Here is a 288,358-nt window from a genome sequence, read left to right as displayed (position 1 = left end):
AAGCAAAAACCAATTGCAGGAAACAGTCGATATATATAATGTGTCTGTTATTTTCCACTTCTGACTTTTCACTTTAATCTCTTCTTTGTTATGTTTACTGGAACTATTCCAATGCAATATTATGAGAATAGGAACAATGTATGTAATGCTACACTCTGTCAAAGATTAAACAAATATTAACCAAAGTTGCTTAAAGGGAACCTGTCTCCAGGTTTGGCCGATATAAGATATGGCCACCACCTTTCAGGGTTATATATAGCATTCTATAATGTTGTAGATAAGTCCCTGATCCTACCTGAAAGATAAGAAAATAAGTTTTAATATACTCACCTGTGGGGAGGTCCAGTCCAATGGTTGTCGCAGGTCCAGTGCCTCCCATCTTCTTATGATCTCCACCCTCTTGCTTGCATCATGGCTCCCCCGCATCGCGCTCCTGCGCAGGCATACTTATCTGCCCTGTTGAGAATAGAGCAAAGTACTACAGTGCGCAGGCCTCTCTGACCTTTCCCGATGCCTGCGCACTGCAGTACTTTCCGTTGCCCTCAACAGGGCAGATAAGTACGCCTGCATAGGAGCGCGATGCTGGGGAGCCATGATGCAAGCAGTAGGATGACGATCATAAGAACATGGGAGGAAAATAAGTATTTGATGCACTGCCGATTTTGCAAGTTTTCCCACCTACAAAGAAGGCAGAGGTCTGTAATTTTTATCGTAGGTACACTTCAACTGTGAGAGACAGAATCTTTAAAAAAAATCTGGAATATCACATTGTATTATTTTTACATAATTAATTTTCATTTTATTGCATGAGATAAGTATTTGATACAATAAAAAATAGAACTTAATATTTGGTGCAGAAACCTTTGTTAGTAATTAAATAGGTCAGATGTTTCCTGTAGTTCTTGGCCAAGTTTTCACACACTGCAGCAGGGATTTCGACCCACTCCTCCAGATGTTCACCAGATCTTTCAGGTTTCGGGGCTGTCGCTGGGCAACATTGAGTTTCAGCTCACTTCAAATATCTTCTATTGGGTTCAGGTCTGGAGACTGGCTAGGCCACCCCAGGACCTTGAAATGCTTCTTACGGAGTCACTCTTTACTTGCACTGACTGTGTGTTTTGCGTCATTGTCATGCTGGAAGATCCAGCCACAACTTATCTTGTATGCTTTCACTGAGGGAAGCAGATTGTTGGCAAAAATCTCACCATACATGACCTCATCCATCTATCCCTTCAAAACGATGCAGTCATCCTCTCCCCTTTGCAGAAAAGCACCCCCAAAGTATGATGATTCCCCCACCATGCTTCATGGTTGGAATGGTGTTCTTGGGCTTGTACTCATCCTTCTTTTTCCTCCAAACACAGCGAGTGAAGTTGATACCAAAAAGTTCTCTTTTGGTCTCATCTGACCACATGACCTTCTTCTATGCCTCCTCTGGATCATCCAGATGGTCACTGGTGAACTTCAAGCTGGCCTGGACATGTGCTGGCATGAGCAGGGGGACCTTGCATGCCCTGCAGGACTTTAATCCATGTGTTACTCATGGTAATGTTTGAGACTGTGATCCCACCTCTCTTCAGGTCATTGCCCAGGTCCTCCCATGTAGTTCTGGACTGATTCCTGACCTTTCTCAGAAATTTTCCTTACCCCATGAGGTGAGACCTTGACCCCAGATCGAGGAAGACTAAGAGTCATCTTGTGTGTTTCTTCCATTTCCTAATAATTGCGCCAGCAGTTGTTGCCTTATCACGAAGCTGCTTGCTTGTTGACCTGTAGCCCATCCCAGCCTCCTGCAGGTCTACAATTTTGTCCCTGGGGTCCTTAGACAGCTGTTTAGTCATGACCATGGTAGAGAGGTTGAAGTGTGATTGATTGAGTGTGTGGACATGTCTTTTATTCGGGTAATGAGTTCAAATATGTGTAATTAATATAGGCAATGGGTGCAGAGTAGGAAGGCTTTTTAAAGAAAAACTCTGAGAGACAGAATTCTTACTGGTTGGTAGTAATGAAATACTTTTTTAATGCAAAAAAAAGCAATTTAATCCCTTCACACCACAGCCCTTTTTCGTTTTTGCGTTTCTTTTTCGCTCCCCTTCTTTCCAGAGCCATAACTTTTTTTATTTTTCTGCCAATATGGAGATGTAAGGGCTTGTTTTTTGCGAGACGAGTTGTACTTTTGAATGACACCATTGGTTTTACCATGTCATGTACTTGAGAATGGGGAAAAAATTCCAAGTGCGGTGAAATTGAAAAAAAGTGCAATTCTACAACTGTTTTTGGATTTTTTTTATTGCCATGTTCACCAAAGGGTAAAACTGACCTGCCATTATGAATCTCCAGGTAATTATGAGTTTGTAGATACCAAACATATATAGATCATTTAAATGGTGAAAAAAAATCCAAAGTTAATAAAGAAAAAACAATTGCGTCATTTTCCAAGACCCGTAGCGTTTCCATTTTTGTCATCTGGGGTTGGATGAGGGCTCATTTTTTGCATGCCGAGCTGATGTTTTTAATTATACCATTTTGGTGTGGATACAATCTTTTGATCAACTGTTATTGCATTTTAATATAAATAGATCGTGATTCCACCTATGGCGGTTGCGGGCACGTTACCTGTTCAAAACAGATGACATAGGCCAGGAAATATGTGAGCTCAGCGCCAGAACCCACATCAAAAGGAGGACACGACATGTGTCGTACATGTAAGGCACATGTTGTGAAGGGGTTAATTATTGAAAAATCATGCAATGTAAATTTTCTCATTTTTATTTTTAGATTCTGTCTCTCACAGTTGAAGTGTACCTGCGATAAAAATTACAGACCTCTCCATTCTTTGTATGTGGGAAAACTTGCATTTATACTTATTTTACACACTGTAGATAGATAGATAGATAGATAGATAGATAGATAGATAGATAGATAGAAATATATGAGTGAGATACAGTATATATAATCAGTGCTTTGGAACTGTACTTTTCTGTACTTGTATTTATGTAATAAATAAATAAAATGACATGAGGTCCCCTTTATTTTTAATAAACAGCAAAGGCTAAACAGACAGATGCGGTCTGATCTTAATAGGCTGAGAAATGGCCATGGATATTGGCCCCCTCCCAGACTAATAACACCAGCCCTCAGTCGCCCCAGAAATGGCTCATCCATTAGATGTGCCAATTCTTGCACTTAGCCTCGGCTCTTCCTGTTTGCCTTTGTGCATTGGCAAGCAACGTAATGATTTTTGAGTTGATATCAGCTGGCTTATGTCCGCTGACATCAAACCCAGAGGTTAGTAATGGAGTGGCATAAGTCAGACACCCCAGCTACTAACCCTGTAGTCAAAAGTAATAAACACACACACAGAGAAAAAAAAATCACTCCCCAACCCTCATTTACCCATTTATTACCATACAAAAAAAAAAAATCCAAAGTGGCCTGCCGTAAATCCATCTCGCGTCGATCCCTAAGGCTAGGTTCACATTTGCATTGAGCAGTCCGTCTAGCGCATACGCTAACGGACTGCATTAACGCAATGTCTAAAAAGGATCGCGTTTAGGGAGAGAACGGACCCAAAAACGCTGCAGACAGCGTTCGAGGTCCGTCAGAAAATAACGGAACATCACTAACGCATGCCAAAAATGGCATGCGTTAGGGATGCGTTACATACATTGCGGTCAATGGGTGCGCTAACGGATCTGTTACATTGCGTTAGTGGCGCTATGTAACGGATTCCGTCAGCGGACACCCACTAACGCAATGTGAACCTAGCCGCATACATTGGTATGTTGTGCTAAGCGGTGATATCAGTAATATGACTGATCAGCATGGTCGCCACAACACAGTGAGAGTAGCGTGAGAACACGCATGTAGTGACGAGCGGGAACATCATTAAGATTACAGCAGGTCACAGTTGACGGTCCTCACGATAACCTTTGTTTCAGCAGATCAGCTATAAAGAATCACAGTGGAAAAAACTGAACAGAGCCTAAGGTAAATTTCACATGTGTTCATATTTCTGTTCTTCACTCTGCATAGGAAACATAAAATGGAAATAACAGAGCTGCCGAAGGCATCATATCCTGGTCATCAAGGGTGCCTGATGGACCCCCCTGAACATATTGGAGTCTTACCATCCTATCGGACAAAAATGCAGCATTCAGAACCAGTTTTTTGTATCTGCAAATTGCGCAATATGCATTGCTATTCTTGGTGTCTAAATGACAGAAATCTCAACAGACCCCTAATGGGCCCCATCACAATTCCAAAAGTCCTAGAATTTATAGTGTGCCACTTAGATCTGTCATGCAAAAGGTCCAACACAGAATTGTGGTTTCTGTTATAGAAAAACACCACTGTGCGCTGATACATTCAGTTGTGAGTGTGCTAACACTTCCCATAAAATTATGTACACTTCCTACCGTACATGTACATCATTGCTGCGTGCTTGCTGCTTTTTTGGGGAGGTTTTTGTTGCGTTTTTTTGTGTGAACTTTATACGTGTCATTTATCTACAGTACATCTAATATATAATTGCCTAGAATACTACTTCCTGTTAATGTCCGGAGCTAATGTCCGGAGCTAATGTCCGGAGCTAATGTCCGGAGCTAATGTCCAGAGCTAATGTCCGGAGCTAATGTCCAGAGCTAATGTCCGGAGATAAGTGACGTCAACAGTGTCCAGTGTCTGATTGGTTGCCGCCTGCTGCGAGCGACCAATCAGAAACGTGCCGTACTGTGACACACTCCGCCCGCCATTTTGGTGTGATTTTTGAATTTTTACCTCACAGCAAGTTTCTACTGCGTGGAGGCGGGCCCAGTGACGTTGCTCTTCAAGCTCCTGCCGAATTTCAAGTATATATGGATTCTAGACTCCCGATTCTTTAGAATCGGGCTGCCATCTAGTATTTAATAAAGATAGCCTTATTCACCAAAAACACAGCAAAAATGCAAGGTTGGGTTTTTTTGTAGGTTTTTACATTTCCTTGTTGCTTTCTATGGTGAAAAATGCTGCAAAAATGTTGAAAGTAGTAACATGCTGCAGTTTAAAAAAAATGCAAATTGTAAAGTGCTGCGGAATATGTTGGCGCTATATAAATAAAAAATTATTATTATTTTTATTATGCAGAAGTTTTCCAATTCAGCCATGAAAAAAAAACAAGTGTGTGCATGAGATTTCCGAAATCTCATAGATTTTCCTAATGCTGTAAAAGCATTAGTACTTAATTTGCATGAAATAACGCAGCAAAAAAAAAAACGCTGCAAAAATGCAAAGTGTAAACATAGCATTATGTTCCTTGGGGTGCAGGCAGACAGTGATGATACATTTATCAGCTGCCAGAGATAGATGAGGGTTTTTGTCGTCTTTCCTCTTCCACCTTCTGCTTCTAATCTTTTTCATTTTCAAAATATCTCGCTGTTCTTTATAAGAACCAAAAACTTGTATGTGTTGATTGGAAAATGTTGACTTACTTGAACATTTCCCTCCATTTACATCCATAGTTGGCCTTGAAAACAAGCAATAGTTTCTCTTCACTTAGTCAGACATATGACTTTACAGCGTGCCTTTAGTTGCTTGCAAAGCGGATGCAAAATGACCTCACTCTGGTAACAGGAACCATTAATATATCCATTGCACCATAAAACTAAATACGTTTAAACTGTGAAAATCAATAAATATTGGTTTCAATTTACTACACACTAAAAGCCTTTTTGGTAATGGTCTGGTTTAAAGAATGAGGTGCCAAAGAAAAACAGGAAGAATGTTCAAACAATCGTCCACCCACTCATTGGCCCGATGATGAGGTAAGACTTTGAAGTAAACTACAAAAAAAATGAGCAACCTTACAAAAGCATATGTAGTCGAAAGCATTTTATTGATTATCATCTTTAAAACTTTGTAAAACCTTTGATTGATATAGAGTAATAATAAAGCATCAGCAGAGATTTGTCAGGGGGGTAATAAGCCACCCAAACGTCTGTGGGGTTCTGCTGTAGTTTCATAAACCTCTGATTTCATACAGTGACTTGATGGACTTACAGCAGATCTTTTTTCAACCTACATAACTATGTATCTTTGAATGAATTAATCAGAAACTTTATTTTTACATGATTCATCTGATGTCATTACAAAAATACTGTAAAGTAGATTTTAACTTCTTGTGCCTGCCGCTCTCACTCATCTTGTTTGCATTCAGTCTATAATTGCTAATATTGTCTATATGTAAACAGGTTATTAGTAGTGTTGAGCATTCCGATACCGCAAGTATCGGGTATCGGCCGATACTTGCGGTATCGGAATTCCGATACCGAGATCCGATATTTTTGTGATATCGGGTATCGGTATCGGAAGTGTAAAATAAAGAATTAAAATAAAAAATATTGTTATATTCACCTCTCCGGCGGCCCCTGGACATCAGCGGGAGGATCCGGCGTCCGGCACGGCTTCTTTCTTCAAAATGCGCGCCTTTAGGACCTGTGGTATGACGTCCCGGCTTCTGATTGGTCGCGTGCCGCCCATGTGACCGCCACGCGACCAATCAGAAGCCGCGACGTCATTCCTCAGCTAAAGTCCTAGAATGAGCGCCTTCTAGGACCTGAGGAATGACGTCGCGGCTTCTGATTGGTCGCGTGGCGGTCACATGGGCGGCACGCGACCAATCAGAAGCCGGGACGTCATTCCACAGGTCCTAAAGGCGCGCATTTTGAAGAAAGAAGCCGTGCCGGACGCCGGATCCTCCCGCTGATGTCCAGGGGCCGCCGGAGAGGTGAATATAACAATATTTTTTATTTTAATTCTTTATTTTACACTTTAATATGGATCCCAGGGCCTGAAGGAGAGTTTCCTCTCCTTCAGACCCTGGGATCCATGAGGATACATTCCGATACTTGATGTCCCATTGACTTGTATTGGTATCGGATATCGGTATCGGCGATATCCGATATTTTTCGGGTATCGGCCGATACTATCCGATACCGATACTTTCAAGTATCGGACGGTATCGCTCAACACTAGTTATTAGTAGTGATGGGCGAGCACTAAAATACTCGGGTGCTCGCTGCTCGGGTCGTGCAAATTGGAATGCTCGGGTGCTCGACCCGAGAAACGAGCCCAATGTATGTCTATGGAAACTCGAGAATTTTTCCGGCTCCCCCTCCCACCCCCGGCAGTCTGCAGAGGGACTAGAAATTGCAGAAATCGATGGGAACAGTGCTCAAATGACATGGGAACAGCATGGGGAACACCCCTGGAAGCATTTCTGATTCCCAGGTCACTGCTGTGAACAATGCTGTCAGAGTCTTACGCCACTTTTACAGACTCACGATAAAACATACAAAAATGAAACCAAAATTGATTTTCATGGGAAATATGTTAAGAAACATCCTTTCCAGGGTAATGACTTGTATACAGTTAAGTCCATATATATTTGGACAGAAACAACATTTTTCTCATTTTGGTTACAGACATTACCACAATGAATTTTAAACAAAACAATTCAGATGCAGTTGAAGTTCAAACTTTCAGCTTTCATTTGAGGGTATCCACATTAAAATTGGATGAAGGGTTTAGGAGTTTCAGCTCCTTAACATGTGCCACCCTGTTTTTAAAGGGACCAAAAGTAATTGGACAATTGACTCCAAGGCTATTCCATGGACAGGTGTGGGTAAACCCTTCGTTATGTCATTCTCAATTAAGCAGATAAAAGAACTGGAGTTGATTTGAGGTGTGGTGCTTGCATTTAGAAGGTTTTGCTGTGAAGTAAACCTGCAGTCAAAGGAGCTCTCCATGTAGGTGAAACAAGCCATCCGCAAAAACAGAAAAAAACCATCCTAGAAATTGCTACAATATTAGTAGTGGCAAAATCTACAGTTTGGTACATCCTGAGAAAGAAAGAAAGCACTGGTGAACTCATCAATGCAAAAAGACCTGGGCGCCCACGGAAGACAACAGTGGTGGATGATCGCAGAATAATCTCCATGGTGAAGAGAAACCCCTTCACAACAGCCAACCAAGTGAACAACACTCTCCAGGAGGTCGGCGTATCAATATTCAAATCTACCATAAAGAGAAGACTGCATGAAAGCAAATACAGAGGGTTCACTGCACGGCGCAAGCCACTCATAAGCATCAAGAATAAAAAGGCTAGACTGGACTTTGCTAAAAAACATCTAAAAAAGCCAGCACAGTTCTGGAAGAACATTCTTTGGACAGATGAAACCAAGATCAACCTCTACCAGAATGATGGAAAGAGAAAAGTATGGTGAAGGCGTGGTACAGCTCATGATCCAAAGCATACCACATCATCTGTAAAACACGGCAGAGGCAGTGTGATGGCTTGGGCATGCATGGCTGCCAGTGGCACTGGGTCACTAGTGTTTATTGATGATGTGACACAGGACAGAAGCAGCCGAATGAATTCTGAGGTATTCAGATCCATACTGTGTGCTCAGATCCAGCCAAATGCAGAAAAACTGTTTGGTCGTCGCTTCATACTACGGATGGACAATGACCCAAAACATAAAACTAAAGCAACCCAGTTATTTATTAAAGCAAAGAAGTGGAATATTCTTGAATGGCCAAGTCAGTCACCTGATCTCAACCCATTTGAGCATGCATTTCACTTGTTAAAGACTAAACTTCAGACAGAAAGGCCCACAAACAAACAGCAACTGAAAACCACTGCAGTGAAGGCCTGACAGAGCATCAAAAAAGGAAGAAACACAGCGTCTGGTGATGTCCATGAGTTCAAGACTTCAGGCAGTCATTGCCAGCAAGGGGTTTTCAACCAAGTACAAAAAATGAACATTTTATTTAAAATTATTGAATCTGTCTAATTACTTTTGGTCCCTTTAAAAAAGGGTGGCACATGTTAAGGAGCTGAAACTCCTAAACCCTTCATCCAATTTTAATGTGGATACCCTCAAATGAAAGCTGAAAGTCTGAACTTCAACTGCATCTGAATTGTTTTGTTTAAAATTCATTGTGGTAATGTCTATAACCAAAATTAGAAAAATGTCTTTGTCTAAATATATATGGACTTAACTGTATAAGGCAAAATAAGTAACCAAAAACAAAAATGAACCTCCTCACCTTGGGCTATGTTCACACATAGTGTTGTTGATGCGTTTTTGAACTTTAGCATTGCTTTCAACCAAGACAAATGCATTCACTAAGAAATGTCATTTTAACATTTTACAACCTTACCTGGCCATGTGGTGTGTGACACATCAGACACATCCTGTTTCATTTATGAAGGAGGGACTCTGAAAGTCACAAAGCCTATTTTTATGGGGCCATCAGGCGGCCTTTACTATTCTTTAACCCCTTCATGACCCAGCCTATTTTGACCTTAAAGACCTTGCCGTTTTTTGCAATTCTGACCAGTGTCCCTTCATGAGGTAATAACTCAGGAACGCTTCAATGGATCCTAGCGGTTCTGAGATTGTTTTTTCGTGACATATTGGGCTTCATGTTAGTGGTAAATTTAGGTCAATAAATTCTGTGTTTATTTGTGATAAAAACGGAAATTTGGCGAAAATTTTGAAAATTTCGCAATTTTCACATTTTTAATTTTTATTCTGTTAAACCAGAGAGTTATGTGACACAAAATAGTTAATAAATAACATTTCCCACACGTCTACTTTACATCAGCACAATTTTGGAATCAAAATTTTTTTTTGCTAGGAAGTTATAAGGGTTAAAATTTGACCAGCGATTTCTCATTTTTACAACGAAATTTACAAAACCATTTTTTTTAGGGACCACCTCACATTTGAAGTCAGTTTGAGGGGTCTATATGGCTGAAAATACCCAAAAGTGACACCATTCTAAAAACTGCACCCCTCAAGGTGCACAAAACCACATTCAAGAAGTTTATTAACCCTTCAGGTGCTTCACAGCAGCAGAAGCAACATGGAAGGAAAAAATGAACATTTAACTTTTTAGTCACAAAAATGATTTTTCAGCAACAATTTTTTTATTTTCCCAATGGTAAAAGGAGAAACTGAACCACGTACGTTGTTGTCCAATTTGTCCTGAGTACGCTGATACCTCATATGTGGGGGTAAACCACTGTTTGGGCGCACGGCAGGGCTTGGAAGGGAAGGAGCGCCATTTGACTTTTTGAATGAAAAATTGGCTGCACTCTTTAGCGGACACCATGTCACATTTGGAGAGCCCCCGTGTGCCTAAAAATTGGAGCTCCCCCACAAGTGACCCCATTTTGGAAACTAGACGCCCCAAGGAACTTATCTAGATGCATAGTGAGCCCTTTAAACCCCCAGGTGCTTCACAAATTGATCCGTAAAAATGAAAAAGTACTTTTTTTTCACAAAAAAATTCTTTTAGCCTCAATTTTTTCATTTTCACATGGACAACAGGATAAAATGGATCCTAAAATTTGTTTGGCAATTTCTCCTGAGTACACCGATACTTCACATGTGGGGGTAAACCACTGTTTGGGCACATGGTAAGGCTCGGAAGGGAAGGAGCGCCATTTGACTTTTTGAATGAAAAATTATCTCCATCGTTAGCGGACACCATGTCGCGTTTGGAGAGACCCTGTGTGCTTAAACATTGGAGCTCCCCCACAAGTGACCCCATTTTGGAAACTGGACCCCCCAAGGAACTTATCTAGATGCCTAGTGAGCACTTTAAACCCTCAGGTGCTTCACAAATTGATCCGTAAAAATGAAAAAGTACTTTTTTTTCACAAAAAATTTATTTTCGCCTCAATTTTTTCATTTTCACATGGGCAATAGGATAAAATGGATCCTAAAATTTGTTGAGCAATTTCTCCCGAGTACGCCGATACCTCATATGTGGGGGTAAACCACTGTTTGGGCACACGGCAGGGCTCGGAAGGGAAGGCGCGCCTTTTAACTTTTTGAATGGAAAATTAGCTCCAATTGTTAGCGGACACCATGTCGCATTTGGAGAGCCCCTGTGTGCCTATGCAATGGAGCTCCCCCACAAGTGACCCCATTTTGGAAACTAGACCCCCCAAGGAACTTATCTAGATGCATACTGAGCACTTTAAACCCCCAGGTGCTTCACAGAAGTTTATAATGCAGAGCCATGAAAATAAAAAATAATTTTTCTTTTCTCAAAAATGATTTTTTAGCCTGGAATTTCCTATTTTGCCAATGGTAATAGGAGAAATTGGACCACAAATGTTGTTGTCCAGTTTGTCCTGAGTATGCAGATACCCCATATGTGGGGGTAAACCACTGTTTGGGCGCACGGCAGGGCTCAGAAGGGAAGGCACGCCATTTGGCTTTTTAAATGGAAAATTATCTCCAATCATTAGCGGACACCATGTCGCGTTTGGAGAGCCCCTGTGTGCCTAAACATTGGAGATCCCCCACAAATTACCCCATTTTGGAAACTAGACCCCCAAAGGAACTAATCTAGATGTGTAGTGAGCACTTTGAACCCTCAAGTGCTTCACAGAAGTTTATAACGCAGAGCCATGAAAATAAAAAAAAAAAATTATTTTCTCAAAAATGAATTTTAGCCCGCAATTTTTTATTTTCCCAAGGGTAACAGGAGAAATTTGACCCCAAAAGTTGTTGTCCAGTTTCTCCTGAGTACGCTGATACCCCATATGTGGGGGTAAACCACTGTTTAGGCACATGCTGGGGCTCGGAAGTGAAGTAGTGACGTTTTGAAATGCAGACTTTGATGGAATGCTCTGTGGGCGTCACGTTGCGTTTGCAGAGCCCCTGATGTGGCTAAACAGTAGAAACCCCACACAAGTGACCCCATTTTGGAAACTAGACCCCGAAAGGAACTTATCTAGATGTGTGGTGAGCACTTTCAACCCCCAAGTGCTTTACAGAAGTTTATAACGCAGAGCCGTGAAAATAATAAATACGTTTTCTTTCCTCAAAAATAATTTTTTAGCCCAGAATTTTTTATTTTCCCAAGGGTTACAGGAGAAATTGGACCAGAAAAGTTGTTGTCCAGTTTCTCCTGAGTACGCTGATACCCCATGTGTGGAGGTAACCCACTGTTTGGGCACACGTAGGGGCTCAGAAGGGAAGTAGTGACTTTTGAAATGCAGACTTTGATGGAATGGTCTGCGGGCGTCACGTTGCGTTTGCAGAGCCCCTGGTGTGCCTAAACAGTAGAAACCCCCCACAAGTGACCCCATTTTGGAAACTAGACCCCCCCAAGGAACTTATCTAGATATGTGGTGAGCACTTTGAACCCCCAAGTGCTTCACAGACGTTTACAACGCAGAGCCGTGAAAATAAAAAATCATTTTTCTTTCCTCAAAAATGATGTTTTAGCAAGCAATTTTTTATTTTCTCAAGGGTAACAGGAGAAATTGGACCCCAGTAATTGTTGCGCAGTTTGTCCTGAGTATGCTGGTACCCCATATGTGGGGGTAAACCACTGTTTGGGCACACGTCGGGGTTCGGAAGTGAGGGAGCACCATTTGAATTTTTGAATACAAGATTGGCTGGAATCAATGGTGGCGCCATGTTGCGTTTGGAGACCCCCTGAAGTGCCTAAACAGTGGAAACCCCTCAATTCTACCTCCAACACACCCCTAACCCTTATCCCAACTGTAGCCGTAACCCTAATCACAACCCTAACCCCAACACACCCCTAACCACAACCCTAACCCCAACACACCCCTAACCCTAACCACAACCCTAATTCCAACCCAACTCTAAGGCTATGTGCCAACGTTGCGGATTCGTATGAGATTTTTCAGCATCATTTTTGAAAAATCCGCGGGTAAAAGGCACTGCGTTTTACCTGTGGATTTACCGTGGATTTCCAGTGTTTTTTGTGCGGATTTCACCTGTGGATTCCTATTGAGGAACAGGTGTAAAACGCTGCGGAATCCGCACAAAGAATTGGCATGCTGCGGAAAATACAACGCAGCGTTCCCGCGCGGTATTTTCTGCACCATGGGCACAGCGGATTTGGTTTTCCATATGTTTACATGGTACTGTAAACCTGATGGAACACTGCTGCGGATCCGCAGCGGCCAATCCGCACCGTGTGCACATAGCCTAATTCTAAAGGTATGTGCACACGCTGCGGAAAACGCTGCGGATCCGCAGCAGTTTCCCATGAGTTTACAGTTCAATGTGAACCTATGGGAACCAAAAATCGCTGTACACATGCTGCGGAAAAACTGCACGGAAACGCAGCGGTTTACATTCCGCAGCATGTCACTTCTTTCTGCGGATTCCGCAGCGGTTTTACAACTGCTCCAATAGAAAATCGCAGTTGTAAAACCGCAGTGAAATGCGCAGAAAAACCGCGGTAAATCCACGATAAATCGGCAGCGGTTTAGCACTGTGGATTTTTCAAATCCGCTGCGGAAAAATCCGCATAGGACCAGAATACGTGTGCACATACCGAAACCCTAACCCTAGCCCTAACCCTAGCCCTAACCCTACCCCTACCCCTACCCCTAACCCTAACCCTACCCCTAACCCTAACCCTACCCCTAACCCTACCCCTAACCCTACCCCTAACCCTAACCCTACCCCTAACCCTACCCCTAACCCTACCCCTAACCCTAACCCTAGTTCTTACCCCAACCTTAGTGAAAAAAAAAAAATTCTTTATTTTTTTTATTGTCCCTATCTATGGGGGTGACAAAGGGGGGGGGTCATTTACTATTTTTTTATTTTGATCACTGAGATAGGTTATATCTCAGTGATCAAAATTCACTCTGGAACGAATCTGCCGGCCGGCAGATTCGGCGGGCGCACTGCACATGCGCCCGCCATTTTGGAAGATGGCGGCGCCCAGGAAAGAAGACGGACGGACCTCGGGCGGCCAGGTAAGTATAAGGGGGGGGGAGATCAGGGCACGGGGGGGGGCGTCGGAGCACGGGGGGGTGGATCGGATCATGGGGGGGGGTGGATCGGAACACGGGAGGGAGGATTGGAGCACGGGGGAGGATTGGAGCACGGGGTGAGGGATCGCTGTGCGGGGGGGGGTGGATCGGAGCACGGGGGGGTCGCTGTGTGCGGGGGGGGGATCGGAGTGCGGGGGGGTTTGATTGGAGCGCGGGGGGTGTGATTGGTGCACGGGGAAGCGGACAGGAGGACGGGGGAGCGGAGCACAGGACGGAGGGAAGCGGACCACAGATCAGGGGGCTGGGGGGGCGATCGGAGGGGTGGGGTGGGTGCACATAAGTGTTTCCAGCCATGGCCGATGATATTGCAGCATCGGCCATGGCTGGATTGTAATATTTCACCAGTTTTTTAGGTGAAATATTACAAATCGCTCTGATTGGCAGTTTCACTTTCAACAGCCAATCAGAGCGATCGTAGCCACGAGGGGGTGAAGCCACCCCCCCTGGGCTAAACTACCACTCCCCCTGTCCCTGCAGATCGGGTGAAATGGGAGTTAACCCTTTCACCCGGCCTGCAGGGACGCGATCTTTCCATGACGCATATGCTGCGTCATGGGTCGGAATGGCACCGACTTTCATGACGCAGCGTATGCGTCAAAGGTCGGGAAGGGGTTAAGGGCCATCAGTTGGCCCTCACTATTCTTAGAGAGCCATCAGCCGGCTACGTTTATTGTTCCCATTATTAAACAGTGGGTCTTCTATACTGTTATTGCGTATGCTGTGGCATGGCTGCCCAAAATTTGACCGCACCCCAATACCCCTATGAAGAGACGTACAGGAGGGCCTCCTGAAAACAATGTTCCCATTATTAGGAAGTGGGTCTCCCATAGTGTTTGCCTATGCAGTGAATGCAAGGGCTGCCAAAAATTTAGAGGCACTCCAATGCCCCTTGGAAGAGACGTGGAGGAGCGCCTCATAAAAAAAGTTCCCATTAGAAAGGAGAGGGTATCCTATACTTGTAATGCCCATGCACTAAGTGTATGGGCTGACAAACATTTACCCCTGGGGGTATACATGAACATACTATATTACAATTTTTTTATGGACATCATAAACACCATTTAAAAAAATATGTGGGTGTTGCATCACAGACCATGGTCACCCTGGTGATATGGTGGTGGAGGATGAGGAAGAGGAGGACAACAGCAAATAGCCAAAATCAGGAAGTGTATACCCATGTGTGGGTGTGAAGAGGTGCATGGGAATAGACCTTGCAAAAAAAGACACTGGATTTGAGCTTGAGTTTATGTTACGCTGCTATCATTCGGTGGTGTTGAGAAGTCTGGCCCAATCCAGCCCTTTTTTATTGGAAGAGTCAGCCTGTCAGCATTTTCAGTTGTCAGGTGGATGCGATTATCAGTTATAATTCCACCAGCGGCACTAAAAACCAGCTCTGACAAAACGCTAGCGGCAGGGCAGGCCCGGACCTCCAAGGCTTAGAGAGCCAGTTCATGCCACGTGTCCAGCTTGGAAACCCAATAACTGTAAGGCACAGTGTAACGTTGGTATGGTCAGCAAGGTATTCCCTCAGCATCTTCCAACTTTGCACTCCTTGTGAGAGTACCCGCGCCTCAGGGCCTGTGTGATGGGAGGGTGTGAGAAAACTCTTCCAGAACTTTGCTGGTGTTCCCCTGTATCTGCTGGTTTGGAGTTGTGCCTCTCTCACCTGTACTCCTTAGTTGTCCAACAAACTGTGACCTCTGCCGCCAGCGATTTCAGATGAGATTTTTTTAATAATTCTGCAACAAGGACCTTCTGGTACTGCCCCATTTTAGTAGACCTGTCCGCCTCCGGAATAAGAGATAAAAAGTTCTCCTTGTAGCGTGGGTCTAGAAGTATCACCAACCAGTAATGACTGTCACCTAAAGTTTTGACAATGCGAGGGTCATGGGAAAGGTAGCGTAACATAAACTCAGCCATTCGTGCCAGACTGCTAACAGGCAAGTCTTCCATGTCCTCACCAAGAGAATGCCTGACCATGCTTTCCTCCTCCTCCTCCTCCCGGTCTTCAGGCCATCCACGCTGAACAGACGGTATGACAGTTGTGCAGGTAGTAACATCTACAGCGCATGAAACTAGCTCCTGTTTTTCCTCCTCTTCCTCATTGTCACCCATCCACGTTGGGATGAGATGAGGCTGGGCTGTGTGTAATCACCCTGTATGGTTCTTTGCTCCATCTCATCATGCTCCGCCTGCAATGCATACTCTTTGATTGTGAGCAGATGGCCTTTCAGAACACAGAGAAGCGGGATTGTGATGCTAATTATGGTGTCATCGCCGGTCACCATCTTGGTGGAGTCCTCAAAGTTTTCGGGAAGAGCTAACAGTTGTACTGACAACTTCTGTCGTGTTGGTTTAACTGGGAATGGTTGCCCGCCTTCTGTCTGTGGCCACCACACTGCTTCTTCCTGCCTGTTGGAGTGCTACGCCTCTCTCCCCGTGTGCTGCTGTCCTCGCTCTGCATTTCCTCCTGCCAGGTTGGATCAGTTACTATATCATCCACCACCTCGTCTTCCACTTCTGCACCCTGGTCCTCCTCCTTACTTTCTGGCAATTGTGTCTCATCATCATCCACCTCTCGTGACACTTTCCCACCGTCGCCTTCTTTTGACCGTGGCTGCTTAAATATTTGGGCATCGCTACATGCAATCTCCTCTTGCACCTCTTCAAGTAGACAGCGCAAGAGGCCAAAAATCTATAAATGGATAAGTGAACAGCTCTTTGGAGTGTCCAAGTGTGGGATCAGTTGTCTCTGGGCACTCAGCATTGTGGGAGGAATGAGGATCAGGGTGAGGAATATGCGGTCCAGACTCACGGCTACTGAGACTTGACTGTGTGGAAAACAGGGCGGTGTTGGCAAAGTGACTGGAAGCATTATCCGCTATCCAACCAACAACCTTTTGACACTGCTTTGGGTTCAACAGTGGTGTGCTGCAGTCCCCTAGTAATTGGGATAGGAAGATCAGGCAAGAAGATGTGGGTGTTTGTTGTGGCACAATTTCAGCTTGCCCACAGCCTCGACCTCGGCATCTGCATGCACCATCACGTCCACTTCCCGTACCTTGCCACGTATCTTACCCATTATAAATGGAGGACAATATTTTCCACGTTCACTACAAATGGCTGAATTTGGAGCGAACTTATATGTGATCTGCGTGACGGAAAACCAGTTTTATATAGCTGGCCTGTAGGTTACCAGCAAACTGGTGTTAATAACTTTGGTAACACACTGCAATAAAATTTAAATGGAGGCCAGAAATGGCAGAATTTTGAGCGCAATTATATGGGGTCTGTGTGATGGACAAACAACAGTTTTAAATAAATGGATTTTTAGCTCTGTAATATGGAAAGATCTGGCTGTATTTTGCAGTGCCAACAAGCAAATGGAGCAGAAAAATGGTGTTCTCTGGATTGCTTTTTAATCAAATAATCAGGATTAAGATCCAAATGAAAATTATTCCTGGCCCTGATACCTGGGGCTATGTCTAGAAATATCTGTCAAAGCAGCAGCAGACAGAACTGGAATGGACCCTCTTGCCAGAAAGGGCAAGCACAGATAAAGGTTGACCAGGTCTGGACATAGACATTTCAGATACAACCTCCACACTGCCTAACCACCACTGTGGCCGTGCGCGCTGGGTTATGTATGCCATTCTTTCTGTGTTCACTGTGATTGATAGGCTGCTGTACACACATACAGCAGCCCTGCCCTGCCCTAGGCGCTGTTTAATTGTTCACCTGTGTCTCAGCCTGTCTCACCCTTTATCTGTGGTACTGGTTAGGCAGTGTGGAGGTTAGACCTGAAATGTCTATGTCTGGGCCTGGTCGGCCTTTATCTGCGCTTGCCCTCTGGCGCCATGGGAGTGATTCAGAAAAGCTTAAGGTACAGTTTGCATTTAATGTGGTCTTGCTTTTAATACATTTAGGAGGCCTTTATGGTACAGCGAATATAAAAAACGTAGAGTAGGACTGCCCCATTATGAGAATGCCGTGGCATGTCGGGGTGGCTCAAAGAAATGATCAATTGTTTGCTAAATGTCTCGTTTTGAAATACAGTTAGAAATCAATATGTGCATGTGCACTTTATAGAACAAAAATAGAAAAATGCTGAGCAGCACAGCGCAAGTAACCAGAGAGAACTGGATGTGTACTTCAACAGCTGATTGCCCGACAGCTGATCAGAGGTGCTCGCATGAAACATAGAGTTGAATGGCATGCAGATCACAGAACAAATGCGGCAGCACTCACCGATCCTGGAGTTAGATAGTCCTTTATTCAAGCTTGTGAGAAGACATCTTCACAGCTCGGGGGTGTGCAATAATGTCGGGAGTGTGCAGGGATCGACGACGGCTGTTTCGCGCTGTGAGTAGCGCTTCTACGGGTCCCTGTCTGTGGGAAGTGACGCTAGGAGAAATAGGTAAGTGCATACAGACTCCTCCTGCGCCACGCTCCAATCAGGGAAGGGCAAAGTGCATAATAATAAAAACATTTAAAAACAAAACCGGCAACACTGGCCAGATACAGCACAGAATCCCTATTTTACTCATATAGCTCTAACATCAAAATTCATTTACACTGACAAATATATGTAGAAAATGGAGTGAACAGATCTGTGGCAGATCTGATTTCCCTCAGATTTAAACCTTTTTTTTCCTTTTTTGGTCATTGGGGGTTAATGCAGTTTTCTCCACCGGGTGGCCGCTGGTGTTATTGCATTGCATTGCTGCTGGGTCAGCTGATGTTTGTGACCTCTCCCACCATCCTTTATAAGGTCACCTGGTGCTTCAGCTGACTGTTGGTTATACAGGTGTTAGGGGTCGAGTTCCTGCCTCTGCACAGGGGGAATCTGGGGCCATCTCCGCTGCGGTCTCCCATTCTTCTCCTGCCACAGTGGAGCCTGCTCAGCAGAGACGTCGTTCCCAGCGTCTCGCTCAGTCTGACTCTGTGTTAAGAGTTACTGCTGCATTTCCTGCTTCTGCCATTGAAGTCAGTGCTGGGCAGCAGCGAGCAGAAGCTTCTGGGACTAAGTCCTGCTTTTCACATTCTGAGCATGCCCAGATTAAGATCTCTCAGTGGAGATCGAGGGTCACATGATCAGATACTGCAGCTAAGGTCATTGGTCCTTCTTCGAAGGTCCTTGTAGGTGCTAGGACTAAGTCCTGCTTTGCACTCTGAGCATGCCCAGGGCAAGATCTCTCAGTGGAGATCTGGGGTCACATGCTCAGGTACTGCAGCAACTCCATTGGTCCTTCTTTGAAGGTCCTAAACGTGCTGCAACTATTTAAGGCTCGCATGGCCATGCGCTAGTATTGTCTTTTGTTATGTGCTTTGCGCCAGTGTGGTCACGTGAGAGTGTGTTCAGGGACCCGGCTGAAATAAGCCCCTAGAATGCTGGCACCTCCGGCGAGGAGTTTGTGTTTGAATGTATTCAGGGACCCGGCTGGAATAAGCCCCTAGAATGCTGGCTCCTCTGGCGAGGAGTTTTGTGAACATGCGTGACCACTGACTGCTCTCTGTTTGGGCAGTTAGCCTGTGCCACTGTGGAGTCTAACAGGGCACAGTGATTCTCTTTCACGGCTACTCGGAGAATTAACTGAGTTAGTCTATACCGCCATATAGTACCGCCGTTTTCTAGCAGCAGGTACTCCCGCACGGTGGACCCCGGGCTGTGAACGCAACAATATCAATAAAAACATCTCTGTTTACTCGGTGCGTTCCACTAGCCTTAACAGAATACTAGCGCCAGGGTCTGGCTAGTAAATGGCGGACATTCAGCAATCTTTGCGGTATATCCAGCAGCTGGAGGGTAGGTTGGCGGCTCTCGAGAGCTCAACCTCAGCTGTGGATGTTACCGCAGTTGCTGTACAGGCTGCTAGCATGGCTGCAGCAACCTTGTCCACTGCCACCCCTGTTCCAACATTATCTCACCTCCCGCTGCCAGAAAAATTTTCTGGAGATAGCAAATCTTGTAGGGTATTCGTGAGTCAGTGCTTCATTCACCTCGAGCTCCTGGCTGCACGTTTTCCTACAGAGCGGGCTAAGGTGGGATTTATTGTGTCTCTCTTGTCGGACAGGGCGTTGGAATGGGCTACGCCGCTGTGGGAGCGTGGTGATCATGTGGTGCAGAGTGCTCCGCTGTTCCTGAGCACTCTGAAAAAGGTCTTTTTAGGACCTCAAGTCACCCATGACACAGTGCTCCAACTACTGGCATTAACTCGCCCTTATCCCCATATTTTGGAGGGGCCTGGCTGATCACGTTAAGGACGCTCTGGCCACTAGGGAGATTCCTGCCACACTGGAGGAGTTAACTGTCTCTACTCGAATTGACCTCCGTTTTAATAAGCGGAGGTAAGAGCGAGCCCAGTGTAGGCAGAGATTTCGGCTGGCTCCCACCTTCGCCAAACCTCTGGAATCTCCGGTCCAGGTTCCTGAGTCACATGAGGCCATGGAAGTGTCACGAGCGGGATCTAAGTCCCGGACCGCTAGTGCACTCAAGGTCTGTCATGTTTGCCAGCAGTCAGATGTTCCCAGCGGTCGAGGAAACGTCAGCGTCTAGTGGTAGTAGGTGGAGGTACACTAGACACGGCGACGTTTGCCTCCAAATTGTCCTTTAAAGGGACAATTACTATAGGCTCATCCTCCCACTCGGCAGAGCTCTGCGTGGATTCTGGGGCGGAGGGCAATTTTATGTCTTCTGCCTTCGCCCAACGGCACGCAATACCCCTGGTTATGCTAGCTCAACCAGTAACAGTACGAGTGGTGAATGGGTCGACACTGCCCTCACAGATAACACACCAGACCATCCCTTTTACTCTGTCCATGTCGCCATCCCATCAGGAGATTATATCTCTGCTCATCATTCCTGAGGGAATTGATGAGGTCCTGTTGGGGATACCTTGGCTACAGTGCCACTCTCCTCATATCGAGTGGTCCTCAGGCAGAATTCTGGAATGGGGTGAATCTTGTGGGGGTAGGTGTCAGAGGGAGTGCGTTCAGGTTGCTACTACAGAGGTACCCGCAGATCTATCCTCTCTTCCCAAGCAATATTGGTCTTATGCAGACGTGTTCACCAAAAAGGCGGCGGAGACCCTTCTGCCCCATCGCCCTTATGACTGTCCTATTGATCTCTTGCCTGGTGCTGAGCCTCCCCGGGGTCGAGTTTATCCGTTATCTCTCCCGGAGACGGAGGCAATGTCTCAGTACATTCAAGAGAATCTGGCAAGAAGGTTCATCAGGAAGTCAGTGTCACCTGCTGGGGCTGGGTTCTTCTTCGTGCAGAAGAAGAATGGAGAACTGTGTCCATGCATAGACTACAGGGGTCTTAACGCCATCACCGTTAAGAATAAGTATCCTTTGCCCCTGATATCTGAGCTCTTCGATAGGCTTCGGGGAGCAAGGGTGTTTACTAAACTAGATCTGCGGGGTGCTTACAACCTGATTCGCATCCGTGATGGGGACGAATGGAAGACGGCTTTTAACACCAAGGATGGGCACTATGAATATCTGGTGATGCCCTTCCAGCTCTGTAATGCCCCAGCCATTTTCCAAGACTTTGTAAACGACATCTTCCGTGATATGCTTTCCACCTCGGTCGTAGTCTATCTGGATGATATTCTCATCTACTCTCCAGATATTGACTACTACCGGAGAGATGTTTGCAAAGTCTTCGACTTCCTATGGGCAAACTCCCTCTATGCCAAGTTGGAGAAGTGTATGTTTGAGCAGGAGTCCTTACCTTTCTTTGGCTATATCATCTCCGCCCAGGGATTGGCTATGGATCCTGCCAAACTACAGGCTGTGATGGACTGGCAGGAACTCCATTCTCTTAAAGCGGTGCAGCGCTTTATGGGGTTCATAAATTATTATCGCCAGTTCATTCTGCACTTCTCAACTTTGGTAGCTCCCTTGGTTGCTCTCACCAAGAAGGGGGCAAATCGTTTTCCCTTCCAAGTCTTCACAGATCATAAAAATTTGGTGTACCTGCAGACAGCCCAGTGGTTAAATTCTCGCCAGGCCAGATGGTCCTTGTTCTTCTCCCGGTTTCATTTCACCCTTCATTTTCTTTCTAGGGAGAAGAACATTTGTGCCGATGCTCTCTCTCGCTCCGTTGTGTCATCTGTAGAGGAGGAAGAGGAGCCTCGGCTTATTGTCCCCACTGAGAGCCTGAGAACTGTGGCCCCGGTTTCGCTAGAGTCTGTGCCTCCGGGCAAGACTTTTGTACCACCCAGTTTGCGACCGGAGGTTCTCTTGGGCACACTCGTCCCGGGTGGGTGGACATTTTGGTTCCAAAAGGACATCTGAGTTACTGGCGAGGACATACTGGTGGCCGCATAAGGTTCGTGATGTCGCAGACTATGTTCGGGCGTGTGTCTCTTGCGCCCTCGGCAACGGCCAGCTGGTTAGCTTTATCCTCTGCCGGTGGCGGACAGGCCCTGGGAGATGGTCGGGATGGACTTTGTGGTGGGCTTACCCAAGTCTCGTAGTTGCACCATTATCTGGGTGATCACCGACCATTTTTCCAAAATGGTTCATTTGGTGCCTCTTCCACGGCTACCATCTGCACGGGCTCTGGCAGCCTTGTTCATCAACCATATCTTTCGCTTACACGGTATGCCGGACAAGATTGTCAGTGACCGCGGTCCCCAGTTTGCGTCTTGATTCTGGAGGGAGCTTTGTCGTCTACTCAGTATTGAGTTAAATCTCTCTTCGGCTTATCATCCCGAGACGAATGGGTTGGTTCAGAAAGCCAATCAGACTCTGGTCACTTATTTGCGACATTTTGTTTCTGCTAGGCACGATGACTGGGCATCCTTGCTACCATGGGCAGAGTTTGCCCTTAACAACGCTGTAGCCGACTCCACCAGTCAGACTCCTTTCCTCCTTAACTACGGCCAGCATCCGCGGGTTCCTGTGCCTATGCCCGTGTCCTCTGCTGACTCCAGGGTAGCAGACTGGGCAGTGGAGGCACGAGACATTTGGGACCACACTCACGAGGCCATCCGGGCCTCCAAGGAGAGAATGAGGTCCTCCGCCGATGCACATCGGCGCCCTATCCCAACCTTTGCTCCTGGCGACTTAGTGTGGCTCTCCGCTCGTAACATCAGGCTGCGTGTTGCATCCACTAAGTTTGCTCCTCGCTAATTGGGTCCCTTCAAGGTCCTCGAACAGGTTAATCCTGTGGTCTGGCCTCTCCTCCACACCTAGGTATCACCGACACCTTTCATGTGTCCCTCCTTAAGCCCGTATACATGTCCCGGTTTTCTGAGTCATCTGCCGGGACATCGGGTTCGTCTATGGACGATTATGAGGTGAACGCTATTTTGGGGTGCAAGGTGGTTCGTGGCAAAAAATTTTATTTGGTGGACTGGAGGGGTTACGGTCCTGAGGATAGATCCTGGGAGCCTGCTGAGCACATTCAGGCTCTGCAGCTCATTGCTGCCTTCGAACGTAGCGAGGCCCAGGGAGGGGGGTCATGTTGGGGGTCGAGTTCCTGCCTCTGCACAGGGGGAATCTCGGGCCATCTCCACTGCGGTCTCCCATTCTTCTCCTGCCACAGTGGAGCCTGCTCAGCAGAGACGTCGATCCCAGTGTCTCGCTCAGTCTGACTCTGTGCTAAGAGTTACTGCTGCATTTCCTGCTTCTGCCATTGAAGTCAGTGCTGGGCAGCGGCAAGCAGACGCTTCTGGGACTAAGTCCTGCTTTTCACATTCTGAGCATGCCCAGAGTAAGATCTCTCAGTGGAGATCGAGGGTCACATGATCAGATACTGCAGCTAAGGTCATTGGTCCTTCTTCGAAGGTCCTTGTAGGTGCTAGGACTAAGTCCCGCTTTGCACTCTGAGCATGCCCAGGGCAAGATCTCTCAGTGGAGATCTGGGGTCACATGCTCAGGTACTGCAGCAACTCCATTGGTCCTTCTTTGAAGGTCCTAAACGTGCTGCAACTATTTAAGGCTCGCATGGCCGCACGGCCATGCGCTAGTATTGTCTTTTGTTATGTGCTTTGCGCCAGTGTGGTCACGTGAGAGTGTGTTCAGGTACCTGGCTGAAATAAGCCCCTAGAATGCTGGCACCTCTGGCGAGGAATTTATGTTTGAATGTATTCAGGGACCCAGCTGAAATAAGCCCCTAGAATGCTGGCTCCTCCAGCGAGGTGTTTTGTGTACATGCGTGACCACTGACTGCTCTCTGTTTGGGCAGTTAGCCTGTGCCTCTGTGGAGTCTAACAGGGCACAGTGCTTCTCTTTCACGGCTACTCGGAGAATTAACTGAGTTAGTCTATACCGCCATATAGTACTGCCGTTTGCTAGCAGCAGGTACTCCCGCACGGTGGACCCTGGGCTGCGAACGCACCAATATCAATAAAAACATCTCTGTTTACTCGGTGCATTCCACTAGCCTTAACAGGTCCTTTCAGGAGACCAACCTCGCAGTAGCCAGCCAAGTCTGGTGTTTGGAGCTCAGCTGCTCCACTATCTTTGTTGTGGAGTCTGCAGCGGCGTGCACAAGCTAAGTTCTGAGTTTTGTTATTTTGTAGTTTGTGCATACACCTCTTGGTATCATGTTCCCCTCACTCATATTGTTTGTTCCTGTTCATTTGCTTTGTGGTGCTGTTTACACTGTTCAACCCCTGGGGTGGGGGTTTAGTACAGGGTTTAACAGGAGACAGGGACAGGTCGGTGACCTGGGCCTCCCTACCTTCAAGGGTACCCCCAAGTTAAGGAAAGACAGGGCTTCCCCTAGCCTGAGGGGCAGTTCAGGGGCCCAGATTCCTCATCTCCTGTTTTCCTATTTCCAGCGTAATCTGCTGCCTCAACACAGTGAATGAATTCCTCAAGGGTTTCATCTGAATCATGTCACTCAGAGATTTAGATGGAAACCCGACATAAGTGCTCAGCGTAGAGAGCAGAATAAATGTGATCCAAAATGTTATGTCAAATGTTCCCACTAAAAGCTTCAACTCAATCCACAAATAATGTCCCAACTCAGGTCTGCCATCTGTTAACAGAAATATAGGGGGCTTCTGTGTTACTGGTAGCACAAAAGCTCTGGAAAAGGAAAAGGTTCCTCGCCCCAAAGAAATTCAGTGAATTATGTGCTCCTAAATCCAAATGCCACCTCCCTTCTGAGACTCAAGTGTGCAAAAACCACCTTTAGCGTCCACATGGTTGACAGGGGTATAATTTCCAAAATGTGGTCACTTGAGAGGGGATTCTGCTCTTCTAGCACTTAGGGGAGCTGTGTATGGAGTTGTGAGCGAGGGCCAGGGCCATAGTCGTGGCTGAGAATATTTGTTTATGCGTGCCCTGGTCTCCTGCCACATGAAAACAATGTCACTTTGTCAGTGTACTTGCCTCTCTTTCTTCCGCACCTTCAGGGTCCCCTCTAGGTTGCTGGAGACCCTCTCTGAACGGTGGCGCATAGACAGACACAGTCCAATTCCAACTTTAAATTAAGAACTTTACTTGTTTCCATACCCAGCACATCCATATCAGTTACAGCATCGACACAAAGTTCCACACAGTTCACATCCTTCACTTGCCCTGTGCCTCTCCTCACGTCTCCGGGTATGCTCCTGGGTCATACCATCCTGTACAGTACTGCAGCATCCTCCCTGTCCGGCTTAGCTACTTTCAGGATTTCCTTGTCTGTTGCTCACCAGACACAAGGGCATCTGACCATGTAGTAAGCTGCCACATCTTGGAGCGACCTGTGTTTCTGTACTGCTGTGACTTCTGCTGGTGGTGCTAGTAGATACTAACCATGCAGGGTGCCCAAACTTTTGCATCGGCCCATTTTCCTTTTTGTAATTTTTTTTTGCCTAAAATACAAAGGAAATGTGTCTTCTTTAACGTTAGGCATTTCAGAGATTATTTCATCTTCCACTTGCTTAACTGTTAACTGTCCAAACTTTTACATGCCACTGCATAATTGTATTGCATAAACCTAAAATTCCCAGTATGTGCTTTACATGGTGAGGAGGTTCTGGGAGCTGTTATTACCAGCCTTCAGCAGACTGTGGAGCATATGGGAACCACCATACTGAAGAGACGTAGTCAGTATTATAAAGAAACATTTACATCCAGGTACCTTACAAGTGATATCTTCTCTAATTTGAGTCATTCCTGTCCTTTTGTCTCTATGTAGCACAAACATTATGATGAAATTTTATGCCCAGACCTGCAGACTTCCTTACATGGTGCCCTTAAAAATAAAAATTTAATTATACTGCCCCATAAATAAAAAATATCTTCCATGCTGTGCCCCTGAAAAATATAATTGCACCTCATTGTCATTCCTGCACTAAATATCCACTCACACTGCCCTCTCTAATATTCCCCATACTGCCCCTCTCTATAATGTCCACCCACCCTGCCCCTCTCTATAATATCCCCCACCCTGTCCCTCTCTAATATCCCCCACACTGCCCCCCTCCATAATGTCTCCTCACACTGCCCCTCTCCATAATATATACCCCACACACAACCCCTCTGCATAATATACAGCACCACCCTGCCCCTCTCCATAATGTGCTCCACATGTGTGTCTCCAAAATATGCCTTCAATTTGCCCATTTCCAAATCTTGTCCATGCTTCGTCTCTGCATAAAGTCCCCCCACACCACTATACTATGCCCCCTTTCAGAAACCCTTCTGTAATTGCTCTATAATGTCCGTGATTATGTCTCAAACTAGATGGTGGCCAGATTCTAACGTATCGGGTATTCTTGAATATGCATGTCCACGTAGTATTTTGCACAGCCCACGTAGTATATTGCCCAGCTATGTAGTATATTGCCCAGCCACGTAGTATATTGCCCAGCCACGTAGTATATAGCCCAGCCACATAGTATATTGCCCAGCTATGTAGTATATTGCACAGCGACGTAGTATACAGCACAGAGCCACATAGTATACAGCACAGACACATAGTATACAGCACAGACACATAGTATACAGCACAGACACATAGTATATTGCCCAGCCACGTAGTATATTGCCCAGCGATATAGTATACAGCACAGAGCCACGTAGTATATTGCCCAGCCACGTAGTATATAACACTGTCCACGCAGTATATAACAGTGGCCACGTAATACTGTATATCACACAGCCCACATAGTATATAACACTGCCTATGTAGTATATAGCAGTGTGTTTCCTGGCGTTAGGCATTTCAGAGATTATTTCATCTTCAACTTGCTTAACTGTTAACTGTCCAAACTTTTACATGCCACTGCATAATTGTATTGCATAAACCTAAAATTCCCAGTATGTGCTTTACATGGTGAGGAGGTTCTGGGAGCTGTTATTACCAGCCTTCAGCAGACTGTGGAGCATATGGGAACCACCATACTGAAGAGACGTAGTCAGTATTATAAAGAAACATTTACATCCAGGTACCTTATAAGTGATATCTTCTCTAATTTGAGTCATTCCTGTCCTTTTGTCTCTATGTAGCACAAACATTATGATGAGATTTTATGCCCAGACCTGCAGACTTCCTTACATGGTGCCCTTAAAAATAAAAATTTAATTATACTGCCCCATAAATAAAAAATATCTTCCATGCTGTGCCCCTGAAAAATATAATTGCACCTCATTGTCATTCCTGCACTAAATATCCACTCACACTGCCCTCTCTAATATTCCCCATACTGCCCCTCTCTATAATGTCCACCCACCCTGCCCCTCTCTATAATATCCCCCCACCCTGTCCCTCTCTAATATCCCCCACACTGCCCCCCTCCATAATGTCTCCTCACACTGCCCCTCTCCATAATATATACCCCACACACAACCCCTCTGCATAATATACAGCACCACCCTGCCCCTCTCCATAATGTGCTCCACATGTGTGTCTCCAAAATATGCCTTCAATTTGCCCATTTCCAAATCTTGTCCATGCTTCGTCTCTGCATAAAGTCCCCCCACACCACTATACTATGCCCCCTTTCAGAAACCCTTCTGTAATTGCTCTATAATGTCCGTGATTATGTCTCAAACTAGATGGTGGCCAGATTCTAACGCATCGGGTATTCTTGAATATGCATGTCCACGTAGTATTTTGCACAGCCCACGTAGTATATTGCCCAGCTATGTAGTATATTGCCCAGCCACGTAGTATATTGCCCAGCCACGTAGTATATAGCCCAGCCACATAGTATACTGCCCAGCTATGTAGTATATTGCACAGCGACGTAGTATACAGCACAGAGCCACATAGTATACAGCACAGACACATAGTATACAGCACAGACACATAGTATACAGCACAGACACATAGTATATTGCCCAGCCACGTAGTATATTGCCCAGCGATATAGTATACAGCACAGAGCCACGTAGCATATTGCCCAGCCACGTAGTATATAACACTGTCCACGCAGTATATAACAGTGGCCACGTAATACTGTATATCACACAGCCCACATAGTATATAACACTGCCTATGTAGTATATAGCAGTGTGTTTCCTGGCGGTTGCGCAGCACCTTGTTAACTATGCTACTTCCACCTTTGGTTCCAGACCCGGTATTCCGGTTGTTTGTGGCATTAAACATTCTTATTTGGTCTGTGAGGATCTCTTTCTTTTATTTTGGCCACTATGCCCATTGTGTATGTGCCTTTATTTTGTAAGACATCGCTATATGTTCACGCGGTAATCGGTTATTTTCTTGTAAATATGATAGTAAACAATAATACTGTTGGGCTCTGTAGGATATGCTGAAGATGAGGGTGGGTTTCATGCCCTCACTTTCTTGGGCATAACGGTATCGTGTTACCATGGTTTCCTTTTATTTTGGGAACCTCCGGCCATACGATCCGCCTTAATAGTGACGTCAGTATCTTTCTGGCGCCTGCGCAGTTTATTTGTAACAATGCCGTCATCCTCTCTGTGTTCAGACCCGATGCATCGGGTGAACAAGGTCTCCTCTCATTACGGCAATCACTGGCTGCACGGTCCGCCCTTAGCAGTGACGTCAGTTGTTCTTCTGACGCCTGCGCAGTATACCGGTAACAACGCCATCATCATTTCCGGTCCCGGACCCGGGGCTCTATTCTCAGCTGAGATTGATCCTGGTATTATGTGAGTTATATATTAAGCTTAGTTTGGTGTAAGCGGACATACTTGCCCCTGATGAAGCTGCTTTCATGCAGCGACACGCGTAGGGCTACATAGCCCCACAGACTCTCTGTGACATCTTGACTGGTATCCTGACCGACGAGACGGACTGGACCTGTGACTTGGACTTATGACCTATTAGCTACCACCCTGAACGAGCCGTTAGCATCTTTCATCCTTTGGTATATATATATATATATATATATATATATATGAGATTTTTTCCATGAGATTTTCCCTACATTGGTTGGGTCATTCTATCGAACCTGTAGCGGCTCTCACTTTAGGATATGGTATCTGGATAGCTTTACCCTCACCACTCATAGGCTGGTAGCTTTCTGTTTGGGTTTATATATTTCTATATGGGGTCCTAGTCTGCCTTGTGTTAGCTGGGACAGGTCCTACAGTGTTATGTTATGTTATTGTTATGCACATGCATGTATTTTGGATATTGCATTTGTCATTATCGCCCCTCTTTTTGGGTGCGCCCTGTTACTATTCTCAGCTCTCTCAGGTGCCAATATTTATAAATTAGATATTTGTCTGTGGGCTATGCTCTGTATCCCTCGTCATTATGGGCATTTTTTGTGCTTTTAATTGGTTTTAAATGTGTTGTTTGCTTATTAGACTGCTATTATAATAAAATATTTTTGATATTTTGCTACCATTTAGTCCTGTTGATCTCCTTTACAACATGTCTTTTCTCTATTAGTTCTGTAGTATATAGCAGCCACGCGGTATCTAACACAGCCCACGTAGTATACAGCAGTGGGGGCACCATATCCCTGTTAAAAAAATAATTAAAATAAAAAATAGTTATATACTCACCCCCTGGGATCCACCGAAGCTCCGGCGATATGCGCGCGGCTGCCGCCATCTTCCATTCCCAGGATGCATTGCAAAATTACCCAGATGACTTGGCGGTCTCGCGAGACCGCTAAGTCTTCTGGGTAATTTTGCAATGCATCGCCGGGAACAGAAGATGGCGGCAGACGCGAGCGGATCGTCGGACAACGGAGTGTGAGTATAGCAGGTTTTTTTTTTTTTATTTTTAACATTACATTTTTTTACTATTGATGCCGCAGCATCAATAGTAAAAAGTTGGAGACACACAAGGTTAATAGCAGCGGTAACAGAGTGCATTACCCGCAGCATAACGTGGTCCGTTACCGCCGGCATTAACCCTGTGTGAGCGGTGACTGGAGGGGAGTATGTGGGCGCCGGGCACTGACTGCGGGGAGTAAGGAGCGGCCATTTTCTTCCGGACTGTGCCCATCGCTGATTGGTCGCGGCAAAATCAGCGACTTGGATTTCCATGACAGACAGAGGCCGCAACCAATGAATTTCCATGACAGAAAGAAGGACAGACAGAAATACGGAAGTGACCCTTGGACAATTATATAGTAGATAGATATATCGATAGATAGATAAATATATTGATAGATAGATAATAGATACATAGATAATAGATACGACAGATAGATAATAAACAGATGATTGATAGATGGATCACACAAGCGAGAAACTCAGATGAGTCTCGCATCTTAATACCCGACACTGCCGCCGGCATGTATTTCTATGCAGCTGCACGGTCCACTCGGGACAGTGTCGGGTATTAAGATGTGAGACTCGTCCGAGTTTCTCGTGTGTGATCCCAGCCTTAAATAAAGACACACACACGAAATCTGCGTTAGGCCAGGGTCACACTCGCGAGAAACTCACACAAGTCTCTTGCTTCAATACCCGGCACTGCCACCGGCATTCGGAAGCGGAGCGTGTGGCTGCATGTATTTCTATGCAGCTGAACGCTCCGGTCCCGAGTGCCAGCGGCAGTGCCGGGTATTGACTCCAGCCTTAAACGCAATGTTTAATTTAATAAAAAAAATTTGAAAAAAATGGCGTGTGCTCCCACGCAATTTTCTGTGCCAGAGGGGGAAAGCCGACGGCTGGGGGCCAATATTTGTAGCCTGGAGAAGGAGGTAATACCCATGGCCCCTCTCTAGGCTATGAATATCAGCCCGCAGCTGTCTGAGTAGCCTTTACTGGCTATTAAATTAAGGGGACCCAGAAAAAAATGACGTGGGGGTCCCCCTATATTTTATAGCCAGAAAGGCTACGCAGACAGCTGCGGGCTGATATTCATAGCCTAGAGAGGGGTTATGGCTATTGCTCACCCCCTACCCCCCCCGGCTACAAATACCAGCCCCCAGCTGCCCCAGAAATGTCGCATCTGTAAGATACGCCAATTCCGGCACTTAGCCCCTTTCTTCCCACTCCACTGTAGTGGTGGGATATGGGGTAATGAGGGGTTAATGTCACCTTGCTATTGTAAGGTGACATTAAGCCTGGTAAATAATGGGCAGGCATCAATAAGATGCCTATCCATTATTAATCCTAGAGTAGTGAAAGGGTTAATAAAAAATAAAGACACAGCCAGAAAAGTATTTTAATATTCTTAATTTTACCATACTAACCATACTCGATCACCTGCATAAAAAATTAAAATAATCAACCAACCGTATACTTACTTTCCGCCATAGTCCAATTAATAACAACGACGATCTCCCCTATAGAACAGGACACAAAAACCTCAAGAACATTATGTCAACGTTACATCTGTGGCTGTAAAAAATACAAGCCACCTCAGCACACAAAACAAACCCGCTCAAAAAATATTAATTATAAATGCGGAGGACACGAGAGCAAATAGGGGGCACTCACGCCCGGTTTTGGACTCCCCATCGTGTGCCTATAGGTGAGCACCCTTATAACCTCAGGATTACTAAACGCTAGATTATGGGTTACTGTGAGGCATATGGGTGCGGGTAGGCTGCCCTAATGGGACCTGCTTATAGCAGGTGTACTTTTTACTTTGGATATGGCATCTACCCAGCTTAGCATTCAGTGTGGAGTCCTTGGTGCTCTTATATGTTGTTCCTGCATATAGTATGTGTTTTTTGTCTATTATAATATTTACAGTGTGTTAATAAATTTTCTACTTTTAATACACCTATTTGCTCTCGTGTCCTCCGCATTTATAATCCCCTATAGAACAGTGACATTGGGTGATGTCACCGCTCTATAGACCTCCAGTGACACACTGACAGGAGACAATGGCTCCTGCAGTGCATCACTGAGGTTACCTTAGTTCAGAGTCTCACTTTATGGCATTGCTGGGAACTTTCTCACACAGCAGAGCCACAAGTGAGACTAGGGACTATTTTTTACAGTGGCGGAGGAATACAGTGTGGAAGGATGCCTTCCATCATTGTATTCCTGGACCCCCAGGGGAGCGGTCGCATCAGCTGATGCTGCTGCTCTCCAAGGGAGATCGTCGTGGGACACTCATTTTAATTGGATATCTGCGGATCAGGGAGTATATTGTTTATTTATTATTTTATAATTTGTTACAGGTGACACTGGCTTCGGAGATCAAGGTGACAAGGTGATGGTGAGTATGTACTCTGTTTAATGTACTGTATGTCTATATGTATGTATTGTATGTATGTTATGAATGTTGCATGTTCTGTATGTATGTACAGTATGTTGCATGTCCATGTTGTCGCTTGTTGCATGGTGTATGTTGCACTGTGTATGTTGTGTGTTGAATGTGCACAGTCTAGACGAGTCCAGCTCTGCTACATCTGGATGCCTGACATCTAGATGTAGCAGAGCCTGTAGATGATCGCCGGAGATAGCTCTCCAGCGATCACCTACACTACTGCATTCTCACAATCAGCTGATCAGCTGTTTGTGAGAACCAGACTAGTGACCCGAGAACTCCCGATCACATGCAAGGCAGTTCTCGCAATAACTTATGTTAGAACTGCAGTGGACAAGGGACTTCCGGCGGCGGGACAGGTGAGCCAGCGGACATGCGTAGTAAGCTGCTTGTACGCAGTTTCTACGTATGTGACTAATCATTAGATGCGATTTTATTGCATCTAATGATAGTCTATGGTAAATTTACCGGGCGATGACGGAGTGTCGCCACTTTGAAAACAGACATGCTGAGTTCAGAGTGTCATTGTGTGATTTTGGTGTTTAGTTTTAATTTTCAGAAAGGGATCTGTGCAAAAATTGGTTATGAGTAAACGGAATGTGTTAATTAACGTAAGTGGTCCTTCTTCTGATCAACAGTAGATTTAATGGTCTATTAGATTTCTATTCACATCTAAAAATGTTAATAAAATGTGCAAAAAAACAGCATGTTATCAGCAACACGTCCTTTTTACACAGTACAATATGTTGCCAGGTACGCTGATTAATAAGCTTGTGTAAAAATCATCTCACCTGACACATAAAAATTTGCGTACTCGTTTGGCCATTGTCAGCCTGTTTAGACAGGTCTATAATCGAGAAAGGAGCATTTGTGTGAATGTGATGATTACCAATCTGTCTAAATAGGCCTTAAAAGGCCACTGTCACCCCCTCCAGCCGTTATAAACTAAAAGAGCCACCTTGTGCAGCAGTAATGCCGCATTCTAACAAGGTGGCTCTTTTAGTTTTGTGTTCATGTATTACTAAAATAAAGCGCTTTGAAACTTTTCAAAAATACCTATCTTTGTCCAAGGAGGCGGGTCTGAAGCCCCCTCTGTGAAGCGCCCAACTGCCGTCACTCATCTCTTCTGGGGCGATGGTCGCCGCCCCCTGCGTGCTGTTCTTCTTAAATCCGGCGCCTGCGCTGTGCGTGCCTGCCTGGGGCAGGTGCAGTGAGAATTGGCCATCATAGATCTCAAATGCCGGGTTCCTGCCTGCGCCTGTGCGGGCAGTGCGGCCACCGTTACTGAATCCCCGCCCCGCACTGTGTTATGCATTATGCACAGTGCAGGGCTGGGATTCCTGGGCATGCGCACTGCGCTTGTCAGATGCTCCCCCAGGTTCCCCACCTTCCAGCGTCGGTCTGTGCAGGAATCTGCCCAGGAATCCCAGCTTCGCACTGTGCATAATGCATAACAGTGCGGGGTGGGGATTCAGTAACAGGGTGGCCGCACTGCCCGCACAGGCGCAGTCAGGAACCCAGCATCTGAGCTATGACGGCCAATGAACACTGCGCCTGCCCCAGGCAGGCACGCACAGCGCAGGCGCCTCCGTGGACAAAGATAGGTATTTTTGAAAAGTTTCAAAGTGCTTTATTTTAGTAATACATGAACACAAAACTAAAAGAGCCACGTTGTTAGAATGCAGCATTACTGCTGCACAAGGTGGCTCTTTTAGTTTATAACGGCTGGAGGGGGTGACAGTGGCCCTTTAATTGGTCCAACTTCCAACTAGGTGACAATTGGGTAGATCTTTTAAATAAGTTATCTACTAAAAATAACAAGGTTAAAATTACTTTCATCTAAGTTGGGTCCTACATTTATTTGTTTATATAAGGTCTCGGAGTTTATTTTATACATATTCACATTATCACACCAATCTTGACGATGAGGCCTTGTCTCCCAAGATCAATATGTGGTCATCGTTCTCTTTTATAACATTTTGTGCTTTTCAGCATGTTTCTTAAAAAAAAAAAAACTAGAAAAAAAGTGCATATGCCTTCATCTAGACTCATTTTGACATTGTTTAGCTTTTGCCAACAGCTTTAGATAATTCATATACGTTATACCATCTTTCTTTATTCCATTTTTATGTATGATGGCTTAGTTCCGATACTTAGCCATCACTAAATTATACTTGCCATTTGTAGAAAACATAAGGATCAGGCAGGCAGAATTTAAAGGGAACCTGTCACCAGTATGTTCCTGTACGAACAAACACCACCACCATCAGCACTTGTGTTGCATTCCACAAAGTTGTATATTATCCTCTGCCCCCCTGAATACCACCCAAAAATCTTGGTCCTTTGCTCTATGCAAATCCTAACGGTCCAGTCCGTGCATCATTGCTGCAGTGTCTATCTCTCCTCTCTGCTGGTAATCGCCGTACAACGGCTTTGATTGATGTGGATGACCAGATTTTTATTTTTTTTCCTATTTCTTCACTTCTGCAGTTATTCAATTTATTACTGTCTGGAGTATTTGCTGAATCTTATTTTTATACAACCCAATCAAGTTAGCAAACCATACCAATTCACAACGGTGAAAGAGGGTAAGCAAAGTAAACACTTTAAGTATTAAAAACATTTTATTAATGAATAAACATATTAACAATAAAATTAAAATCAATAGCAACGGTACCTCACAAATAGGGGAAAGACTGATAAAAAACCCATAGAGGCCAGCCAAAATGTAGAATATGTAGCAAGTTAAATAAAATTATTATTATTATTATTAAATAGGCCCAATGCTATCCCTCGGCATATTAACCCCTTAACGACCGCCGATACGCCTTTTAACGGCGGCAATTAAGGGTACTTAAGCCACAGCGCCGTTATTAATTAACGGCGCTGTGGAAAAAGTAGATAGCGCCCCCCAGAGTCCGATTTTCTCTGGGGTCTCGGCTGCCGGGGGTAGCCGAGACCCCAGAGAACATGATTCGGGGTTTTTTTTACCGACCCCGCTTTTGCGATCGCCGGTAATTAACCGTTTACCGGCGATCGCAAAAAAAACGCGATTTCCCTTTTAATTTCTCTGTCCTCCGATGTGATCGCACATAAGATAACAGAGAAAAGGGGTCCCCGATAGCCCCTCGATACTCACCTGTCTCCCCCGGTGCTCCTCGTGGCTCCCGATGGGCACCGCCATCTTTTTCCGGCAAAAAAATGGCGGGCGCATGCGCAGTGCGCCCGCCACCGGGAGGATCTTTGGGGTCTCGGCTGCCGGGGGTAGCCGAGACCCCAAAGAACATGATCGGGGTCGGTTTTACCGACCCCTGTTTTGCGATCGCCGGTAATTAACTGTTTACCAGCGACCGCAAAAAAAAAAGTGGTGTGTAATTCTCTGTCCTCTGATGTGATCGCACATCAGAGGACAGAGAAATAGGGGGATTCGGGGACCCTATTATACTCACCGATGTCCCTGGGTCCTCCTGCTTCTTCTCCTGGCCACTGGCGTCTTCTTTGGGAAACAAAATGGCGGGCGCATGCGCAGTGCGCCTGCCATCTATCGCCATCTGCAGTTGGGGCTAAAATTAGGGTTAGGGCTAGGGTTAGGGTTGGGGCTAAATTTAGGATTAGGGTTGGGGCTAAATATAGGGTTAGGGTTGGGGCTAAATTTAGGGTTAGACTTCTTTCACACTTGCGTCGGTACGGGGCCGTCGCAATGCGTCAACCCGACATACCGATGCTCGTTGTGAAAATTGTGCACAACGTGGACAGCGGATGCAGTTTTTCAACGCATCCGCTGCCCAATCTATGTCCTGGGGAGGATGGGGCGGAGTTACGGCCACGCATGCGCGGTTGGAAATGGCGGACGCGATGTACAAAAAAGTTACATTGAAAGATTTTTTGTGCCGACGGTCCGCAAAAATACAACTGATCCGGTGCACGTCGCGAGCCGTCGGCAATACTAGTCTATGGGCAAAAAACGCATCCTGCAGGCACATTTGCAGGATCCATTTTTTGTCCAAAACGACGGATTGCGATGGATGCCAAATGACGCAAGTGTGAAAGTAGCCTTAGGGCTAGGGTTGGGGCTAAAGTTAGGGCTAGGGTTAGGGTTGGAGATAAAGTTAGGGTTAGGGTTGGGGATAAATTTAGGGTTAGGGCTAGGGTTGCGGCTAAAGTTAGGGCTAGGGTTGCGGCTAGTTATGGTTAGGGTTGGGATTAGGGTTTGGATTAGGGTTGGCATTAGCGTTACGCTTGGGATTAGGGATAGGTTTGGGATTAGTGTTAAGGTTAGGGTTGGGATTAGGGGTGTGTTGGGATTAGGGTTAGTTTTGAGGTTAGGGTTGAGATTAGGATTAGGGGTGTGTTGGATTTAGGGTTTTGATTAGGGTTATGGTTAGGGTTGACATTAGGGTTGTTTTGGGGTAAGGGTTGTGATTATCGTTAGGGTTGTGATTAGGATTATGGATCGGGTTGTGATTAGTGGTGTGTTGGGGTTAGGGTTGGAGTTAGAATTGGGGGGTTTCCACTGTTTAGGTACATCAGGGGGTCTCCAAACACGACAGCCAATTTTGCGCTCAAAAAGTCAAATGGTGCTCCCTCCCTTCTGAGCTCTGCCGTGCGCCCAAACAGTAGGTTACCCCCACATATGGGGCATCAGCGTACTCGGGATAAATTGGACAACAACTTTTGGGGTCCAATTTCTCCTGTTACCCTTGTGAAAATAAAAATTTGGGGGCTACAAAATCTTTTTTTGTGGAAAAAAAAATATTTTTTATTTTCACGACTCTGCATTCTAAACTTCTGTGAAGCACTTGGGCATTCAAAGTTCTCACCACACATCTATATACGTTCCTTGGGGGGTCTAGTTTCCAAAATGGGGTCACTTGTGGGGGGTTACTACTGTTTAGGTACATCAGGGGCTCTGCAAACGCAACATAACGCCCACAGAGCATTCTATCTAAGTCTGCATTCCAAAACGGCGCTCCTTCCTTTCCGAGCTCTGCCGTGCGCCCAAACAGTGGTTTACCCCCACATATCGGGCATCAGCGTACTCGGGATAAATTGGACAACAACTTTAGTGGTCCAATTTCTCCTGTTACCCTTGTGAAAATAAAAACTTGGGGGCTACAAAATCTTTTTGTGGAAAAAATTTTTTTTTTTATTTTCACGACTCTGCATTCTAAACTTCTGTGAAGCACTTGGGCATTCAAAGTTCTCACCACACATCTAGATAAGTTCCATGGGGGGTCTAGTTTCCAAAATGGGGTCACTTGTGGAGGGTTTCTACTGTTTAGGCACATCAGGGGCTTTGCGACATGGCGTCCGATCTCAATTCCAGCCAATTCTACATTGAAAAAGTAAAACGGCACTCCTTCTCTTTCAAGCTTTGCGGTGCGCCCAAACAGTGGTTTACCCCCACATATGGGGTATTGACGTACTCAGAAGAAATTGCACAACAACTTTTGTGGTCTAATTTCTCCTGTTACCCTTGTGAAAATAAAAAATTTGGGGCAAAAAGATAATTTTTGTAGAAAAAATGCAATTTTTTATTTTCACGGCTCCACGTTACAAACTTCTGTGAAGCACCTGGGGGTTTAAAGTTCTCACCACACATCTAAATAAGTTCCTTAAGGGGTCTAGTTTCCAAAATGGTGTCACTTGTGGGGAGTTTCCACTGTTTAGGCACATCAGGAGCTCTCTAAACGTGACATGGTGTCCGATCTCAATTCCAGCCAATTCTGCGTTGAAAAAGTCAAAAGGTGCTCCTTCACTTCCAAGCTCTGCGGTGCATCCAAACAGTGGTTTACCCCCACATATGGGGTATTGGCGTGTTCAGGAGAAAGTGCGTAACAAAATTTATGGTTACATTTCTGTTTTTACACATGTGTAAATAAAAAAAAATGGTTCTGAATTAAAATGTTTGCAAAAAAAAGTTAAATGTTCATTTTTTCCTTCCACATTGTTTCAGTTCCTGTGAAGCACATAAAGGGTTAATAAACTTCTTGAATGTGGTTTTGAGAACCTTGAGGGGTGTAGTTTTTAGAATGGTGTCACACTTCGTTATTTTCTATCACATAGACCCCTCAAAATGACTTCAAATGTGATGTGGTCCTTAAAAAAAAATGGTGTTGTAAAAATGAGAAATTGCTGGTCAACTTTTAACCCTTATAACTCCCTAACAAAAAAAAAATTTGTTTCCAAAATTGTGGTGATGTAAAGTAGACATGTGGGAAATGTTATTTATTAACTATTTTTTGTGACATATCTCTCTGATTTAAGGGCATAAAAATTTAAATTTTGAAAATTGCAAAATTTTCGCCATATTTCCATTTTTTTCATAAATAATCACAAGTAATATCGAAGAAATGTTACAACTAACATGCAGTACAATATGTCATGAAAAAATAATCTCAGTATCAGCGGGATCCGTTAAAGCATTCCAGAGTTATAACCTCATAAAGTGACAGTGGTCAGAATTGTAAAAATTGGCCCGGTCATTAAGTACCAAATTGGCTCTGTCACTAAGGGGTTAATACACCGGATAACAGTAAATAAGGCAGAACCCTAAAAATAAATATATACTGCTGCTGGAGATATATAGCCCGGAAATACGTACAGGCAATGGCAAAAATATAAGGTGCAAGTGCATAAGAATAGTGAAATATATTTCTCCTGGTAAAGTGAGAGTGGATACAGGGGAAGAAAAGCACGGTAGAAGGGAATAGGAAACTATATTACATTGCCTTTGACAAACAGTGCAGGGCAGTGGCCAGGGATTGTCAGAAATTCCCCAACCTGACGCGCGTTTCAAACACACTTCCTCGAGGGCTTTTATACAGGCTATGATAGCCCCTCCTGATTAGTTGCACTACATCATGTGATGTGATAGCTGCAAAGCATTATGGAGGGGTCCATGTGGTAGGGCCTGATATCATCCGAGTCACTCCTAATGCAATATTCTGCAATGTGTAAAACAGAGTTGGTCTTTTTTTTTCATCTAATCGATACTTGCATGTCTAGAAGTCATGGTTTGATTCATGTTATTCCCGCTGCTCGCCTGATTATTACATTTTTTAGTTTTTTCTTTAATCCTCCATATGGCTCCAGAGATATGAGCCTCTTATTAAGTTCTTTTTTTTTTTATAGTCTTTACCTAGGGAACGTTGCCCATATGGTAATGATGTTGATCAGCCTAAAAACAAATCATCTTTAAGTCCTACAAGTAAAAGCCCTTAGGTAAATAAAGACTATAAAAATTGGCTCTAAACAAAAAGGCCCATATGAAAGAACCATATGGCGGATTTAAAGTAAATAAATAAAAAAATGAATATTCAATGTAGAAGGATGGATAAAACTAAAGCAAAAACATGCGATTTTTGACCGGGCGACAAGTCTTCTTTAAGTGAAGATAGCAAATCTATAACATAGCATTTGTGTCAGTTTCAATAGGCGTCTATCAGCTATGCGCACATTTCCATTTTTCTGCCCTTGAGTCATCACTGACCTTTTCTCTGTGCAATGTTTTTATGACTTTATTGATGCATTTATTTTCCCTATTTGCTATCTATATTTCCATTTACAAAGGGAAACCTTACATCATAGAGCAATATGGTGGTCTGCTGCATTTCACCAAATACAAGAAGATAAAAGTACAGGAAAAAATAGTGATATTGTCTATTAAGTGGATTTTCTATGCTTTTATGAGCAGTCATATAGTAATGACGAATTACATACATTGGAAAAAGTATCCACATAGCTTCTTAGAGTGAGACTGTGACAAAGCGCAATGTATGAGGCAGGATATGGTTAGCTGTGTTCACAAACAGAAGCAGAGCTTGCAGTTTTCAACCCATTTCTCTTCTCAGAAACCAGTTACATGTAGTTTTATTTGCATAAAGCTAATACTTTGTAGGTCGCTGGCTAATAAGAGTTCCTACTACACAGTGGTTTTGTGGTTTTACATTTTTGGCTGCCATTAACACCACTGTATGCAGCGTCATACATGACAAATTACCGATGCAGACTATCTCCACCACAGTACCATGCATGGCAAGTATATATAAGGTTTTACAAAAAAAATTCACATGCGATAAAATAAAAATGCAGATATACCTGTCACAGAGAAAAATTCTAAAATCCATAAAAACATCAACGGGAAGGGTAGATATCACCCTCTCAACGAACATATGGGATTATTCATAACTGGGGAAGTGAGAAACTAATTATAACTGGGGAAGAGAAAAAAAAGGTAATTACAACAAGGAATCTGCTGTGAACCATCCAAAAAGGCACAGGATTAATATACTCCGCAACGGAGAGGTACACTTCCGAGGCAAGAGCTTCCTCTGTTCAAAGGAGTAATTTCAGACTTTCTGGAGCCAGTGGTTAGTGATGAATACTGGTGTTTGCATCGATCCGATATATATGGGAGATATATTTTGAGCGTTGTAGTGAAGGGACGAACATAGCACATTCACTCACATCAGCGTAAGGCCATTCTAACACCTCCATATCGGAAAGGATGATGCTACCATGCTGTGTTTCATCTCTATAGAAAGGTAAAATCGCAATAGGAAACGTGAAGACAATATTTCTTGACTGGGACCTCCAGGGATGAATATATCCTGAAGATTGGAGATCTCATAATCTTCGAAAAGGCCTAACACATCCCTTCATCAACCCCCACATATGAGCTCACCAAGGGGTGGTATGTGGGTGTAACCTTGATCTAATAAAAATCAAAGTTTGTGTTTCTGTCATTTGTCAGTCCAGGAAGGGTGCAGCTTGCTGTAGTTCTGTTTGTTTTCCTAAGGAGTATCTCCCTCTAAGCTCTGAGCCATTTTCTTGACATCAGGTTTAATACTTTTTATTTTGCTATTACAGTACTTTTATTTCATGTAATTGTATATACCGAATTATTTTGTTGCCATTTTGTATCATGTTTGTATATTTTTCTTATAAACACTGCCTACCTATCCAGATTAAATATATAAACTTTAACAGCTCTGTTCCTCTTGTTCTTTAAACCACACCGTTGAAGCCATACGCTGCCTTTAACGGGTGTCCAATTGGCCTGTATAAACAATTGGTGGTGGCAGCTAGTAGTTTCTTTTGTTGTTGTGGATTTGATCGTATCTGGGTTTATATATCTTCCATGCGATGGAATCGGAGGTGTATAAACCACATGCTCAATGTGAGTTCCCCAATTACCGGCCTAGTAGTGGAAACAGCAGCGGCCTCATCTATCACTCGTCAGTCAATTGCATAATTGTTTTGATGCTTGGAGGCAGCAGAGTTGCATCACCTTACAAAATTGTTGCCAGTGGTGGGATCTCTCTGGTGTTAGACGTGACAATACCATATGAGGTTTTACAGGGTGATTGGATCTGATCTCAGCGTGGAGTTACTTATGTGGATATTGCAGATTTGCTAGGATATTCATTAGCAGAAAGTTCTACCATGTGAACAGAGGCTGTAATGCAGCACAAAGGGTCCCAACAAGTCTACTTGTCAGTGCCATATGACAAAATGATGGTATTTTTAATCATAGCGTCTGCTTATGTGGCTCTCTAGCCTTTGAGCCTCCTTAAGCACCAGAGCCTCGGTATGACATCCACCTCTGTACCCCGAATACATACACACCTGAATATAATACAGATCTTTAGTGTGAGTAATTTCACTCTACCTGAATGGGAAAAATATCACATTATAGCGAATGAGGTCCATCTGGTGCTGTTGACATCCATCATAGGACAGATGTGCGTTTTTCTATTCTCATACAACAGAATAGAAAACTAAAACGCCAATCGCTAATGTGAACTTAGCCTAAGTCATACATCTAGTGATTGACATTGGAAAATAACACTTCATCAAATGTTTTTTGAAACATCCATGAAAAATGGAAAATATTATATTTATAGATATGGCTCAAGTGCATTTAGTTGAATGTTAACCTTTAGCTTATGGTTTTCCTCTTACTAACCTCACTATACAAAAATAATGCTTCAAAACTGAAAAGAAAAAGAACAGAATGGAGAAAAGAAAAAGAGATTGACAGAAGAATTTGTTAACGCATGCATGTTCTTCTCTGCACATATAAACAAAGCTACAACAAAAAGCACCTACAAATAATAATATGTAAATAAATATTTTGCACTCCCTGACAGAAGTTATGTCGCTTATCCATGTTATGTAAATAAAAGCTTATAACCTGACGTTAAATTCATCCATTGGTTGTATAAATTATTCGTTTAAAAGCTGAAACCCTTCGAAATGTGGTTTAGGTTAAGAAAACAAATTGGCATCAATGCAGAAATATTGATCAGTTAATGGACACAGAATGGTCAGATTTTGGCAAGTGAAAAGTTTTGTCGCCCAAAGAAAGTAATGTGATATTCAAACAAATAATTAACTTAAAATACAAATATATGTTGCATAACATTGGTGAATGAAGTTGTGGTGCTATTAGAGTCATATTTAATATTTTGTGTGACTTCCATGAGCTTGAAGAACTGCATCCATGCGGTTCAACAATGATTCATACAATTTATTAATGAAGTCATCAGGAATAGCAAAGAATGCAGTCTTACATGCCTCCCAGAGTTCATCTAGATTCTTTGGTTTTGTCTTCCAAGCTTCCTCTTTCATCCTACCCCAAACATGCTCAATGATGTTCATGTCTGGTGACTGCTCTGGCCAGTCCTTGAGCACCTTGATCTTTTTTGCCTGAACTTTGTTGTAGAGATGGATGTATGAGATGGAGCACCATCCTGCTGCAGAATTTGACCCCTTTTATGATTTGGAATATAAGAGGTAGCTAATACTTCTTGATATTTTACGCTATTGATATTGCCTTCCACCTTGCAAATGTTTTGCACACCCCCATACTGAATGTAACCCCAGACCATGATCTTTCCACCACCAAATTTAACTGTTTTCTGTGTGTATTTTGGATCCATATGGACTCCAGTAGGTCTCCTGCAGTATTTGCGGCGGCTGTGGTGTAATTCTACTCAAGATTCATCAGAGAAATCCACCTTCTGCCACTTTTCCAGCGTCCATCTGTTTAGCAGGCTGTGGGACTTTGCAAATGCCACACGGTTTTTATTTGCCTTTTGTTTAGTGCTGGCTTCTGGGCACTGATTTGACCATGGAGGCCATTTCGAGACAGAATCCTACAAACTGTTCTAGTTGACACAGGGACTTGAGGTGACCAGGCCTGTTGGAGCTCTGCTGCAGTGGAAGAGGGGTTTGCTTTGGATTTTCTAACTGACAAACGTTCCTCCTGAGCAGTTGACTTGCGGGGTCTGCTGGACCTGGACTTATCAAACACATCTCCAGTCTCTTCAAATCTTTTTTTAATTCTTTGTACTTGATGCTGAGACACATTAAAGGTGCCCACCACCTCTGCAGTGGATCTGGTCTTCAGCTTGATAATCCAGGCTTTGGTAGCAGGGTGGATTTTGGCATGTTGTCAGAGCCTAAGTTGCAGTTCAATTGAAGGTCTGGGGTGTTTTTTTTTTATATACACACACGAATTAACCGATCATTTACTGAGCACAGGTGAGGATGTAAACTAGGATTGGGTGCATTATTGTTATGACCTGGTGGTCAGGACAATAATGGACCTGGTGGTTAAGAGCACACGGAATGACCTGATAGTTACTGATAATAAGGACGAGCTCTGGGACGTGGGAACTCTGCTCACCGCAATCCCTAAACCTATCAAACACACTAGAAATAGCCGTGGATTGCGCCTAACGCTCCCTATGCAACTCGGCACAGCCTAAGAAACTAGCTAGCCCTGAAGATAGAAAAATAAAGCCTACCTTGCCTCAGAGAAATTCCCCAAAGGAAAAGGCAGCCCCTCACATATAATGACTGTGAGTATAGATGAAAATACAAACACAGAGATGAAATAGATTTAGCAAAGTGAGGCCCGACTTACTGAACAGACCGAGGATAGGAAAGGTTACTTTGCGGTCAGCACAAAAACCTACAAAAAGACCACGCAGAGGGCGCAAAAAGACCCTCCGCACCGACTCACAGTGCGGAGGCGCTCCCTCTGTGTCCCAGAGCTTCCAGCAAGCAAGACAACAAATTAAATAGCAAGCTGGACAGAAAAATAGCAAACCAAAGAAATACAAGCAGCAACTTAGCTTCTGATGGGAAGACAGGTCACAAGAACGATCCAGGAGTGAACAGACCAATACTGGAACATTGACAGGTGGCATGGAGCAAAGATCTAAGTGGAGTTAAATAGAGCAGCAGCGAACGAATTAACCTCGTCACCTGTGAAATTCAGAAACACCCACCAGAGGAAGTCCATGGACAGAACCAGCCGAAGTACCATTCATGACCACAGGAGGGAGCCCGACAACAGAATTCACAACAGTACCCCCCTTGAGGAGGGGTCACCGAACCCTCACCAGAGCCCCCAGGCCGACCAGGATGAGCCAAATAAAAGGCACGAACCAGATCGGCAGCATGAACATCAGAGGCAAAAACCCAGGAATTATCTTCCTGACCATAACCCTTCCACTTGACCAGGTACTGGAGTTTCCGTCTCGAAACACGAGAATCCAAAATCTTCTCCACCACATACTCCAAATCCCCCTCAACTAACACCGGGGCAGGAGGATCAACGGATGGAACCACAGGCGCCATGTATCTCCGCAATAACGACCTATGGAACACATTATGGATGGCAAAAGAAGCAGGAAGGGCCAAACGAAATGACACAGGATTGATAACCTCAGAAATCTTATACGGACCAATGAAACGAGGCTTAAACTTAGGAGAGGAAACCTTCATAGGAACATAACGAGACGACAACCAAACCAAATCCCCAACACGAAGTCGGGGACCCACACAGCGCCGGCGGTTAGCGAAACGTTGAGCCTTCTCCTGGGACAATGTCAAATTGTCCACCACATGAGTCCAAATCTGCTGCAACCTATCCACCACAGTATCTACACCAGGACAGTCTGAAGACTCAACCTGCCCTGAAGAGAAACGAGGATGGAAACCAGAATTGCAGAAAAATGGCGAAACCAAAGTAGCCGAGCTGGCCCGATTATTAAGGGCGAACTCAGCCAACGGCAAAAAGGACACCCAATCATTCTGATCAGCAGAAACAAAGCATCTCAGATATGTTTCCAAAGTTTGATTAGTTCGTTCGGTTTGGCCATTTGTCTGAGGATGGAAAGCCGAGGAAAAAGACAAATGAATGCCCATCCTAGCACAAAAGGATCGCCAAAACCTTGAAACAAACTGGGAACCTCTGTCAGAAACAATGTTCTCCGGGATACCATGTAAACGAACCACATGCTGGAAAAATAATGGCACCAAATCAGAGGAGGAAGGCAATTTAGACAAAGGTACCAAATGGACCATCTTAGAAAAGCGATCACAAACCACCCAAATGACCGACATCTTTTGAGAGACGGGGAGATCCGAAATAAAATCCATAGAAATATGCGTCCAGGGCCTCTTCGGGACCGGCAAGGGCAAAAGCAACCCACTGGCACGAGAACAGCAGGGCTTAGCCCGAGCACAAGTCCCACAGGACTGCACAAAAGAACGCACATCCCGCGACAAAGACGGCCACCAGAAGGATCTAGCCACCAAATCTCTGGTACCAAAGATTCCAGGATGCCCAGCCAACACTGAACAATGAATCTCAGAGATAACTCTACTAGTCCATCCAAGAGGACAGACCTTGAACGTCCATGTTTACACCAGTGTCCTGAACCACCCAGAGGTAAAGGGGAAAATAGAGACAAAACACACTGCAAAGAAAAAAAAATGGTCTCAGAACTTCTCTTATCCCTCTATTGAGATGCATTAGTACTTTGGGCCACCTGTACTGTTATGACCTGGTGGTCAGGACAATAATGGACCTGGTGGTTAAGAGCACACGGAATGACCTGATAGTTACTGATAATAAGGACGAGCTCTGGGACGTGGGAACTCTGCTGACTGCAATCCCTAAACCTATCAAACACACTAGAAATAGCCGTGGATTGCGCCTAACGCTCCCTTGCCTGTGAGTATAGATGAAAATACAAACACAGAGATGAAATAGATTTAGCAAAGTGAGGCCCGACTTACTGAACAGACCAAGGATAGGAAAGGTCACTTTGCGGTCAGCACAAAAACCTACAAAAAGACCACGCAGAGGGCGCAAAAAGACCCTCCGCACCGACTCACGGTGCGGAGGCGCTCCCTCTGCGTCCCAGAGCTTCCAGCAAGCAAGACAACAAATTAAATAGCAAGCTGGACAGAAAAATAGCAAACCAAAGAAATACAAGCAGCAACTTAGCTTCTGCTGGGAAGACAGGTCACAAGAACGATCCAGGAGTGAACTAGACCAATACTGGAACATTGACAGGTGGCATGGAGCAAAGATCTAAGTGGAGTTAAATAGAGCAGCAGCTAACGAATTAACCTCGTCACCTGTGAAACTCAGAAACACCCACCAGAGGAAGTCCATGGACAGAACCAGCCGAAGTACCATTCATGACCACAGGAGGGAGCCCGACAACAGAATTCACAACACATTATATGACCAGGTGACAAAACTTTTGTCTTGCCAAAATCTGATTATTTTGTGTCCATTAACTGATCAATATTTCTGCATTTATGCCAATTTTTTTTCTTAACCTAAACCACATTTCGCAGGGTTTCAGCTTTTAAATGAATCATTTATACAACCAATGGATGAATTTAGCATCAGGTTAAAAGCTTTTATTTACATAACATGGATAAGCGACATAACTTCTGTCAGGGAGTGTAGGTACAGATTAGTTAGATGAATGACTATTACATACAAGGTATTTTGTGACATCTGTAATCGGGGCAAATTTGTAGCAGTTTTTACCAAAATGTTCTACATAAAGGACTCATTTCAGGGCACGTTCCCACAAAACTAGGATTTTCAACTATCCACAACACAATGTGCACACGTTATACTGTAATAGTTGACATCTATTGGAAAGTCAGTGGGTTATAAAAACTGCAGAAATATTTTTGCCAGAGGCGTAGCTAGGGTTTTGGCTCAGGGGGGGCAAAACTTCTGAGTGGGCCCCTAACCAGGTAATCTTGATTACAGCTGGGTGATGCGCCCTAATACTGGAGAACCTCAGCAGATGACCGCGATGTTACTGAAGATAATCTCTATACAAAGACCAACATGGATATTACCGCCATATGGTCAGTGGTAGATACCGGTCCTAGAGAACATATAAAAGATCACTGCACAGTTACAGATAATGTCTTCCCGCTGACAACCTTTCTGATGGAGTCGTTCATTTTTCCCGTCTTTTCCATCTGGCCCAGACCGACATGACGACTTCTTCCAGCTACAACTCGTCTGCAGAGAATACAACAAAGACACATTTAACTTCTCATATTCCAGCCCCATCACCATCTATTCCCAACCTGCACAAACTCCTCATCCTGCTGATATCCCAATACTGAGCTGCTGCCGTATGTGTCCCTATTACTGCCCCTGATACCCCAATACTGAGCCGCTGCTGCCATATGTGACCCTATTACTGCCCGATACCCCAATACTGAGCCGCTGCCGCCGTATGTGTCCCTATTACTGCACCTGATACCACAATACTGAGCCGCTGCTGCCGTATGTGTCCCTATTACTGCACCTGATACCACAATACTGAGCCGCTGCTGCCGTATGTGTCCATATTACTGCACCTAATACCACAATACTGAGCTGCTGCTGCCGTATGTGTCCCTATTACTCCACCTGATACCCCAATACTGAGCCGCTGCTGCTGTATGTCCCTTACTGCCCCTGATACCCCAATACTGAGAAGCTGCTGCAGTATGTGTCCTTATTACTGCACCCGATACCCCAATACTGAGCCGCTGCTGCCGTATGTGTCACTATTACTGCACCTGATACCCCAATACTGAGCTGCTGCTGCCGTATGTGTCCCTATTACTGCACCTGATACCCCAATACTGAGCCGCTACTGCGGTATGTGACCCTATTACTGCACCTGATACCCCAATACTGAGCCGCTGCTGCTGTATGCGACCTTATTACTCCACCCGATACCCCAATACTGAGCCGCTGCTGCCGTATGTGTCCCTGTTACTGCTCCTGATACCCCAATACTGAGCCTCTGCTGCTATATGTGACCCTATTACTCCACCTGATACCCCAATACTGAGCCACTGCTGCTGTATGTGTCCCTATTACTGCACCTGATACCCCAATACTGAGCCGCTGCTACCGTATGTGTCCCTATTACTGCACCTGATACCCCAATACTGAGCCGCTGCTGCCGTATGTCTCTATTACTGCAACTCTCTACAATATAGTAATGCCAGGTGCAAGTGCCCTAGAAAACACTACCCATATTTTGCCCCTACAACTGTTTGATGGCTCCAGCAATGTATAATGACCCACGCACTGTAATCTCCATACTGTATGATGTCCCCCTAGATAGCCTCCATATACAGTAGCATAATGCACCAAATAGTCCACAATATAGTATAAGGCACTCCCCATAGGCAGACTCTATAGCATATGGCAGCCCCCATAGGCAGACCCTGTAATAAGGCAGCAGCCCCATAGTCAGACCCTGTAATGAGGCAGCACCCCTATAGTCAGACCCTGTAATAAGGCAGCCCCCATAGTCAGACCCTGTAATTATGCAGCCCACATAGTCAGACCCTGTAATAAAGCAGCCCCCATAGTCAGACCCTGTAATAAGGCAGCACCCTCATAGTCAGACCCTGTAATAAGGCAGCCCCCATAGTCAGACCTTGTAGTGAGGCAGCAATCCCATAGTCAGACCCTGCAATAAGGCAGCACCCCCATAGTCAGACCCTGTAATGAGGCAGCCCCCATAGTCAGACCCTGTAATAAAGTAGCCACCTTAGTCAGACCCTGTAATAAGTAATAGGGCAGCCCCCATAGTCAGACCCTGTAATGTGGCAGCGCCCCCATAGTCAGACCCTGTAATGAGGCAGCAGCCCTATAGTCAGACCCTGTAATGAGGCAGCCCCCATAGTCAGACCCTGTAATAAGGCAGCACCCCCCATTGTCAGACCCTGTAATGAGGCAGCACCCCCATAGTCAGACCCTGCAATGAGGCAGCCCCCTTAGCCAGACCCTGTAATAAGGCAGCCCCCCCCCCATAGTCAGACCCTGTAATAAGGCAGCAGCACCCATTAAAAAAAAATACTCACCTCTCTTCTTCCTGGTTCCTGCGCTGCTCCCGCTGATCTCCTGACAGCGGGAGCCGGGCAGTGACATCATCGCGTCCGCTGTCAGTGTAGGCGACGTCAGACGGAGGGGGTCCCACTGCACCGGGCCCGATGACGGAGGGGGTCCTGTTGTGAATTCTGTGGCTGAGTTCACTTCTGTGGTCACAAGTGGTATTGCAGTCTCTGGGCTTCCTCCCTCAGGTGTTTTGGTGAGCTCGTTGGCTGCCTTGCTATTTAGCTCCACCTGAGTCTGTCTTCCTTGCTCCTTGTCAATGTTCCAGTGTTGGATCTGAGCTACTGCATCTTTCCTTGGGCCTGCTGCTCTGCTAGATAAGTGCTTCTAGTTTGTTTTCTGTTTTTTTTCTGTCCAGCTTGCTATTGTCTTTTGCTGGAAGCTCTGAGAAGCAGAGGGGTGCACCGCCGTGCTGTTAGTTCGGCACGGTGGGTCTTTTTGCCCCTTTGTGTGGTTTTCGTTTTAGGGTTTTTTGTAGACTGCATAGTTCTCTTTGCTATCCTCGCTCTGTCTAGAATATCGGGCCTCACTTTGCTGAATCTATTTCATTCCTACGTTTGTCTTTTCATCTTGCTAACAGTCATTATATGTGGGGGGCTGCCTATTCCTTTGGGGTATTTCTCTGAGGTAAGTCAGGCTTGTATTTCTATCTTCAGGCTAGTCAGCTCCTCAGGCAGTGCCGAGTTGCATAGGTAGTTGTTAGGCGCAATCCACTGCTGCTTATAGTTGTGTGAGGATAGATCAGGTACTGCAGTCTACAGAGATTCCACGTCTCAGAGCTCGTCCTATTGTTTTTGGTTATTGCCAGATCTCTGTATGTGCGCTGATTACTGCACGCTGTGTTGCCTGATTGCCAGCCATAACAGTACAAGGAGCCACACCAATGATTCCCAATAGAGGGAAAAAAGAAATCCTGACATCATTTTTTTTTCTTAGCTCTGTCTTCAGTCTTTTTTTTCCCCTAGACATTAGAGTGCTTCAGGACACAGCTGTGGACATGGATATTCAGGCTCTGTGCTCCTCAATGGATAATCTCGTTGTAAATGTACAAAAGATTCAAGATACTATTGATCAGAAATCGATGCTAGAACCAAGAATTCCGATTCCTGATTTGTTTTTTGGTGACAGAACTAAGTTCCTGAGCTTCAGAAATAATTGTAAGCTATTTTTGGCCTTGAAACCTCATTCTTCTGGTAATCCTATTCAACAGGTTTTGATTATTATTTCTTTTTTGCGCGGCGACCCACAGGACTGGGCGTTTTCTCTTGCACCAGGAGATTCTGCATTGAGTAATGTTGATGCATTTTTCCTGGCGCTCGGATTGCTTTACGATGAGCCTAATTCAGTGGATCAGGCTGAGAAAAATCTGCTGGCTTTATGCCAGGGTCAGGATGATGTAGAAGTATATTGTCAGAAATTTAGGAAATGGTCAGTACTCACTCTGTGGAATGAATCTGCACTAGCGGCTTTGTTCAGAAAGGGTCTCTCTGAAGCTCTTAAGGATGTAATGGTGGGATTTCCTATGCCTGCTGGTTTGAATGAGTCTATGTCCTTGGCCATTCAGATCGGTCGTCGCTTGCGCGAGCGTAAATCTGTGCACCATCTGGCGGTACTGCCTGAGAGTAAACCTGAGCCTATGCAGTGCGACAGGACTATGACTAAAGTAGAACGGCAAGAACACAGACGTCTGAACAGACTGTGTTTCTATTGTGGTGATTCTACTCATGCTATTTCTAATTGTCCTAAACGCACTAGGCGGTTCGATAGCTCTGCCGTTATTGGTACTGTACAGTCCAAATTCCTTTTGTCCATTACCTTAATGTGCTCTTTGTCATCGTATTCTGTCATGGCGTTTGTGGATTCAGGCGCTGCCCTGAATCTGATGGATTTGGATTATGCTAAACGTTGTGGATTTTTCTTGGAGCCTTTGCGGTGTCCTATTCCGTTGAGAGGAATTGATGCTACACCTTTGGCCAAGAATAAGCCTCAGTACTGGGCCCAGCTGACCATGTGCATGGCTCCTGCACATCAGGAAGTTATTCGCTTTCTGGTACTGCATAATTTGCATGATGTGGTCGTGTTGGGGTTGCCATGGCTACAAACCCATAATCCAGTATTGGATTGGAACTCTATGTCGGTAACCAGCTGGGGTTGTCAGGGAGTACATGGTGATGTTCCATTTTTGTCTATTTCGTCATCCATTCCTTCTGACATCCCAGAGTTCTTGTCGGACTTTCAGGATGTATTTGAAGAGTCCAAGTCTGATGCCCTACCTCCGCATAGGAATTGTGATTGTGCTATCGATTTGATTCCTGGTAGTAAATTCCCTAAGGGTCGTTTATTTAATTTGTCCGTACCTGAACACACCGCTATGCGCAGTTATGTGAAGGAGTCCCTGGAGAAGGGACATATTCGCCCATCGTCGTCACCATTGGGAGCAGGGTTCTTTTTTGTAGCCAAGAAGGATGGTTCGCTAAGACCGTGTATTGATTACCGCCTTCTTAATAAGATCACTGTTAAGTTTCAGTATCCCTTGCCATTGATTTCTGACTTGTTTGCTCGGATTAAGGGGGCTAGTTGGTTTACTAAGATTGATCTTCGTGGTGCGTATAATCTGGTGAGAATCAGGCAGGGAGATGAATGGAAAACGGCATTTAATACGCCCGAGGGTCATTTTGAGTATCTGGTGATGCCGTTCGGACTTGCCAATGCTCCATCTGTTTTTCAGTCTTTTATGCATGACATTTTCCGTGAGTATCTGGATAAATTCTTGATTGTTTACTTGGATGACATTTTGATCTTCTCAGATGATTTGGAGTCTCATGTGAAGCAAGTCAGAATGGTTTTCCAGGTACTGCGTGCTAATTCCTTGTTCGTGAAGGGATCAAAGTGTCTCTTCGGTGTGCAGAAAGTTTCATTTTTGGGGTTCATCTTTTCCCCTTCTACTATCGAGATGGATCCGGTTAAGGTTCAGGCCATCCAGGATTGGACTCAGCCGACATCTCTAAAAAGTCTGCAGAAATTCCTGGGCTTTGCTAATTTTTATCGTCGCTTCATCTGTAATTTTTCTAGCATTGCCAGACCATTGACCGATTTGACCAAGAAGGGTGCTGATTTGGTTAATTGGTCTTCTGCTGCCGTGGAAGCTTTTCAGGAGTTGAAGCGTCGTTTTTGCTGTGCCCCTGTGTTGTGTCAACCTGATGTTTCTCTTCCGTTCCAGGTCGAGGTTGATGCTTCTGAGATTGGTGCAGGGGCGGTTTTGTCACAGAGAGGTTCTGGTTGCTCAGTGTTCAAACCATGTGCTTTCTTTTCCAGGAAATTTTCTGCTGCTGAGCGTAATTATGATGTGGGCAACCGAGAGTTGCTGGCCATGAAGTGGGCATTCGAGGAGTGGCGTCATTGGCTTGAGGGTGCTAAGCATCGCGTGGTGGTATTGACTGATCATAAGAACTTGACTTATCTCGAGTCTGCCAAGCGCTTGAATCCTAGACAGGGCCGTTGGTCGTTATTTTTTGCTCGTTTTGATTTTGTGATTTCATACCTTCCGGGCTCTAAAAATGTGAAGGCGGATGCTCTGTCTAGGAGTTTTGTGCCCGACTCTCCGGGGTTATCTGAGCCGGCGAGTATCCTCAAGGAAGGAGTCATTGTGTCTGCCATCTCCCCTGATTTGCGGAGAGTGTTGCAGAAATTTCAGGCTAATAAACCTGATCGTTGTCCGGCCGAGAAACTGTTCGTCCCTGATAGGTGGACTAGTAAAGTTATCTCTGAACTTCATTGTTCGGTGCTGGCCGGTCATCCAGGAATCTTTGGTACCAGGGAGTTGGTTGCTAGATCCTTCTGGTGGCCATCTCTGTCACGGGATGTGCGTGCTTTTGTGCAGTCCTGTGGAATTTGTGCTAGGGCTAAGCCCTGCTGTTCACGTGCCAGTGGGTTGCTTTTGCCCTTGCCGGTCCCGAAGAGGCCTTGGACACATATTTCGATGGATTTCATTTCTGACCTTCCCGTTTCTCAAAAAATGTCGGTCATTTGGGTGGTCTGTGATCGCTTTTCTAAAATGGTCCATCTGGTGCCCTTGGTTAAATTGCCTTCCTCCTCTGATTTGGTGCCTTTGTTCTTCCAGCATGTGGTTCGTTTACATGGCATTCCTGAGAATATTGTTTCTGACAGAGGTTCCCAGTTTGTCTCGAGGTTCTGGCGAGCCTTTTGTGGTAGGATGGGCATTGACCTATCTTTCTCCTCGGCCTTCCATCCTCAGACTAATGGCCAGACTGAACGAACCAATCAGACCTTGGAAACATATTTGAGATGTTTTGTTTCCGCTGACCAGGATGATTGGGTGTCATTTTTGCCGTTGGCTGAGTTCGCCCTTAATAATCAGGCCAGCTCGGCTACCTTGGTCTCTCCATTTTTCTGCAATTCTGGGTTCCATCCTCGTTTCTCTTCAGGACAGGTTGAGTCTTCGGACTGTCCTGGTGTGGATTCTGTGGTGGACAGGTTGCAGCAGATCTGGACTCAGGTAGTGGACAATTTGACCTTGTCCCAGGAGAAGGCTCAGCTTTTCGCTAATCGCAGACGCCGTGTGGGACCCCGACTTCGTGTTGGGGATTTGGTTTGGTTATCTTCTCGTCATATTCCTATGAAGGTTTCCTCTCCTAAATTTAAACCTCGTTTTATTGGTCCGTATAGGATTTCTGAGATTCTCAATCCGGTGTCTTTTCGTCTGACCCTCCCAGACTCCTTTTCCATACATAATGTATTCCATAGGTCGTTGTTGAGGAGATACGTGGCACCTATGGTTCCATCTGTGGAGCCTCCTGCCCCTGTTTTGGTGGAGGGGGAATTGGAGTATATTGTGGAGAAGATTTTGGATTCTCGTGTCTCTAGACGGAAACTCCAGTATCTGGTCAAATGGAAGGGTTATGCTCAGGAAGATAATTCCTGGGTTTTTGCCTCTGATTTCCATGCCCCAGATCTTGTTCGTGCCTTTCATGTGGCTCATCCTGGTCGGCCTGGGGGTTCTGGTGAGGGTTCGGTGACCCCTCCTCAAGGGGGGGGTACTGTTGTGAATTCTGTGGCTGAGTTCACTTCTGTGGTCACAAGTGGTATTGCAGTCTCTGGGCTTCCTCCCTCAGGTGTTTTGGTGAGCTCGTTGGCTGCCTTGCTATTTAGCTCCACCTGAGTCTGTCTTCCTTGCTCCTTGTCAATGTTCCAGTGTTGGATCTGAGCTACTGCATCTTTCCTTGGGCCTGCTGCTCTGCTAGATAAGTGCTTCTAGTTTGTTTTCTGTTTTTTTTCTGTCCAGCTTGCTATTGTCTTTTGCTGGAAGCTCTGAGAAGCAGAGGGGTGCACCGCCGTGCTGTTAGTTCGGCACGGTGGGTCTTTTTGCCCCTTTGCGTGGTTTTCGTTTTAGGGTTTTTTGTAGACTGCATAGTTCTCTTTGCTATCCTCGCTCTGTCTAGAATATCGGGCCTCACTTTGCTGAATCTATTTCATTCCTACGTTTGTCTTTTCATCTTGCTAACAGTCATTATATGTGGGGGGCTGCCTATTCCTTTGGGGTATTTCTCTGAGGTAAGTCAGGCTTGTATTTCTATCTTCAGGCTAGTCAGCTCCTCAGGCAGTGCCGAGTTGCATAGGTAGTTGTTAGGCGCAATCCACTGCTGCTTATAGTTGTGTGAGGATAGATCAGGTACTGCAGTCTACAGAGATTCCACGTCTCAGAGCTCGTCCTATTGTTTTTGGTTATTGCCAGATCTCTGTATGTGCGCTGATTACTGCACGCTGTGTTGCCTGATTGCCAGCCATAACAGGGTCCCACTGCACCGGGCCCCCCTGCCTGCTCAGGGGCCCCATAGCGGCTGGGCGGCTGAGCAGGGAGATCGATCCTCCCTGCTCTGCCGCAGAATGTAACTGTATCGGCGCGCTGCGCGCACCGATACAATTGCAGTACCGTAGCTCCCGGTGGGCCCCCTCAGAGCACCAGGCCCAGGGCGCCCGCACCCTCTGCCCCCCCCCCCGGTAGCTACACTACTGATTTGGGCTGCATGTGAATTGTCAGTTACAAACATTGTATTGTATTTACCAGGGCTGTGGAGTCGGTAAGCCACAGTTGCGACTCCGACTCCTGGATTTTATCAGGTTCCGACTCCGGCTCCGACTCCTTCATAAATGGCCAATTCGTAACAATAAACTTACTGTTGTCAAATATTAACATCGTGCTTATTCAGTTTCTCACCATCATATAAGTAATCAGACCACTTAGAGCAAAAACTATATTTGTTAGAATACAATTAGAATATAGCAAATAACTTTTATAAACGTTTCTAAACTCTTGTAAGTAAATATGCAATAAACACTGTTATGCAGTTAATAATAAGAAATCTATAAATTTATCCTCAGAAAAAGTATTGCCTCTGTCAGATCCTCCTTCATGGATGCCCTCAAATCTGATCTAATTATTTTGAGAGCAGAGAACAAACTCTCTACACTAACTTGGGTTGGTGGCAAAGCAGTAACCACTCGGGCAACATCTCTGACAATGTCAGGATACAGAGGAATCGCTTGTTGCACTGTTATTTTTGATGAACGGTCAAATGTCTCAATTTCTTTTAGTGCACATGAAAAATTCTGCTGAAATGTACTGGCTGTGTTCTTTAATGGGGATGACTCTTCTATGCGGGAACGCTTTGCACGGTCCTTGTGATCCAAATATTTTTCGAAATTAAATTCTTCATCAGTTAATGAGGGTGAAGATGTGGCAGGACGACCAAATTCTTCTTGTTCCTCCTGACTGTTCTGCAACCCTTTCATCCTTACTGCTATTTCAAACAGAGCTTATTTTCCTTTAGTTAGCTGTTGATCATCTAGAACAGTGGTCCCCAACCTTTCTGACCTTGAGAGCCACATTCAGGTTTGTAAGAGGGTTGTGAGCCACATCCAGCTACTGCCCCCCCTCACAGTAGTGGCAACCAAAGCCCCCATTATGGGTATAATGATAACCAAAGCTTTTCCACACAAATCACACAAAAGCAGTATACTAGGATCCAGGGGTTCCCACCACATCCCCATTCAGCATTCTTCCATCACGCACTCCCAACAGTCAGATCCAGCTTCAAGCTCCTCCTCTGATCTGTAGTATCCTGTCTCCAGCATACCATACTTCAATTATCTCTAAACCCCCAAGACCACTAGATGTGTACCCAGATCTGCTCTTCTCTGCAGGGCTACTCACAAAGTTCACCATTTTGAGATGTGCTCTTCATACCAGTTTACTAAATCTGGAGCTAATGCACCAAGCTGGCAGACAGCCGCAAGCCACAATTCATGGGACCGCAAGCCACATGTGGCTCCCGAGCTACAGGTTAGGGACCCCTGATCTAGAAGAATCCGATGCATTGGGTCTACATAAACAGCTGTCAAAAGAATGTTATTTTGTGATAGTAGCTCCGCTCTCCGTTTCATTGATGTAGCAATGCCACTTGCAATTAACCCTCCTCTTTGGGACAGGCGAAACATCAGGTTCTTCCACTCCTTTAAGAAAATACCTGGAGTTAAGTCCTCTGCTTGTAATTTTTTAGTCACTGTAAATGGGTGCTCTAGCAATTTTTCCAGCTCAGTCACCTGATTCCACTGACTTTCATTTAGTGTCAGTTGAGGGTTAGCCATGTCTACAAGAAAGGTTTTCAGTTCAACCAAGTGCTGAATCATTAAGTACTGCCCCATGGTGTGACTTGATCAATAATTGCAACTTTTCCAGCATGTCTCTTCAAAATTGAGTCAACTCTAGGGGTTCTGGCAACAGTAGCCAATTTTCTCACCTTGCCAATCAGTGCAGCAGCATGTCCTTATAGCCAGCTGTAGCGCATGCACAACACAGTGCATGTGATGAATGAAAGAACGTATTGACACAGTTTCAACAAGATCATCTAAACTATCATGTTGCTGTCCATCTGAAGCAACTTCAGTTTGCTTCTCAGTTACAATACTGTGTTCCTCTATTTCAAACATTTCTGTCTGTGGACCCAGAATGTTCTTCTAGCTGCTGGTCACCATCATTACTCTCATTCATTAGCTTAATAGTACTTATCATATTTGAAGCATTGTCAGTTACGACAGAAAGAACTTGCTCTTTTTTTAAGTTCATAGTCTTGCAGAACCTTTTCCACCAAGACCTAGAGAAACTCACTGGTGTGATGAGCTTTGGTGTGTTTTACTGCCAATGTCTTGGTAACCATTTCACTTTTGTCACAAACAAATCGGACATTGATGGCAAAATAGTTCACTCTGTGACGTGTGCAGGCATCCATTTTAAAAAACAAAAAGCGTCCCTTGAGAGTTTTTTTTAAGTTCTTCCTTTTGTTTAAAAGCTTCTTTGATTACTAATTTTCTAATACTCTCTCTCTCCAGAGAAACACCAAGCTTGCGGGCCATTTCCCCATTCAGACACATAAAAGCTGGTCGTGAAAATAATGAAATAGGCACACTATCCTTTACAACCAGCTCTATGATCTGTTTTTTAAATGTACCTACTGTCATTGTCACAGTAACTTTGTCACTGACAAAATATCTTGCAACTGATGGCTGCAAAGTTCTCTGCTCCTGTTTGGCTGGAAGAGCTGGGCACTGGTTCATTGGTTTGGATGCAGTCTTTCTCATCCACTGCTTTCAGTACTTCTGGATGAAAGCGCTGTAAATGTCTCTTTAGATTAGAAGCTCTGGTAGGAGCATTTTTATCTTTGCCTGAATATGCACTGATCTTGGCTTCACAGCATTTGTTTTCGTCTGGATCATTTGTCATACACTGACAGACATAATGTTTTCTATCTTGAGTGATGGTGAAATGTTCAAATACAGCTGATTTAATGTGACGCTCCTTTGACATTCTCAGGTTTTTAATGCTGCATTCACAATCCAAATGACAATTGTTTTTCCTAAAAACAATTGTACAAAATTATTACCAGGTCGTACAACTGATATAGTGGTCAGTAATACTGTTATTCCTCATGTACTCACAGTTAACTGATGCAAAGTTTGTTGAAAGGATACTTCTTACAGTCTTCCTCTTCTGAGTAGCAGCTGTGAGATGCTTTGAAGACGCACACCAAACATCTAGCCTAGAGGAGGAGCTTTACTACTAAGAATTTGCAAGTGCAACACATTTTCACTTTCAGTTTCATACATTGTAAGTAGGGGGTTGATCCAATGGACCCGTAGAAGCGCTCGTCTGCAGCACGAAACGGCCGCGGTCTCGTTTGTCGCACGCCTGTCTCCATTCACTCCCCCGAGCCATGAAGATGTATTGCCGTGGGTTTCAATAAAGGACACTTGAACTGCAGAATTGGTGAGTGCTGTTGCGGTTTTTCTACCCACTCTTCATCATTCATACTTTATATCACACAAGCACCTCCATTTACCTTTCGGACGGCTGTGTGCCCCGTGCATTCCACGCTATCAATAATCTCTGGACTTCTAAGCTGTGCTGCTTTCTTTTTTGCTCTCTTTTTTACTAATTAACCAAGTATAAGATTAGATAAGGGCAGTGGAGAACAGTGACACACAAGAAGCAAAGGTACCTTCACACTGAGCAACTTTTGAACGATAACGATCCGTGACGTTGCAGCGTCCTGGATAGCGATCTCGTTGTGTTTGACACGCAGCAGCGATCAGGATCCTGCTGTGACATCGCTGGTCAGAGCTAGAAGGCCAGAACTTTATTTTGTCGCTGGATCACCTGCTGTCATCGCTGGATCGGCGTGTGTGACGCTGATCCAGCGATGTGTTCACTTGTAACCAGGGTAAACATCGGGTTATTAAGCGCAGGGCCGCGCTTAGCAACCCGATGTTTACCCTGGTTACCATTGTAAATGTAAAAAAAAAAAACATAACATACTCACATTCCGGTGTCTGTCACGTCCCCCGCCGTCAGCTTCCCGTACTGACTGTGTCAGCGCCGGCCAGCCGTAAAGCAGAGCACAGCGGTGACGTCATGACGTCACCGCTGTGCTCTGCTTTACGGCCAGCCGGCGCTGACAGTCAGTGCGGGAAAGTGACGGCGTTGGACGTGACAGACACCGGAATGTATGTAGTGTTTTTTTTTTTTTTTACATTTACAATGGTAGCCAGGGTAAACATCGGGTTACTAAGCGCGGCCCTGCGCTTAGTAACCAGATGTTTACCCTGGTTACCCGGGGACTTCGGCATCGTTGGTCGCTGAAGAGCTCTCTGTGTGACAGCTCTCCAGCGACCACACAACAACTTACCAACGATCACGGCCAGGTCTTATCGCTGGTCGTGATCGTTGGTAAATCCTTTAGTGTAATGGTACCTTAAGAAATGTCTCTATCTCCAGCAGAACTGCTTATCACTGTTGTTCATAGTTTGATAGAACATATATATTTGAGTAACATTTATAAAATTCATATGAAAGTTCAATTATGAAATATTAATACATTTTTTTTAAAGCTGGAGTCGGTACATTTCTACCGACTCCGACCAAAACTAACTCCGACTCCACAGCCCTGGTATTTACCGGAGTTGTATTTTTCTTATTGGGATAATCGGCATCAAATACATCAAGTGAATGGGTACTATGAGACTTCGGCCAGTTTGAGATTTTTTTTACCGCTCCAGGCTCTGATGTAAAGTGACAGTAAAAGTTGGCAGAGTTTTCAGTGCATTGTGTTCAGCTAATGGGTATTTGTTTCTGGACAAGGTTAAAAAAAAACATGTAATTTTGTAAACACTGCGCTGACTTTGGTCTTGATAAAACACAGTGGACCTACACCAGCAGATGACATGGCTCTCCAAACCATCACTGATGGTGGAAAATTTACACTACACCTTGGAAATCAAGGTCCCAGAGTAAGGAGGAATAGTGGAGAGACACATAATCCAAGCTGCTTGAGGTCTAGTGTGAAGTTTCCGTAATTAGTGATGGTTTAGGGAGCCATGTCACCTGCTGGTGTAGGTCTACTGTGTTTTATCAAGACCAAAGTCAGCGCAGCCGTCTACCAGGAAATTTTAGAGCACTTCATGATTCCCTCTATTGACAAGCTTTTAGGAGATGGAAATTTAATTCTCCAGCAGGACTTGGCACCTGTCCACACTTCCAAAAGTATCAATACCTGGTTTAAAAACAACAGTATCACTGTGCTTGATTGGCAGGCAAACTCGCCTGACATTAAACATTCCTCTGTAAAGATGAAGTTGAGAGACACCAGACCCAACAATGCAGATGAGCTGAAGGCTGCTATCAAAGTAACCTGGGCTTCCATAACACCTCAGCAGTGCCACAGGCTGATCCCCTCCACAACATGCCACATTGATGCGGCAACTGATGCAAAAGGAGCTCCGACCAAGTATTGAGTGCATATCTATATATATAATTGTCTAAGATCCACTGCCATCCGTCGCGGAAATAGCGCGTCGCTGATTGGTCGCGGCCGACTGGGCGCGACCAATCAGCGACAGGCACAGTCCGCCCACGAATTGTCCCTCCCTACTCCCCTCCAGTCAGTGCCCCCTCCAGTCAGCGCCCACATAGCGTTAGTAGTCCGTTAACGCTGCCATTACCCCGTAAGTGTGACCAACATTTTACTATTAATGCTGCCTATGCAGCATCAATAGTAAATACATATAATGTAAAAAAAAAATTAAAAAATCATTATATTCTTACCTTCCGGCGTCCGCGGCAGCCTTTCCCGCTCCTCGCGACGCTCCGATCCCAAGAATGCATTGCGGCAATGACTCTAGATGACGTAGCGGTCTCGCGAGACCACTACATCATCACGTGTTATTGCCGCAAGGCATTACTGGGAACGGAGCATTGCGACGAGCATCGCTAAAGGACTGGGCTGGATCCGGGGGCCACCGGAAGGTGAGTATATAAGTATTTTTTATTTTAATTCTTTTTTTAACAGGGATATGGTACCCACATTGCTATATACTACGTGGGCTGTGATATATACTATGTGGCCTGTGTTATATACTGCGTGGGCTGTGTTATATACTGCGTGGGCAGTGCTATATACTGCGTGTGCTGTGCTATATACTACGTGGACTGTGTTATATACCGCATGGGCTGTGTTATATATCGTGTGGGCTGTGCAATATACTATGTGGCTGTGCAATATACTACGTGGCTGTGCAATATACTACGTGGGCTGTGCTATATACTACGTGGGCTGTGCTATATACTATGTGGGTGTGCAATATACTACGTGGCTATGCTATATACTACATGGCTGTGTTATACTATGTAGCTGTGCTATACTATGTAGCTGTGCTATATACTACGTGGCTGTGCCATATACTACATGGCTGTGCTATATACTACATGGGCTGTGAGACTCTTTCGCCCGGGGCCCTCAAAAACCTGGAGCCGGCCCTGGCTTCACTGATTGTTCGCGGCCGGGCGCAAACAATCAGCGACCGATGCAGTCCGGCCGCGAATTGACAGGGGATTTCAACCACGCTTCGCTAATTGGTCGCGCCTGGCCGAATCCTGTGTATTCATTGCATTATTCTAAAAGCTTCATAAATAAACTACATACATATTCTAGAATACCCGATGCATTAGAATCGGACCACCATCTAGTACTTAAAATACATTTCAGTAGGCCAACATTTCGGCTGTTAAAATCATGTTTTCAAGCTGGTGTTATAAAGTATTCTAATTTACTGAGATAACGACTTTTGGGTTTTCATTGGCTGTAAGCCATAATCAACAATATTAACAGAAATAAACACTTGCAATAGATCACTGTTTGTAATGACTCTATATGAGTTTCACTTTTTGTATTGAAGAACTGAAATAAATTAACTTTTCGATGATATTCTAATTTTGTGAGATGCACATTATATATACAGTACAGACAAAAAGTTTGGCCACACCTTCTCATTTAAAGATTTTTCTGTATTTTCAGGACTATGAAAATTGTACATTCACACTGAAGGCATCAAAACTATGAGTTAACACATGTGGAATATATACTTAACAAAAAAGTGTGAAACAACTGAAGATATGTCTTATATTCTAGGTTCTTCAAAGTAGCCACCTTTTGCTTTGATGACTGCTTTGCACACTCCTGGCATTCTCTTGATGAGCTTCAAGAAGTAGTCACCGGAAATGGTCTTCCAACAATCTTGAAGGAGTTCCCAGAGATGCTTAGCACTTGTTGGCCCTTTTGTCTTCACTCTGCGGTCCAGCCCCCTCCCTGCGCGATGCTTCCCTATGCCGCCGGAACGCTGCGATCATGTTTGATCACAGTGTTCCAGGGGTTAATGTGCCGGGAGCGGTGCCGGGAGCACTCCTGGCACATAGTGCCGGATGTCAGCTGTAATAATCAGCTGACACCCGGCGGCGATCAGCCGCGCTCCCCCCGTGAGCACGGCTGATCGAGTTGGACGTACTATCCCGTCACTGGGAATTAAGTCCCAGGTCACCTCGACAGGATAGTACGTCCAATGGGATTAAGGGGTTAATGTTCTAAATTAAACCATACTTACAGCCACACCTAATTCCCAGACGCCCTCGATCTCCTGTAATAAAAGTAAAATAATAAACCAACAATATACCATACCTGTCCGTCGTTGTGTCCCACGCTGTAATCCATGTCTGGGGGATTAATAGTTTTCAACCTGGATGCTGCCAAGATGCGACCGTCCCAGCTGAGAATCACTGGTGAATGAGATGCTGTGAGCGCAGCCTCATTCACCAGCGGTGACATCATCGAGGCTGGGCTGAACTGAGGTGACCTCAGGACCGTGGGAAAACTCCGGTGATGATGTCACCGTTGGTGAATGCTGCTGTGCTCTCAGCAGCTCATTCTCCAGTGGTTTTCAGCCAGGACGGTCGCATCTGCCTGCGATTCTACTGCTTCATGTGACTTCACGTCAACAGAGCAGCAGCTCTTCCTCTTCTGGGCTCCTCTGTTGGCGGGATGTGACTGCTGACATAATGATGATCGACTGCTGGCTCCCCGCTGCCTAACTGCAGGGAGCCAGCTGTCAATCTCAATAATCAGAATTATGTTTGCAGTCACACCGCATTGACAGAGCAGAGCGGAAGAAAAGTCGCTGCTCTGTAGACATGACATCACTGGAACATACAGAATTCACGACAGGAGCGATCTGTGACCCCCATGAGCCGCCAGAGATCGGAGCTGGACCTAACAGACAGGTAGTTAGTAACTACCTCCTAGCAAGTTCTTGGGCCCATAAGCAAAATATTAACTAGTCACGGATAACCCTTCTAAAAATGAAAAAATTACCCAAAACCTCCAGCAAAGCCGTGCATGGGACATCTAGTGCGTGACTATACACATATGAGAGCAGATCGATTGTTCAGCCACCTTTAAGCTGATATGCATGGGGGTCTTTAGTGCTAGTGTCAATCACCCATTTATGGGGAGGGTGTGGGGGCTTGTGGCCTGTAATACCTATAAAGGCGCTGTAGAGCTGCAACTAATCCATATAAACTAAATCTGCTGATCCATATTGGCTATAACTCAGTCTATGGCAGGAATCAGTAACATCTGCCCCTCCAGCTGCTGTGCAACTACATCTCCCAGCATTCCCTGACCAACATAGGCTGCCGGGGCATGCTGGGAGTTGTAGTTCCACAGAAGCTGGAGGGCTGCTGATCCCTGATCAAAGTACAGAGGTCCTGGCTGACTGCAGAGGACAGATCGGACATGTGGGCTTTCGTTACGCCCAATCTTTGGTTTCTGTGGCATATAAGGCGACCAGCCACACTCCAAATGGTAAGAAAATCCTGTGTAATGTTACATGATGTGCGACCTGATAGAAGCGAACAGCAGCAGCCATCAGGTGACACCAGAGGCAGGATGGCAGCGGAGGAAAAATAAGAAATCATCATCATCCCTGCAGGACGCCGGCATCTCCGACCGTGGCACCGAGCGTCCGCACTCCGGAAGTGCTCCTTCCCCGCGAACCGGAAGCCACGAGCTGGGGGTGGTCACCATGGTGATGGACGCGCTGCCGGGAGTTTGATCGTGTGTCAGGACCGGGGCTGCCATGGGGGAAAGCGGCGACAATTCCTACTGCATCAGGCCCAGCTTCCAGCATAAGTAAGTGCCCGTGTGTACAGGGCGTCATGCTGCAGACAGACCCGCCTGATCGATCGGCATGTATCCTGTGGACCATCCGTCTATAGGTCGGCAGTACAGCCTCGCACTACACCTGACCTCACCCCACATAACAAACGGTCCAGGTGTCAGCAGTATGTGGTGAGTGAGTGTGGAAACTCCACCACACGGGCAATCACTGAGTGCACCGAACACTGCTGCCCGGGACGGTCATGGCCCCATAGACTTGTGCTCAGCATGGAGATCCCTGGCTGCGACCCAAGCCGTCCTGTGAACAGCCCCTCAGATTACAGTGCTGTCTGTCCTGACAGATCATGTGAGTGACAATCGGATGTCGGAGCCAATGGCGAGGTCTCGTCACCTGACAGAACGCTCATCGGGTGACTGGATCGTCCATGCATTAAAAATCCTCATTTGCGGCAGATCTTGGCGCTGTGTAATCAGGAGATGTGCTGCCGAGAGCAATGATACTCTACACACAGCACAATCGTTTTAGCAATTGTTCTGTGGACAGCGATTGGCTTGTACATAGCAGATCAGTTGTTTAATGGCGGCTGTCAGCAAATAGGAATGGGGCTACACGGAAGCGTCTTCTACTTCAAAAACGATGCAGTACCCTGGTGTCTAAGAGCATGTGCACGTACCTCAGTGTGTACGGGGCCATCCATGGGAAGCATGGACGGCTGAATGAGGCATGTGCACGTACCTCAGTGTGTACGGGGCCATCCATGGGAAGCATGGACGGCTGAATGAGGCCTGTGCATGTACCTCAGTGTGTACGGGGCCATCCATGGGAAGCATGGACGGCTGAATGAGGCATGTGCACGTACCTCAGTGTGTACGGGGCCTATGGGAAGCATGGACGGCTGAATGAGGCTTGTGCACGTACCTCAGTGTGTTCAGGGCCATCCATGGGAAGCATGGACGGCTGAATGAGGCATGTGCACATACCTCAGTGTGTTCGGGGCCATCCATGGGAAGCATGGACGGCTGAATGAGGCATGTGCACGTACCTCAGTGTGTTCAGGGCCATCCATGGGAAGCATGGACGGCTGAATGAGGCATGTGCACATACCTCAGTGTGTACGGGGCCATCCATGGGAAGCATGGACGGCTGAATGAGGCCTGTGCATATACCTCAGTGTGTACGGGGCCATCCATGGGAAGCATGGACGGCTGAATGAGGCATGTGCACGTACCTCAGTGTGTACGGGGCCTATGGGAAGCATGGACGGCTGAATGAGGCTTGTGCACGTACCTCAGTGTGTTCAGGGCCATCCATGGGAAGCATGGACGGCTGAATGAGGCATGTGCACATACCTCAGTGTGTTCGGGGCCATCCATGGGAAGCATGGACGGCTGAATGAGGCATGTGCACATACCTCAGTGTGTACGGGGCCATCCATGGGAAGCATGGACGGCTGAATGAGGCCTGTGCACGTACCTCAGTGTGTACGGGGCCATCCATGGGAAGCATGGACGGCTGAATGAGGCTTGTGCACGTACCTCAGTGTGTTCAGGGCCATCCATGGGAAGCATGGACGGCTGAATGAGGCATGTGCACGTACCTCAGTGTGTTCGGGGCCATCCATGGGAAGCATGGACGGCTGAATGAGGCCTGTGCATGTACCTCAGTGTGTTCGGGGCCATCCATGGGAAGCATGGACGGCTGAATGAGGCATGTGCACATACCTCAGTGTGTTCGGGGCCATCCATGGGAAGCATGGACGGCTGAATGAGGCCTGTGCATGTACCTCAGTGTGTACGGGGCCATCCATGGGAAGCATGGACGGCTGAATGAGGCATGTGCATGTACCTCAGTGTGTTCAGGGCCATCCATGGGAAGCATGGACGGCTGAATGAGGCATGTGCACATACCTCAGTGTGTTCGGGGCCATCCATGGGAAGCATGGACGGCTGAATGAGGCCTGTGCATGTACCTCAGTGTGTTCAGGGCCATCCATGGGAAGCATGGACGGCTGAATGAGGCATGTGCATGTACCTCAGTGTGTTCGGGGCCATCCATGGGAAGCATGGACGGCTGAATGAGGCATGTGCATGTACCTCAGTGTGTTCGGGGCCATCCATGGGAAGCATGGACGGCTGAATGAGGCTTGTGCACGTACCTCAGTGTGTTCAGGGCCATCCATGGGAAGCATGGACGGCTGAATGAGGCCTGTGCACATACCTCAGTGTGTTCGGGGCCATCCATGGGAAGCATGGACGGCTGAATGAGGCCTGTGCATGTACCTCAGTGTGTTCGGGGCCATCCATGGGAAGCATGGACGGCTGAATGAGGCATGTGCACATACCTCAGTGTGTTCGGGGCCATCCATGGGAAGCATGGACGGCTGAATGAGGCCTGTGCATGTACCTCAGTGTGTACGGGGCCATCCATGGGAAGCATGGACGGCTGAATGAGGCATGTGCACATACCTCAGTGTGTTCGGGGCCATCCATGGGAAGCATGGACGGCTGAATGAGGCATGTGCACATACCTCAGTGTGTACGGGGCCATCCATGGGAAGCATGGACGGCTGAATGAGGCATGTGCACATACCTCAGTGTGTTCGGGGCCATCCATGGGAAGCATGGACGGCTGAATGAGGCATGTGCACATACCTCAGTGTGTACGGGGCCATCCATGGGAAGCATGGATGGCTGAATGAGGCCTGTGCATGTACCTCAGTGTGTACGGGGCCATCCATGGGAAGCATGGATGGCTGAATGAGGCCTGTGCATGTACCTCAGTGTGTACGGGGCCATCCATGGGAAGCATGGACGGCTGAATGAGGCATGTGCATGTACCTCAGTGTGTTCAGGGCCATCCATGGGAAGCATGGACGGCTGAATGAGGCATGTGCATGTACCTCAGTGTGTTCAGGGCCATCCATGGGAAGCATGGACGGCTGAATGAGGCATGTGCATATACCTCAGTGTGTTCAGGGCCATCCATGGGAAGCATGGACGGCTGAATGAGGCATGTGCATGTACCTCAGTGTGTTCAGGGCCATCCATGGGAAGCATGGACAGCTGAATGAGGCATGTGCATGTACCTCAGTGTGTTCAGGGCCATCCATGGGAAGCATGGACGGCTGAATGAGGCCTGTGCATGTACCTCAGTGTGTACGGGGCCATCCATGGGAAGCATGGACGGCTGAATGAGGCCTGTGCATGTACCTCAGTGTGTACGGGGCCATCCATGGGAAGCATGGACGGCTGAATGAGGCCTGTGCATGTACCTCAGTGTGTACGGGGCCATCCATGGGAAGCATGGACGGCTGAATGAGGCATGTGCATGTACCTCAGTGTGTACGGGGCCATCCATGGGAAGCATGGACGGCTGAATGAGGCATGTGCATGTACCTCAGTGTGTTCGGGGCCATCCATGGGAAGCATGGACGGCTGAATGAGGCATGTGCATGTACCTCAGTGTGTTCAGGGCCATCCATGGGAAGCATGGACGGCTGAATGAGGCATGTGCATGTACCTCAGTGTGTTCAGGGCCATCCATGGGAAGCATGGACGGCTGAATGAGGCATGTGCATGTACCTCAGTGTGTTCAGGGCCATCCATGGGAAGCATGGACGGCTGAATGAGGCATGTGCATGTACCTCAGTGTGTTCAGGGCCATCCATGGGAAGCATGGACGGCTGAATGAGGCATGTGCATATACCTCAGTGTGTTCAGGGCCATCCATGGGAAGCATGGACGGCTGAATGAGGCATGTGCATGTACCTCAGTGTGTTCAGGGCCATCCATGGGAAGCATGGACGGCTGAATGAGGCATGTGCATATACCTCAGTGTGTTCAGGGCCATCCATGGGAAGCATGGACGGCTGAATGAGGCATGTGCATGTACCTCAGTGTGTTCAGGGCCATCCATGGGAAGCATGGACGGCTGAATGAGGCATGTGCATATACCTCAGTGTGTTCAGGGCCATCCATGGGAAGCATGGACGGCTGAATGAGGCATGTGCATGTACCTCAGTGTGTTCAGGGCCATCCATGGGAAGCATGGACAGCTGAATGAGGCCTGTGCATGTACCTCAGTGTGTTCAGGGCCATCCATGGGAAGCATGGACGGCTGAATGAGGCCTGTGCATGTACCTCAGTGTGTTCAGGGCCATCCATGGGAAGCATGGACAGCTGAATGAGGCCTGTGCATGTACCTCAGTGTGTACGGGGCCATCCATGGGAAGCATGGACGGCTGAATGAGGCCTGTGCATGTACCTCAGTGTGTACGGGCCATCCATGGGAAGCATGGACGGCTGAATGAGGCCTGTGCATGTACCTCAGTGTGTACGGGGCCATCCATGGGAAGCATGGACGGCTGAATGAGGCATGTGCATGTACCTCAGTGTGTTCAGGGCCATCCATGGGAAGCATGGACGGCTGAATGAGGCCTTAGATTAATTAGAGATTTTGTCAGAATTCTTACAGGTGTGCATCACATCTGTGCCAGGATTCATTCACTAGTGCCAGTTTGCAGCTTTATGTGCACCATGTGCAATAATAAGATCACAGGCAGATTGAGAGCGAAGGACAGGCCATCACTATGGGAATAGCTCTTCAAGCGTATGTGCACATGGCCTCTGTTATGTGTACCTGCAAGTCTTTCAAGCAGAAGACGTTTCAGAAAAATCCACGTTTTTGCTTGAGCAGTTCCTTCTTTTTTTGCTAATATCTATAGATAGATAGATATAGATCAGTGAGGTCACTTCTCAGCTTTGGAAGCCTGCAGTGGCTGCCAAAAGTGAGTGAGGACTGTACATATGCACAGAAAGTCATGCTTACATTGCTGTGCATTATGTTCTTTCTGGTTTGATGTTTTTAACACTTTTTCAGGTGGGTTTTAGAGGAAATCTGCTAGAACAGGAGTCATTTTTTACATACCCCATGTTCACGTGTTATAATTCCAACATTTTGATGCTTATTTTTTGCACAGTGCATTTGATGTGTAAAAATATACAGTGTTTCTAGTACCAGTAAGGTGAGTGACATTTCTGAAATGTCATTCACATGCTGCTTTTCTTCCTTGTGTATTTTAAAGGGGTTGTCCAGTCTTAGGCTATGTGCACACATTGCGGATTTGGCCCAGCAGATCGCAGCTGTTTTCCATCCGGTTTACAGTACCATGTAAACCTATGGAAAACAAAATCCGCAGTTCACATGCTGCCGAAAATACCTCGCGGAAACGCTGCCTTGTATTTTCCGCAGCATGTCAATTCTTTGTGCGGATTCCGCAGCGTTTTACACCTGCTCCTCAATAGGAATCCGCAGGTAGTAAAACGCAGGTGAAATCCGCACAAAAAACACTGTAAATCCGCGGATTTTTCAAAAACGGTGCGGAAAAATCCGTACACGAATCCGCAACGTGGGCACATAGCCTGAAACTACAAGTCTGCAGTCTGTCTATGTGACTGCAGACTTCTGAATCCTCACATTACGAGCACTGCATGCTGGGAGAATTCTCCAGTGTCATGCAACTGCAACTATGAGGTGAATACTCCGGGCCACATTCCAACTAGACTTGTCTTGTCTCAAGCAATACACTTTCATTGAGGAGACTGCACTCGTCTAGTCGGAATGTGGCTGGGAGTATGCATATCACAGCGCCGGCACTGGAGTATCCCCACAGGGTGCACTGTGCGAGATGTGAGGACTGACAAGTCTGCAGTCATATAGAGTGACTTGTAATGTAATGCCGGATATCCCTTTAGGCCGGCTTCACACTCAGCGTATGAAAATACGGTCCGTATATTACGGCCGTAATACGCTGAAATGTCCCGAAAATAGTGGTCCGTAGCTCCTCCGTAGGCAGGGTGTGTCAGCGTTTTTTGCGCATGGCATCCTCCGTATGTAATCCGCATGGCATCCGTACTGCGTGGTTTTCTCGCAGGCTTGCAAAACCAACATACCGCTATAGAAATGATCCATGTGTCCCAAAAAGAAAAAAATTTATATATATACTGTATATATATATATATATATATATATATATATATATATATATATATATATATATATATGTCAGTAGACACATATATGTATATATATTACTATTTTTTCCAGCGCTATACAGCTTGAAAGCCGGTAATTCAATTACCGGCTTTTTCTTTCTCCTTCCTAAAACCCGACATGATTTGAGACATGGTTTACATACAGTAAACCATGTCTTCTCTCCATTTTTTTTGCAGATTCCACACTACTAATGTCAGTAGAGTGTATCTGCAAAACTTGGCCGTTCTAGCTCTTAAAATAAAGGGTTAAATGGCGGAAAAAATTGGCGTGGGCTCCCGCGCAATTTTCTCCGCCAGAGTAGTAAAGCCAGTGACTGAGGGCAGATATTAATAGCCTGGAGAGGGTCCACGGTTATTGGCCCCCCCCTGGCTAAAAACATCTGCCCCCAGCCACCCCAGAAAAGGCACATCTGGAAGATGCGCCTGTTCTGGCACTTGGCCACTCTCTTCCCATTCCCGTGTAGCGGTGGGATATGGGGTAATGAAGGGTTAATGCCACCTTGCTATTGTAAGGTGACATTAAGCCTAATTAATAATGGAGAGGCGTCAATTATGACACCTATCCATTATTAATCCAATTGAATGAAAGGGTTAAATAAAACACAAACACATTATTTAAAATTATTTTAATGAAATAAAAACAATGGTTGTTGGAGTATTTTATTCTACGCACAATCCAGTCACTGAAGACCCTCGTTCTGTGAAAGAAAAAACATAATAAACCAACAATATACTTACCCTCCGCAGATCTGTAACGTCCAACGATGTAAATCCTTCTGAAGGGGTTAAAACATTTTGCAGCAAGGAGCTTTGCTAATGCAATGCTACTCCTCGCTGCAAAACCCCGGGGAATGAGTCTAAATATAGATCAATGAGCTATATTTAGCTTCATTTGCGGTGAGGCGCCCTCTGCTGGATGTTCATAGATCGTGGGAAATTTCCTAGAAAGATCCCAGGCTTTCTAGGCAAGTTCCCACGATCTATAAACAGCCAGCAGAGGGCGCCTCACCGCAAATGAAGCTAAATATAGCTCATTGATCTATATTTAGACTCATTCCCCGGGGTTTTGCAGCGAGGAGCAGCCTGCATTAGCAAAGCTCCTTGCTGCAAAATGTTTTAACCCCTTCAGAAGGATTTACATCGTTGGACGTTACAGATCTGCGGAGGGTAAGTATATTGTTGGTTTATTATGTTATTTCTTTCACAGAACGAGGGTCTTCAGTGACTGGATTGGGCGTAGAATAAAATACTCCAACAACCATTGTTTTTATTTCATTAAAATAATTTTAAATAATGTGTGTGTGTTTTATTTAACCCTTTACTACAATTGGATTAATAATGGATAGGTGTCATAATTGACGCCTCTCCATTATTAATTAGGCTTAATGTCACCTTACAATAGCAAGGTGGCATTAACCCTTCATTACCCCATATCCCACCGCTACACGGGAATGGGAATGTGCCAGAATAGGCGCATCTTCCAGATGTGCCTTTTCTGGGGTGGCTGGGGGCAGATGTTTTTAGCCAGGGGGGGCCAATAACCGTGGACCCTCTCCAGGCTATTAATATCTGCCCTCAGTCACTGGCTTTACTACTCTGGCGGAGAAAATTGCGCGGGAGCCCACGCCAATTTTTTCCGCCATTTAACCCTTTATTTTAAGAGCTAGAACGGCCAAATTTTGCAGATACACACTACTGACATTAGTAGTGTGAAATCTGCAAAAAAATGGAGAGAAGACATGGTTTACTGTATGTAAACCATGTCTCAAATCATGTCGGGTTTTAGGAAGGAGAAAGAAAAAGCCGGTAATTGAATTACCGGCTTTCAAGCTGTATAGCGCTGGAATAAATATTAATATATATACATATATGTGTCTCACTGACATATATATATATATATATATATACCTATTCTATGTGTACACATTTATTCTACCTATTGGACTGTAAGCTGTCAGTGTGATTTTACTGTACACCGCAATGAATTACCGGCTTTTCTCTCTAACAGCGCTGCGTATTTCTCGCAAGTCACACTGCTTGTCCGTGTGAAATCCGTATTTTTCACGCTTCCATAGACTTTCATTGGCGTATTTCTTGCGCAGTACGGTGACAAACGCAGCATGCTGCGATTTTGTACGCCCGTAGAAAGCCGTATAATACTGATCAGTAAAATACGGCAGATAGGAGCAGGGGCATAGAGAATAATTGTGCCGTATTTTTTGCGAGTTTTACGGACGTAGTTTCTGCGCTCTTACGTCCGTAAAACTCGCAAGTGTGAAGCCGGCCTAAACCAATAAAATATTTTTATCAAATCTGCAGCATGTCAATTTTTCTACCATTCAAATTAGTTTAAAAACAAAATAAGTAAAAACACGTCAAAAACGCTTCTTGTACCCAGTGTTTTTCCTGCCAACACTGGTTTTTGATACAGAAGAATCCTCTGCAATTATGCCACATGTGAACGTACCCCAAGACTCATCATGAGTAGTTGGTCAGTTTTTGATGTAGCAGATTTTTTGTATCTATTAGCTAAATTAGGCTACTTTTTTAATTGCATTTTTGACCCTGAGTTTTTTGTTTCTTCTTGGTGTGTCATGTTTTAAATAAAGCTGCTTTGTTTGTTATAATTCGTGGTATTTGGCTTTGACAAAACTTTATTAATACAGTTATCTGTAGATTATATGTTTTTCCCCACCGCAGAAATGCACTAAAACCATGTGTTTGTTTATTTTATTTTTCTGTTTTTTTGTTTTGTTTTTTTTTAACCTGCTAATGCAAGTCTATGGGGAAAATGTGCTCACAAAACTCAGCGTACTCACAAGAGAAATTGATATTGTAGGGTTAAAAAAAACCTCAATTCAGTTTACAGAGCGCACAAAATAGCACAGTGGGCATGAGATTTCTATAACTCCCATTCACTTTGCTAGAACTTTAACAACAAAAATACGCAGCGTAAAAAAACTCATTGTGTGAACATGACCCAAGATTCTAATCAGTGCCGGGATTAGTTTAGTGAGGAGCGATTGGAGAAGACTCTCTTGACATGATGTTGAGGGCTAGTAAAGATAATGTTCACATGTTTAGTATTTGGTGCGTTTTTTTACCTCAGTATTTGTAAGCCAAAACCAGGAGTGGAACAATCAGAGGAAAAGTATAATAGAAACATATGCACCACTTCTGTATTGATCACCCACTCCTGGTTTTGTCTTACAAATTCTGAGGTAAAATACTGACCAAATACTGATAGTGTGAGCGTGGCCTAAAGAACATGCCACAGGTAACAAAGCTCTTCCGTTGGTATTAGCTGGTAATATGTCAGGGAACGTGCTAACGATCAGGGATAGCAGCGTTTTGGATACAGCTCACCTGTGCTGCGTTCTAGGTTACAAGCACAGTTGTTGGGATTTAAAGATGGCCCATGCCCACTGTGCTTCTACTTAACGCTACGCAACCTCACCCGCGGTGCGGGTTTATGAGCGGCAGCATGTCAATTTCTGTTGCGGAGACGCTAGTGCCACAATAGAATGTATTGGATGCGGTAAATCCTCACGGTTCACTGAACTCATACAGATTTACCTGTATGATTAGAGCGCAATGTTTTGGACGCAGCGAGCATATGTTGCGTCTGAAGCGCTCCTACTTCCTGGTCGTGGTCACACAGCCTCATATGTGTTATTACAGGTAAAGCACAATACAGAAGAGAGCAGGAAATCGTTACTTTGTGTTTGTCGTACACCAAACGCATTTACATCTCAGGAAGACAAGGTGCAATAACGCATTACATTTACTCTATGCTTCTTGTAACCCACAATATAAACATGTTAGAGCCCACACAGATGGAAACAAGCCGGAGAATTTCGTTTTCTGACCGCTGTTTGTGAAAATGCTAAGCCTTCATGACGTGTAAAAATTAGTTCTATAAAGCAATTGCAAAAAACAGAAACCAAATATTCTAGACCCAGCAAGCAATTCAATAAATAGTTATCAAAATGCAGTTTGCAAAAACTTTTCTAGTCCAAGGGCGACATTTTAAAGGGGTTGTCCAGCCTTGGGTTACAACTCTCCAGTCACTCTGACTGCAAACTTGGGAATCCTCACATTGCGCACACTGCATGCTGTGAGGATTCTCCAGTGGCGGGAGCAGGTAGTCATGTGACCACAAGTAATTGATTTGCATATTTCTGGGCACATTCCAACTAGGCTTGCCCGGCCTCAATCAATACCACATGTATGCAAATCACATTTTTGCAGTCACGCTCCTAGCACCAACAGCGCAAAATCCTCAAAGCACATGTCGTGCAATGTGAGGATTCACAAAGCCGGACAACCCCTTTAAAGGGGTTGTCCAGTCTGAAATGATAAGTCTGCAGTTATTTTGTGTGACTACAGACTTATGAATCCCCCCAGCGCACGCACTGTGCACTGCGAGGATTCTTCGGTTTCTGAGCTGGGACCAGCGGGTACACATGCGTTCAGTGTCAGACTGAGGTGCCAAGGGCCTACCAGTAACCAACGCAGGGCCCAACTTTTCAGCCTCATGCAAATGTGACATTTTCATCAATCATAGATTTATATAACAATGGACTGTGTAGATTGTTAAATGAATAAGATGCCGCCTCTGTCTGTACATAGTGATTCAAGCATATAGTGCCAAGTACTGCTCATATAAGAAGGTGGTGGCCCACTCCTGCACAGGGGCCCACCAGAGGATTCTCCTGTGGGCCAGTCCAAGCCTGCATGTGTTAGACATATTCCCTGCCATGGCCCATCTAGTGGATGTGGCCTTGCTCCATACACTTGTATTGAGCCAGACTGCACCCCATCTAGTGATGTGACTGTTTAGTGGGCATGGCTTCGCTCAACACAATTCTATGGAGCGAGGCCACACCCTCTAGACGGCTTCTGCCCAGGAGTATGCACACTGCTCAAAAAAATAAAGGAAAACTAAAATCCCACATCCTAGATATCACTGAATGAAATATTCCAGTTGTAAATCTTTATTCATTATATAGTGGAATGTGTTGCGAACAAAACCTAAAAATGATCACGTAAACCACAACTAATATCCCCCGGAGGTCTGGACTTGGAATGATGCTTAAAGGGAACCTGTCACCTCAAATTGGCGGGATATTCAAATAACTTTTTACCGGTCCGATGGGCGGCATTTCATCTTCATTTTTCCACCCCATCCGTCCCTGTTGTCCGCAATATGTTAGTGAATTAGAGTACGTGTGCTCCATAGTTGGCGCGGGCGCAATGCAATCTTCGGTCGCGCACACGCAATATGCTTTGCCCAACTGCGGGCAAAGCCAAAAACTATAACTGCGCATGTGCCAGCGCACTATGTCTCAGAAGTATTTCGCTGTGATGCAGGACATAGTGCGCGGGCGCATGCGCAGAAATGCTTTTCGGCTTTGCCCGCAGTTGGGCAAAACTTACTGCACGTGAGCAACCGAAGATTGCATTGCATACGCGGCAACTATGGAGCACACGTACTCTAATTCACTAACATATTGCGGACAACAGGGACTAACGAGGTGGAGAAATGAAGATGAAACGCCGCCCTTCGGACCGGTAAAAACCCATTTAAATATCCCGCCAATTTGAGATGACAGGTTCCCTTTAAAACGAAAGTGGAAAATTAAGTTACAGGCGGATCCAGCTTAAGTGGAAATGCCTCAAGACAGGGAAATGATGCTCAGTAGTGTGTGTGGCCTCCACGTGCCTGTATGATCTCCCTACAATGCCTGGGCATGCTCCTGATGAGGCGGCGGATGGTCTCCTGAGGGATCTCCTCCCAGACCTGGAGTAAGGCATCCACCAACTCCTAGACAGTCTGTGGTGCAATGTGATGCTGGTGGATGGTGCGAGACATGATGTTCCAGATGTGTTCAATCAGATTCAGGTCTGGGGAACGAGCAGGCCAGTCCATAACTTCAATGCCTTCATCTCGTAGGAACTGCTGACACACTCCAGCCACATGAGGTCTGGCATTGTCCTGCATTAGGAGGAACCCAGGGCCAACCGCACCAGCGTATGATCTCACAAGGGGTCTGATGATCTCCTCTCGGTACCTAATGGCAGTCAGACTACCTCTGGCGAGCATATGAAGGGCTGTGTGGCCCTCCAAAGAAATGCCACCCCACACCATTACTGATCCACTGCCAAACCAGTCATGCTGAAGGATGTTGCAGGCAGCAGATTGCTTTCCACGGTGTCTCCAGACTCTGTCACGTCTGTCACATGTGCTCAGTGTGAACCTGCTTTCATCTGTGAAGAGCACAGGGCACCAGTGGCGAATTTGCCAATCCTGGTGTTCTGTGGCAAATGCCAAGCGTCCTGCACGGTCTTGGGCTGTCAGCACAACCCCCATCTGTGGACATCGGGCACTCAGACCAGCCTCATGGAATCGGTTTCTAACCGTTTCTGGAGACACATGCACATTTGTGGCCTGCTGGAGGTCATTTTGCAGGGCTCTGGCAGTGCTCCTCCTGTTCCTCCTTGCACAAAGGCTGAGGTAGCAGCCCTGCTGCTGGGTTGTTGCCCTCCTACGGTCCCCTCCACGTCTCCTGGTGTACTGTTCTGTCTCCTGGTAGCGCCTCTAGACACTACGCTGACAGACACAGCAAACCTTGCCACAGCTCGCATTGATGTGCCAGCCTGGATGAGCTGCACCATCTGAGCCACTTGTGTGGTTTGTAGAGTCCGTCTCATGCTACCACGAGTGTGAAGGCACAACCAACATTCAAAAGTGACCAAAACCTCAGCCAGAAAGCATTGGTACTGAGATGTGGTCTGTGGTCCCCACCTGCAGAACCACTCCTTTATTGAGTGTGTCTTGATTATTGCCAATAATTTCCATCTGTTGTCTATTCCATTTGCACAACAGCATGTGAAATTGATTGTCAAACAGTGTTGCTTCCTAAGTGGACAGTTTGATTTCACAGAAGTTTGATTTACTTGGAGTTATATTTTGTTGTTTAAGTGTTCCCTTTATTTTTTTGAGCAGTTTATAACCGATGTATACCCACTGTTCCCAGCTCAGAAACTGGAGAATCCTCACAGCACAAAGTGCGTTTGCTGGAGGGATTTAAGTCTGAAGTCACACAGATTGCTTGCACACTTATCATTTTAAACTGGAAAATCCCTTTAATATTGAACAACTTCCAATGGCTGCAATAAAACTTACAGGCGTATTCGCTTTTGAGAAGTTTATGCCATATCAAAAGTATATGGCAGGTTCTACTATCCGGACTTCCACATAACTAGAGAATAGGGGTGCTCTTCTCCCCTATCATTACTCTAGAGATGAGGGGACCCTAAATGCAAGTCACAACCTTCACTGAAGATGGTGGGTGGTGTAGAATAGTGACAACAGCATAGGCAGCCACTCACATCTGTGCCTGTCTGGAGTGCTAAATGGGCGTCAAGGAAACTGTCTATTGATGTATGGGGGTCCCAGATATGGATTACACAGTGCTCCATCTGTGCTTGGCCATCCCTGCTCCTGAGCAAGCTTGTAGGCCACGTTCACATATTCAGTATTTGGTCAGTATTTTACCTCAGTATTTGTAAGCCAAAATCAAGAGTGGAACAATCAGAGGAAAAGTATAATAGAAACACGTCACCATTTCTGCATTTTTCGCTGGTTTTGGCTTACAAATACTGAGGTAAAGTATTGACAAAATACTGAACGTGTGAATGTGACCGTAGTCTGCTACTAGCAGCATGGTGGCTCAGTGGTTAGCACTGTAGCCTTAGGCCTCGTGCTCATGTTGAGTATTTGTACAGTTTTTTAACTCAGTATTTGTAGTAAAAAAAAAAAAAAGGAGTGGGTGATAAATAGACGTGGTGCCGTGTTTCTATTCTACTTTCTCTAGTCACCTTCCACGACAGCCACTTCGGAGGTTGTCTTCCCCGCCCTAATAGGGGACAAGAACACAAGAGGTTAAATACCCCTACTGTACACAGAATATTGGGGACCACAGAAAATGGCATGGGGGCTGCCTGTGTTGTGCACCCCTGCACTGTAGTGTATGTAGAGGTGCCAGTTGATCCAGAACCCTGGTCCCAGAGGGGCTCCAAAGCCAAACGCATGAGAAATAATCAGTATCATAATGGCACTGGGAAGGAGCATTGTTATAAAGTAACCTAACATGTCACTGTCCTGTAGTAAGTAAGTCTCTAGGACCCTAATATCGACATGAAACAGGTGGGGTATACCGGTCATATCAGAAGGTGGTAATACACCACAGTGATGGATGGTGTTATCAGTGACCAGAAAATTTCTCTACAGCGTTTTTTACAGAAGTAAAGTTGTAGATTATGGTCCCGTGCTCATTACTTGTACGTTCTCCCCAGGTTTAGGACAGCCGCAGTACGGGACTGTATACAATCTGTGCTGAAAGAAGAACTTAAAAGCAAACAATATATTCCTGAAGAGATTCCACAACTGACTCGCTCCTTGTCAGAGACAATAAAAGAAAAGCTCAAAGGTGAGTGAATCAGTGCCATAAAACAATAAAGATGATAAAATTAGGCATATATATAGAGTAGTAAATGAGAGGTTTCTGCTGCTGATTTGCAGACTGATCTGCGGCAGGTCTGCATGTAGATTAGCCACATTCAATGAAGTTAATCTGTGTGCCGAGTCTGCCGACATCAATAAATAAGAAAACACATCACGTATCGGGCTATGTTCACACTCAGTTTTTTGCTGCTCTTTTGGCAATAAAAACATTGCATTCAAAATATCTATGTTGTATGCGATTGTGGGAAGAAGAGATAAGAGGGGAGTAGAGAAGGAGATCTTGTGAGGATCGGAGGTTGCATGTAGGAAAGTACCGGGAGACGAGGTACACAGATGTATGGAGGAGACAGCTTGTGGATGGCTTTATATGTCATGGTTAGGGTTTTGTACTGGAGTCTCTGGGTAATGGGGAGCCAGTGAAGGGATTGACAGAGGGGAGAGGCCGGGGAATAGCAGGGGGACAGGTGGATTAGTCGGGCAGCTGACTTTAGAATAGATTGGAGGGGTGCGAGAGTGTTCGAGGGGAGGCCACAGAGCAGAAGGTTACGGTAGTCGAGGCGGGAGATGATGAGGGCATGGACTAGGGTTTTTGCAGATTCCTGGTCTAGGAATGTACGGATCTGTGAAATATTTTGGAGTTGAAGGCGGCAGGAAGTGGAAAGGGCTTGGATATGCGGTTTGAAGGAGAGATCAGTGTCAAGGATTACCCAGAGACAGCAAGCTTGTGGGACTGGGGAGAGTGGGCAGCTGTTTACTGTAATGGATAGGTTCGTTGGGGGGGTGTCGCATGAGATGGGGGAAAGACCATGAATTCTGTCTTGTCCATGTTAAGTTTTAGAAATCTAGCAGAGAAGGAGGATGAAATAGCGGATAGACATTGAGGGATTCTGGTTAGTAGGGTGGTGATATCTGGTCCAAAGATGTAGATCTGTGTGTCATCAGCATAGAGATGATACTGAAAACCATGAGATTCTATGAGCTGTCCCAGGCCAAAAGTGTAAATGGAGAAGAGCAGGGGCCCTAGAACTGAACCTTGCAGGACTCCGACAGATAGGGGGCGAGGTGAGGAGGTGGTGTGTGAATGGGAGACGCTGAATGTTCGGTCAGTTAGGTATGACGAGATCCAGGATAGGGCCAAGTCTGTGATGCCAAGGGATGAGAGGGTCTGTAGTAATAGGGAATGGTCTACTGTGTCAAAGGCAGAGGACAGGTCCAGGAGGAGGAGAAGAGAGTAGTGTTGCTTTCTCTTGGCGGTTAATAGGTCATTGGTGACCTTAGTTAGGGCAGTTTCAGTGGAGTGGTGTGACTGGAAGCCTGATTGTTAACGGTCAAAAAGGGAGCAGGAAGATAGATGGGAGGACAGTTCAAGATGGACGTGTTGTTCCAGTAGTTTTGAGGCATAGGGGAGAAGTGATATAGGCCGATAGTTAGATACAGAGGATGGGTCAAGGGAGGGCTTTTTGAGGATAGGTCTGATTGAGGCATGTTTAAAGCTTGAGGGGAAAACACCAGTTGTTAGTGATAGGTTGAAGAGATGGGTTAGAGTTGAGATGAAGACTGTGGCGAGGTTTGGGATGAAGTGGGATGGGATCGGGTCAAGTGCACAGGTGGTGAGATGCGATCTTGAGAGTAGAGTGGAGAGTCGATCTTCTGTAATGGTGGAGAAGTTGGTTTTGGAGGTGGAGAGCTGGGTAGTTGGGAGGAAGGGCTCTGGGGGTTGTCGACTAAAACTGTCTCTGATGTATATAAATATACACAAAATGATACCCACATAACATATCACACCGTCACAGTTTGGTACATTTTTCTGAGCCTTTTTGCAATTTCTCATAGCTTTCTATGGGTGAAAAAACGCTGAAACAATAGACATTCTGCAAATTTAAAAAAAACTGCAGTTTTCCTATTCCGTCAGGAAAAGAAAACAAAAGTGTGCATTAGATTTCTGAAATCTTACAGCTTTTGCTGGTGCTGTAAAACGCAGCTTTTACTTTGCATAAAAAACACTGCATGTGAACGCAGTCTTAAAACCATTTTCAAAACCGAAGCGAAAAAACCTGTGGCTGTGCAAAAATCAATGCAGATCTCCCCCTAAAAAAAAATAAGGTGTTTTGTGGACGGTCTTCACATAGATTTCTGCGCATAATTCAAAATCTGTGCAAAAATATCTACGACATACTAAGGATATGGCTGATTGAACATGCTGATATTCTCCTATTCATGAGACCCTAATTCAATAGTAACAACCAGTGTGACTTGCAAAATCACACCAGAACTAAATAGAAAAATGCCAAGATCTTTATTAAAAAAAAAAAAAAAAAAGGAACTAATCCCCTTCATGTATTTTTTTTTTTTTTTTTTTACTTTTATGGTAGTGCTAATAGTATATATTAATTCGATAATGACCTTGCGCTGTAAATGTACTGTGCTTGATCCTGGGCTTTAACTCCATGCCATTGTCAATTTACATTGCAATCTAGCAGAAGCAGGTCTGATCCCTGGCTGTCAGACATAAACTGGGATCCTAGGGAGAAGAGAGAAACGGTTTATTACCATTTATGCCTTAACTTTAGACGCCTACATCGTAAATGCTATGCAGTGAACAGAAGCACTCGATGTGCCGTGCAGACCCAGATGAGCAATACCAGTTGCTTCTGTCACTGTGGTGAGCTGTTTACTCCTGTAACTAAGGTTCCTATGGGTATTCCATTTAAAGAGCGAAAAATTAGCAAAAAAAAAAAAAAAATGTTCCCCAAAGAATTTACGTGTGTGTGTGTGTGTGTGTGTTTGTATAAATTATCAGCAGAAAATAAAAAGGCGTAATACAAATATGAAGTTCCCACCACAAAAAAAGTGAACAGCTCTGATTAGCTCTGATTTTTTTTTTTTCATTTAAATATAAAACTATATAAAAAAAAAAAAAGTACCGTAACTCAAAATATTCTTTTTTCTTTATTTGCAATGCAAAACAAAAATGTATGTGTACTCCAAAACAGCATTAAAAAGTAATCTAATTTGTGCCAAATAAAACAAACCTTATATAGCTCAGTGAAAAAATAAATTAAGGCTGCTGACAAGAAGAAAGGCAAAAATGAAAAAATTAAATTAAATAAAAATTGCAGCCATTAAAGGAGTGGTATTCTACCTAAAATGTCCTTCTTACATCTCTATTTTTACACTTTAAGCACTTTTGTAATTTGCTTTATTATTTTTACACCCTAAGCACTCTTGTCATTTGCTTTATTATTAAATATCCTACACTTCTCCCTATCCAGCTATTCCCAAAATGTTGTTTTGTTTTTTTTTAAACTTCACTTCTTGTGACGTATTGCTGGAGAGGAGTCTCAAATAACAGGTCATCATGAGGTTGGGGCTGCACTCCCTTTTCTGCACTGTCACCCTGTCTGGAACAGGACATCTTCGGGGGTGCAGTTATTTATTACAGTTTCTTGCATAGTGGCCCTCTGCAGATGTCCTGGATCCATGGCGTTAATAGAGGCTGTGGGAGAGGTGAGTGCTTTGCTTCTGTCTCCACTGCAACTTCTTAATGTGAATAGGGCTGTCATCAGGGTGTGGAGATAGAAGCAGGATGAGTGACACCAACACCGCCCCCACAGCTTCTTTCATCGCCCCCAAATGAATTGTTATCAGGTGGCACAGATAGAAGCTGTGTGAGTGACACCAACGCCACTTCGTGATGACAATTAGTTTGATGGTGGTGATAAATGTGGGGTGTGATTGGTGTCACTCACCCTTCACCTATCTCCTCCTCCTTATGATATCACTTGTCACAGTAAGAAGCTGTGACAGACAGAAGCAGAGTGCTGGTGCTGCGCTCACCTCAGCCTCTATCAGGACCATGGAATCAGGACATCTTCAGAGGGTAGTGATGGAAAAATTGTAGTAAGTGACTGCAGCGCCTGCCCCCGTTGACATTTTTTTCCAGGAGGGGTGTTAGACTGGGAAGTGAGTGTAACCCCATCCTCCTGATGGCGATTCATTTGAGACTACTTTAATTCGAAATGTCACAGGAAGTGATGGAAAAAAAAACACTTAGGGATTTGCTGTACAAGGAGACGTGCAGGTTATTGTATAGCAAAGCAAATTAAAAAATATCTATCTTTACACCTCAAACACTTTTGTAAAGGTCATTTTAGGTGTCGGACCACCCTGTTACATCCCCTTTAGGTCTGGTCACTAAGAAGTTTTACAAAAAATGCATTTAGTTGTTACATTTTAACCATCTGTGTTTTCTGTTGTTTTTTTTTTTTTTCTTTTATAGACCTGGGTTTTGACAGATATAAAATAGTGGTCCAAGTTGTTATTGGTGAGCAGAGAGGAGAAGGAGTGAAGTAAGTGCAGTGACTTGTAATTATCTGCCATATTGGAAAAAATTGTGTTCTCATTATTTCAATCAATTCATTAAAATAACAAAATAGGTAAACCATCCAGAGAGCTTTGTGACACTGTTTTTTTCCAGTACGCAAGCTTAGATAGCACATAAATGTCCAATAGATGTGGGTCCCACTTCTAGGAGACTCTTACTGTATTATCAGTCCCGCGATCTATTATTCTGACTAATGCTATAGCCACTTTGACTGGAGAGGTGGTCACAACTCTCTTCATTCACGGTTGCACATGGGAGTTCTACATACAGCCAAGCACACTTTTTTTTTTGCTTTCAGAACTACATAGGAGCCATGGCAGTAATCAGAATAGATGCAGGTGCCAGAGGTGGGAGCCACATCTACTAGACATATTTACGGCATGTGTGGATATCAAATAAATGTCTATGATGAGACAACCCCTTTAAGTACGTACAGTAAATAGCATTTACCATATCCTGCCTCCATATCATTCTGTATGTAAGTAATGCAGCTCAGGAGCCCCAGTCAGCTGTAGGGGATTTTATAGTTGCATAGGCTGAAAAAAGACCTAGGTCCATCAAGTTCCACCTTCCTCCACCAATAGTACATTTTTTGGCACTAAATTATCTATAACCCACAATGTTATGTGTATCGAGGAAATCATCCAGCCCTTTATAAAAGCTGTTATAGGGTCTGCGATTACTACCTCCTGTGGTAGGGCATTCCACAGTCTGACTGCTCTAACTGGAAAGAACCCTTTCCTATTTAGCTGCTAGAATCGCCTTTCTTCCACCCGTAATGAATGCCCCCTGGTCCTTAGTATGGTATTTGGAAGGCTTAAGTCATGTGCCATTGGTTTGTACTGACCACACATGTATTTATACATGTAAATGAGAACTCCTCTGAGATGTCTTTTTTCTAAGCTAACAAGGCCCAACTTTTCTAACCTCTCATCATATGAGAGGCCTTCCATCCCTTGTAATAATCTATAATAATCTATTGTCCTATAAGATAGGGAAGCAATATACGCGTAATGGTATGCAAGTGCTTCTCACTAAATTAGAAAATCATCAAAAAGTTAATTTATTTCTGTTCAATACAAAAAGTGAAACTCATATGTTATATAGTCATTACAATCAGAGTAATCTATTTCAAGTGGTTATTTCTGTTAATGTTGATTATTATGGCTTAAAGCCAATGAAAATCAAAAAGTCATTATCTCAGTAAATCAGAATGATTTACAAAAAGCATCTACAAAGGCTTCCTAAGCATTTAAAAAGGTCCCTAAAGGTACCGTCACACTTAGCGACGCTGCAGCGATACCGACAACGATCCGGATCGCTGCAGCATCGCTGTTTGGTCGCTGGAGAGCTGTCACACAGACAGCTCTCCAGCGACCAACGATGCCGGTAACCAGGGTAAACATCGGGTAACTAAGCGCAGGGCCGCGCTTAGTTACCCGATGTTTACCCTGGTTACCATCCTAAAAGTAAAAAAAAACAAACACTACATACTTACCTACAGCCGTCTGTCCTCCAGCGCTGTGCTCTGCTCTCCTCCTGTACTGGCTGTGAGCACAGCGGCCGGAAAGCAGAGCGGTGACGTCACCGCTCTGCTTTCCGGCTGACCGACGCTCACAGTCAGTGCAGGAGGAGTGCAGAGCACAGCGCTGGAGGACAGACAGCTGTAGGTAAGTATGTACTGTTTGTTTTTTTTTACTTTTAGGATGGTAACCAGGGTAAACATCGGGTTACTAAGCGCAGCCCTGCGCTTAGTTACCCGATGTTTACCCTGGTTACCAGTGAAGACATCGCTGAATCGGTGTTACACACGCCGATTCAGCGATGTCTGTGGGGAGTCCAGCGACCAAATAAAGTTCTGGACTTTCTTCCCCGACCAGTGACATCACAGCAGGGGCCTGATCGCTGCTGCCTGTCACACTGGACGATATCGCTAGCGAGGACGCTGAAACGTCACGGATCGCTAGCGATATCGTCTAGTGTGACGGTACCTTTAGTCTGTTTCAGTAGGCTCCACAATCATGGGGAAGACTGCTGACTTGACAGATGTCTAGAAGGCAGTCATTGACGCACTCGACAAGGAGGGTAAGCCACAAAAGGTCATTGCTAAAGAAGCTAGCTGTTCACAGAGGTATATTAATGGAAGGTTGAGTGGAAGGAGAAAGTGTGGTAGAAAAAGGTTCACAAGCAACCGTGCTAATCGCAGTCTTGTAAAGATTGTTTCACAATTTTCAAAATTTTTATGCCCCTAAATCAGAGCGTTATGTCACACAATAGTTAATAAATAACCTCACATTTGAAGAGACTTTGGGGACCTATATGACAGAAAATACCCAAAAGTGACACCATTCTAAAAGTTGCACCCCTCAAGGTGTTCAAAAGCACATTCAAGAAGTTTATTAACCCTTCAGATGCTTCACAAGAACTGAAGCAATGTCGAAGGAAAAAATGAACATTTAACTTTTTTTCACAAAAATTTTACTTCGGACACAATTTTTTCAATTTTGTCAAGTGTAGTAGCAGAAAATAAACAACAATATTAGTTGTGTGATTTCTCCTGAGTATGCTGATACCCCATGTGTGGAGGAAGACCACTCTTTAGGCGCACAGCAGGACACGGAAGGGAAGGAGCACCATTTGAAGTTTTGAACGTAAAATTGGCTGGAATCGACTCGAGAGCGAATGCCATGTCGCGTTTGGAGAGAACCTGATGTGCCTAAACAGTGGAGACCCCCACATGTGATCCCATTTTGGAAACTAGACCCCCTCAAGGGACTTATCTAGAAGTTTTTGAGCACCCCGATCCCCCAATTGCTTAATGGGAACCTGTCACCCCCACCCCCTTCCCCCCCCCCAAGGCGGTTTTAACTAAAAGAGCCACCTTGTGCAGCACTAATGCTGCATTCTGTCAAGGTGGCTCTTTTAGTTCGGGTCCCTGCAAACGCTGAAATAATCGCTTTTATAATGTGCCCCTCATACCTGAATTTGTCAGGGCGGCATGTCTTTTCCTTCCTGACACAAACGCCTCCCAGCCGTCACTCAGGGCCTCCGCACGCCACCTCCATTTCCTTCCTGAACGTCCCCGGCGCCTGCGCTGTAAGTTTTTTTTCGGGCATGCGCTGTTTGCGCTGCCCTTTGAACTTACAGCGCTGGTGCCGGGGACGTTCAGGAAGGAAATTGAGGTGGCGCCCGGTGCGCAGAGGCCCTGAGTGACGGCTGGGAGGCGTTTGTGTCAGGGGGGAAAAGACATGCCGCCCTGACAAATTCAGGTATGAGGGGCACATTATAAAAGCGATTATTTCAGCGTTTGCAGGGACCCGAACTAAAAGAGCCACCTTGACAGAATGCAGCATTAGTGCTGTACAAGGTGGCTCTTTTAGTTAAAAACGCCTGGGGGGTGACACATTCCCTTTAAAGGGAACCTGTCACCCCGTTTTTTCAGATTGAGAAATAAATACTGTTAAATAGGGCCTGCGCTGTGCGTTACTATAGTGTATGTAGTGTACCCTGATTCCCCACCTATGCTGAGAAATACATTACCAAAGTCGCCGTTTTCGCCTGTTGTTCAGGCTGGTCAGGTCAGGTGGGCATGGTGACATCGCTCTTTTCTTCCCCAGCTTTCTGTTGGTGGCGTAGTGGTGTGCGCATGTCGCAGTGACGAATCCACTGCGCGCGTGCGCAGAAGAGATCGCGGCGGCCATTTTCCCAAAGCCGAGTTTCCCTTCCGTGTCCTGCTGTGCGCCTAAAGAGTGGTCTTCCTCCACACATGGGGTATCAGCATACTCAGGAGAAATCACACAACTAATATTGTTGTTTATTTTCTGCTACTACACTTGACAAAATTGAAAAAATTGTGTCCGAAGTAAATTTTCCCAAAGCCGAGATGCAAACTCGGCTTTGGGAAAATGGCCGCCGCGATCTCTTCTGCGCACGCGCGGCATCCCGCGGCCATTTTCCTGAAGCCCCGTGCAGCAGAGCACTCCATCTGCACACGCGCGGCCCCAGGAAGATGGCCGCCCCCACCGATGACAGGGGGTAACAGCGCAGATCGCGCGCTGCTTCTTCACGTGCGCGCAGTGGATTCGTCACTGCGACATGCGCACACCACTACGCCACCAACGGAAAGCTGGGGAAGAATAGAGCGATGTCACCACGCCCACCTGACCTGACCAGCCTGATTGACAGGCGAAAACGGCGACTTTGGTAATGTATTTCTCAGCATAGGTGGGGAATCAGGGTACACTACATACACTATAGTAACGCACAGCGCAGGCCCTATTTAACAGTATTTATATCTCAATCTGAAAAAACGGGGTGACAGGTTCCCTTTAACATAAATTTATAATGTAGAGCCGTGAAAATTAAAAACCACTTTTTTTTTTTCTTTTAGCACCAATTTTTCTATTTTAACAAAGGTAAAAGGAGAAAATGGACCCCAAAAATTGTTGCGCAATTTCTTCTGAGTATGCCGATACCCCATGTGTGGAGAAAGACCACTGTTTAGGCGCACGGCAGGACCCGGAAGGGAAGGAACAAGATTTGACTTTTTGACCACAAAATTGGCTGGAATCAAGAGCGGAAGCCATGTCACTTTTGAAGGGCGACTGATGTGCCTAAACAGTGCAACCCACAAACAAGTGATACCATTTTGGAAACTAGACCCCTCATGGAACTTATCATGATGTGTGGTGAGCAACTTGACCCACCAGGTGCTTTACAGAAGTTTATAACAGAGCTAAGTACATTAAAAAAAAGAAAAATCACATTTTTCCCGCAAAATTTTGCTTTTAGCCCCACATTTTTTATTTTCTCAAGGGTAACAGGAGAAAATGGAACCCAATATATGTTATTGCAATTACTCCCGAGTGTGCCAATACCCCATGTGTGGGTGAAAACTACTTTTGAGACACAGTGCAGAGCTCAAAAGGGATGGAGTGCCATATTATAGTGCAGATTTTACTATTAGGCCGGTGTCACACTAGCGTATTGCATCCGATGCGAGAACATCGGATGCGATATGCTGATGACACTCAGCTCCTGTTCGCAGCATAGCAGGAGCCGAGTGTCATGCGTCTGTGCTCCCATTCTCTCGCACAGGGAGGATCGGAGCACAGCTGCGGAGGAGGCGGAGAAATAAATTTCTCCATCTCCTCCATTGCTGGGGTCCGCTTATAGCGCACATCACTCGGATGTTATCCGAGTGGTGTGCGCTGTCTCACTCGCACCCATAGGCTTATATGGGTGCGAGTGAGCCGAGAGTTTTCCTCGGTCCAAGACAATCGCAGCATGCTGCGATTGTCTCGGACCTAGGAAAACGGCCGACAAAAAGTTGGCTGCTGGGAGCGGCCCCATATGTTAACTTTGGTCCGAGTGCAATGAGATTATTTTTTTTTTTTTAATTGCATTGCACTCGGCCGTTTTAAACGCCAGTGTGACGCCGGCCTTATGGTTTGAGTGTGTCATGACCCACTGGGAGAGCACCTGAGGTGCCAGAACAGAAGGACTCCTAATAAGTGACCCCATTTTATAAAATACACCTCTTGATGAATTAATCTAGGGGTGCAGTGATCATTTTGACACCATTGTTGGGTCACAGAATTTTATACTATTGGGCAGTGAAGAAAAAATAATTACATTGTTACCACAAAAATGTTGTTTTAGCCCCAGATTTAACATTTTCACACAAGAAGTGGGTAAAATTTGTCCCACAATTTCTGCTGAATATAGAAACACCCCATGTGTAGCTGTACAGGACTGCGTAGTCATACAGAGAGTCTCGGTAGGGATGGAGCGCTATTTGCCTCCCGGAGAGCAGATTTTCCTAGAATAGTATACTGACACCATATAAGTGTGCTAGAGAGCAGAATCCCTCCCACCCCCCCAAGTGACTCCATTTTGGAAATTATACCCCTGCCAAATGTAAACGCTAAAGGTGGTTTATGTACACTAGGGCTCAGAAGGGAGGCATTTGTATTTGGGAGCGCAGAATTCGCTGAATTTCCTTTTGGGGGCAATGAGCCATTTTCCTTTTCCAGAGGCTTTGTGCTACCAGTAATGTGGAAGCCCCCTAAATTTCCATTAATAGATGATGGACCTGAGTGGGAACTGGGAACGTTTTTCAGAACGTTTGGGATCACATTCATCCGGTGCTCTATGCTGACCACTTACTTTGGGGTTTCCATCTAAATCTCTGACAGACATGACCGATGAAACTGCCAAGGGATCCAATCACTATAATGAGGCAGCAGAGTTACTCTGTTCAGCGTTGACCTTCCTTTCCGAGGTGCACAAAACTATGGGGGACCGCGTTTTTATGCACGCCTAAAAAGACTGACACTGCCGGATCACAGGTCCTATGGCTTTCACAGTGCCTCCATCTGCCTCATTTACAGGGAATCTTCCGCCAGCGGTTCTGTCTGAATCACGTATTTAAGAGACTTACACGGAAACCAAGCGCTCAGTGCAGGATAAATGTGCGACAAGCCTTACTGCGATCTTTGGGAGGCAGAATGAACAAATTAACAGCAGGTGAAGAATTGGTTTTATTTTTTTATTTTTTTATGCCGTTCCTCGTGCGGTATAAGTGATTAGGTGACTTTTATTCTTCGGGTCGGTGCGATTACAGCGATACCAGATTTATATTGGGTTTTTTATGTTTGGCTGCTGTCACACACTAAAAGACGCTTTTTTTTTTGCAAGAAGTTTTTGCATCACCATATTTTGAGCTATAATTTTTCCATATTTCCGCCCACAGAGTCATGTGCTGGCTTGATTTTTGCGGGACAAGTTGTCCTTTTTATTGGTACCATTTTCGGGCACATGACATTTTTTGATCACTTTCTATTACAATTTTTGTGGAGGCAGAATGAACAAAAACCAGCAATTCAGGAATTTTTTTTCCCCCGTTCTGCGTGTGGTAAAATTGATAAGGCAGCCTTATTCTTCGGGTCAGTATGATTACAGCGATACCCCATTTATATATTTTTTTTATGTTTTGGTGCTTTTACATAAAAACTATTATAGAAAAAAAAATTTGCATTGTTTTATTCTGAGAGCTATAACTTTTTTATTTTTCTGCTGATGAAGTTGCATAGCGGCTTGATTTTTTGCGGAACAAGATGGCATTTTCAGTGATACTATTTGTATTTACATCCGTCTTTCTGATTGCATTTTATTCCACTTTTTCCAAGCGGTATGATGAAAAAGCATAGTTAGCTACTTTTGTGTTTTTTGATTTTTTTTTTTGTTTTTTTTTTATTTTTTACAGCGTTCACTGAAGGGCTTAACTAGCATGACACTTTTATAGATCGGATTGTTCCGGACGTGGCGATACCAAACGTGTACTTATTTGGTTTATTTATTTTTTTACATAAAAATGTGTATTTATTGGTGGATATTTTTTTTATCATTATTATTTTGTAATTTTTTTTTTTTTTTACCTATATTTTTTTTTTCCTTTTACCTTGTCCCCTTATGGGACTTTCACTATTTATTTTTTTTTTTTTTTCACTTTGAAGGTATAATGCATTGCAATGCACTAGCATTATACCTGTACTGAAAGCTTCTGACACCATGCTGTGAGCATGGTCTCAGGAACTTTCTGTAGCTTGGTGACCCGAGGGCTGTCATGACGACCCCGGGTCACCATGGCAACGATCGGGCCAGCGCCATGACGTCGCGTGGACGCCGATCTGAAGGCAGAGTGAGCTCCCATGCCTCTGCCTCCCTTTTGAATGTTGCGATTGCTTTTGTTTCCCAGCAATTAGGGGGTTAACAGCCACGGACGGCACTGGCACCATTCCTGGCTATTAGTGCAGAAGCTCAAGCACTGGCAAAGTGGAGCTGTTGCATTGATCGGGCAGTAAGTGCTGATATTTCAGCATCTCGTGTGATCACAGCGATCTGGGTGCTGGGACTAACCGCATGGGTCCCTGCAACTCTCTCGTGCCTCTGGCACTGAACTGTACAGCGTGCTTACAAGCAGTGACAGTTTAAATGCATGACGGGCATAGCCCGTCCTGGTGCAGGGTCTGACACCAGGCCATGACGGGCTATGCCCTTCATTGGACGTTAAGAGGCTAAAAACAACAGTATCATCACGGTGCTTGATTGGCCAGCAAACTCGCCTGAACTTAACCCCTTAAAAAATCAAGAGGAAGATGAGACACCAGACTCAACAAAGCATACGAGCTGAAGGCTGCTATGAAAGCAACCTGGGCTTCCATAACACCTCAGCAGCGCCACAGGCTGATCGCCTCCATGCCACGCCGCTTTGATGCAGTAATTGATGTAAAAGGAGTCCCGACCAAGTATTGAGTGCATTTACTGAACATACATTTCAGTAGGTCAACATTTTGGATTTTAAAATCATTTTTCAAGCTGGTGTTATAAAGTATTCTAATTTACTGAGATAATGATTTTTGGGTTTTCATTCATAATCATCAACATTAACAGATCACTGTCTGTAATGATTCTATATAATATGAGATTCACTTTTTGTATTGAAGAACTAGAATATCATCAAAAAGTTAATTTATTTCAATTTAGAGAGAAGCACCTGTATATAAAGTATGATACGTTACTAAACAGACAATGGATACAAATAGAAAGCACAATTAAAAACTGGGAGAAATATAAGGAGTACACACAGCACAAAGTTAATAAAATAATTATAGTCACATATTTCATAATATATAGTGGCAGACAGATTGCACAACCAATATACAATAGGGGGCACTCACAAAGTGCTACGTGCATAAGGACAGACATACAGTCTTATAGGAACTCACTCAGGTATAGATAATACTATGGGTAACAGTAGTGCATTCTAAATCAGATAGTGAGAAGGTTCCAGAACATAGAAGCATGCCGGTCATAGTAAACAATATGGAGTCCAGAGCCCAATGCACTCTGTCATGGCCGCTCTGACAAATGTAGGGTCCCAAGAGGGGAACAGAGTACCAAGACAATTGATAGGATTTACCTGATTGGTTGTGTAATCTGTCTGCCACTATATATTATGAAATATGTGGCTATAATTAATTGATTACCTTGGTGCTGTTTGTACTCTTTATACTTCTCCCAATTTTTAAATGTTTATTTGTATCTATTGTCTGTTTATTAACCCCTTCATGACCCAGCCTATTTTGACCTTAAAGACCTTGCCGTTTTTTGCAATTCTGACCAGTGTCTCTTTATGAAGTAATAACTCGGGAACGCTTCAATGGATCCTAGCGGTTCTGAGATTGTTTTTTCGTGACATATTGGGCTTCATGTTAGTGGTAAATTTAGGTCAATAAATTCTGTGTTTATTTGTGATAAAAACGGAAATTTGGCGAAAATTTTGAAAATTTCGCAATTTTCACATTTTGAATTTTTATTCTGTTAAACCAGAGAGTTATGTGACACAAAATAGTTAATAAATAACATTTCCCACACGTCTACTTTACATCAGCACAATTTTGGAAACAAAATTTTTTTTTGCTAGGAAGTTATAAGGGTTAAAATTTGACCAGCGATTTCTCATTTTTACAACGAAATTTACAAAACCATTTTTTTTAGGGACCACCTCACATTTGAAGTCAGTTTGAGGGGTCTATATGGCTGAAAATACCCAAAAGTGACACCATTCTAAAAACTGCACCCCTCAAGGTGCACAAAACCACATTCCAGAAGTTTATTAACCCTTCAGGTGCTTCACAGCAGCAGAAGCAACATGAAAGGAAAAAATGAACATTTAACTTTTTAGTCACAAAAATGATCTTTCAGCAACAATTTTTTTATTTTCCGAATGGTAAAAAGAGAAACTGAACCACGAAAGTTGTTGTCCAATTTGTCCTGAGTACGCTGATACCTCATATGTGGGGGTAAACCACTGTTTGGGCGCACGGCAGGGTTTGGAAGGGAAGGAGCGCCATTTGACTTTTTGAATGAAAAATTGGCTCCACTCTTTAGCGGACACCATGTCACGTTTGGAGAGCCCCCGTGTGCCTAAAAATTGGAGCTCCCCCACAAGTGACCCCATTTTGGAAACTAGACGCCCCAAGGAACTTATCTAGATGCATAGTGAGCACTTTAAACCCCCAGGTGCTTCACAAATTGATCCGTAAAAATGAAAAAGTACTTTTTTTTCACAAAAAAATTATTTTAGCCTCAATTTTTTCATTTTCACATGGACAACAGGATAAAATGGATTCTAAAATTTGTTTGGCAATTTCTCCTGAGTACACCGATACCTCACATGTGGGGGTAAACCACTGTTTGGGCACATGGTAAGGCTCGGAAGGGAAGGAGCGCCATTTGACTTTTTGAATGAAAAATTATCTCCATCGTTAGCGGACACCATGTCGCGTTTGGAGAGACCCTGTGTGCTTAAACATTGGAGCTCCCCCACAAGTGACCCCATTTTGGAAACTGGACCCCCCAAGGAACTTATATAGATGCCTAGTGAGCACTTTAAACCCTCAGGTGCTTCACAAATTGATCCGTAAAAATGAAAAAGTACTTTTTTTTCACAAAAAATTTCTTTTCGCCTCAATTTTTTCATTTTCACATGGGCAATAGGATAAAATGGATCCTAAAATTTGTTGAGCAATTTCTCCCGAGTACGCCGATACCTCATATGTGGGGGTAAACCACTGTTTGGGCACAAGGCAGGGCTCGGAAGGGAAGGCACGCCTTTTGACTTTTTGAATGGAAAATTAGCTCCAATTGTTAGCGGACACCATGTCGCATTTGGAGCGCCCCTGTGTGCCTATGCAATGGAGTTCCCCCACAAGTGACCCCATTTTGGAAACTAGACCCCCCAAGGAACTTATCTAGATGCATACTGAGCACTTTAAACCCCCAGGTGCTTCACAGAAGTTTATAATGCAGAGCCATGAAAATAAAAAATAATTTTTCTTTTCTCAAAAATGATTTTTTAGCCTGGAATTTCCTATTTTGCCAATGGTAATAGGAGAAATTGGACCACAAATGTTGTTGTCCAGTTTGTCCTGAGTACGCAGATACCCCATATGTGGGGGTAAACCACTGTTTGGGCGCACGGCAGGGCTCAGAAGAGAAGGCACGCCATTTGGCTTTTTAAATGGAAAATTAGCTCCAATCATTAGCGGACACCATGTTGCGTTTAAAGAGCCCCTGTGTGCCTAAACATTGGAGATCCCCCACAAATGACCCCATTTTGGAAACTAGACCCCCAAAGGAACTAATCTAGATGTGTGGTGAGCACTTTGAACCCTCAAGTGCTTCACAGAAGTTTATAACGCAGAGCCATGAAAATAAAATAAAAAGGGTAACAGGAGAAATTTGACCCCAAAAGTTGTTGTCCAGTTTCACCTGAGTACGCTGATACCCCATATGTGGGGGTAAACCACTGTTTGGGCACATGCCAGGGCTCGGAAGTGAAGTAGTGACGTTTTGAAATGCAGACTTTGATGGAATGCTCTGCGGGCGTCACGTTGCGTTTGCAGAGCCCCTGATGTGGCTAAACAGTAGAAACCCCCCACAAGTGACCCCATTTTGGAAACTAGACCCCGAAAGGAACTTATCTAGATGTGAGGTGAGCACTTTGAACCCCCAAGTGCTTCACAGAAGTTCATAACACAGAGCAGTGAAAATAATAAATACGTTTTCTTTCCTCAAAAATAATTTTTTAGCCCAGAATTTTTTATTTTCCCAAGGGTTACAGGGGAAATTGGACCAAAAAAGTTGTTGTCCAGTTTCTCCTGAGTAAGCTGATACCCTTTGTGTGGGGGTAAACCACTGTTTGGGCACACGTCGGGGCTCAGAAGGGAAGAAGTGACTTTTGAAATGCAGACTTTGATGGAATGGTCTGCGGGCGTCACGTTGCGTTTGCAGAGCCCCTGGTGTGCCTAAACAGTAGAAACCCCCCACAAGTGACCCCATTTTGGAAACTAGACCCCCAAAGAAACTTATCTAGATACAGTGGGGCAAAAAAGTATTTAGTCAGTCAGCAATAGTGCAAGTTCCACCACTTAAAAAGATGAGAGGCGTCTGTAATTTACATCATAGGTAGACCTCAACTATGGGAGACAAACTGAGAAAAAAAAATCCAGAAAATCACATTGTCTGTTTTTTTAACAATTTATTTGCATATTATGGTGGAAAATAAGTATTTGGTCAGAAACAAAATTTCATCTCAATACTTTGTAATATATCCTTTGTTGGCAATGACAGAGGTCAAACGTTTTCTGTAAGTCTTCACAAGGTTGCCACACACTGTTGTTGGTATGTTGGCCCATTCCTCCATGCAGATCTCCTCTAGAGCAGTGATGTTTTTGGCTTTTCGCTTGGCAACACGGACTTTCAACTCCCTCCAAAGGTTTTCTATAGGGTTGAGATCTGGAGACTGGCTAGGCCACTCCAGGACCTAGAAATGCTTCTTACGAAGCCACTCCTTCGTTGCCCTGGCGGTGTGCTTTGGATCATTGTCATGCTGAAAGACCCAGCCACGTTTCATCTTCAGTGCCCTTGCTGATGGAAGGAGGTTTGCACTCAAAATCTCACGATACATGGCCCCATTCATTCTTTCATGTACCCGGATCAGTCGTCCTGGTCCCTTTGCAGAGAAACAGCCCCAAAGCATGATGTTTCCACCACCATGCTTTACAGTAGGTATGGTGTTTGATGGATGCAACTCAGTATTCTTTTTCCTCCAAACACGACAAGTTGTGTTTCTACCAAACAGTTCCAGTTTGGTTTCATCAGACCATAGGACATTCTCCCAAAACTCCTCTGGATCATCCAAATGCTCTCTAGCAAACTTCAGACGGGCCCGGACATGTACTGGCTTAAGCAGTGGGACACGTCTGGCACTGCAGGATCTGAGTCCATGATGGCGTAGTGTGTTACTTATGGTAGGCCTTGTTACATTGGTCCCAGCTCTCTGCAGTTCATTCACTAGGTCCCCCCGCGTGGTTCTGGGATTTTTGCTCACCGTTCTTGTGATCATTCTGGCCCCACGGGGTGGGATTTTGCGTGGAGCCCAAGATCAAGGGAGATTATCAGTGGTCTTGTATGTCTTCCATTTTCTAATTATTGCTCCCACTGTTGATTTCTTCACTCCAAGCTGGTTGGCTATTGCAGATTCAGTCTTCCCAGCCTGGTGCAGGGCTACAATTTTGTTTCTGGTGTCCTTTGACAGCTCTTTGGTCTTCACCATAGAGGAGTTTGGAGTCAGACTGTTTGAGGGTGTGCACAGGTGTCTTTTTATACTGATAACAAGTTTAAACAGGTGCGATTACTACAGGTAATGAGTGGAGGAAAGAGGAGACTCTTAAAGAAGAAGTTACAGGTCTGTGAGAGCCAGAAATCTTGATTGTTTGTTTCTGACCAAATACTTATTTTCCACCATAATATGCAAATAAATTGTTAAAAAAACAGACAATGTGATTTTCTGGATTTTTTTTTTTCTCAGTTTGTCTCCCATAGTTGAGGTCTACCTATGATGTAAATTACAGACGCCTCTCATCTTTTTAAGTGGTGAAACTTGCACTATTGCTGACTGACTAAATACTTTTTTGCCCCACTGTATGTGGTGAGCACTTTGAACCCCCAAGTGCTTTACAGAAGCTTATAACGCAGAGCCGTGAAAATAATAAATACGTTTTCTTTCCTCAAAAATAATTTTTTAGCCCAGAATTTTTTATTTTCCCACGGGTTACAGGAGAAATTGGACCCCAAAAGTTGTTGTCCAGTTTCTCCTGAGTACGCCGATACCCCATGTGTGGGGGTAAACCACTGTTTGGGCGCACGTCGGGGCTCAGAAGGGAAGTAGTGACTTTTGAAATGCAGACTTTGATGGAATGGTCTGCGGACGTCACGTTGCGTTTGCAGAGCCCCTGGTGTGCCTAAACAGTAGAAACCCCCCACAAGTGACCCCATTTTGGAAACTAGACCCCCCAAGGAACTTATCTAGATATGTGCTGAGCACTTTGAACCCCCAAGTGCTTCACAGACGTTTACAACGCAGAGCCGTGAAAATAAAAAATCATTTTTCTTTCCTCAAAAATGATGTTTTAGCAAGCATTTTTTTATTTTCTCAAGGGTAACAGGAGAAATTGGACCCCAGTAATTGTTGCGCAGTTTGTCCTGAGTATGCTGGTACCCCATATGTGGGGGTAAACCACTGTTTGGGCGCACGTCGGGGCTCGGAAGTGAGGGAGCACCATTTGACTTTTTGAATACAAGATTGGCTGGAATCAATGGTGGCGCCATGTTGCGTTTGGAGACCCCCTGATGTGCCTAAACAGTGGAAACCCCTCAATTCTAACTCCAACACACCCCTAAACCTTATCCCAACTGTAGCCATAACCCTAATCACAACCCTAACCCCAACACACCCCTAACCACAACCCTAATTCCAACCCAACCCTAACCCTAAGGCTATGTGCCAACGTTGCGGATTCGTATGAGATTTTTCAGCACCATTTTTGAAAAATCCGCGGGTAAAAGGCACTGCGTTTTACCTGCGGATTTTCCGCGGATTTCCAGTGTTTTTTGTGCGGATTTCACCTGTGGATTCCTATTGAGGAACAAGTGTAAAACGCTGCGGAATCCGCACAAAGAATTGACATGCTGCGGAAAATACAACACAGCGTTTCAGCGCGGTATTTTCCGCACCATGGGCACAGCGGATTAGGTTTTCCATATGTTTACATGGAACTGCAAACCTGATGGAACACTGCTGCGAATCCGCAGCCAAATCCGCACCGTGTGCACATAGCCTAATTCTAAAGGTATGTGCACACGCTGCGGAAAACGCTGCGGATCCGCAGCAGTTTCCCATGAGTTTACAGTTCAATGTAAACCTATGGGAAACAAAAATCGCTGTACACATGCTGCGGAAAAACTGCACGGAAACGCAGCGGTTTACATTCCGCAGCATGTCGCTTCTTTCTGCGGATTCCGCAGTGGTTTTACAACTGCTCAAATAGAAAATCGCAGTTGTAAAACCGCAGTGAAATGCGCAGAAAAACCGTAGTAAATCCACAGCGGTTTAGCACTGCGGATTTATCAAATCCTCTGCGGAAAAATCCGCAGAGGACCAGAATACGTGTGCACATCCCAAACCCTAACCCTACCCCTAATTCTTACCCCAACCTTAGTGGAAAAAAAAATTATTTATTTTTTTATTGTCCCTACCTATGGGGGTGACAAAGGGGGGGGGGTCATTTACTATTTTTTTTATTTTGATCACTGAGATAGGTTATATCTCAGTGATCAAAATTCACTCTGGAACGAATCTGGCGGGCGCACTGCACATGCGCCCGCCATTTTGGAAGATGGCGGCGCCCGGGAAAGAAGACGGACACCGGCAGGCTCGGTAAGTATAAGGGGGGGGGGGGAGATCAGGGCACGGGGGGGGGCGTCGGAGCACGGGGGGGGGGGGCGTCGGAGCATGGATGAGGATCGGTGTGCGTGCGGGTGGATTGGAGCACGGGGTGGGGGATCGCTGTGCAGGGGGGTGGATCGGAGCGCGGGGGGGTGGATCGGAGCACGGGGGGGATCGCTGTGCGGGGGGGGGATCGGAGCACGGGGGGGTTTCATTGGAGCACGGGGGGTGTGATTGGAGCACGGGGAGCGGACTGGAGGACGGGGGAGCGGACTGGAGGACGGGGGAGCGGAGCACTGGACGGAGGGGAGCGCTGCACAGATCGGGGGGCTGGGGGGGCGATCGGTGGGGTGGGGTGGGTGCACATTAGTATTTCCAGCCATGGCCGATGATATTGCAGCATCGGCCATGGCTGGATTGTAATATTTCACCCGTTTTTTAGGTGAAATATTACAAATCGCTCTGATTGGCTGTTGAAAGTGAAACTGCCAATCAGAGCGATCGTAGCCACGGGGGGGTGAAGCCACCCCCCCTGGGCTAAACTACCACTCCCCCTGTCCCTGCAGATCGGGTGAAGTTGGAGTTAACCCTTTCACCCGATCTGCAGGGACGCGATCATTCTGTGACACAGCATATGCGTCACAGGTCGGATTGGCACCGACTTTCATGACGCATACGCTGTGTCACAGGTCGGGAAGGGGTTAAAGGATCATTCTTTATATATACCTTTACGCGTATATTGCTTCCATATCTTCTAGGACGATTAGTATTGGAAGTGCGTAGCATAGGTCGTTAGCGATGGGGACGCACTCATATGTCGTTAGCGATGGTGACATGTAACTTTTTATAATTATAATAGGAGTAGGGCGACTTGTTGTGCAGTTTAACCTGACATTTACTCCTATGTTAATCCTATGTATTTTGTTTTTCAGAATGGCCGCTAGATGCTTCTGGGATGCTGATACTGATAACTATGCAGAAGAGGTCTTCATGAATGTAAGATTTATTTCTTAGGGAATTTCTCACATAAAGGTGTTTTCCCATGACCAAAAGTTCATTTTATTCACTTATTTTCATTCCAAGATCTAGTGACTGAAATAAACATTTGTTTGTGAGGCTGTGGTTTAACAGAAATTGAACACTTGCAGTTGGCTCGTGTGCACTAGCACATAGGCTAACATTGGTCCGAGTGTTGGCCATGCAAGGTAATCTTTTTTCACAATAATAATCTTTATTTTTATATAGCGCTAACATATTCCGCAGCGCTTTACAGTTTGCACACATTATCATCACTGTCCCCTATGGGGCTCACAATCTAGGTTCCCTATCAATATGTCTTTGGAATGTGGGATGAAACTGGAGAACCCGGAGGAAACCCATGCAACTCTTTGCAGATGTTGTCCTTGGTGGGGTTTGAACCCAGGACTCCAGCGCTGCAAGGCTGCTGTGCTAACCACTGAGCCACCGTACTGCCCTTAACAAACACCACACTCAGAATGAAAATACATTTGTGTTAAGGTACCTTCACACTGATCGATATCGCTAGCGATCCGTGACGTTACAGCGTCCTGGCTAGCGATATCGTTGAGTTTGACAGGCAGCAGCGATCAGGATCCTGCTGTGCCATCGTTGGTCGGAGCAGAAAGTCCAGAACTTTATTTCGTCGCTGGACTCCCGCAGACATCGCTGAATCGGCGTGTATGACGCTGATTCAGCGATGTCTTCACTGGTAACCAGGGTAAACATCGGGTTACTAAGCGCAGGGCCGCGCTTAGTAACCCGATGTTTACCCTGGTTACCAGCGTAAACGTTAAAAAAACCAAACACTACATACTTACATTCCGGTGTCTGTCCCCCGGCGCTGTGCTTCTCTGCACTGTGTAAGCGCCAGCCGGAAAGCAGAGCACAGCGGTGACGTCACAGCTGTGCTTTCCGGCTGGCGCTCACAGTCAGTGCAGAGAAGCAGAGCGCCGGGGGACAGACACCGGAATGTAAGTATGTAGTGTTTGGTTTTTTTACGTTTACGCTGGTAACCAGAGTAAACATCGGGTTACTAAGCGCGGCCCTGCGCTTAGTAACCCGATGTTTACCCTGGTTATCAGGGGACTTCGCATAGTTGATCGCTGGAGAGCTGTCTGTGTGACAGCTCTCCAGCGACCACACAACGATGCTGCAGCGATCGGCATCGTTGTCTAGATCACTGCAGCGTCGCTAAATGTGACGGTACCTTTAACGTCCCCTAATAATGATACAGTAGAAATTTGAATAAACCCAGTCAGACTCCAGGAGTCCGGTCTGGGGTCTGATTAATTTAGTGCTCTGGGGTTTTAATTAAATTAGGAATCTGATCCGGGTCTAAAGTAATTTGTGTGCCTGGTCTGGTTTTGGACTCTGGGATTTAGTCTGGAGTCTGAACTAATTCAGGAGGTCTTATCTGAAGACTGATTGATTTACTGTTCTAATCAAAATTAAAAGGTTCTGATTTTAGGATCGGAGTGGATTTTGTTATCATTGTTGCCTTGTAAATGTCTATACTGTTTTATTGTCTTTTTTTATTTAGATTGCTAAAAAGGGAGTTTGATTGAGGAGTCTGGTCTGGGATCTGACTATTTAGGGGTTTGGGTCTGTTTAGTTAGTTAGCTTTTATTAATGTCTTTGGGGGAAGAGGCTAGGTGAAAAAAGACCTATTGACTCTACCCTTTGCCAAAAGTCCTGATTGCCCATTGTATCTAGATTACAATTATCATGCTCACCTATAACCCTCTTTACTGTTCCTTATCTTCTCCTTCATCCCAGTCTACCACCCTGTCCTTGCACTCCACTAATATCCATAATCCAAACCTACCACACCCTTCTCCAAGACTTTTCACAAGCTGCCCCACTTCTCTGGAATGTGCTACCCCTAAACAATCAGGCTGATTGTGCCCTTATCAGGCCAGGCAATTACATTGTACAATTCTTCTCTCGTTCATCCCTTGTACATTATTCCTTCATTTTTCTTGCACTCTATGCATACATAGATAATAGCTGTTAAGTGGCTCTTGTAAGTTTATGCGCACTACCCGCTGCGTGTATAAAATGGCCGGACCATTGCTCAGAAGAAGCACGTTTTAGTTTGTCACCACTGTTTCCTCGAGAGATTATCCAACTCCCAAACTGAACTTTGGACTAAAGTTTGGGTTTAGTAACAGACCCCAAACTTCCAAGGGTCTGCTCATCCTGAATTATAATCTCTCGTGGGCTCTCGCTCCTCTTGTTTGAGTTGTTGAGCTTTGCATAACTCTGTAATGTCTGATATTGTCTGTACAAGTCTCCTCTGAATTGTTAACTGAAATGTTGACGATATATAAACTTTGTTATAATTATCTATTTTGTGTTTTTTAGGAATACTTATTTTGTGTTGCGGCTGCGTTTGGATGTTTCTATTACTAAGAAGACGTACTGTACAATTTACATATATTACAAATATTCCAAGAAGTCAAGAAATGGAGAGCGGTTTTCCATTGTAAATATTTTTATATATTTGTTATAATACATAATAAACATTTTCTGAATGCATTCATGCATATATTCTGATCAATTATAGAATGCCAGCAATGTCAGTGAGTAACATTTGAAATACTTCCATGTAATCACTCATTAGAATTACCCATTTTACGAACTTTGCTCCATCTGCCATGGTCTTTCTGAATTTACTCTGTATTCTACAGGGAAAATCTTCCTTCTAAGGCTACTTTCACACTAGCGTCGGTACGGGGCTGTCGCCATGCGTCGGCCCGACGTACCGACGGACGTTGTGAAATAAATGAACAACGGGGCAGCGGATGCATTTTTTCCACGCATCCACTGCCCCATTGTAATGTCTAGGGAGGAGGGGGCGGAGTTCTGGCCGCGTATGCGCGGTCGGAAATGGCGGACACGTCGCACAAAAAAAGTTACATGGAATGTTTTTTTGTGCCGACGGTCCGTCAAAACACGACGCATCCGTCACACGCAAGTCTATGGAGAAAAAAATGCATCCTGCGGGCAACTTTGCAGGATGCGTTTTTTTTTCTCCAAAATGACGCATTGCGACGGACGTCACAACGCTAGTGTGAAAGTAGCCTAAAAAGTTTGACAAAGAAAGGTCTTGTTAGAAACGCGTCGCTTGCTTTCTGTGCTGTCTGTCTTGGGAGATATACTTTTATCGAATTTTGGATAAAATAACATTTTACAGAGCTGGAAATTCTACCTTTTTTCTCCATCATTGCATCAGAGCAGTTGGATCATGGTTTTCCGTGTACAATATGGTGATCTGGCAATTTCCCATTTTTTTTCATTCTGGTAGGATCAACATCTTATAAATGATAATCCTTCTAAGGTTGCTATATCTTCTCCAGACTATTCCAATTTATATTCCCTCTCCTTTTTGGAAAAAATCCAACATTTTTTAAATCGCTTTGTGTGGTCCTCATGCCGTCCTAGAATCATATTCAGTACTCTAACCAGAACTAAGGACGCAGGTGGCATGGGTTTACCTGATTGCCGTAGATAGCAACTCATTCCCAAATTCTGGAACTGGTTTGTGGATTTCCCTCTAAGTGCTGGCTTACCATTGCTTAGGACACCTGTCCCCTCTCCGTTCCCGCTCTTCCATGAATCTGGCTTCAAATTCCCCGTCATAAGAACATCCCATTATCTTTTAGTGCGAGTCATACTCTCAAAATTCTATATTCGTCTCACCCACAGAGTCCTTTCATTGACCCTTTTGGCCCCCTATCCCCATTACAGATAATCCTGGACTCCCACCAGGTACCTTATCTAATTCATTTTAAATAGCTCAAAAACAAAACTCTTATGCCTCTACCAGATTGCTCCTCAAGGTCTTCTTCTACCCCTCTCAGCCATTCTACGAGGACTTCCCACACTGCGTCATAATTTCAAATACATCCAATTACAGCACTTCTATCAAGCTACAGTGAATCAGTCGGACTCCTATCAACATTTGAAAAACTATGTATCTCCTCAACAAACGTGAAACATACAATTTCAATCCTATATAAATTTCTGTCAATAACTGACCTAGAATCTCTCCCTCACTTTTGTAGAGCCTAGGATTCGGAACTTCAACTAAAATTTTCAAACAATCAGTGGAATTGATGCTTCCATCTTTCCCATAAATCGTTTATTGCAACCAAAGCCGCAGAGACAAATTGCAAGACTGTCTCCAGATGGTATTGGGTACCCTCAAGTTCTACACAAGTGGTTCCCAAACACCTCTAACATATGTTGGCGTTGTGGGGCATGTGAGGGAACTTTAGTTCATATTTGGTGATCTTGCAGGGCCTTGACTTCATTTTGGAAGGATGAATTGGGAAGTTATTGGTATAACTAGTCCTAACAAACCATAAGCTATTCTTTTATTCATGTTTTTTATTTCGGGAACAAGCGTCAAAAAAATCACTCCTGAGACATCTGCTCCAAGCAGCCAAAACAATCATTCCCCATCAATGCAAAACCACTAAAGTTCCATCCCTAGAGGAATGCTTCACAGAAATTGCAAGAGCCCAACACATGGAATTACTGATCACTCATTCTTAGGAAGAAAGGAATAAAATAGCTAACAAGTGTTTCCACTGGGACACCTTTCTAGCTTCCCCTCTGTACAGATTATTATTATTATTATTATTTATTATTATAGCGCCATTTATTCCATGGCGCTTTACATGTGAGGAGGGGTATACATAATAAAACAAGTACAATAATCTTGAACAATACAAGTCACAACTGGTACAGGAGGAGAGAGGACCCTGCCCGCGAGGGCTCACAATCTACAAGGGATGGGTGAGGATACAGTAGGTGAGGGTAGAGGGTACAGATCCATTCGAAGCATCTGTTCTAAATATCTTTCTACTAAAATGATGTTTCTCTCCTATATATTAATTTCTACAAAGTTTGATTTCTGCTTATGACCGCCTTTCATTTTTGTTCTGAGACTGTCTGCAATCCTATCCCTCTTTTCAGGTCTGTTTATGAATACCTGGCATGAGCAGTGTTGCACTTTGTTCTTCTCAGTCCTATTATGTTCCTAGGACCAATCTCCTTAAATTCTGTAGGAATAAACAAAGAAAAAGAGAAAAGCAGAAAAAGCATAAAGAAAAGAGTTGGGGAAGGGTGTTCAAAGGGGGAGCCCAAAGATTGAGCTCAAGCAGTTTAAACTTGTTCACCAGACAAACATCTTTGTTCAGCTTCAGCATAACTCGACACTGCTGAACCAACCCAGCTGCTGTTATTAGGCCTTTAAGCCCTGGGCTTGATTATGGAAATTACCCTTTTCCATTACGTCCCTCAGGACAGCACCATGGACATCCTTCCTTCCTTGACCTATAGCGGGACAGGATCATATAGAGGTTAAAAGGACCCTCCCACCTCCACCCTCCAGTGTTTTTCCTGTCCCTACAGGGGAAGGTTGTATGAGAGGTTGCTCCTAGAGCGAAGATAGACTCCTCTTTGAGAGGTTCCTCAGCCAACAGTCAGCTTGTGCAATGGGCTTAGGGGGATCGTGCGGCAGGTCCAATCCTTCCCCCTGTCAAGTAGCCCAGGGTGGAAACTCCCCGGTGGGGAGTCCCTCAGCCACAGAGACCAGTCGAGCGGACGGGCTCCTGGGTAGAGCCGCTTCCTCCCGGTGGGGGGCTCTCGGCTCGGATGCTGACCGGCAAAACACCACTACGTCCGAAAGTCGTGTGGTGGAGAAGGCCGTTGTGCTTCCGGTGACGTCAGAGAGGAGCGCCGGCACATAGGATTGTCATGAGCCTACCACTTCAAATTTTTGTCTTGGGCCTCAACTCTGGATATAGAGTCCTTGTGTTTGGACCCAGATCCAGCTTTTGTTACTTCATTCTTTACAACTGGGCTTAGTCTAAGTTCACATTTGCGTTGTGCGCCGCAGCGTCGTCGCCGCAACGCACAACGCAAACAAAAACGCAGCAAAACGCATGCACATGCGGCGCCAATATTAAAGATAGGGTCGACACGACGCATGCGTTTTTTAAAAGGTCGGCGCCGCCCAAAAAATGCAACATGTTGCGTTTGCCGCGCCCAGACAGGTGCGCCCTAACGCCGCATGCAGCGTAAAACGCAACAAAACGCAACACAACGCATGCACATGCGGCCCCATGCGGCGCCAATGTTAAAGATAGGGCCGCACGACGCATGCGTTTTGTTGCGGCGGCGACGCTGCGGCGCAAACCGCAAATGTGAACGTACCCTTAGTCAGGCAAACAGATATGCTTGAATTGGCATTTCTTCTGTTTGGAACAGATCTCTCAGGTAGGTTCTACCTTGAGTGCTAAAGGCAAGTCTATTACATAATTAGCTTTAAAAGATGACATACGTCATTTTGGTACATCCTATAAAAGGACATACTACTGTCCCGGGAACGGGAAAATCCCACAAGTTGAAAGGAAGGATTCCTCCCTCCTTGGAATGCTTTGCCCTAAGATATCAGGACCATCCACAATTTGCACAGTTTTAGGCGCTTCCTCAAAACACATTTGTTCAGAGCGGCCTATCACGTTCCCTAGTCATTTTACGTTTGTGTGTAGCCCATTCACTATCTCCATCTATCCCCCACCCCCTGAAGATGGCTGGACCATCATTGTAAATACACATTTGTACATTGTATCTTCCCCACCTCATTGTAGATTGTGAGCTCTCACGAGCAGGGGCGGCTTATTTTGATTTAATTATTATATGGTTGTTACTTATGACTGTTGTGTTTGAAACTGTAAAGCGCAGTGGATTATGTTGACGCTATATAAATAAAGTTTATTATTGTTATTATTATTAATCCTTCCCAAACTCCACATTTGGCAATCATACAGATTCTTGTCCCATAAGTCTGTTGCGTTTTGTTTACCAGGGACATCAGCACTGCCTTCTGTACCTTGTGCTGAAGCAGCAGCACTGTGTTGTGTGGCAGAGGATCCCATACTCGCGGCTCCTAAGATAAATGAAACTGTATCCAGGGCTCTTACTGTTAAGACCCCATAGTCTCACTGCCTCACAGTAGATAATCTCCCTCGGTGATGAGGAAGAAACCTACTTTTTCTCTAGCCATGGAATATGGTTACTCCCACAATGGCAGTCTGAGTGTATTAAGATCCCTGAGAAGATTGCCTCTTGGGATATGTATGTGCGTAATATGCATATATGGACAAATAAGTTGACATACTTATAATGTCTGGACTAATGACTTGTACAAATGCAGTTTCGAATAATTTCAAGTGTCGGAAGATTTTTTTACTAGCACCACCACCTTCATCGATTCAGAGTCCAGACTCCCTGTGTCTAACATCAGTAAAACAGGAGTGATGATCCACGTTTCTCTTTCAGCGCTTCTAATGAGAAGCCCGATATTGGTAATGGCAGAAAATATTACCTGCCGGATGGTGTATTCCTTAGTTTCAATAATATCCAACCCTTACTTGGGTTAGACATCTAAGGATTTGGAATAGACGTGATCTCCTGGATGAGTAATGTGCGTACATCCCAATTCTCTGCTATTATCCATGTACTAACTGTTATTGGCTTGATCTTCCCGCAGTCCAGAGCCTCTGTCCTGCAGGTCTCCTTGTAGTACAGGAAGCTGGTCTGTAACCAAGGCTTAACCTGAGCCCAGAAGGACCGATGAAGGAACAGTCCTGTTATAAGCACATGCAGCTTATTATTGGTCGGCACAGTCCTCATTGGGTGGTGGCTGTGACTTTCACCATATTTTGCTGGGCAATAAGGTTTTCTAACCCTATTCTGGGGCTGTGATGTCTATAAGTATCTATCACAATAAATAACTTGCTGTGGTTCATTATTGGTATTGGAGTACAATGGGTTAATTTCTCTCTCTGTTTCTGATGCTTATTTCGTTTACCACATTCATACTGAAATTGGCCATTATAGATGTATATCAGACACTACGGTGATTCTCTTTGAGGATCTCTTTAGATATCTATGGTTTTTCTGATCTTTCAAATCATTTATATATCTAGTCTGGTTTTTGCCTGGGACTTTGATTCCTGAGCTTCTGTACCCACCCTGGGAGAGTTTCTTTGGTATTCTCCATGGTGCTGTCCTGAGGGACGTAATGGAAAAAGGGAATTAGACCTACCGGTAATTCGGTTTCCAGGTAGTCCCTCAGGACAGCACCCTTAGTTCCCTCCCTTATGTTTCTCTTTTTAGGCTTGTACGGGACTAATCTACTGGCAGATCGTTCGTCCTTTGGGTCACCATGGATCGAAATTAAGATGAAGCCGTTAAATGGTTATTACAGACATGTTTGTAAGGGCATGTTTAGACTATTTATTTCCATCCTTCTCTGGTACGTTGAAAAAACACTGGAGGGTGGAGGTGGGAGGGTCCTTTTAACCTCTCTATGATCCTGTCCCGCTATAGGTCAAGGAAGGATGTCCATGTTGCTGTCCTGAGGGACTACCTGGAAACCGAATTACCGGTAGGTCTAATTCCCTTTTTCACCCAGACACTTTTGACTGCTCCTAAATCCTGGACCTAAAATCCAGTTAAATTAATCCTTTTAGTTACTTATTAGTATTACTGGTACAGATTTTATGTTACCAAGGTCAACCACCTCTGTGACATATCTGCCATCCAGGACCATATTTCCTCCTGCTTTCTTACATAAAGAGGGATATTCATCACAGCTCATATAACATTTATAGAACTCAGGCAATGGGGGGTCTGCAGTGTATAAATCATATAGGAGACACCGAGACTGGTGTATATACACCATATATGATACACTAAGACAGTTGCTGAATATATATCACTTACGATACACTGAGACTCTGCTGTATCTACATCACATAGGAGACACTGTTAATGCAGCCTTAATTGTTAGGGATGGGAGTGCAGAGCGTTCTAACTCTGCCCACAAAGAACGTCCTGGCTCTGGCCTAGTTTATCAGGAGATAAACCTTCATTACATGCGCCACAGCTTTCAATAGTGAATTCTGCTGCTCGCTCGCAGTCTTAAGGTACCGTCACACTGAACGATATCGCTAGCGATCCGTGACGTTGCAGCGTCCTGGCTAGCGATATCGTTCAGTTTGACAGGCAGCAGCGATCAGGATCCTGCTGTGATGTCGTTGGTCGCTGCAGAAAGTCCAGCACTTTATTTCGTCGCTGGACTCCCTGCAGACATCGCTGAATCGGTGTGTGTGACGCCGATTCAGCGATGTCTTCACTGGTAACCAGGGTAAACATCAGGTTACTAAGCGCAGGGCCGCGCTTAGTAACCCGATGTTTACCCTGGTTACCAGCGTAAAAGTTAAAAAAAACAAAAACTACATACTTACCTTCCGCTGTCTGTCCCCGGCGCTGTGCTTCTCTGCACTGGCTGTGAGCGCCGGCCAGCCGGAAAGCACAGCGGTGACGTCACCGCTGTGCTTTCCGGCCGCTGTGCTCAGTCAGTGCAGGAAAGCACAGCACCGGGGACAGACAGCGGAAGGTAAGTATGTAGTGTTTGTTTGTTTTTTACTTTTAGGCTGGTAACCAGGGTAAACATCAGGTTACTAAGCGCGGCCCTGCGCTTAGTAACCCGATGTTTACTCTGGTTACCGGCATCGTTGGTCGCTGGAGAGCTGTCTGTGTGACAGCTCTCCAGCGACCAAACAGCGACGCTGCAGCGATCGACATCGTTGTTGGTATCGCTGCAGCGTCGCTGAGTGTGAAGGTACCTTTAGACTTAGTTCCCACGATGAGCTTTTGGTGCATTTTTGACGCTGCATAAAAAAAAAAAACAGCGCCATACAGTTCCAGCCAAGTGGATGGATTGTAGACCTCTCAATGCCACTGTTCTTTTATTGTTCGCAGGCTAAACTGACGAGCATGTCAATTTTTCTTGTGAGTATGTTCAATTTTCTGTGCAGGTTTTTCCCATAAGCTTGCATTAGATGCGTAAAACCCGCAGGTATAAAGATCGCTAAGGCGTTTTTAGTTTCCACGGTGAAAACGCACGTAATCCGCATCTAAGTGTATCAATAAAGTTTTGTGAAAGACAAATACCAGGAAGTATCAAACACAAAGCAGCTTTTTATAAAGCATGACACACCAACAAGAGACAAAATGCAGCCTTAAAAACTCAGTAAAAAACAAAAAAAAAACCTCACAGAAGAATACAATGAAAAAAGGCAAGTAGCCTAATTTAAATAATAGGTCAAAAACTCACACAAAGCTCATCGTGGGAACGTAGCTTGAGGAAAAAAAGAGCTGGTGGCACAAGCACTGTGGTCCCCGGGAGTCTGTTTGGGGGCCAGAAGAAATGACAGAGTCCCCACCTATGTAAATGGCGATGTCACTGCTGATCCTGATTTCTATTCTGAAGACGCTGTGAACTTTACAATATAAGATGATGGGAAGGCTCAATAGACCAACGTGCGTTTTTTTTAAGCGTTTTTGCTTCAAAAACTGATAGCAGATTCTTCATTGTTGAATAGTTACAAAAAACTTCCTAAAATGCCAGTATAAAAGACACCAAAAAAACTATGGAAAAATGCTCAAAAAAACATTTGACAACAAAGGGCTCAGTAAATCGACAAAATGCTAAAAAGCTGATTCAGGATTACATAGCACCAGAGAAAATGAGAGTCCATGAAGTGTCTACTATTTGAAAACTGGATGTTTCTGGCCACCTAAGAAAAAATCGAATTGTTTAAACATACTCTGTAGGAGCAAGCCAGATGGGTCAGAAATGTTGCAGATTTGCACAGGTAAAATCCACAAAATCATAGACTAGTGATGAGCGAGTGTACTCGTTGCTCGGGTGTTCCCGAGCACGCTGGGGTGACCTCCGAGTATTTATGACTGCTCGGAGATTGTTTTCATATCGGCAGCTGAATGATTTACAGCTACTAGCCAGGCTGAGTACATGTGGGGTTTGCCTGGTTGCTAGGGAATCCCCACATATAATCAAGCAGGCTAATAGCAGTAAATCATTCAGCTGTCGCGATGAAAACTAAATCTCTGAGCATTCATAAATACTCGGAGATCACCCGAGCGTGCTCAGGAAAACCCGAGCAACGAGTACACTCGCTCATCACTAATAGAGACATGTCTGGTTTTGATCCGAATCATGGATCAAACACGCCAACGCAAGTCTGTGGGTTCATGAAAAAATCAGAGTGCACTAGGATGCCATCTGCTCTTCATCCAATTTTCGTGTTTGTGTGATAGATGCTTGAGAAATAAGTTTTCTTATTGTGAGGACCTGACCATGGACTAAAGATTATTGGAGCCATGCATGTAGACGGCTCTAAGAGATGCAGACTATTTTCAGCATGGAGCACAGGCTACATTGATCTTCTTCTTGTTTTATGAAAGATTTGCTTGCTCATCAGTTTATGGTGCACAAATCTCTCCTGGACCGTGTTCAGCCTCAGGAATCGATGTTTCCAATCAGTCACAGTAAGCAAGGGAAGATGTGAAGGCTGGATCTTATGTACAGTTGAAACCAGCAGTTTACATACACTATATAAAAAGACACATATGCATGTTTTTCTCAATATCTGAAATGAAATCAGAATAAACCTTTCCCGTTTTAGGTCAATTAGGATTATCATAATTTTAATATTTGCCAAATGCCAGAATGATAGAATGTTTTAAGGCATTTTTATTTCTTACTGCAAAGTCAAAAGTTTACATACATTTCATTAGTATTTGTACCATTGCCCTTAAACCGAATGACTTGGGTCAAACGTTTGGGATATCCTTCCAGAAGCTTCTCACAATAGTTGGTCGGAATTTGGGCCCATTACTCCTGACAAAACTGGAGTAATTAATCCAGGTTTGTAGGTCGCTTTGTTTGCAGCTGACTTTTCAGCTTTGCCCATACATTTTCAATTGGATTTAGATCAAGGCTTTGTGATGGCCACTCCAAAACATTGACTTTGTTATCCTTAAGCCACTTTATTACCATGAAAACCAATAGAGATATTAACCCCTTCCCGACCTGTGACACAGCATATGCGTCATGAAAGTCGGTGCCAATCAAACCTGTGACGCATATGCTGCGTCACAGAATGATCACATTCCTGCAGATCGGGTGAAAGGGTTAACTGTAATTTCACCCGACATGCAGGGACAGGGGGAGTGGTAGTTCAGCCCGGGGGCTTCGCAAAACCTCATGCTGCAATATCATCGGCCATGGCTGGAGCCCACGATCTGCCCCCGATCTCCTCCCCTCCGTTCTCTGTCCTGTCCGTGCTCCGATCCCCTCCGTCCTCCTGTCTGCTTCCCTGGTGCTCCGATCCCACCCCCACATACTAACCGACCTCCGGTGTCCCTCCCGGTGTCCGTCCGTCTTCTCCATGGGCGCCAGCATCTTCCAAAATGGCGGGCGCATGAGCAGTGCGCCCGCCGAATCGGCCGGCAGATTCATTCCAGGTACATTTTGATCACTGTGATAAAACCTATCACAGTGATCAAAATAAAAAAAAAATAGTAAATGAACCCCCCCTTTATCATCCCCTTAGGTAGGGACAATAATAAAATAAAGAAAATATATTTACTTTTATTTTTCAACTAGAGTTAGGGTTAGAACTAGGGTTAGGGTTAGGACTAGGGTTAGTGTTAGAACTAGGGTTGCAATTAGGGTTAGAATTAGGTTATGTGCACGCGGTGCGGATTTGGCTGCGGATCCGCAGCGGATTGGCCGCTGCGGATTCGTAGCAGTTTTCCATCACGTTTACAGTACCATGTAAACCTATGGAAAACCAAATCCGCTGTGATCATGGTGCGGAAAATACCGCGCAGAAATGCTGCGTTGTATTTTCCGCATGTCAATTTTTTGTGCGGATTCCGCAGCATTTTACATCTGTTCCTCAATAGGAATCCGCAGGTGAAATCCATAAAAAAAACACTAGAAATCCTCGATAAATCGGATTTTTCAAAAACGGTGCGGAAAAATCCTCACACGAATCCGCAACATGGGCACATAGCCTTAGGGTTAGGGTTGGAATTAGGGTTAAGATTAGGGTTAGGGGTGTGTTGGGGTTAGGGTTGGCATTAAGGTTAGGGTTGGTATTCGGGTTAGGGTTGTGTTTAGGGGTGTGTTGAGGTTAGGGTTGTGATTAGGGTTACGGCTAGAGTTGGGATTAGGGTTAGGGGTGTGTTGGGGTTAGTGTTGGAGTTAGAATTGAGGGGTTTCCACTGTTTAGGCACATCAGGGGTCTCCAAACGCGACATGGCGCTAGCATTGATTCCAGCCAATCTTGCGTTCAAAAAGTCAAATGGTGCTCCCTCCCTTCCGAGCCCCAACGTGCACCCAAACAGTGGTTTACCCAAACATATGGGGCATAAGCGTACTCAGGAAAAATTGCACAACAACTTTGGGGGTCTAATTTCTCCTGTTACCCTTGAGAAAATAAAAAATGGCGGCTAAAAGGTTTATTTTTGTGGGGAAAAAAATGATTTTTTATTTTCACGGCTTTGCGTTATAAAATTCTGTGAAGCACTTGGGGGTTCAAAGTGCTCACCATACAAGTTCCTTGGGGGGTCTAGTTCCAAAATGGGGTCACTTGTAGGGGGTTTCTACTGTTTAGGCACATGAGGGCCTCTGCAAACTTAACATGATGCCCGCAGACCATTCCATCAAAGTCTGCATTCCAAAACGTCACTACTTCCCTTCCGAGCCCCGATGTGTGCCCAAACAGTGGTTCCCCCCCACATATGGGGTATCAGCATACTTGGGACAAACTGGACAACTTTTGGGGTCCAATTTCTCCTGTTACTCTTGTGAAAATAAAAAATTGTGGGCTAAAAAATAATTTGAGGAAAGAAAAATGATTTTTTATTTTCACGGCTCTGCAATATAAACTTCTGTGAAGCATTTGGGGGTTCAAAGTGGTCACCACACATCTAGATTAGTTCCTAGGGAGGTCTAGTTTCCAAAATGGGGTCACTTGTGGGGGAGCTCCAAAGTTTAGGCACACAAGGGCTCTCCAAAGGCGACATGGTGTCCGCTAACGTTTGGAGCTAATTTTTGGTTTACCCTCACATGTGAGGTATCGGTGTACTCAGGAGGAATTGCCCAACACATTTTAGGATCCATTTTATCATGTTGCCCATGTGAAAATGAAAAAATTGAGGCTAAAGGAATTTATTTGTGAAAAAAAAAAGTACTTTTTCATTTTTACGGATCAATTTGTAAATCCCCTAGGGGTTCAAAGTGCTCACTATGCAACTATGGTCCTTGGGGGGTCTAGTTTGCAAAATGGGGTCACTTGTGGGGGAGCTCCAATGTTTAGGCACACAGGGCTCTCCAAACACGACACGGTGTCCGCTAAAGATTGGAGCCAATTTTTCATTGAAAAAGTCAAATGGCGCTCCTTCCCTTCCGAGCCCTGTCGTGCCTAAACAGTGGTTTTCCCCCCCCCACATATGGGGTATCGGCGTACTCAGGACAAATTGTACAATAACTTTTGGGGTCCAGTTTCTCCTTTTACCCTTGGGAAAATAAAAAAATTGTTGCTAAAAGATCATTTTTGTGACTAAAAAGTTAAATGTTCATTTTTTCCTTCCATGTTGCTTCTGCAGCTGTGAAGCACCTGAAGGGTTAATAAACTTCTTGAATGTGGTTTTGAGCACCTTGAGGGGTGCAGTTTTTAGAATGGTGTCACTTTTGGGTATTTTCAGCCATATAGACCCCTCAAACTGACTTCAAATGTGAGGTGGTCCCTAAAAAAAAATGGTTTTGTAAATTTTGTTGTAAAAATGAGAAATCGCTGGTCAAATTTTCACCCTTATAACTTCCTAGCAAAAAAAAAAATTTTGTTTCCAAAATTGTGCTGATGTAAAGTAGACGTGTGGGTAATGTTATTAATTAACTATTTTGTGTCACATAACATAATTTTAGCCAAATTTCCATTTTTTTCACAAATAAACGCAAAAGTTATCAACCTAAATTTACCACTAACATGAAGCCCAATATGTCACAAAAAAACAATCTGAGAACCGCTAGGATCCGTTGAAGCGTTCCTGAGTTATTACCTCATAAAGGGACACTGGTCAGAATTGCAAAAAATGTCCAGGTCATTAAGGTCAAAATAGGCTGGGTCATGAAGGGGTTAAAGATCCTCCAAGAACGAAATAAGAATTATTTTAATTACAAATGCACATTAAGACATAATGACGACATAGATCCAAGGAGATGGCAACACATGCTGTTCAGAAAACGAAAAACACTGTGCAATGGCGTAGATCATCAATACATGTAAAAGTTGTTGAGTATAAAGTGCATAGAGAAATAGGTAAACACCTGTTGCAAGCAATATTTCATGTAGCATCAGTTATTAAGATGAGTTGGCATATGTCATGCCGGACCTCTCAGGGAGTAACATAGTGTATAGGATACAAAACAATATTTCAAAAAGTGAAAAGTGCTTGAGATGCAGAAATAATGCTAGGCGATGCTGGAAGACGCCTCAAACCTGTGTTGTGGATCAGAAGGGATGGGTGTCGGAAGTAACGCTAAAGTGGCATTAATCCATGCCTTAAGTCTACAGACAGGTCAGGGAAAATAATGCTCACAAGAATGACATTTTTGTTCCTGCAATGTCTGAATCAGGGTTACCAGGTAAGTACAGTTAAGTCCACATAAAAAAAAAATGTTTTTAAAGGGACCAAAAGTAATTGGACAGATTCAATAATTTTAAGTAAAATGTTCATTTTTAGTACTTGGTTGAAATCCCTTTGTTGGCAATGACTGCCTGAAGTCTTGAACTCATGGACATCACCAGACGCTGTGTTTCCTACTTTTTGATGCTCTGCCAGGCCTTCACTGTGGTGGTTTTCAGTTGCTGTTTGTTTGTCAGCCTTTCTGTCTGAAGTTTAGTCTTTAACAAGTGAAATGCATGCTCAATTGGGTTGAGATCAGACGACTGACTTGGCCATTCAAGAATATTCCACTTCTTTGCTTTAATAAACAACTGGGTTGCTTTAGTTTTATGTTTTGGGTCATTGTCCATCTGAAGTATGAGACGACGACCAATCAGTTTGGCTGCATTTGGCTGGATCTGGGCACACAGTATGGCTCTGAATACCTCAGAATTCATTCGGCTGCTTCTCTCCTGTGACACATCATCAATAAACACTAGTGACCAGTGCCACTGGCAGCCATGCATGCCCAAGCTATCACAATGCTTTGGATCATGAGCTGTACCACGCCTTCACCATACTTTTCTCTTTCCATCATTCTGGTAGAGGTCGATCTTGGTTTCATCTGTCCAAAGAATGTTCTTCCAGAACTGAGCTGGCTTTTTTAGATGTTTTTTTTTAGCAAAGTCCAGTCTAGCCTTTTTATTCTTGATGCTTATGAGTGGCTTGCACCGTGCAGTGAACCCTCTGTATTTTCTTTCATGCAGTCTTCTCTTTATGGTAGATTTGGATATTGATACGCCTACCTCCTGGAGAGTGTTCACTTGGTCGGCTGTTGTGAAGGGGTTTCTCTTTACCATAGAGATTATTCTGCGATCATCCACCACTGTTGACTTCCATGGGCGCCCAGGTCTTTTTGCATTGATGAGTTCACTAGTGCTTTCTTTCTTTCTCAGGATGTACCAAACTGTAGATTTTGCCACTCCTAATATTGTAGCAATTTCTCGGATGGGTTTTTTCTGTTTTCGCAGCTTAAGGATGGCTTGTTTCACCTGCATGGAGAGCTCCTTTGACCGCATGTTTACTTCACAGCAAAACCTTCCAAATGCAAGCACCACACCTCAAATCAACTCCCAGGCCTTTTATCTGCTTAATTGAGAATGACATAATGAAGGGATTGCCCACACCTGTCCATGAAATAGCCTTGGAGTCAATTGTCCAATTACTTTTGGTCCCTTTAAAAACAGGGTGGCACATGTTAAGGAGCTGAAACTCCTAAACCCTTCATCCAATTTTAATGTGGATACCCTCAAATGAAAGCTGAAAGTCTGAACTTCAACTGCATTTGAATTGTTTTGTTTAAAATTCATTGTGGTAATGTCTATAACCAAAATTAGAAAAATGTTGTCTCTGTCCAAATATATATGGACTTAACAGTATAATTGCCCAGAGCTGGACTTGCAACAGTGGACCCCTTTACGCACGTTTCAGCTGTTCTTCTGAAGAACTATGGCTCTATCTTGTTGAATACAGATCTGCTCCAATGCCTATTACTGAACCCACGAAGAGGTTTAAAGAACCCAGGTTGGGACAGTCAGGTCACCTCGCAATATACCTCACTTTGTTCGATCAGTCTCCTAAGCTTTCCGCTTCCTCCTCTCTGTGGGTGTCCACCAAAAACAGGTTGCCATTAGTTGGGGTAGTTGGCCCTGCATGCCCCAAAGTCACAGAAGTTCTAATCCTTTGGGAGCCAGCGGAAGGATGAGACTGACATTTGCACCATCTTGTGTTTTTGCTGGAACTGTACTATAGGTTGTTGTTGGCTGGAGTTCGATATTCGTGCCACGGTCGTATCATCAGTGATCTGGATTGGAGGAATTATCCTAAGTACTGTGCAAGGTACAGACTAGGGCCATACTCGAAGGTGCTAGACAACAGACGAGACTACGAGTTACATTCAAGAGAGTAATCCATCTGAATTCAGTATAAACTTCCACTTTGAGTAGTACATATCAATTGTCAGACTAGCCCCACCTGAAGGAGCTAATTAATGGAGGGCAGTCTTCAATGTGCTGTATTAACACCTGTGTCCTCCTTTGGATGAAGTAGTTAAGCTGCAAGCAACAGTGAAGCACTAGTTATTATTATTCAACGAAAAAATGAGACCAGCATAAGACAAACTTTTAAGCCCAATCACGAGGCCCTGTGCAGCCATGATATGTGACTACCTGAAGTCAAATCATGAGCTGTATCCCAGACATGCAGCCTAATCTTAGCCTAGAGGTCAGAGGCCTAGCTGCTAGTGATGAACGAATATACTAGTTGCTCGGGTTTTCCCCGAGCATGCTTGGGTGATCTCCGAGTATTTGTTAGTGCTCAGAGATTTAATTTTTAATAATAATATTAATAATTTCTTTATTTATATAGCACCAACATATTCCGCAGCGCTTTACAGACATTATCATCACTGTCCCTAAATGGGGCTCACAATCTAAATTCCCTATCAGTATTTCTTTGGAATGTTGGAGGAAACCCACGCAAACACGGAGAGAACATACAAACTCTTTGCAGATGTTGTCTTTGGTGGGAATTGAACCTAGGACTCCAGCGCTGCAAGGCTGCTGTGCTAACCACTAAGCCACCGTACTGCCTAGCTGCATAATTTATGGCTGCTAGACAGCTTGAATACATGTGGGGATTCCCTAGCAACCAGACAACCTCCACATGTACTCAGGCTGGCTAGCAGCTGTAAATCATGCAGCTGCATCGACAAAAACTAAATCTCCGAGCAGTAATAAATTCTTGGAGGTCACCCGAGCGTGTTCGGGAAAACCCGAGCAACGAGTATACTCGCTCATCACTACTAGCTGCCTATCTGAAATCAAACCTCAGAACTAGTGATGAGCGAGTGTACCTCCGAGTATTTATGACTGCTCAGAGATTTAGTTTTCATCACGGCAGCTTGATTACATGTGGGGATTCCCTAGCAACCAGGCAACCCCCACATGTACTCAGCCTGGGTAGAAGCTGTAAATCATTCAACTGCCGCAATGAAAACTAAATCTCCAAGCAGTCATAAATACTCGGAGGTCACCCGAGCGTTCTCAGGAACACCCGAGCAACGAGTAGACTCGCTCATCACTACTCAGAACATGATGCTCTAGGCCCAGCTTTGACATAAAAGCATGAGGCTAGCATCATCCCAGAGGCCTAGCTCTTAAAGGCAACATTACACCGTGCACTTGTGCTAGCTCCACAGCCATTAGGGGGAGCTGTTAATGCCAAGAGCCCAAAATGGAGGTAAGCGGTGTCACAACAAAAATGCGTCATATCCGAACTGCTGCATTATTGAAGATGATGCACAGGCCTAACCCTACCCCTAAAGGGATCCTACCCCTAACCCTACCCTTAAAGGGATTAGGGTTAGGGGTAGGATCCCTTTATCAATTTTATGGTGTAGGGTGGTTTATCAGTGTTTGTTTTTTTTTTGTTTTTTTTAAAACGCATGCAAACGCATGTGGTTAAAAACGCATGCGTTTACATAGACAGCAATGCATTTTTTTGCCGCCAAAAAAAAAAAAGCATGCTTTTTTTGCGGCAAAAAAAAGTTGCTAAAAATACTACATGTTGCATTTCTGCAACACAACGCATGCAGAAAAAAACGCATGCGTTGCAAAAACGCGTCAAAACGCATACAAAAAAAACGCATGCGTTTTTAATGTTAAATATAGTGGAAAAAACGCATCCTTTTTTTGCGTTTTTTACCGCAAAAACGCAAAAAATAACCCGCAAATGTCAAACCACCCTAAGGGTCACTTCCGTCTGTCTGTCTGTCACAGATATTCATTGGTCGCGGCCTCTGTCATGGAAATCCAAGTTGCTGATTTGTCGCGGCAAAACAGCCCACGACCATTGCCACGACCAATCAGCGACGGGCACAGTCCGGCGGCAACATGGCCGCTCCTTCCTCCCCGCAGTCAGTGCCCGCTCCACACTCCCCTCCAGTCAGCCCTCACACAGGGTTAATGCCAGCATTAATAGACCGCGGTGTAACGCACTCCATTAACGCAGCTATTAACCCTGTGTGACCAACTTTTTACTATTGGTGATGCGTATGCAGCATCAATAGTAAAAAGATCTAATGTTACAAATAAAACGTTATTCTCACCCTCCGCCGTCGCGTCCTCTCCTCCGCAGTGCAAGCGGCAGGTTCCGGTGGCAAGGATGGTATGTGAGAAGGACCTGCCGTGACGTCACGGTCATGTGACCACGACGTCATCACAGGTCCTGCGCTCATACCAACCCTGGGACCGGAAGCTGCCGCGTGCACCGCACACAGGCGACAGGACTACAAGGGGCCTTCGGATGGTGAGTATATGTTTATTTTTTATTTTAAATCTTTTTTAACCTGTTACATACGTGGCTGGGCAATATACTACGTGGCTGGCCAATATACTACGTGGCTGGCCAATATACTACGTGTCTGGCCAATATACTACGTGTCTGGCCAATATACTACGTGTCTGTACTGTATACTATGTGGCTGGGCAATATACTACGTGACTGGGAAATATACTACGTGACTGGCCAATATACTACGCGACTGGGCAATATACTACGTGGCTCTGTGCTGTATACTATGTCGCTGTGCAATATACTACATGGCTGGGCAATATACTACGTGACTGGGTGTCACGATTCCCCTGACCGCTGTCACCAATTGGTCAGGATTCCCACCGTGACCGTCACCCCTACGTCACAGATTGAGGTGACTTGAGGCTAACAGACGGCTATCACCTGTGCAGGGGGGCTTATCTTAGTTATCCCTCCACTGCTACAATGTGATGAAACAACACACACAAGGCTATTGACCTCTTAGTTTACAGCAGGGGCTTATTCTAGGTATCCCACTGCTTTTCTATATACCACGAACTGCAGGGATTTATGTATTACCCGCTTACAGTTCCACTTAACACTTGCAGCTCTCTGGCGCCCCCCTTACTCTCAGGTCAGATTAGGTACTGCACCCTGGGTAATTAGTCGCCAGAAAGGCTGCCTGCTATGTACTGGCTATTGGGCACGCTGCAGCGACGCGATAACTACTCCCACTCAGGCAGGAACAATAATTATTAACGCCGCAGCCGCTACAACATAACCCAAAAGTCTGCACACTTCTCGCTGCCACCAGCTTCGATTAAACGGGTCCGAAGCTAACCCAACACAGTAGCGTAATTCTCTTCAAGAGACAGGGTACGTTTAGAGCATGGATGAACGAACTAATATGAAATATATCCCATAAAAATACTTAGGCAGTGCTTTATCAAAAATAGTTTATAAAGATGTTACAAATGAGACAATTGCAAATATGTACATGGGTAATTATAACATAAAGGGAATAAATGAGAAAAGATAACACTCACATGTTAAAAGCATTACGGACACCCCAGGCTAGTGCAGTTTCCATACATCCCAGTCCATGGGATATACTCAGCTCTTCCAGGACAATAGGACAAGAAGTCCAGAAGAAGAAATCAAGCAGAAGGGCTGAGCTGGGGATGTGTGCCACCACTTAATACCTTAAGGCTTTGACATCACAGAAGGGCTGGCTTATCCAGACCCTCCTCTCTCTACATTCTGAGTACTTCAATCTTAAATTTATCTACTTGCTATAACTTCGCTACAAAACATGACAGAGTCAGACCAAACCTATCATTCATCTCGGATTAACGTGAGCATTCTAATGAGATCAAATATGTCCTATCTGGGATACATATTTACAGAGAAAACCCTACTTCTTTACCAGACGGAGTTAGAAGCCCAAGTTTCAAGGGATGGGTAGATACACCGAGTGAGGATAAGAATATATATTTTCGTATTTCTAGCTTAAATCGTTTGCCTAATATCTAACAAAAACTAAACAAAGAATCTTTCATGGATCCTTGAAGTTTCTACTTCACTGATAGCTGAACAAGAGCTAACACAGGAAATGCCGGTCGTAAATTCCGTTCGGCCATAAAACTCCCCACACCCTCTGAGAAGGAAAGCCAGGAATTGGCAGCTACAAACTGTTACTCCAAGAAGGGGGGCTTAGCCCACGCAGGCTAGCAAGAGAACTACTTATGATATTTCATACCATATCGTGACACTGGCCAATATACTACGTCGCTGGGCAATATACTACGTGACTGGCCAATATACTACGTGACTGGCCAATATACTACGTGACTGGCCAATATACTACGTGACTGGCCAATATACTACGTGGCTCTGTGCTGTATACTACGTCGCTGTGCAATATACTACATGGCTGGGCAATATACTACGTGACTGGGCAATATACTACGTGACTGGGCAATATACTACATGGCTGGGCAATATACTACATCGCTGGGCAATATACTTCGTGACTGGGCAATATACTACGTGGTTGGTCAATATACTACGTGGCTGGGCAATATACTACGTGACTGGCCAATATACTACGTGACTGGCCAATATACTACGTGGCTCTGTGCTGTATACTACGTCGCTGTGCAATATACTACATGGCTGGGCAATATACTACGTGACTGGGCAATATACTACATGGCTGGGCAATATACTACATCGCTGGGCAATATACTACGTGACTGGGCAATATACTACGTGGTTGGTCAATATACTACGTGGCTGGGCAATATACTACGTGGACATGCATATTCTAGAATACCCGATGCGTTAGAATCGGGCCACCATCTAGTACAATTGATCGCTGTACTAAGCTTGGTGTTGTGTATACATTTACTGTTGGTGGTTCTGATGCTGCATTCAAGTACTGATGGTAGTTCTTGCTCTCCATTCATGTACTGATGGTGGTTTTGGCACCGCATACATGTGCTGACTATGGTTCTGATCTTGCACATGTAGCTATCCAAATTTTACTTCATGGCTATGTTAAAAGATTGCCTTGTGCAGGCGTGTACTACGGAGGACATAGAATGAACTTCAATCCAATATTGCGGCCAGCATGCAGCCAGCAGGTAAGAAAAGGGTGAATCAAACACCCGAAAACTCCGCCCATATGACCGAAAACCGGTCCCGCCAAATTCAGGTGACAGGTTCCCTTTAAGATTTGTTCTATTTGCTGTGCGCCAATCATTTATTAGAAATTTTGAAGAAAAAAAAAATCGCAATTCTCAAATTTTTTTTTTTTACGGTGTACATTTTGTGGGAAAAATGACCTTGTAGTACAATTCTGAACATCAATGCAATTGCAGCAATACTAAACATGTCCAGTTTTTTATTATTTTAGTGGTGAAAAAAATAAAAGTGTGTGTGTGCGTGCGTGCGTGTGGTGTGGGGGGGTTGTGTCACCATTTTCCGAGACCCATAACATTTTTACTATTCTGCTGATGGATCTGTATGGTGGCTTATTTTTTGCAGGGTGAGACATCTTTATTAGCACTATTTTGGGACAGATGTGACATTTTGATCACTTGTTAGAACCTTTTTTGTGTTATTGCAGAGACTAAAAACTCGTAATTTTGGAGTTCTTGAATTTTTTCCATTCACGGTGTTTACTGATTGGTTTAAATGGTTTTATACTTTGATAGACTGGACTTTTCTGAACGCGGTAATACCACATGTGTTATTTTTTTTAAATATTCTTATTTTAAACGGGGGTGATTTGAACTTAGTTTTTTTCATCTTTAAATTTTAACTGTTCTAGTTAGTCCCCTTAGGGGGCTTGAAGATGTCATCGTCTGATCCCTTGCACTATATACAGAAATGCCACAGCATCACTGCATATAACAGAAAGCACAGTCTCTCCGTAATGACAAGCACGAGAGTCATCAACTGACCCCTGGTTGTCATGACAGCCTAGCGACGATCTGCGATCACGTCACGAGCACACCAATGGGCAGGGAAAATGATTCGCACATCTGCGCATGTTAAATGACGCGGTCAGAGATTGACAGTGGCATTTAACAAGTTAACAACTGAGGGCTGAGCACTGCTCCACCCACGATTGTTAGCAGCAGGTCCTGGCTGTAATACACAGCCATCACCTGCTGAGTATGGGGTGAGCTCGCTTTCGGACATATACCTGTTTCCTACATGTGATGTACATGTAAGGCGGATGTTATGAAGGGGTTAAAATGCATTTTGGGGGTGACAGATTAAAAAGCACTGACAGCTGAATCTGGCACAACTAACAAATCACAGCAAAATCAGGAATACCGACACTATCATAGCTGATAAATATGCCATGCATATCACACACACCTAGGGAAAATGTGAATTAGTGACTGATAAAGACGTGTGCAAACTAGCAGTTCCACTAGGAGGATGGGTTTAATATCTAATGTTTAGATTAGCAGGCAAAAATACTTGGTAGTCAAGGTGGACATGCCATGAATAATAACATAATACAAGACACAATGTCATAAAGCCTGCAAAAAAAAAAAATGACATTATACCAAAGAGGTCCAGAAGCAGTTGTCAAACAAGACTGTAAGGGTACGTGCACATGATCAGTAAATGCTGCACAAGTACACAGCGTCCAGATGTTACAACATAGTGGGTGGGATTTCAGGAAATCCCATCTCCACTATGCGTCCAGAGACCCCTGCGGCAACGGACATGCAATGTGTCTCTCTAGATAGCAGCATGTCAATTTCTCATGCGTATTGGGTGCGGTGATTGCGCACGGTTCAGTGAACACATGTGGATTCCCCTGCACACAATAGACATCAGCGAACATGCCCCGTGTCCAAAGCGCTGCCACGTCTGGATCATCTGCACATAGCCTTAGTGTTTCGGTGCCACAGCATCAGGGTAGCTACCAGAAGAAAAGAATCACAGAACTAGGAAAAATATATACACTATGAATATAAAAGAAAAGAAGGGGAGTGGAAGTGGGAGGATTGATGAATGTCTGCAGGAAGCTAACGGTTTAATTCACACCATTAGGAGTCATAGACCACACCACACACCATAGTAATACATCGGGTTTCTTTTTAGGCCAAAATCAATCGTGTTGTTCAAAAGTACAACTTGTCCCACACAAAAAAAAACCCACACGGCCATGTTGATGGAAAAATAAAAAAGTCATGGAAGAAGGGAAGCAAGAAGGCACAAACAAATGGAATATGGCCCAAGGGTGAATGGGTTAATTATTTACATGACCAGTCACTGCTTCCTAAGGCTAAGTTGACACTAGGCGATTTTGCAGCTTTTCTTGCGTATGTTTTTTACAGTACCAGCAGAGTCTAGATGTCAGAAACCTCAGCTTGTTGTTTCGCACAATGGAGCATCTTTCAGTGTTTTTCACCCATTGAAATGAATGGGTGGTAAAAAAGAAAATGCCAGAAAAAACAGATACCAGGTTTTGTCGCATTTTTTGTGCCAATACCTGATTCTACAGAATAGGACTTTTCTTCCAACACTAAACTTTATCAGCATGCACAAGAGACAAATCTAGCATGCCAAAAATCACAAGAAAACCGGATTTTTTCTGCCAAGAGATCAGGTCTGGCTGTAGAAAAACCGCCTGTGACCTTCCCCCACAGAGCAGCACTGCAGCTGTAGAGTGGATGCTGTACTGTGCGGTTTTGGATTTTCACCCCCATAGACTAGAATGGGCGAGTGTCACATTGGTCAGAGTGCTGGCTGTGTTTCCCACGGATGTCACCGACAATATGGTGGTGTGAACGAGCCTTTCCAGCCTTTCTATAAGCTGTTCTATCTGGCCGGAAAAGAGCCGTCCAGCCGTGTGATCCGACGATGAGCGCACTACAGCCCGGGGACCCAGAGGGCTCAGGCCTCCCTGTGAGTGTGCGGCGCCTCAGGGTCCGTGCCCACCCCATGTACCACACCGGAACGCTCCAGTCCGTCCTCTAGTTCCCGGCGGGCTGTTTACAGCGCTGCTCCCGATAATGCTGGCTATGAGCTGTACTTCCGGACGGTGCTGTCAGACTATGACACTAAGTAGCCCCGCCCGGACTGGACACGGACACACCGGGAGGTGAGCTGCTGCTCTGCACCGTGCAGAGAGGACGGACCGCTCACGGAGCGTTAGTTTCCACTTTTGCAGCCCGGAAAGTAATTGGCGGCGTACATAGTAACAGGTATCTATGTACACAATGAGTGGGGTGATCCTGTGAGAAGGGGCGGATAGATGGATGCAGGGAGGTACAGGCTGCTCCTACTAATCTCTGTACCTCCAGTATAGTCTGGGCATGGGGCATGTCTGTAGGGATGACTGGCAGTACCAGCTCCTGGCACAGGGAGTACCATTACTCTGTCAGTCTGCTTCCTGTGTGCAGGCTACACACCAGCCTATGGCAGTACCAGCTCCTGACACAGGGGGCACTATGTCTCTGACTGTCAGTCTGCTTCCTGTGTGCAGGCTAAACACCAGCCTATGGCAGTACCTGCTCCTGGAACAGGGGGGCACTATGTCTCTGGCTGTCAGTCTGCTTCCTGTGTGCAGGTTACACACCAGCCTATGGCAGTACCTGCTCCTGGCACAGGGGAAACCATGTCTCCGGCTGTCAGTCTGCCTCCTGTGTGCAGGTTACACACCAGCCTATGGCAGTACCAGCTCCTGGAACAGGGGGGCACTATGTCTCTGGCTGTCAGTCTGCTTCCTGTGTGCAGGTTACACACCAGCCTATGGCAGTACCTGCTCCTGGCACAGGGGGCACTATGTCTCCGGCTGTCAGTCTGCCTCCTGTGTGCAGGTTACACACCAGCCTATGGCAGTACCAGCTCCTGGAACAGGGGGGCACTATGTCTCTGGCTGTCAGTCTGCTTCCTGTGTGCAGGTTACACACCAGCCTATGGCAGTACCTGCTCCTGGCACAGGGGAAACCATGTCTCCGGCTGTCAGTCTGCCTCCTGTGTGCAGGTTACACACCAGCCTATGGCAGTACCAGCTCCTGACACAGGGGGCACTATGTCTCTGACTGTCAGTCTGCTTCCTGTGTGCAGGCTAAACACCAGCCTATGGCAGTACCTGCTCCTGGCACAGGGGGCACTATATCTCTGGCTGTCACTCTGCCTCCTGTGTGCAGGTTACACACCAGCCTATGGCAGTACCTGCTCCTGGCACAGGGGGCACCATGTCTCCGGCTGTCAGTCTGCCTCCTGTGTGCAGGTTACACACCAGCCTATGGCAGTACCAGCTCCTGGAACAGGGGGGCACTATGTCTCTGGCTGTCAGTCTGCTTCCTGTGTGCAGGTTACACACCAGCCTATGGCAGTACCAGCTCCTGGAACAGGGGGGCACTATGTCTCTGGCTGTCAGTCTGCTTCCTGTGTGCAGGTTACACACCAGCCTATGGCAGTACCAGCTCCTGGAACAGGGGGGCACTATGTCTCCGGCTGTCAGTCTGCCTCCTGTGTGCAGGTTACACACCAGCCTATGGCAGTACCAGCTCCTGGAACAGGGGGGCACTATGTCTCTGGCTGTCAGTCTGCTTCCTGTGTGCAGGTTACACACCAGCCTATGGCAGTACCAGCTCCTGGCACAAGGGGCACTATGTCTCTGGCTGTCAGTCTGTCTCCTGTGTGCAGGTTACACACCAGGCTTTGGCAATACCAGCTCCTGGCACAAGGGGCACTATGTCTCTGGCTGTCAGTCTGTCTCCTGTGTGCAGGTTACACACCAGCCTATGGCAGTACCAGCTCCTGGCACAAGGGGCACCATGTCTCTGGCTGTCAGTCTGCCTCCTATGTGCAGGTTACACACCAGGCTTTGGCAGTACCTGCTCCTGGCACAAGGGGCACTATGTCTCTGGCTGTCAGTCTGTCTCCTGTGTGCAGGTTACACACCAGGCTTTGGCAATACCAGCTCTTGGCACAGGGGGCACTATGTCTCTGTCTGCCTGCCTCCTTTGTGCAGGTACCGAGATGAGATCCTCAGACCCCTTGTGAGACCATATGCTGGTGCGGTGGCCCTGGGTTCCTCCTAATGCAGGGCAATGCCAGACCTCATGTGGCTGGAGTGTGCCAGCAGTTCCTGCAAGATGAAGGCATTGAAGCTATGGACTGGCACGCCCGTTCCCCAGACCTGAATCCGATTGAACACATCTGGGACATCATGTCTCGCACCATTCACCAACGTCACATTGCAACACAGACTGTCCAGGAGTTGGCGGATGCTTTAGTCCAGGTCTGGGAGGAGATCCCTCAGGAGACCATCCGCCGCCTCATCAGGAGCATGCCCAGGCGTTGTAGGGAGGTCATACAGGCACATGGAGGCCACACACACTACTGAGCATCATTTCCTTGTCTTGAGGCATTTCCACTGAAGTTGGATCAGCCTGTAACTTTATTTTCCACTTTGATTTATAGCATCATTCCAACTCCAGACCTCTATGGGATATTAGTGATTTAAGTTGATAATTTTTAGGTTTTATTGTTCTCAACACATTCCACTATGTAATGAATATAGATTTATAAATGAAATATTTAATTCAGTGATATCCAGGATGTGGGATTTTAGTGTGCCCTTTATTTTTTTGAGCAGTGTATATATATATATATATATATATATAACACGTGCACACACTGTACATGTCAGATAGCTTTAGATACAGCAATGTATGAGACATAGGAGCGTCTTTCTTTAGGTCTTGGGCACCCTGGCACCCTGCCTGTATCACGCTGGGCTTATAAATCAGGCCAATGCTACGTGGTAGTGTAAAATGTATGCAGAGGCTGAGCCCGATCTCACCATGCCGTGAGTGATGGCAGACATTGTAATGGTGGTCAGACATGTGGATTTTAACTTAAGGAGCATATTTTTCAGTTTATTGTTGTACATACATGGATAAATTTGTTGAGTGTTCTTAAATGGAATCACAAATGCAAAATTGTTTCCCAATTATTATTTTTATTATGGAGCCTGTAAAGCTATAATATACTCAGACCGTGTGTTGTTGAGATCTGCTCTTGTTATCTACATTCACCCAGTCCAGTTGGCACAGATTAATAGGTGTCACCAGCACTTCCAGTCCGACACTGGACAGGAGGCAAGATGACTGGGATTCTGTTGTGTAAGATTGCAGGTATTTAGTCTCTGCTCACATCTGCTGTGGAGCCGCAGTCACAGATCTAGGCAAAAATAGTGAATAAAGCAGTGCACTATGCTGAGTAATTTTGTCTTGTAAAGGACAGACCCCATGACGGATTCTCGTCTGACCCTGTTAGGCCCCTTTCACACGTCCGTTTCTCCGGTACGTGTGGTGACAGTTTTCACACGTACCAGAGATGCGTACACATGTAGACCTATTCAAATGAATGGGTCTGTGCACATGTCAGTGTGTTTCCACGGACCGTGTGTCCGTGGGCAAAACATGCTGACATGTCTGATTTTTGCTGTCAGCATTGACGGCAAAATGGCCTGCACACAGAGAATACACATTAATGTCCTCTGTGTGACACGGACGGCCGCCAAGGAAGAAGCGCTACAGTAAACGCTGTTCCCCGGCAGCAGATGCTGAAGCCGGCTCTCATCATTCTCCCCTGCTCTGCCGGCGATTGGCGTGAGCAGAGGAGAATGATGAAAGTTATATTAAAGTCCAAACTATGACAGCAGGTGGGGGCTTTTGGGACTGTTACCCCCATCATCCGACACCTACTGCCACTAATAACAGTGACAGAGGGTGCAGATGATCAGGGTATTCCATAGCCGCCGGCTGCGATCGTTCGGAAATAAATGAATGAAAAACCCGACTTGGGTTCCCCCCTATTTTATTGAACCAACCAGATAAAACTCACAGCTGGGGTCTGGAAACCCCAGCTGTCAGTTTCTGCAAGGTTGGTTATCAAAAATAGAGGGGCCCCCACGCTGTTTTTTAAAAAAAATTATTTTAATAATTTATTACATAGTAACATAGTTAGCAAGGCCGAAAAAAGGCATTCATCCATCCAGTTCAGCCTAAATCCCTACATCTTCCTTGTAAAGAACCTAATAACTGTAAGATAAAATATATTTTTTTAAGATACAATATTGTGTTGTTATATTTAATATTGTATATTATAAATACCGGCGTGGGGTCCCCCCATTTTTGACAACCAGTCTTGCTAAAGCTCACAGATGGGGGCTGATATTCTCAGGCTGGTAAGGGGCCATTGATATAGGCCCCCCAGCCTAAAAACAGCAGCCCACAGCTGCCCAGAAATGGCGCATGTATTAGATGCACCTTTTCTGGCGCTTTGCCTGGCTCTTCCCACTTGCCATGTAGCCGTGGCAAGTGGGGTAATATTTGTGGGGTTGATGTCACCTTTCAGGTGACATCAAGCCCACGGTTTAGTAACGGAGAGGCGTCTATAAGACATCTATCCATTACTAATCCTATAGTTGTAATGTTAAATAAAGACACAGCCAGAATAAAGTCCTTTAATTGAAAAAAAAAATGACACAGACTCCTTTAATGTTCTAAATTAAATTATACTTACTGCCACACCTAATTCCCCGACGCCCTCGATCTCCTGTAATAAATGTAAAATAATAAATCAACAATATGCCATACCTGTCTGTAGTTGTGTCCCACGCCGTAATCCATATCTGGGGGATATACAGTTTTCAACCAGGACGGTGCCAAGAAGGCGATGGGTGTCTTATAGACGCCTTTCCATCACTAAGCCATGGGCTTGATGTCACCGGAAAGGTGACATCATTCCCACAAATATTACCCCACTTGCCACAGCTACAGGGCAAGTAGGAAGAGCCGGGCAAAGCGCCAGAAGAGGCGCATCTAATAGATGTGCCTTTTTGTGGGCAGCTGCGGGCTGCTGTTTTTAGGCGGGGGGTGCCTATATCAATGGCCCCTTACCAGCCTGAGTACAGCAGCCCCCGGCTTTGAGCTTTAGCAAGGCTGGTTGTCAAAAATGGGGGACCCCACGTCGTTTTTTCTAAATTATTTATTTAAATAATTAAAAAACATTGTGGGGACCCCTCTATTCTTGATAACCAACCTTGCAGAAGCTGACAGCTGGGGGTTGCAGCTGGGGGTCCAGCTGTGAGTTTTTTTTGTCTGGCTGATTCAAGAAAATAGGGGTGAACCCACTTCGGGTTTTTCATTCATTTATTTCCAAACTATTGCAGTCGGCGGCTGTGGAATACCCTGATCCTCCACACCTACTGTCACTGTTATTAGCGGCAGCAGGTGTCGGATGATGGGGGTAACAGCCCCAAAAGCCCCCACCTGCTGTCTTTCGGACTTCAATATAATGCTCCTCATTCTCCTCTGCTTGCGGGCAGGGCAGGGGAGAATGATCACAGTCGGCTTCAGCACCAGCGCTTACTGTAGCGCTTCTTCCCCGGCGGCTGTCCGTGTGGTACTGTTGTGGCACACGGTTGCCACACATGTGCCACATGTAGTACACACACAGATATCTCCGGTACCGGAAATAAACGGACGTGTGACAGGTGCCTTCTAGTCACTAGAGTCCTGCAGGCACCGCTGGAGTCAATCATGAGATAATTCCATCACTTCAGTTCATTTCAATATTCTGCTCCTGAACTGAACTATTTAATTAACAAACAGTAATGCGGACACTATTTCTGATGAATGTACAAAGACCCCTGTGCTGGCACAAATGTATTTAATCTGATTACATTGTATATTATGGGGCATGTGCAATATGTATGACGAGAGGGCAGCACTCAGGATATCATTGACTTTCATTCTGACCTTTAAACATGTCAGCAGTTATCATGAGGAATGAACTGGACAAAGTACAGAGTGTCACTTACACATAAGCAGGTATTAGGGCAGCAGATGCAGACTTCCCAGCGACCCTGAGCGTTCCTCTGTGTGATCCCTCCTATACTGGAGCGTGATCTCTAATGAGGACTGTGTGCGGTGAGCCTGCAGAGGAGCACTAATCCAAAAGGTGAGTTCTGATACGTATTCTGCCTCGTTGGGATGTCTGTTTATAAAGCTCCAAGGGTTTTCTGCAGTTTAATCCATTCTATATCAATATGGTAAAGTGATGTCAGGCTTGAAGCCGGTAAAATATTTAGCTATTTATTAAGTGTTTATATCTGTGATTATTGAAATTTCTCCCTCTACTGACCGTGATAATGTTCCTGGAGGAATCTCTATCTGCACAGACCCCATCTGCACAATATAAGGACCAGTTAGACCCCGTTCACATGTCCGTGTTTGCATTACTTGTGACATCTGTTTGTTTGTTTTTCCCAGATACCGCACGTACCCATCATAATCTATTGTGCTGCACTCATGTCTGTGTGTTTGCTGTGTGTCCATTTAAACCACACAGATACATGTCCGTTTTTTACCAGAAGCACGGATGACAAGGGCCAATACAGGTCTATGGGTCCATGTAAAACACATACAGCATATGGATGGCGTCCGTGTGCCTTCAAAGTATAGGGGCATCTTTGGAATTGATTTTTCTTAAGCCATACCAGAAAATGCTGAACCAAAACACTGACGCAACTAGTTTTTCCTGTTCTGGTTTTGTACGGCCACACTAGCGTATAACATGGCCGAGTGGGATGCAATAGAACACTCGGCCCAGTGTTAATCTATGGGGCAGCTCAGATCTGCCATTATTTTCTCATGCCGATTCGACATGAGAGAACAATGGCAGCGAGACTTGGCTCACTCCTACCCATACAAGTGTATAGGTGCATGTGAAATATCGGACTGCAGTCGGATGTCATCCCAGTGCAGTCCGATATTCGCCGAGTCAGGCCATGGAGGAGATGGAGAAATTACTTTCTAGGTCTCCTCCATAGCTGTGCTGGGATTCTCATGCGGGAGGATGGGATCACATAGCACTGACACTCGGCTCCGCACGCAGCAGCTCTGGCTTTGGATGCCATGCGCTGGTGCCATTCCAGCCTTATAGGGAATATGTCATTGGGTTTGTGCTGCTCGGAGTGCGGCATATAACGTATGCCAGGTAATACTAATTGGATTGCAGGCCATGTTTTTTTCCTGCAGCTCTTCCAGCCACAGAAGAGCAGTGAACCTGCAGTTCATAAATCGGTAGACTCTGCATCACCAAAGATAAGCGGAAATTTTATCAGAACTACTGGACTTCATTCAAAAGTATCTCTGAATCCACAGCCCTGACAATCAGGGTATCTGGCTACATAAAACTGCTGACAGATTCACTTTAAGATAGTCTCGTTTTTGAGCACTTTATTCACTAAATCTGTTTGTATTGCCAATATGTAGAATCTTCCTCTCTACAATTGTGAAAATGCTGCTCAGCACTTATGTGCTCTGTAGTACTAGTCTCAGTTCACCTCTGTGCTCTGCAGTACTAGTCTCGGTTCACCTCTGTGCTCTGCAGTACTAGTCTCGGTTCACCTCTGTGCTCTGGAGTACTAGTCTTGGTTCACCTCTGTGCTCTGCAGTACTAGTCTCAGTTTACCTATGTACTCTGCAGTACTAGTCTCGGTTCACCTCTGTGCTCTGCAGTACTAGTCTCAGTTCACCTATGTACTCTGCAGTACTAGTCTTGGTTCACCTATGTGCTCTGCAGTACTAGTCTTGGTTCACCTATGTGCTCTGCAGTACTAGTCTCGGTTCACCTATGTGCTCTGCAGTTCCAGTTTCAGTTCACCTATGTGCTCTGCAGTACTAGTCTCGGTTCACTTCTGTGCTCTGCAGTACTAGTCTCGGTTCACCTCTGTGATCTGCAGTACTAGTTTCGGTTCACCTATGTGCTCTGCAGTTCCAGTTTCAGTTCACCTATGTGCTCTGCAGTACTAGTGTCGGTTCACCTCTGTGATCTGCAGTACTAGTTTCGGTTCACCTATGTGCTCTGCAGTTCCAGTTTCAGTTCACCTATGTGCTCTGCAGTACTAGTCTCGGTTCACCTATGTGCTCTGCAGTTCCAGTTTCAGTTCACCTATGTGCTCTGCAGTACTAGTCTCGGTTCACCTATGTGCTCTGCAGTTCCAGTTTCAGTTCACCTATGTGCTCTGCAGTACTAGTCTCGGTTCACTTCTGTGCTCTGCAGTACTAGTCTCGGTTCACCTCTGTGATCTGCAGTACTAGTTTCGGTTCACCTATGTGCTCTGCAGTTCCAGTTTCAGTTCACCTATGTGCTCTGCAGTACTAGTCTCGGTTCACCTATGTGTTCTGCAGTACTAGCCTCGGTTCACCTCTGTGCTCTGCAGTTCCAGTTTCAGTTCACCTATGTGCTCTGCAGTACTAGTCTCGGTTCACCTATGTGTTCTGCAGTACTAGCCTCGGTTCACCTCTGTGCTCTGCAGTTCCAGTTTCAGTTCACCTATGTGTTCTGCAGTACTAGTCTCGGTTCACCTATGTGATCTGCAGTACTAGCCTCGGTTCACCTCTGTGCTCTGCAGTTCCAGTTTCAGTTCACCTATGTGCTCTGCAGTACTAGTCTCGGTTCACCTATGTGCTCTGCAGTACTAGTCTCGGTTCACCTATGTGTTCTGCAGTACTAGCCTCGGTTCACCTATGTGCTCTGCAGTACTAGCCTCGGTTCACCTCTGTGCTCTGCAGTTCCAGTTTCAGTTCACCTATGTGCTCTGCAGTACTAGTTTCGGTTCACAATGCTAGGCCATGATGTGGCATCTATTGTAATCTAACCTTCGCATCCATTAACAATGAGAGTAGGAGAATTCTGCGACAAAAGGAACATTTTAGACATGGCAAGTATATTTGCCATGTTGTTATGGACACAGAAATCTTTGGGTCTCCTCACCTGTTTTTGTTTTTGTTTTGGCCATGAAATAATTCTGCAGCTTCATTTTTTAGAATTCTGCTTTTGTGCCGTTTTTCTGTTACTCCTCCTAGAACTGTAAACCTAAATTGACAACTGGGCGATACCATTAGGTGGCTGTCCCTTCATTAGAAATGTACGTGTTTACTGAAGCAGACATATCAGGTGAGATGAGATGTCCGCTATATGAATTTTTTAGACATTCTACTGAGCTTTGGGAAACTCTTTATAATATTTAAAGTGTCCCGAAGCCATAATTTGGCTTAAAGGGGGCAAATCCATGAAAACATTATAATACTGTATAAACAGAAGGAGGGTCCTGAGTCTCCTGTTGCCCTCCAGTGCACCATGTCAGTTTGGATTGTGGCACGTGACCACTCCTGCTCTGTATGTGTTATATGTAAACTGCATCCTGACCTAGTGATTGGTGAGGGATCAAGCGCTGAAGCCCCCAGTGATCCTACGTCTAGCACCTCTCCTGTTCATAGATGATACGTGTCTGTTGTCTGATCCAGTTTGGATCTAGTTCCTAACACAGATTACTGTAGGGGGATATTACGCATCAGTTATTAAACCAATAGACAATATAATGAAGAAGAGATGGTCTTTTCAAGAGCTCTCAGCACTGGGTGATAAGTGGGTCCTGAGCAGTCTATGCCATACACTATATGTCTAATGCTCTGGACATATACAGTGGCTTGTGAAAGTATTCACCCCCTTTGGTTTTTTACCTATTTTGAGACATTACAACCTTTTAAATATTTTTGTAATCTGATTTGTGTGTGATGTATCAGCACAAGTGTTGAGCGATACCTTCCGATATTTGAAAGTATCGGTATCGGCCGATACCGGCAAAATATCGGATCTCGCCGATACCCGATACCAATGCAAGTCAATGGGACACAAATATCGGAAGGTATCCTGGATGGTTCCCAGGGTCTGGAGGAGAGGAAACTCTCCTTCAGGTCCTGGGATCCATATTAATGTAAAAAATAAAGAATAAAAATAATAAATATGGATATACTCACCCCTCCGAAGGAGGCGAGCGTCCGCCTCCGTTCCCGAGAATTGCAAAGAGTGAAGGACCTTCGATGACGTCGCGGTCAGGTGACCGCTCACGTGACCGCGACGTCATCGAAGGTCCTTCACTCTCTGCAATTCTCAGGAACGGAGGCAGACGCCTGCAGCGGTGACAGCCAGGGTTCGTCGGAGGGGTGAGTATATCCATATTTATTATTTTTATTCTTTATTTTTTACATTAATATGGATCCCAGGGCCTGAAGGAGAGTTTCCTCTCCTCCAGACCCTGGGAACCATACGCACCACACACGCCGATTCCGATATCACAAAAATATCGGAACTTGCAGTATCGGAATGCTCAACACTAGTCAGCACTAAATAGTCTAAATTAGTGAAGTGAGAAATTAAATGTATGACATCAAATACGGTAGCTAAAAATGCGCATGTGCATATGTATTCACCGCTTCTGGTATGAAGCCCCTAAAAACTTCTAGTGCAAGCAATTACCTTCATAAGTCACATGCTTAGTGAAAGGAATAATAATATATTTGATACATAATAATAATAATCATCCCAATCTCTGGTGATCCCCCACCCCCACCCCAGAGCACTATCAAATCCATTATCAAATGGAAGACACATGGTACTACAACAACCCTGCATGTACGCACATTCTTTACATGAACTGATACAAACCCTCAAAAAAAATGAAATTCCAGGTTGTGAAGTAGCAGAACATAAAAATCATCAAGGGGTGAATACTTTCGCAAGCCACTGTATTACAGGCTCCAGCTGTCATAGACCGTGACATTTACACTTCTTGTAATACTAGGGCACAGGGCAAAGCTATTACTGTCTTTTTTTTTTTTAAGGCCCCATGACTATGACTGGGCAACCTAGTAACCTGGATTATTAGGCAGCTATATATAGCCTGAAATCTGAGACTTGGGCATGCCAGACAGAAGAAAGCAGATCTGCAATTTAATCTTCACCCTCCTCTTCTAAATCCTATCGTTCCTTCAGTTCCCAAGTTCAGAAGCTTTAGAGTGTTCATCACATCCTGTAGGATCATTCCTTGGTTATGTATGAGGGTGTTTTATGAAAAATATATATATTGTAAGGTGGCTGCCAGACGCATAGTGGATGGGAGATATGTATCACAGAGGTGGATGTCCTCTGTGATGTAAAACCTGGAGTAATGCTATAGCACACAAAGTACTAAGTGGGGTTAATTGTCCATGATAGGTCCAGCTGTAAAGAGTTGGGGCGGAATGGCTGCTCACGATATCTCCACCCCTGGGTGTGTGGTTAACATTGTAAAATGGGACCTATTTATCTCACACATGGTTCTGTGTTTGGATGTGTAGACCTCCTGGATTGTGTGGCTTTGCTAAAGGAGTAATAAGCAGGACTCTGACACAAGCAGGCTAGCCAGCACTATTGTATGGACTTCTGATTTATGTGTCACTTTGTGCCAGACAAGGGCTGTGTTTAAGTTTTCCTGTGATGAGATTTGAGAGCTGAAATAAACAAGCCGGACTTGAAATCGGTTCCTGTGATATCTCAGATCGCTCCCACGTGAGTAGCATTATTCTAAAATTATAAATATACTAGATGGTGGCCCGATTCTAACGCATCGGGTATTCTAGAATATGTATATAGCAGCCACATAGTATATAGCACAGGCCACGACATATTCTTGAATACCCGATGCGTTAATACAGGCCACGCAGTATGTAACAGTGGCCACGCAGTATGTAACGCAGCCCACGCAGTATGTAACGCAGCCCACGCAGTATGTAACGCAGCCCACGCAGTATGTAATGCAGCCCACGCAGTATGTAACGCAGCCCACGCAGTATGTAACGCAGCCCACGCAGTATGTAACGCAGCCCACGCAGTGTGTAACGCAGCCCACGCAGTATGTAACGCAGCCCACGCAGTATGTAACGCAGCCCACGCAGTATGTAACGCAGCCCACGCAGTATGTAACGCAGCCCACGCAGTATGTAACGCAGCCCACGCAGTACGTAACGCTACTTTCACACTAGCGTTTTCTGCAATCCGTCACAATGCGTCGTTTTGCAGAAAAAACGCATCCTGCAAAAGTGCTTGCAGGATGCATTTTTTCCCCATAGACTTGTATTGATGACGCATTTGCGACGGATTGCCACACGTCGCATCCGTCGAGCGACGGATGCGTCGTGCTTCTGCGGACCGTCGGGAGCAAAAAACGCTACATGTAACGTTTTTTGCTCCTGACGGACCGCTTTTTCCAACCGCGCATGCGCGGCCGGAACTCCGCCCCCACCTCCCCGCACCTTACAATGGGGCAGCGGATGCGCCGGAGAAATGCATCCGCTGCCTCCATTGTGCAATGCGCTAAACGCTAGTGTCGGAATCTCTCCCCGACGCATTGCGACGGGGAGATTCCGACGCTAGTATGAAAGTAGCCTAACGCAGCCCACGCAGTATGTAACGCAGCCCACGCAGTATGTAACGCAGCCCACGCAGTATGTAACGCAGCCCACGCAGTATGTAACGCAGCCCACGCAGTATGTAACGCAGCCCACGCAGTATGTAACGCAGCCCACGCAGTATGTAACGCAGCCCACGCAGTATGTAACGCAGCCCACATACTATATAGCAGCCATGTAGTATATAACGCAGCCCACGCAGTATATAACAGCCATGTAGTATATAACGCAGCCCACGCAGTATATAACAGCCATGTAGTATATAACGCAGCCCACGCAGTATATAACATTGCCCACATAGTATATAACACCGCCCACATAGTATATAGCAGCCATGTAGTATATAACGAAGCCCACATAGTATATAACACCGCCCACATACTATAAAGCAGCCATGTAGTATATAACGCAGCCCACGCAGTATATAGCAGCCATGTAGTATATAACGCAGCCCACGCAGTATATAGCATTGCCCACATAGTATATAACACTGCCCACGTAGTACATAGCGGCCATGTAGTATATAACGCAGCCCACGCAGTATATAGCAATGTGGGCACTATATGCGTGGTTAAAAAAGACTTAAAATAAAAAATAAACATATACTCACCTTCCGAAGGCCCCTTGTAGTCCTGGCGCCTGTGTGCGGCGCATGCCGCAGCTTCCGGTCCCAGGATTGGTATGAGCGCAGGACCTGTGATGACGTCATGGCAGGTCCTTCTCGCATAGCATCCTTACCACCGGAACCCACCGCTTGCACTGCCGAGGACACCGCGCGCACGTCTGAGGGTGAGAATAACCTTTTTTTATTATTATTTGTAACATTAGATCTTTTTACTATTGATACTGCATACACAGCATCAATAGTAAAAAGTTGGTCACACAGGGTTAATAGCTGCGTTAATGGAGTGCGTCTCCCCCCAGGACATCGCAGCAAGGCGCGGGATGCGCCGCTAATCCTCCCAGGGACCCTTTTCAGACCCACTAGGTGTCTAACGGCCCTCACCACCCAGATTCTGTGCTCCCGGGACACTTCTGCCCGGACTGGCTTTATTATAAGGTTGTGCCTTAACAAGGGATCGGTCGTACACCCCCTACCACTGCCACTATTATGCATCTATGTCAAAGGACTTGAGTTTCTTTGCCTTTCAGTAACCCCATGAGTAAGACCTGGGAGGGTCGAAACGTCGGGGCGGCACGGTGGCACAGTGGTTAGCACTGCTGCCTTGCAGCGCTGGGGTCCTGGGTTCGAACCCCACCAAGGACAACATCTGCAAAGAGTTTGTATGTTCTCTCCGTGTTTGCGTGGGTTTCCTCCGGGCACTCCGGTTTCCTCCCACATTCCATAGACATACTGATAGGGAATTTAGATTGTGAGCCCCATCGAGGACAGTAATGATAATGTCTGTACAGCGCTGCGGAATATGTTAGCGCTATATAAAAATAAAGATTATTATTATTATTATTTCAAATGAATATGAATGTGGCAACCACTATTTTTTTTGTTTTGTTTTCTTCAATAAAATTGGCATACACCTTTTGCATCTTACCAGTCTTGAGTGTGCGGTAATCTTTTTTGAATGATTGACTTGACCTCACGGTCAGTTTACCAGCACCTCCTTGTCCCTGACCTGAGTGCACACCATTTTCCTTGTCCCCCTGGAGGGGAGTATGAAGCGGGCACTGACTGCGGGGAGGAAGGAGCGGCCATTTTGCCGCCGGACTGTGCCCGTCGCTGATTGATCGTGGGCGTTTTGCCATGACCAATCAGCGACTTGGATTTCCATGACAGACAGAGGCCGCGACCATTGAATATCCGTGACAGACAGACAGAAAGACAGACAGAAAGACAGACAGACGGAAGTGACCCTTGACAATTATATAGTAGACTAGATGGTGGCCCGATTCTAACGCATCGGGTATTCTAGAATATGTATGTATGTATATAGCAGCCACATAGTATATAGCACAGGCCACGTAGTATATAGGAGTGCTACATGGCCTGTGGTATATACCATGTGGCTGCTATACACATACATACATACATATTGTAGAATACCCAATGCGTTAATATAGGCCACGCAGTAAATAACACAGCCCACGTAGTATATACAGTAACACAGCCCACACAGTATATAGCAGCCACGCAGTATATAACACAGCCCACGTAGTATGTAACACTGGCCACGTAATATATAACACAGCCCACATGGTATCTAACAGTGGCCACGTAGTATATAGCACGCAGTATAGAACACAGCCACGTAGTATATAACACTGCCCACGTAGTATATAGCAGCCATGTAGTATATACCGCAGCCCACGCAGTATATAACACTGGCCACGTAATCTATAGCACAGCCCACGCAGTATAGAATACAGCCCACATAGTATCTAACACTGGCCAGGTAGTATATAGCAGCCACGCGGTATCTAACACAGCCCACGTAGTATACAGCAGTGGGGGCACCATATCCCTATAATAATAAAAATATATCCCTGTAATAATTAAAATAAAAAATAGTTATATACTCACCCGCCGGGATCCAGCGTAGATCCAGCGAACCTCTGGTGATGCGCGCGGCCTCCGCCATCTTTCGTTCCCAGGATGCATTGCGAAATTACCCAGATCACTTAGCGGTCTCGCGAGACTGCTAAGTCTTCTGGGTAATTTCGCAATGCATCTCTGGGAACGGAAGCTGGCGGCAGGTGCGAGTGGATTGTCGGACTACGGAAGGTGAGAATAGCAGGTTTTTTGTTTTTTTTTAATTATTTTTAACATTAGATGTTTTTTATATTGATGCTGCATAGGCAGCATCAATAGTAAAAACTTGGTCACACAGGGTTAATAGCGGCGGTAACTGAGTGAATTACCCGCGGCATAACGCGGTCCGTTACCGCTGGCATTAACCCTGTGGGGAGTACGGAGCGGGTGCCGGGCAGTGACTGCAGGGGATTAGGGAGGGACTAATCGGACTGTGGCCGTTGCTGATTGGTCGTGGCAGCCATGACAGGCAGCTGGCGAGACCAATCAGCGACTTGGATTTCAATGACAGACAGAGGCCGCAACCAATGAATATTCGTGACAGACAGAAAGACGGAAGTGACCCTTAGACAATTATATAGTAGATATTCCCATTTAACCCCTTTCTGACATCGGACGTACTATCCCGTCGAGGTGGGGTGGGCCCCCATGACCACGGACGGGATAGTACGTCCAGCGCGATCGGCGGCGCTCACGGGGGGAGCGCGGCCGGGTGTCAGCTGCCTATCGCAGCTGACATCCGGCACTATGTGCCAGGAGCGGTCACGGACCGCCCCCGGCACACTAACCCCTGGCACACCGCGATCAAAGATGATCGCGATGTGCCGGCGGTGCAGGGAAGCATCGCGCAGGGAGGGGGCTCCCTGCGGGCGTCCCTGAGCCCCCCGCAGCAACGCTCGAGCCCCGGATCCAAGATGGCCGCGGATCCGGGTCCTGTAGGGAGGGAGGTGGCTTCACAGAGCCTGCTCAGAGCAGGCACTGTGAAGGCTGCAGCGCTGCATGTCAGATCAGTGATCTGACAGAGTGCTGTGCACACTGTCAGATCACTGATATGTGATGCCCCATCCAAAACCCCCCCTCCCCCCCTCCCCGGGACAAAGTAAAAAAGTTTAAAAAAAAATTTCCAAATGTGTAAAAAAAAAAAAAATAATAATATTCCTAAATAATGAAAAAAAAATATATATTATTCCCATAAATACATTTCTTTATCTAAATAAATAAAAAACAATAAAAGTACACATATTTAGTATCGCCGCGTCCGTAACGGCCCGACCTATAAAACTGGCCCACTAGTTAACCCCTTCAGTAAACACCGTAAGAAAAAAAAAAAACGAGGCAAAAAACGACGCTTTATTATCATACCGCCGAACAAAAAGTGGAATAACACGCGATCAAAAGGACAGATATAAATAACCATGGTACCGCTGAAAGCGTCATCTTGTCCCGCAAAAAACGAGCCGCCATACAGCATCATCAGCAAAAAATAAAAAAGTTATAGTCCTGAGAATAAAGCGATGCCAAAATAATTATTTTTTCTATAAAATAGTTTTTATCGTATAAAAGTGCCAAAACATAAAAAAAATGATATAAATGAGGTGTCGCTGTAATCGTACTGACCCGAAGAATAAAACTGCTTTATCAATTTTACCAAACGCGGAACGGTATAAACGCCTCCCCCTAAAGAAATTCATGAATAGCTGGTTTTTGGTCATTCTGCCTCACAAAAATCGGAATAGAAAGCGATCAAAAAATGTCACGTGCCCGAAAATGTTACCAATAAAAACGTCAACTCGTCCCGCAAAAAACAAGACCTCACATGACTCTGTGGACCAAAATATGGAAAAAGTTATAGCTCTCAAAATGTGGTAACGCAAAAAATATTTTTTGCAATAAAAAGCGTCTTTTAGTGTGTGATGGCTGCCAATCATAAAAATCCGCAAAAAAACCCACTATAAAAGTAAATCAAACCCCCCTTCATCACCCCCTTAGTTAGGGAAAAATTAAAAAAATGTATTTATTTCCATTTTCCCGTTAGGGCTAGGGTTAGGGTTACGGCTAGGGTTAGGGCTAGGGTTAGGGTTACGGCTAGGGCTAGGGCTACAGTTTTGGTTGGGGCTAAAGTTACAGTTAGGGTTTAGATTACATTTACAGTTGGGAATAGGGTTGGGATTAGGGTTAGGGGTGTGTCAGGGTTAGAGGTGTGGTTAGGGTTACCGTTGGAATTAGGGTTAGGGGAGTGTTTGGATTAGGGTTTCAGTTATAATTGGGGGGTTTCCACTGTTTAGGCACATCAGGGGCTCTCCAAAAGCGACATGGCGTCCGATCTCAATTCCAGCCAATTCTGCGTTGAAAAAGTAAAACAGTGCTTCTTCCCTTCCGAGCTCTCCCGTGTGCCCAAACAGGGGTTTACCCCAACATATGGGGTATCAGCGTACTCAGGACAAATAGGACAACAACTGTTGGGGTCCAATTTCTCCTGTTACCCTTGGGAAAATACAAAACTGGGGGCTAAAAAATAATTTTTGTGGGAAAAAAAAGATTTTTTATTTTTACGGCTCTGCGTTATAAACTGTAGTGAAACACTTGGGGGTTCAAAGTTCTCACAACACATCTAGATAAGTTCCCTGGGGGGTCTAGTTTCCAATATGGGGTCACTTGTGGGGGGTTTCTACTGTTTAGGTACATTAGGGGTTCTGCAAACGCAATGTGACGCCTGCAGACCATTCCATCTAAGTCTGCATGCCAAATGGCACTCCTTCCCTTCCGAGCCCTCCCATGCGCCCAAACGGTGGTTCCCCCCAACATATGGGGTATCAGCGTACTCAGGACAAATTGGACAACAACTTTTGGGGTCGAATTTCTTCTCTTACCCTCGGGAAAATACAAAACTGGGGGCTAAAAAATAATTTTGGGGGGAAAGATTTTTTTTTTTAATTTTCACGGCTCTGCGTTACAAACTGTAGTGAAGCACTTAGGGGTTCAAAGCTCTCACAACACATCTAGATGAGTTCCTTAGGGGGTCTAGTTTCCAAAACGGTGTCACTTGTGGGGGGTTTCTACTGTTTAGGTACATTAGGGGCTCTGCAAATGCAATGTGACACCTGCAGACCATTCCATCTAAGTCTGCATTCCAAATGGAGCTCCTTCCCTTCCGAGCCCTCCCATGCGCCCAAACAGTGGTTCCCCCCCACATATGGGGTATCAGCGCACTCGGGACAAATTGGACAACAAATTTTGGGGTCCAATTTCTCCTGTTACCCTCGAGAAAATACAAAACTGGGGGCTAAAAAATAATTTTTGTGGGAAAAAATTTTTGTTTTATTTTTACGGCTCTCCATTATAAACTTCTGTGAAGCCCTTGGTGGGTCAAAGCGCTCACCACACATCTAGATAAGTTCCTTAGGGGGTCTACTTTCCAAAATGGTGTCACTTGTGAGGGGTTTCTACTATTTAGGTACATTAGGGGCTCTGCAAACGCAACATGGCGTCTCATCTCAATTCCTGTCAATTTTGCATTGAAAAGTCAAACGGCGCTCCTTCCTTTCCGAGCTCTCCCATCCGCCCAAACAGTGGTTTACCCCCACATATGGGGTATCAGCGTACTCGGGACAAATTGTACAACAACTTTTGGGGTCCAATTTCTTCTCTTACCCTTGTAAAAATAAAAAATTGGGGGCGAAAAGATAATTTTCGTGAAAAAATATGATTTTTTATTTTTACGGTTCTGCATTATAAACTTCTGTGAAGCACTGGGTGGGTCAAAGTGCTCACCACACCTCTAGATAAGTTCCTTAGGGGGTCTACTTTCCAAAATAGTGTCACTTGTGGGGGGTTTCAATGTTTAGGCACATCAGTGGCTCTCCAAACGCAACATGGCGTCCCATCTCAATTCCTGTCAATTTTGCATTGAAAAGTCAAACGGCGCTCCTTCCCTTCTGAGCTCTCCCATCCGCCCAAACAGTGGTATACCCCCACATATGGGGTATCAGCGTACTCAGGACAAATTGTACAACAATGTTTGGGGTCCATTTTCTCCTGTTACCCTTGGTAAAATAAAACAAATTAGAGCTGAATTAAATTTTTTGTGAAAAAAAGTTAAATGTTCATTTTTATTTAAACATTCAAAAAATTCCTGTGAAGCACCAGAAGGGTTAATAAACTTCTTGAATGTGGTTTTGAGCACCTTGAGGGGTGCAGTTTTTAGAATGGTGTCACACTTGGGCATTTTCTATCATATAGACCCCTCAAAATGACTTCAAATGAGATGTGGTCCCTAAAAAAAAAATGGTGTTGTAAAAATGAGAAATTGCTGGTCAACTTTTAACCCTTATAACTCCCTAACAAAAAAAAAATTTGGTTCCAAAATTGTGCTGATGTAAAGGAGACATGTGGGAAATGTTACTTATTAAGTATTTTGTGTGACATATCTCTGTGATTTAATTGCATAAAAATTCAAAGTTGGAAAATTGCGAAATTTTCATAATTTTCGCCAAATTTCCGTTTTTTTCACAAATAAACGCAGGTACTATCAAAGAATTTTTACCATTGTCATGAAGTACAATATGTCACGAGAAAACAGTGTCAGATTCACCGGGATCCGTTGAAGCGTTCCAGAGTTATAACCTCATAAAGGGACAGTGGTCAGAATTGTAAAAATTGGCCCGGTCATTAACGTGCAAACCACCCTTGGGGGTAAAGGGGTTAATGTACAGAATTTTGATACAAAAAAGGGAGAAACCTTCTCTTTTTCTATTATTAGACTGTTTAGATCCTTAAAATAAACCTTTCCCCACGCTGCTTAGTTTGTTGTATGTCGGGATAGTGAGAGCCTCACATCTTAGAATCGCAGGAAAAATATTCCCTTCTTATATTCTTCACCATTAAAAGTAGTGTGTAAATTGGGCACAACCCGCAGTCCTCACATAATCTGTATCATTTGAGCAGAGAGCTGCTGAATCTTCACTACACACTTGAGACAACCAATAAAAAGCATATTATACGTGTATGGGAAAGACACAGAGGGCCACATTTCTCTGCCAGTAATGCAATGTATAATATGCTGTTCGGGCCCTGCTTCCAAAGGCACTAATGAATGTAAAAAAGAGGGCCGGGCATCAGAACTATGTTAGTGACTCACCGCTGTACTATTCTACTTAGGAAAATGTCGGAAAACATCCTGCTGTTATTTTCAGCCTATGCCGCACTCAGTAACAGGGTGTGGGTCCTGTTGGATCTGGTGCATGATTCACTTTTTTTTTTTTTTTTTTAGGCAATCCATCAGCAGGTTTTTGCTATGTGTTCTGACAACAGGTAGGGACAGAGACACTGATTTCAGTGATGTACTACTTGGTTTACTGGGTGCAGTAGTTCTGAAAGAATCAGTTTTCTCTGTTGCAGATTTAGCAGAGCTCAGAATGTTCAGCCCTGTGTAACTCCGCCCACACCGCTGATTGGCAGCTTTCTGTGTACCCGCTATATTGACAGCTGCTTATCAATGGTGGTTAAGGGTTGGACCAGGAGACACAAGAAACCTAGTCCTCTCTAGTGACAACCTCCTGCTGATAAAACATTGATTTTATTTAAACAGCTTAACCCAGCCTAGTAAGTGGCACATCACTGTAATCAGGGTCTCTGCTTCTACATCTTGCTGCTCTCACCGCAAGATCTTGTACCATCCTCCCTTATCTGCAGTATACTTACATCTAGGGGTTCCCACTTTTTCTGTACTCTGTATTCTTGTATCAAGCACTCCCTCCATACCGTCACGTCCAGCATTAACCCCTGCACATGCGATTTCTTTTTTTTCCGTGTTTTCCTTTTTTCCTCCATTTCTTCCAAGAGCCATAATTTTGTATTTTTCCATACACCTAGCCATGCTTGCTTGTTTTTTTGTGGGATGAATTGCACTTTTGATTAAAAAAATTTGTAAGAAAAAAAATTTGCTTGTCACCATTTTCCAAGAACTGTAATGTTTAAATTTTTGGGATGCATGTCTGTGATTCCTTTTTATTTTTTTGCTCCCTGAGTATCGTAGACTTTTTTTTACTGATACCATGTTTGAGATAGATATAATATTTTGATCGCCTCTTATTCCATTCTATTGCAATGTTGCGACAGGAGTAAAAGCCTAGTTCTGGCGTTATTGATTTTTTTTTTCCTCTTTACCTTGTTTACTGTTCAGATTAATTCATTTTATATTTTGGTCATGTTATTTTTTAATGGAGCGAAAAGTGGGTGATTTGAAGGCATTAAAAAACACAAACAAAAAACTACTCTCCCCGTATTTAACCCCTTAATAACCACCAGTACGTCTTAACTGAACTGAGATATGAGAATAACCTCCCCATACAAGAGACAACCCAGCAGCTGTCGGCTGTCCACTATAGCTGATAACTTGCTGCATCAGCCAGGATCATTGTTGTCATCGTCCATATCTGTTTAACCCCTTAGATGCTGCTGTCAATAGTAACTACATCATATAAATGGTTAACAGAGTGTGGGGGCTTCCTCTTTAACTCCATCGACACCCTGAGATCATGATTGTGTGGTCCTGATGTTTGTCATGGCAATTCATGGCCAAATAGCGGCCTTAGTCTGCCCTCTATAGTAACCTGTTCCCTAACTGGTGACAGGTGGTAAAATACAATTTTTCATTCCTGTTATGTCACTTTGCATTAATTTCTGAAAAGCACCTGAAGGGTTAATAAACTACCTGACAGCAGTTTTCAATATGTCAGGGGGTGCTGTTTTTAAAATGGTAACAATTTTTGGGGATTCCAATATATAGGACCCCCCAAAGCCACTTCAAACTGGATGGGTCCATAAAAAAGTACATTTTGTAAATTTCCTTAAAAAAATGACAAATTGCAGCTACATTTTTAAACCTCCTGAAATGCTAACAAAATAAAATTTCACAAACGGTGCTAATATAAAGCCTGAGGGAAATGTTATTTATTAATGTTTTTCTGTGATATGTGGTATCTGGATTAAAGGGATAATCATTCAAAGTTTGAAAATCGCTATTTTTTTTTCTCATTTTTGTCAAATTTCTGATATTTTCTATAAATAAACACATAACATTTACCTAAATTTATCAATATCATAAATTATAATGTGCCACAAAAAAGCAATCTCAGAATCACTAGGACATGTTGAAGAGTTCCAGAGTTATTGCCGCATAAAGCGACACTGGTCAAATTTTTTAAAAAATTGGTCCTGTCTCTAAAGTGTTAATAGTCCTTTTATGGGACATTAAGCTGCAATCACCTGATCTCTTCTGCTATACATAGCAGTATCTCAGCACTGCTATGTAAATCTAAAATCACAATCTCCTATGAACGCCAACCACAGGCTGGATTTCACAGGGGGATCATCAGCAGACCCCCAGCTGCCATGACCAGGGCTGTGGAATTGCTAAGCCAACCTCACAGCACTGGTCACTACTGAGCATGTGCATAAAGTGCAGCACAGATTCATCTCCGCTAAAAGCCGAGATCCTCAGATCAGAAACAGAATAGATATTTATAGGACATTTCCCAAATTCTTCTGAAAACATTTACAGCGCATCCTGCATTGATATACTGTACCCAATTTATTATATATTTTAGGAGTCAGTGCATTTTATACCGACTTCACCAGAATGGACACTGACTTTACAGCCCTGGTCATGACAACTCATCGGCGCCCCACGATCACTGCTGCGCCAATGGGAGCATACAATGACATTCCCCATGCCAATGTGTGTTAAATGCCACTGTCAGAAATTAACAGCAAGATTTAACAGGTTAACATAAGTGGGAAAAGATGCAGGGTTGGCACGTGAGCCCGCATCAAAGGCAGGGACTCAACCTTTGACATACAAGTGCATCAAAGGTTGTGAAAGGGTTAAGCAACACTTCTAGCTGGTGGTATCATCCTATCTCCAGCCTAAAATATTACCCGGCCAGTATATGTGCATCCAGATCTGCTCTTCTCACAGTCCACTATCTGCAGACCTGCTTTTCGGCCTGTATATGTGCATCCAGATCTGCTCTTCTCACAGTCCACTATCTGCAGACCTGCTGTTCGGCCAGTATATGTGCATCCAGATCTGCTCTTCTCACAGTCCACTATCTGCAGACCTGCTTTTCGGCCTGTATATGTGCATCCAGATCTGCTCTTCTCACAGTCCACTATCTGCAGACCTGCTGTTCGGCCTGTATATGTGCATCCAGATCTGCTCTTCTCACAGTCCACTATCTGCAGACCTGCTTTTCGGCCTGTATATGTGCATCCAGATCTGCTCTTCTCACAGTCCACTATCTGCAGACCTGCTGTTCGGCCTGTATATGTGCATCCAGATCTGCTCTTCTCACAGTCCACTATCTGCAGACCTGCTGTTCGGCCAGTATATGTGCATCCAGATCTGCTCTTCTCACAGTCCACTATCTGCAGACCTGCTGTTCGGCCTGTATATGTGCATCCAGATCTGCTCTTCTCACAGTCCACTATCTGCAGACCTGCTTTTCGGCCTGTATATGTGCATCCAGATCTGCTCTTCTCACAGTCCACTATCTGCAGACCTGCTGTTCGGCCTGTATATGTGCATCCAGATCTGCTCTTCTCACAGTCCACTATCTGCAGACCTGCTGTTCTGCCTGTATATGTGCATCCAGATCTGCTCTTCTCACAGTCCACTATCTGCAGACCTGCTGTTCGGCCTGTATATGTGCATCCAGATCTGCTCTTCTCACAGTCCACTATCTGCAGACCTGCTGTTCGGCCAGTATATGTGCATCCAGATCTGCTCTTCTCACAGTCCACTATCTGCAGACCTGCTTTTCGGCCTGTATATGTGCATCCAGATCTGCTCTTCTCACAGTCCACTATCTGCAGACCTGCTGTTCGGCCAGTATATGTGCATCCAGATCTGCTCTTCTCACAGTCCACTATCTGCAGACCTGCTTTTCGGCCTGTATATGTGCATCGAGATCTGCTCTTCTCACAGTCCACTATCTGCAGACCTCCTGTTCGTAGCTGTTGCCATCTTTCTGCGTTAACACCAGGTCTAGCACACAGCCAAAAGCCAGTCATCCCCAGTTGGATAGTTGGGGACGTTTGTGGCCTCCATTCTGTGCTTGGGTTTTAGCCGCTGGGTTTATTTCTGTATCTGTTTCAATCTGTATCAGCAATTTCACAAGTATACCGGAGACAAGATCGCAACTTACATATATTTTCTGATGTGTCAACCACCGTCTTCCTCCAAGTTAAATCTGCTGCTATGATATTTTGTATAGCGTCGGACATGATCGTTGCCGTGATGTATGCTTCTATCTGTGGGCGTTGTAATGGAGCCGGGTTAGCTGAGCACACCGCAAATGACAATTTACACTAATCAAGAAACTTATTTTTAATGTTTTTTCCCCATTAACCACAAAGAAAGGTGTTTTATGTACAGAACATCTTGTTATGATGGCTGTCCATGATATAATCTCAAAATAAGCCATATACAGCTGTACAAGATAACCGCTATAATGACAGGTACTGCAGAGATCCAAGTAGTAGGGGCTCTTTAAAGGGAGCCTGTCATGTTGAAAACAGGATCTAAGCTGCCGGCAGAATGTTATAGAAGCTAATATATAATGTTATTTTTTGGGGGGGATGTTTCATTTTGTTTATTGAAATCCCTGGTGTTTGCATGCTTATGATTCCAGTGGGGGTCCTTTTCAGTGATTGACAGTCTTCCTGTGTGACTCTGTATACAGAGTTCGGTGATGATCAGAGTGGGACTCCTGTCCATTCTAGCACCAATAAAATACAAGTTATACTGAATCTTTCCCAATAAACCTATGTATCATTCTGCCCAGCTTCTTCCCTATACCATGCTGTGCACAGATCATATCCTGACAGCTGACTTATGCTTTCCAACCCATGGGCAGCATAATAAGACCCTGGCTCTGCCATTTCAGCCAGGAATGCTTTTACTCTGAAAAGCGACAATGTGCTGTACCTCTAGTCTGTTTATTATCTATAGGACTACAAGAGAAAGAACACAGCACTTCCGACTGTTTCCGACCATCCCATACATAGACCATGAATGGAGCGGAGATTTGACATGCTGACAGGGTTCTGTATAGCCCCATTCTCAGGATCGCTTTATTTGTTTATTTTCCTATATAATGTTTTTGAGTTGTTCGGCAATGAACTCTTCTCACAAGACTGGTGTGGTTGTGTCTGATACGTGGTGACACTCCATAGCAGGGCACATAGCCAGGAATCCTAGATGAAGGGTGCTCTTAGCTGCAGCTATATTTATCCACCCAGGTGTCAGGCCACCCCGGGGCGTATTACACAGCATACCAGATATGCCCACGCTAGCTTCCAGCTGCTATACATGCAACTTATGAAAAGTAACCTATGGCAATAATCAACTTAAAGCCGCGATCAAAGGCGATTTACAGTATGTGTTCCAGGACTGGCAATGGCATGGGTGCTCCAGACTAAAAATACACTCCTTTGACTCCTTAGCTGAAAAATGTAAGAACCAAATCACTTTAGTCCCCAAATGTAATTAAAGGGGTCGGTCAGGACTTTAACATTGAGGGCCTACCCTTGGAATAGGTCATCAGTGTCTGATCGGTGGGGTGCGACACTCGGCAATCTCACCAATCTGCTATTCTGCCGAGTTCTGCACATTCGCCCCTATGCCCCGGATGTGCAGCACCAAGCGCTGATGGAGCTGTGCTGTTCCACTCCCTACTGAGCACTTTCAGCTGGCATTTACATATAAAGAAAACCGTGGATTTCTCTGGAATAAGACTTTGGGTCACAGATATGCAGTTATCAGTTTATTCAGCTTCCTATGACCTACATGCCCTTATAGACGGCTTAGGAGGGGTGATCGTACTGTCAGATTAGCTTTCATGGTATTTAGACAGTGTCTCCCCTCTTCATTAGTCCCATCAGACTTCCCCTCCCAATCTCACCGTTATGTCAGAGCTCTTCCAGTATTTACAGCCTCTCCACTTTCCACCTTGTACTTACAGTATAACCACTAAACAGTATCAACATACTTGTTCTTCACGGGATCTTTTTAGATTACATTGCTCTTATGTTTGATTATCTTGAGGGTTTAGGGCAGGGTTGGGAACATTTACAGCCCCTGGGCAAATTACTGAGGACCACAGTTCTCGGTCCAGGGATTGCATGGCTCAGGCCGACCCCTTTAATTGCTCTTGACACTGTGCACATGCAGTGAAGTCCTGAAGTGTGCCATCAGCAGAATGTTCAATGTGGGCAGGGTCAGTGCGCTCTCCACTCCAGTCTCCCATTAACAGCCCCTCCTATGATGTATATGCTCCAGTCCCAGCATCTCCTCTGTAATGTATGTGCTGCAGCTCCAGTGTCTCCTATGTGATGTATATAGCAGTCAGGACAACCCCTTCTTGATCAAAATGTTTGACCCCCACGCCCCAATAAAATAATAAGAGTTATGCTTTCCAACCGTGCCGTCGCCATTCCCATGGTGTTGGCACTCGCGGTCCCAGGGCTCCCCTGCTGTTGTGACATGTAACGACAGCGCCCAATCAGCACTAGTGTCACTGTCCCACCTTCGGACACATCAAACATGAAGCGGAAGTCAGCGCTGCAGATGATCTGACTTCCTCTTCATCCTCAAATTGACAGGAGGCGGGCACCGTGATGCCAACGCGGACTGGGTGCCGGCATCACATTTGAGAACAGCACAGGAGCCCTGGGACCGCGAGTGCTGACGCCACTGGAACAGCGTCAGCGCGGGAGGTGAGTATAAGCTTTATTATTTTAAGGGGTATGATGAGAAGTGGTCCAAGTAGTGGTTAACTTCTTTGATTAAATGTTTGACCAAATATAGCTGGATGAATTTCAAGTTGATAATTTTGTATGGCCCCCGAGTGATGGTATAAATATCTCAATGGCCCCTGGCCGTAAAAAGGTTCCCCGCCCCTGGTTTAGGGGTTTTGGGTATTTGAATTCCTCAGTGCCTGGTAACTCTGCTTGTACAATGCAGTAGCCAAACCTGGCCTTAGAACTCCAGAAGACATATGGTCAGCATCTTATGCAACTACCAGATGGGATCTGCCTAATTGTCAGTAATTCCTTGACCGTTCAAGGGCCTTTCAGAGTAGAAGGATTGGGACTCTTAGATCATCACCACTAACTGCTGTCATCTCCTTACTTTCCACCAGTAAATGTGTCTTCCTCTTCCTACTACATGATTTTGTAATAACTGTGGAAACTAAGCATATGAACTTTTCAGCATAACAGTAGCACGGCTGTATTGGTGATGAATTGCCTATCTTTTCAATAGGTGGATAGAAAACATATGATACATCTATACAGACCTCCACCACACGCCCTCTCATATCTACGTAATGGAGCTTCAGAACACTACAAAGCTTGGTTCTCGCAAGAGAAGAAAAGATGTCTTGGGTCCCAATGGGACAACAGATGAAGATTCTTTGCCTACAAAGATTCCCCGTCAAATGACAGTAAGTATTACTGTTTTTATTGCAACATTTTCAGAAATTGACATGTACTTAAAGGAGTGTGCTATGAAATTTTCCAGTGTGATAATATAAAAAAAATATAACTGCATTGTCAAAACCTGTGCAAACCCAACAGTTCTGCCATCACACCCATCCTGCAGCTGGTCACTTGTCACTCATCATTCACGTGAGAGCACTAGTCAAGTGCTATACATGGCAAAATCAGCTATAAGGCCTGTGATTGGCTGCAACAGTCACATGAATGATGTATAACGTGACCAGCAATGCTGGATTGGGAAGTATCAGAGGGGAATGATCGTTCTATTATGATGTACCCATATTGCCTAAAAAATTTTAAAAAATCACTGAATACCTTTTTAACTTTCCTATTTGCATACCTGAAGTATTTCCTGAAGCAAACTGCTGTGCTTGTCTAAAATTCCTCCAGGACTACACTATCCCTTTAAGGTGATAGGTTCCTATGTTGTGAGAATTATAACTCATTTTATAGTGTCTCCTTTGGAGTCACAGCGCTTAGATAGTGTTAAGGCAGATATAGAAGAACCTGGTGCTACTTATTAGTTGCTCTTACTGCATGCTTCCCAATTACACAATCCAGACCCCTTGCTGTACACTGATGAGGGGCAAACGCCCCAAAACACGTGTCTGGTTTGGCTTTTTATCCAAAGTCATGTGACTGCTCACTAAAGGGGTTATCCACTACTAGGTCAAATCCTTGTTCAAAATGTTTGGCCTCATAAAATAATAAACCTTATACTCGCTTCCCGTGCTGGCGCACCTTCACACAAATCAAACATGAAGAGGAAGTCCGGCCTGGAGCTGATCTCGGATGACTTCTCCCTTCTCAATTCGACAGGAGGTGGAGACGGTGACTCCAGCGCAGATTGGGCGCCAGTGTGACGTGGCACAACACCGCACGGCAGCCCCAGGAAGACACCGTGGGAACGGCGCCAGCATGAGAATTTAGTATAGGCTTTAATATTTTATGGAGGCCAAGCAAACGGTATGAGAAGTTGTCCAACTAGTGGACGACTTCTTTAAAGGGTCATTATTGCTACTCTCAATATATGGCACAAGAGTTCTAGTCCTTTTCCACCCTGAAGAGAATATTTGCATATGCAGGATATTAATACAAGTCGAAACCCTGATAGAGGATCACTAGAGGGATCAATTTTGTGGTTCTCAGAACGGAGTTTTCAACAATCCATCTTGTTCTAAGGGGCTCTAGCCACTTGATCACATTTTTTATGTGGTGAGCAGCATTAGGTTTGACCTTGCCATACAGTAATATTGCTTTCATACTTGGATTACTTGCGATTTTATGATGTGACTTTATAAAATTAGATAAATTATCCAGAGGTTGGTGGAAAATAGCCACCCCTCACTATGATTAGCCATCAGTGTTGCCGGAAAACAAGCATTCACATGGCTAGTCTGCGGATGGGTACGTGGAGTAACTGTACATCACTTTTAACCATTAACTAATAATAATGGGCTCTCATTTAATAAGAAGACTTACCCACACAGACTGGTGCATGATGCCATAATGAGCGCCAAACAAAACCGTAAATCACTTCTTAGGCTGGATTCACACTGCGTCAATGGTGTCCGTTGGAGGGACTACGTTACACCGCGGCATAAACGTGGTGTAACGTAGTCCGTTACGGCCGTCTTTGACTGCAATGTCGGACGCTTCGCTGTGGGCGTGCGCTAGGGATGTGCTGTCATTGAGTGACGGACCCGGAGACGCGGGCTGCAGCGTTTCCGGGTCCGTCACTGCTAGCGCAGATAGAGCTAGCAGATGCTCTATCTACGCTAGCGCGATGCAAATGCCAGCACTTGCGTTACAGTAGCCCGTTAGCGTATGTGCTGAACGGGCTGCTGCTAACGCAGTGTGAGCCCGGCCTTAGATGGTATGTAGTAGGCAGGCGCCTGCACCCCATCAGCTATTGCTAAGGACTGTCCGTTCTTTAGCCAAAATGAGAAAATATAGTTTTCCAGGTCATCCACCTGACAGCATCATGGAGGTTGTCCTTCTTATCCATAGTGGGACAGGAAACCACGAGAGTATAAAAAGGACCCTCCCCCTACCAACCATCAGTGATTTTCCAAAGTACCACATCTGGATGGATGCAAAAAGAATAGTTTATTCAAATAACAAAACAAGATACAAATGTTACATCACATTAGTTTTTAGTGATTTCGCATAGGGAGGGAACTAGTAGTGCTGTCAGGATGGATTCCTGGAAATACAATTACTGGTAGGTCCAATTACCGTTTTCCAGGTTATCCACCTGACAGCACCCTGGAGAAGTACCAAAGCAGATTGGTTCTTAGGGTGGGACTACTGCCTGGAGTACCTTCCTGCCAAACCCTAGTTGTGTCGACATTACATCTAGTTTATAATGTTTGGAAAAGGTACTGAGATTAGACCAGAACGCGGCGTTGCAAATTTGATCTGCTGAAGCCCCCCTCCCCCCGTCCCCGCCCATGACGCTGCCATTGATCTAGACGAATGTGCCTTGACACTGTCTGGGGGATTCTTTCCCTCAATTTTATAGGCAGAAATAATCGTGGATCTAATCCACCTTGCGATAGTAGATTTAGACGCTTTTCTACCTCTGTTTGGGCCTGTGAATTGAACAAAAAGATTATTATCCTGTCTCCAGGGTGCAGTCGCTTCTAGATATTTAAGGACTGTTTCTCTAACATCTAGGTTATGGTAGAACATTTCCTTTTGATTTTTAGGTGACTGGAAGAATGAGGGAAGTATGACCTCCTGATTCGTATTCGACTGAGATCACTTTCGGGAGAAAGGCGGGATCAAGTTTCAAAACCAACCTGTCGTTAAAGACCTGTAAATAAGGATCCTGGATAGAAAGAGCCTGGAGTTCACCCAGTCTCTTTGCCGAAGTGATGGCTACAAGAAAAACCGTTTTTAGGGACAATTTACTAATCTCTAGTTCGCTCCCTCAATCATACGGATGTTTACATAGTACATTAAGGACCAGATTTAGGTCCCACGGTGGGACAGTTTTTCTTATTAAAGGTTTTAATCTCGCAACCGCTCTGGAAAAACGACTTATCCAGGGATGGGACGATAATGTAGAGTCGTAAAAAACACTAAGAGCCGCTATTTGCGCCCTTAAAGTACTGGGCTTAAGACATGCTTTAAAACCCGATTGTAAGAAGTCAAGGATTTTAGGAATATTGGGGTGATCAGGATCAACTGTCGCCTCTCCACAAAAGCTGCAGAATTTTTTCCAAATTTTAGTATAGATGTAAGAAGTTACCGGCTTCCTACTTGCTTGTAGTGTGGAAATAACCCCATCCGACAAGCCTTTTGCTTTCAGAACCTGGCGTTCAGGATCCATGCTGACAACCGAAGAGCTTCTGGATTCTGGTGGAAAATAGGTCCCTGATAAAGAAGGTCTCTCCTCCGAGGAAGAAAGATTGGTCTTTCCGTTGACATCTTCTTTAATAGGGGGAACCAACTTCTTGGCCAGAACGGTACTACAAGAAGGACTCTGGCTTTGTCTTCTACGATTTTCCTGAGAATTTTTGGTACTAACACCAGAGGAGGGAATGCGTACAACAGACCTCTGCTCCATGACTGGGAAAAAGCATCGATCCCAGCTGGGTTCTCTTGAGGGTTCAGTGAGTAAAAGGTGTTGACCTTTGCATTCTGTCTTGTTGCAAAGAAGTCTATGTCCGGATTTCCCCAATGATGGCATAAGTCCGTAAATACTTTGTCGTTCAGTTCCCATTCGGTCGACAAGACTGTCTTCCTGCTTAGGAAGTCCGGTTTCTGGTACCTTCTAGATGTACTGCCGAAACCAAGAGCACTCTCTTCTCTGCCTATTCGAAGATTTGCTCTGCCACGTTCTGCAGAACCAAGTGCCTCGGACTACCCTGGTGACGAAGAAAAGCTACTGCTCTTGTGTTGTCCGATAGCACTTTCACATGTTTGTTTTCCACCCAGGACTGGGCAGAGGATAGAACTTTCCAGACTGCAAGTAGCTCCTTGCTGTCCTTCCAACTCCACATACCCTGGTAATACCTTTCCTGAATATGTCCTCCGCAGCCTTGCTGGCTTGCGTCCGTGGTAGTTACGACTTCAGGCAAATGAATCCAAGCCACCCCTTTCTTCAGATTTTTGGGATTTGTCCACCAGCGTAAGGAGGTCTTTACTCGAGGTGACAGATGAAATACCTTGTCCAATGACCCGTCTTCTGTCCCAGGAGACGAGAATCGCTTGTTGAAGACGACGGGAGTAAAACGGACTCCAATTTACGCAAGGTATGCAGGACGTCATCAGTCCCAGGACCTTCATGATGGATACTCTGTTCTTCGTGAACTGACAAACTTTGTTTATTATGCCGATAATTTTCCTTCTGGTAAAAAAGACATTCTTACACTTAAGTCTAGTATGACACCAAGAAATGTTATTCTCTGTTTGGGTACTAGATCGGATTTTGACCAATTTACGATCCACCCCAAATTCTGCAGTGGAGATCAAAGACTGACAGTCGGTCCTGAGCTGATTTACCGTGTCTGCTATTACCAGGAAGTCGTCCAAATAAGGGACAACTATTATGTCCTGATACCTTAGGTAGGCCACTACCTCTATCATAATTTTTGTAAAAACCCTTGGGGCTGAGGCTAGGCCGAACGGTAGGCAGCAAAACAGGAAAATGGAAGATCCTGCCTTCTTTTTCTACTGCAAACCTGAGATCTTTCTGGTGGCCTGGGTAAATTGGGACGTGGTAGTATGCACTCTTTAAATCTAGAGTGCACATTACCACTTCTTTTCCTAAGAGGGGAATCGTGGATTTTATAGATTCCATTTTGAACCTCTTGTATTTTACCCATGTGTTTAGATGTTTGAGATTTGTGATTGTCCTTGATTCTCCGGAGGGCTTTATTATGGAAAACAGACTCGAATAAAACCCCTGTCCTATTTCTTGGGGAGGTACCGGAATGATTGCAGCTGTTTTTAGAAGATCCTGAATGTCTACCCACATGGGAGAGGATGAAACGAGGTGGGAGCTGGAATTTTTGTGGGGGAGATGAGGAGAACTCTATCCTGTATCCCTGAGATCAGTTGTAGGACCCACGGGCTTGTGGTAATCTCTTGCCAACCCCTCAGGAACCTGGTCAGGCGCCCCCCCTACTCTGGTGGCATCATTTCCTGTGGTATCCCGAGGTCGAACCTGAAAAAATCGACTCTACCTCTGGTTCTAGTATCCCCTCCTTTTGGATAGCTCCACCTCCCTTGCTTCCCATTTCCCCCTATAGTCAGTTCTCTGGTTAAAACGGGGCCTACGAAAGGGCTGAAATTTTTTGTGCTTATCCTCCGGAAACCCCTTCTTTTCGTCTGAAGCCTTCTCTAAAATATCATCCAGAACTAGGCCAAAAACTCTTCCACCTGAAAATGGGATAGCACAAAGCTTATTTTTAGAATGCATATCCCCCGACCAGTTTTTGAGCCAGATGGCTCTTCTGGCTGCGTTTGATAAGGACTGACTCCTGGCCGTGAACCTCACTGACTCTGCAGAAGCGTCTGCAAGAAAATCTGTGGCCATTTTTAGAAGGGGTAGGGATTTCAATATAGACTCTCTAGGGCAGTGTTCCCCTAGTCCGGTCCTCAAGAGCCACCAACAGGTCATGTTTTCAGGATTTCCGTAGTATTGCACAGGTGATAATTGCATCACCTGGACAGGAAAGCATTCAATGACCTGTGCAATACTAAGGAAATCCTCAAAACATGACCTGTTGGTGGCTCTTGAGGACCGGACTTGGGGAACACTGCTCTAGGGGTTTTGGATGATAAATAATAATAATCTTTATTTTTATATAGCGCTAACATATTCCGCAGCGCTTTACAGGTTGCACACATTATCATCGCTGTCCCCGTTAGGGCTCACAATCTAGGTTCCCTATCAGTATGTCTTTGGAATGTGGGAGGAAACCGGAGTACCCGGAGGAAACCCACGCAAACACGGAGAGAACATACAAACTCTTTGCAGATGTTGTCCTTGGTGGGGTTTGAACCCAGGACTCCAGTGCTGCAAGGCTGCTGTGCTAACCACTATGCCACAGTGCTGCCCATGATGATGACAGTTGATCAAATCATCTATCCAAAGGTGCATAGATTGCGCCACTGATGTTGCCGCTATATTCGCACGTATCACAGCTGCTGAACTTTCCCAGGTTCTTTTCAAGAGACCATCTGCCTTCCTATACATAGGCTCCTTTAGGTTAGAAGAGTCTTCAAAAGGAATGGCAGTTCTCTTGGAGACTCGGGCTAATGGAATGTCTATTTTGGGAATGTCCTCCCAGTCTTTAACCTCTTCCGAATCAAAAGGAAGGCGAAGTTTAAAGTCTTTGGGAATAGTCAGACGTTTCTCTGCCTCCTCCCACTCTTCTAGAATCATAGACCGTATATGAGAGTTCACAGGGAAAACTTTAGAGGTCTGAGTACGTAACCCGCCAAACATTTCATCCTGGACTGAACAAGATGTTGGCGGTTCCTCAATCTGCATGGTGCGTCTCACTGCACCTAGTAACTCGTCTGTGTCCACAGAAGAGAATAAATACCTCTTCCCTCTTTCTGGAGGATCTCTATACTCATCCTCCTCCAGATCAGACTCGGACAAAACTCCTTCAGAAGAGGAATCCGAATCTCTCATCCTCTTCCTGGATAGACTTTCAGGCTGCATGGGTTGAGGGACAACAAGGCCAGACACCGACGCCTGCACCTCCTCTCTGATAATAGTCCTCATCCTCGACATAAGAGAGGCCTGTTCTTCTCCCACGATGCGATTAGTGCATGCCTCACATAGGGGTTTTTGCCATGAGTCTTTCAGCCTTATAGAACAAATAGGGCACTTCCTATTTTTCACTGACTTTCACTTCTTTTTTTATCCGTAGAAGTAGAGGTGCCCTATGAAACAGAAGTGACCCTGTCTTAGATAACTGCACACTGGTGGGTGGGTGGTGGGAATTTAGTGATAACCCCTTCTTAGGGTACTCACATGCACCTGGCTTAGGTGAGGAAATGGAGAGACCATTCTCTACATGAATACACCAGACACATAATTGCAAGTCTTCTGTACTCTGTCTTCAAGAGTTAATACTACCTGGTTATATGATGTTATGGGGGTCTGATATCTGAGACCACTACCATTCATTACATGACCTATTTCCCCAGCATATCAGTGGCCGGTGCAAGGAGTTGCAGTACTGCCCTCTCCATGTTTGTGGGGGTCTCCGCAGTCACGCCATAAAGGGATTGTGCATCCTATTGTTAAACCATTAGTTTATTACATGGACACAAGCCATTCAGTTAGGTCCAACGCTCTACTAGACAATATAAATAATGTTTGTGCCTCTGTGTGCATGTTTCCAATTATGCTGCCCTTAAACTGTACACTCTCATTCTGGCGACCATTCCACTTGTCAGAATGATTGTACTGACTGTTGTAGCCATATAATGGCATAGGCTAAAGGGAATCTGTCAGCACACAATGAATGCTGTAACAAAGCCGAGGTGCTCGGTGCACCCTTGCCGTAGCCAAATAAGTGTACCATCCCATCTATTGCCAGCGTTCTGTGGCTCTATAAAGCCAGAACTGTTAATCACATTAGGGGCACTAGCTAGGAGGAAAACAAGTAGGTGGGAAGGTGCACTCAAATATTTGGCCACACCAAGGGTGCACCTATAATTTGTTGAACAGTCATTCTGTGCTAAGAAGGGTTATTCTATCTTCAGATGAATACTGTCAGATTAGTTCTTGTAAACACTAGCACTTTTGCAATTTACTGTTTCTTAAAATTTGTATCTGTTCTTGAGAAATTAATTCTTTTTCTTTTTTTTTATTTATCTTTTGTATACAACTCGTTGCTCGGTAACCGACCATCACTGATGTTTATCAGCGGTGGCCAAGCATGCAAGTGGAGTGCAATGTTGGTGTTTTATCCCAGCCAACTTTAGCGCAGTGCGTACAAGGTACACAGAAGTGGTGGTCGGTCTCCTAGGCAATGAATTGTAAATGAGAAAAATGTGAATATCTCAAGAACAACTGCAAATCAACAGTAAGTGGCACAAATACTTTATTTTACAAGCACTATCCAACAATATCAATTGATGAATCTGGGAATAACCCTAAGGCTATATTCACACTTAGCGGTTTTTACCGCGGAACCGCCGCGATTTTGATGCTGCGGATCCGCAGCAGTTTCCATAGCGTTTACAGTAAAATGTAAACCCTATGGAAACCGCAAACCGCTGTGCACATGCTGCGGGAAAAACCGCGCGGGAACGCAGCGGTTTACAACCCGCAGCATGTCACTTCTTTGTGCAGAATCGCTGCGATTCTGCACCCATAGGAATACATTGAACCGCTTACTTCCCGCATGGGGCTGTGCCCACGTTGCGGGAAGTAAGCGGATAATGTGCGGGTGGTACCCGGGGTGGAGGAGAGGAGACTCTCCTCCAGGCCCTGGGAACCATATTTGGGGTTAAAAAATAAAAAATCTGGTTATACTCACCCTCTGATGTCCGGAGCTCCTGGGCGCTGCACGCGGCTGTCCGGTCAGAGTTGCTGTGCGACCAGGACCTGCGGTGACGTCGCGGTCACATGACCGTGACGTCACGAAGGGTCCTTCTCCCACAGCATCTTAGGAACCGGACCGCCGGGTGCAGCGCCCAGGAGATCCGGACATCAGAGGGTGAGTATAACCAATTTTTATTATTTTTAACATTACTATTGATGCTGCATATTGCTGCATATGCAGCATCAATAGTATAGGCGGAAACCCGCAGCGGAAAACGCGGAACAAACCGCGATAAATCTGCAGGGAGAACCGCAGTTGTTTTGCCCTGCAGATTTATCAAATCCGCTGCGTGAGAACCCGCAGGGACCCGACGCAAGGTGTGAACATAGCCTAATAGATGTGCATTATTCTTTTCCTGTTTGTTATGCATAAACCACAAGTTTGTCAACTGAGTATTTCATTTTTTTTTAAGACTTTAGTGCATTTCTCACTTTGTCCACCTGATGGCAGTAACTACCTGTATGTCCCAAATTATAGTTGTTTTTCTGCATACAGTCTAATGTCCTATGGGTTGTCAGCGAGACCTGTCATATAAGTAGGTTAGGTGGGGTCTGACATCTCTCTGACACTCCGATTAATTTCTAGCTTTGCTTTTTCTTGCTTTACCATAATGAACAGCAAGGATTCTATATTCTTTTCATTGGTGGCAGTCACAAGGGCCAGACTACCACCTGCCTTACTGTTATGGATCAGTCTAAAAGGTAGAAAAGGGCATATTGTAGGAACAGCTACAATATTATGTTTCCGAACAATGGGTGTCATGCTCGCCATCATTTGACCGTGTACAATGACAATGACTTCTACTGTATATTTATACTTCTATCATGATTTTTGTATTTTATGATAGATCTGATTTTCTGTAATGGTAATATATAGAATGTCACAATTGGGTGCTAGAAATACAGATGTGGCCAGAAATATTTGGACAGTGACCGAATCTTTGTGATTTGGGTTCTGCATAACACTATTTTGGATTTTACATTATGCAATTGATGTGAAAACTTTCAGGTTTAATTAAAAGGATTGAACAAAAATATAAATGTTTAGAAACTGCAGCCATTGTTTTACAAAGCCTTTTAATTTCAGGGGCTGAAAAGAATAACTTTACCATAAATAAAATGTAAATTTTTAATGTTTTATAGAGACTCCTTTGCAGGTAATGACTGCCCGAAGTCTGGAAGTTATGGACATCCCCAAACGCTGGGTGGTTGCTTTGGCAGGCCTTTACAGCGGCTGACTTCAGTTGTTTCTTGTTTGTGGGTCTTTCTGCCTGAAGTTTTGTTCCACTCCTTTTCCTTAAACTCCTGGTTTGCTTTTGCAGTATATTTTGGGTCATTGTCCATCTATACTGTGAAGCGCCGCCCAATCACCTTGCTGCATTTGGTTGAATCTGAGCAGAAAGTATATTCCTGTGCACTTCAGAATTCATCCGGCTGCTTCTGTCTTCAGTCACATCATCAATAAACACTAGTGACCCGGTGCCATTGGAAGCCATGTATGCCATGTGTTACAGAGGATGTGGTATGCTTTGGATCATGAGCCGACTGCAAGCCTTCTCCATACTTTCTTCTTCCCATCATTCTGGTACAGGATGGTCTTGGTTTCATCTGTCCAAAGAAAACTGTTCCAGAACTGGGCTGGCTTAATATTTTTTTGGGCAAAGTCTAATATGACCGCTCTATTTTTAAGACTGATTTAATGGTTTGCACCTTGTGGAGAACCCTCTGTATTTGCTCACATGAAGATAAGGAAACGCCTACTTCCTGGAGAGTGTTCCTCTCTTGGATGGATGTTGTGGAGGGGTTTTCCTTAACCATCCACAGGATTCTGCAATCGCCCACCACTGTTGTCTTCCGTGGATGTCCAGGCCTTTCTTGAGTTCTCAAGCTCACCATTGGGCTCTTTTTTTTTTTTTTTTTTCTTTTTTTTGCAGACTACCAAACTGTTGATTTAGCTACTTCTAACATTTCTGCTATCTTTCTGATCGATTTCTTCTCTTTTCAACCTAACGATGGTCTGTCTCTTCCATTGAGAGCTCCTTTGTCCGCATGTTGTGTGTTCACAGCAACAGCTTCAAAATGCAAATTCCACACCTGGAATTATATCCAGACCTTTTACCTGCTTAACTGATGATGGATTAGCGAGGAAATGGCCTATGCAGCCCATTAAAGAGATTTTGAGAATTGTCCAATTACTATTGGTCCCTTTTAAAATGAGGCAGCTACATATTAAAAAGCTGTAATTCCTAAACCCTTACTCCAATTAGGATGTAAATACCCTCAAATTAAAGCTGAGTCTGCAATTTAAGTCCATTTTGATTATGTAACTGTATCATGAATATGTTTTGATAAGCAACTAAAATGATAAAACTTGTCACTATCCAAATATTTCTAGACCTTGCTGTATGTATTCTGCCAGTCTCTCTATTGCTATATGGAAGGTGTTCCTAATTGGATATAATAAGTGTAAGGGACCATCTGGAGGTTATTCTGACAGGTTGCCAGACAAGAGGTGTGTGCTGTATGGTCAGTTACAGCACATGTCCAGTGTGTGGTCAAGGAAATACTTATTTAATAGCTGGGATTCCTCTTTATGGTTTTCTGCATTACCCTCTGTGCGTGGTCAATCCCTCTACCTGGAAACCGTGAAGAGACAGCTAATCCTTCTTATGTGTTTCTCTGTAATATGTATATATATTATATACACAGTATTAGTCAAACGTTTGGAGACACCTGTTCATACAATGGTTTTCATAGTTCTTATCAGAATGTGCACATTGTAGTTTTGTTGCGTTCAGTCTGAATCTGCAAAGGAACCCATATGGAAACAAGGAGTAAAATAATTTGGGTAAAACAAATCACAATGTACTAAACCTTAGATTTCTCAAAATACTGCCCCATCCACTTTTCCTCTGATGATAATTTTGCACACCCTTGGCCTACTCTCAAGTAGATTCACCAGATAGTCACCTGCAATGTTTTCCGATGAACAGGTGTGCCCCGTCCACTGTTCATTTGTATAAACTGTGACCTTCAGAAAGTGTTTGCGACTGTCAGCTGTGTAAGAAAAGAGAAATGACTGTTCATCATTACTTTAAGGCCTGAAAGTCAGTCAGTCCAGAAAATTGTTAGAACCTTGAAGATGTCCTTGTGTGCAGTCATGAAAAACATAAATCACTTTGATGAAACTGGTTAGCATGATGATGATCTGGTAAAGGAAGACCAAGGATTATCTCTGTAAAGGAGACTTACTTACAGCCAAAGCTAACAGACAATTCTCTATACCCCTCCTCCTAGACCTGTCCTCTGCCTTCGACACAGTTGACCACTGCCTCCTACTACAGATCCTCTCTTCCTTTGGGGTCAAAGACCTTGCCCTATCTTGGATCTCCTCATACCTTGCCAACCGCACATTTTGCGTTTCCTACTCCCACACTACCTCTTCATCTCTCCCCCTCTCTGTTGGAGTCCCCCAAGGCTCTGTCCTAGGACCCTTACTCTTCTCAATCTATACACTCGGCCTGGGACAACTCATAAGGTCCTATGGCTTCCAGTACCATCTATATGCCAGTGACACTCCGATCTACCTCTGTGGCTCAGATGTCACCTCTCTGCTCTCCAGAATCCCAGAATGTCTGTCGACCATATCCTCCTTCTTCTCATCTCGCTTCCTCAAGCTCAATGCGGATAAATCTGAACTCATTATCTTTCCTCCATCTCGCATATCTTCCTTACCTGATCTATCTATCAAAATAAATGAAATCACACTTTCCCCTGTCCCCAAAATCCGCTGCCTCGGAGTAACCCTTGACTCTGCCCTGTCCTTCAAACCGCACATCCAAGCTCTCGCCATCTCCTGTCGCCTCCAGCTCAAAAATATTTCCAGCATCTGTCCTTTCCTCAACCCTCACTCTACCAAAATGCTCATGCATGCCCTAATCATCACCCGCCTCGACTACTGCAACATCCTCCTCTGTGGCCTACTTTCTAACACTCTCGCACCCCTCCAGTCCATCCTTAACTCTGCTGCCCGACTAATTAATCTCCCTCCTCGCTACACTCGCTTCCCCTCTTTACAAATCCCTTCACTGGCTCCCAATTTCCCAGCGTATCCAGTTTAAATTACTAACACTTGCATGTAGAAAAGCCGCGGAGACACCATCACGTGTTTCTCAACGCAAGCAATAAATAGCCAGGTCTTTCACCGGCTATTTCCCATAAGGGATGGGAGCAGTGTTGAGAAACACGTGATGGTGTCTCCGCGGTGTTGGATGTTTTGATCTCCCTGAGGTCATTCATCCTTATGTTTATAGTCCCTTTACTAGGCACTGCTCCTAATAGCCAGTTACCTACTCCACACTGATGAGGGGCAAATACCCCGAAACAGCTGTCTGTGGATGGATACCATGTTTTGGCATAGGTGGTTTTCCTTTTTGGATGCTGCCCTTCCCGTGGTTGTTCCTTCACGGTGAAAGACCTGGCTATTTATTGCTTGCATTGAGAAACACGTGATGGTGTCTCCGCGGCTTTTCTACATGCATTTGCATATTTCCCATAAGGGATGGGAGCAGCGTTCTGGATCACTGCGTTGAGAAACACGTGATGGTGTCTCCGCGGTGTTGGATGTTTTGATCTCCCCGAGGTCATTCATCCTTGTGTTTATAAATTACTAACACTGACCTACAAAGCCATCCATAATCTTTCTCCTCCGTATATTTCCACACTAATTTCTCAATATCTTCCCTCGTGTAATCTCCGGTCCTCCCAAGACCTCCTCCTCTCCTCTACGCTTATTCGCTCCTCACCCAATCGCCTCCAAGACTTCTCCCGAATATTACCCATCCTCTGGAATTCTGTGCCCCAGCACATCCGGTTATCCACTACTTTTGGATCCTTCAAAAGAAACCTGAAAACCCACACCTCTTCAAGGAAGCTTACAGCCTGTAAAGACCATACGGCCACCTCAACACCATCGGAGCTACTGCAACCCTCGACCTACTGTCTCCTTCCCCATAATCCTGTAGAATGTAAGCCCGCAAGGGCAGGGTCCTCTCCCCTCTGTACCAGTCTGTCATTGTTAGTTTTGTTTACTGTAAGTGATATTTGTACTTTGATGTAACTCCTTCTCATGTACAGCATCATGGAATTAATGGTGCTATATAAATAAATAATAATAATAAGTAAAGGAGGATAAGTTCATCAGAAACCAGTAACTGACATCACCTCAGATATTCATAAATGAAGCACATGGGGGGCGTGGCCTGAGAGTCCATGTGAGCGGACGTGCGGCTGTGAGCTCCAGCCATTGTATATCTTAAAATCCTGCAGAGCCGCTGCTGTTTGGTCCCTGAGGGGGCTTACCGGCTGCGGGGAGACTTGTGGAGCCTGGTGGCGCTGAGCGGTAGCGCTGGAACCGGCGAACATGACAAGGAGACGGCAGAAGGAAGCAGGAGCCGGGGATGCAGGCGCAATCCAAGATGGCGCCGACACAAGGGAGAAGGCGGAAAAGGAGAACGCCGCATGCAGAAAGCGTATGGAGGTGGCGGCAAAGCTCCAGCAGTTTGCGAGAGCGGAGGCCGCAGAGAAGGGAGCCGGAGCTGATACCGAAGAGGAGGAGGAGGAGGAGAGCCCAGCAGGAGAACATGAGGTACAAAAGGGGAGAAAGGAGAGTAAAATGGCGGTGGCAGAAGGGGGACCCGAGGAAATGGCGCCAGAAGCTGAGCCTACCTTAAGAGACGTTTTTGCGCTGGTTTCTTCATGTAAACAGTCTCTGACCTTACAGATACAGGAGGTTAAGGGGGACACAGCCCAGATAAACGCAGCCATGCAGAAGATTGACAAACGTGTGGGGGAGGTAGAGGAGAGAGTGAGCACTGCAGAAGACCATATAGTGCAGCTGCAAAAAGCAGAGAAAAAGTTCACTCAAGCAATAGCTGAATTGGCGGCGAAAAATGAGGACCTTGAGAACAGGTCCAGAAGAAACAATATTCGCATAGTGGGCATCCCTGAAAAAGCTGAAGGGAGGAATCCAACGGAATATATTGAAAACTGGCTGTTAGAGACTTTTGGAGACATGGCGCTTACAAAAGTGTTCGCGGTAGAGAGAGCGCATAGGGTCCCACCGAAACCACCTGTCCCTGGAGCGAATCCCCGTACCATGCTCGCCAAAATTCTAAATTATAGAGACAGAGACATTATCCTGAGGAAGGCCAGAGACATGACGGATCTGACAGTTGAAGGCCAAAAGATTGCTATCTACCCAGACTATTCTACTTTGGTGCAGAGACAACGGATGATGTTCACGGGTATAAAGAGACGGCTGAGGGAGCTGGGAGTGCAATACTCTATGATGTTTCCAGCAAGACTGAGGGTGGTGGCGTTTGATAAAATTCACTTTTTTCAGAAGCCGGAGGAAGCTACCCAGTGGATCGATATCAATGCTAAAAAGCTTAAAGGAAAAGGAGACTGAAACTGTGGGAAGAGTCTGATTTTGGTTATCTATTTGTCAGTGGGCATAGAGTCATGTGATTGACAAACTAGGGGGTATGGGTGGTGAAGAAGGGAGCTGGATTATACTCAGTTAAAGTTAAAGGGAAAGTGTAATGGCTGCTGGGAAGGAGGGAGGAAGGGTAAGCGGCATATTTTAAGTGTATGCAGGTTTCTTGCGTGTAAATAATTCTACGTTAAAATACTTTGAGACACGTTATTTTTCAAAATGTCTGAAATCCTGTTATGTACAGTGGTGGGAGGAGGGTTGGGAAGGTAATGCCAAACGGAGTGTTCGCTATGGGCGATGATGCCCCACTCTTGAAAAGAGGTGGAATGGTTAGATGTGAGGGGGGAAGGGTGGGAGGGGGAGATGGGAGGGGTGGGGGAGGGAAGTTAGACAGCTCGTGCTCAAAAAAGATGATACTTTGAGTGAAGATGAGCCAAGTGATGGGGACCCGTTTTAAGATTTTGTGCTGGAATGTGAGAGGCCTAGGGGAGAAATCCAGACGTGCCGCGTGTTTGCAACATGTAAGAGACCAACGGGCCTCAATGATTTGCTTGCTGGAGACGCATTTGGTAAGGGAAAAGGTGGATGTCCTGAATAGACGGTGGATCCAGAAGGGATATCATTCTACCTTCTCCACGTATGCAAGAGGAGTCTCAATCTTGGTTCCAGCGGGAGTTCAGTATGAGGAGGTGAAGGTATATGTGGATGTGGATGGGCAGTACGTACTAATACAGTGTATATTGTATGGAGTGATGTTGTGTGTTGCCGCGATGTATATTCCGCCCCCCTACTCTAGCAGGAAAATTAGAGAAGTAATGGAGCGAGTGGAAAGATGGGGACCGACACCGTTAATAATTATCGGGGATCTTAACAACATCTGTGATGAATATTGGGACAAAAATAAAAATACTCAGAATAGGTCGGAGGGACACATAACAACATTTGGCACCTATATACAGGAGATAGGTATGATTGATCTTTGGAGGGTCAGACATATTGGAGAGAGAGGGTACTCATGTTATTCACCAGCGCATGCCACGCTCTCTAGGATTGATATGGCTCTGGGTAACAGGATTTTGGACACGTTGGTTGGGGAGGTGAGATATCTGCCAAGGGCCCTGTCAGACCATAGTCCAATTGAAGTAGAGGTTAGATTGGAGGGGGCACGTTCGACAAGTGGGAGAGAATGGAAGATTCATCCCAATTGGTTACAGAGTATTGAGTTGGAAAGTATAGGACGGGAGGTGGCGGAATTCTTTCTCTTAAATGATGGAAGCACTGATGCTCTTACAATCTGGGATGCAATGAAGGCGTATCTGAGGGGACTACTGTTTAGGGACATTAGTAGGTGTAAGCGGAGGACGAGGGAGGCAGAAAAAGCGGCAATTGAGGAGTTGAAGGAAGCAGAAGACGGGATGGCCACACTGGGAACCCCTGAGGCAGAGAGAAGGATGAAAAACGCACAAAATCATTTGGAAAAAATTCTGTTAGGCAAAGCTGAGAGGAAACGGGATTTCCAAAGGGTATTGTTTTATCAGGAGGGAGAAACAGTGGGACATATGCTGTCGGTAGTGGCTGCTGCTCAGAGAGGGTCTTCATATATACACTCTTTGGAATCTGCAAGTGGAGGTAGAATAACGGAAACGCCTGAAATCTTGAGGGCCTTCGCGGACTTCTATGCAGATTTGTATTCCTCTCGGGTTGGTGAATCGGTCGAGGACACATTGACTTTCTTGGAGGGTCTGGATCTGCCGAGACTGAATGAGGCAGATAGGGAGAGCCTTGAGGCCCCTATCACTGAGGAGGAATTGAGTCGGGCATTGATGTCTATGACTAATGGGAAGGCGCCTGGGGTTGATGGGCTTCCCGCTGAGATCTATAAAGGTTTGGCAGAAGTGTTGATTCCTAGATTAAAAATGGTACTGGAGGAAGCTAGGTCCTGTGGGTGCTTGCCAGCCTCTATGAGAGAGGCCATAATAGTGGTTATTCCAAAGGAGGATAAGGACTTGGGGAAACCGGAGTCATACCGCCCAATTTCTTTACTAACTATTGATGTCAAGCTTCTGGCCAAAGTGTTGGCTCTCCGCCTCTCTAGTGTTATTGCGAGTCTGGTGCACTCGGACCAATCTGGCTTTATGCCTGATAGATCAACGGCGATCAATTTGCGGAGATTATATGTAAATTTGCAGGTAGAGTCTGATAACTGTGGTCGAAGAGTGATTGCATCGCTAGATGCGCATAAGGCGTTTGACAGTGTTGAATGGGGATACCTCTGGCAGGTGCTGGAACGTATGGGGTTTGGTCCGCAGTTTGTGGCCAGGATACAGCTGTTGTATTCATTACCGTCGGCTAGAATTAGAGTAAACGGGGAGCTGTCTCGACCTATAGAGCTGGCTAGGGGCACTAGGCAGGGATGCCCGCTCTCACCCCTCCTGTTCGCGTTGGCTGTAGAACCTCTTGCTGCTAAGATTCGGCAGTCTGATAGGGTCCCTGGGTTTAGGTATGGGAAAGTAGAGGAAAAAATAGCGTTATACGCGGATGATGTTTTGCTGTTCCTGGCGGATCCAGACGATTCACTAAGAGGGGCCATTGAAATTGTTGAGAGATTTGGTACTGTGTCGGGACTAACAATTAATTGGGATAAGTCGGTTCTTTTTAGGGTGGATGACGTAGGAGAGAATGTGAGTGAGGATGTTGGGGATGAGAGGCTAAAGGTGGTTTCCCAATTTAAATACCTTGGAATATGGATTTCGGTGCCAATTGAGGAGTTCCTGTAAAGGAATTTGACTCCTGTTATGGGGGTACTCAAGGCGAAGGTAGATGCCTGGAATAAACTACATCTATCGGTCGTCGGTAGGGTAAACCTTATTAAAATGGTCCTGATGCCAAAAATTCTATATGTTCTACATAACGCACCAATTTGGATCCCTCGGGGGAAGTTCAAGCAGATTAATGCCCTCTTTAGAAGTTTGATATGGGGAAGACAATATCCACGTATTAGCCTGGAGACGCTTCAGCGACCCAAGGAAGATGGTGGATTGGCTTTGCCCAACCCGGAAATATACTTCCTTGTGGCCCAGAGCCAGCATTTGAAGGGCTGGGCGCGAGGGGCGTCATCCAGTGCAGTACAACATCTAATGGAAGAGGTGACGGACCGACGACCGGTGGTCAGGTGTTTGGAGGATGGCTCCTTGGGCGCTTTGGGGAGAGTATACCCAACCCTGTTCCTGATTCGCAAATTATGGAATAGACTAAGGCAGATTCGCGGGGTTACAGGGTTGACTAGATTCACACCGATATGGTCTAACAACAATTTAAAGGAATTTGAGGCCTTGGGGGGACTGATGGAATGGCAGAATAAGGGAATTTGCTTTGTTCACCAGATAATCCAGCAGCAGGCATTGAAGTCCTTTTCCCAATTGCAGGTAGAATTTGGTCTGCGATCCACAGGGGAATATCAGTATGCGCAGATGAGACATGCCTTTAGAGCTCAGAATAAAAAGGTTGATATCAGTGTTCAAGATGATATAGTGTTGGAGTATGTGTGTGGTGACGGGACTACAAGGGGAGTTATTTCCACTCTGTATAAGGACCTTATGCACACGTTTTTGCTAGATTTCCCTATAAAGGCGAGAGCTAAGTGGGAGAGGGACGTGGGGCCGATGGAGAATGAAACCTGGGAATCGGTGATGGAGTGGGTTCCGCGACTATCCTTGAGTGAACCATATAGACTCTCGCAGCTATATATTCTGCATAGAGTATATAAATCTCCGGAAGTGCTATACAAAGCGGGATTGCGTGCCAATTCTGAGTGCCCGAGGTGTGCGAGTGAGAATGCAGGAATATATCACATGATGTGGACGTGTCCTAGGCTGGCTGCTTTTTGGGTGGTGGTTTTGAGCCGGGTTGTAGTAGCGTATAAGTGTAGAGTTCTTAGAGATCCGATAGTATGCGTGCTGGGATATGTGGAAGAAATTGGAGTTGACAATACTTGGAAGATTGCAATCGCTAGGCTACTATACATGGCCAGGAAAGTAATAGCACGAAATTGGATAAATGCGGAACCACCTGCGAGAAGGGAATTTCTCCAATATGTTCAACATGGTCTAAAATTGGAAAAGGGGGTGTACAAAAAAAGGGGGAAAATAGAAATGTTTAATAAGATGTGGTCTCCTTGGCTTGAATTGGATTGAGGAGTATAGACGTCGAGTTTCTTAAGACCTGGATAAGGATAAATTGCATGAGGCAGAGAAGGCCTCAGTGGGGTGAAGATTGGGATTGAGCTGTCTTAGGGGGGAGGGGGGTAGTTGGGGTAATGTTGGGGTTTATTAAATAAGAAAATGTGTATGTGATATATTGCAATGTAAATGGCATTCTGATGTTCTTCTTTATATTGTTAATAAAAATCTATTTAAATAAAAAAAAAAAAAATGAAGCACATAAATATCTTAACATTATCTGTGAAAATCATGCTCTATGGTCAAATTGCTGCAAGTGGCCACTACTGAGAACTGCAAACAAGAGACTTGTTTGGTACAATCAAGACAATGACCGGACAAAAGATCAGTAGAAATGTATCTGTACTGTCCTTTGAGGCAAAATCTGAGGTGAGTGGATGGTTTCTACATGTATGATGCCTGGTGTGATGGCAGAGGGATGTGAATCTGTTGGTAATTTGTTCCAAATTCAAGGCCCACTTACCTAGCTGGAAACTACAGCATTCTGCAACAACATGCCACCCCATCTAGTTTGCATTTGTGGGACTATATAATTTGTGCTGTAACAGGCCAATGACCCAAAAACACCCCGAATCTATGAAAGGGCTATGTGACCAAGCAGTTGTGGGATGGGGAGATGTGTCCGATGACATGGTCTCCACAATCACCCAATCTCAACACAAAACACATTGTTTGGTATTAGTTGAAGGCAAAGTAGCCAACAAGTGCTCAGGACCTCTGGGAACTCCTTCAAGACTGTTTCACAGCCATTCCAAGTGACTTATATGATGAAGCTGCTTGAGAGATCGCCAAAGAAGTCTAAAGCTATCATCTTTTTAAAAGGGCGTACTTTGAGGAATCTAAGGTTTAAAGGGAACCTGTCACCCCCAAAATCGAAGGTGAGCTAAGCCCACCAGCATCAGGAGCTTATCTACAGCATTCTATAATGCTGTAGATAAGCCCCTGATGTATCCTGAAAGATGAGAAAAAGAGGTAGATTATACTCACCCAGGGGCGGTCCTGGTCCGATGGGCTTCGTGGTCCGGTCCGTGGCCTCCTATCTTCTTACGATGATGTCCTCTTCTTGTATTCACGCTGCGGCCTTTCCCGGCGCCTGTGCACTGCAGTACTATGCTCTTCCCTCAACAGGGCAGACAAAGTACGCCTGCGCCGGAGCCACAGCGTGAAGACAAGAAGAGGACGACATCATAAGAAGATAGGAGGCCACGGACCGGACTGTAACGCCCATCGGACCAGAACCGGACTGGGACCGCCCCAGGTGAGTATAATCTAACCTCTTTTTCTCATCTTTCAGGATACATCGGGGGCTTATCTACAGTATTCCAGAATGCTGTAGATAAGCCACTGATGCTTGTGGGCTTAGCTCACCTTCGATTTTGGGAGTGATAGGTTCCCTTTAACATACATTGTGGTTTGCTTCACTTGTTTCTTTACTTGTTTCCATATTTGTTTCTTTGTGGTTTTCCTACCTACAGTCTGAATCTACACTGTGCACATTCCAGTTTAGAACAAATTTTTGATAGTTGCTGTAAATAGATTTGCAGTTGCTGGCCGTAGCATAATCAATATATGATGCCCACATGAATATGCCGCACTTGTCTCTGGAGAGATGAGTGGCTGCCCGGCCCCTTTTCTTACATTCAGAGTGATGCTAACCTGGGGGTATACATACTGTACTATGACATGCGTTGCATTTCTAGCAGTTGGTACTATGGCTACTATATTGATATGTTTTGTTCACATTTTCAGGGTGTGAGTGAACCTGCCCCTTTCTCCGATCAGTTACAGATTGACTATAGTAAAGCATACAAAAGAGTAACAATGGAAGAAGCCAAGATGGGAACACCACGTAAGTGTTTAAAAACAAATGGCAAAAGACTGACCGTCCCTTCCAAACAGAAAACCGGCGTGTAGAGGTGCAACTAAGAGTAGCCACCTCCATACATAACTAACACATAAAGGTGCCCTCTGTAGTACGCACGGGCTTAGCTAGGGCCTGTTGACAGGTATCTTTCTAATCATGCACAATTGCTTCTATTGAGGCTTAGTTCCTGACTTCTACTTACAGAATACCACCATAAACAAAGTCCTTGTGGACTGAAATGCTGGGTTCCTTGGTTCAGGTATAGATTTATCCATTACTTGAACCCCTTAACGACCACTCATATGCTTTTTAACCGTAGTCGATAAGGGGACTTAATCTTCAGGATCACTTTTTTTTTTTCTACAAGGCTGTGTATGATAGATGGACACCCTTTCAGCCTGTCCTGCTCAGTTTTAGCACCAATCAGGGCTGTTTAACCCCTTAGGAGCTTTTGTCAGGAGTGTAAAAATGGAACCTATCTGAGTGCAGAACGATGTAGGGACCCTTGGCCTGATTCACTAAGACTGGTGCTTCGTATCTTAGTCTTAATGAATTAGGTGGGCCTTACTTCTGCACACCCATCATTAAGAGGCATGTGTCACTTACAGAATTGGGCGTATCTGATCAGTGGCCAGAAATTTTACACCTCTCTGAAATTAAAGTAACGTTATTGGGTGGGCTTTGCCATGTCCTGTCCCACTTTTGTGGATTCTCCAGACATTGGCGCAAAAACACCAACCGTTTCAGATTTTACAATATTTGGAAATGTTTTACTCCGGTTTTCTGGCAAAAACACCTTCATGAATCGGGCACCCTGTTGCCAGCCATGTATTTGCTGGGATGTTTGCTGCAGTTTTGATAAAACTGATTTTATCCGCTGCAGATCTACCAGATCTCTAAATGCTGCTCTGTATAACCCCACCCACAGCACTGATTGTCAGCTTTCTGTCTATGCACAGTATACACAGAAAGCGGCCAATCAGTGGTGTGAGCGTTGTTATACTGAGCTCATGAACATGGACTCCATGGCAGCAGGTTTACAACTCTCTAGTGTAACAGTGATTTTTATCAAAACTACAGCAGGCAGCCCAGTAAATGACACATTCCTAAAATCAGGGTCTCTGTCTCTACATCATGTTTATCTCAGATTAGATGGCAATTCCTGCTGACAGATTCCCTTTAAACGTAGAAATGGGAATACCGGCTTAACAATTTTCATTTCTTGGTGTGGTGCATTATTCTAGATCTCAGAAAACCTCTGATGGGAATTATGGTACTTCACCATAACGAGAATAAAAATAGTTGTAGTAGCACGCTTGCTACATCAGCTACCTGCAGTATATCTGTGTGGTAAGTTCATTCTAGATTGATCTTCCAAATCTGCTAGATTTCAGTCACGGGTGGAGTTTTATTTCTACATTTTCAATGTCTTTGTCCTGCATTCATTACTGATAGTTACATTATAAGTCCTGTGTAAAGAAAGTGGTCGCACTCTGGTGAGCAGAATCGCCTCTGTATTTCCACAGTTGGCAGACCTGTACGAGTGTATGCGGATGGTATCTTTGACCTGTTTCATTCTGGACATGCCCGCGCTTTAATGCAAGCCAAGAATCTCTTCCCCAACACATACCTGATTGTCGGGGGTAAGTACAGCGCAGTTACAGTTCTTACGGAAACTTTTCCTGTACTTGTAGCCTCATTTATGGAAACAGTCTGGGTTCTGTGCTGAGTAGGCCGAGTTGATGTGATCTGTACAAAGCCCTACTCATAGACGCTGCATTTTTGGAATCTGAGCTTTCAAGGTGATGCTTATTGGTATAATGGTGACTCAGACCACAGTGCAGCTGGAAATCTCACGGAAAAATCCTGCTGAACACATCACTGCGCTCTGGACAGAGGCAAGGTCACCTTCTACTGACAGTCAGTCCATGTCATCCCCTTTCCTTATTGCATACATTTCACAGATTTTTTTCAATTTTGTGATTTCAACCTGGAACCAAAAGAATATATCGAGGAACTGCAAAACTAGTTATGCCCAAATCATGAACCTGAAGGGGTGGAAAAGTTTTTTACATTTCCTGTTAACGCCTAAAAAGAATGCCTCTGTCCCAAACCTGAAGTCTGTCACTGGGCTGAAATTGCTTATATCTGTATAGATTATTATTGAGATTATTTTGATAATGATATTTACCGAACTACTCTATTGGCAATTTCCTATTCTATTTTTTTTTTTTAAAAAGGGTGCGTTATATATTAACCCCTCTGTGACCTTAGACGTACTGTCCCGTCGAGGTGCCCTGGGCTTATCTGACCCTGGACGGGATAGTACGTCATAGCCGATCGGCCACGCTCACGGGGGGAGCGCGGCCGATCGCGGCCGGATGTCAGCTGCTTATCGCAGCTGACATCCGGCACTATGTGCCAGGAGCGGTCACGGACCGCCCCCGGCACATTAACCCCTGGCACACCGCGATCAAACATGATCGCGATGTGCCGGCGGTGCAGGGAAGCACCGCGCAGGGAGGTCTCACCTCCCTCCCTGCTTCCTCCAGCCCCGGATCCAAGATGGCCGCGGATCCGGGTCCTGCAGGGAGGGAGGTGGCTTCACAGAGCCTGCTCAGAGAAGGCACTGTGAAGGCTGCAGCGCTGCATGTCAGATCAGTGATCTGACAGAGTGCTATGCAAACTGTCAGATCACTGATCTGTGATGTCCCCCCCTGGGACAAAGTAAAAAAGTAAAAAAAAAATTTTCCAAATGTGTAAAAAAAATAAATAAAAATATTCCAAAATAATGAAAAAAAAAAAAAAAATATTATTCCCATAAATACATTTCTTCATCTAAATAAAAAAAAAAACCCAATAAAAGTACACATATTTAGTATCGCCGCGTCCGTAACGACCCGACCTATAAAACTGTCCCACTAGTTAACCCCTTCAGTAAACACCGTAAGGAAAAAAAAAAAAAAACGAGGCAAAAAACAACGCTTTATTATCATACCGCCGAGCAAAAAGTGGAATAACACGCGATCAAAAGGACAGATATAAATAACCATGGTACCGCTGAAAGTGTCATATTGTCCCGCAAAAAACGAGCCGCCATACAGCATCATCAGCAAAAAAATAAAAAAGTTATAGTCCTGAGAATAAAGCGATGCAAAAATAATTATTTTTTCTGTAAAATAGTTTTTATCGTATAAAAGCGCCAAACCATAAAAAAATAATATAAATGAGGTGTCGCTGTAATCGTACTGACCCGAAGAATAAAACTGATTTATCAATTTTACCAAACGCGGAACGGTATAAACGCCTCCCCCAATAGAAATTCATGAATAGCTGGTTTTTGGTCATTCTTCCTCACAAAAATCGGAATAAAAAGCGATCAAAAAATGTCACGTGCCCGAAAATGTTTTCAATAAAAACGTCAACTCGTCCCGCAAAAAAACAAGACCTCACATGACTCTGGACCAAAATATGGAAAAATTATAGTTCTCAAAATGTGGTATTGCAAAAAATATTTTTTGCAATAAAAAGGGTCTTTCAGTGTGTGACGGCTGCCAATCATAAAAATCCGCTAAAAAACTCGCTATAAAAGTAAATCAAACCCCCCTTCATCACCCCCTTAGTTAGGGAAAAATAAAAAAAATGTATTTATTTCCATTTTCCCATTAGGGCTAGGGCTAGGGTTAGGGCTAGGGTTAGGGCTAGGGCTAGGGTTAGGGCTAGGGTTAGGGCTAGGATTAGGGCTAGGGCTAGGGTTAGGGTTGGGGCTACAGTTAGGGTTGGGGCTAAAGTTAGGGTTAGGGTTTAGATTACATTTACAGTTGGGAATAGGGTTGGGATTAGGGTTAGGGGTGTGTCAGGGTTAGAGGTGTGGTTAGGGTTACTGTTGGAATTAGGGTTAGGGGTGTGTTTAGATTAGGGTTTCAGTTATAATTGGGGGGTTTCCACTGTTTCGGCACATCAGGGGCTCTCCAAACACGACATGGCGTCCCATCTCAATTCCAGCCAATTCTGCGTTGAAAAAGTAAAACAGTGCTCCTTCCCTTCCGAGCTCTCCTGTGTGCCCAAACAGGGGTTTACCCTCACATATGGGGTATCAGCGTACTCAGGACAAATTGGACAACAACTTTTGTGGACCAATTTCTCCTGTTACCCTTGGGAAAATACAAAACTGGGGCTAAAAAATAATTTTTGTGGGAAAACAAAAAGATTTTTTATTTTCACGGCTCTGCGTTATAAACTGTAGTGAAACACTTGGGGGTTCAAAGTTCTCACAACACATCTAGATAAGTTCATTGAGGGGTCTAGTTTCCAATATGGGGTCACTTGTGGGGGGTTTCTACTGTTTAGGTAAATTAGGGGCTCTGCAAACGCAATGTGACGCCTGCAGACCAATCCATCTAAGTCTGCATTCCAAATGATGCTCCTTCCCTTCCGAGCCCTCCCATGCGCCCAAACGGTGGTTCCCCCCCACATATCAGGTATCAGCGTACTCAGGACAAATTGGACAACAACATTTAGGGTCCAATTTCTCCTGCTAACCTTGGAAAAATACAAAACTGGGGGCTAAAATATAATTTTTGTGGAAAAAAAAATATTTTTTATTTGCACGGCTCTGCGTTATAAACTGTAGTGAAATACTTGGGGGTTCAAAGCTCTCACAACACATCAAGATGAGTTCCTTAGGGGGTCTACTTTCCAAAATGGTGTCACTTGTGGGGGGTTTCTACTGTTTAGGTACATTAGGGGCTCTACAAACGCAATGTGACGCCTGCAGACCATTCCATCTAAGTCTGCATTCCAAATGGCGCTCCTTCCCTTCCGAGCCCGCCCATGCACCCAAACGGTGGTTCCCCCCCACATATGGGGTATCAGCGTACTCAGGACAAATTGGACAACAAATTTTGGGGTCCAATTTCTCCTGTTACCCTAGGGAAAATACAAAACTGGGGGCTAAAAAATAATTTTTGTGGGAAAAAAAATTTTGTTTTATTTTTATGGCTCTGCATTATAAACTTCTGTGAAGCCCTTGGTGGGTCAAAGTGCTCACCACACATCCAGATAAGTTCCTTAGGGGGTCTACTTTCCAAAATGGTGTCACTTGTGGGGGGTTTCAATGTTTAGGCACATCAGTGGCTCTCCAAACGCAACATGGCGTCCCATCTCAATTCCTGTCAATTTTGCATTGAAAAGTCAAACGGCGCTCCTTCCCTTCCGAGCTCTCCCATGCGCCCAAACAGTGGTTTACTGCCACATATGGGGTATCAGCGTACTCAGGACAAATTGGACAACAACTTTTGGGGTCCATTTTCTCCTGTTACCCTTGGTAAAATAAAACAAATTGGAGCTGAAGTAAATTTTTTGTGTAAAAAAGTTAAATGTTCATTTTTATTTAAACATTCCAAAAATTCCTATTAAACACCTGAAGGGTTAATAAACTTCTTGAATGTGGTTTTGAGCACCTTGAGGGGTGCAGTTTTTAGAATGGTGTCACACTTGGGCATTTTCTATCATATAGACCCCTCAAAATGACTTCAAATGAGACGTGGTCCCTAAAAAAAAATGGTGTTGTAAAAATGAGAAATTGCTGGTCAACTTTTAACCCTTATAACTCCCTAACAAAAAAAAAAATTTGGTTCCAAAATTATGCTGATGTAAAGGAGACATGTGGGAAATGTTACTTATTAAGTATTTTGTGTGACATATCTCTGTGATTTAATTGCATAAAAATTCAAAGTTTGAAAATTGCGAAATTTTCAAAATTTTCGCCAAATTTCCGCTTTTTTCACAAATAAACGCAGGTACTATCAAAGAAATGTTACCACTATCATGAAGTACAATATGTCACGAGAAAACAATGTCAGAATCACCAGGATCCGTTGAAGCGTTTCGGAGTTATAACCTCATAAAGGGACAGTGGTCAGAATTGTAAAAATTGGCCTGGTCATTGACGTGCAAACCACCCTTGGGGGTAAAGGGGTTAAAGTTATTTATCTATACCTCCCCTCTAAATGAAAAAAAATCAAAAGCAGGCAGCAACACTCAAAGGAAAGAACACACTCCACAATAACTCAGAGCATGTTTCTCCGTGTGTGAGATGTAATAATGCAGCTCTTCTGGCCTAACCTCCTGCATAGGTTAGTGTGGGGAGGGGCAGCACAGCTGAGTTTAGCTGTGTTACATTGCAAAACCTTCTATCAGCTCTGTTAACATGGTCACCCTGCTGTACCTCCCTGACACTACCTGGGAAGATGAAAGCTCAAAGTGTCAGTTTCACACTTATGTCTGTTGTGCCCAATTTGTAATTGCGCTGCAATGAAATTAAAATATGCGGCCATTACATCTCACACAGGAGTAATCCAGGACAGAGAGGTTACAAGGCAATTAGATTTGACAGCCTGCTCCCACTGCATAGCAATTACATATTGCTCTAGTACAACAGACATAAGTGTGATTATTGACTCTCGCTAATCAGGAGAGGTGATAAAATGTTTTTTCTTGTGACACAACTAAACTCAGCTGCACTGCCCATCGGTCCACATTGATTCATGCAGGTGGTTGGACAACTAGATCACTTGGACTTTTAAAAAGAATTTAACTTTTTAGGTGCCAAATCCTTTGCTTGCTAATATTCATGCAATATAGAGGGGAAATAAAATATTAAAAAAAATGTTTAATTTTTCTCTGCATCATCAATTACCAGTATATTGTGTCCAGTTCAGCATGAAAAATTTGGTGAAAGGTGAGCTAGCAATATTCAGTGCAACACTGAGACTATAGAAGGCAAATGGTGTTAAAATTTTAATGAAGCCCAATTAGGACTAATTATTTTTATCTCAAAAGCCTGCATTTAACTGAGGGGAAAAATTGTCATCAAAGGCCGGTAGCATCCATCAATAAGTAAAGAATCACTTCTAGGCCAGCTATTAATCTTCAGTAAAATAAGATGAAGTCCAGTGTACAGCCCCCAATAGATTTGTAATGCATGATGGCACATACTAGTTTGATTCTGGGCAGCACAAGGGCCTGTGTATGTACTTCTGTCTCACACTGACCGGGGGCAACATCTGCATGAAGTCTCATATTGTAAAAATATTTATGGGAAGGGAAAGCGAGTCAGGTTCACTTGGCTGCATGTAGGGAATGCAGAGATACTGTACATTTCTGTTTTACAGTCTGTAGTGATGAGCTGACACATAACCTGAAGGGATTCACAGTGATGAATGAAGCGGAGAGATATGATGCTGTGCAGCATTGCCGCTACGTGGACGAGGTGGTGAGGAATGCACCATGGACACTTACGCCAGATTTCCTTGAAGAGCACAGGGTGAGAACGGTTCCATGCCTTAAGTTTGTTCTAATGAAGTAGAGGGTTGGTCCAGCGTAGAACATTTCTTGCCTCTCATTAGCATAGGTGTTAAATGCTAGATCAATGGAGATCTGACCTCTGGGCCCCCCACTGATAAAGTGGAATAGACTTTGAATGAAATGGTAGTGCTCTTTATGTGACCATCACTCCACTCAAAGTCCTCCTTATCTTGATTGTGTAGCTTGAAGGACAAGGGACTGAAGTCTTAGCGACGCTGCAGCGATACCGACAACGATCCGGATCGCTGCAGCGTCGCTGTTTGGTCGCTGGAGAGCTGTCACACAGACCGCTCTCCAGCGACCAACGATGCCGGTAACCAGGGTAAACATCGGGTAACTAAGCGCAGGGCCGCGCTTAGTAACCCGATGTTTACCCTGGTTACCATCCTAAAAGTAAAAAAAACAAACAGTACATACTTACCTACCGCTGTCTGTCCCCGGCGCTCTGCTCTGCTCTCCTCCTGTACTGTCTGTGTGAGCACAGCGGCCGGAAAGCAGAGCGGTGACGTCACCGCTCTGCTTTCCGGCTGAGCGACGCTCACAGCCAGTGCAGGAGGAGAGCAGAGCACAGCGCCGGGGACAGACAGCGGTAGGTAAGTATGTACTGTTTGTTTTTTTACTTTTAGGATGGTAACCAGGGTAAACACCGGGTTACTAAGCGCGGCCCTGCGCTTAGTAACCCGATGTTTACCCTGGTTACCAGTGAAGACATCGCTGAATCGGCGTCACACACGCCGATTCAGCGATGTCAGCGGGACCTCAACGATCAAAAAATGGCCCAGGCCATTCCGACACGACCAGCGATCTCACAGCAGGGGCCTGATCGCTGGTACGTGTCACACATAGCGAGATCGCTACTGAGATCGCTGTTGCGTCACAAAACTTGTGACTCAGCAGCGATCTCGCTAGCGATCTCGCTATGTGTGACAGGGTCTTTATGGTCTAGTGATTGGCAAGGATTTGACCCCTAGGAATCCTACTATCTAAATGTTTCACCTATCTAATTGATAGGTCCTAAATGCTTTGAATATTTGAATAATTTTTTTGTGTTTGAAGCAGAAATGGTCAAGTAATCAAAACCTACTTCAAAAATGTTGTTCTTGTGTCATGATCTAGTGCTTGTGAGGCTGAAGAACAATAACCTTTTTTTTGTAGACAAATGAGTTAATGCATTTCCCAGCCAGGCCCTGAGATTTATATATTTGCTATATTAACTGCTTATCGAGTTGTAGTAAATTTTTCTTCTTCTTCTTCTTGTCTGTAGATTGACTTTGTAGCACATGACGATATTCCCTATTCCTCTGCAGGAAGCGATGATGTCTACAAACACATAAAAGATGCAGGTCCGTGCACACATCTATACTGTTATGCATCAATGTGTTAAATATTAGGAATGTATTTTTATGGATCAATGAAAGATAATTTTTGTAGCCTGAATATTATTTTACTTAGATGGCATTTGTTTGCCCAATTTATGTTCTTCTTGGAACCGAACGTTCATGGGACCCCTGTTCTCTTCATATGCCATAAATCTTTGAGAAGTGTAATCTGAAATATTTTGTTTTTGTTTAAAGGAATGTTTGCACCAACTCAGCGGACAGAGGGAATATCCACATCTGACATCATCACTAGGATCGTGCGAGATTATGATGTCTACGCTCGTCGTAATTTGCAGCGTGGATACACGGCCAAAGAGCTGAATGTCAGCTTTATCAATGTGAGAGTTGCTATTTACCTTGTACAGAAAGCTATTGTTATTAGCTGTGATATCTGGGCTTGGATATAGATATGTGCTCTGTGTTTAGGAGAAGAAATACAACTTACAGGAACGAGTCGATAAAGTAAAAAAGAAGGTAAAAGATGTGGAGGAGAAGTCAAAGGAGTTTGTGCAAAAAGTAGAAGAGAAGAGCATTGATCTAATACAGAAATGGGAAGAAAAGTCAAGAGAATTTATTGGCAATTTCTTAGAGATGTTTGGCCCAGAAGGAGCATTGGTAAGCCACCCTCACTTATCAGCCAAAAATATATTTGGTGCAAATGAATGACTGGAAATTGTTTATGTAGCGCTAATATATTTGACTGCACATACAGTAGCTGCAGATAATATTGTATGAATACCTAGTGGGGCCATTTATGTCCTTCCATGGCTCGCTGGTCAGCTTACCACATTCTTAGTCTCACATGCGACTTTTGAGACCTTCCAGTGGTCACACATTCACATCCCTAGCTGGCCTCTGCAAGGTCCCTCTATATTATAGTATGTGGGACAAAAGGAGGCAGAGTACTCACTTGTGTAAGTAATTCCTGTTCTTTATAGGCGAGGATAATTACACACGTGTGCGGAGCTCGGGAGAGCCCTCCAGAGCCAATAATCTAGAGCCCATTTAGTGAAAAGTAAAGTAATAACTTTCAGGGAAGCAGGGAACCTGAAGTGCACTCAAGTCACCAGTCATATCACTAGGCATTCAGGATGCTGTAAAGGATTCTGCACTTTTGATGATGTGTAGCCCCCAAACTCCTTCACTTTTCATTTTACTGTTTTAGCAGAAATTGTCAATATAAATAGCATTTACCTCTTGGCTCCTAGTCGCCATATCTGTCTGCTTGGCACCCATGGCAAAGAGTTGCAAGAGATCCTTGTGTTATTAATGCCCAAATATAAAGGTTATGGTCTACCCTATTTATTTCAGAAACACATGTTGAAGGAGGGTAAAGGAAGAATGCTTCAAGCAATTAGTCCAAGACAGAGCCCGAGCAGCAGCCCATCTCGGGAACGTTCTCCATCTCCATCATTCCGATGGCCATTCTCCACCAAAACCTCTCCACCAGCATCACCGGGCAGGCGTTCTCGATCCACTGCTGCTGCCTATGACATAAGTGAGGACGAGGAGGACTAAGGATTTCTTTTTTTTTTTTTTTTTTTGTTTTGTTTGTTTTGTTTTTTTCTTATTTTCAATCCTTCTCAGCAGACTCCATGTCATCTGACCTCCAGGAAAGTAGCCACATAGAGAGGAGAGAACGCTCATCCCCGAATTCTGGGGTTTTGTGCAGAACGGTTCCTGAGAGCCAGTGTTTGTGGTAGTGGATCGGACACAAGCTTATTTCCTACAAATCACCATGTTATTTTGTTGTATTTTTTAAATGAAGCCAATCTCTTTTTAATGAACTAAGTGTCCAAAATATATTTCTTTTTTTGTCGAGTTAAGTTCTATTTTACCAGGAGGTTTTATTGCATGGACTGTTGCATCTTATTGTAGCCTTTTAGTACTTGAAATCCCTCCAGCTGTGAGCTCCCATTTGACAGTACAGTAAATTATTATCCTGGAGGAAAAAGAGCTGGACACAAGTGACACTGAGAGTATGTGTGTGTGTGTGTGCGCGCGTATGTGTGTGGGTGGGTGTCACGATATCGGAGGTATTAAGTACAATTTACTGAACTGTGGGGGTGGTGACCAGTGAAATGTATTGTATTAAACATGAACCCCATGGAATTTAGCCATTTCTCATTAAAAGTGCCTGTTGTCGTATATCTGGTTTTTTTTTGTTTGTTTGGTTTTTTTTTTGCATTTGTTAAATTTGCTAAATTTTGCCCAAATGACTCTCTGTAAAGTAATAAACCTAAAAAAAAAAAAAAAACAGTATTCGGTATAATAAACCTAAAACAAAAAAAAACAGTATTCTGTATTCAAACTCTGAATTCATGAAACTAACTCTAACAATGAACAAAAGCAGGTCTTGTTCATGTTGGTCTCTACCGCATGGTTTATCCTTAACACATTGGCTATGGGCACAAATGTCCGCTCAGCCAATAACTGGCAACAGCAGTGACCTATCTCACCCAGTGATTCACTGACCTGCCATTCTGGCTTGTCAAGGACATTAGCAGGAAAAACAGGCCAGCAGGGACTTGATAATAAAAGGACAGGACACACATGGAAAGATCAGATGAGTATAATTTCTTTTATTATTTTGAACTGCTTTGAGCTCTTTTAAGAATGATTATCATTGGTTTTAGAGTAGTGGACAAAAGTTTTAGGCAGGTAAGAAAAAATGCAGCAAAAATAAAATTTCTTTCAAAAATAGAAAGTTTACGTTTATTTTTAGCAATTGGCAAAATTTTAAAGCTGAATGAGCAAAAGAGAAATCTAAATCAAATCAGTATTTGATGTGACACACTTTTCCATCAAATCATGTATTCCATAGGCACACTTGAATACAATTTTTAAAGGAGCTCGTCATGAGCTCATTCCAAACATCTTTGAGAACTAACCACAAATTTGTGGATATCCTTCTGTCTCTTCAAGTAATCCCAGACAGACTTCATGTTGAGATCAAGCCTCTGTGGGTCCATATCATCACTTCCAGGACTCCTTGCTCCTTTTTTATACTGAGGATAGTTTTTAATGACTTTTGCTGTATGTGTGGGGTCATTCTCATGCTGCAGAATAAATTTGGAGACAATCTGGCTCATCCATGATAGTATTACACAATGGATAAGTATCTGCCTGTATTTTACCTTCACCCATGACAGCGCCACCTGAGGGGATCCACCCATTCACTAGAGGAAACTCTCTAAAATAAATGGGCGGCACCTCTCCGTAGCAGTTCGGTGTACTGTCCTTGATGGGAGACCTGGGCATGAAGGTACGGCTGGAAAAAAAATGTCCCAGGCCTGACCCGGTTCCTGGAAGAGTGGCTTACCTGTCCGTAGCACCGATGTGTTGGGTCTAGAAGCGCCACCACAGGGCTTCATTGCTAGTGCGGTAGGCGAACGTGAGCAGCAGAGGGTCCAGTGTAATCTTCGGCTGCAAGACCTGCTTGAGTTTGCACATATGCACGGCACGCCACAAGATGATGAGCCCTGTTGTAGAGCGTGCCAAGTGAATCGAAGTCTGCTTGGCACATGCGCATGGTGAGCCTTGATGACGAGTGTGCCAAGTGAATTTGTAATGACTCAGCACATGTTCACAGTCTGCCACAAGATGACACACCCTGATGACAAGTGCGCCAAGTCAATTGGAGAGGCTTGGCGCAGGCGTGACGTGTGCGGCAGGTGACATATACAGGAAGTGATATCACATCCACGGGTTCCAGTGGTGCCAGTAAAGCGCTTTCGGCACTTCATTTAAAAAGGAGTGCGGGCTGAGGTGAGAGTGGTAATGTTCCAGCTCTCCTCTAACAATGAAAGAACAGCAGCATCTCCAAAGAAGCGAACGCAACGGTGGCAGTCGCACAAGTTAAAGAAGCAGGAAGGCCAGCCAGAAAGAGGTCCAGAGACTCCAGGAAGAAACAACTGTGTGACAAGATCCGGTGTCCTTGAGTAACAACGTGTGCGGTGAGTGATCTTTGAGAAAGTTCACCTTGCTAATGGGAACCCCCTTGCTTTTTGTTACTTGTCCAAATGGGATACAAATTGTAAAAATAGAGAATGTACATGTCTCCATTACCGATCGACTGGCATAAAAGCCTGTGTGCATCATGCATCTGTAAGGAGGCCCTTGATTTTTGCAATTAATCTAAAGTCATTCATTAAAGCAGAGGTTAAAGCCCCCTCAAACGCTTATGCAGGAAGGTGCAAATAAGGGGAAAAAGAGGCCTAGTGACTCTGATTCTGAATCCTACTCCTCTTCATCATCTGAGGACAATGTTTGCAGGGATGTAGAGTCGGTAAGCCAAACCTTCAACTCCTCAATTTCCCTGACTCCACAGCACTAGCCACTACTGAGCTTGTACATAACGTGTAGCACAGAAATCTCAACTAAAAGCTTAGATGAGGAACAGAACAGACATTTATAGGACATTTCATAACTTTCCCAAATTCTTATGAAAAAAAATCTACAGCACATGCTGCAGTGAACTACTGTACCCAATTTATTAGATATTTTAGGAGTCGGAAATTGGTCCATTTTATACTGATTCCACCAAAATGGAAACAGACTCCACATTCTTGGATAGGCCATTGTTCCCATTGAGGGACACAAGCAGGTTAATAAAACCGATAAGAACCACTATGAGCTTATGGGTCCTAAACCCCTAAATCCACTGATGTTATGTTCTGTGGCCTAGAACAAAAGTGAAAAAACATACATTCCCTGTTAACCAGAAAGTCCAAAAACTCAATAGGGAACAGTGGAAGAAACCAGATAGGAAAGCCTCATTGCTGTCTTCGTTGAAAAGGAAGTATCCTTTTGAGGAGGAGGCTGTTTCATTTTGGGATCAGAGCCCCAAAATAGATATCGCAGTAGCCAAGTCAACGAAAAAAATCTACCTTACCCTTTAAAGACCTGGGTATTCTCAGGGATCAATTAGATAGGAATGGAGGCAGCTATCTGAGAAGTACCTGGGAAGCATCAGCAGGTGCTTTGAGACCTGCCATAGCAGGGACTTATGTTGCAAGATCCATGATTGTCTGGCTGCTGAAAGAACAATTTAAGGATAATGTTCCTAGGGAAAATAAACCTGGCTAGTCTGCCCTTAGCACAGGGGATAGCAGGCTTTCTAGCAGACTCCTCAGCGGACTCTATGTGGCTAGCGGCAAGATCTGCAGCTCTCTCTAACGTGGCTAGGAGAGCATTATGGTTAAAATACTCGTCAGGGGATGTGCAGTCAGAAAATATATTATGCTCTCTGTGAAGGAGAATTCCTGTTTGGTCAAGCATTGGATGACATCCTAGAAAAGGCTGGGGATAAAAAAAAAGTGGTCCCCCAGTTGTCCTATGCCCGGTTGCAAGAATAGGTCCGTTTGGTGAAGAAATATATCAAAAGGAAGCCTCCTAAAATTAAGGGATATTAATAGGAAAATAAAAAGAAACAGATTTATGTTCATGGGTCCCTCCTTGAAGGGAAGAAATATGCCCAGTGATGCCAACCTTATGCATTCTCTCAGTATTTTGGGCCCAGCTCCATTCCTGGCAATTACATAGTAACATAGTTAGTAAGGCCGAAAAAAGACATTTGTCCATCCAGTTCAGCCTATATTCCATCATAATAAATCCCCGGATCTACGTCCTTCTACAGAACCTAATAATTGTATGATACAATACTGTTCTGCTCCAGGAAGACATCCAGGCATCTCTTGAACCCCTCGACTGAGTTCGCCATCACCACCTCCTCAGGCAAGCAATTCCAGATTCTCACTGCCCTAACAGTAAAGAATCCTCTTCTATGTTGGTGGAAAAACCTTCTCTCCTCCAGACGCAAAGAATGCCCCCTTGTGCCCGTCACCTTCCTTGGTATAAACAGATCCTCAGCGAGATATTTGTATTGTCCCCTTATATACTTATACATGGTTATTAGATCGCCCCTCAGTCGTCTTTTTACAGTGGGAAACTGTTGAGAGGGCAAGAGCAATTAGGTAGGCGTTTGGGGAAAGTAGCATAAAGCTTTCCTCGGCAACGAACTCTCTGTTGTGGTATGGTGGGTGGACATATATCCAATAAGCGATGTCATACCAGATGAAAGCATGACTGGATGGGGGGGCACATGTAAGAGTGTGTAATCCAGAGTGTGCGGATAAACCAGCAGAAAAAGAAGTCATCCAACATGAGGGAGTTGTTAGCTGTGAGGAAGGCACTGGTAAGGTTTCCGCTTGTCCTTCAGGGCCGTCATGTTCGTATATTGTCGGACAATCGAGTGACAGTGGCATATATAAACCATCAAGGGGGAGCAAGATTGACAGCCGACTCTGCAGTGCATCAGTTGTCGGCTGTCAATCATGAAATTATTACCATAATGATAAAACATAATGGGATTGTGAATTCACATTCTGGATTTGGCTACTTATAATCTGAAAACCTTAACATGTCTTTTCCCACAATACTCTAGAACATTGATTGTTGTTACAGGTTTTATGGAGATATTTTAAAGCACCACTCCAGTGGGTTTTTTTTTATTAGTGCAGCTCTGCAGGGGTGTCACTAATGGAAGTTCCCAGCCGCTCTCTTCATCTGTTATTAGCACCGCTAAAGTCGGTCTTCAGGTTGTGCCTATCGGATCGCTCCAGTCTTTGCCGACTGATCCAGAAGTCACAACTCCATGTAAGTCTGTGAGAGTCAGAACAAGACTCTCTCCTAGATTTGCAGTGAGAGCTTGTAACCATTACTTCTGACTTCAGAAAGTAACTAAATTAGCTGGGATATGTGTGTTTTTACATGACATGTTGTTTCCTTCAATGTATGAAGACCAAAAGTGTACGTTTAGCAATCGGTGAAGCCTCAAACTATGGCGGCTGTAGACTCCCACAGGAGCATAATGTTCCTTATTCTGAATCTTTTTTTTTTTTTTTTTCCTACAGTTCGTATGGAAACTTTTTATTTTGGACTCTGCTTTACCCCCAAAAAGCTGTGGCATATTCCTCCTATACCTTACTACAGAAGGATTGGACCTAGAAAAGACTATAGTCGTGTTACAATGTTCTGTACGCTGCTGAAGACTGGTTGGAATATCTATTTGCTTATAAAAACTAGGTCTAGTCTGACCATCTTCTGACCACAATTTCCAGTGTTTTCGCTCCCTGGAAACCCCTACGGTACTTTAATTCCTCCTTCAAAGAAGCTTGGTGCAGTGAATGAGTAAAGCCTTTGTAATTCTCAGGACTGACTTATGGCAGAGATTAGTTACTTTTTTGCTTACTCCTAAGAAAAGCACTTGGGTCAGGATGAAATCGGTTTGTCAGCTGTCAATACAGGTGTGTTCTGGGAAATTCCTTATCTCCATGACTGCTATTCGTTGCCTTTGAAATAATTCCTCTGGAAAACATTGGTTAAAGAGAAGCGATGCTATATAGACATAACCGGGAATTTAATTTATGATAACAATGTGGATAATATGTAAAAAGGTTGTTTGAAAAATGCAAAATGTACTATTAAAACGTATTAAAACCTTGGGAAGAACATAATTTGTATGGGTAAGGTGAAAAAACAATGGATGGAGCATATAGTACAAGACTATAAAATACAACCAAGACCTTATACATTTCATAAGGACTATAATGAACCATAACAGAGCACATATTGATATGAAAGCAACAAAACATAGGCATATAATATACCCTATATCCTGGGAGATGTTACACTAGATGACAATACATATTGGTTGGTAGAATACAGTAATTAAATCTCATGTATTGTACAAAAAACAAGTCTTCGAGGAGTTGACTATGGAATGGACAGGAGTATAATCATTGGCATGATGGAGTTGGTTTCCTCAGTATTATTTATAAAGGACAATTTGAACCTTTTGTTTGCAAATATTCAAATAGAAAAAGTCTTGTTCCTTATAGCAAATCTACTTCTCTTCTTCCAGGTCACGTTACCGTCTGAAAACTGAATTTCTATTGTCCACCATTTTTCTCATACAGTTTTTACTCGTGAGGCCCATATTGCTAAGTATGAAAATGATTGTACCCCGTCCATCCAATCTCTGACTGTAGTATGACTCCAAAATAAATGCTGCATAATAAAAGAATACATACTATAGTAAATGGTCACAGTGCACCGAGCCACCGAGGTGTAGATCTGGTATTGTCAGTGATAAATAGTGGTTGTGAATTCATAAAAGAGCCAAATTGTCACAAATTGATGAAACATTTATGATGCCTCCATGTATGTTTGGGACACATATGATTTTTAGTCTTCTAGTACTGGTCGTTGAGTCTTCAGTATGGCCGGACGATACATGGTTAAATATAAATTCACAGAACAGTGTTTTGGAGCACTGATTACATATATCTAAGTCACACAGCCTGAGTTTTTATTGTGTACCCTGCTTCTTCATCCTTCTTCCTATATGCATTTCGGGCCAGTATCGACAATAAAAATGTCTCTATAATTAGCAGATGGTAGTGCATCACTGTAAAAAAAAATAAAATAACATAACTATGTTAAATATTCGGAAATGCATTAAGAACGTGGCATCTCTAAGGAATGGTCAAACCAAAACAGTTGTCAGTTGCCAGACCTCTTTTTGTATAAATTGCTAGACTAAATTATTGGAGCACATATTCAACCCCTTAGTGACCGAGCTAATTTTGACCTTCATGCCCAGGCCAAAATTTTTTGATCTGACCAGTGTCACTTTATGAGGTTATAACTCTGGAACACTCCAACGGATCCCACTGATTCTGAGATTGTTTCATGACATATTGTACTTCATGTTAGTGGTTTAAATTTCTTCGATATACTGTAACTTGCGTTTATTTGTGAAAATATTGCAGTTTTGATGAAAATTTGTCCAAAAATAGCAATTTTCAAACCTTTAATCTTTTATCCTTAAACCAATTAGTCATGCTGTACAAAATAATTAATAAATAATAATTCCCACATGTCTACTTTACACATCTGCGTAATTTTTCAAACATCATTTGATTTTGTTAGGATGGTAAAGGGGTTAAAAGTTTATCAGTAACATCTTACTTTTTCAACACATTTACAAAGCCTGTTTCTTAACCCCTTCCCGCCGCGGCCCTTTTTCGTTTTTCGCTCCCCTCCTTCCCAGAGCCATAACTTTTTTATTTTTCCGTCAATATGGTCATGTGAGGGCTTATTTTTTGCGGTACAAGTTGTACTTTTGAACGACACCATTGGTTTTACCATGTCTTGTACTAGAAAATGCTAAAACTGACCTGATATTATGATTCTCCAGGTCTTTACGAGTTCATACTGAAGATAAATACGTATGCACTACTAATGGTGGTGCTCAGGTGGGTTCCCACACCTCGTGATAAATAGAAGAACCTGGCACTCAACTTAATGCTTTCTGAGAAGTTTATTTGTAGTACCAACAAAGGTTTCGGTCCCCAAGTTCGGGACCTTCATCAGTTATGTACTAGTAGACTTTTGGAAAAAGGGCCAAGTGGTGGATACCGCGTCTGGGCCCAAAGCACACGACATGCACGTAGCTTTAAGCGCATTTCTATACAGCCTTATACCAGGTAACCGCCCTGCACAGAGATGCAGTTTGTTTTCTTCTTGGCCCCCTTCTTCCAAAAGTCTACTAGTACGTAACTGATGACCGATGAAGGTCCCGAACTTGGGGACCGAAACCTTTGTTGGTACTACAAATAAACTTCTCACAAAGCATTAAGTTGAGTGCCAGGTTCTTCTATTTATTACGAGTTCAAAGACACCTAACATGTCTAGGTTATTTTTTATCTAAGTGGTGAAAAAAAATTCAAAACTTTGCTAAAAAAAACAAACAAAAAAGCGCCATTTTCCCATACCCGTAACTTATTTTTTTGCGTGCCGAGCTGATGTTTTTAATGATACCACTTTTGTGCAGATACATTCTTTTGATCGCCCGCTATTGCATTTTAATGCAATGTTGCGGCGACCAAAAAAACGTAATTCTGGCTTTTCGAATTATTTTTCTCACTATGCTGATTAGCGATCAGGTTAATGTTTTTTTTTATTGATAGATCGGGCAATTCTGAACGCAGCGATACCAAATATGTGTAGGTTTGATTTATTTTTTTTATTGTTTTTTTTGGGGGGATGGGGCAAAAGGGGGGTGATTTAAACTTTTATATATTTTTATTTTTTTCATATTTTTAAAAACATTTTTTTTTTTACTTTTGCCATGCTTCAATAGCCTCCATGGGAGGCTAGAAGCTGGCACCACTCGATCGGCTCAGTTACATAGCCGCGATCATCAGATTGCTGCTATGTAGCTGAATTGCAGGCTTGCTATGAGCGCCAACCACAGGGTGGCGCTCACAGCAGGCCTGCATCAGTAACCATAGAGGTCTCAAGGACCTCTATGGTTACCATCCTGATGCATCGCCGACCCCCGATCATGTGACGGGGGTCGGCGATGCGCTCATTTCCGGCCGCGCGGCCGGAAGCGGTAGTTAAATGCCGCTGTCAGCGTTTGACAGCGGCATTTAACAGGTTAATAGCGGCGGGTGAATCGCGATTTCACTATTGCGCGTACATGTCAGCTGTACAAAACAGAGAAATGATTTTTTTATAGCAACACACTTTTTTTTGCGTGATCATAGTTATTCATTGGATAACTGATCAGTGCCCGGGAAAACATCCCTGATCATGTTCTAAAGGGTCTCATCTACTCCCATTAGCGGAGACCCCGTAGATTTTCAGACTCTGGGGAGTGCTATAGACTTTTGATGAAGGAATAAGGCCCCTCAGCGGCCGCTGTTTTAATGTGTATTGGTGATCATTAAGGGGTTAAAAAAAACTATTGCTGATGTATTTTTCTTGTTTATCTTCTGTAAAGTTTCCATCCCATCCGATAATTTTAATTTTGTTTGTTTTAACCCCTTAGTGACCGAGCCAAATTTTTGAAATCTGACCAGTGTCACTTTATGTGGTAATAACTCTGCAACGCTTCAACAAATCCCAGTGATTTTGAGATTGTTTTTTCGTGACACATTCTACTTTATGATAATGGTAAATTTAGTTCAACATTTTTTGTGTTTATTTATAAAAAAAATCAAAAATTTGAGAAAAATGTTAAATTAGCATTTTCTAAATTTGAATGATTATCCCTTTAATCCAGATAGTCATACAACAGCAAACCATTAATAAATAACATTTCCCACATGTCTGCTTTACATCAGGACCATTTGTAAAATGTTATTTTATTTGGTTAGCATTTTAGGAGGTTTAAAAATGTAGCAGCAATTTTTCATTTTTTCAAACAAATTTTCAAAATTTATTTTTTTAGGGACTTATCCATGTTTGAAGTGACTTTAGGGGTCCCATATATTGGGAAACCCCCAAACGTGATACCATTTTAAAAACAGCACCCTTAAACATATTGAAAACTGCTGTCAGGTAGTTTATTAACCCTTCAGGTGCTTTACAGGAATTAATGCAAAGTGGTATGACAGAAATGAAAATGTGTATTTTTACCACCTAAATGTTGCTAACTTCTAAACAGATTACTACAGCCATCAGACTCTAAGGCCGGCTTCACACTTGCGAGTTTTACGGACGTAAGAGCGCAGAAACTACGTCCGTAAAACTCGCAAAAAATACGGCACAATTATTCTCTATGCCTCTGCTCCTATCTGCCGTATTTTACTGATCAGTATTATACGGCTTTCTACGGCCGTACAAAATCGCAGCATGCTGCGTTTGTCACCGTACTGCGCAAGAAATACGCCAATGAAAGTCTATGGAAGCGTGAAAAATACGGATTACACACGGACAAGCAGTGTGACGTGTGAGAAATACGCAGCGCTGTTAGAGAGAAAAGCCGGCAATTCAGTGCGGTGTACAGTAAAATCACACTGACAGCTTACAGTAGAATAGGTAGAATAAATGTCTTCACATAGTATAAGGGTATATATATATATATGTCAGTGAGACACATATATGTATATATATTAATATTTATTCCAGCGCTATACAGCTTGAAAGCCGGTAATTCAATTACCAGCTTTTTCTTTCTCCTTCCTAAAACCCGACATGATTTGAGACATGGTTTACATACAGTAAACCATGTCTTCTCTCCATTTTTTTGCAGATTCCACACTACTAATGTCAGTAGAGTGTATCTGCAAAATTTGGCCGTTCTAGCTCTTAAAATAAAGGGTTAAATGGCGGAAAAAATTGGCGTGGGCTCCCGCGCAATTTTCTCCGCCAGAGTAGTAAAGCCAGTGACTGAGGGCAGATATTAATAGCCTGGAGAGGGTCCATGGTTATTGGCCCCCCCCCCCCCCGGCTAAAAATATCTGCCCCCAGCCACCCCAGAAAAGGCACATCTGGAAGATGCGCCTATTCTGGCACTTGGCCACTCTCTTCCCATTCCCGTGTAGCGGTGGGATATGGGGTAATGAAGGGTTAATGCCACCTTGCTATTGTAAGGTGACATTAAGCCTAATTAATAATGGAGAGGCGTCAATTATGACACCTATCCATTATTAATCCAATTGTAGTAAAGGGTTAAATAAAACACAAACACATTATTTAAAATTATTTTAATGAAATAAAAACAATGGTTGTTGGAGTATTTTATTCTACGCCCAATCCAGTCACTGAAGACCCTCGTTCTGTGAAAGAAAAAACATAATAAACCAACAATATACTTACCCTCCGCAGATCTGTAACGTCCAACGATGTAAATCCTTCTGAAGGGGTTAAAACATTTTGCAGCAAGGAGCTTTGCTAATGCAATGCTACTCCTCGCTGCAAAACCCCGGGGAATGAGTCTAAATATAGATCAATGAGCTATATTTAGCTTCATTTGCGGTGAGGCGCCCTCTGCTGGATGTTCATAGATCGTGGGAACTTACCTACAATAGCAAGGTGGCATTAACCCTTCATTACCCCATATCCCACCGCTACACGGGAATGGGAAGAGAGTGGCCAAGTGCCAGAATAGGCGCATCTTCCAGATGTGCCTTTTCTGGGGTGGCTGGGGGCAGATATTTTTAGCCAGGGGGGGGCCAATAACCATGGACCCTCTCCAGGCTATTAATATCTGCCCTCAGTCACTGGCTTTACTACTCTGGCGGAGAAAATTGCGCGGGAGCCCACGCCAATTTTTTCCGCCATTTAACCCTTTATTTTAAGAGCTAGAACGGCCAAATTTTGCAGATACACACTACTGACATTAGTAGTGTGGAATCTGCAAAAAAAATGGAGAGAAGACATGGTTTACTGTATGTAAACCATGTCTCAAATCATGTCGGGTTTTAGGAAGGAGAAAGAAAAAGCCGGTAATTGAATTACCGGCTTTCAAGCTGTATAGCGCTGGAAAAAATAGTAATATATATACATATATGTGTCTACTGACATATATATATATATATATATGTATATATATATAGACAGTATATATATTTTTTTTTTCTTTTTGGGACACATGGATCATTTCTATAGCGGTATGTTGGTTTTGCAAGCCTGCGAGAAAACCACGCAGTACGGATGCCATACGGATTACATAAGGAGGATGCCATGCGCAAAAAACGCTGACACACCCTGCCTACGGAGGAGCTACGGACCACTATTTTCGGGACATTTCAGCGTATTACGGCCGTAATATACGGACCGTATTTTCATACGCTGAGTGTGAAGCCGGCCTAAGGCCGCTATTTGGTCATGAATTGCCATGGCAAACATCAGGACCGCAAAATCATGATCTGGGGGCACCAATTGGGATAAAGAGGAAGCCCCCACACTCTGTTAACCATTTATAATGATGTAGTCACTATTGACAGCAGCATCTAAGGGGTTAAACAGATTTAGAAGGTGCAAATACTGATCGTGGCTGGTGCAGCAAGTTGTCAGCTATAGTGTACAGCCGACAGATGATGGATTGTCATCTGTATGGAGATACTATTCTCTTATATCTAAGGTCAGTTCAAAGACGTATTGGCGGTCATTAAGGGGTTAAATTTGTGTCCGGCTTTTGTATCCGACCGAGTTTTAATAACTTCACTGTTTTATCAGCAGGAGATTCACTAGAGGACTAGAATATCTGCTGCCCAGTAGTCCTCCATATTCATGAGCTCTGTGTAACCCTGTCCCCACCACTTATTGGCAGCTTTCTGCCTCTGCACAGTGTGCACAGAGAACTGTCTAAGAGATGTGGGTGAGCTATACAGAGATCAGCATTCAGAGACCTCTTTAATCTGCAGCTGATAAAACAGTGAGTTTATAAAAGAATCCATTAGATGCGCCAATATTGGTGCTTAGACTCTGCTCTTCCCACTTGCCTTGGTGCTGTGGCAAGTGGATTAATAATTGTGGAGTTGATGTCAGCTGTTTAATGGCTGCTGACATTAAGCCCAGGGGTTAGTAATGGAAAAGTGTCAGACAACCCCACTACTAACCCCATAGTCAAATTTAATAAAGACACAGAGTAAAGTCCTTTAATTGAAATAAAAACTCCCAAATCCTTTTACCCATTTATTATTTTCAAAATAAAAAAACAAGAAAAATCTGATCGGGTAAGTGGGAAGAGCGGAGGCTCATTGCCAGAATTAGTGCATCTAAGGCTACGTTCACACTAGCGTTGTGCGCCGCTGCGTCCGCGACGCACAACGCACCGAAAAACGCGTGCAAACGCACGCAAAAACGCTGCGTTTTTCGACGCGTGCGTCGTTTTTTGACGGAAATCGGACGCAAGAAAAATGCAACTTGTTGCGTTTTCCGACACGTGCGTCTTTTTTTACGCTAGCGTCGAACCAAGAAAACGCAACAAGCAAAAACGCATGCGTCCCCCATGTTAAACATAGGGGCGCATGACGCGTGCGTCGCCGCTGCGTCGCCCGACGCTAGCGCGACGCACACTAGCCGAACGCTAGTGTGAACGTAGCCTTATAGACTAGAAGTAGGCCTCATGCTATTGCATCGGGAGTGTGGTGAAATGAACATCCCCCTGGCGCTCAGCCAATCAGCGGCACGGGATTCAAATCCCCCGCCCTGCAGGCTAAGCCAATGAGCGGTGCTGTGCGGCTTTGGCGGGGATTCAAATCCTGCGCGACACCGCTCAACCTGCGGGGCGGGGGAATTGAATCCTGTGCCGCTCATTGGCTCAGCACCAGAGGCGCTCAGCCAATGAGCGGTGCCGCGTGGCTTGGTGGGGGATATGAATCCCCGCCGCCATATTGGAATACCCATAGCTTGGGTGTTCCAATATAGCGGTCGGTGTAGTTCTGATGCGAGCAACCGGGAGATCAGCCCGCATCTATCTGCTGGTTAGTAATATTAACCCCTTTCTGACATCAGACATACTATCCCGTCGAGGTGACCTGGGCCCATATGACCGTCAACGGGATAGTACGTCATACGTGATCAGCAGCGCTCACGGGGGGAGCGCTGCTGATCGTGGCCGGGTGTCAGCTGATTATCAAAGCGGACACCCGGCACTATGTGGCAGGAGCAGTCACAGACCGCTCCCGGCACTTTAACCCCCTGAACACTTCGATCAAACAAGATCGCAGCGTTCCGGTGGCATAGAGAAGCATCGCACAGGGAGGGGGCTCCCTGTGTGCTTCCCTGAGACCCTCAGAACAACGCAATCTGATCACATTGTTCCGAGGGTCTCTTCCGGTCTCCTCCCTGCAGGCCCCCGGATACAAGATGGCTGCAGGGTCCTTCTGGGTCCCGCAGGGAGGTGGCTTGGCAATGCCTGCTGAGAGCAGGCGCTGAGAAGCCTCCTGCACTGCTTGTCAGATCGCTGATCTAACAGTGCTGTGCAAAGTGTCAGATCAGCGATCTGACTTTATACAGTGATGTTCCACCCTGGGACAATGTAAAAAAAAAATTATTATACTGTGTAAAAATATATTTTTTTTAATTCCTAAATAAAGGAAAAAAATAAAATAAATATCGTTCCAATAAATACATTTCTTTATGTAAATAAAAAATCAATAAAAGTACGCATATTTAGTATCGCCGAGTCCGTAACAACCTGACCTATAAAATTGTCCCACTAGTTAACCCCTTCAGTGACCACCGTAAAAAAATAAATAAAAAACGAAGTAAAAAACAATGCTTTATCATCATACTGCCGAACAAAAAGTGGAATAACACGTGATCAAAAAGATAGATATAAATAAGCATGGTACCGCTGAAAACGTCATCTTGTCTTGCAAAAAATGAACCACCCTACAGCACCATCAGTGAAAAAATAAAAAAGTTATAGCTCCTAGAATAAAGTGATGCGCACATAATTATTTTTTATATAAAATTGTTTTTATTGTATAAAAGCGCCAAAATATGAAGAAAAATTATATAAGTGAGGTATCGCTGTAATAGTACTGACTCGAAGAATAAAACTGCTTTATCAATGTTGTCACATACAGAACGGTATAAACGCCCCCCCAAAAGAAATTCATGAATTGCCGGTTTTTGTTCATTCTGCCTCCCAAAAATCGTAATAAAAAAGATCAAAAAATGTCACATGCCCAAAAATGGTACCAATAAAAACATCAACTCGTCCCGCAAAAAACAAGACCTCACATGACTCCATAGCCCAAAATATGGAAAAATTATAGCTCTCAAAATGTAATGATGTAAAAACTATTTTTTGCAATAAAAAGCATCTCTTAGTGTGTGACAGCTGCCAAACATAAAAACCCGCTATAAATAGTAAATCAAACCCCCCTTTATCACCCCCTTAGTTAGGAAAAAATAATAAAATAAAAAAATGTTTTCCATTTTCCCATTAGGGTTAGGGTTGGGGCTAAAGTTAGGGTTGGGATTACGTTTACAGCTGGGATTAGGGTTAGGGGTGTGTCAGGGTTAGGGATGGGACTGGGGTGTGTGGGTGTGTTGGGCTTAGGGGTGTGTTTGGGTTAGGGTTGGAGTTAGAATTGTTGGTTTCCACTATTTAGGCACATCAGGGGCTCTCCAAATGCGACATGGTGTCCAATCTCAATTCCAGCCAATTCTGCGTCAAAAAAGTAAAACTATTCTCCTTCCCTTCTGAACTCTGTCATGCACCCAAACAGTGGTTTATCTCCACATATGGGGTATCGGCGTACTCAGCATAAATTGCACAACAACTGTTACCCTTGGGAAAATAAAAAATTGGGGGCAAAAATATTTTTGTGGAAAAAATGATTTTTTTTAACTTTACAGCTCTACATTATAAACTTCTGTGAAGCACTTGGGGGTTCAAAGTTCTCACCACACATCTATATAAGTTCCTTAGGGTGTCTACTTTCCAAAATGGTGTCACTTGTGGGGGGTTTCAATGTTTAGACACATCAGGGGCTCTTCAAACGCGATATGGCGTCCGATCTCAATTCCAGCCAATTTTGCACTGGAAAGTTAAAAAGCGCTCCTTCTCTTCCACGCGCTGCCATGCGCCCAAACAGTGGTTTACCCCCACATATGGGGTATCGGCGTACTCAGGACAAATTGTACAACAACTTTAGGGGTTCAATTTCTCCTGTTACCCTTGGGAAAATAAACAAATTGGATCTGAAGTAAAAAAAATTTGTGAAAAAAAGTTAAATGTTCATTTTTTTTAAACATTCCAAAAATTCCTGTGAAGCACCAGAAGGGTTTATGAGATAAAATGTCCTTTTAATATATAGGTGAATTGTGTTATAAGTCTGTTTAGCGGAGTATGAAACATATGCTACAGGCATAGTTGCCAAAGCTGTTCAGCTTGTAGCCAATATGTCAAGACTCTAGGTCCCAATTAGGGACCCAATCTAATCTATGTCCCCAAAGCAGAATAGAAAAAACGTGCTGTAAGTAGTCCCGATGTTAGTAACAGTCATTCTGATGCCAGATTACTAAAGTTGCTACTTCCCATAAATCCCGTAATTCTTTTAGCAGCAGATGCTCTAGTGATTGTAAAGCTTCTGTTATTTACAGTATAAATGTTTTCTTTTTTGGGGGTACCTACTCCCTCCTCTGTTTTAGTATCTCCACTCTCTGGAAACGATTACTAACTATATCTGTGCCATTTAGCACGGGTGTTTAATGATAATATCCGTATAAATATACTACGCTTATGGATTCCCAAAGATGACTGCAAGTAAGCAGTGACAGCAATGGGACAACTACTGGAAGTAACATTTTAATCTGGCATCTGAATCACTCTTACTAACATCAGGACTACTTACAGCACGTTTTTTCTATTCTGCTTTTTGGACATAGACTAGATGTACTTACCCTAATTGAGACCTAGAGTCTCGACATATCTGGCTACAAGTTGAACATAACAGCTTTGGCAACTAGGCCTGTAGCATATATTTCATACTCTGCTAAACAGACTTATTACACAATTCAGCTATATATTAAAGGACAAGGGGTCTAAGCGCAAATACATTTTACTATTTAACTATTTCAAGTCACAAGTGTGGTTTTTGTCTTATTTGCTGCTGGACCTCTGTGTATACCAGTGCCACTGAATCAGACTTTTCAAAAAAAAAAAGGATTTATTAAATACCTGCTAGACAAAAACGGCGGCCGCTGACTACAAGTATCATCAGACTTGCCTGGTCTCGCTAATTGTACGGAGACCAGGCAACAATGATGACAGCTGTAGTTAGTGCTATACACAGACGGCAGCTGCTGACTACAGCTGTCATCAGATTCGCCTGGTCTCGCTGATCGTAGGAAGACCAGGCAATAATTATGACCGGATTCTGCTACCGACGTCTGGGAACAGCGCTAAATGTACGGCTTTTCCCAGGCGCTGGTACATGTAATACTGATGCAGCACACAGATAGCACTGGTTTTGGGTTTCCAGTACTGGAAAAATCAGGATGTGTGAAAGAGCCCTAATATAGGGAGAGACTTGATTACTCTAGTGCGTTTCCTGGCCCGCTACATTTGATTAACAGGTTTCTCCTATGGGTGTACGCAGAGAGAGATCTGTAAATTAACTGGAGCACAGCGGGGAGAAGCCACCTGAGGACAACAGCGGACTGGTCAGATCTCTCCCTATAATCTCTAGTAACTAAGCAGCTTCTCAAACTATGGTTCCTTAAAATATTGTCATATATCAGAGTAAATCATACCTGGTTGCAACCACGATTCATGCTTAATACTAGAGAGGTAGAGGTAACCAACTCACCATTGCTGAATGATACTCACAGGACTAGAGACCACATTACTGTCCTGGTGCAACTTTCAACACTTCAAGAGCAAAAATAGGTCTGGCCAAACAGGTGTATATTAATAATCTTCCATGCTTTAAATTATAAATGATTAAAAAGATAACAAATCTAAAGAAAAATCTGATCCACCACGTGTTCTTGGCACATTACGTGTTCTTGCTCATGGTGTGTCCCATGATTGGTACATTATGTGCCAATAATGCATTGCTGGTACAGATTTTCCAGTGAATTTGCTGTTATTTTAAATAATTTTAATATACGGTATAAGGAATTGAAGATTTGTAGTATACGTCTGTTGAGTCTGACCTTTTTTTTGTTTGATTCATGATGCCCATGGTTCAGGCAGCAAGAATCCAATGGTTCTGTTTAAAATACGGTAATTGACATTTTTTCACATTTTAGACTTGATTCAGTGTGAAGTACAAGTAATTACAAAACTTTCAAATTGTTACAATTTAGCGAATCTGCAGTGGATTTTTCTACATTTTAAGGACTTGTACAGCGTATATTTGGACAGTGTATTCAACTGCACACTGACTATAATTTTTATATTTGTGCACATAAGTGGTCTTTTATGCAGACCAGTGGTCCATGTGAAAAACTTTTTGTGGACCAGAAGAAGCGTGCATATCAATAGTACAGTCAAATACACAGAGCTATGCACGGAGCACCAGTCACATCCACTGGCACGGTTTTAGTACAACCATGTGAATCCAGCAAAATATATGTATAGAAACTATTAACACAGATACTTTTTATACATGTACTCCACTATGTATCCTGTTACAGGTTTCCATGTCATATGCTACTTTGGTAATTTGTTTGACCAAGGAACAGTGTAAAACAAATACCCTCCAGTGAGACCGTTAATGTAAGCTGTATTTACTGTCTAACGCCAGCAGATATGGGTAAATAGTATGACTAAAGTTTGCTTTATATATAAAGCTTACCAGTTTGCAAATACCGTATATACTCGAGTATAAGCCGACCCGAGTATAAGCCGACCCCCCTAATTTTGCCACAAAAAACTGGGAAAACTTAGTGACTCGAGTATAAGCCTAGGGTGGAAAATGCAGCAGCTACTGGTAAGTGTCAAAAGTAAAAATAGATACCAATAAAAGTAAAATTAATTGAGACATCAATAGGTTAAGTGTTTTTGAATATCCATATTGAATCAGGAGCCCCATATAATGCTCCTTAAAGTTTATGATGGGCCCCATAAGATGCTCCATATTAAATATGCCCCATATAATCCTGCATAAAGGTTAATAATGGCCCCATAAGATGCTCTATAGACACATTTGCGGCTTTGCCCAATATAATGCTGCACAAATGTTGATTATGGCCCCATTAGATGCTCCATAAAGATATTTGCCCCATATAGTGCTGCACAAACGTTGATCATGGCCCGATACAGTCACTTGCCCCATATAGTGCTGCACAATCGTTATGGCCCCATACAGACACTTGCACCATATAGTGCTGCACAAACGTTATGGCCCCATACAGACACTTGGGCCATATAGTGCTGCACAATCGTTATGGCCCCATACAGACACTTGCGCCATATAGTGCTGCATAAACCTTATGGCTCCATATAATGCTGCACAAACGTTATGGCCCCATAGATTCTCTATACAGACACTTGCCCCATTTGCTGTTGCTGCGATAAAAAAATTAAAAAAAAATCACATACTCACCACTCCGCCGCTCAGGCCCCCGGAACTTTCAATATTCACCTGCTCCTCGTTCCGGCGCCACTCCATCTTCAGCGTCTCCTGCACTGACGTTCAGGCAGAGGGTGCGCACTCTGACCTGAGCGTCACTGCAGAAGATGGAGCGGCGCCGGAACGAGGAGCAGGTGAATATTGCGCAGCACTCCCCTCCCCGTTATACTCACCTGCTCCTGGTGCGGTCCCTGCATGTCTGTTCCCTGGCGCCGGCAGCTTCTTCCTGTACTGAGCGGTCACCGTTCCCACTCATTACAGTAATGAATATGCGGCTCCACCTCTATGGGAGGAGCTTTTTAGAAAGCTCATCACAATATTTCTGTTTCTGCCATTGCTTGTATTCTTCTCTGCTTCTCCCTCCTCCTACCCTCAAAAGTATAGTAGAAGGTGTAGCCTGACACTCCACAGAGCTGGCAGTCTAACTTGTCTTGAGCAAGACAGAGTTGACTTATTTTTTGATAGTGGATGGTGAATGAAGAAAAAGAGCAAAAAAAGTGGAGAAAGGAGCAGAATGTTCGAAGACAGGCAAGGGCAAATTCGGCCCCTATGCTGGTCTGGTGCAGAACGGAAGGGCCAAAGGTCTTTATGCAGTGGCATCCCGTATAATGCAACTGTCCTCTGCTCGGCATCTCTCTTTCACTGGTATCTGTGTCCTTGGGATACAGATACCAGTGAAATCATTGAGGGACCCCCTATTCCATCATTAAACCTGAGTTTGAGAGCATAGCAGGTGCAATGATATTGCTACGTTGTTTTAACTGTGCCTCAATACATAACGCAGACTAAAACTGAGGGGGAATGGTGTAAGGTGAGCATTTTTTGTTTTAATTTTTTTTACACCTTACTGCCCACATAGCTTGTGTGGGGGAAATCTAGGTAGGGGACATCATACTGTGCATGGGGTTGTGTGGGGGACATCATACTGGGCATAATGGCTATTTGTGGACATCATACTGCGCATGGGGGCTGTGTAGGGACATAATACTGTGCGAGGGGGCTGTGCGGTGACATAATACTGTGAAGGGGGTTTGCTGAGAGATCATACTATTTGAGGAGACATCTTATTTTAGTGGCTATGTGGTGACATACTGTGTGTGGGGCCATCATATTGTGTTGGGAGCTGTTGATCAAGGTATACGTACTGCATAACAGGAATAGTATGTTTTACTGTTTTATATAAAAATATTAACAGTAGCATGAGGCAGTATACTTAATCCTGCTCACTATTAAGTGATAATGTAATAGCCAGCGTCCCTGCGCAATCCCTCTGCCTCCTTTCGGCAGGGACGCTAGCATGCTCACCCATGCACCCGCTCTGTTGTTTTCAGCACGTGCGCACTCCTCGCTTTATAAAAGAGCAGCATGCGCACTTCTAAAAATGTCCCCAGCCAATATCTGGGAGATATCAGGTATTTAAGGCACCCTCCCCAACATTAGTGATCAGTGTGCACACTTGCTACTTCGTTGTAAGATTCCTGTATCTGTGCTCCCTGAATCTGATTTTGTCCATCCTATCTGAAATTGGTCCGGTCTGTCCTGAACCTGTTTCTGAACCCTTTTTGCCTATACCTACTCCTGATCCTGATCCGCCTAGTACGCACCTGTACTGCTATTCTCATCTGTCCAATCTGAACCTGCTCTTGTGGTTCTGCACCTGAGTCATCTCTGTGTTCCTGAACCCATCCTGTCAGTGCCTGATCCAGTATGCATTCTGTCTACCAGCCCTGCAGTCCTATTCGGAACCTGCTCTTTTAACCAGCCGTACAGCATCCATTCTTCCTGTTAACCAGTTCCTGGCTGGTCAGAGTCTCTGAGACCATCTCTGCTTCCCTGCCCCTTTGAGGGTCAGCTGTTCCAGCTCCAGGGTCTGTCCTGAACTGCTATCTGGCATCCAATGTAGAAAAAGAAGCCGCATCCATTCCAGGTGAAGGGTATATGAAAGAAAAGTCTTTATTCCGCCATCACATCATACAACGTTTCGGCCAGACATGGCCTTTGTCAAGTACTTGACAAAGGCCATGTCTGGCCGAAACGTATGATGTGATGGCGGAATAAAGACTTTTCTTTCATATACCCTTCACCTGGAATGGATGCTGCTTCTTTATCTACATTGTGAGTATTGGTCCAGTGGATCCATAGCCGTTGGAACGTGCATCCTGGTTGATTGAGTGCTGCTGGTTGCTGCTTTTTTACATGCTACCTGGCATCCATCTGCAGCCAAGTCTAACCACACCATCAGGGGCTCTAGTGAAGAACCAGGTGGTCGCTTAGTTACACCCTTCCAGTCTCTCCCTGGTTCGTAGCGCAGTGGTTCTACAAGCACCAGAGTGACATTATTATTTATTTATATAGCACCATTGATTCCATGGTGCTGTACATGAGAAGGCGTTACATACACATTACAGATATCACTTACAGTAAACAAACTAACAATGACAGACTGATACAGAGGGGAGAGGACCCTGCCGTTGTGGGGTTACATTCTACAGGATGGTGAAGAAGGAGACAGTAGGTTGGGGGGTTGCAGCAGCTCCAGTGTTGGTGAGGCGGTAGCTTCGGTAGTGGTGAGGAGGAAGCGGGGTCATTGCAGGCTGTAAGCTTCCATGAAGATGTGGGTTTTCAGGTTCCATCTGAAGGATCCGAATGTGGTTGATAGTCGGACGTGTTGGGGCACAGAATTCCAGAGGATGGAGGATATTCGGGAGAAGTCTTGGAGGCGAATAGATGAGTTTGCTCAGGCCATGGACTCCAATGCCCTTCCAATCTCAAAGCTATTTCAGAAGATGACTCATCAAAAAGCTCAGCAAGATAAGTCTGTCCTATCTTTGGAGAGTGAACACCCGCTTGGACGCTCTGACGTCGGCTGCTGGATCTGCTCTAGTTCAAGCTGCGGCAACCTCAGCTGTGGCTATTCAGTCAACATATCACACATCAGGACCTGGACCCCGTCTGTCAGCACCACCATGTTTTGACAGGGATTCCAAGTAATGCTGGGGGTTTATTAACCAGTGCTCTTTGTATTTTGAACTGCTGGCTCATTAGTTTCCCTCCGATCAGGCGAAAGTGGCATTCTTAATGTCCCATCTTGGAGGAGAGGCCCTGGCATTGCTCAACCCCTGATCGGAGAGAGGCGACCCTGTAATCTTGGATCTGCAGGCCTTCCTGGAGGCATTCCGCATGGTCTTTGACAAGCAGGGTTGAGTCATCTCTGCTGCTTCATCTATCCTCAGAGTGCGCCAGGCAAGTCTGAGTGTGCCAGGCATGTATGACTAGGTCAGTATGCCATCCGGTTGCACTCTGGCTTCTGAACTCGGCTGTAACAACGAGACACTTGTAGCCGTCTTCTGGGATCGATTGTCCAGAAGGATCAAGGATGAGCTACACTGGATGACCTAATTTCTCTGGCTATCCATATCGACATCAGGAGCCCTCCAGGGAGACTGGTAGAGAGAGAGAACTGCTTCATCTGGCTCTGTCCTCCCAGAAGCTGCTCATTCTTCAGCCTTCCATGGCTGCAGCCTCTTTTGAACCTATGCATGTCGAATACGTGGAGCTGGCAGAGCAATGACAAGGGATTCATCAAGCCAAGGGCTTGTGTTTGTATTGTGGAGGCACAGGACACCTCATACACTCTTGTCCCAAGAAATCAGAAAATTCCCGAGCCTAGAACCAGTAGGAGAGGCTACCTTGGGCTAGAGTAAAGAGCTGTTCACTCCCAATAAAACAGCGGATGGGTTCAGTTACGACCGCCCTGACTGCGATCTTTGACAACGGCCATTATGAGTACCGAGTTATGCCGTTTGGACTCGGTAATGCCTCAGCTGTCTTCCAAAAATTTGTGACTGACATCTTCTGGGATCTCCTCTATTCCCGCATAGTGGTTTATTTGGATGATAGCCTGGTCTTCTCTCCAGATCTGCCCTCTCATAGAATGAACATTCGCCGAGTCTTCCAGAGACTTAGGGAGAATGTCCTGTATGCCAAGTTAAAAAAAATGTGCCTTTGAACAATTCTCCTTGCCTTTCTTAGGATATATAATCTTGGACACTGGTTTGAGGATGGACCCAGAGAAGGTGTCTTTCATCCTCAAGTAGCCATGTTCTGCTGGCTTTAAGGCCATCCAGCCTTTCCTAGGATTTGCTAATTATTTTTGACAACTTATTCCCCACTTCTCGTCTTGGACCGCACCATTTTTGCCATGATCCATAAGGATGTTGATTCAAAAGTATGGACTCCGAAAGCTGAGAACTCATTTCTCTCCTTGAAACAGGTCTTCTACTTTAAGGTACCTTCACACAATGATTTCGTTAACGATATCGTTGCAACGTCACGCTTTTTGTGAGGTAGCAACGATCCCGCTAGCGATCTCGTTATGTGTGACAGCGACCAACGATCAGGCCCCTGCTGGGAGATCGTTGGTCGCTGGGGAATGATCAGGACCTTTTTTTGGTCGCTGATCACCCGCTGTCATCGCTGGATCGGCGTGTGTGACGCCGATCCAGCGATGTGATCACTTGTAACCAGGGTAAATATCGGGTGACGTCACCGCTGTGCTCTGCTTTATGGCCGGCGCTGACAGTCAGTGTGGGAAGCTGACGGCGGGGGACGTGACAGACATCGGAATGTGAGTATGTAGTGTTTTTTATTTTTTTTTACTTTTACAATGGTAACCAGGGTAAATATCGGGCAACTAATCGCGGCCCTGCACTTAGTAACCCGATGTTTACCCTGGTTACCCAGGGTGACTTCGGGATCGTTGAAGACAGTTTCAACGATGCCGAAGTCGTTCCCCTGATCGTTGGTCGCTGGAGAGAGCTGTCTGTGTGACAGCTCCCCAGCGACCACACAACGACTTACCAACGATCACGGCCAGGTCGTATCGCTGGTCGTGATCGTTGGTAAGTCGTTTAGTGTAACGGTACCTTTACTCTACTACTAAATAGATTAGAAGTTAACAAACAATTCTTTCTGTTAGTAGATGCTTTATCTTCTGGGGCAGTTCTCGGGGAAAAGTCCTCCTCTGTCCAAATAGTCACATGCATTTTTTCTCCAAAGTCTTCTCTGTTCCAGAACACAACTACTCAATTGGTGATGGATAGTTATTGGTGATCTAGATGGCTCTAGAGGAGTGGCATTACCTTCTTGAAGGAGCAGTCCATCTAGTCATCATATACACTGAACCTGGCTTGCCTGAAGTTTGCACAAAGACTGGCTGGTGGTTACTATTTTTTGCCCATTTTGACTTTTTCCTGCATTTCCATCAAGCTGACAAGATTATCAAGGCAGATGCGCTTTTTAGATCTTTCTTACCCAAAGACCAAGAGTAGGAACCCCATCTTATCATTTACGCGTGACTAGCGGTGGATACCGCATCTTTATCCTATACCCCACACCTGGTCGATCCTTTAGCATCACCGTATAAAAGCATTTCCTTAATTAGGGGATATCTTTCCCTATTACCACTCTGTACAGTACAGTACTTTAGTACTTTGTTGAAGGTCGCTGTGACCGAAACATCTACTGTATGTACTGCACCTTATTAAATGTTTTCACTGCATCCACACAGTGTGTGCCAAGTCTATATATTACCTATAAATTAAAGCTGCCAGCCTCATTACGTGTACCCTATACCTTCCACATATCTCTCAAACCAGTCATCTTGAACCCTTTCTTCAAGGATCCTGGTGCTATGCCTGCTCCCATTAGCTCCGAGGATGTCTTGGAGGTGAAAAGTATACTTGCCATAAAGAAAAGATTTATGCCGCAATTCTTCTAGTCAGATTCCTTGTGGGCTTGAAGAAAAGGCTCCATAAGGGGGGACTGTAATAACAGCTCCAGCATCCCTGCACGACCCCTCTTCCTCCTCTCGGCAGGCACACCCATTCACACAGTCTGCTCCAGTTCCCGCCACACCCATTTCCTCTCAGGACCTGCACACGGCATGCAGGTCTCCTGGGAGTGTGCTTAGGGCATGTGCACGTGCTCCCCGCTTTATAAAGGTGCAGTGCACACTTCTGAAAGTGTCCCAAGCTAATAGCTCAGGTGCCTGAGTAACATTAGTATCAGTGTGTAAATTTGCTAATTCATTGTAAGGTCCCTATATCTGTGCTAGTCCTGATTCTGATCCTCCTAGTCCGCACCTGTACTGCTACACTCACCTTTCCTCTCGGAACCTGCTGCTGTGATCATGCCCCCGAGTCGGCCCTGTGTTCTTGAATCTATCATTCATGCCTGATCCAGTATCCATTCTGTCTACCGCCGTTCTGTCCTTTTTAGAACCTGTTCTATTTACCTGCTGTACAGCATCCATTTCTCCTGTTAACCAGTTCCTGGCCAGTCCAACTCTCCAAGACCATTCCTGCTTCCCTGCACCCTTTGGGGTCAGCTACTGCAGCTTCGGGGTCTGCCCTGGAGTGGTACATGGCATGCACCTGTGGCCAAGTCTAACCACACCATCAGGGGCTCTAGTGAGAACCAGGTGGCTGCTCGGTTACGCTCCTCCAGGCTCTCCCCGGTCCATGGCGCAGAGGTTCCACAACCACCATATGACAGATAAAAATATAAAACAATAATAATAGGCAGAATTGTTTGGCTGGTTAGTGTGGCTCTCCACAACAGTCACAGTCTCTCACTTGGCCTATTGGAAAAATTAATTGCACACTCCTGTTCTAAGATAAATTAGAAAGTTTCTTATAGTCGTATCTACTATTAATTTCTTCAAAGTTTGTTGAAAGTACAGTTCCCATTAAGAATGGACAACTAACTCACAGTGAGATCTGGCTTTATATGCATATGGAGGCACGCAAGGAAGAACTCCTGTATTGCCCAGAATACTAAAGATGGAAGCCTGTAGCGTGGTCAGGATAAGCAGCATCTGAAAAATAAAATGAGTTTAAAAATAAATCAATTATGTTCGTTTTATCATTTTGTGTACAACATACTGTTTCTGACTTGACATATGATACTAAATATATATAAATGATGAAATTTTGATACATCCATTAGTCCTATAGACAATAAATAGGTGTTGCACATTCTTGGCCATCAGTATATACAAAGTAGGAACTAGAGAACCTCATACTCACGATTTTTTGGTTTCTCAGATATTGAACTTCCAGTCCTGGAGATCAGTAACTTATCATATATACTGATTGATGATAGGTTGTTATGGTAAGTTTAAAAAATTAACTCTTTCCTTAAGTGTCTGGTACTATTGCATGGAATGGGCTTAGAAGCTCCATATTCGATGGGCACAAACTGTGTTATATAGGCAGCAACCTGCATATACTGGCAGCAACTGGAGTTAGCTCTCATAGCTGATGTTTAACCTCTTAAATGACACAGTCAATCTGTGACAGCAGCCCTTAAGTATCACAATTGTGGTGGCATGCCATTTCGGGCACCAATTGGAATATATTCCATGATGAGAGAGTGGTGTGCTGATGGTTTCCCTGGCAAGCGGCTGGGCTTCCAAGGAGACCATCATTTTCACAATATACTGCTACGCCACAAGAATGGGTACATTTGCAACGCCACAAATCTTATTTCAGCAGGGACTGGAGTAGGATTCATGATGAGGCACAGAGGTGTACACCACTTGTCCATTGTATTGCAGTATATGGTATAAGCGATGAGATGATGCAATTTCAAGGTGACCTAAGAATATAGTAATACATTTAAAAATAAAAAAAATTTTAAATATTAAAAAATATAAAAGTTCAAATCACCCACAATGAAAACATAGAAATTTAAAAATTAAAATAAACATACAGTATTTGGTATCACCGCATTCATAAAAGTCTGATCTATCAAAATATAAAATTAATTAACCCGAGTAGTAAATACCAATACAATAAAAATCTAAATGCCAGAAATGTGGACTTCTGTTCACTACTTCTACCTAATAAAATGCAATAAAAACAGATGAAAATGTTCCACATAGCATTTTTGCCTATCAATAAAGCCATCAGCTTGAGGTGTCACTCAAAAAAAGCAAACCTTCTACCAGCTCAATGAAAAAACAAAAATGTTATGGGTCTCAGGAAAAAGCGACACACCAAAAAAAATAATATTTTTCAGATTTTTTTTATTCTCTCCACTTAAATAGAAAAAATACATAATCATGATTTAGAGTACCACAGTACCGTAAAAATAAAGCCAAATAGTGATGACGGAATTATATTTTTTCCTAAATTCACATTTTTTCATTTCTCAGTACATTGAATGTTACAATGAATGACTTTATTCAAAATGACAATTTATCCCGCAAATTAAATAAATAAAAAAGCAAAAAAAGTTATGGCTCTTGGAAGAAGACTGGGGAAAAAAATGAAAAAAATAAAATGGGTGGTGGAGGGAAGGGGTTAAAAGCCTTGTTACTGCTAACAGAGATATAGAGGGAACATTGACAAATGAGAAATATTTCCTCGATTCTTACCTGAAAAACTGCAAATTTTGTTCCCATGTTGAATTCAGCCAAATGAACTCTGGCCTCACGGAAAAGTATCCCAATAGGCCATAGTGCTAAAACTGTACAGAAGCCAAGAACCACATTCATCCATAGTGCCACACTGGCGCCTGAGAGCTAAAAGTCATAGAAAACCGTTAAAATGTTTGAAAATTACCCTACAAGACATTATATGTGTTACTAAGATTTTTTTTGTCATTTTCAGAGTGCTAGGCATCTGATTAGAAGAACCCATGGCTGCTGTTTTTTTTGGCACAGTCTTAAAAGGGGGCTGGGTTTTTATATAGCTGGGAAATTAGCGTCACCTGGCATTTTCTGACAATGATAGTGAACAAGCCATAACTCTGACAGGCTAATTACGGTCTGAAACCTTAGTCAAAGTTATCTGATCACACAAATCTCCAAGAGTCCCCAAACTTTTGAGTCATCCCATTTTCTTTTGTGTCATTTTTAAAAATGACAATATATTTTTTTTTTACTTAAAATACAAAGGAAATGTGTTAACTTTAGCCCTTTTAGAGAAAATTTCCTCTTGTCCTCTTGAACTTGCTTAACTGTTCACAATAACAGTAATTTTGATCAGGGGTGCCCAAACTTTTACATGCCACTGTATATATCGCCCTAGCTCTCATACTGGTATATATATCTCCCATCTTGGTATATGATCCCCGTTCTGCCCCTTTTCTTTAATGTATAGAAAAAATAAACCATTACACTCACCAGGGGCGTACATAGAGATCATGAGACCCCATAGCAGAAGTATAATGCACCCCCCATTGTCCTCCATATAGTATAATGCATCCCATAGTCCTTCATATAATATACTGCACAGACCATAGTCATCCATGGAGTATAATTTACAGTCCATAGTTATCAATATTAGTGTAATATACTGCCCATAGCCTTCATATAATATAATGCACAGCTCATAGACCTCCATACTTAAAGGGAATCTGTCCCACCCCCGGACGTATATGACCTATTAATATGGGCATACATTTGATAGATATGTTAAACCAGTCCTACCTGTATGCCTCATATTAATGGTCTTGTTGAGAAATGTTATATTCTTTCGATATTCTAATAATTTCTTCCAGACTCCAGAGTGTGCAGTGCCTGGAAGAAATTCCTGCCTCCTCTCTTCATAATAGTGCTACCCCTCTCCCATGCACGTCAGTTGTGGCCCCGGAATCCCGTGCCTGTGCCCTACACTCCCTCAGAAATGCATACCTCATCCTCCCTTCTGTTGGGCATTGCATTCAGGGACCTTCTGCGCAGGCGCCGGCGACCTCCGGCGTGCGAGCCGATAAGGTGCTCTCCCCACTTCCTTCCTGCACAGTTATCGCCATGTACACATGATTCCTAGTGATGACTATGCAGGGAGGAAATGAGGAGAACACCTTATCGGCACACACACCGGAGGTCACAGTGACTCATGGGCGCCTGCGCAGAAGATCCCTGAATGCAGTGCCCACAGAAGAGACAAAGATGTATGGATTTTTGAGGGCGTGCAGGGCGCAAGATTCCAGGGCCATAAGTGACGCTGATGGAGGGGGTAAGTATTACAATGAGGACAGGAGACAGGGATTTCTTCGAGGCACTGCACACCCCACAGCCTGGAAAAAATTATTAGCATACAGAAAGAATACAGCATTTCTCATCAACAAGACCATTAATATGAGGCATACAGGTAGGACTAGTGTAACATTTCTATTAGCTATATGCCCATATTAATAGGTAATATATGTCCCAGGGGGTGAGAGATTCCCTTTACACTAGGTTAATACGATTAATCCCCAATCCCCACAGTTTTAAGCGTACCCTAAAAACTCACTTGTTCAGACTGGCCTACCGCCTCAATGCATTAACCTAACGATCCCTGTGTGGCCTATTTATATAAAAAAAAAAAACCAGGTTCCTCGCATCATGTTCTCATTCACTTTATGCAGTTAATAGCCCTCTGTGTCTGTACTGCTACATACTTAGGCAGTTACCGTATATACTCGAGTATAAGCTGAGATTTTCAGCCCAAAATTTTGGGCTGAAAGTGCCCCTCTCGGCTTATACTCGAGTCAAGGTGGGTGGCAGGGTCGGCGGGTGAGGGCGCTGAGGCATACTTACCTAGTCCCAGCGATCCTCGCGCTGTCCCTGCCGTCCCACGGTCTTCTGTGCTGCAGCTTCTTCCCCTCTTCAGCAGTCACGTGGGACCGCTCATTACAGAAATGAATAAGCGGCTCCACCTCCCATAGGGGTGGAGCCGCCTATTCATTCCTCTAATCAGCGGTGCCGGTGACCGCTGATAGAGAAAGAAGCTGCGGCACCGAAGACCAGGCAGAGGGACAGCGCGAGGATCGCCAGGACTAGGTAAGTATAGCATATTCACCTGTCCTCGTTCCAGCCGCCGAGCGTCGCTCCATCTTCCCGGCCGGCGCCTCCATCTTCCCGGCGTCTGCGCTCTGACTGTTCAGGCAGAGGGCGCGATGACGCATATAGTGTGCGCGGCGCCCTCTGCCTGATCAGTCAGAGCAGAGACGCCGGGAAGATGGAGGCGCCGGAACGAGACGCCGGGAGCTGCAATCAAGGGAGGTGAGTATGTGGTTTTTTTTTTTTATAGCAGCAGCGGCGGCGGCAGAGATTTATGTGGAGCATCTATGGAGCACAGTGAACGGTGCAGAGCACTATATGGCACATCTATGGGGCACAATGAACGGTGCAGGGCACCGTATATGGCACATCTATGGGGCACAATGAACGGTGCAGGGCACCGTATATGGCACATCTATGGGGCACAGTGAACGGTGCAGAGCACCGTATATGGCACATCTATGGGGCACAATGAACGGTGCAGGGCACCGTATATGGCACATCTATGGGGCACAGTGAACGGTGCAGAGCACCGTATATGGCACATCTATGGGGCACAGTGAACGGTGCAGAGCACCGTATATGGCACATCTATGGGGCACAATGAACGGTGCAGGGCACCGTATATGGCACATCTATGGGGCACAATGAACGGTGCAGGGCACCGTATATGGCACATCTATGGGGCACAGTGAACGGTGCAGAGCACCGTATATGGCACATCTATGGGGCACAGTGAACGGTGCAGAGCACCGTATATGGCACATCTATGGGGCACAGTGAACGGTGCAGAGCACCGTATATGGCACATCTATGGGGCACAATGAACGGTGCAGAGCACCGTATATGGCACAGCTATGGGGAAATATGAACGGTGCAGAGCACTGTATGGCACAGCTATGGGGAAATAATGATCTATTTTTATTTTTGAAATTCACCGGTAAATGCTGCATTTCCACCCTAGGCTTATACTCGAGTCAATAAGTTTTCCCAGTTTTTTGTGGCAAAATTAGGGGGGTCGGCTTATACTCGGGTCGGCTTATACTCGAGTATATACGGTAACTGGTTTATGCAGCTTTACATGAACACCCGAGCCTTACACTATGGCTGGTCCGAATAACTAAAGCAATTGTTACCATCCACCTCTCGTGTCTCCCCTTTTCCTCATAGTCTGTAAGCTTGCGAGCAGGGCCCTCATTCCTCCTGGTATCTGTTTTGAACTGTATTTCTGTTATGCTGTAATGTCTATTGTCTGTACAAGTCCCCTCTATAATTTGTAAAGCGCTGCGGAATATGTTGGCGCTATATAAATAAAAATTATTATTATTATTATTACTACACTAGATGAGGCAGCGCTGGGCTGGAGCCGGAGTGACAGAGGCTTCAGATTTACAGCCTCATTTGCATAACAATCCAAGCCCTAATTTTTTGGCAACGGTAGAATGGACTGGACATGGAAGGTATTGCTGGACTTGTCTTGAGCTAAAGGTGAATGTAAGTAGTTTGGGGTTTGCAATCCTGATGACAGGTTTCATTTAAGGTTCTATGGCAGGAATTTATTCAAGAATATATTACTCACAAAGATTAAACAGGTAATGTTAAATTTAAAGAAATATCTTACATCTTCTGGATTGTAAATTCCATCAGCCCAAAGTATCAAGCAGATGAAATTAAAAAGAGGTTTCAAGAATGCCATCTGCAAGACACCCAGGATTAAGAAGTTCACCTTCCTCCTGCAAACATAAATATATTTTTGTATGTAGGGCTTGTTTAGTTACATAAAATATAAACTTTATAGAGCTATCATGCTATCAGTAAGCTCAAACTTTCAATTTGTCTTGCCAAGAAAGAGCTTCAATTGCCTGTGATAAGTCCTCGAAATATTACAGTACAAAGGTGTAATCCAGGACAAAAAATGACGTGGACACTGACTGTTTCATGGCTTGCTGCAGCAATGAGTAAGCAAAATTAAGCAATGGAAATGTGATGAAAGCTTTTCTGCAGCTCTGGCAGACTACATACTGAATACTACTTTATGAACAGGCATAATAGTATAGCTCATATTCATTATGATATTTTCTCTGTAAAGGAACACCATTTACGTGCACCTATTACTAAACGCAGGGTCACACAGACATTAGATTATCTGATTGGATGGGATCAGAATACTAACATTGACTGTCTATGGTTAGTTTGCACAGATTATATTTATTTTACAAGATTAACATTTAAACCATGGAATTATATCAAATAAAAATCACAATTGTAACATTCGTATTTATAGCTTTATTATACAGCCTTCTACCATGACATTAAAACCTCCTTTTAATTTTGGCTTGGCCCTTCTTGTCCCTCTAGTGCTGCCAAAGCAACTTTCACCCATTAATTTATGGCACTGTGCAATAACGTAGCTATGAGGGGTTACAGTACACCAATACAGCGAAACTCTGTGATAGAGCAGGGAGCCATGGTCTCCCTGCCATACTGTTCTCCATTCTGTAGGACACAGGTCAATTTAGGCCAGCGGCCTAGAGAATGGTAGGGGCACTCACAGGACGTCACTGGCCTAAAACAGACGTCAAGATGATGTCATTGCACCATTTTGCCTGAGTTGTGATACTGCGTGTGGCAGCTACAATGGAGTTTGTGACTCTGAGGACTAATGTCTTAGAAGGGGTGGAGGGGCATATGCATCCAAGTGACCTGAGAGGAGGGATGTATTATTGCAGAATTGGGGCTATATATAGAAGACTAATGATATGCTGCAGGATAGGACTTTATATAGTGAAGGGGAGTAATATATTGCAGGGTGGGGCTGTACATAGATGAGAGGCAAGAGAGAACTGTATATAGAGGACTGATGTACTGCAGGATGGGACTGTATATTGCGCGTAGGAGTGAGATACAGTTAGGTCCATAAATTAGGTCCACTAATCTTCGTGATTTGGGCTCTGCATGGCACTATTTTGGAGTTAAAATGAAATAACTGAGGTATTGCAGAATATTTCACTCCTTTGCCTTAAACTCCTGGTTTGCTTTTGCAGTATATTTTGGGTCATTGTCCATCTGTACTGTGAAGCGCTGTCCAATCAACCTTGCTGAATTTGGTTGAATCTGAGCATAAAGAATCACTATGTACACTTCAGAATTCATCCGGCTGCTTCTGTCTTCAGTCACATCGTCAATGAACACTAGTGTCACTGGAAGCCATGATTGCCCATGCCATTATACTGCCTCCACCATGTGTTACAGAGGATGTGGTATGCTTTGGATCATGAACCGACTTCAAGCCTTCTCCATTTTTTCTTCTTCCCATTATTCTGCTACAGGTTGATCTTAGTTTCATCTGTCCAAAGGAATGCTTTTCCAGAACTGGGCCGGTTTCTTTAAATATGTTTTGGTAAAGTCTAATATGACCTCTCTATTTTTAAGGCTGATTAATGGGTTGCACCTTGTGGTGAACCCTCTGTATTTGCTCTCATGCAGTCTTCTCTTTATTATAGCTAAAATGCCACAACTTGAGTCACTGTCCAAAAGTTTCAGGACCTAACTGCACTACAGGATAGAGTTGTATATAATGGATAGAAGTTTTATACTGCTGGATGAGGCTGTATATACTGTACAGGACTGGAGCAATATACTTCAGTATGGGGCTGTATATAGTGGTGATGAGTGATGTAGTGCAGGCTGGGGCTCGATATAGATTAGAGGAGTGGTTTACTTCATGATAGGGCTTTATATACAGTACAGGAGTCATATACTGCAGGATGGGACTGTATAGATGAGTGGAATGATATACTGTAGGATGTATTTATGTATAGAGAAGAGCGGTGATGTACTGCAGGATGGGGCTGTATATATAGCAGAGTAGCATTCTTGAGATGCTCCAACCAAGATATTTGGACAAAAATTTTTCCCTCATCAAAGTCGCTCAGATTATTACGCTTGTCCATTTTGACTGTTTTCAACACATTAACATTAAGAACTAACACATTTAGCGACGCTACAGCGATATAGACAACGATCCGACCTAAACTAGATCACTGCAGCGTCGCCGTTTAGGTCGCTGTAGAGATGTCAAACACAGCAACTCCAGAACGATGCAGGAGCGATCCAGTGACGTACTTATCGTTCTCACTGGTTGTTAGCTCCATGAAGAAACATTGCAGGCATCGTTGCTTTTGCTGTCAAACATGACGAATCACGCCGACCTGACGACCAAATAAAGTTCTGGACTTTCAGCTCCGACCAGCGATATCACAGCAGGATCCTGATCGCTGCTGTGTGTCAAACACAACGAGATCGCTATCCAGGACGCTGCAACGTCACGGATCATAGTAACATAGTAACATAGTTAGTAAGGCCGAAAAAAGACATTTGTCCATCCAGTTCAGCCTATATTCCATCATAATAAATACCCAGATCTACGTCCTTCTACAGAACCTAATAATTGTATGATACAATATTGTTCTGCTCCAGGAAGACATCCAGGCCTCTCTTGAACCCCTCGACTGAGTTCGCCATCACCACCTCCTCAGGCAAGCAATTCCAGATTCTCACTGCCCTAACAGTAAAGAATCCTCTTCTATGTTGGTGGAAAAACCTTCTCTCCTCCAGACGCAAAGAATGCCCCCTTGTGCCCGTCACCTTCCTTGGTATAAACAGATCCTCAGCGAGATATTTGTATTGTCCCCTTATATACTTATACATGGTTATTAGATCGCCCCTCAGTCGTCTTTTTTCTAGACTAAATAATCCTAATTTCGCTAATCTATCTGGGTATTGTAGTTCTCCCATCCCCTTTATTAATTTTGTTGCCCTCCTTTGTACTCTCTCTAGTTCCATTATATCCTTCCTGAGCACCGGTGCCCAAAACTGGACACAGTACTCCATGTGCGGTCTAACTAGGGATTTGTACAGAGGCAGTATAATGCTCTCATCATGTGTATCCAGACCTCTTTTAATGCACCCCATGATCCTGTTTGCCTTGGCAGCTGCTGCCTGGCACTGGCTGCTCCAGGTAAGTTTATCATTAACTAGGATCCCCAAGTCCTTCTCCCTGTCAGATTTACCCAGTGGTTTCCCGTTCAGTGTGTAATGGTGATATTGATTCCCTCTTCCCATGTGTATAACCTTACATTTATCATTGTTAAACCTCATCTGCCACCTTTCAGCCCAAGTTTCCAACTTATCCAGATCCATCTGTAGCAGAATACTATCTTCTCTTGTATTAACTGCTTTACATAGTTTTGTATCATCAGCAAATATCGATATTTTACTGTGTAAACCTTTTACCAGATCATTAATGAATATGTTGAAGAGAACAGGTCCCAATACTGACCCCTGCGGTACCCCACTGGTCACAGCGACCCAGTTAGAGACTATACCATTTATAACCACCCTCTGCTTTCTATCACTAAGCCAGTTACTAACCCATTTACACACATGTTCCCCCAGACCAAGCATTCTCATTTTGTGTACCAACCTCTTGTGCGGCACGGTATCAAACGCTTTGGAAAAATCGAGATATACCACGTCCAATGACTCACCGTGGTCCAGCCTATAGCTTACCTCTTCATAAAAACTGATTAGATTGGTTTGACAGGAGCGATTTCTCATAAACCCATGCTGATATGGAGTTAAACAGTTATTCTCATTGAGATAATCCAGAATAACATCCCTCAGAAACCCTTCAAATATTTTACCAACAATAGAGGTTAGACTTACTGGCCTATAATTTCCAGGTTCACTTTTAGAGCCCTTTTTGAATATTGGCACCACATTTGCTATGCGCCAATCCTGCGGAACAGACCCTGTCGCTATAGAGTCACTAAAAATAAGAAATAATGGTTTATCTATTACATTACTTAGTTCTCTTAGTACTCGTGGGTGTATGCCATCCGGACCCGGAGATTTATCTATTTTAATCTTATTTAGCCGGTTTCGCACCTCTTCTTGGGTTAGATTGGTGACCCTTAATATAGGGTTTTCATTGTTTCTTGGGATTTCACCTAGCATTTCATTTTCCACCGTGAATACCGTGGAGAAGAAGGTGTTTAATATGTTAGCTTTTTCCTCGTCATCTACAACCATTCTTTCCTCACTATTTTTTAAGGGGCCTACATTTTCAGTTTTTATTCTTTTACTATTGATATAGTTGAAGAACAGTTTGGGATTAGTTTTACTCTCCTTAGCAATGTGCTTCTCTGTTTCCTTTTTGGCAGCTTTAATTAGTTTTTTAGATAAAGTATTTTTCTCCCTATAGTTTTTTAGAGCTTCAATGGTGCCATCCTGCTTTAGTAGTGCAAATGCTTTCTTTTTACTGTTAATTGCCTGTCTTACTTCTTTGTTTAGCCACATTGGGTTTTTCCTATTTCTAGTCCTTTTATTCCCACAAGGTATAAACCGCTTACACTGCCTATTTAGGATGTTCTTAAACATTTCCCATTTATTATCTGTATTCTTATTTCTGAGGATATTGTCCCAGTCTACCAGATTAAGGGCATCTCTAAGCTGTTCAAACTTTGCCTTCCTAAAGTTCAATGTTTTTGTGACTCCCTGACAAGTCCCCCTAGTGAAAGACAGGTGAAACTGTACAATATTGTGGTCGCTATTTCCTAGATGCCCAACCACCTGCAGATTTGTTATTCTGTCAGGTCTATTAGATAGTATTAGGTCTAAAAGTGCTGCTCCTCTGGTTGGATTCTGCACCAATTGTGAAAGATAATTTTTCTTGGTTATTAGCAGAAACCTGTTGCCTTTATGGGTTTCACAGGTTTCTGTTTCCCAGTTAATATCCGGGTAGTTAAAGTCCCCCATAACCAGGACCTCATTATGGGTTGCAGCTTCATCTATCTGCTTTAGAAGTAGACTTTCCATGCTTTCTGTTATATTTGGGGGTTTGTAACAGACCCCAATGAGAATTTTGTTACCATTTTTCCCTCCATGAATTTCAACCCATATGGACTCGACATCCTCATTCCCTTCGCTAATATCCTCCCTTAAAGTGGACTTTAGACAAGACTTTACATAGAGACAAACCCCTCCTCCTCTCCGATTTTTACGATCCTTTCTAAACAGACTGTAACCCTGTAAGTTGACTGCCCAGTCATAGCTTTCATCTAACCATGTCTCGGTTATTCCCACTATGTCAAAGTTACCTGTAGATATTTCTGCTTCTAGTTCTTCCATCTTGTTTGTCAGGCTTCTGGCGTTTGCGAGCATGCAGTTTAGAGGATTTTGTTTTGTTCCAATCTCCTCACTGTGGATTGTTTTAGAAATGTTCTTACCTCCCTTCAGAGTATGTTTTCCTGGGTCGTCTTTGTTCGAGTCTAATGTTTTTCTTCCCGTCCCCTCTTCTTCTAGTTTAACGCCCTCCTGATGAGTGTAGCGAGTCTTCTGGCGAATGTGTGTTTCCCAGGTTTGTTGAGGTGTAGTTCGTCTCTGGCGAGGAGTCCATCATACCAGTAATTCACACCGTGGTCCAGGAATCCGAATCCTTGTTGTCTGCACCATCGTCTTAGCCAGTTGTTTGCATCAAGGATCCTGTTCCATCTCCTGGTGCCATGCCCGTCTACTGGAAGGATAGAAGAAAAAACTACCTGTGCATCCAGTTCCTTTACTTTCTTCCCCAACTCTTCAAAGTCCTTGCAGATTGTCGGTAGGTCCTTCCTTGCCGTGTCATTGGTGCCAACATGTATCAGAAGAAATGGGTGGACGTCCTTGGAGCTGAAGAGCTTTGGTATCCTATCGGTCACATCCTTGATCATCGCACCTGGAAGGCAGCATACTTCTCTTGCAGTTATGTCCGGTCTGCAGATGGCTGCTTCGGTGCCTCTCAGTAGTGAGTCTCCCACCACCACCACTCTTCATTGCTTCTTGGCTGTACTTTTTGCTGTCACTTGTTGCTGTGTGCCCTTTTCTTTTTTGCTTGCTGGTATTGCTTCATCATAGTAACATAGTAACATAGTTAGTAAGGCCGAAAAAAGACATTTGTCCATCCAGTTCAGCCTATATTCCATCATAATAAATACCCAGATCTACGTCCTTCTACAGAACCTAATAATTGTATGATACAATATTGTTCTGCTCCAGGAAGACATCCAGGCCTCTCTTGAACCCCTCGACTGAGTTCGCCATCACCACCTCCTCAGGCAAGCAATTCCAGATTCTCACTGCCCTAACAGTAAAGAATCCTCTTCTATGTTGGTGGAAAAACCTTCTCTCCTCCAGACGCAAAGAATGCCCCCTTGTGCCCGTCACCTTCCTTGGTATAAACAGATCCTCAGCGAGATATTTGTATTGTCCCCTTATATACTTATACATGGTTATTAGATCGCCCCTCATTCGTCTTTTTTCTAGACTAAATAATCCTAATTTCGCTAATCTATCTGGGTATTGTAGTTCTCCCATCCCCTTTATTAATTTTGTTGCCCTCCTTTGTACTCTCTCTAGTTCCATTATATCCTTCCTGAGCACCGGTGCCCAAAACTGGACACAGTACTCCATGTGCGGTCTAACTAGGGATTTGTACAGAGGCAGTATAATGCTCTCATCATGTGTATCCAGACCTCTTTTAATGCACCCCATGATCCTGTTTGCCTTGGCAGCTGCTGCCTGGCACTGGCTGCTCCAGGTAAGTTTATCATTAACTAGGATCCCCAAGTCCTTCTCCCTGTCAGATTTACCCAGTGGTTTCCCGTTCAGTGTGTAATGGTGATATTGATTCCCTCTTCCCATGTGTATAACCTTACATTTATCATTGTTAAACCTCATCTGCCACCTTTCAGCCCAAGTTTCCAACTTATCCAGATCCATCTGTAGCAGAATACTATCTTCTCTTGTATTAACTGCTTTACATAGTTTTGTATCATCTGCAAATATCGATATTTTACTGTGTAAACCTTCTACCAGATCATTAATGAATATGTTGAAGAGAACAGGTCCCAATACTGACCCCTGCGGTACCCCACTGGTCACAGCGACCCAGTTAGAGACTATACCATTCATAACCACCCTCTGCTTTCTATCACTAAGCCAGTTACTAACCCATTTACACACATTTTCCCCCCAGACCAAGCATTCTCATTTTGTGTACCAACCTCTTGTGCGGCACGGTATCAAACGCTTTGGAAAAATCGAGATATACCACGTCCAATGACTCACCGTGGTCCAGCCTATAGCTTACCTCTTCATAAAAACTGATTAGATTGGTTTGACAGGAGCGATTTCTCATAAACCCATGCTGATATGGAGTTAAACAGTTATTCTCATTGAGATAATCCAGAATAACATCCCTCAGAAACCCTTCAAATATTTTACCAACAATAGAGGTTAGACTTACTGGCCTATAATTTCCAGGTTCACTTTTAGAGCCCTTTTTGAATATTGGCACCACATTTGCTATGCGCCAGTCCTGCGGAACAGACCCTGTCGCTATAGAGTCACTAAAAATAAGAAATAATGGTTTATCTATTACATTACTTAGTTCTCTTAGTACTCGTGGGTGTATGCCATCCGGACCCGGAGATTTATCTATTTTAATCTTATTTAGCCGGTTTCGCACCTCTTCTTGGGTTAGATTGGTGACCCTTAATATATGGTTTTCATTGTTTCTTGGGATTTCACCTAGCATTTCATTTTCCACCGTGAATACCGTGGAGAAGAAGGTGTTTAATATGTTAGCTTTTTCCTCGTCATCTACAACCATTCTTTCCTCACTATTTTTTAAGGGGCCTACATTTTCAGTTTTTATTCTTTTACTATTGATATAGTTGAAGAACAGTTTGGGATTAGTTTTACTCTCCTTAGCAATGTGCTTCTCTGTTTCCTTTTTGGCAGCTTTAATTAGTTTTTTAGATAAAGTATTTTTCTCCCTATAGTTTTTTAGAGCTTCAATGGTGCCATCCTGCTTTAGTAGTGCAAATGCTTTCTTTTTACTGTTAATTGCCTGTCTTACTTCTTTGTTTAGCCACATTGGGTTTTTCCTATTTCTAGTCCTTTTATTCCCACAAGGTATAAACCGCTTACACTGCCTATTTAGGATGTTCTTAAACATTTCCCATTTATTATCTGTATTCTTATTTCTGAGGATATTGTCCCAGTCTACCAGATTAAGGGCATCTCTAAGCTGTTCAAACTTTGCCTTCCTAAAGTTCAATGTTTTTGTGACTCCCTGACAAGTCCCCCTAGTGAAAGACAGGTGAAACTGTACAATATTGTGGTCGCTATTTCCTAGATGCCCGACCACCTGCAGATTTGTTATTCTGTCAGGTCTATTAGATAGTATTAGGTCTAAAAGTGCTGCTCCTCTGGTTGGATTCTGCACCAATTGTGAAAGATAATTTTTCTTGGTTATTAGCAGAAACCTGTTGCCTTTATGGGTTTCACAGGTTTCTGTTTCCCAGTTAATATCCGGGTAGTTAAAGTCCCCCATAACCAGGACCTCATTATGGGTTGCAGCTTCATCTATCTGCTTTAGAAGTAGACTTTCCATGCTTTCTGTTATATTTGGGGGTTTGTAACAGACCCCAATGAGAATTTTGTTACCATTTTTCCCTCCATGAATTTCAACCCATAGGTGTGCCATCTTCATCCTCTACAAAGATTTGATATCGGTTCTTCAGTTGTGTGGTTGGTGATTTCTCCATGGTCTTCTTGCTTCTTTTGGTCACATGCTTCCACTCATCTGCTTTTGGAGGTTCTCTGACACTTTTTTCACCTTCTGTGACCAGTAGAGATGCTTCTGTTCTGTCTAGAAAGTCTTCATTCTCTTTGATGAGTTTCAAAGTTGCTATTCTTTCTTCCAGACCCCGCACCTTTTCTTCTAAAAGGGCCACTAGTCTACACTTCTGACAGGTGAAATTGGATTCTTCTTCTGGTCGATCTGTGAACATGTAGCACATGCTGCAGCTCACCATGTAGGTTGTCACATCTGCCATGTTGCTCCTAGATCCTGCTGACTTGCTGTGTGTTTTCCTTCTTGTGTAATCTACTCAGCCAAGCTCTCTTGCAATAATGTCCTACAGGCAAAAATTCGGTTTGGTGATGCTTTCGAAGCAGCTGGTCCCGGCTGTACCTAACGATCTTCTAGCTTAGGGAGACTTCGCTTCTCCCAGAAGGCACCTGGAATATGCAAATTAGCCTCCTGAAGCTTGAATCCCTGGTTTGGTGATGCTTTCGAAGCAGCTGGTCCCGGCTGTACCCAACGATCTTCTAGCTTAGGGAGACTTCGCTTCTCCCAGAAGGCACCTGGAATATGCAAATTAGCCTCCTGAAGCTTGAATCCCTGGTTTGGTGATGCTTTCGAAGCAGCTGGTCCCGGCTGTACCCAACGATCTTCTAGCTTAGGGAGACTTCGCTTCTCCCAGAAGGCACCTGAAATATGCAAATTAGCCTCCTGAAGCTTGAATCCCTGGTTGTCGTTGTCGTTCTCGTTGTAAAGTTGCTCAGTGTGAAGGTACCTTAACTGTGCACTTGCTGCCTAATATATCTCACCCCTTTGCAGGTGTAATTGTTCTGAGATAATTAATTTAATTACCTGTCATTGTTTTAATGATGTGAAGTGTTGCTGCAGCATTCATGTATGTGCATTTTAATCAATTAAAGTTAGCTTGCGTGAGAAACATCTTCTTACCTCCAGGGAATCACAGCTCCATGCTTGCCAGGGGCAGTGCAATCCTGATGACTAACAGTTTCGGTTACTGGCATGACTGAGCCGTAGGCCTAACAGGCAGCTTTTTCTTTACAGTGTCAGAGAAGTGTAGGAGCAATAATGGTGGATGGATGAAGTGATCTGACCAGCTTCAATTCAATGCTTACAAGCTCTATACCAAACAGCTTACGTGCACTATGCTCCATGCCAAGGAGAATGGCCTCCTCTGCTTGACCGCTGGGGTGGTCCGTAAAAATGAGTAGTAAATTATAAAATTAAACATTGATCCATTCCTTAAGATTTTACCAATAAATAAACTGGCTTATGTCATTCTCTCACTGTTAAGGAGATTACTTCATGAAGCCCTGTTCGTATATATGCTATTAGAGCCTATCTAAAACACTATGGGGCTGATTCATTAAGGTGCGTAAGTCAGAAATCCGGTGTAAAATCCTTTATCAGTCACATTATTTTTTTCAACCTATGTAACTATGTGCCTATGTAATTGAGAAGTTCCATAAAAATATTGTGACTTTTAGCGGTTACACGCTAGTCCTGGTCCAATTACACCAAGATGGGCATCACGTGGGCATGACAGAGCATGGTCACGTCCGCACGTCAAATTCATCATAAGTTACTTGACTAAAGTGGCAGAGCTTACTTTAGAAATTTAAGCAAGTCTCCGGCTGGCATAAATTTTTGGCGGCGGCACTGGGCACCAGTCAGTGTATTCCAGTGAGTCCTTCATTAAGACTGGTGTGCGCTGGGCCAGTCTTAATGAATCAGCTCCTAATTTCTTGACTCAGCTATTAACTCTACCTCAGTTCATCTAAATGCAGCTGATTTGCTCTCTCTTCCTCAGTGGTTACATCATGCGTCTTCACCCTCATATCTCATGTTCTTCACTCAGCTACATATGTCTTTTCTCCTTCGCCTCATTGGGGGACACAGACCGTGGGTGTATGCTGCTGCCAATAGGAGGCTGACACTAAGTGATACAAAAAAAAGTTAGCTCCTCCCCTGCAGTATACACCCTCCTGCTGGCTCTCAGCTAACCAGTTCTTGCTTAGTGTCTGTAGGAGGCACATGGGTCTGTTTCAGACCCCAATGTTTTTATTTTATTGTTTACTTTTCTGTAAATTTTTATTTTTTAATTAATGGAGTGAAGGGGGCGACGGTTCCTTTCAAGGTTCCGATCTCCCTCGAACCATCAACAGGCGAGCACGGCGAGTATACCTCCCCGTACCCTTTCCTGCGACGTGGGAAGCCATGCCTGAGCTCTCTTCAGGGGCGACGGTTCCTTTCATGGTCCCGATCTCCCCACACCAGCAACGGGCGAGCACATGGAGTGTTGCCTCCATGTATCCTCTCCTGGAGCCAGGCCTAATGCCGAACAACTGGCCCTGTCCACCCGGACTGAACTCCGTGGCTGTACAGAGGCCCCTCTCTATGGCGTCCGAGCAGCCCCCACTGTCCCACCACTGTTAAAGCGGATGGCACAAGGAGGCGGACGAGTCCTCTCCACCTCCCTAACAAACGGATGATGGATTGAGGTTTATCCCTGCACCGTCCACGCTGCACAGAACAGCGCTGAAACCCCCATCCGCGGCGGCTCCATGCCGGGACGCGCACCACTGGTGAGTGGATCCATCTTCAGAGGGATATCCACATGCTGACAGGCAGCCTCAGCCACTTCCCTGTGGCCCACCTCTCTGAGGTAACGCTCCGGCCGGCTGCAAAAATTTAGCCCCCGGCTTTGGCCGATTTGTAGGCCGCATCCTAGAAGTCTTGTCTGGAACGACCCACTGGTGACGTCTACAGAAATTTAGGCCCCGGCTTAGGCCTATTCAACATCGTGTCTGTGGCTCCGCCCCCCAAATTGGCGCTTCTCGCTCTCTGCGAGATTTTATCAACTCTGCAACTCCCGGTGGCCATCTTGGTCCACCCGGCCAGCTCACACTGGGGTGACAGTTTTTTTGCATTAAAGGGGCACATCGACTCTACATCAGTACCCGGGTAAGAAAGTACCTGGTCTTAAAGGCACACGACTAGTAGTCCCTGGTCTTAAAGGCACATGACCAGTATTTAGTAACACAGTAACATAGTAACATAGTTAGTAAGGCCGAAAAAAGACATTTGTCCATCCAGTTCAGCCTATATTCCATTATAATAAATACCCAGATCTACGTCCTTCTACAGAACCTAATAATTGTATGATACAATATTGTTCATAGTAACATAGTTAACATTTCCTGGTCTTAAAACCACATGACCAGTATTCCCTGGTCTTAAAGGCATATGGCCAGTATTCCCAGTCTTAAAGGCGTATGACAAGTATTCCTTGATCTTTTAAAGCGCATGTCCAGTATTCCCTGGTCTTAAAGGCGCATGACCAGTATTCCCTGGTCTTAAAGGTGCATGACTAGTATTCTCTGGTCTTAAAGGTGCATGACCAGTATTCTCTGATCTTAAAGGTGCATGACCAGTATTCTCTGGTCTTAAAGGTGCATGACCAGTATTCCCTGGTCTTAAAGGCGCATGACCAGTATTCCCTGGTCTTAAAGGCGCATGACCGGTATTCTCTGTTCTTAAAGGCGCATGACCAGTATTCCTTGGTCTTAAAGGTGCATGACCAGTATTCCCTGGTCCTAAAGGCGCTTGATCAATCCGAGTAGCCCTCCGCCGCCGACCCCAGCTTTATCCTCTAGTTCCCCTCAGTGGACTTCTTCACTGACCAATCCATGGTTCTCTGACCAAGAGATTGAATCCCTCTGTGTACCCTCTGTGTTTGGAGTGCTCGCAGGACCAATATACATGGTCCCTATCCTACATGGGAGCCGTCGGCTAGCAGGGGCCGCAAGTATTCTAGAAACGTGCAGGCGTCTAGAAATATACAGGCATCTAGAAAACGGAAGTTTTTCGTTTCCTGCTCCCTCACCAATGATTTGATGACAACAAGGCTCTGAATATGGATTGGATATTGCCTGAACTTGCCAGAGACTAAACTCCCTCGAGAGCATTTGCCATTCAATTCGGATAAGCGATTCACTGGACAGAAGCCTCTACGTGGGATGCCATGCCTGGCCTGTTTTTTAAGGGCGACGGGTCCTTTAAAGGGCACCGATCTCCCCACACCATCAACAGACGAGCACACGGAGTGTCGCCTCCATGTTTCCTCTTCTGCATCCAGGCCTAACGCCAGACAACCTGTCCTGTACATCCGGAGACCTGAACTCTGTGGACATACAGAGGCACCATTTTTTGGCGTACGAGCACCCCCCTCTGCATCACCACTATTTAGCGGATGATGCAAGAAGGCGGACAATTCCTCTCCACTTCCCTGTTAAGAGGTTGATGGATCTAATTTTTATCTCTGCACCATGAAAAGAGGAGATGGCAAGAGACTATGACCTGGTGGACGCAGCCGCACATTCTGCCATGGGGCAGATTAACCGGGTAGAATCTCCTGTGGTATACCTACCAGTATCCCTACCCGATGGGTCATCAATCAAAAATACCACGGACTGTCAGATAGCAAATCTGGTTCGTTCCGTCTTGCGGCTTCGGGTCCAGCGCTCTATCCTCCCTAGCGGCCGCATGGATTGCTAGAGCAATGGTCTCCTGGCGGGAGACCTTAACTACCTTGATTCACACCAGTAACAACTGGCCAATCAAATCCTTTGAGCGGGAGACTGACAGAGGATTGTATAAGGATTGTCCAGCACAGTCTAGATCTAAGGGATCTTGGTTCCAAACAGGGGAACGAAAAGTAAGATCGACCCTGGACCTCAAACTTCTAACAACCTTTGACGTGGTCCTCCTCCTTTGGATGGAGTTCCTCCGCTCAGCCATTACTTCAACAGAAAAAGATGCAGTTTCCGGCATCCATCGACATTCGGGGTGCTTACCCTCTGCAAAAATTCCTTCGCCTTTCCATTCGTCAACAGCATTTTCAAGTCACAACCTTGTCCTTCGGCCTTGCTTCCGCACCAAGAGTGTTCGCACGGGACATGGCGGATATCATGTTTCTCTTGCACTCTAGAGGCGTGCTCGTCCTGCCCTGTTTGGTCGACTGTCTAGCCGCCTTTCCAGGACAACGCTGAGTCGTCTATATCACTTGCGATACCTTCTCACCTGGGCTGGCAGCTACACTTAGACAAGTTCTCCTCATTTCCAGCCCAGCAGATATCCTTTTTGAGGATGATCCTGCACACTTCTAGAAGGATGGTAATTCTTCCTCGAGACAAGGTCATGGCCCTTCAACAGGGAGCTCGCGCAAGGAGAGTTCTGACGACTTGATTACTCACCCCGTCATTTCATTCGATTTGCTAGGAGAGTTCTGAGGAAAAATGGTGATGACAATGGAAGCGGTTTCCTTCGCTCCGCTCATTTTCAGCAAGTCAAACAGACTTTCAGACAATAGTCTCTGAGCTCCTTCTTCATCCAGGGCCTTTCTCCCGCTTCAATGGTTATTAGTAACTACAAATGCCAGTCTTCTTCTCCCCATCATTGTTCTGGAGATCCGAATGGTAGTCCTACAGCAGGTCCACTGCCTTCTGGCGGGTCACCCTATCCGAATTCAATTGGATAATGCCACGGCGGTTGTTATGATCTGGTGGTTTAGGAGCAACATGGAACGAGCTCTGAAGGAAGTGGTATCTGTACTGACCGCAGTCCCTAAGCTCAACACAACACTAGAAGTAGCCGTGGGATGCTCCTAACTCTCCCTAGGCATCTCGTCACAGCCTAAGAGCTAACTACCCCTAAAGATAGAAGCAGGAAAACTATCTTGCCTCAGAGAAAATCCCCAATGGATAGATTAGCCCCCCACAAATAATGACTGTGAGTGGAGAGGGAAAAGACATACACAGAATGAAACCAGGATGAGAACAGGAGGCCAGTCTAGTTAGATAGATAGGACAGGATGGAATACTGTGCGGTCAGTATAAAACACTACAAAAATCCACGCAGAGATTACAAAAATCTCCACACCTGACTAAAGATGTGGAGGGTAAATCTGCTTCCCAGAGCTTCCAGCAACACAGAGATAATTCATACTGATAAGCTGGACAAACATAGAAAGCACAGAACGGATAAGTCCACAATCTGTGGACAGAAAAGAGCAAGCAAGAACTTAGCTTTGCTGAACTGGTCAGGATAACAGGGAAATCCAAAGAGATGTGAATCCAACCAGGAACCATTTACAAGTGGCACTGGCTGAAGGAAAGAGCCAGGCATAAATAGCAGAGCAGAAAAGACAATCAGTAGAAGCAGCTGCTGACATCTAAATCCAAGGAGCAGCCATACCCCTTGAAACCACAAGAGGGAGCCCAAGAGCAGAACTCACAAAAGTGCCACTTACAACCACCGGAAGGAGCCCAAGAGCGGAATTCACAACAGTACCCCCCCTTTGAGGAGGGGTCACCGAACCCTCACCAGAGCCCCCAGGCCGATCAGGACGAGCCAAGTGAAAAGCACGAACCAAATCGGTGGCATGGACATCGGAGGCAACAACCCAAGAATTATCCTCCTGGCCATAACCCTTCCACTTGACAAGATACTGAAGCCTCCGCCTCGAAAAACGAGAATCCAAAATCTTCTCAACCTCATATTCCAACTCTCCCTCAACCAACACCGGGGCAGGAGGGTCAACCGAGGGAACAACGGGCACCACATATCTCCGCAACAAAGATCTATGGAAAACATTATAAATGGCTAAAGAGGCTGGAAGAGCCAAACGAAAAGACACCGGATTAATAATTTCAGAAATTTTATAAGGACCAATAAACCGAGGCTTAAACTTAGGGGAAGAAACCTTCATAGGAACATGACGAGAAGACAACCAAACCAAATCCCCCACACGAAGCCGGGGGCCAACACACCGACGGCGGTTAGCAAAACGTTGAGCCCTTTCCTGAGACAACGTCAAATTGTCCACCACATGAGTCCAAATCTGCTGCAGCCTGTCCACCACAGAATCAACACCAGGACAATCAGAAGGCTCAACCTGCCCAGAAGAAAAACAAGGATGAAAACCAAAATTACAAAAAAAAGGTGAAACCAAAGTAGCCGAACTAGCCCGATTATTAAGGGCAAACTCGGCCAATGGCAAGAAAGACACCCAATCATCCTGATCAGCAGACACAAAGCATCTCAAATAGGTCTCTAAGGTCTGATTAGTTCGCTCAGTTTGGCCATTAGTCTGAGGATGAAACGCCGAAGAAAAAGACAAATCAATGCCCATCCTAGTACAAAAGGCCCGCCAAAACCTAGAGACAAACTGAGAACCTCTGTCAGACACAATATTCTCCGGAATGCCATGCAAACGAACCACATGCTGAAAAAACAATGGAACCAGATCTGAGGAGGAAGGCAACTTAGGCAAAGGTACCAGATGGACCATTTTAGAGAACCGGTCACAAACAACCCAGATAACAGACATCTTCTGGGAAACAGGAAGATCCGAAATAAAATCCATGGAAATATGCGTCCAGGGCCTCTCAGGGACCGGCAAAGGCAAAAGTAACCCTCTAGCGCGGGAACAGCAAGGCTTGGCTCGGGCGCAAGTCCCACAGGACTGCACAAAAGCACGGACATCGCGCGACAAGGAAGGCCACCAAAAGGACCTTAACAGGATCCATTTCTATAGACGAGGGAGAAAAAATAAAACCCAAAAAGAGACCTTCTGAACTCCGAATAGGCACTTAGACCCCTTCACAAACAAAGCATTATCACGAAGGATCTGGAACACCATCCTGACCTGCTTCACATGAGACTCCCAATCATCAGAAAAAATCAAAATATCATCCAAATATACAACCATGAATTTATCAAGATAATTGCGGAAAATATCATGCATGAAGGACTGGAACACAGATGGAGCATTAGAGAGCCCAAATGGCATCACAAGGTATTCAAAATGGCCTTCGTGCGTATTAAATGCAGTTTTCCATTCGTCACCCTGTTTAATACGAACAAGATTATATGCCCCTCGGAGGTCAATCTTAGTAAACCAACTAGCCCCCTTAATCTGAGCAAACAAATCAGTAAGCAAAGGCAAGGGGTATTGGAATTTGACCGTGATCTTATTAAGAAGACGATAATCTATACAGGGTCTCAAGGAGCCATCCTTCATAGCAACAAAAAAGAAACCCGCTCCCAATGGTGACGAAGACGGCCGAATATGCCCTTTCTCCAAAGATTCCTTAACATAGCTCCGCAGGGCGGCATGCTCTGGCACAGACAGATTGAAAAGTCGGCCTTTAGGGAACTTACAACCTGGAATCAAGTTAATAGCACAATCACTGTCCCTATGTGGAGGAAGGGAACTGGACTTGGGCTCATCAAATACATCCTGGAAATCCGACAAAAACTCAGGAACCTCAGAAGAGGGGGAAGAGGAAATTGACATCAAAGGAACATCACTATGTACCCCTTGACAACCCCAACTAGTCACAGACATAGTTTTCCAATCCAGCACCGGATTATGTTCCTGTAACCATGGAAAACCCAGTACAACAACATCATGCAGGTTATGCAACACCAGAAAACGGCAATTTTCCTGATGTGCAGGAGCCATGTACATGGTCATCTGCGTCCAGTACTGAGGTTTATCCTTGGCCAATGGAGTAGCATCAATGCCCCTCAAAGGAATAGGGCTCTGTAAAGGCTGCAAGGAAAAACCACAGCGCTTGGCGAATTCTAAGTCCATTAGGTTCAGGGCAGCGCCTGAATCCACAAATGCCATGACAGAAAAGGACGACAATGAGCAAATCAGGGTCACAGATAAAAGAAATTTAGGCTGTACATTACTAATGGCAACAGACCTTAGCGACCCTCCTAGTACGTTTAGGGCAATCAGAAATAACATGAGCAGAATCACCACAGTAAAAACACAGCCTATTTTGACGTCTGAATTCCTGCCGTCCTGTTTTAGTCAAAATCCTATCACATTGCATAGATTCAGGACTCTGCTCAGAGGACACTGCCATATGGTGCACAGCTTTGCGCTCGCGCAAACGCCGATCAATCTGAATGGCTAGAGACATAGACTTGCTCAAACCAGTAGGCGTAGGGAAGCCCACCATAACATCTTTAAGGGCTTCAGAAAGACCCTTTCTGAAAATAGCAGCCAGAGCATCCTCATTCCATTTAGTAAGCACAGACCAATTCCTAAATTTCTGGCAGTATAATTCTGCCGCTTCCTGACCTTTACACAAGGACAACAGGGTTTTTTCTGCATGATCCACAGAGTTAGGTTGATCATACAATAATCCGAGCGCTTGAAAAAATGCGTCTACATTCAGCAATGCCGGATCCCCTGATTCAAGGGAGAATGCCCAGTCCTGAGGGTCACCACGCAGCAAGGATATGATGATTTTTACTTGCTGAATGGGATCGCCAGAAGAACGGGGTTTCAAAGCAAAAAACAATTTGCAGTTATTTTTAAAGTTCAAAAACTTGGATCTGTCTCCAAAAAACAAATCAGGAGTAGGAATTTTAGGCTCCAAAGCCGGAGTCTGGACAACATAATCTTGGATACTCTGTACTCTTGCAGCAAGTTGATCCACACGAGAAAACAAACCCTAAACATCCATGCCAGAGCAGAAATCCTGCACCACCCAAAGGTCAAGAGGAAAAAAAAAAGACAAAAAGAGAGCACAGAAAAAAAAATGGCTCAGAATTTTTTCCTTCTTTTTGAGATGCATTTAATTCATTTATGGCCACTTGTACTGTTATGATCTGGTGGTTTAGGAGCAACATGGAACGAGCTCTGAAGGAAGTGGTATCTGTGCTGACCGCAGTCCCTAAGCTCAACACAACACTAGAAGTAGCCTTGGGATGCTCCTAACTCTCCCTAGGCATCTCGTCACAGCCTAAGAGCTAACTACCCCCTAAAGATAGAAGCAGGAAAACTATCTTGCCTCAGAGAAAATCCCCAAAGGATAGATTAGCCCCCCACAAATAATGACTGTGAGTGGAGAGGGAAAAGACATACACAGAATGAAAACAGGATGAGAACAGGAGGCCAGTCTAGTTAGATAGATAGGTCAGTATAAAACACTACAAAAATCCACGCAGAGATTACAAAAATCTCCACACCTGACTAAAGGTGTGGAGGGTAAATCTGCTTCCCAGAGCTTCCAGCAACACAGAGATAATTCATACTGATAAGCTGGACAAACATAGAAAGCACAGAACGGATAAGTTCACAATCTGTGGACAGAAAAGAGCAAGCAAGAACTTAGCTTTGCTGAACTGGTCAGGATAACAGGGAAATCCAAAGAGATGTGAATCCAACCAGGAACCATTTACAAGTGGCACTGGCTGAAGGAAAGAGCCAGGCATAAATAGCCGAGCAGAAAAGACAATCAGTAGAAGCAGCTGCTGACAGCTAAATCCAAGGAGCAGCCATACCACTTGAAACCACAAGAGAGAGCCCAAGAGCAGAACTCACAAAAGTGCCACTTACAACCACCGGAGGGAGCCCAAGAGCGGAATTCACAACAGGCGGTGCCTTACGTCAGTCATCTAGCAGGTACCCACGGTCAGGCACCATGACCGAGGTACCTCACTTTCTCTGATGGGCCGAAGTCTATTATTCGGTGATCTCGGCAGTATATATCCCAGGAGTAGAACTCTGAACGGCAAACAAATTCAGCAGTCAGGGTTCCACCTCAAGTCAGTGGGAACTTCACCCCGAAGTCTTCCATCAGATCTGCCCTTACTGGAGCTCTCCAGTTGTAGGTGGGATGACATCCAGACTGAAGGCCAATGTACTCGAGTTCGTGGTTCGGCCTCGAGATCCAAGAGCCATCGCACTCCATGCTCTGGTTCTGCCGTGGTACCAGTTTTCATAACTCCCCTTCCACTACTTCCGAAAGCCTTTCGGACGCAGAAAGGGACCCCAGTGATCCTCAGAGATCCGCACTGATCATCTCCGTTTTATTGTTTGCGGAGCTAGTATCTTCTCGCCTTATCGCAGCACAACTGCAAGTAGGGACTTTCTCACAGGGAGTTTTCACACGTAGTTCTTCCCTATCGCATACCGTTAGATCATTGGGACCTTATTATTCCTAGGAGCCTTACAGTAGGCTCCTTTTCATCCGGGCAGACTTTACTATCAGGGAAAGTCGCCCCTTTCTCCTCTGCGATATTCTCACTCTGACGAGTCTTCGGAGCTAGCTGCTCTGCTCTTTCAGACTTTTCCCTTATTACCTTCGAGGCAAGGTTGTCCTCAGGCCATCCCCATCCCTTGTTACCAAGGTGGTACTGTATTACCACTGTTATGAGGGCATAGTTCTTCCCTCATCTCTTTTGGCACCAGTCCACAAAATGGAATGAGATCCCCCATATTCTGAACGAAGTGAGTGCTCTGAGTAGGTACGTCTTGAGGACGGCGTCCTTCTGAAGGTTGGATGCTTTATTTGGGCTTCCTGACGGTAGAGGAAGGCTTCCTGACATTTTCAGGAAGGGTTTAGCCGTTTCATCGACCATGATAACATGGTGAATTCGTTTCACCATCCAGGAGTCCTTCCGTGCTAGATGTCAGCCTATCTCCCTGTCTATCAAGGGTTCTAGGCACCAGGCATCGGCAAGGCACGCCTGCAAGCTTGCGGATTCATCCAGTCCACATGCATTCTTGAAGCACTATAATTCCCACACTTCCACAGATGTGAGTCTGGGCAGGCGGACTCTGCAGGCCGCGGTGGCGCACTTGTAAGTAGCGGTTACACAGGGCCTGATCTATTGTTGACCCCACCCAGAGACTGCTTTGGGACGTCCCACGGTCTGTGTCCCCCAATGAGGCGAAGGAGAAATAGGGATTTTTGTGTACTCACCGTAAAATCCTTTTCTTCGAGCCATTTATTGGGGTGGGGACACAGCTCCCACCCTGTTATTAGCTTATGCTTGTTTTTTATAATATGACATGCTATACGCTCATATATTGTTATTGATCTCCTACTGCTTTTGCAACGAACTGGTTAGCTGAGAGCCAGCAGGAGGGTGTATACTGCAGGGGAGGAGCTACCTTCTTTGTATCACTTAGTGTCAGCCTCTTAGTGGCAGCAGCATACACCCACGGTCTGTGTCCCCCAATGAATGGCTCGGAGAAAAGGATTTTACGGTGAGTACACAAAAATCCCTATTTTTCTTCCATTATATCAGTGGGTTCAAACTAAAATGCAGGTCACATTGTTAAGACTAGGGAGTACATCGCGAGTTTGACCATGATAAAGAAAAGTCCCCCATACTGTGACGCTAAACACACATATGCACCACACCAATAATGTAATTAGCCACTGGGCAACCCATCCTTAAAAATATAAATTAAGTCAGCACTATGGATCCCATCCCAAAATAATAATTTGCCACTTTTCCTCTCCTCCACCCCAATTCAAAACTATTCCATGTGCTCTCTATCATCACCTATTTATTACAAATTCCGTATTCCCTCTCCGCCCCCAATTTATTGGAATTTCATGTCTTCTCGCCCATACCCTCAATTCATTACCACTCTACATCTTCACTTCCACCTCAAATGCATTACAATTCCATGTCCTCTCTCCCACAAACACATTAAATTCATTACAATTACTTTTCCTTTCTCCCACCCACCAATACATTACAATTCCATGTCCTCTCTCCCACAAACACACTAAATTCATTACAATTACATGTCCTCTCTTTCACCTTGTCCCTACGTATTACAGTGCCATGTCCTCAATCTCTCCCTCCCCAATTTATTACAATTACATGTCTTCTCTCCTACTCACACCCACATCATACCCCCCCCCCTGTTAAAAAAAAAAAAGAAATTACCTCTGCAGACAATCACCCGCAGCATCTTCTGGCCTGATGCATCCTAAATGGCGCAGGTGGAGAGCCTTAGAAAATGCGCTGAAAGAGAGCAACTTCCTGCAGCTGCTCTTTGTCTTATTACTGCTGGCAGCGGTGCTGAAGGAATTCTCCCTGCACAACGATGCGCACTGCCAATAGTGGTGAAAATACACTGAGGGCAATCTGATTGTCCTCCCCACCCATCCCCCAGGAGTCTTGAGCACTAGACCAGATTACCCTCCTTATAATCTGTTCTTGGATGCGGGCCATAAGAAATTGCTTCACGTTCTGCGTGCCACTTGTTTAATACCCCTGCATTATAATAACCCATTACCCCTTCTAGAGTGCTCCTATGCCTGCACCCATTCTATAGAACTTATTGTGTCAGTCCATAACATTTGCTCCTAACATTTACCTATGATGTTCTTCATTCCATTTAGAACATAAGCTCTTGTGGACGGAAACCAACTTGCACAATTTATCATTTTACTTGTTTGTTACTTCACCAATAGTAAAATGCATCTATAATATAACGCTGGGAGCATCACTCTGTCCGAAGCCTTTATAGACTGCGCAAGCGCAAGCGCCGGCGCAGTTTGGACCCCACAGAGTGACGCTCCCAGGAGATCGTGGTATGCGTAAGCACTGAACGCACACCGCAATCTCCAACGGAGCAGCAGGGACGTGCCAGGAGGGTGAATATGAGCTATATTCACCTGTCTGTCCCGTTCCAGCGCTGCGCGCCGCTCCATCTTCCGGGTCCTCTGCCTGTGACGTTCACAGTTCAGAGGGCACGATGACGCGCTTAATGCACGCTGCCCTCTGACTGAACAGTCACAGCCAGAGGACCCGAAAGAAGCATACGCAGCGCTGGAACGGGATAGACAGGTGAATATAGCAAGTGTCGGGGGCCTGAGCTAGTGGCGACTCCGGCACCTGACCCCCACAGCGCGCCGGTGTCCCCGCCTGCTCAGGCCCCCCAGCACTCGGCGCCCAGCGACGATAGGTGAGTATGTTATTTTTTTTATATATATCGCAGCAGCATACGGGGCATATAATACAATGGAGCATCTTATGGGGGCCATCAACCTTTATGGAGCAGCATACGGGGCATATAGTATGGAGCATCTTATGGGGGCCATCAACCTTTATGGAGCAGTGTACGGGGCATATACTATGGAGCATCTTATGGGGGCCATAAACCTTTATGGAGCAGTGTACGGGGCATATACTATGGACCATCTTATGGGGGCAATAAACCTTTATGGAGCAGCATATGAGGCATATACTATGGAGCATCTTATGGGGGCCATCAACCATAATGCAGCAGCATACGGGGCATATACTATGGAGCATCTTATGGGGGCCATCAACCATAATGGAGCAGCATATGAGGCATATACTATGGAGCATCTTATGGGGCCATCAACCTTTATGGAGCAGCGTATAGGGCATATGGATGGGAGCAGCAAATTACAGAACGGTGGCGCAGGATGGGAGCAGCACATGACAGAACGGGGGCGCAGGATGGGAGCAGCACATGACAGAATAGGGCAGCACATGACAGAACGGGGGTGCAGGATGGCAGCAGCACATGACAGAACAGGGTGCAGGATGAAAGCAGCACATGACAGGATGGGGGCGCAGGATGGGAGCAGCAAATGACAGAATGGAGGCGCAGGATGGGTGCAGCACATGTGAGAATGGAGGCGCAGGATGGGTGCAGCACATGTGAGAATGGAGGCGCAGGATGGGTGCAGCACGTCAGAATGGAGGCGCAGGATGGGTGCAGCACCTGTGAGAATGGGGGCGCAGGATGGGAGCAGCACATGCCAGAATGGGGGCGCAGGATGGAAGCAGCACATGACAGGATGGGGGCGCAGGATGGAGCAGCACATGACAGGATGGGGACGCAGGATGGGGATGCAGGATGGAGCAGCACATACCAGGATGGAGACCATATACCAATATAAATGCTCGCCACCCGGGCGTAGAACGGGTTAAATAGCTAGTTGGATTATAATTGTATCCTAGCTACATGCATCATTATTACTCTGATTTTCTTTGGGGGGGGGGGGAACGGGAGCACGTAGCTGGTAATAGCTTATTTTATTTTCTTTGTCACTATAAATACTATGGTAATTCTTACTTGGTCATCTTTATGCGGGGAAGACATGGGCAGCAGCAGCAGCATGGTCCGGTGTTGATCTGAATCTCTGTGAATTCGAATTTCTTGACAATTGCATCTTTTCCTCCATAACCTTCTATAATAACCATCAAGGTAAGGTAGAAGCATACTGCAAAATACCTTTGAAAAATAATGATTACCACAATGAATTATGAATGTTATGCCTTCATGTCCATCAATAAATATCTATAGTAGGCTGTCAATGGTAGATACAGTAAACTGATTGCTGAACAACTTTCTTTATTCCAATAACTGAGATTCCATCTTAAAAAGAACCCGTCATGAGGTGATAAGCAGCCAGTTTTAATTATATTTTCTTCTCACTACTCCCCTGAGTATTCAATTTTTTAAAAAAATCCACCATACGGTTTTAGAGATAAGGACATTTTTTTACTTTGAATTTTTATGGTCGTTACAAGGGAGTATTGCTCTCAGCCTAAAAAGACCCATCTAGAGAATTGTGTGAGCCATGTCCCCTTGGCAAAGGCCATGAAAATTTGCAGCAAATAAAAAGGACCATCTCTCTGGAACCATATGTCGAATACTCAGATGAGCCGTGAAAATAAAGTAAGGCCGGGGTCACAATTGAGTGTGTAATGCGAGAAACTCGCTTGAGTCTCTCGCATCAATACCCGGCACTGCCACCGCCACTCAGAACCGAAGCGTGCAGCTGCATGTATTTCTATGGATTCCTGCTGTTCATTTAGTTTTAAGCACAGAGAAGCAGCAGCAGCAGCATGTAGGAAATTGTACAGCAGTGTTGAGCTGTGTCGATGTGAATCCAGCTCTGGGGTGAAGAAAAATGACTTGTTAGAAAGCTCAGTGCAATCTTCTGCCTGTTTCCTCACTTCACACCTCTCTAGTCCTTACGCCTCTCTTCTCCACAGTTTTTAATGGACCGTGTAACCTGGCACCACAGTGATCAGGCAGTCCACTTTAGTTGTGATAGTTTCTTCTCAGTGTAGATGGCTGATCAGGAGGCAGGGGGAAAGGTAGAAGTGGCTGTTAACTGGGTAAGGCAGCAGATTTCTCTTATAAGATATATTACAAAGTTTGTTATATTTGGACGGGTGGAGATGAATGGAAAACAAGCGGGTGGGAAGGTGTATATAAATGATTGGCCCAGCCATGATGAACAGAGAGCCTGTACTTGGCTTAAACAGTCATTCTGTGGTGACAGAGGCCCTTTAAAAAAGAGGTTTGTTTTGTCCTGACTAGTGCTTGTCTGAGGGGCTGTACTACAGCCTAATCACATTTATAGAAGATTAGACAGATTACCTTTCTTTTGAGGAAACAAAGCATTCCTATAATTAATATTATTTTCTATATACTGTATGATATCATTCAACATTGATCTACTACTCACGTGCCAGTCCCGATTTCCACAAACATGGCTGAACGCGGAATCCACAAACCCAAGCAGGTAAATATTGAGATGACCTAAAGCAATATACACAATTGTCAGAACAAAAGTCAACGCACATAAATTACACATGTACGGTATATTGTTTGTCACATTTTCAACAAAACTTTCAATGGGGCCATGACGAAAAAACATGTTACAAACTTTTTAAGCTGCATTCCAGCCCCAATCCTCTCGGCCAGTGCCACCGAGAAGACCAAGCAGAGGCACCTGGGCAGCACATGCACAATGACAAAGAGAATAAAGGAAATTCCAGCATCTGCTTGATGTTGTGATTAAAACATGACTTTTAATGATAACATTTAAAATGAAAAAATTATAATGATAAAATTGTTGTGGGGGAAGAAGGAAGGAAGTGAGGAGAGAGGTGGAGGATGCTGGAATCCCCTTTTTTCTCTTTAACCCTGCAGCTCAGCTTCCCTGCTGGAGTCCATGCACCACACCCTACTATGAAGGCTACTGTATATTCACACACATGGTGAGTTGAAAAAATCCCTTGCCTTTTCCCCTTTTTAATTTCAGCATGCACAATAGACCCAGGCACCCAGATATCATGACAGTTGGCACAATTGCCAACCTGAATGTCCATATGACAGGCCAATTGTGAATCAGTCAGGGGGTTTGGTGGCCTGTGAAGGATCATGTGCGGCTTTTCATTTAATGTGTAATGTTCTTTGTCAGCAATTGTATTCTATATTCTATCTGGTGTGCTCACTTGTTCTAACTTAGCTTCTTCTCCTGGGTAAACCCCTGAATGCCAACTCTGGTTTGACATTGGACTGTCTAATTAATTAATATTTGTAGTGCCTGACCTCCTGTATTCTGACCTCGCTACCCAACTGCATTTTTGGTTTGGATTTTGTCCATTATTAATTCTCGTAAATGTGGAATAATATTTGCGCTAAGAATCTTATCCGGGAGGGAGATAGGGCAGAATGGACAAATATTAGCGCAAAAATTATTCCAAATTTACGTGCATATTGTCTGGTTTCGACAGTAGGGTGGTTACTGTTTTATTTTTGTAGCTGAATCCTCCCCAGTGGGTACTAGCGCCTTTTACTCTTCTTTCCATTATTGATTCTCACTGTACATCCTCTGTTATTTCAGTGTCACGGGGGAAACTACAACAGAGAGGAGCCAGAAGATCACGCCATCTCGTTTCAAGTACTCCTGCATTGGTTAGAAGAACTTCACCATCGGTTTAGACAGTGCAAGATTTTCCCTTGGTGGCAGTGCAAGGGTTGTTCAGTCGCTCCTGGAGCTTTCCTTCCTGGATTGTCTCTGCGGTTCAGTGTTGACAACTACACTCTTCTGTAATTTGTGGTTGGAGTTGGTGTTTGTAGATTGTTCCGGCAATTGTTGTTTGGAGTTTTGTCTGTGTGCATAATCCTCTCCTATTTGGTTTCACTTTCCTTATACTCCCCTTGTGTCCCACTCTGTTATTTGGTGTGTGTATTTTGCATGGCTGGTATTTCCATTTATCCCTGTCTGTCTTCCCTTGTTTGTCTGGTTAGTGTGTTCCTATACACTTCAGCTTCCCCCTACCCTGAGTGGGGGAGGGGATAATCAGGGGTTGTTTTAGGAGCATAACAAGGCACGAGAACTCGGCGTCTTACCTTCAGAAGTAAGGGGGATAGGGATAGACTAGTTTAGCACCTAATTTTCCTCGGCAGTGTTGCTACACAGTTTGGGCTATGAACACTGGGGATCAAGTACATCTAATACTCTCTAGATATTAATAGCATTTTTTTGCCTTGTTTGCTCATGTTTGTGTGTGTAACTGAACTACACACAAGATGAAGGAATGAAAGGAAAAAGGTGGTGATGGATGGTGAAGTAAAATATACATACTAACGTTATATTTTGTAGTGGTGATATTTGCATATAATGATTTTATAATGAACTGAAACAGAGACATATAGACATTTGACTGAATATTTTCACTACATTACATTACTTTTGTCTATTGTTTAGAGTGCAGGATTTGCTAAAGAGTTTGTAAAACTGCAGAAAATTTTGAGCAAAGAAATAATCCATAAGCATTTGTAAATTAGCATTCCCACAGCCTGATCAGCCCAGGGACTGTGTGATCATAGATTTGACTCCTGCTAGCACTCTAATAATGTGCCCAAACCATATGATACTTCACAATCAATCAGTCCAGGAGACAGGAAAATTAGCATGTGCATACACTTTGGAGTAGGAGTTTGCATTTGCTGCAGCATAATGCTATGACGATTTTATCAGTACTCTTTATTAAATTGTATGAACACATCTGCCGTTAGGCACAGGATGTACATCAGGGGTGTCAAACTGCATTCCTTGAGGGCTGCAAACAGGTCATGTTTTCAGGATTTCCTTGTACTGCACAGGTGATAATTTAATCACCTACACAAATAATGAGTTGGTGATTAAATTATCACCTGTGCAGTACAAGGAAATCCTGAAAACATGACCTGTTTGCAGCCCTCGAGGAATGCAGTTTGACACCCCTGATGTACATCTTTTTCCAGTGGCTCACTTACTTCCCATGATGATGCCAAGTTATGGCGAAACATGTCAGAAAGAATCAATACTGAATTTTAAAGGGAATCTGTCACCAGATTATTGCTTCCCCATTTGAGGGAAGCTTATTGAAGGAGCAGAGACCCTGATACCAGCAATGTATTCCTTGCTGGGTTGCCTGTGGCAGTTTTGATAAAATCACTGTTTTATCTGCTGCAAATTTACCAGTTTGTGGAATGCTGAGCTCTGTATAACCCCTCCCCCACCTAATGGACAGATTTATGTGTGCACTGTGCATATGCAGAAAGCTACTAATCAGTGATGGGGGCTGGGTTATACAGAGCTTGTGAATGCAGGTTTGCAGGTTTACTAGTCCTCTAGTGATAATCTCCTGCTGATTTTATAAAAACTGTTGGATCGCCCCCAGGGGCCGTGGGGTACTTGGTACCGGTCCTGCGGTTCACAGAGGGATGTCATGGTGGCTGACCCGGTCCGTGGCCCTGGGGCGTCTGTGTAAAAGGGAAAGGCCTTTAAAGGGAATGTTCGTGACGCCACCTGTGGTATTCGATCAGGGTGACCAACGCTGCTTTAAGGGGTCCGCTGGGGTGATGTTATGGCACTAGATGTATACCTTCCCACAGGTGAAGTATGTCCCCAGGGCTTCCCAGTGTGTAGATGGTAGGATGGTGAGAGGCGAAGTAAAGAACGAGGACACACGGTTGCAGTCTTTACCTTTACTGTAGACTTCAGCATCCACAGTCCAGAGCACCAGATCACAGGGCAGGTAGAGTCCGGTTTGGAGGCAAGTCTAGAGTCCCCTTGTCCAGATGGAAATCAGTAGCCTTACCTTGCGCTGCAGTGGTGTAGTCCTCTCCCCTGTATATAGTATATACCTGTATGTCATCTCCCCTGTATATAGTATATACCTGCTGTATGTCATCTCCTCCTGTATATAGTATATACCTGTATGTCATCTCCTCCTATATATAGTATATACCTGTAAGTCATCTCCTCCTGTATATAGTATATACCTGTAAGTCATCTCCTCCTGTATATAGTATATATCTGTATGTCATCTCCTCCTGTATTAGACCTCGTTCACACGTTATTTGGTCAGTATTTTTACCTCAGTATTTGTAAGCTAAATTGGCAGCTTGATAAATCCCCAGCCAACAGGAGCCCTCCCCCCCGGCGGTATATATTAGCTCACACATACACATAATAGACAGGTCATGTGACTGACAGCTGCCGTATTTCCTATATGGTACATTTGTTGCTCTTGTAGTTTGTCTTATTAATCAGATTTTTACTTTTGAAGGCTAATACCAGACTTGTGTGTGTTTTAGGGCGAGTTTCATGTGTCAAGTTGTGTGTGTTGAGTTGCGTGTGGCGACATGCATGTAGCGACTTTTGTGAGATGAGTTTTGTGTGGTGACATGCGTGTAGCAACTTTTTGTGTGTCGAGTAGCATGTGACAGGTTAGTGTAGCAAGCTGTGTGCAGGAAGTTTTGCGCGTGGCGAGTTTTATGTGTGGTGTGTTTTGAGTACATGCAAGTTTTGTGCGAGGCAACTTTTGCGTGTGTTGCAACTTTTGTGCATGTGGCAATTTTTCCACGTGGGCAAGTTTTGCGTGTGGAGAGTTTTCCATGAGGTGAGTTTTGCACATGTGGTGAGTTTTGGACGAGCCTAGTTTTGCATGTTACGAATTTTGCACGTGGTGAGTTTTGAGTGGCGACTTTTGTGTTTTGACTTTTATGTGGCGAGGTTGGTGTACACTGTGTTCCAAATTATTATGCAGATGACATTTTTCTCGGATTTTCCTAAATGGTCGGTGCAAATGACAGTCAGTCTAATAAAAGTCATCACCCGTTAGAGTATACATCGAATTTTATTGAAGAAACCTCCCAATAATAACAGTATAATCTCCAAAATGAATAAAAACTCAAAATGCACTGTTCCAAATTATTAGACACAGTAGAATTTCTAAACATTTGATATGTTATAAAGAACTGAAAATGCTCATTTGTGGAATTTGCAGCATTAGGAGGTCAAATTCACTGAACAAAAAAGCTATTTAACTCCAAAACATCCTAACAGGCCAAGTTACATATTAACATAGGACCCCTTCTTTGATATCACCTTCACAATTCTTGCATTCTTGAGTTTTTGGAGAGTTTCTGCTTGTATGTCTTTGCATGAAGTCAGAATAGCTTTCCAGAGCTGCTGTTTTGATGTGAACTGCCTCCCACCCTCATAGATCTTGTGCTGGATGATTCTCCAAAGATTCTCTGTAGGGTTGAGGTCAGGGGAAGATGGTGGCCACACCATGAGTTTATCTCCTTTTATGCCCATAGCAGCCAAAGACTCAGAGGTATTATTTGCAGCATGAGATGGTGCATTGTCATGCATGAAGATGATTTTGCTCCTGAAGGCACGTTTCTGCTTTTAGACCATGGAAGAAAGTTGTCAGTCAGAAACGCTATTTACTTTGCAGAGGTCATTTTCACATCTTTGGGAACCTTAAAGGGCCCTACCAGCTGTTTCCCCATGATTCCGGCCCAAAACATGATTTCTCCACCTCCTTGCTGACGTCACAGCCTTGTTGCGACATGGTGGCCATCCACCAACCATCCACTACTCCATCCATCTGGACCATCCATGGTTGCTTGACACTCATCAGTAAACAAGACTGTTTGAAAATTAGTCTGCATGTATGTCTGGGCCCACTGCAACCGTTTCTGCTCATGAACACTGTTTAGGGGTGGCCGAATAGTAGGTTTATGCATCACAGCAAGCCTTTGAAGGATCATACACCTTGAGGTTCGAGGGACTCCAGAGGCACCAGCAGCTTCAAATAACTGTTTGCTGCTTTGTAATGGTATTTTGGCAGCTGCTCTCTTCTTAGTCCAATTAATTTGTCTGGCAGAAACCTTCCTCATTATGCCTTTATCTGCATGAACTCTGTCTGTGCTCTGTTTCAGTCACAAATCTCTTCACAGTATGATGATCACAAAGTTTTTGTGAAGTATCTAATTTTTTCATACCTTGTCCAAGGCATTGCACTATTTAACGCTTTTCAGCAGCAGAGAGATCCTTTTTATTTCTCATATTGCTTGAAACCTTTGGCCTGCTTAATGTGGAACATAATTTTTAAGTAGTTTTCCTTTAATTAGAATCACCTGGAAAACTAATTATCACATGTGTTTAAGATTGATTTCAGTTATCTATTGAGCCCTGAGACACAATACCATCTATGAGTTTATTTGAAAAACAAAACAATTAACTCTTTATGACACTTAAATCCAATTTGCATAATAATTTGGATGGAACACAGTGTATGTGTGGTGAAATGTGTGCTGAGGGTGGTATATGTGTTCAAACACGTGGTAGTGTGTGGCTTGTTTTGTGTGTGTGTTCATATCCCCATGTGTGGTGAGTATCCCATGTCGGGGCCCCACCTTAGCAACTGTACGGTATATACTCTTTGGCACCATCGCTCTCACTCTTTAAGTCCCCCTTGTTCACATCTGGCAGCTGTCAATTTGCCTCCAACACTTTTCCTTTCACTTTTTCCCCATTATGTAGATAGGGGACAAAATTGTTTGGTGAATTGGAATGTGCGGGGTTAAAATTTCGCCTCACAACATAGCCTATGACGCTCTCGGGGTCCAGACGTGTGACTGTGCAAATTTTTGTGTCTGTAGCTGCGACGGTGCAGATGACAATCCCGGACATACACACACACACATTCAGCTTTATATATTAGATGATCCCTGGAGCCAATCAGCGGCCTCTTCATTGTCCCCACCTTTGGACCAATCACTTACCTACGTCCAGAGGAAGTGAAAGGAAGGAGGAGAGAGTGAAGCGGCAGATGATTGGCCGCAAGGATCACGTGATGTAACAATGTCACATGAGCCCGGGAGAAACGGTTCCGACACCAGTAAAACAGCGTTGGCATCGGAGGTGATTAGTATAAATCTTATTTTACTGGGGGTCAAACATACGGATTCAGAAGGGTTTGACCAAGTAGCGGACAACCCCTTCAACATTTACACAACTGTAATTCTATTTGTACAAAATGAACATGTGAAATGAGCGGCTATTGAGGCTCTCACCGTTGGGGCGGCGCTGCTCCACAGGGATGTTCTCTTCTTCATTGGGCATTGCACGTTCTTTAGAATATAAACAGCGTCTTCCAGATAAATAATGACTGAGATGATGGAAAGAACAGTGAGAATCCCCATTATGCTCAACTGCAAGGTATCCACCACTAAAAACAGGAGAAGAGGTGTTAAGGTATAGATGGTGCCGTAAGGTTAGACGGGCTGCAGCATGATGCAGGCTACAGTCATTCGGTCTGTACAGTAAAGATCAACCCTTAATGAATGTAGCCAAAGTTATGGAAAATTTGAGACACCCTAAAAATACTGACATTGTGCTAACCTACTCTATGAAGGGGCCCAAGGTGAGTGCGTATAGATTTGTATTTTTAATGGAAATGCTAAAATTTACTGAAAAAAATTTTCTTTAGAGCTGGTGGCCAGTTTGAAAGGTCAGGACATTGACTTATAGGTAGTGACCATAGATGGCGCTAAATAAACAGTTTTCCATACTTAGGTATATTGGAGTTGCAGTGATCTATTTTCTAAGGAACCCGCTGCCCAAATGTTGGTAATCTCACCTGGGGCCTCATTCAGACATCTGTCTATTTCCCACATGTGGAAAAAAAGAATGACCTTGGATGAGATTTTCACAAGTGTTTGGTAAGAGTGTCTGTTTTTACCATCAGTGATTTTCAGATATGCAAAAAAATAAAAAGGTTCAAAGCTTCTGCTTATTGTGATTTTACGACCTGGCAGCACACAGATTCATGAAAATCACAAAGCCAGGAATTGTATAGTTGAATGTGATCCGTGACTCAGACCAAACACTGACAAGTCTCCGTATCTTGTTGCAGACGCAACAAAGCATGGACGTGTGAATATCAATATAGGTAATAATGGCTACGTGCTCCACGCGTGAAAAACACTTATAGAACAGATTCAACAAGTGCGTAAAAAACAAACATCTAAATGAGGCCTAACAGCTTACATTTAACCCCATCCTGACGGGGCCAATTTTCATTTTTGCTCTTTCATTTCTTCCTCCCCTTCTTCCTAGAGCCTTACCTTTTTTTTTTGAGACAAAGTCATAAAGGTCTGTTTATTGTGAGGTGTGTTGTAGTTATCAATGACAACATTAGTTTCACCATATGAAGTATTGAAAAGTAGGAAATAAATTCCAAGTAGGGTGAAAAAATGTAATTTGCCATTGTTTATTTTCATTGTGTTCACTTGCCATTTGCATCTTTCGCTGCAAAAATTACATGGCAACATGATTCTTCATGTCAGCAATAGGAAACTTGTATTTTTTTTTATTTTACTGGTGAAAATAGTATCCAAACTGCATTTCTGAGACCCATAACTTTTTATTGGTACATACAATATTTGACAATTTTGATATTACATTTTGAGGAGGGGGGGGGGTGGCCACACCAATTCGGACATTTTAGGGGGAGTTTTTTGGATTTTTACAGATATAATGTTACCAATTATATTATGTTACTTTTCCCCAGGACACTTGAGCCCTGGTTATGTCATTGTTTTTGTACTTTATTATTGCAGTATATGGGTGAAACTAATGATCTCATAGTAGTAAAAAGATGGCGGCAACAGGGACCTTCAGTGGGTTCTTGGCTGCTTTGGCACCCCACACCACACCGAGCCACCTAGATGCTGCGGTCAGAGTTGTGAGCCCCCCTCTATACATGCGCACAGATGTCAGGAAGGGGTTAATTTTATATAATATTGTATATACTGTAAGGCAGTGACCGGTGACATATGCGAGGGTCGCTATGTATCCCCCAGGATGTGCTTAGAAGCATATTAGATCCGCTGGAGTGCCCTGTGCTCACAGCAGGTTTGTCTGTGAGACACAGGGAAGAATAAAAGTGAATGTGAACTGGATCAAGTTATTTGACCCAGAAATTATTCAGGAAAACCCGGTATGGGCTTTTATTTTTGAAACGGACTGCAGGAAGGTACTGGGGCCGGTCCGTTTCCTCCAGCCCAGATCTTATAGTGGCCCATGGCCATAGAATCTGGAGGAAAGAAAAAAAAAACCTGCAAGAGTTTGGGTGTGTCAGTATTGGTCTGGGAGTCAGACCTAGCAGGAGGCTTATGAGGAGCTCTTTCCGTGTGGAGCAACACGGGCCAGGCAGAGCCTAAAAAGCCTGACACCCCAGCGTACACGGAGGTGAAATACGTTCATGGCAACAGATTGTGGACTGTCTTTACTTTTCCCGGCTGCATACCGAAGGACTTGTTTGCTTATGAGTATGCTATGAAATAAACAAGACTTATTTTGAATTTTGTATGGGTCACTGCCTACTCACTGCACAGCAGGGACATTGCTGCATCACATATGGTGGAGAATGCGGGCAGTGTGAATTAAGGCATACCCCAACACCATTTGCATGACTGTTATTAAGCCTGTTACAGCCTGTTACATTACAATTCAGGCCTACAGACAAAATGGAGGAGATCCTAAGGCAGCTGGTCCTCACACAGCAACAGCAGCAACAAACTAATAACCTGTTGCTGCAGCAAATTACAGCCCTGCGTGAGGCACCTCCAGCACCGACCCCCAAACGTCGCGATGCCCGAGAAAAGGTCCGCTCTGCTTTAAGGAAATTAAGTCCGGAAGATGACGTTGAAGCTTCACCATCTATGAGCGCACTTCAGAGCGGGAGAATCTGCCAGCAGCACAGTGGGCTGAAGTTGTGGCTCCGTTCTTGAGGGGTGATGCGCTAAAGGCCTACTTTGACCTCAGTCGGGAGGATGCCCAGGACTATTCCAAGCTAAAAGGTGAGATCCTTGCCCGATTGGGGGTTAATACTTATATGAGAGCTCAACGGGTGTTTTCTTGGACTTTTGTGGAAGCCCAGCCTGCCCGGTCTCAGATTTTTGACTTACTGCAGCTTGTGAAATGGTGGCTCCAACCTGAGACTTTAACCACAAGTCAGATAGTGGAGAGTGTGGTGGTCGACCGACTGGTGAGGGCTCTGCCAGCAGCCATACAACATTGGGTGGGTCAAGGGGACCCGGGTACCCTAGACCAGGTTGTAGGTCTGATAGAGCTATATAAGGCCACCCAGGACTTTATACGGGACACTGCTACGCTTCGGCTGTCACGTAAGGCTCCGCCAGCTCAGGAGTCTGAGAAAAGTCCACGACCCTCCACTGGGACAAAACCGGACCGAGTCCATGCTGAGGGGTTGTCTCAGAAAGAGAGTGACCACAGACCTGTGTCCCCTAAACTGGCCCCAAGGTTACCTCGTGCCACAGTCATTATGTGTTGGCGGTGCCAAGAACCTGGACATGTGGTTGCCAATTGCCCCCTAACAACAGAACCCATGGACTGCGGGTATACCCGCCGGGTGTCTATGTATGCCCAGCCAGTCTGCATTGCCACTACAGACCCTGCCGGTACCGAACCTCAGCTGTGCAGAGTACTCGTTAACGGGTACCAGACGGATGCTCTCGGGGAGCTTTGTGACCCTGGTACACGGGTCCCTGGTTGCTGGGGACAGTCCAAATGAACGAAAGGTGGGAGTAATGTGCATACATGGGGACCTCCGAGAGTACCCGACTGCGGAGGTCACGTTCTCCACTCCATGTGGAGAGATAAAACATGTGGTGGGAGTGGTAAAGACTCTTCCGTATGGGACTGTGATGGGTAGAGACTTGCCCTTGTTCTGGTCCCTCTGGGAGACCAGAGTTAACCCTCCCAGGGTAAAAAGCATTCCAGGTGCAGAACCCGAAGATCTCGAGTCAGGGACACCAGCCGTTGGGGTCGCCACGATAGGGACAATGTCTAATCCCGATAGGTTTCCCCTAGAGGTGTTGGCAGGAGAAGTGGAAGAGAATCCACCAATACCTGAACTGGAGGTGTCACCTGGTAAGTTTGGGACTGCCCAGCTCCAGGATCCCACTCTGACCCGGGCAAGGGAAAGAGTAATTATGGTGAATGGGGTGGCACAACAACCTGGTGCAGAAAAGGAGTTTCCCCGGATGATGATCAACCAGGAGTTACTGTACAGGGTTGATAAAATCTGGGATGAGGTGGTGGAACAACTGGTAGTGCCCCAACCCTATCGTCGGGCAGTGCTCGACATGGCTCACACTCACATGTTGGGGGGGCACTTGGGGGCCAAAAAGACGTTAGAGCGCATATTACAGAGGTTTTTTTGGCCTAGTGTCTACGCTGAGGTTACAAAGTACTGTGACACATGTCCTGAGTGTCAACTAACTTCACCCACCACGAACTACCGGAGTCCGTTAGTGCCTCTGCCCATCATAGAAGTACCTTTTGAGCGGATAGCGATGGATCTGGTAGGACCAATAGTAAAATCCGCCCGGGGCCACCAGCACATATTAGTAGTCGTAGACTACGCCACCCGGTATCCAGAAGCGATACCGCTCTGGCACACTTCGGCTAAACTAATAGCCCGTGAACTGTTTGCCATGTTTTGTCGCCTTGGGCTTCCCAAGGAGATCCTTACAGATCAGGGAACCCCTTTTATGTCTAAAGTGACTAGGGAGCTATGTAAATTGCTCCAAATTAAACAGTTACGTACGTCAGTGTACCATCCACAAACCGATGGGTTGGTCGAGAGGCTTAATAAGACCCTCAAGGCCATGCTCAAAAAGGTGGTCGCCAAGGATGGGAAGGATTGGGATATGTTATTGCCATATTTAATGTTCGCCATACGCGAGGTACCGCAGGCGTCCACGGGGTTCTCCCCATTTGAACTATTGTATGGCAGGCACCCGAGGGGACTGCTGGATGTAGCCAAAGAGACATGGAAACAGGAGCCCACTCCACATAAGAGTGTTATCGAGTATGTGGCAAGTATGCAGGATCAGATTGCGGTCGTGCAACCCATAGTAAAGGAGCATCTCTTGGATGCCCAGGCCGCTCAGAGCCGTACATATAATAAAAGGGCCACGGTCAGGACCTTTAAAGAAGGAGACCGGGTGTTGGTACTAGTACCCACCCCAGAGAGTAAACTCATGGCCAAGTGGCAAGGGCCTTATGAGATACGGGGGAAGGTGGGGGAAGTGAATTACAAAGTGTACCAACCTGGGAAAAGAAAACCCGAGCAGCTGTACCATGTAAACCTGCTAAAGGCCTGGAAGGACCGAGAATGTTTGGTCATAGAAGCAACTACGGTCATACAATCGGAGGTCCCTCTGGCACTGGCCAAGGACACAGCCGGGTGTGAGGTAAAAGTCAATGATGCCCTCACAAAACAGCAGCGGCAGGAGGCTCGAGCTTTGGTACAGCAGAATATGGATGTATTCTCAGAGCTGCCGGGGCGAACCTCAGTGATTCAGCATGATATTGTCACTGAGCCTCGGGTAAAGGTGCAGATGAAACCGTACCGAGTGCCAGAAGCCCGAAGGCAAGCCATCGCGGCCGAGGTAAAGCAAATGCTTCAGTTGGGAGTCATTGAGGAGTCCCGAAGTGAGTGGGCTAGCCCCATTGTACTAATACCAAAACCTGATGGGTCATTACGCTTCTGTAATGACTTTAGGAAGTTAAATGAAGTGTCAAAATTTGACCTGTATCCCATGCCACGGGTGAACGAGCTAATTGAGAGACTGGGGAAGGCCCAGTACTTCACCACGCTGGATCTCATGAAAGGTTACTGGCAGGTTCCCTTAACAAAGTCAGCGAAAGAAAAGACTGCTTTTATAACCCCATAGGTTCTCTATCAATACGTTGTCTTACCTTTTGGGTTACATGGGGCTCCGGCCACATTCCAGAGGTTGATGGACATTGTGATAGCGCCACATAGAGATTACGCGTCGGCCTATTTGGATGACAGTCATCTTTAGTACCGACTGGGATACCCATCTGTTCCAGGTACAAGCAGTACTGGAGTCTCTTAGAGTCGCAGGGTTAACAGCAAACCCAAAGAAATGTGCGATAGGTCTCACGGAAGCCCGGTACTTAGGATTCGTGATCGGCCGGGGAGTTATCAAACCTCAAGTGAACAAAATTGAGGCCATTCAAAACTGGCCCAAGCCCTTAAGTACCAAACAAGTGAGGGCATTCTTTGGCATCATTGGGTATTACCGTCGATTTATACCCAATTTTGCTGGTAAATCGGCTTCCCTAACGGACCTGTTAAAAGGGAAGAAAACGGTGATGGTCAAGTGGAATCCTCAAGCAGAGGAAGATTTCCAGTCTCTGAAGTCGGCGTTGTGTGGACAGCCGGTCCTCATCAGCCCCGACTTCAAGAAAACCTTTACTGTGCAAACCGATGCCTCAGAGGTAGGCTTAGGAGCGGTGCTATCGCAAGAGGTGAACGGGGATGAGCATCCAGTCACCTATTTAAGCAGGAAACTGACCCCGGCAGAGAAAAAATATAGCGTAGTGGAGAAGGAGTGCTTGGCGATTAAATGGGCCTTGGAGTCCCTACGCTACTATTTGCTCGAGCGTCAGTTTCAGTTGGTAATGGACCATTCACCCCTTGTCTGGATGAGAAATGCAAAAGAGAGGAATGCCAGATGGTTTTTGTCCCTACAAAACTTCAGCTTCTCTGTGGAACATCGGGCTGGGAAATCACAGGGAAATGTGGATGCCCTGTCACGGGCACCATGTATGCTGACAAATGTTCAACCCCACAAGTCTGAACAGAGGGGGGGGGGGTATGTAAGGCAGTGACCGGTGTCATATGCGAGGGTCGCTATGTATCCACCAGGATGTGCTTAGAAGCATATTAGATCCGCTGGAGTGCCCTGTGCTCACAGCAGGTTTTCCTGTGAGACACAGGGAAGAATAAAAGTGAGTGTGAACTGGATCAAGTTATTTGACCCAGAAATTATTCAGGAAAACCCGGTATGGGCTTTTATTTTTTAAACGGACTGCAGGAAGGTAGTGGGGCCGGTCCGTTTCCTCCAGCCCAGATCTTATAGTGGCCCATGGCCATAGAATCTGGAGGAAAGAAAAAAAAAACCATGCAAGAGTTTGGGTATGTCAGTATTGGTCTGGGAGTCAGACCTAGCAGGAGGCTTATGAGGAGCTCTTTCCGTGTGGAGCAACACGGGTCAGGCAGAGACTAAAAAGCCTGACACCCCAGCGTACACGGAGGTGAAATACGTTCATGGCAACTGATTGTGGACTGTCTTTACTTTTCTGCATACTGAATGACTTGTTTGCTTATTTTTCTGGTTTGTGAGTATGCTATGAAATAAACAAGACTTATTTTGAACTTTATATGGGTCACTGCCTTCTCACTGCACAGCAGGGACATTGCTGCATCACAATACATATATTCAAGCTGCGTTTCATTGGGTGACCTACAGTATGGTAATCGTGCGGCTGTTGGTGGTAAGGAGAAGCAGGATGGCGGTATACTGTAGTTGTTCATCAGGAAGTAAACCAGCTGCTTGGGAATCCTGTAAAAAGGGAAATCAGAAGAGAAGTGGAGCAATATCATACAGAACAGTGGTAAAAGACAGTCGTACGTAGACGCTCACCCACGTTTGGTAGTCACCATTATAATGTCAGTAAACACCATTGTGTTATATTTTGCATTTAACCATTTGCAATGGAAATCAATGATGTAACCAGTAAGCAAAGTAGAAGGAAGCACCGAACCTACTGTGTCTACATGTACATGAACTGGTAGAACAAGCAGCTCTACCAGGGCCTTAGGTGTTCGACTAAAATCAGTTGTATTCATCTTAGGCTGGGTTCACACTGCGTTGTGTGAACCCGTTTAACGGACTACGTTACACCGCGGCATAACGCGGTGTAACGTAGTCCGTTAACGCCGCCATTACAAGCAATGGCGAGCGCATCGCTAGCGCACGCCCATAATGGGCGTGCGCTAGCATTGTCCCTTCATTGAGTGCCGGACCCGAGACGCCGCCTGCAGCGTCTCCGGGTCCGTCACTGCTAGCTCGCCGCTAGCGCAGATGGAGCTAGCAGAAGCTCCAACTGCGCTAGCGCTGTGCAAGTGCCGGCACTTGCGTTAGTGCAGTCCGTTTAACGGATATGTTGAACGGACTGCAATAACGTAGTGTGAACCTAGCCTAAGGCCTGTTTCACACGTCAGTGGCTCCGGTACGTGTGGTGACAGTTTCCTCACGTACCGGAGACACTGACTCACATAGACACATTAAAATCAATGTGCCTCTGCACGTATCAGGGTGTTTTCGTTTGCAAAACACGGAGACATGTCAGTGTTCATGGGAGTGCACGGATCACACGGACCCATTAAAGTCAATGGGTCCATGTAAACACATACCGCACACGGATGCTGTCCGTGTGCCATGCGTGTGCTGTCCGTGTGCATTTTTCCAGTCATAGGGTTAAAATTGTAAAAATTGTTGCAATACACGGACTCAGACACACGTACAGCACACGGACCCTAAAATCGTACTCATGGACATCACACAGATCCCACACGGATGGCCTACGTGAGCACACGGACACACGGACACGGATAACTCCGGTACCATTTTCTCCGGTACCGGAATTATCTGGACGTGTGAGACTGGCCTAACAGGTTGTTTTGGCAACAGACTCATGGATGTCATCAGTCTCCACTCAGATTGGTACAAAGATTTCTGAAACCAAATTTGCAGTGTATAATTTTGATTTTTACAGGGGAAAAGCAAAACGCATGTCTATTGCAGTCAGCCACGTGGTTTTGCATCTGAAGCAGCTGATTTTAAAGAAAATCAAATATTCTTTTAATAGGTCATTCGAAAATCACAGCGGAACCTCGAAGACACAGTTTTCGGCCATGTCTCTGGAGCTTATGATCTGGTCTTACCCTAAGGTGTAAGCAATGCATGTGACGGAAACACCACCCACTGTGATGGCAAATAGTTGCATAGTTTTGGCGCAGGTAGAGTAATCACTGCTCTACTGCCACACCGACGATGCCTGTACCCTTATGTTACTTTCACACAATGCGGCCACGGTACGGTTGTTTTCTGCGATAATGGAAAAATTGCAATGCTTTTACGCAATTTTCAAAAAGGGCTGCAAAATTGTAAATTGTTACTGTGACGGTGACCAAAAACTGCTCTATGGCATATTGTGAATGCAAGCTTAGAACTTCTAATAATTGACATTCTACAGCTCTGTTCTGAATAATATGATACAGCTGAAGAGAATTTTCCCTGGTTTACCCTGGTTACCAGCGTAAACGTAAAAAAAAAAAAACACTACATACTTACATTCCGTTGTCTGTCCTCTCCGGCGCTCTGCTTCTCTGCACTAAGCGCCGGCCGGAAAGCAGAGCACAGCGGTGACATCACTGCTGTGCTTTCCAGCCGCTGCGCTTACACAGTGCAGAGAAGCAGAGCGCCGGAGAGGACAGACACCGGAATGTAAGTATGTAGTGTTTGTTTTTTTTTACATTTACACTGGTAACCAGGGTAAACATTGGGTTACTAAGCGCGGCCCTGCGCTTAGTAACCCGATGTTTACCCTGGTTACCAGTGAAGACATCGCTGAATCGGCGTCACACACGCCGATTCAGCGATGTCTGCGGGAGTCCAGTGACGAAATAAAGTTCTGGACTTTCTGCGCCGACCAACGATGGCACAGCAGGATCCTGATCGCTGCTGCCTGTCAAACTGAACGATATCGCTAGCCAGGACGCTGCAACGTCACGGATCGCTAGCGATATCGTTCAGTGTGAAGGTACCTCAACAGACAGTTCTCCATCCTCCTCCTTCTCGACCTGTCCTCTGCATTCGACACAGGCAACCACTGCCTACTGCTACAGATTCTTTCTTCCCTTGGCATCAAAGACCTTGCCCTGTCCTGGATTGCCTCATACCTTCCGGACCGCACATGTAGCATTTCCCACTCCCACACTAACTCCTCATCCCGCCCTCTATGTGTTGGAGTCCCTCAAGGCTCTGTCCTAGGGCCCCTACTTTTTCTGATCTATACCCTTGGCATAGGACAACTCATAAAGTCCCATGGTTTCCAGTACCACCTGTATGTGGACGACACTCAGATCTACCTCTCTGGCCCAGATGTCTAACAAAATGGACGAATTAGAGCTAATGTTGTTGGAGCATAATTATGACACGGTGGGGATATCTGAGACATGGCTGGATGAGAGCCATGACTGGGCTGTTAACTTGCAGGGCTATAGCCTGTTCAGAAATGACCGTACAGATAAGCGAGGGGGTGGGGTGTGTCTATATGTAAAATTGTCCTTAAAACCCATCCTGCGTGATAATATAGATGAATTTAATGAAAATGTAGAATCCCTGTGGGTGGAGATAAGGGGAGGGGGAAAAAATAATAAATTACTGATAGGGGTTTGTTATAAATCTCCAAAAATAATGGAAGCAATGGAGAATATCCTCGTAAAGCAAATAGATGAAGCTGCGACTGAAGGAGAAGTCATTATTATGGGGGACTTCAACTACCCTGAAATAGATTGGGGAACAGAAACCTGCAGTTCCAGCAAAGGTAATCGGTTTTTGACAACTATGAGAGACAATTACCTTTCACAACTGGTTCAGGACCCAACAAGAAGGGGGGCACTGCTAGACCTAATATTAACCAACAGGCCAGACCGCATATCAAATATAAGGGTTGGGGGTCACTTGGGAAATAGCGATCACAAAATAATAAGTTTTCATGTATCCTTTTAAAAGATGTGTAATAGAGGGGTTACAAGGACACTAAACTTCAGGAGGGCAAATTTCCAATGGATGAGAGAGGATCTTGGTGCAGTTAACTGGGACGATATCCTGAGACACAAAAAATACACAAAGAAAATGGGAGACATTTATTAGCATCCTGGATAGGACCTGTGCACAGTATATACCGTATGGGAATAAACATACTAGAAATAGGAGGAAACCAATATGGCTAAATAGAGCTGTAAGGGGCGCAATAAGTGACAAAAAGAAAGCATTTAGAGAATTAAAGGAAGTAGGTAGTGATGAGGCATTAAATAAATACAGAAAATTAAATAAATTCTGTAAAAAGCAAATCAAGGCAGCAAAGATTGAGACAGAGATACTCATTGCCAGAGAGAGTAAAAATAATCCTAAAATATTCTTTAACTACATAAATAGTAAGAAACTAAAAAATGTTAGTGTTGGCCCCCTTAAAAATAGTCTGGGTGAAATGGTGGATGAGGATGAGGAAAAAGCCAATGTGTAAATACTGATGAAAAAAAGTCATTTAGCATAAGAAAATCCCATGGCAGACAAAATGACTAGTGATAAAAATTCCCAATTAAATGTCACCTGCTTAACCCAGCAGGAAGTGCGGCGGCATCTAAAAATCACTAAAATTGACAAATCTCCGGGACCGGATGGGATACACCCTCGAGTACTGCAGGAATTAAGTACAGTCATTGATAGGCCATTATTTTTAATCTTTAAAGACTCCATAATAACAGGGTCTGTACCACAGGACTGGCGTATAGCAAATGTGGTGCCAATATTCAAAAAGCAGACAAAAACTGAACTCGGAAATTATAGGCCAGTAAGCTTAACCTCTACTGTGGGTAAAATCCTGGAGGGCATTGTAAGGGATGCTATACTGGAGTATCTGAAGAGGAATAACCTCATGACCCAGTATCAGCACGGGTTTACTAGGGACCGTTCATGTCAGACTAATTTGATCAGTTTCTATGAAGAGGTAAGTTCCGGATTGGACCAAGGGAACCCAGTGGATGTAGTGTATATGGACTTTTCAAAAGCTTTTGATACGATGCCACACAAACGGTTGATACATAAAATGAGAATAATGGGGATAGGGGAAAATATGTGCAAGTGGGTTGAGAGCTGGCTCAGGGATAGGAAACAAAGGGTGTTTATTAATGGAGCACACTCGGACTGGGTAGCGGTTAGCAGTGGGGTACCACAGGGGTCAGTATTGGGCCCTCTTCTTTTTAACATATTTATTAATGACCTTGTAGGCCCCCTACAATTCAGAGTAGAATTTCAATATTTGCAGATGACACTAAACTCTGCAGGGTAATCAATACAGAGGAGGACAATTTTATATTACAGGATGATTTATGTAAACTAGAAGCTTGGGCTGATAAATGGCAAATGAGCTTTAATGGGGATAAATGTAAGGTCATGCACTTGGGTAGAAGTAATAAGATGTATAATGTTACAGGGTATATACACTAGATTCCTTGATAGGGCGTTGATCCAGGGAACTAGTCTGATTGCCGTATGTGGAGTCGGGAAGGAATTTTTTCCCCAATGTGGAGCTTACTCTTTGCCACATGGGTTTTTTTGCCTTCCTCTGGATCAACATGTTAGGGCATGTTAGGTTAGGCTATGGGTTGAACTAGATGGACTTATAGTCTTCCTTCAACCTTAATAACTATGTATAACTATGTATGTATAACCTCTCTGCTGTCCAGATTCCCGGAGTGTCTATCAGCCATATCCTCCTTCTTCACCTCTCGCTTCCTAAAACTCAATGTAGACAAAACCGAACTCATCATCTTTCCCTTATCTCACGTATCATCCCTACCAGACTTGTCTATTATGATAAACGGCATCACGCTCTCTCCCGCACCTGAAATCCTCTGCCTTGGGGTAACTCTCGACTCTGCCCTGTTCTTCAAACCGCACGTCCAAACTCTTGCCACTTCCTGTTGCCTCCAACTCAAAAACATTGCCAGAATCCATCCCTTCCTCAGCCCACAATCTAATAAAACTATTGTGCATTCCCTCATCATTTCCCCCCTCGATTTCTGCAACACCCTCCTCTGTGGCCTCCCCGCTAACTCTTGCACCTCTCCAGTCTGTCCTCAACTCTGCTGCCCGGCTAATCCACCTCTCTCCTCGCTACTCCTCTGTTTCTCCCCTCTGCAAATCCCTCCACTGCCTCCCAATTCCCCAATGAATCCAGTTCAAACTACTAAGACTGCCATTCACAACCTAGAAGAAAGACAGCGCCACAACGGTCAGTGATGAAGACCTTACGTGTTTAATCTGCCTCCTGCGGCGACGTTTCGGTACAATAACCTTTATCAAGCAGGTTATTGTACCGAAACGTCGCCGCAGGAGGCAGATTAAACACGTAAGGTCTTCATCACTGACCGTTGTGGCGCTGTCTTTCTTCTATTCTGGGATATGGACTTGCAGCCGGGCTGGACCCCTTGGCATTGATTTGCGCCAATATGCGAATGGAAGCTGTATGGACATAGGGTGCGGTTTTTCTCTTTTTGGATTTTTGCCATTCACAACCTGTCCCCTCCCTATATCCCTGAACTAATCTCCCAATATCTGCCCTCACATAATCTTCGATCCTCCCAAGACCTCCTACTCTCCTCCACACTTATTCGTTCCTCACACAACTGCCTCCAAGATTTCTCCCGAATATCCCCCATCCTCTGGAATCATACGCCTCAACACGTCTGATTATCCACCACCCTTCATACGGAACCTGAAAACCCATCTCTTCAGGAAAGCCTACAGTCTGCAATAAGCATTCTGCCGCCTCACCACCCGAGCTACCACCTCACCACCACCCGAGCTGCCGCCTCACCACCACCAGAGCTGCCACACCCTCGACCTTCTGTCTCCCCCATTATTCCGTAGAATGTAAGTCCATAAGGACAGGGTCTTCTCCCCTCTGTACCAGTTTGTCATTGTAAATTTGTTTACTGTAAATGACATCTATAACTCTGGTGCTATATAAATAAATAATAATAATATAGTGGTGCATTATATGGAACCCATCATATACTGGAGCACTATATGGGGCCCAGCATATACTAGAACATGGGGCTCATTATTCTGTTTGGAGCACTATGTGGTACCCATAATACTGTATTATACTGTATTTAGCAATATATGTGGCTCAATATACTGTATGAATCATTATATGGGGCTCATTATTCTGTTTGGAGCACTATGTGGTGCCCATATTACTATATGGAGCAATATATGAGGCTCATTATACTGTATGGAGCAATATATGTGGCTTATTATACTGTATGGAGCATTATATGGGGCTCATTATTCTGTTTGGAGCACTATGTGGTACCCATAATACTGTATGGAGAAATATATGGGGATCATTATTCTGTATGGAGCACTATATGGTGCCCATAATACTGTATGGAGCAATGTAGAGGGCTCATTATTCTATATGGAGCGCTATGTGGTGCCCATAATACTGTATGGAGGACTATACTGTCCAGTTTCTGGGCTATTGTAGAATTTATAATAGATATCACTAACAATGTAAAATATAAAAATAGGCCAAATATAATTTTCTATATCATAATTGCAAAGGATACACAAAAACTGGATGTCATATAGATGGTGTCCGTATGGCATCCTTTTATTAAAGCACCCATTAAATTTAAGGGGCAAGGCTAATCTGAAAAAAGGATCAGACTAGGATGTACTGTACTTTGATTTTTACACGAAAACCATCAGTCTGTGTTTTAAACTATTCATGTGAACTACAGCATGGACTTGCATTGGTAAGTTTGCTGCTGGTATGTTTTCCATTTTGAAGTTGGACAATACAGAGACGTATAAAATATGTTTGTCTGAACGAGACCCTAGGAGGGTACAAAGACTAAAGGTACCTTCACACTAAACAACTTCACAACGATATCGCTAGCGATCCGTGACGTTGCAGCGTCCTGGCTAGCGATATCGTTGTGTTTGACACGCCGCAGCGATCAGGCCCCTGCTGTGCCATCGCTGGTCGCTGCAGAAAGTCCAGAACTTTATTTCGTCGCTGGACTCCCTGCAGACATCGCTGAATCGGCGTGTGTGACGCCGATTCAGCGATGTCTTCACTGGTAACCAGGGTAAACATCGGGTTACTAAGCGCAGGGCCGCGCTTAGTAACCCGATGTTTACCCTGGTTACCAGCGTAAAAGTAAAAAAAACAAACACTACATACTTACCTTCAGCTGTCTGTCCCCGGCGCTCTGCTTCCTGCACTGGCCGTGAGCGCCGGTCAGCCGGAAAGCAGAGCGGTGACGTCACTGCTGTGCTTTCTGGCCGCTGTGCTCACAGTCAGTGCAGGAAGCAGAGCGCCGGGGACAGACAGCAGAAGGTAAGTATGTAGTGTTTGTTTTTTACTTTTACGATGGTAACCATGGTAAACATCGGGTTACTAAGTGCGGCCCTGCGCTTAGTAACCCGATGTTTACCCTGGTTACCGGCATCGTTGGTCGCTGGAGAGCTGTCTGTGTGACAGCTCTCCAGCGACCAAACAGCGACGCTGCAGCGATCGACATCGTTGTCGGTATCGCTGCAGCGTCGCTGAGTGTGAAGGTACCTTAAGTAAATGTAAAAGGTGTCAAATGAAATACACAGGCTGATACATATAAACCAGTGAAGGCTGTAGGGCATATGCCCATAACAACCACTGAGATTCTATCTGCTGATTTTCTAGTTTTCCTAACTTGAGAAATCACAGACCCAATACAATTGGTGCCTATGGGCAATTTGTTTCATTCTAGGGTTATATGTGATACCTCTTACGCCTTTCTCAAAGATGACTCCTAGATTGTTGAATTATCATGTGCAGCATTAATGTGTGATACCATAATGAGGTGACCGAAATAACAATAGTTATTAAGAAATTACTTTTCTTACCTGCAAGGCATTATTTAAAGCATAATATAAAAAAGGGAGCATTTAATTTAGAAAATGTCATGTGTAACATCATCCCAACCATACTGCATGATCCACGATATACATTTACTAAGAGAACTGTAGATTTCCATTTTCTAACAGCAATTCTCCAAACACTCAGCAATGTAATCTGTAGCTCTATGTTACTATAACCAGGCTCGGATTGGCCCATAGGGGAACAGGGGAATCCCCCGGTGGGCTAAGGGCCCCCAAACCCACTGTATGAGCAATACTTGGCTTAATTCACTTAATTTACGGTACTCTGTATAGAAAAAGCAGCATGTCATCCTTCATTAACCAAACTACCCAGTTTACTATTATATAGAAGGATGGGTACATTTGTGAACGAGGGAAATGTAATATTTGCATGCAGGTGAAAAGTGACCCCCCAAAAAGTCAATCTTACTGGTGTGCCCTTGGCACCCCAGTCCGTTACTGACTATAACTATACCTGGGGTCTGGCTTAAACTCTTCTACAGACGCCATTATTCAGATGCCGCCCTCAGATCTCGCTCTGCCGCTCACAGCTGTCCCAAACTCTGCTCTGGACAGTGGATAGTGGACTTTGTCAAGTTCAACTGCCTGTATAACGTCAGTTTCATTGGTTCACCCATGACTTTCAGGTCATTGATCTCAATACTTAAATGTGTATTAGATGTCCGAAGTTTCCTCTTTGAAGCTCAGTAGGGGATAAAGCTGCCTCTATAAACATTGCTCCATAGATACTTTAATATTTTGGTTTGCTTGTGCAGAGATCGCCTTTTTTTTCTTCCTTAATGTATTCTACATTTCCTTCCTGCAACCATATTTTTTTAGCTGAGTACTTTAGCTGAGAATGCTTGGTCTGGGAGAAAATGTGTGTAAATGGGTTAGTAACTGGCTTAGTGATAGAAAGCAGAGGGTGGTTATAAATGGTATAGTCTCTAACTGGGTCGCTGTGACCAGTGGGGTACCGCAGGGGTCGGTATTGGGACCTGTTCTCTTCAACATATTCATTAATGATCTGGTAGAAGGTTTACACAGTAAAATATCGATATTTGCAGATGATACAAAACTATGTATAGCAGTTAATACAAGAGAAGATAGTATTCTGCTACAGATGGATCTGGATAAGTTGGAAACTTGGGCTGAAAGGTGGCAGATGAGGTTTAACAATGATAAATGTAAGGTTATACACATGGGAAGAAGGAATCAATATCACCATTACACACTGAACGGGAAACCACTGGGTAAATCTGACAGGGAGAAGGACTTGGGGATCCTAGTTAATGATAAACTTACCTGGAGCAGCCAGTGCCAGGCAGCAGCTGCCAAGGCAAACAGGATCATGGGGTGCATTAAAAAAGGTCTGGATACACATGATGAGAGCATTATACTGCCTCTGTACAAATCCCTAGTTAGACCGCACATGGAGTACTGTGTCCAGTTTTGGGCACCGGTGCTCAGGAAGGATATAATGGAACTAGAGAGAGTACAAAGGAGGGCAACAAAATTAATAAAGAGGATGGGAGAACTACAATACTCAGATAGATTAGCGAAATTAGGATTATTTAGTCTAGAAAAAAGACGACTGAGGGGCGATCTAATAACCATGTATAAGTATATAAGGGGACAATACAAATATCTTGCTGAGGATCTGTTTATACCAAGGAAGGTGACGGGCGCAAGGGGGCATTCTTTGCGTCTGGAGGATAGAAGGTTTTTCCACCAACATAGAAGAGGATTCTCTACTGTTAGGGCGGTGAGAATCTGGAATTGCTTGCCTGAGGAGGTGGTGATGGCGAACTCAGTCGAGGGGTTCAAGAGAGGCCTGGATGTCTTCCTGGAGCAGAAAAATATTGTATCATACAATTATTAGGTTCTGTAGAAGGACGTAGATCTGGGGATTTATTATGATGGAATATAGGCTGAACTGGATGGACAAATGTCTTTTTTCGGCTATGTTACTATGTTCACCCAAAACTTTTCAAAAATACTTAAAAGAGATGCATTAAACTAGGGAACTTGTCAGTTTTGTTAGCTGTGCAGTTTGAGGGCAGCATATGGTAATGACAGACATACAAATTTCAGGAGACTGCGTTAATGTGCAGTAGTTTTTCAGAACTTCCATCTTTTATTTTGCCGCACATGACCAATGCCACTAACATAGTGTTCTTGTGCATTCTATAGATTAGCAGTCTAGTGGGCAGTCCTATTTAGTGATTGGCAGCTTCTCCTGTATAACTATACATATAAAGTTAGCTGTCAATCACAGATTAGGGCCACCCACTGGATTGGACTACAAGTTATTCTGAATTATTTTACCACAATAGTACATAGCAGAGTAGTATGCTGACTCAGTGGTTAGCAATGTAGACTTGCAGCACTGGGGTCCTATGATCAAATCCCACCACGGACAACATCTGCAATTAATTTGAATAGATAGACCAAAAAGGGAAAAAATAGAATGACATTAAGAAACAGTCTACTTTCTGGTGGAGTAGGTGGGCTCTGAGTCAGCGACACTTTGCTGAGTGAAATCACGGTGATGCAGGTGCTTGCTTGGAAAAACACATGTGTAGCAATCCAAAATAGAGAAAAAAGCAGCAACACTCCGTTTACAGTGTCATAAAAACCTAAGTCCTTTATTTAAGAAAGCTTTTCATGGACAAGGTTTTTGAGGGCAGGACGAATGCAGGTATGCAGGCAAAAGAGCAGGACTACGGCCGTTTCACGTTGAACACTCTGTCCACGGATCCAGATTGAAAAGCTTTCTTAAATAAAGGACTTGGGTTTTTATGACACGGTAAACTGAGTGTTGCTACCTTTTTCTCTATTTTGGATTGCTACAATTAATTTGTATGTTCTCCCTGTGTTTGCGTAGGATTCCTTCTCTCAGACACGAGTATAATTGAAGCCCTACAGGGTCAGGGTGACGTGATCACGCTGCTGACATCACTCACCGGTGCTGCCGAGGCACGAACGGTGGCATGTGCTCCAATGGAGCTGAAGACACTGAAGATTTATTTTAATGAGGGTGGGTGAAGAAGAAATAGGATTTAAGGACAGTTTTGGGGGGACAGAAGAAATAAGATTTGAAGACACAGTTTGAGAGGAGGAAAGATATAAGATTTGAGGACACAGTCTGGGAAATGAGGAAGGGATGGCTGTGAACACAATATAGGGAGGGGGAAGAAATAAGGTTTGAGAATACAGTTTGGGGAACGAGGAAGGGATGGGTGTGAACACAATATCTCATGGAAGAAGGGAAAGAAATTTGAGGACACATTATGAGAAGAAAAGGAGGAGATGGGGGCATATATAAGGTCCCAGGGTGATGGCTTCAGACACTGTATGGGGAGCGAGGGTGATGGGATGGGATCGAACACAGTATGGGGAGTGTGAGGATGCAGTACGGAGAGAAGGGGTAACTAAATGATGAGACAGTATGGTTAGCACAGTATGGTTAGCGGGGGTTTTGTGAGAGGAGACTGCATGAGGAGCGAGCGGGAATGTGTGAGGAGACTTGAGGGTAATAGTGTGAGGAGACAGTAAGGTATGAGAAAAGTGTGAGGGGGCACAGAAAAGAGATTGAGTAGTGTGTGGAGGGTAGCATGGAGGGACAATGTAAGGGCATAGCCAGGAGGGGACAGTAAGCCAAGGAGGAGGAGTGTGATAAGGGGCACAGTATAGAGACTGTGCCCTATAGGTGGGACCCTGTGTGAAAGGAAAGTGTGAAGAGGGGGCTCCAGTATGGAAAGAAGAGGGAAGTGTGGAGGGCATATACCACAAGAGGGACAGTGTGGGGTCATATTTTCTGCAGAGAATATGGTGAGGGGCAATTTACTTGGAGGCACAGCATTGGTCAGATATTTTTATACAGAGGCATTATAATGGCACAGCTATTTTTAAGGTCATCGTGTGGGTTTGTGCTGCTCTAGACTTGAGAAGATGAAAGTCTACAGAGATGAGCTGTGGCTGTGAAAATTCATCACAGTGTCTGGACAAGCTGAAGAAAAGAAAGAGAACAAGTCCAATCAGAGACAACGTGATCCATAAGGTACCTGGATGTAAAAATGTTTATTGATACTGACTAGTTTTCATATTTAAAGGGGTTGTCCCAGTTTGTGATGAGTATGCAGTCATTCTATGTGACTGCAGATTTCTGAATTCTCACAGTGCACTCTGCATGCTGTCAGGTTTCTCTGGTGCCAGGGATTTGCATGCATGTGGTTACGTGCTGACAAGACATGTATGGCCTCACTCAATGAAAATGAATTGAGCAAGGCTGGACACTTCTAGTTGGAATGTGTCCAAAAGAATACAAATCGCATACTTGTGTTCACATGACCGTCCACTCTTGCCACCGGCACGGGAGAATCCGAAAAGTGTGCAGTGAATGCGCTGTTAGAATTCAAAATCCTGCCGTCATATAGAGTGACTTTAGACTTTAGGCTATATTATTACGCTGGCAGATATGTTACTACAGTACAGAGTTAAAGTGTAAAGTACATTATAATGATCCCTTCCAAAAATTTATCCTGCTGGTCATTGGCCTAACCTTATAACCTTTACTGCACTGCTTAGAATTAGTTTTGTTTGCTACTAAACAGTAATCTGACCACAAAAATGTCAAGGTTCTCTCCGAGGCAAAAGTTCATCCAAATTGAAGAGGCAAGGAGGTAACATACAGACAGATTTGAAACACAGTCATTTTTGTGTCTTAACATTTATATTCATAGATTAACACTGGGCTGGGTGATGAATAGTAGGAAGATTAAACTAAAAAGTCTCAGTTTTCTGAGTATTATAGGCATAAAGAAAACCTGGAAGAAATTCTTGTGAAAAACTTCTGAAATTAATATTATTATTATTATTATTATTATTCATATTTTGTACAGAAAGTCATTTTATAATAAATAAAGGTGATGGTACAGTCTGTCAGGGGTGTTATGAACTGGTGGTTTAGGAGCAACATGGGACGAGCTCTGAAGGAGGTGGTACCTGTACTGACCGCAGTCCCTAAGCTCAACACAACACTAGAAGTAGCCGTGGGATGCTCCTGTCACTCCCTAGGCACCTCGTCACAGCCTGAGAACTAACTACCCCTAAAGATAGAAACAGGAAAACTATCTTGCCTCAGAGAAAATCCCCAAAGGATAGATAGCCCCCCACAAGTAATGACTGTGAGTGGAGAGGGAAAAGACATACACAGAATGAAACCAGGATGTAGCACAGGAGGCCAGTCTAGCTGGATAGATAGGACAGGATAGAATACTGTGCGGTCAGTATTAAAAACTACAAAAATCCACACAGAGTTTACAAAAATCTCCACACCTGACTAAAGGTGTGGAGGGTAAATCTGCTTCCCAGAGCTTCCAGCTTAACTGAATTAATCCATACTGACAAGCTGGACAAAACATAGAAAGCACAGAACGAATAAGTCCACAACCTGTGGACAGAAAAGAGCAAGCAAAGACTTAACTTTGCTGAACTGGTTAGGATATCAGGGAAATCCAAGAGAGATGTGAATCCAACCAGGAACCATAGACAAGTGGCACTGCTGAAGGAAAGAGCCAGGCATAAATAGCCGAGCAGAAAGACAATCAGTGGAAGCAGCTGCAGACTGCTAAATCCAAGGAGCAGCCATACCACTTGAAACCACAAGAGGGAGCCCAAGAGCAGAACTCACAAAAGTGCCACTTACAACCACCAGAGGGAGCCAAAGAGCAGAACTCACAACAGTACCCCCCCTTGAGGAGGGGTCACCGAACCCTCACCAGAGCCCCCAGGCCGATCAGGACGAGCCAAGTAAAAAGCACGAACCAAATCGGCGGCATGGACATCGGATGCAATAACTCAAGAATTATCCTCCTGGCCATAACCCTTCCACTTGACAAGATACTGAAGCCTCCGCCTCGAAAAACGAGAATCCAAAATTTTCTCAACCTCATATTCCAACTCTCCCTCAACCAACATCGGGGCAGGAGGATCAACCGAGGGAACAACGGGCACCACATATCTCCGCAACAAAGATCTATGGAAAACATTATGAATGGCAAAAGAGGCTGGAAGAGCCAAACGAAAAGACACCGGATTGATAATTTCAGAAATCTTATAAGGACCAATAAACTGAGGCTTAAACTTAGGGGAAGAAACCTTCATAGGAACATGACGAGAAGACAACCAAACCAAATCCCCCACACGAAGCCGGGGACCAACACACCGACGGCGGTTAGCAAAACGTTGAGCCTTTTCCTGAGACAACGTCAAATTGTCCACCACATGAGTCCAAATCTGCTGCAACCTGTCCACCACAGAATCCACACCAGGACAATCAGAAGGCTCAACCTGCCCCGAAGAAAAACGAGGATGAAAACCAAAATTACAAAAGAAAGGTGAAACCAAAGTAGCCGAACTAGCCCGATTATTAAGGGCAAACTCGGCCAACGGCAAGAAAGCCAACCAATCATCCTGATCAGCAGACACAAAGCATCTCAAATAGGTTTCCAAGGTCTGATTAGTTCGCTCAGTTTGGCCATTAGTCTGAGGATGAAACGCCGAAGAAAAAGACAAATCAATGCCCATCCTAGCACAAAAGGCCCGCCAAAACCTAGAGACAAACTGAGAACCTCTGTCAGACACAATATTCTCCGGAATGCCATGCAAACGAACCACATGCTGAAAAAACAATGGAACCAAATCTGAGGAGGAAGGCAACTTAGGCAAAGGTACCAGATGGACCATTTTAGAGAACCGGTCACAAACAACCCAGATAACAGACATCTTCTGGGAAACAGGAAGATCCGAAATAAAATCCATGGAAATATGCGTCCAGGGCCTCTCAGGGACCGGCAAAGGCAAAAGCAACCCACTAGCGCGGGAACAGCAAGGCTTGGCCCGGGCACAAGTCCCACAGGACTGCACAAAAGCACGCACATCGCGCGACAAGGAAGGCCACCAAAAGGACCTAGCAACCAAATCTCTGGTACCAAAAATCCCAGGATGACCAGCCAACACTGAACAATGAACCTCAGAAATTACCTTACTTGTCCATCTATCAGGAACAAACAGCTTCCCCACTGGACAGCGGTCAGGCTTATCAGCCTGAAATTTCCGAAGCACCCGCCGCAAGAATCACCCCTTCCTTAAGAATGCCAACCGGCTCAAGGACTCCAGGAGAATCAGGCAAAAAACTCCTAGAGAGGGCATCAGCCTTAACATTCTTAGATCCCGGAAGATACGAGACCACAAAATCAAAACGGGAGAAAAACAGGGACCATCGAGCCTGTCTAGGATTCAGCCGCTTGGCCGACTCGAGGTAAATCAGATTCTTATGATCAGTCAAGACCACAACGCGGTGCTTAGCTCCCTCAAGCCAATGTCACCACTCCTCAAACGCCCACTTCATAGCCAACAACTCCCGATTGCCGACATCATAATTGCGTTCCGCAGACGAAAACTTTCTGGAAAAAAAAGCACACGGTTTCATCAAAGAACCATCAGAATCCCTCTGAGACAAAACGGCCCCTGCCCCAATCTCCAAAGATTCCTTAACATAGCTCCGCATGGCGGCATGCTCTGGCACAGACAGATTGAAAAGTCGGCCCTTAGGGAACTTACAACCTGGAATCAAGTTAATAGCACAATCACAGTCCCTATGTGGAGGAAGGGAACTGGACTTGGGCTCATCAAATACATCCTTGAAATCCGACAAAAACTCAGGGACCTCAGAAGAGGGGAAAAAGGAAATTGACATCAATGGAATGTCACTATGTACCCCTTGACAACCCCAACTAGTCACAGACCTAGTTTTCCAATCCAGCACCGGATTATGTTCCTGTAACCATGGAAAACCCAGTACAACAACATCATGCAGGTTATGCAACACCAGAAAACGGCAATCTTCCTGATGTGCTGGAGCCATGTACATGGTCATCTGCGTCCAGTACTGAGGTTTATCCTTGGCCAATGGTGTAGCATCAATGCCCCTCAAAGGAATAGGGCTCTGCAAAGGCTGCAAGGAAAAACCACAGCGCCTGGCGAATTCTAAGTCCATTAAGTTCAGGGCAGCGCCTGAATCCACAAATGCCATGACAGAAAAGGACGACAATGAGCAAATCAGTGTCACAGATAAAAGAAATTTAAGCCCCCGTCACACACAGCGAGATCGCTAGCGAGATCGCTGCTGAGTCACAAGTTTTGTGACGCAACAGCGATCTCAGTAGCGATCTCGCTATGTGTGACACGTAGCAGCGACCAGGCCCCTGTTGTGAGATCGCTGGTCGTGTCGGAATGGCCTGGGCCATTTTTTGATCGTTGAGGTCCCGCTGGGTAGCACACATCGTTGTGTTTGACACCTTACCAACGACCTCACTGACAGGACGTCCCATTGAATCATCATGAAATAGCATCGTTGTACAGGTCGCTACAGTTCGCCGCATCGCTTCTGCGTCGTTGGGGAGATCGCACTGTGTGACATCTCACCAGCGACCACATAGCGACGCTTGAGCGATCCCTGACAGGTCGTATAGTTGTCGGAATCGCTCAAGCGTCGCTATGTGTGACGGGGCCTTTAGGCTGTACAGTACTGATGGTAACAGACCTAGCGACCCTCCTAGTACGCTTAGGGCAATCAGAAATAACATGAGCAGAATCACCACAGTAAAAACACAGCCTATTCTGACGTCTGATTTCCTGCCGTTCTGTTCTAGTCAAAATCCTATCACATTGCATAGGCTCAGGACTCTGCTCAGAGGACACTGCCATAAGGTGCACAGCTTTGCGCTCGCGCAGACGCCGATCAATCTGAATGGCTAGAGACATAGATTCGCTCAAACCAGTAGGCGTAGGGAAGCCCACCATAACATCTTTAAGGGCTTCAGAAAGACCTTTTCTGAAAATAGCAGCCAGAGCATCCTCATTCCATTTAGTGAGCACAGACCATTTCCTAAATTTCTGGCAGTATAATTCTGCCGCTTCCTGACCTTGACACAGGGCCAACAGGGTTTTTTCTGCATGATCCACAGAATTAGGTTCGTCATACAATAATCCGAGCGCTTGAAAAAATGCGTCTACATTCAGCAATGCCGGATCCTCTGATTCAAGGGAGAATGCCCAGTCGTGAGGGTCACCACGCAGCAAGGATATGATGATTTTATCTTGCTGAATGGGATCACCAGAAGAACGGGGTTTCAAAGCAAAAAACAATTTGCAGTTATTTTTAAAGTTCAAAAACTTGGATCTGTCCCCAAAAAACAAATCAGGAGTAGGAATTCTAGGCTCCAAAGCCGGAGTCTGTACAACATAATCTTGGATACTCTGTACTCTTGCAGCAAGTTGATCCACATGAGAAAACAAACCCTGAACATCCATGCCAGAGCATAAATCCTGAACCACCCAGAGATCAAGAGGAAAAAAAGACAAAACAGAGCACAGAAAAAAAAATGGCTCAGAATTTTTTTTTCCTTCTTTTGAGATGCATTTAATTCATTTTTGGCCACTTGTACTGTTATGAACTGGTGGTTTAGGAGCAACATGGGATGAGCTCTGAAGAAGGTGGTACCTGTACTGATCGCAGTCCCTAAGCTCAACACAGCACTAGAAGTAGCCGTGGGATGCTCCTGTCACTCCCTAGGCACCTCGTCACAGCCTGAGAACTAACTACCCCTAAAGATAGAAACAGGAAAACTATCTTGCCTCAGAGAAAATCCCCAAAGGATAGATAGCCCCCCACAAGTAGTGACTGTGAGTGGAGAGGGAAAAGACATGCACAGAATGAAACCAGGATGTAGCACAGGAGGCCAGTCTAGCTGGATAGATAGGACAGGATAGAATACGGTGCGGTCAGTGTTAAAAACTACAAAAATCCACACCGAGTTTACAAAAATCTCCACACCTGACTAAAGGTGTGGAGGGTAAATCTGCTTAACAGAGCTTCCAGCTTAACTGAATTAATCCATACTGACAAGCTGGACAAAACATAGAAAGCACAGAACGAATAAGTCCACAACCTGTGGACAGAAAAGAGCAAGCAAGGACTTAACTTTGCTGAACTGGTCAGGATATCAGGGAAATCCAAGAGAGATGTGAATCCAACCAGGAACCATAGACAAGTGGCACTGCTGAAGGGAAGAGCCAGGCATAAATAGCCGAGCAGAAAGACAATCAGTGGAAGCAGCTGCAGACTGCTAAATCCAAGGAGCAGCCATACCACTTAAAACCACCGGAGGGAGCCCAAGAGCAGAACTCACAAAAGTGCCACTTACAACCACCGGAGGGAGCCCAAGAGCGGAATTTACAACACAGGGGTTCGTTACGCCACCTGTGGTGTTCGGTCAGGGTGACCGATGCTGCTGTGGGGTCCACTGGGGTGATGGAATGGCAGCTGGATGGTATACCTTCTAACAGGTGAAGTATGTCCCCAGGGCTTCCCAGTCAGGTAGATGGTGATGGTGTGAGGTGCAGGCAATAATGAGGACACAAGGTTGCAGTCTCTTTACCTCTTTACTGAAGGCTTCAATATCCTCAGTCCAGAGCACGTTCAACCGGGCTATCAGAGACCGGCCGGTCCGATGGGCACATCCAGAGTTTCCTTCGCAGATGGAAATCGTTGCCTACCAATAGCGCCTGTGTGTTGTAGTCCTACCCTGCTGAGCATTCGGAATAGTCCTCACAACTGCTGCTCTCGTTTGTTCGTTCTCTACAGCTTTCTTTCTCTCTCTCGTTCTTTGGATCCAGATGTTACTAGTTTCTAACGTCCCCCAGATATGTTATGGCTAGGACGTGACCCGTTTGACGGGAAGGCTTGGAGGTCTTCCGGGACCCTAGAGACGCCCCTCTCCCAATGTTGCCCCCTATGTCTTCGTAGGTGTAGAAGTTAGACAGCCAACCTATGATTAACTGTCCAGCGGAATTTGAAGTAAGGCCTGAAGTCAGTTACTCCTACGGTGATCCGGCCACCGACTACGCGCCTCAGTAAGATGTTGCCTTTCTCTCTCGGAACGACTCTTACTGGCTCTCCTTTGTGCTGATCTCGTTTACACTGTTCCACAATATCCTTCCCTTCGTGTCTCTCTCCTGGATACCGCCGCAGGGTGTGCAGGCGCGGTTCCGTTACGTTCTGTTCTGTTCGCTAGGCACCTGCCAGGTTCCCACGCCTGACAGGGACCCCCCTGTGCCTTCTCCCTGCAACACCCCCTGCCACGGGATGTTGCCTTGTTCCAACCCAGTCAGCTTCTGACTAACTTCCTCCCCTAGTTTTACCAGTGTGAGGAGTGGCCCAATAAATAAAGCCTTTTTCTCCCCCTAGTGGCCGGAGTGTGAAGTGTAATGTGTTCTGGTGATACCTGGTCAGGAGAACTCCTTAGTGCCATCAGACGTACCGCTGCTCCCCTTAGCGGCAGAGCGCCATACTGCAACGACCAGGTCTCTGGGGCGCTGCATATAACACAGCCCACGTAGTATATAACACAGCCCACGTAGTATATAACACAGCCCACGTAGTATATAACACAGCCCACGTAGTATATAACACAGCCCACGTAGTATATAACACAGTCCACGTAGTATATAACACAGCCACGTAGCATATAACACAGCCCACGTAGCATATAGCACAGGCAAGTAGTATATACCACAGCCACGTTGTATATAGCACAGCCCACCTAGTATAACACAGCCTTGTAGTATATAACACAGCCCACGTAATATATAGCACAGCCCACGCAGTATATAACACAGCCCACGTAGTATATAGGAGCCAGGCAGTATATAACACAGCCACGTAGTATATAACACTGCCCACATATATAACACAGCCCATGTAGTATAACACAGCCCACGTATATAACACAGCCCATGTAGTATAACACAGCCCACGTATATAACACAGCCCATGTAGTATAACACAGCCCACGTATATAACACTGCCCACATATATAACACAGCCCATGTAGTATAACACAGCCCACGTATATAACACAGCCCATGTAGTATAACACAGCCCACGTATATAACACAGCCCATGTAGTATAACACAGCCCACGTATATAACACAGCCCACGTATATAACACAGCCCATGTAGTATAACACAGCCCACGTATATAACACAGCCCATGTAGTATAACACAGCCCACGTATATAACACAGCCCAAGTATATAACACAGCCCACGTATATAACACAGCCCATGTAGTATAACACAGCCCACGTATATAACACAGCCCAGCCCAAGTAATATATAACACAGCCCACGTATATAACACAGCCCATGTAGTATAACACAGCCCAGTGAGGAAGACACACTCACTGCTTCACTTTCACCGTCATGCCGCGGCTATTGCCCCCATTGTGGACACAGGGTGCTCCGTGCACCTGATTGCTGCGCTGCTAGTCTTTCTGCTTGGCGCACTGCTCGACCTGGTCCTGGACGGTCGGTGGATGTGGACGATCTCTGACTGAGCTCTTAGGCGGCCGGAAGTGACAATACAGATGACCGCTGGCCCGGAAGTGACTTGTATCCATGGTGACGGTGAGTATTACAGAAGCTGCGCAGCACCAGCTAAACTCAGAGAGCTCTGTGCCTTTTGCTGCCGAGCAGGGATGACGGATGTGCTCCGCCTCCGAGTCCTGGCTGGGACTCATCATAATCATCTTTATTTTTATATAGCGCTAACATATTCCGCAGCGCTTTACAGTTTTGCACACATTATCATCGCTGTCACCGATGGGGCTCACAATCTAGAATCCTTATCATACAGTATGTCTTTGGAATGTGGGAGGAAACCGGAGTGCCCGGAGTTACCACGCAAACACAGAGAGAACATACAAACTCTTTGCAGATGTTGTCCTGGGTGGGATTAGAACCCAGGACCCCAGCGCTGCAAGGCTGCAGTGCTAACCACTGCGCCACCGTGCTGCCCCTCGGAGCGTGGACTCGGAGTTGACTGTCAGTAGTCATGTAATACACACACAGCACACAGACAGGGATGTAGTCCAGCTGCAGGGGCCCCCCAGGAGCGCATCAGTGTGTGTGTGTTGTAGTGTTACCACTGTAAATGGGTCCCCCCCTTCTCGCCAGGGCCCCGGCATTTGCCCGGGTACGCCGGGTGCTGACGCCGGCCCTGGACATAACTTAAATCTGACAAAAGTAATAATAAATAAAAGATCTATGATAATGAACAAATGAGTCAGACATTGCTTTTCAACCATGCTTCCACGGAATTAAAAAAAATAAATAAATAAAACTCATGAAATAGGCCTGGACAGAAATGATGGTACCCCTGAAAATAATGTGACAAAAGGGACATGTTAAATCACGGTGTGTCCACTAACTAGCATCACAGGTGTCTACAATCTTGGAACCAGTGAGGGGCCTGTATATAGGGCTACAGATACTCACTGTGCTGTTTGGTGACATGGTGTGCATCACATTCAACCAGAGCAAGCAAAGGAAAGAGTTGTCTCAGGAGATTAGAAAGAAAATTACCGTATATACTCGAGTATAAGCCGAGATTTTCAGCCCAAATTTTTGGGCTGAAAGTGCCCCTCTCCGCTTATACTCGAGTCACGGTAGTGGCGGGGTCGGCGGGTGAGGGGGAGAGGGCGCTGAGGTATACTTACCTAGTCCCAGCGATCCTGACGCTCCCCCTGCTGTCCCACGGTCTTCTGTGCTGCAGCTTCTTCCCCTCTTCAGCGGTCACGTGGGACCGCTCATTAGAGAAATGAATAGGCGGCTCCACCTCCCGTAGGGGTGGAGCCGCCTATTCATTTCTCTAATCAGCGGTGCCGGTGACCGCTGACAGGAAGAGCTGCAGCACAGAAGACCGTGTGACAGGCGGGGAGCGCCAGGATCGCTGGGACTAGGTAAGTATGTCATACTTACCTGTCCCCGTTCCAGCCGCCGGGCGCCGCTCCATCTTCCCGGCGTCTATCTCCGCTCTGACTGTTCAGGTCAGAGGGCGCGATGACGCATATAGTGTGCGCGGCGCCCTCTGCCTGATCAGTCAGAGCAGAGAGAGACGCCGGGACCGGACGCCGGAACAAGACGCCGGGAGCTGCAATCAAGAGAGGTGAGTATGGCTTTTTTTTTTTTATTGCAGCGGCGGCACAGATTTATGTGGAGCATCTATAGGGAAATATGAACGGTGCAGAGCACTGTATGGGGCAGTATGAGCGGTGCAGAGCACTATATGGGGCAGTATGAACGGTGAAGAGCACTATATGGGGCAGTATGAACGGTGCAGAGCACTATATGGGGCAGTATGAACGGTGCAGAGCACTATATGGGGCAGTATGAACGGTGCAGAGCACTATATGGGGCAATATGAACGGTGCAGAGCACTATATGGGGCAGTATGAACGGTGCAGAGCACTATATGGGGCAGTATGAACGGTGCAGAGCATATAGGGCACAGATATGGGGCAATATGAACGGTGCAGAGCATATAGGGCACAGATATGGGGCAATATGAACGGTGCAGAGCATATAGGGCACAGATATGGGGCAATATGAACGGTGCAGAGCATATAGGGCACAGATATGGGGCAATATGAACGGTGCAGATCATATAGGGCACAGATATGGGGCAATATGAACGGTGCAGAGCACTATATGGGGCACAGATATGGGGCAATATGAACGGTGCAGAGCATATAGGGCACAGATATGGGGCAATATGAACGGTGCAGAGCACTATATGGGGCACAGATATGGGGCAATATGAATGGTGCAGAGCACTATATGGCACAGCTATGGGGAAATAATGAACAGCGCAGAGCACTATATGGCACAGCTATGGGGAAATAATGATCTATTTTTATTTTTGAAATTCACCGGTAAATGCTGCATTTCCACCCTAGGCTTATACTCGAGTCAATAAGTTTTCCCAGTTTTTTGTGGCAAAATTAGGGGGGTCGGCTTATACTCGGGTCGGCTTATACTCGAGTATATACGGTATAGACAAACATGTTAAAGGTAAAAGTTAGAAGACCATCTCCAAGCAGCTTGATGCTCCTGTGACTACAGTTGCACATATTATTCAGAAATGTAAGATCCATTGGACTGTAGCCAACCTCCATGGACGTGGTCACAGGAGGAAAATTGATGACAAATCAAAGCGATGGATAATACGAATGTTAACAAAAGAGCTCAGAAAAAACTGCTAAACAGGTTAAAGGTGAACTTCAAGCTCAAGGAACATCAGTGTCAAATCGCACCATCTGTCGTTGTATGAGCCAAAGTGAACTTCATGAGAGACGACCAAGGTGGACACCATTGTTGAAAAAAAATAAAAAAGCCAGACTGGAATTTGCCAAACTACATGATGACTAGCCACAAAGCTTCTGGGAGAATGTTCTATGGACAGATGAGACAAAAATGGAATTTTTTGGCAAGGCACATCAGCTAAATGCCCTCAGATGGAAAAATGAAACATCTCAAGAAAACAACACTGTGGCGCACCTGACGGCACCATTTTGAAGGTGATTTTCTTTTCTTTTCAGCACAGCAATATAATAGGCACTAACTGACAAGTGACAGTACACAGGCGCCACCATTTTGATGAAGTGACATGTTTTTTTCCAATACACACATTAGTATATTTATTATGTTAACTAGGGGGCAGGTCAGTGAGGGATCAGTGACCTGTCAGCAGTCGGCATTATGAATATTTAATCAGAGCACCACATGCAGAACCCCCTCCAGGCCTGTCTTAGGGCATGAGCATATCATTAACTACAAACTGAAAATGAGGATTAAAAAAGAAGCACAAGATGGACTTCATCAACCAAGGTATCATTTTAATCAGTATAACGGTGCCGACCTGACATTATGTGTAGGTTACTATTCACAATCCTGCTGACAGGTTCCCTTTAAAATTCCATAGAATTTAATGGAAAAAGTTAAGTAAAAATTGCATTGTGTACACAGAGTTCTTAGTCAGAGTTGCAATACGTATTTTTCATATTACAAATGGTCGGTTGGATTCCTTGTTTCTACACTCCTAGAACCTGAGTGAGCTGGTTAAACCCCCTTCTTTGCTCGTTTTTGTTTTTGGAGTGGATAAAAAATTCTGTATGCACATACTCTTAGACTGGTGTACGAAATGCTGGGCAAAGTAAATCTCTCCCTCCAAATCAAGATATACAAAGACTATTTTCCATTAACCTCTTTATGACCCAGCCTATTTTGACCTTAAAGGGAACCTGTCACCCCCATCCCCCACCCCCCAGGCGTTTGAAACTAAAAGAGCCACCTTGTGCAGCAGTAATGCTGCATTCTGACAAGGTGGCTCTTTTAGTTATTGGTGCTGTAAATGCAGAAATAATCCGTTTTGTAATTTGACCGAAATACCTGTCTTCAGTCCTGGAGGCAGATCCTCTCCCCCCACCCCCCCCCCCCTGCTGCAGACGCCTCACAGCCGTCACTCAAGTCTTCTTGGCGCCGGGCGCCGCCTCCTCACCCCTGTTTGTTTTGAAATCTGCCGGCGTCTGCGCTCTTTTGTCTTGCCTGGGGCAGGCGCAGTGAGCGCTGCCCGTCTGTCCTCAGATGCAGTCTCGCTGACTTGTGAATCCCAGCCCCTCAGTGTCTCATGATTTATTCACACTGCGGGGCTGGGATTCCTGGGCATGCGCACTGCGTGTCTAAGCCACTCACCCAGGTCGCAGGGCGCATGCCCAGGAATCCCAGCCCCGCAGTGTGAATAAACAGACTGGCAGCGTTCACTGCGCCTGCCCCAGGCAAGACAAAAGAGCGCAGGCAGATTTCAAAACAAACAGTGCTGAGGAGGCGGCGCCCGTCGCCAAGAAGACTTGAGTGACGGCTGTGTGGCACCTGCAGCAGGGGGGGAAAGATCTGCCTCCAGGACAGGTATTTCGGACAAATTACAAAACGGATTATTTCTGCATTTACAGCACCAATAACTAAAAGAGACACCTTGTCAGAATGCAGCATTACTGCTGCACAAGGTGGCTCTTTTAGTTTCAAACGCCTGGGGGGGGTGACAGGTTCCCTTTAATGACCTGGCCATTTTTTGCAATTCTGACCAGTGTCCCTTAATGAAATAATAGCTCAGGAAAGCTTCAACGAATCCTAGGGATTCTGAGAAAAAAATTTCGTGACATATTGGGCTTCATGTTAGTGGTAAATTTAGGTCGATAATTTTTGCATTTATTTGTTAAAAAAATGGAAATTTGGTGAAAATTTTGAAAACTTCGCAATTTTCAAATTTTCAGTTAAACCGGAGACTTATGTGACACAAAATAGTTAATAAATAACATTTCCCACATGTCTACTTTACATCAGCACAATTTTGGAAACAAATTTTTTTTTGCTAGGAAGTTATAAAGGTTAAAATTTGACCAGAGATTTTTCATCTTTACAACAAAATTTACAAAACCATTTTTTTTAGGGACCACCTCACATTTGAAGTCAGTTTGAGGGGTCTATATGGCTGAAAATACCCAAAAGTGACACTATTCTAAAAACTGCACCCCTCAAGGTGCTCAAAACCACATTCAAGAAGTTTATTAACCCTTCAGGTATTTCACAGCAGCAGAAGCAACATGGAAGGAAAAAAATTAACATTTCACTATTTAGTCTCAAAAATGAACTTTTAGCAACAATTTTTTTTTATTTTCCCAAGGGTAAAAGGAGAAACTGGACCACGAAAGTTGTCCAATTTGTCCTGAGTACGCCAATACCCCATATGTGGGGGGAACCACTGTTTGGGCGCACGACAGGGCTCGGAAGGGAAGGAGCGCCATTTGACTTTTTGAATGAAAAATTGGCTCCAATCTTTAGCGAACACCATGTCGCGTTTGGAGAGCCCCTGTATGCCTAAAGATTGGAACTCCCCCAAAAGTGACCCCATTTTGGAAACTAGAACCCCCGAGGAACTTATCTAGATGCATATTGATCACTTTAAACCCTCAGGTGCTTCACAAATTAATCCGAAAAATGAAACTTTTTTCACAAAAAATTTTTTTAGCATCAATTTTTTCATTTTTACATGGGCAACAGAATAAAATGGATCCTAAAATTTGTTGGGCAATTTCTCCTGAGTATTCCGATACCTCATATGTGGCGGTAAACCACTGTTTGGGGGCACGGCAAGGCTCGGAAGGGAAGGAGCGCCATTTGACTTTTTGAATGGAAAATTAGCTCCAATTGTTAGCGGACACCATGCCGCGCTTGGAGAGCCCCTGTGTGCCTAAACACTGGAGCTCCCCCACAAGTGACCCCATTTTGGAAACTAGACCCCCAAGTAACTTATCTAGATGCATAGTGAGCACTTTGAACCCCCAAGTGCTTCACAAAAGTTTATAACGCAGAGCCGTGAAAATAAAAAATTATTTTTCTTTCCTCAAAAATTGTTTTTTAGCCAGCAATTTTTTATTTTCATAAGGGTAACAGGAGAAATTGGACCCCAAAAGTTGTTGTACAGTTTGTCCTGAGTACGCTGATATCCTATATGTGGGGGTAAGCCACTGTTTGGGCACACGTCGGGGCTCGGAATGGAAGTAGTGACGTTTTGAATTGCAGACTTTGATGGAATGGTCTGCGGGCGTCACGTTGTGTTTGCAGAGCCCCTGATTTGCCTACACAGTAGAAACCCCCCACAAGTGACCCCATTTTGGAAACTAGACCCCCCAAGGAACTTATCTAGATGTGTGGTGAGCACTTTGAACCCCCAAGTGCTTCACAGATGTTTATAACGCAGAGCCGTGAAAATAAAAAATAATTTTTCTTTCCTCAAAGATAATTTTTTTAGCCCGCCATTTTTTTTATTTTCACAAGGGTAATAGGAGAAATTGGACCCCAAAAGTTGTTGTCCAGTTTGTCCTGAGTACGCTGGTACCCCATATGTGAGGGTAAACCATTGTTTGGGCACAAGTCGGGGCTCGGAAGGGAGGGAGAACCATTTGACTTTTTGAACGCAAGATTGGCTGGAATCAATGGTGGTGCCATGTCGCATTTGGAGACCCCCTGATGTGCCTGAACAGTGGAAACCCCTCAATTCTAAATCTAACACTAACTCCAACACACCCCTAACCCTAACCCCAACTCTAACCATGACCCTAATCACAACCTTAATTCCAACACACCCCTAACTACAACCCTAACCCCAACACACCCCTAACCCTAATCCCAACCTTAACCACAACCCTTACCCCAACACACCCCTAACCCTAATCCCAACCCTAACCATAACGCTAACCACAACGCTAACCACAAGCCTAACCCTATCCCCAACACACCCCTAACCCTAATCTTAACCCTAATTCCAACTCTAACTCTAATTCCAGCCCTAACCCAAAGGCTATGTGCCCACGTTGTGGATTTGTGTGCGGATTTTTTGCACCGTTTTTGAAAAATTTTTACTGTGGATTTCCAGTGTTTTTTTGTGCGGATTTCACCTGCAGATTCCTAATAATAATAATCTTTATTTTTATATAGCGCTAACATATTCCGCAGCGCTTTACAGTTTGCAAACATTATCATCACTATCCCCTTCGGGGCTCACAATCTAAATTCCCTATCAGTATGTCTTTGGAATGTAGGAGGAAACCGGAGTACCCGGAGGAAACCCACGCAAACACGGAGAAAACATACAAACTCTTTGCAGATGTTGTCCTTGGTGGGATTTGAACCTAGGACTTCAGCGCTGCAAGGCTGCTGTGCTAACCACTGTGGCACCGTGCTGCCGTAGGAACAGGTGTAAAACGCTGCGGAATCCGCACAAAGAATTGACATGCTGCAGAAAATACCGAGCGTTATTTTCCTCACCATAGGCACAGCGGATTTGGTTTTCCATGTGTTTACATGGTACTGTAAATGTGATGGAAAACTGCTACGAATCCGCAGTGGCCAATCCACTGCGGATCCACAGCCAAATCAGCACCTTGTGCACATAGCTTAATTCTAACTCTAACCCTAATTCTAACCCTAACCCTAATTCTAACCCTAACCCTAATTGCAACCCTAACCCTAATTGCAATCCTAGCCCTAATTCTAACCCTAACCCTACTACTACTTTACCCCTGATGAAGTCACTGAGGGGACGATACGCGTTGGGTGGGTTACATAGTAGTCGGTCCCCGACCATTCATTTCTCCAGCGATATGCATGGTGTGAGCATGTTCATTTGGTGCTTATTCTAAACCTTTCTGGAGAGGTATTTTGCACATTGAGCAACGGTGATGACCTCAGCTATGATGCTTTTATTATTACGGCATTAATTGCTCTTTTTGTGTCCAGGTTAACCTTTTTTTGCCCTCATAGGCTGTTACAGGGACTGCACTTTGCACTTTCTGTATCTATATTGGGTACCAATCTTCTATAGGTGATATCCTATACCGTATTATACTGCTGATGAGGTAATATTATGGTCCAGACCCATGCTTTCTATTCTCTCCCCATATTTTGTTTTTGGGTATATTTTGTGCTTTGTGGGTTTTAAATGTTTTTAAATTGTGATTTTTGTGGTTTGAAAAACTTTGGATAAATAAACTTTGTTAATTTTTTATGTTGATCGTTGCATATATGCATGTCTCTTGTTTCGTTGTATTGTCTAGTTTTCGACATGCTGCAGGTTGAGCACATAGAATACTATTGTTGATGGTGCCCTCTATTTGTTAGTGTTTTGTCACTGTGATAGGAGAAGATGGAGGGACACCGGGAGGGACACCGGGGGGGGGGGGCTGAGGGGAGAGGAGGGCGCGGAGGACAGGATGGAGGGGTGGAAAACACTGACGGCGGCGGAAGCAGAGCGGGGTCTCCAGCCTTGGACGATGATATTGCAGCATTGGCCATGGCTGGATTGTAATATTTCACCAAGTTTCATAGGTGAAATATTACAAATTGCTCTGATTGGCTGTTTCACTTTCAACAGCCAATCAGAGCGATCGTAGCCACGTGGGGTTAAAGCCACGACCCCCCACCCCCCTGGGCTGAAGTACCACTCCCCGTGTCCCTGCAGGTCAGGTGAAATTTGAGTTAACCCTTTCACCCGATCTGCAGGAACGCGGTCTGTTGTGAATTCTGTAGTCGGGCTCCCTCCTGTGGTCGTGAATGGTGCTTCGGCTGGTTCTGTCCATGGACTTCCTCTGGTGGGTGTTTCTGAGTTTCCTTCCACAGGTGACGAGGTTAATTCGTTAGCTGGCTGCTCTATTTAACTCCACTTGGATCTTTGCTCCATGCCACCTGTCAATGTTCCAGTATTGGTCTAGTTCACTCCTGGATCATTCTTGTGACCTGTCTTCCCAGCAGAAGCTAAGTTTCCTGCTTGTTTTTCTTTGGTTTGCTATTTTTCTGTCCAGCTTGCTATTTTTATTGTTGTCTTGCTTGCTGGAAGCTCTGGGACGCAGAGGGAGCGCCTCCGCACCGTGAGTCGGTGCGGAGGGTCTTTTTGCGCCCTCTGCGTGGTCTTTTTGTAGGTTTTTGTGCTGACCGCAAAGCATCCTTTCCTATCCTCAGTCTGTTCAGTAAGTCGGGCCTCGCTTTGCTAAATCTATTTCATCTCTGTGTTTGTATTTTCATCTTTACTCACAGTCATTATATGTGGGGGGCTGCCTTTTCCTTTGGGGAATTTCTTTGAGGTAAGGTAGGCTTTATTTTTCTATCTTCAGGGCTAGCTAGTTCCTTAGGCTGTGCCGAGTTGCATAGGGAGCTGTTGTGAATTCTGTGGCTGAATTCACTCCTGTGGTCACAAGTGGTACTGCAGCTTCTGAGCTTCCTCCCTCAGGTGTTCTGGTGAGCTCGTTAACTGCTTCATTACTTAACTCCGCCTGATGCTGCTATCCTTGCTCCTTGTCAATGTTTCAGTGTTGGATCTGAGCTTCTCCTGATTTTTCCTGTGACCTGCTGCTCTGTATAGCTAAGTGCTTTTTGCTTTTTTGTTGCTTTTTTTTCTGTCCAGCTTGTCTTTTGTTTTGCTGGAAGCTCTGAGACGCAAAGGGTGTACCGCCGTGCCGTTAGTTCGGCACGGTGGGTTTTTTTTTGCCCCCTTTGCGTGGTTTTGCTTTAGGGTTTTTTGTAGACTGCAAAGTTCGCTTTACTGTCCTCGCTCTGTCCTAGAATATCGGGCCCCACTTTGCTGAATCTATTTCATCCCTACGTTTTGTCTTTTCATCTTACTCACAGTCATTATATGTGGGGGGCTGCCTTTTCCTTTGGGGAATTTCTCTGGGGGCAAGTCAGGCCGATTTTTCTATCTTCAGGCTAGCTAGTTTCTTAGGCTGTGCCGAGTTGCCTAGGTAGTTGTTAGGCGCAATCCACAGCCGCTTTTAGTTGTGTTTAGGATAGGATCAGGTGTGCAGTCTACAGAGTTTCCACGTCTCAGAGCTCGTTCTTGTATTTTTGGGTATTTGTCAGATCACTGTGTGCGCTCTGATCGCTAAGCACACTGTGTTTCTGGATTGCCTTCATAACACCTGTCATTAGCAAACATAACAGTACAAGGAGCCAAACTAATGATTCTCAATAGAGGGAAAGAAAAAGTTCTGACATCCTTTTTTTTTTCTGCTCTGTGTTCACTTTTTTTTTTTCCCCTAGACATTTGGGTGATTCTGGACACAGGTGTGGACATGGATATTCAGGGTCTGTGCTCTTCAATGGATAATCTCGTTATAAATGTACAAAAAATTCAAGATACTATTGATCAGAAATCTATGTTAGAACCAAGAATTCCTATTCCTGATTTGTTTTTTGGAGATAGAACTAAGTTTCTAAGTTTCAAAAATAATTGTAAGCTATTTCTGGCCTTGAAACCTCATTCTTCTGGTAATCCTATTCAACAGGTTTTGATTATTATTTCTTTTTTGCGCGGCGACCCTCAAGACTGGGCATTTTCTCTTGCGCCAGGAGACCCTGCATTGAGTAGTGTCGATGCGTTTTTCCTGGCGCTCGGATTGCTGTACGATGAGCCTAATTCAGTGGATCAGGCTGAGAAAAATTTGCTGGCTTTGTGCCAGGGTCAGGATGATATAGAAGTATATTGTCAGAAATTTAGGAAATGGTCAGTACTCACTCAGTGGAATGAATCTGCGCTGGCAGCTTTGTTCAGAAAGGGTCTCTCTGAGGCTCTTAAGGATGTCATGGTGGGATTTCCTATGCCTGCTGGTTTGAATGAGTCTTTGTCTTTGGCCATTCAGATCGGTCGACGCTTGCGCGAGCGTAAATCTGTGCACCATTTGGCGGTACTGCCTGAGGTTAAACCTGAGCCTATGCAGTGCGATAGGACTATGACTAGAGTTGAACGGCAGGAATACAGACGTCTGAATGGTCTGTGTTTCTACTGTGGTGATTCCACTCATGCTATTTCTGATTGTCCTAAGCGCACTAAGCGGTCCGCTAGGTCTGCCGTCATTGGTACTGTACAGTCCAAATTCCTTCTGTCCATTACCTTGATATGCTCTTTGTCGTCGTTTTCTGTCATGGCGTTTGTGGATTCGGGCGCTGCCCTGAATCTGATGGATTTGGATTATGCTAAACGTTGTGGGTTTTTCTTGGAGCCTTTGCGGTGTCCTATTCCATTGAGAGGAATTGATGCTACACCTTTGGCCAAGAATAAACCTCAATACTGGGCCCAGCTGACCATGTGCATGGCTCCTGCACATCAGGAAGTTATTCGCTTTCTGGTGTTGCATAATCTGCATGATGTGGTCGTGTTGGGGTTGCCATGGCTACAAACCCATAATCCAGTATTGGATTGGAATTCCATGTCGGTATCCAGCTGGGGTTGTCAGGGGGTACATGGTGATGTTCCATTTTTGTCGATTTCGTCATCCACCCCTTCTGAGGTCCCAGAGTTCTTGTCTGATTATCAGGATGTATTTGAAGAGCCCAAGTCCGATGCTCTACCTCCGCATAGGGATTGTGATTGTGCTATCAATTTGATTCCTGGTAGTAAATTCCCTAAAGGTCGATTATTTAATTTATCCGTTCCCGAACACGCCGCTATGCGCAGTTATGTGAAGGAATCCCTGGAGAAGGGACATATTCGCCCATCGTCATCACCACTGGGAGCAGGGTTCTTCTTTGTAGCCAAGAAGGATGGTTCGCTGAGACCGTGTATTGATTACCGCCTTCTTAATAAGATCACTGTTAAATTTCAGTATCCCTTGCCATTGTTATCTGACTTGTTTGCTCGGATTAAGGGGGCTAGTTGGTTCACTAAGATAGATCTTCGTGGTGCGTATAATCTGGTGAGAATCAGGCAAGGAGATGAATGGAAAACTGCATTCAATACGCCCGA

The 288,358-nt window shown here is 44.7% G+C and overlaps 3 protein-coding genes across 5 annotated transcripts; 2 read left to right on the top strand and 1 right to left on the bottom strand.

Annotated features, from left to right (window-relative positions):
- The first annotated feature begins 64,687 nt into the window (after positions 1 to 64,687).
- DYNLT2B (dynein light chain Tctex-type 2B) lies at positions 64,688 to 102,710 on the top strand. The gene is made up of 5 exons (XM_069727070.1): positions 64,688 to 64,841; positions 79,245 to 79,378; positions 83,693 to 83,762; positions 100,085 to 100,148; positions 102,537 to 102,710. Exons 1-5 carry the CDS (start codon positions 64,789 to 64,791, stop codon positions 102,582 to 102,584), a joined length of 369 nt encoding a protein of 122 aa, XP_069583171.1. The 5' UTR covers positions 64,688 to 64,788; the 3' UTR covers positions 102,585 to 102,710.
- Positions 102,711 to 125,350: 22,640 nt separating this feature from the next.
- On the top strand, positions 125,351 to 185,205 carry PCYT1A (phosphate cytidylyltransferase 1A, choline). 3 transcript variants are annotated; one of them, XM_069727067.1, is made up of 9 exons: positions 125,351 to 125,902; positions 152,887 to 153,067; positions 174,187 to 174,286; positions 175,828 to 175,944; positions 181,477 to 181,628; positions 182,934 to 183,012; positions 183,244 to 183,386; positions 183,475 to 183,663; positions 184,360 to 185,205. In XM_069727067.1, exons 2-9 carry the CDS (start codon positions 152,951 to 152,953, stop codon positions 184,564 to 184,566), a joined length of 1,104 nt encoding a protein of 367 aa, XP_069583168.1. In that variant the 5' UTR covers positions 125,351 to 125,902; positions 152,887 to 152,950; the 3' UTR covers positions 184,567 to 185,205. The 3 variants fall into 3 exon arrangements, with proteins under 3 accessions (XP_069583168.1, XP_069583170.1, XP_069583169.1); XM_069727069.1 differs by having other exon boundaries at positions 125,699 to 125,799; XM_069727068.1 differs by lacking the exon at positions 125,351 to 125,902 and adding an exon at positions 131,536 to 131,681.
- A 5,228-nt stretch (positions 185,206 to 190,433) lies between these two features.
- Positions 190,434 to 264,668, bottom strand: SLC51A (solute carrier family 51 member A). Its single transcript, XM_069727066.1, has 9 exons — positions 264,574 to 264,668; positions 255,805 to 255,899; positions 248,508 to 248,662; positions 241,828 to 241,901; positions 240,423 to 240,581; positions 216,401 to 216,512; positions 212,386 to 212,532; positions 210,717 to 210,822; positions 190,434 to 191,518 (listed from the first exon to the last, which is right to left on the bottom strand). The coding sequence occupies exons 1-9, from the start codon at positions 264,606 to 264,608 to the stop codon at positions 191,403 to 191,405; spliced, it is 999 nt and encodes a 332-aa protein (XP_069583167.1). The 5' UTR covers positions 264,609 to 264,668; the 3' UTR covers positions 190,434 to 191,402.
- Positions 264,669 to 288,358: the final 23,690 nt, after the last annotated feature.

The sequence above is a fragment of the Ranitomeya imitator genome, chromosome 5 (genome assembly GCF_032444005.1).
Source record: "Ranitomeya imitator isolate aRanImi1 chromosome 5, aRanImi1.pri, whole genome shotgun sequence".
NCBI lineage: Eukaryota > Metazoa > Chordata > Amphibia > Anura > Dendrobatidae > Ranitomeya > Ranitomeya imitator.
The sequence above is the reverse complement of the archived record's forward strand: the minus strand, read 5'-3'. Positions and strand labels throughout refer to the sequence as shown.

Excerpts from the sequence above, each read along its gene's own strand:
- DYNLT2B (XM_069727070.1), top strand. The coding sequence starts at position 64,789 with ATGGGGGAAAGCGGCGACAATTCCTACTGCATCAGGCCCAGCTTCCAG. Across the intron at positions 64,842-79,244 it reads AGGCCCAGCTTCCAGCATAA|GTTTAGGACAGCCGCAGTAC; the intron begins GTAAGTGCCCGT and ends CGTTCTCCCCAG. Across the intron at positions 79,379-83,692 it reads AATAAAAGAAAAGCTCAAAG|ACCTGGGTTTTGACAGATAT; the intron begins GTGAGTGAATCA and ends TTTCTTTTATAG.
- SLC51A (XM_069727066.1), bottom strand. The coding sequence starts at position 264,608 with ATGGCGTCTGTAGAAGAGTTTAAGCCAGACCCCAG. Across the intron at positions 216,513-240,422 it reads CCCCGCATAAAGATGACCAA|GAGGAAGGTGAACTTCTTAA; the intron begins GTAAGAATTACC and ends TTATGTTTGCAG. Across the intron at positions 210,823-212,385 it reads CAAAATTTGCAGTTTTTCAG|ATGCTGCTTATCCTGACCAC; the intron begins GTAAGAATCGAG and ends TTTATTTTTCAG.
- PCYT1A (XM_069727067.1), top strand. The coding sequence starts at position 152,951 with ATGGAGCTTCAGAACACTACAAAGCTTGGTTCTCGCAAGAGAAGAAAA. Across the intron at positions 175,945-181,476 it reads CACATACCTGATTGTCGGGG|TCTGTAGTGATGAGCTGACA; the intron begins GTAAGTACAGCG and ends TCTGTTTTACAG. Across the intron at positions 183,013-183,243 it reads CAAACACATAAAAGATGCAG|GAATGTTTGCACCAACTCAG; the intron begins GTCCGTGCACAC and ends TTTTGTTTAAAG.